Consider the following 288,358-nt stretch of genomic DNA (forward strand, 5'->3'; position numbering starts at 1 on the left):
CTGGAACAATGAATGAATGAATGGGGAAAGCGGCTGTTAAAGGGGAATTGACTTGATCCACCATCGCGACCTGCCTCGTGCGTTTACAGGACCATGGGAAATATGACTCGTTGGACGAAGAGGTTAGAAATTAGCATCTTTTCACGAATGGACTAATTTTACGGACAGTATACGGCTCTGTGGTTTCGCGAGCTGGTGTGTAAAATATTCGAGAGTGGAACGAGGCAGTTGAAATGGCGGTGCTACAACGTTCGAAAGAGAACTGTACGAGAGACGTCACTTCGCACCATAGCCTGTCATGGTACAGCTCGAAGAGCGAGCCTAACATCGTACCTTTTTACAACAATGGCAGACCAAGCCACCTCTTCTTCCAGCCCGGACCGGCATTCTTCAAACCGCGAGTCGCCTTACGGACATCTTCAGTGAGGAGCCAGCTTGTCCAGTATGCGGCTAGTCCATGGAAGAGGTTTTTCACTTGATCATGGACTGTCACCGGTTTGCTGACTATCTTGTTTCGGTTTTGAAGAGGAGTCAGACCTGAACTGGGGTAAAATCACCGCGACGAAAACGTTAATTACGGAGTGGGCACGGCATCGTGTGAAAAAACCCATGAAGAACTAATATTGGATGCCTCCTAAAATTGTAAATTTGTAAATATTTGAAGTTGCTCTTATCAGTTATATTTTCATTATATTTACATGGTATATATTCATTATTTAACTTTAACTATTTTACTAGTATTCGTATATTTCATTGTATCGGCGGGCTACGCTCCTCCCTGTTACAAAAAGGACCAAAGTATTTAGCGATAATAAATAAATCATTCATTTATGCCACTCGAACACTTCTACAGGCTCACGTAGCCCAAATATAGGCTTTGAATTCTCATTGATCTAATTCGTTGTTACTTTTGGATGGCGCAATTTAGCAAATTACGTTTAGTAAGGAACGTAATTATGAAAGTTTGGGACATATCTGTTAAACCTTGTCAAGTATCGTGTAATAACGATAAATTTCGGACATCCCTTTGATACCGCGAGAAAAGAAATCATCCCCGTATTGGCGAATCGATTCCCTTTTCTGATCGGTAGTTAGCCCGCTCTTCGGTCTCGTCGTTTGTTAACAATGGGCCATCGGAACCCCCATCACTAACGCTAGCCGATCTTGGCAACTCTCTAACGTACCCTTTTCACTCTCTACGCTACGTGGAAGCCGTACGGAAGAAGACAAAATTGGTCGCGTTACGAAATTGTTGAAGGGTCCAGTTTACGAGGCATCAGTCCTGGTCCGGCCCGTATAGTCCATTGATTCTTTTTGAGGGGGACGCAATCTCGAGGTATTATGACACGGCGCGGAAAATCCCGACGTGACCCCCCCCCCCCCTTTCCTAGCTATCTCTAAAGACGAGGCGGAAACATAATTTGTCTATACACGCCGCATCGACTCTTTAAGGGTCATCTCCATCCTCAACTGGCCTCCTTTTCTACGCGAATCCTTTTAAAAAATTGACTCATCCTTCCTCGCTCGCTTTTTAACGACGGGACAAAATTTGCTTATTCGGTCCTCGATGAAAGAGAATATGTTCAAACTTCGTTACGGAGTTGACGCGCGTGCCATTAATTAGGTCTTCGGCAGTCGAAGCTGTACGAGAGGACAGAGAACGCGTTCCTTTTTCTTTTGCCACTTTCGATGGAGGATGGAAAAGATTTGATTGGTCATTATGTTGAAAATGCAACCGGCGTATTCACCTATTGAAAGAATTTGTATTCCTGGTACGGCACGTGCATTAGATATGGGACTTTAATTGGGGTGGTGAAGTGGTTAGCACTCCCGCCTCGCAGCAAGAGGATCCGGGTTCAACTCCAGCTTGCGGCACTGGGTGAAAACTCGGAACCACTCCTTCCGCGTTGAGTTTGTAAGTTATCTCCCCTCTGGTTAAAGTGATCTTCAGTTTCCCCTTTCCATTGAAACTTGCGGAGGTTAGTGGTAATGGTACGTGTAGGGAGCTGTTGGTTCGCGTGGCAATTTAACCGGCCACCGGTAATTTTCTTCACAAGTCACTAGTTGACTTAGGCCTGTGTGACTCCTTGGGTTATTAGCTTGGCTATTTTTGGTTATCTTGAATTAGGTCATATTTCAGATTGACCAAAATGAGACCTTAGACCGTTGTGTAATCCGAACTCTTCCATCTGGGTGAAAGGCAACAAGCTTAGGCAAATATCGCGACCGGATTTCCTTATTAGTCCGACGCTCCAATAGCTCTTTGGTACCTTTATGTTACAGTTTAATCAACCTTATATATTAAAGAAGGCAAACTGTACCCTTTGCCCCGCGTTTATTAAAAGCGTCCTGTAAGAATTGATTCGACTCAGTGGACGAGATCCCTCATTAGTTAAATCCAGCGACCCACTAAATTTCTAATCGGGCTTCCTGCCGCTAATTGCTATTTTGGTGACCCTTATTAACGAGTTCTTCCTATTACTTAAAATTAACGGGCCTTCTTTAAAAAGAAAGAGTTAAAACTCCCGCTTTGATTTAAACTTGACCCTGCTTGTATTCAAAATCTGCACGCTTTATTCCTAAAGGGCTTGAAGGGTTTGTATTTCTTATACCAAGAATCTTTTTCAATTTTTCCCTCGGGTCCTTTGCCCGGAAATAATCGACCCAGGAGTAGTCGACGCAATTTTTAAACAAACTATTTCTTCCATAAAAAGGGAGGGCCGTCGGCCCCCCCAGCCGCGGGGCTCGCGCTTTTGTTTCGTTTGAAAGAGTTTTCGTGTTAAAGCTATAGCGAAGGAAACTGCGTTAGAAACGACGACGGTCCAACTCTGAAAACGGGGTATCGCTCTGGCTGAGAAAATTTATTTTCTGCTTATTATACTCCTTCTCGCTCCTTCTCGCTATAAAGAGTAGCTTTCTTTGGCTCCTTCGTTCTATTACGGCGACTTTTTTATTCTAATAACAACAAAAGGTCTTTTATATGGCGTGTTTGCTCCTTTGACTTTCTTAATATATGTAGATTTTCAGGCTGACGGTTTTCCCTTTTCCATTTTGCGGAATAAATAGCGGTTTCGTTTCGTAATATAATTATTCTAGTTTTATTAAATTTTTCCATTTTTCTTTGCCCTATTATAATAATTAGGGACTGGAAAATTTTGTACATTCATAAAAGAGAGCATCCAAGTGTAGCGTACATTGAATTGGGAATAGTACCGCTAGAATGGCATAGACGCGTTCGGGGGTCGTGGTCAAATTTAAAAAATTATTAAGCAAAACATTTTTAAAAATGAGATCTAATTTCACTATGGTTGTCAATCCTAGCTCTATTTTGAGTGTATTATCTCTCTTTCTTTTTTTGTCTGTTTTGTAAATATATATTATCTATAATTTTATTTTATTTCATTTACCAACGCAAAAAATGTTTGTTCAGACTTGTTTTCTTACTTTTTTTTCTCTTTTTAAATTTTTATAGTTTGCATTGTTTGCTAACTGACTTTATAATAATTGTACACAATGTATATAAATATATTTATATATTATAATACATAATGAGGGCTTACAAGTCGCCAGCTGACTTAGCCCTCTAACCTCCCTACTTACTAAATAAATAAATAATTGAATTGAATTGAAAACAAATTCTGAAATTTCGAGTCGGTGCCCTCAGCCGTCAACTCTATAATTATACGGGTGGCGCCATCTATCATTTTCAAAGTACATTAGTACTATTAATTCGATTGTATAGTATATAGTAACCACCGCTAACAGAAGATGGCGCCGCCGACAAATAATAGAGTTGTCAATTTTGAAAAATTTGTTTCGCGGAAGGAAGATTGAAATTGCCATTCTAGCGGTACTATTCCCAATTCAATGGTAGCGTATTATTGGGAGCTGACGGGAACCCCTGCCCTAAACAGAGGCTAGCGACATCTGTATGACGTGGAGGCAACCACAGCTCCATCCACATATAAAAAAACATTTCGTCGTCATCGTTCATCGTTCTCCCAATTCTGAAGCGTCGAACGGGTGCCGACTGCTGGCGTCTAACCCAAACGAGGAGAGATGGGTGAAACGAGTTTTTAAATATTAAGATATTTATCAATTAAATTTTTAAACAAACCATTGTATACAATGAAATAACGCAAAATTTAACCATTTATCTTGTGATTTATTAAATACCTTATTAATGAATAAAATGGTATTATACAAAAACCAGTTCTGCGAGCTGAAAAAATTGTGTTTATTCTTGTTAATGTTACGGCTAAGAAGGGTCAGATATAAAAATAGACTTAGAATTCGTGTCTTTACGAAACACCATGAAACATACTCGTTGGCAAAATACACCAAGAAAAAGCTCTAAGCGTGAAGCGATTGTGTGAATACTGAAAAGGGAATTGTGATTTTCGACCCGGGAACTCATCTTGTCTACCCACGTCACTCTCAGCCGAAGTCGGTCAAAAAGAAAGGGCTAAAATCGAAATAATTTTTTTTTAGTTATTTCGTGTGAAAAATAAAATTATTTCAGTCCATTCAGTTTACTTTAATATTTATATACTGTTAACTAACAAACAAACGGGGAAAAATGTTGCCAGTTACATGTTTCATCAAAATTTCGGCGACCACTATTTGGCGTGAAACAAAGTCCATAATCACTTTTCGGGATAAAGTTTCATATTAATGGTTGATTAATGAATTAACGAATTTTGTGAATAACTAAAACAACACCACGTTCATTTTTGCGCCCCCTGTAGACAAAATATATAAAACTAGAATAAGCCAAGTTTATTAAAGTTAGTTTTTAAGGCTGAGTTTGTAACTGCAATCGTATAATTTCTGGGCTTACAATAAACCGAAATCGGACACTTTTATGGTCGATAAAATACGCGACAATGTAGATTAGTCCATAATTCAAAGGGGATAATATAGCTAAACCCTAAACAAATTTGAAGAAATTAAAACACTTACTAATAACTCGTAAAAATAGGTCTTCGAGCAAACAAAAAGACGCGAATCTCGAATCAAATAGATCTTCGAGTAATAAACTACATAAAAACTAAATAAAATAGCCAGAAATTCCAACGGTAGACCGGTTTCGTTCTATTGGGAACTCATCAGTACCGTGCGGGAAATCTGGCGACTGTTATATCTAAAAGAGAAACTAAGCCTAAACATTTAAATTTTCAAAACGCGTTGCATAGCAACGGAAAGCCGAAAAGGGGGGAGTGTGGTGGAGAATAGTATATACGATAAGTTAAGTTAGAAAAAACCACCTATGGACTGTGCGAAGGATGATAAAATACGCGAAAAAGTAGATTAGTAGATGGTCGTCTGAAGGGAGTATTAATAACGTTTTCTGTTCGGCGTTGCTTATCACGATTACTTGTTTAGTTTCGCCAAATTGATCACCAATTTCCGCTAGAAAAGAGTCAATAAATGGACTGAGTAGTACGAGGTTCGACTATATCTTCGCGAGTTCTTTGTCCTAGTTTAGGAATTACAACGTCTTTACATCGGAGCTGCTCTTACAATTGTTAGACTCTTGATGGTTAAAAGAAAATCTTGCAGTGGACATTCGCAATCTGTCACACGGTTCAGGTTCCATTTTTTACCCCTCTTAAAACTTTCTTCTCCTCGAAAGAGTAACTGAAACAAGCCAACTTTCTTTATTTCCCAATCTTCTTCTTCTTTTTCTTCTTGGCGGATTTTTTCTCTAGCCTGATGCTCCTTTTTCTCGTTTCCTTCTTTTACAAGTTCGCGTTGCCAAAGGATTTTTCGGAAAGCTTAAAAGAATTTAACAATAGAAACTGTGAAAAATTCCCCGCCGTAAATTTAGACCTATTTATTTACTCCCTAATGCTCTCTCGAAAAACAAAATCATGATTTGAGTTTTACGAGTTTTGCTAGATTTAGTAAAAAGCGTTTTCGTTTTGGAGTTTCCAAACTCTCGGAAAGTTGGGAAATATCGTAGCTAGCTGTATTCTTACCCTCGCCACGTTGGAAATTCAAGCTTTTTGTTGATGTAAAAATTGCCGAGAATATTTCTGGGAGCGTGGAAAAATTCAAATGACCCGCAGTTTTGTATTTTGTTGGAATATAGACGTTTCTTACGTTGGGGAGTTCCTCGGGCTCTCGATGGAATTGGCAGACGTAAGTAGCTCTTCTAGTAGGGCAGTCATAAGGAAGAGTCGCGGTATAGTGTATTTTCACCCAAAAGACTTACAGATGTGACTCGAAAGTCAAACACGTTTGGCTCCAACTTATTTTTTTCGCTGTTTAACTTCCTGGTGAAAAAAAACGCTCCGAAAAGAAGACCCGTTACGGAAAAGAATAGTTTTCTATACGGCTATAGTTGGGAACGAGCATCGCTCGACGGAAGACTGAAAGGTGGGATGGGACGGAGCAGGCTGTCCAGTAATCCTTGGATCCGTTGTACCATAAGTGTATAATATTATTTCATAAGTGTGACACTTCCTTTTTCTTCACATGAAAATATTTTACTGAAAGCTCTTCGCAAAACAAACTGCATTAAGGGTAGTGTTGTAAGTCGGAAAATTTTCCGGAAAATGACCGAGGCCTTTTTTCCGGAACATTTTCCGTATTTTTCCGAAAAAAATAAAAAAAAGTTTTCATTCCATGATTAGTCTAATATATTATTTGCAAATTGAAATAAAGCGGCATTTTCACCTAATTTTTTCGAATATAAAAGTAAAACTAAACCGCTAGACTAGTTTAAACTGATTAACAATGTAACACTATTAATGTGTTTTAGTATTTTTAATGATATTAGACATTTTATATCGATAAAAAAATGAAAACATTAAAAACCCTTAAAAAGTAATTTATGTTTAAATTTTTAATTTTTCCGCAATTCGGAAAATTTTCCGCATTTTATTTTTCCGGAAAATTAACAACACTAATACAGGGCTTCGTCGCAGTTTTGCGTCCGCTTGCTCCCACGTCACACGTAGCCCTTGACAGCGCCTCGCTAGGGGGATATTTTCTTCTTGTGATGACGTCACTTCGTTACTATAGCTCTCACAAGGAGAGTACCCGAGGTGTTTATTGCCAATTTTGTTCAAAGTCGGGCGTTATGTAGACGTATATGAGATATGAAATTTCCCAAAAGGAGACGTTGCACTACCCATTCGATTTGCCATGGCAACCGAAAATTTTTTTACCACTTAAAACAAAAATAAACTTTTTTACTTATTTTACCCAAAATGGTTTAATTTTTACCCCAAAATGTTCCAATTTACCCAAACTTGATGAAATTTACCTAAATGTGGTTCAAATTACACATTTCGTGATTTTAAAATTTAAAAAAAAATTCGTAACCGAGAAATCATGCTTTTTTAAATGGAGATTTTTTGTTTTAACTGATTAAAAAAAGTTTCGGTTGCCATGGAAAATTGAATGGGTAGTGCAACGTGTCCTTTTGGGAAATTGCATATCTCATATAGGTTTACATTAAGCCCAACTTTGAACAAAATCGGAAATAAACGTATCGGGTACTCTCCTTGTCACTCAAATATTCCCAAAGTGACAAACTTATGGAATATTATTATAGGCTTATGGTTGTAGTCTTATTTCTTCGACTGGCGGAAAACGATTTCTTTTCGCGTTCGCCGGTAGAGAGGGCTTTTGTCCTTCGCTCGGATGCTTAAAAACAAATAGGAGTCCTCCGCGATACTCTTAAGTCCCTAATATAGAAGGATTGGCGAACTCGGGTTGACCTCGTCTCGGGGCTAAATCTAGGCAAGTACAAAGCGCGAATCAGAAGGAAGGAAGTCTAAAGGCAGGCTTATAACGGCCGTACGAAAAAAACACGGATAAACGAGAGCCTCTTCGCAATTTTCTATGGTCCAATCTTGTCTATACTATACGCGGGAAATATATATACGAGTATGAATCGGATTGTTAATATTACGGGGGCTTATTATATACAGGGTGTTTCAAAAGGTTATGCAAAAATTTGAAGGAGTTGTAGGGGGTGAGTTGAGAATTATGCCTGTTTTTTTCCCATTTTCCTACGACGAGTTAAAAGAGCGCCAGAGAGCTTCAAAGTGTGGCCTACTAACCCAATCAAGGCTTAAAATATACCGCGTCTACTATAATTATAACATGTAAAAATTATACTGTTTCTTATTTATGAATAATATTTTCCCAAAGTAAAGGTGCTTTCAAACCGTTTCAAACTATACAACTTTTAAAGGCTAACGACTTGCAGCTGGGCTCCTAAATAAGCACTCATCGCTCGGTAACGGGCCAATGTAAACCCACAGAATTGTTAGGGACGATTTTATGACATAAAAGGGTGAGGAAGTAATTTTTCTTCTTCGTTTGAAAAAACAGAAACCATTAAATAGGAAAAAGAAACTATTGCGCTGGTTCCACTAACGAGGAGACTACCCGAGGTGATAATCACCGATTTGGTTGAAACTAGGTGGGTATGTAGCTTATGGTAACATGAAATTTCACCAAGGGAAAAGTAGCAAAATGGGCATTAGTTTTGCCATGGCAACCGAAAATGTTTTTGACAACACAGTCTGTATATTGTCCCATTGAAAATAACAATTGATCAATTTTTACATATGTTGATCAAATTGACCAAAATTCATCAAAATATCATAAAATTCATTTCATTTGTCAATTTTGATCTATTTTTTTTTGGTTTTGAAATTTTAAATTTTTTTGAAATTTTTCACAGGGGGAAGTGCTCAGATTCCCATGTTATTTTCAATGAGAAAATATACATACTGTGTTGTCAAAAACATTGCCATGGCAAAACTAATGCCCATTGCAATTTTTCCCTTGGTGAAATTTCTTGTTACCATAAGGTCTACGTACCCACCTAGTTTCAACAAAATCGGTGATTATCACCTCGGGTAGTCTCCTCGTAAGAACACAATTCGAAATAAAACCAAATATAAGACCGAAATTGGCAGTATTGATTTCTTAGTAATAGCGTAGTTAATAGTTCTCCAATCAATAGAATAGTAGAGAGTCTTAAGGTATCAATAAAAATTGATACTATTTTTCAGTCGACCGTAAAAGCTCTCACAAATAATTTAATATTAATATTAGCATAAGTAACATAATAACAATAAGTATGACACTTCTTACTATTTTAACGCTAATTTCCTGACCAAACCTTTTTTCGACACTGACATTCTCACCAAACTCCAACTTGGGAATTGCACTCGAACTGAGGAGCGTGTTATCGTGCTTGGTAGTAGTATATTTCGCCTTAGTTATATTTAGACACTAGGGGGCTGAGAACTAAACCTAGATTGCGAAAATCAGTTCTTTGATAATTTTTCTTAATTGGCCTACTCATAGTTATTATGTTACTTATGATATTAGTAATAGCCAAGGCACCACCTTAGGCCAGCTAGTGACTTTTATTGCGCTAATTCTAAATCCATTGTTTCTCAAGATAAACTTTGAATGACCTTGAACCATGAGTTAAAGGTCTACCGAGTTTGCAAATTCTAAAGACGCCCTACCAGATGAGTCAGTCTATTAAATTTTGCTACTCTGGCATGAGTATTTTTCGAGTGATTAGCCCTTCAACCTGGTCTCTGGCACAATATTTTCCTCACGACCTTCATGTTTTTGTCTAAATTCTTTCTATTTGTTATTGGTCAAATAAGGAAGGATCCAAGTTATTTACACCTAAAATGTGAAGGGGAACACTTTTCTAATTGAAACCAACTTTTTTATCTCTAATGGTTCTCGAGGCGTTGAAGACACGGTTCAAGGTCATGGAAATTTCCATTGTCCAGTGACCGCCTGCACGTTCTATGTATCCTGACAGTTTCAAATTCCTAACTAAAATGCATTTTGAGTTATTGGACTTGTATCGTTTTTAGTTAACACCCTGTATAAATTAAAGTTAACTTAGTATAGTTTAGTCTATTCAATAGCTATATTCTACCAAGGTTTTTTAGTACACATTGCCGCCAATAGATGGCTTTAAATGTACCCCTTCCAAAGCCAGTTTTGTATATCGATCTTTCCTAGAAATCAATACGAGTACGACTCGTACCCCACCTAACGCCATACTTTGTAAACCAATGTATTATCGATCCGCAATGAAAACTTAAGTTTCTGTTTCTGACAGATATATTTCGTACTGGCTAAGGAGTATTTAATTATTAATCGGGTGTAAATGACGACCAAATTAAGCTCGATAATTGGCAAAAGTTTCATGAGAAATAATATTAGCACGAGCGCCTGATCTAAAATCCCATTAACGATTGTGGTTGGAAAAAATGTCGCCTACTAAATTTGTTCCAAACCGACCGCTATAAATACAAAACCATATCAAGCACATCTAGCGCACGTATTTCGCAACGCATTTAATTAGGAACGATACGCAATTATAGCTTATTTCTCGTTGGCACCGCGCAACGTCGGATAGACCGTGACTAAAATCATCGCAACAATTTGAAAGGTTTGTCGACACACGTATGCGGTATAGGTGCTAGAGTCAATCAATACTTAGTTTGATGTCTACGCGCTCGCTTTCATATCAAGAGCGTTTCTCCCTTACAATAATGACGTTTCTAATGTTCTTATTACTATTAGAGATATATTTCAACGGTCAATGTCGTTACTCGTCCATTACACATTAACCTTCACTCTCTTTTATGTTTGATCATTACGCGAAATATTTAGTTTTCAGACACTCTTCAAGATCTTTATTTTTAAAAGGGCGCCGTTTATAATTATTGAGAATAGTTTTGATTGGTCAAAGAATAATTTAACCGTAGTCATTTACCACGATTTGAAGGTGACTATACAGCAAGGTCAAATTTACGGGCGACATTCGTAACAAAACGGAAAAGAAAGGTACACGCCCGTTTCCTCAAACTGGAGAAAACGGAAGTAGAATAAGAATAAAGATTGGGTTTCTACCGGAGTTGGGAAAAGTTCACGATTATCGGGGTACTTTTAAGGAAGTGTTAATTCAATACTCTCTACATACTAAGTATATATTTAATTAGGTCTATGGGTCGCGAGTTTTCTAAGCCCCACGCCCAAACCTTGACCTTTTCCATCGAGCTTTGAACTCTGTCCTTTTCGGAAGGTGAAAAAGCGCTTTTAAAAATAAGCGTTACTTTTTTTTAGTTATATATAGACCAAATGGTTTATTTCTATGGCTCATTTTTATAGTTCAAATATAGAAGTTTCGACTAACGGACCCCTTTCGTGTTTTAGCGTGATATCCGAATGTGTCTGTCCAGACTGTCCATGCCCAAATCACTTATCTCAAAACCATCTTCTGATATTTCCAATGATTCTATTGGCGACCGAAACGAGTCTAGATGGCGTAGCGACGCTAGCTTCTCTGAGGTTGCGCCTATGATTGATCTAGCGTCTGCTACAAGCAAATTAAAAAATCATAAGAACCTTTTTTATTAAATAGTCTTATCAATATATAAGCAAACGATACAAAAAATATATTAAAATGCAAGTATCATTATTTAAAGGAGATCTGTCACCACCCTAAAATTGGTTAAAAACCATTTAAATGGATAGAGGACGTCCAAAAATGGTTATACAAAAAATTTCATGTTAATATTTCCAGTATTTGATTTATTATAAGCAACCAAATTTTGTGTTTTATCCCCCCGACTCGAGAATCTCATAACCGCTTGGTTGAACCTACCTGTAGCGCCATCTCGTGAACGAAATATTTTTTCCCCTGTTTTATCGTTTTTCGGTCGGAACTGTCGTCTGCTACGACATTCTCCTTGGCTTTTTAACCTAGTTATATTGGTAGATTGTAGTTAATCGTGTTTTTAATATGCCTTACACGCCGTTTGATGTAGGTTGCGGAAAAAGTAGCGTAACTTTTTAAATACTTTTCCAATAACTATAAAATTTCAGGGACATAATTATTAATATATTTCTATCTTTCTCTAAAAAAACCTCGTAAATTTAGGTTTTGGTGACAGTTCTCCTTTAAGAAGTCAAATTTATGAATAACCACGAGGAAAAACTAATAGCGTCTGCTTTCAATGGCGAACCAAAGGGGGTGTAGCGATAGTTTTAGGTCGCGAATATGAAATCCTAATCGTTAATTTCAACCTGTAGGGGTTCGAGTTGGATTATTGCGAGATAGCAATTTCGGGTCCATTAGGGCGAGAACACCTTTCAGACCACAACATTAAGGGCGCGCTGGGACCGGGCGGTACATGTACTCTCTTAATAGGTTTCCGACTAAATTCACCGTTGTTGCGAGATAATAATAAAAGAGAACGATTGGATTTGGTTAAAAAATCCATCTGGACTCTTGTTTGACCTTGGATTTGGGGGATTAGTTCAAGTAGATAACGTGGACTACGCCGTATCGAATATTCGGTAAACTCAATTCTCAGAATCCCTTTAGCGTATACTGGACGCTTGATTGATACGCTTGCTTAGAGTAAAGTCTGCGCTTTCCTATCCTCGAAAATTGAAATAGGAGTTGAAGGTCGATTTATCGTATATTATGCAAAACATTTTGGCTGAATCGATTTTGTATGCCTCGCGTTATGAGTCTAAAATCTGAATAATATCGTTTGAACCCTCTATCTTATTGAGATTTTTGTAAGGGCATTACGACGTTAAGACGTTCTAGCTATTGTATCACAAAATATAATTGAAAATAGGGCTATTTGCCTTTCGTAAAAGTCAACAACAAGCGACATTCCATTTTCGCGTTTTTTTTTTATTTATTATAATCAGCTAGGCCTAAGTCCTCTAGCGACTTTTAAAGCCATTAATTCAGGTGGCCGGGTTACAATGCGTAGGAGGGTGGTGGCAGGCCCCTCACGCCACGCGAACCAACACCTCCCTACACTAACTATTACCGTTAACCTCGACAAGTTTTTATGGAAGGGGAAACCGAAGAGCTCGGGGGAAACCACTTAAAGGGGAAAAGGAGGCTGTCTTATTTTTGCGTCCTCGCTGCAGCGTTAATCGCGTCGAAAAACGTAATTTTTAAGAACCAATGAGATTGCAGTATTATTTGATTTTATTAAAGCGGAGGAGCATACCGGTGGGCCCAACGGGTGGAATTGGAGAAACGCTAAAAATAATCTCGACATATTCATTCTCCCTGAGTATAAATAAATACATTCTTGGTATTATCTAATATATAAAAATTAGTGTTTGTATATATGTTTGTCCGCTATAGGAATCTACAGTTTTCAACTTAGGTTTACCACATTTGGTATACTATCTCATGGTACCCTGACTGTGGCAAAACAACTTTAATTAATTGAATTAATTTAATAATTAGGTTATACGAATTGGAATATTTCCCCGGGAAATACCGGGTACCCCAGCTAGATACTACACTTTGACCTTAGCCCAAACTCTGAGCTTCTTAGTTCTTTCGGCATACACACGAAAAAAGCCTTCTTCTATAGATACTAGACGGTATAATAAAAGGCAAATTATTATGTAGTCAACGAAAAATTGGTTAATATTGTCAATAAACAGTTGGTTATATTGGGTACGGTGCCATGAGTGGAGACATTTTTGCAGCGTTCTATTTTTGTGTTGAATGTGTCGTCATTGACGTTTTTCCCTTGTTCATATAAACAGCTTGTAATTTCATAATAATTAAAATAGCCGAGAGGTTGGTGAACTTCTGTAATCCTACGCGTCTGGGAGGCCAAGAATGATGTGGATCGTGGGATCACACTTCCGCCACGGTTGTCCTGTCCTGTCCCTTTGTATCCCCCCACTTACGATAGTGATTATCTCGTTAACTAAGATGTCACATTCGAAAGTAAAGGTGTCTGATAACGTCGCGTTAATAGTTGAAAGTTTTATTTATTCCAGCTTAACCCGGCCACCGGTAAATAAGGCATTAAAAGTCGCAAGCTGAATTGGGCCTGTGGTGGTGCCTACGGTATTAGCCTAGCTAATTATTATTTATTATTTATTTATAGTTATGTCGCAACTCATTTTCTTGGTTTCGTACATTGTCGCATTGAGGTCGCATTCGATCGCAAATTAAATATTTTAAATTTATAGAGAGGGAAGCTACTTAATTAATGGACCCTTGTCCTACCCGCTCTGTATGGATGTGTGTGTGAATGCGCTGAGATGTAAGAATGAATGGTATGTGAATGTGACTTCATAAATAACATGATAACAAAATTATTACGTTTTAAAATACTTATTTTAAACATTACAGTTTCATTATTTATTGTCAATAAAATACGGATTGGTAGGTCACGTAGCAGGCTTAGGCTTCATTAAAGGGGAACGGTCAAGCTTTAACCAGTTAGATAGCCCTATAGCCCATTAAAAACTAAAATTTATGGCGAAAACCGCGTCAAAAAATTTTGAGTGGTTAATTTTTAATAAAATAAAGAAATTTCGGGACATCGAAAAGCGCGCGTCCGCCGCGACACCTGGTGAGAAGTCGGTGAAACAGAAAAACAACTTAAAAGCGCGCGCTGCTGAAGACGCAAAAAATTTGTTTTGCACGCGCGGCGCGTTCCAGTTATAAGAGACCTAAGCCTAAATTGCGCGATTTTAAAAGTTAGGATAGTTCGCAAATCGCTCATACGGGGTTAGGGGCGCTGGCGGCAGCCCCTAAGATGGCGGCGAAAATTCAAACCCAAACACCTGGCGTTATTTTTCGTTTCAACTTTTTGGGCCAAAAGCTATTTTTTCAAGACAAAAAAAAGTACGTGTTAGTATATTGAACGTCTTGTTAATCTTTTGATACGGAAATAAGGCCATATTTGGAAAAACTTGGCCGTTCCCCTTTAAAAGATATAAAATCAAACAAACCTAAGCCATCTGACTAGGTCACAAGGATGTGTGTGTGTGTTTTTTTTTAGTCGAGTGTGACGTGTGGGACAACTCAGTCCTCTCGTCCATTTGATTAATCAGGGCGAGATATGTGTAACGGCCCCGCCAACGGGGGGATACGTGGGGACAGGGGTGGGGACACCCGTGGCGGAAGTATTCCGACCACCCGTTGGGGGATTGGTGGTCTTCCTCAAACGGACATCCTCAAACGGCCATCCACAAACTCTGCCTCCCAGACGCTTGGGATTACAGGAGTACGCCACTACTCCCGGCTGTCACAAGGATGTTAAATACCAAACAAAGTTTATAAAAATCATTTAAAAAACAATTCATTATTTAATGGTAGATGGCACCCCGAACTCTGTTATATTTGCAAGACAGGTAGTCGTAGCACGTAGGCCTGAGTAATTCCACCTGTGTAGAAAAGTCGTGGTTGACCAAAAGCGTCGACTATTCCCTCCATTAAACAACACGCGAATCGCCAATAACAGCTCCGGATATTAATTATTCTCCGTAACTCGTAACTTGGAAGACAAAAACACGTAACTCACCGTGTAAATGGAATGATCTCGCGCTCGCTGATAATATCGTATAGTATTTAACACGATTCAATCGCTACGTTCGTAAACCACACTCCTTTTCAAACATAACGTGCCGAGCTGAATAATTTATCTCGAGTTACGTCGTATCGACCTTTGTACTCGAAGTGGAATCTCTTCGTTGGCCTTGCTGGAGAGATCTATTAGTGACGCGTGTACGGTCTCATTGATATTCATGGTTTATTTATTCTTCTACGACTGGAAGTTTTGTATTCGTGACCTTCAATATAATAAAACGATGGTCGAAAAGCGTCATACACTTGACCTTGTCTCGTCTTATTTTTATTGTACCGCAGTAACGTTAAATCAAGAATATATATTTATTTATAATTAACTGGGTTGATTTGACTTTTGAGGGGGAAGGAGTTTAATAATAATCAACTAGGCACCACCTTAGGCCTGAAGAAATTAATTCGGGTAACTGGGTTACAATCCGTAGGATGGTGGTGCAAAGCCCTTCATGGCACGCTAGCCAACAACCTCCCGTCACTAATTTTTACCGTTAGCCTCGAAAAGTTTTTATGGAAAAGAGAAACCAAAGGTGGGAGAACTTGCAACCCAGTGCCACAAGTTGAGATCGAACCCGCTTCCTCTTGCTGCGAGGCGAAAGTGCCAACCTTTCCGTCACCCCATTGAGCTTATTTAAGTTACCCTTCTCAACGTAGTATAACTAAATAAATTATAAATAACTAAGTAAAGAAAACAACGTTTTTTCGTACACTATATAGTGTACCACAATACGTTGTTTTCTTTACTTAGTTATTAATGACTTATACACTAGTTTTGTGAGTGCAAGAACATTAAATAAATTGTTGGTTAAACCTAAGTAGATTAATCTAAATTAGTATTAGGTTTTAAAAGTAATTGGCGTCGGTTTTTTTTATGTTACGACAGTTAATCACAAAATAATGATATATTAATTAAACGCTTTCTTGTTTTAAATAGCAAGTTGATAATAGAACTCCAGTAAGATACGGTTCTCCAATAGCCATATTCCCATATTCGTGCTCCCGGGCCATAAAAGAAACTGAAATGTAACGTGTATTTTCTAAGCATACAGTAATCTACAACACGGCGTAATTCCTTTTCCTGATTAGTTTACTATACAGGGTGTTTCAAAAGGTTATGCAAATATTTTAAGGAGTTGTAGGGGTGAGTTGAGAAGTATGCCAGTTTTTCCCCATTTTCCTACGATGAGTTAAAAGAGCGCCAGAGGGCCTCAAAGTTTGGCCTACTAGCCCCTGGAAGTAGGCTGCAACAAATGCAAAACCAAGCAGCAGGGACTTTAAATACCGTTTAAGTTTACTTTTTTACGCTGGTTACCTCGATTTGTTTACAAAGTCCTTTTTTACCCATCACACGAACCCAAACCCTCATGTTCGCATTTCCCTGCTACTTGGTTTTGCGCTTGTAGCAGCCTACTTCCAGGGGCTAGTAGGCCACATTTTGAAGCTCTTTGGCGCTCTTTTCACTCATCGTAGGAAAATGGGAAAAGAACAGGCATACTTCTCAACTCACCCCTACAACTCCTTAAAGTTTTTGCATAACCTTTTGAAACACCCTGTATAATACCCGGGTTGTCGCTTAGCGTACGTTTCATACCCTTAATCGTGTCGCCCATCCTACTTTAAATTGGATATAAAAGCAAAGATTGGCTTAGCGGGATATACGCCTTTAATTGACTCCTTTCGGAACTTAGACTGACGTCATCAACATTGACCCTCGCTTAATATTCAAGAGTGGGAGGGAGTGAATTGGCGTAACTTCTGTCCGAAACAAAACACGAAATCCGAATTGTAGTCAGATTTAAAAAGCGTTATGCGGGATAATTAAAGTTTTCCTGTTGCTGGGAGCCTCGGACCTCGAGTCCGGTGGCTGTTAGATGGCCGGAGGGGGGGGGGGGACACCGGTAGAGGAAAAGGAGGGGCGGGGCTTAAAATCGATGGTCATTCCGCACAAACGTTCCCAGCCCCAGGGACTTCTAACGAGAAAAAAATACACCAGAATCTTATTAAACTACAATGACGGCGACATAATCAATATTTTTGCAGAGGGAAGAGTGTTTGAAGCAATATCTAAAATTGAACCAAGGCTTAGGGCAGTTTAAAGATAATCCATAAGCCCATACATAAACCAAAAGTAACTCGTATTTTCTACAGCCTATTCTATAATAGGCGGTAATATAATGTACAAAAATTGACGTTCACGGGATAAATTCTACACTTTGCAACCGTAGTACGAAAAGCAAATCTCCGCGTATTGATATTTCAAAGTTATAAACGCGATATATTTTGACCAAGGTTCGTGTTGTTTTAGCCCAAACCGCTGGGTTGAATGCTGTGTATTTGACCCGGTGGCAAACAAAGAACCCTTTACGCTAAATTTATACGCGTACGTTTAGTATTATCAGAAGTATATAATACTGAAGAAGTATCCATTTGCGTAAGTGTGCGCACCGGATAGACTATGGACCGATCTGAAATTCACCTGAGGGGGCTCCAAATTCGATTAAATTAGGAAAAAATAAAATGGCGCTAATAATTGCTCAATAAGAATATAGAGGGTTGCCCGACCTGACTTAAGAGTCTGCATACGTCTATAACAATTTATGATTTAAAAATGAAAAGTGTATATCTTCGCCGGCTCGAGGCAGTTTTCAATAGGAACTATTCTTCCTGCCAAATCGTCGAAGCATACACCGCATTACGTCCGAAAATATAGTGCTTGTATTACTTCGCCTAACGATGTAAAACGTAATATTTACGTAAATATATTTATACCTTATTTTTCTGATGAAATAATTTTAGAAAATCATTTACTTACAGGTAAACCATATTTTCAAAGTGAAACAATTCTTTATAATGTTTATATAATATTATTTCGCTAACAGCATAAGTAACATAATATCTAAAAGTATGACACTTTTGCTATTGTATTAATGCTAATTTCCTGACCGAACCTTTTTTCGACACCGACATTCTCGCCAAGCTCCGATTTGGACTGGCAACTGAGTAGCTTGTTCGCCTTAGGCATATTTAGACACTAGGGGGCTCTGTGTTGAGAACTAAACCTAGATTGCGCATTAGGTTCAAAATCAGTTCGGTGATAATTTTTCCTTAATGATATACTTATTGTTTATTATGTTACTTATGCGAACAGTAATTTGAAAAATCAGCTTGATCCTGCGAAGTAACATTTTTCAACCAAATATCATTAGGAGTATAAAGATATGGATACTTATATCCAAGGCAGATATTATGTACTACTGATATTATTGTGCTTTTAACGTGATTGCGCAACCTCAAACGGCATGATAATATTCAGCGTGGAAATGTGATAAATGAAAGGAGTCTCTTTTAATCAATAGCACTTATATATTTATTTCTTTCTTTGACCGCGTTTTGAACGTGCGAACTATTTTTGTTTATCGTATCTTGGGACACAAATGTAATGTAATGACTGAAGTTACCGGTTTGGTATCCGAGGGAAAAACTCTGTTTACCAGAACTTTCGTCAGATGCGCATACCGGTATTCCTGGATTTTCGTAAAACAATTTATATTTAGAACATACACGATGTTATTATCGCGTAAATATTGACTGTTATAGCGGAGGGCTATGATATTAATAATAATAATGATAATAAAATGAAATTAGATCTATATCGATTTGGCTTTTAAAAAATATGCTGACGGATATTCGGTATTTTTTTGTATACATAGACACGTTAAAATATATTTATCGTGGCAAGATTGAATATATTTCATATTGATTAAATAAATTCAGACTTGCTTTATTTATGGTAGACTATTTTTGTACGCATTGTCAAGCACAACATCGAACATAAAGAATTTTCTTCACAATTATCGCGCTCGCCTCAAATATTGAAAAGTACGCGATTAAAACTAACGAAATAGTGAGGATACTGGATATCAGGAAGGTTCCGATTCCGAATCGTGTCCTTGGTTGAAAGACGTCCTTTTATTTTCCTCACCCGAAAACAACGGCTTCAATTTTCTCGGAACCGAGTTGACGTTCAGTTGAGGACGCGAACTGCTTCGTCCGTCACGCCCGTGAAAGTTCAATTGTTCTTGAGATAAAATTAGCTGGCGCGATTTTAGTTTGATTAATACTTTCTCGGCACTCGTTTGAAGAAGGTTGTGGTAAGGGTCGTCCTTTAGAGTTACGCTGGGGGAACGCTGCAATAAAATATTAAATTATTCACATTTTGTTCTCTTAAAAACTGTTTTTGTTAGATAGGGCGCTCCACTCTTCAAAGAGCTCTTGTAGTATTGGCTTACAAATGAGAGGAGCGCGACCTAAAAAATATGCTTTTTGCCCGTCTCTGGAGTGAGACATAGAGTACCTCGTAGTACGATGGTAGGGTACTCCGCAATCTAGTATTTCTTCCTTCCCTGAGAGCTTTGAGTGACGGGGTAGAGCCGGATAAGATGACGCCCTGGGAATCTTGCTCCGGGTTACTCTGAACTCGCTCCAGTTCACTCTCGACCACCATGACGCTAGCTTCGTCCAGTCCATTGTTGACGGGATCTTCCTCCAAATCACACACGAACAAGTCACTCGTCGATCGAGATCTAACAAATAAAAATTATCATCATCATTTAAGTTTTAAAATAATTTACAGATCGTGCGAGATCGTTAAAGGGCCCAACCGGCGTTTGAAAAATTTAGGTGAAACTCCGGTAGCTCCGCCTCTTTTGTACCACGTGATAGCAGGACCGGCTAATCATATTCTAGTATTTTCCCGGAGCTCACCCAGAAAACCAGTAAAATTCAAACGCCGGTGGTGCCCGTTAAGTGGCGTGGACAAGGGGGGATTTCATTGTTACGCCTCTCTTATACCCGAATCTTTTAAAATTGAATGTACTAAATTTCCACATACTTTTCTCGACCACTTCCGTATAGTTCTGATTCCCACTTTATGAATTACTCGCTACGACACTGAATATGTTTCCGTTATATGGTTATTTTATCTTCTTAAGGATATTATTGCTCTTTCTAATTTATAGTATCTCTAAATTACGGATTATGTCGAGTTAGGGCAAAGAATAATAATTAAAATTTACTAGGCATAGATACTTCGCCTGTTGTTGCGTTTCTCCTTAAACTCATAGTTTCAAGGACCCGAAAACTCGGAAACTAGAGCAAATACAACATGTGGTCGGAAAAGTGGTTGTTGGGGGGAAATTTTAACGTAAAAAGCTGCCATTAAAAGTGAACTCATTTGGTCTTCCTTCCTAAAGCAAACGAAACTTGCTGCGAAGGTTGATATACATGGATCCCAACCGAATACCTAAGCGAGTATTCGATTACGTCCTCATGACGCTGTTAAGTTCCCATTGGTACAAGCTCACCCGTAGGTCGTTTGTAAAGTTGAAGTTTGAACTACGCCTCCTTAGCCTCCTTCGTTAAGAAGAGGTTTTTGGAGGTGGCTCAAAAGAAATGGGAAGACGAAGCTGCGAGGTAACCGAGATTGAAGCTTTACGGTTTTATCGTCAAATGGTCTCGGTTGCCAACTTATGTTTCTGGCAAAGGTTGTGCTCGTGAAGAATCCCACTTTCCCAGCTTGCAAAGGTGAGGACCATACATTCTGATGGTGTGTTCGCGATTTAAACTATACACAATGAAATATCTACATGTTGTTTCTCCCTACCCGGTAAGCTACGGACAACACCCAAATCACACTCTACCTTAACAGCTCAAAATCCATTCTTAAGGCATGGTGGATAGACCAACGTAGGGCTAAAAAATGTTCCAACCTCTATCTGGGTTTTTGAATTATATTTGACTATTTTTAGTATCTTTTTATTTTTCTTTAATTTTAATACTTAGGTTAACTAGCCGCCTCGGCGGATTGGGTAGCCAGCTGTGCGGCGGCGGGCGTCCGTATGAGGGCACGGCGCGGCGGTCCTGTTTCCCGGTCTTTTGGAGTCACACCGGGATCTCCGGTGCCAGCTGTGCCCGGGTTACTTGAACTGCTGTGTGCTCGTCGTTTCCCTTTAGGAGCTCTCTCCAAAGGGTTTGACTCTTTACCTCCGTAGGTAGGGTGTTGGCTGGAGTTGCTACAGCATCCACTCTTAATCCCACTGCTGTGTGGGAAATGGTCCACCCATTGCTGCACCTTCTGCTGGGTTGAGTGGCTCGCGTCAAAAGTGCGACCATCAGTAGTAGGGTACTACCAAGGTTAGTAAATTTTAGGCTATAAAAGGTTGCCTCGATACGCTGTGGTTGCGGAGGGCTCAGGTTGATAACTTCGTTGCTAACGAACATCGTGACGTCACTGAGATGAGATCCTATTGAAAATCAATGGGATCTCATCTGGGTGACGTCAGCAACAGACGAATTTTGGAGACAATCCAAAAATTCTTTCAAACCGTTTCTCGATCGAGACCCCGTTGGGGTACTACTACCCATGCTGGATTTGTCACCTGTCCGGGCTAGGTGGACGCTGGCGTAGGGCACTATGATGATAGACCTCCGGTGGTATGGTCTCTGTTACTAGGTACACCGGGCTATAAATTCTGACACACTTAGGTTAACTAATGCAAAATTTAAATATCCCTGTGAGCTTTCCTAATGTAAATGAATATTTTGGGTGGAAAAATAACGATTAATTCATTCATTCAAAACGGTACGAACACTTATCCAAGCGTATAGCTATCATCCTAAAAGTCACTAAATTCATATTTAAATTAAAATGTAATTCACTTAGAAGTGGATAAATACTAATCAACTAGCTAATACCCAAGGCATCAACCTCAGGCCTAAGCCAGCAAACCCCATTTTTAATACTTTTATACCAGGTGGTAGGGTTACATTGATCATCATATAGTGCTTCTGTCCTCTATATGTAATTAACAGTTATGGATACAGTTGCCTACCTGGTGATAACGTGGGTCCTGGCTCTGGTGCTACTCTTTTCGCTGTTCTGGTTGTTCTGTTCAGCAACCAGTTCCAACTCCATGTCAGAGTCATCCTTTTCGCCCTCACCTTGGCCCTCCTCACCTTCACCTTCTTCGTCTTCATCCTCTTCTTCCAAGAGGAGGACATTGTCATTGATTTCGCTGATGTCTGGGGTCCGCGACTCGGGTAATGTCACTACCATCGCCCCGTCGCACCATCCTCGTCGAGGAACACCATTCGAATGAATCACTCGTTCCCCGCTGCTCTGTTTTTCGGGAAGGGTCCGTCTTTTCTTCTTTAGCACCGGCGTTATTAACTTCCGGAATTTTGAAAGCCGTAATGACCGTAATTGTAAATGAAGGCTGGAACGCGTCGAAAGCGGAGATCGTTAAACTCACTGTTCCCCGGTGAAAGCGCGATTAAACGTTATGGCGAGAGCGGAATTTGTAAGCCGCTACCGAACGTCATACGCTTTTCAGCCAGTGGGTCGGCAGTCGCGGGCAGCCAGACTTGCCCTGAAGCTCATTTTCAGGAATTAGACGCGCTACCGTTTCGAGAGGACCTAAAAAGTGCCGATCGAATCTAGAGACGCGTTCTCTATTTTCAAGGCTAAAATGCTCTCTCTATTTGTCTTTAGGGATTTTAATTTCGATCTGTCCAAGAGTAAGAGTTTTACGAACTCCGTGTTTGAAGCATTCAGCCAGATCCTCCGCCCTATCTCCATCCCCCTCTCCGTTCTACAAAACTAATAACACCTGTCAGAGCAGTATAGTATAAATCCAGTAGTTTTTATCGATTAATTTAATCATAGCTAAGAAATAATCGCCATCTTCAGCGTAATAATTTTTAAACCCTACTTTATAGATTTCCGCTTTATTTTAATAGTTAATTTCAGTTCATGTTAAATTTTTTAAAGATTTTAAATAACGTGATCTGTTTTAGATTTTTAAATAATTGTAGATGGCGCCACAGTATCTACGGTATCATAATTTTGTATATGCTCATAGCTAGAAAAACGTTTGTATCACTCTAAAACCGAGCTGTAGTTTAATTAGTTGGTGTAAGTTTTATTGTACTATTATTTGGGAACTATATTGGTGTCTAAGGTCTTTGGCCGACACCATATGTATGCTCTCGAAAAAATAAAATTTGGGAACTATAATCAACACCTTACATTGACTGTTCAGAAACCATTGATCAAGCTAGAAAATGCAAATCATTTCCCACCTTATAATTAAGTAATTAAGATTAAAACATCGCCAGATAAAAGATGAAATCTTTTATTGGCCTATGGTTTAAATAAGGTGGATATCATACTAATGAGGTGGCTCATAATCCCAGGCATATTTTCTGACAAAAGCGATAGATATAATCATTTTGAATTTTATTCTCATGTTATTATTATACCCACAATATATAAAACCAAAGTTTCACGTTCAAGGGAATTTTATTTTACAGAAAAATCTGCTGTGTACATCAAATAATTTGAAATGTTCAGGGTCTACTTCAGCTTCTTCTTGGGTCGGAGATTGTTCGAGTGACCACATTTGCGCTTACGGCAATTGGTTGCCTTCGGGTGTAGACGAGCGTAGCACCTATAAAAATTATTTATATTGAAATATTAAGAAAATAAACCAAAATTTGTTACGACTCGTACTTTCGGCAAATCATTTTGTCGCAATTGTATTTCTGCGCCAAGATCCTCAAGCTGGGTTCAATAACACCTCCCCTCAATCTCAATACCAAGTGAAGAGTTGATTCCTTTTGAATATTGTAGTCAGAAAGGGTACGGCCATCTTCCAATTGTTTGCCAGCAAAGATCAATCGCTGTTGATCAGGTGGAATACCTATGAAACAAAAATGTGTTGAAGTGGATATAGACTAAAGTAGCTACTTTAAGTAATGTACCTTCTTTATCTTGAATTTTGGCTTTTACATTTTCAATAGTATCAGAGGGTTCAACCTCTAATGTTATGGTTTTACCCGTTAGAGTTTTAACAAAGATCTGCATCTTGCCTGAAATGATACAAGGCTTAGAGTCGGGTTCTAATTGTTACCTCTTCAAAGATTTACAAGAATAGGGTAGAATATATTTTTTATTGCTAAGAAAAGCAATTTTATATTAAAATCTAAAAAAATTTGATTTTCCCAACAATAACACTAAATATCCCAACTTAAAAGATTAAAAATATAAATTTCAAAATCACCAACCTCTTTCAGCTAAGACACGAGGATAATGGAATAAGCGAAGCTACGGGGTTTTCTATCTGAAATCAAAGCGCGTACGAGTAAAGCGCCGCCTAGTGCCAAATATAGCTTTTAAACTGAATTTTCGCAATTTATTTAAAAATAACAATTTTAAATTTATCCTTTGTATACAGTTTTTAAATTTAATGTTTATACTAGCTCTCAAATAATTTATTTTTACAAAAAAATGTTTCATTTCAGCGTCTTACGATTGAACTTCGATGCGTTTCCTGTTTGTCGCTTCGTCGATTCGCCGCTAGAGGAAGATGGTGGTTACCGCCTTCTTTGGCGTTTCGCGACGCGTTTCATCTACCGGCTTGCGGGAGAGTCGTAAGAAATGTCGGAAAGTGAATGAATTTTTCTCATTACTGAATAGGAAAATGTTCGGAGTATAGTCTTCTCTGATCATCGATACATCCATTAGTGGTCTATTCGTGGTTTTCGGTTCTAAATGCGGTGGACAAAGTGTGAATTAGGGACTAAAGCGTATATTCTCCTTTGGTCGCTGAAGAATCGGTTCCAGTGAAGAGAGAGAGAGAGAGGTTTCTGGAGGGAGCCGAAAGCGCTTTTGCGTCCCGCGGACTGTGCGCCTCCTGAAAGTCCGGCAAATGTGTACGGACATCGGCGGCTTCGTCGGTCGTTCGCTGGCGGATAACGATATTCTTTCCCGGTTTATCCCATCGAGAATAATATTTGTTTATCACCATCCGATTCTCCGACACGCTGGATTTTGACACTGGAGAAGGAGCGGCGAACGTTTCGATTTCAGAACTCTAGATGAGATGATTTTGAAGAAATCATGCCAGCTGCTGGCGTTATTCTTATGTTTGTGGGCCTTCAATACAGGTATGCTTTTTTCAAATTTACATTTTTGCTCCTAGAGTGTTACACAGATTCCCTTCCTAATTTTAGAGTTAGTTTTTTAATTAATAGTTAAATCTGAAATCGATTAATTCGTCCCAAAATGAAGGAAACTCAAACCCGGGTAGGTTCTTCAAAACGTCGCTTTTTATCATGGTCACTTTCAATAAGAGGAGGACGCCGGTCAAAACAACGTTTTTGGAATATTACAAACACCTTTTAACGTAAAATTATTAGAATAGATTAAGATTAAAATGAGGTTCTCTTAAAAATAGGTCAGTGTTTGCGAGCGTATTATCGAATGGATAGCCTAAACTCGGAGCATTCGAGCGTATAATCGCGATTAAAAATAAGTGAGAAATGCGTTTCTATTAGCGAATCGGATCGTGTTCTTTAAGTAAAGCTAGCTGTCGTGGTAAACGTGCCGTGTGCTGTCAAAAATTAGGCCTAGCTGCGGAACAACTCTGCAGCAGCGGCTCTGGAGTTGGCCCCCCTCTTCTCCTACACTTTGCTGCCTCCTCTGCTTTCCAGACGATTCGCCTAAAAATCGATAGGTGCCTTGCTCCGCGAACATCGAAATGCCGCAGAAAGTGAGAGAGCTCGCCGCTTCCGAATAGGCCTAGCTCGTACCCCTAATAAGGCCTTATTAAAAAAAAATTGCAAAGTTTTTACGCGTCTGCCGAAATTCCATAACGTTCTGGACTTGTCATTGTCGTCGTTAACTTAAAAATTGTCGTAAATCCGCCGCGCTAGCTGAAAATATATAAACTCCTCCGTAATAAAATACCCGAAACTAAAAATAACTTGAAATAATCTGGCTTATATTTCTTAAATTTGTTTTTACAACTACACCCGAAATTAAAATTCCGCGTGTTCGTAACGTTTTTATCGTCGTAATACGATCCGAATTTTTTCGCGAGAATCCACGCGCGTCAAGCGCATTTTTCCCCTTCAAATTTTTATGTCAGTAGCGTCATTCTCTATAGTTTATTTTACTCTCCCGTATATTTTTTTGGGCTGGGCAAATTTCCCTCAGTTTGGCCTCCACTGACCCGACGCTCGAAACATTCTCAAGGTCTGTTTAGTTACCTTTTGATATGTGCCGGAGAAAGTTGGAGAAGATTTTTTTTTAACCATCGTGGCGGGGTGGCGGGGGGAGGTAAATACTTATAAGATTCGGTATAGAGGGCGGGTAAGTTGCCCGTGGCATTATTTCAAGGGGGGGGACACTCAGGATGCGTTTTTAAATGAAGAAGGTCCACATGATGGTAGCTGGGGGGGGGGGGGCGTTGATTCCAAAACTGGTCCACGTTATGTGTTGGTAACGAAGACGAAAAAAGAAAATTTAAGTTTGATGGGGGTCTATATCCTGACTTATTACGGCCGGATTAAATATATTACACTCGTAATATACAGTGTTATTATCCTGTTTTTTTCGGAGAAGGGGCTTTTACCTATATTTGGTATTCACGTAAAATTTATACAAGATGGCGGCCATGGTTCTAAGATAGGGCGTAATGGGGGGAAAGGGGGATGAAACTAGCCTTTCACAATAACTATGATGACGTCACGAGAATATTCCCTATATATTTTTTTCCGTGAGATGTATCGAGTTTTGTAAATGTAGTCACGGTCGGTTAAATAAATAAATTATGCATTTTAAAAAAAATATTAACCGGACGTGAATAAAATTAATGGGCCTACAGGCACTAGAACAAGGGTTTTCTGAGCGTACATTAGATTAGATAGATATTTATTTACTCTTGAAATATCAATCCCTTTTGAACCAGGGAGGAATTCACATTAAATTAACTCGCGAGATTGAAGTAATCGAAGGGGCAGGATAAGTATGGTATTTTTCAAACCTTATTTGTTTAAGGCTTAGCGTTTCACGTCATAATTACCAATTGGCGTATGCATTTAACCCTATCTCTTTTCCTTGAAAAAAATTTCATAGTAAAATCCTAAAATTCCGTGTATCAAGGGTGTCCAAGTTTATAATTTTATCAACTGGGATTTTCAGTATGTCTACGGGAGAGAAAAATTCGAGGGGATGGTCACTCGTAAATATTTTGTACACCTGATTACTGATTTTTCCTCTCGGAAAATTTAGATTTATATAAGAATTTGGTCAAGAATTTTAAGTATACTTTGCAATTAACTACTTTTTTGGTGTTATTTACCCTTTAGTCCCAATCCCAATAACGTTCTACTTCAGATACAATTTTGGGGGGTAAATTTTATGCGTAAGAAAATTAACTATTGACGTCTTGTCAGGTGATACCAGGACCCCCCCGAGGTTCTATAATTCCTATAAAATCCTATATTTCAAATATTTACTATAACATTCTATATCTTAAGCAAAATCCCAAAAAGTCCTATAAAATTCTATAATTTAGTTATTTTGCCCATTTCAAATCCCGTCACTCACAAGGAGACATTCCGAAGTGGAAGAGACCGATTTTGTTCAAACTCGGGGGATTGGTAGACCTTCATGTATCATGAAAAATCCAAAAGGGAATTTATTCAATGGGCAACCGTTTTGCCATGGCAATTAAAAATGTTTTTGACAACAAAAAATGGAAATTTTCCCATTGAAAATAACATGGGATTCTGACCGATTCCTTGTGAAAAATTTGAACAAATTTCAAATTTTCGAAAATTCCAAAAATAGAAAAACATATAAAAATTGACAAAAAAAAACATCAAAACTGATCAATTTGAGGTCAAAAGCCCATGTTATTTTCAAAGGGAAAATTTAATATTTTGTGTTGTCAAAAACATTTTTCGTTGCCATGGCAAAACGGTTGCCCATTGAATAAATTCCCTTTAGGATTTTTCATGATACATGAAGGTTTACCAATCCCCCGCGTTTGAACCAAATCGGTGGGTTACACTTCAGGATGTCTCCCTGTCATTCTTGTTTATACCTTTGTGATTGTTAGCATATTTTTGTGATAAAATGGTTACTTTCTATTTTTTAAGTGAAGATCAAAGATTTGTTTTGTTTTTAAATGCATGTAAAGTTAGTAAATGAAAGAGCATATATAGTCCTATAAATCGGATAATTTTGATAAAATAGTCCTATAAATCCTATAATTTTGAAAAAAAAGTCCTATTAATCCTATAATTTTGATAAAATAGTCCTATTAATCCTATAATTTTGATAAAATAGTCCTATTAATCCTATAATTTTGATAAAATAGTCCTATAAATCCTATAAGTTTTGAAAAATAGTCATAAATTCTATAATTTTGGAAAAATGTCCTATAAATTCTATAATTTTGAAAAAGTACTATAAAACCTATAATTTTGAAAAATTGTCATATAAATTCTATAATTTTGAAAAAACTGTCCTATCGATCCTATAATGTTGAAAAAAGTCCTATCAATCCTATAATTTTGAAAAATAGTCCTCTCAATCCTATAATTTAAAAAATAGTCCTATCAATCCTATTATTTGGAAAAAATAGTCCTATCAATCCTATTATTTGGAAAAATAGTCCTATCAATCATATAATTTTGAAAAAACAGTGCTATAAATCCTATAATTTCGAAAAAATAATCATCTAAATCCTATAATTAAAAAAATATATATAAATCCTATAATTTTGAAAAAAATAGTCCCATAAGTCCTATATTTTTGGAAATATAATCCTATTTTTCCTATTAAAAATGTAAGATTTGAATGGGGCCCCTGTGATACTGCTACTACTCTAAGTACAAATATTATGTTTTAAAATTAAATATTTCTCATGAAATGCTATTTTTAATATTGTTTTGCATTAATTTTATAATTGAAATTGATATTTTTCGTGAATAGGTTTTTGGTAGTCACTATTCGAAGACATTTTGTAAATGAAAGGAATAGTGATTACACGTGTTTTTGCGATTGTAAGGACATCATTTAAAATCACATACCCTTTTTGACCCTATTTTAAATTCTAGAATGAAAACGTACTTATTTGCATGTCGACCTTATATCTGCGTAGGCAGACTTTGAGAGAAACGAGAGCGTCGAACTTTGTAACGCTAGCCCATAAAAATGGCCTCGCAACATTTTGTAGCGTGCCATTGTCGTTTATTTACAATCGAAAGCGAGAGCGATGGGAAACAGAATGAATTTTAAATACCGTAAAGCCGGCTCTAGGCTTGTTGTTGTTGTACTAGTATGCTATAGCATTTTGTGGGTCTCTAGAGAATGCGGGGGTTTTTTTTTTCGATGTATGAAAAAACTTCTCGTCACAGTCTGCTTGGCCCTTTAATTTTGGACCGCTTTCTCACGCGAGTACTTTTGAAAATGAAAAAAAAAGGGAAACCTGTTTGTATTTTTGTAGCGGCCCAGTGAAGCCATATTACAAGCTTTCTCATCACCGTTGGGTTTTTCGAAATCGTTAATTTAGTACGCTGTATTAAGAATTTATTCATACTTAGGGAGAAAGACTAGGTTGAGATAATTTTTAACGTTTCTTATTCCTCCTTAAAAATCATATATAGTCATTCTCTCTTAAGAATAAATATTGCACGTATACACGGTGTCTATAAGTGCCAAGCTTGAAGTTTAAGCAATAATTCATAATTGACCTTTTACTTTTTACTATGAAAGTCGTGCTTGTCCATTAGCACGGGCTGGATTCGGGAATTTTTAGTTTAACAACAAAATGCGGAAATATTCGAATATTTTTTACGATTTTCGTGATGTTTTTTATATGGGATAATTTACGGGAATATCGCAAACGGCGAGCACGCTTTTTCTAAATTATCGAGAAAGATCTGTTACGTACAGTGTTTACTTGATATAACTGGGAAAGCTAGGTGATAGGTTAAATATACGCGTATTAATTTCCCCTACCCACGCCTTCGCTAGTAATACCAGCTGGAGTTTGACTCGAAGGTAATCGGATGAAGTTGATTTAGTACTTTTGTGTGCCTACTCGAAAAACTATCCTTGGGGTCGAGAATTTGATCAACGTGGGGAGGGGATGGTAGTCGAGAGTGCTTGTAGATAACTTTTAAATGTTATTTATTTAACAATCAACTTTTGGACAGCTGTTTTTGTTTGTGACAAGGCGTATTATTACTTTCTAAAACACCAGACGAGGAAATTGATATAAGCACTTGAAATTTACATTCCTTTTAGTTTAGAATTTTAAATTTTTTTAATATACATTTTAGCCCTTGTTTCACTGGAAATTTCTACATTGGAACTGCTGTTTTTTCCATTTATGGGTGGGTGGTTTTAGGTTTTTGAAAACCGTGGGTTGTAAAAATTTGTCTGTCAACTCCCAAAGTTTTTTTTAAATCTATTATCCTGATTTATTTCCCGATTATTTGCATATAGACATAGATATATTTCAACAATGGTTATCTCCCTTTTAATTTGGTATAACATGAAGTAATAAGAAAGCGCTCTTGAAACGTTTCGAAGTGCGGCAAAGTTGTAACGGGGATTACGGAAAAGTGAAGATCGTCCCACGCTAACCGAAGTGGGGCTATAGCGTTCGAAACCTTGTCCTTAACTATACATTCGCGTAGGTGTATGTTTTATACCAATCTGGAATTGAAGTATATTTTATCTTTTAAAAGCTTTGAACTCGACGTTCAGGAAATGTTAAAATCCTCGAATCCCATTCTGCCGATGGTTTTAACTATAAGCTCCTATGAATGTAGTGGGCGAAGCTAATCACGCTTTTATCCTGGCTAAGTACTCTCCGTTGGTACGCTTTCGTGGGGACTTCAAACGTTAAATTTTAAAAATTGTTTCGATAACCTTTCAAAGATAATTCCCCGTGTTTTATAAAAACTAGATTAAGATTATATTTTTTTCAGAATTACCCCGCAATATATATATATTTTTTAAATCCAACGATTCCCATTTCGTACTTTTTCCTTGAGCATAATGACCATGTTAAGATATACAGGGCTTTTTAATTTGATATGGAAAGGTCACGAAAAAAAATCCACCATTTGATACTGAGAGGGTACTAGTTTTTAGAGCCTTGTAAACCAAATTTATCGAAATTATTTCACAACGAAGAACTTTTTGGTGAAAGGTTCATTTGAACGGTTTTCTTACGATTTGCATGTGAAATAATTTATTTGAAATCGTGAAAATATATTTTATGCTTTTGAATTTAACAGATTAAATCCCCATTGTGAATACATATATTCTGATTTATTTTAAATGTATTAAACAAGTATTAATTAACAAATTTTAGTCACGAAGTATCGTGTCTCTTTTTATAGGGTTATAAGTCGATAATCGACTTGGCCCTTAACACTAAAAAATGTAACATCATATTAATAAATAAATTTGAAATTTGAATTTGAAAGTATGGTTTCTGAAAATTTTGTTATTCTAAGTTTTTTAAGTTTTCATAAAAATGTATCAAAACGAACAAATTTCAAACGCATTGTATAATTGATAATATTGCGCTTCATTTAACTTCAACACATTTGAAAGTTTTTAATATTTATTAGCTCTTCTTATTCGTCTCGTGTTTAAACGCTTTAACACGATAGCGTGAGCTTTTTTCCAATTGTAATTGCTGTACGGGTAGGCGATGTATTGGCGGAGATTTTGTAAGTAGACGCCCTCGACCCATTCATTTTGAATTTAGATTATTACACCATAGTTCGCGCTTTCAATTCGTTCTCACGGAGTAGCGTGATGAATTTAACAAGAAATCCTAATTGAACTGTAGTTCAACGAGATTAATGTGTCGTGCCATTGGTGAATACGAAATCCGCACCTCGTGTGATAAATCTTTTCAGTTGAACAATTTAAATATTCCCTCCTCCTTCCCCCACTTAAATTGTCTCCTCGCTTTGTCCTTGGCGATGCTTTAATTCAATTGTCATCGGCATTGTTCAGAGCCCGAGTTCCTGATATAGTTAGCGCGGATTTACAAATCTTTTCGTTATGGAGATTATCTGAAATTAGAGATATTAAGCCAGTTAAAGGCCTAAGTTTTTTTCTGCCTGTACCCCTTTAAATTAACTTAGTGGAGCACAAATACCCTGGTGGTAGGCCAACCGCTGAACATGTTGGCCTAATTTAAAGGGGGACAGGTGGAAGAAAACCTAGGCCTTTAAACGTAGTCGGGGAAAGTGTAGAAGTATAGACGTATACCTTTGTGCGTACAGCCTGCGTCTCCTACAAGTTTTTCACGCACGTTTTCTGGTGCTGACTTCACCGGTCTAATAGGGTATACTGAAGGATATTTTCGCCGGGGTTGGCACTATTTTACCAGGAAAAAAACTTATTTCCATGGTTTTTTCCACATCTAGTGGTAAAATTCAATAAAAAATAAATAATAAAAGCAGTGATATTCTTTTATTCTCTCTTCTTCTGGCTTTTCTTCATATCTCCTATTTGCAATGACCAAATTAGTCACTTAATAGATATATCAATGATTAATTTAGCCTGAAAAGGGTTTTTTTTCCTGTTTTTAACAGTTTTCCCCAGGAAGTCCTGACCTAATTCAATAATTCGTGCCACTATCGGGTGCTAAGACATCACCCACGCATAATTTTGTTTTACGGAACCCTTCTATTTTAAATGGAATTGTTTATCTTGACCGCTGCGTAGTACTAACCGTTATGGAACATATGTTTTGGATTGACCGGAATGCGGTCCGATAATGAATTGAATTGTCGATTGCGAAAAACCAGACTCGAGTGTCAATGGAGATGCTGGGAATAATGAAGACGAGCGAGCGTGGAAAGGCCGGTTCCGTTTGCGCGCCGGTGCGCCTAGATCGGGGTGCCGCTGGAGGATCTTGTCAAAGAAGTAAAGGACCATTATGTGGCAGCGAGCGGCGTCTTCGTCCACCCAGAAGGAATCTTCTTGTCTACACGGGTCCTACCAGAAAAGAGAGGTCTTTTCTCTTCAAAGATTGCCCCATGAAATATTCATACCTTTCCAGTCCGCCATTTTCTCTCGGAGTCCGGGCCGACCAACGGGGAAATCCCTCCTCTCCGCCAACCATCCTTCTCTCTATTATACCGCCAAAGTGGAAGGTTAGCCGACATACCCGTTTACCGTCGACTAGACCCCCGCGACCGCCTTTGTCGCCACTGCCAGATCATCATTTGGCTAACCTCCCCTTCGTTACTTTATGGGCTTTTCTCCGTGGTTTTGGCCACATGCCTCCGTTTTTATCCCCATCTTCTCCTCTTCCTCCTCTTCATCCTCCTTTCGTGGCCTCTCTCTCATTTTTTGTCCGATCTATTATCCTTCGGCCGCAGTCCAGCGCCCGTTCCTCAAAATGACCTCTAACCGGACAGCGGAGGCGAAGGAAGGAACGGGGGTACAGTCGGCGTCAGTCAGAAACGAATGACGTTTCTCCATCGTCGCCTCGACCGCCTTCGATCACGCGTTTCTCGCTAGATCAACGCCAGTTTGCATTGTTATCGGAAAAGAAGTTTTTTTCTCCTTTTTTTCACTATATTCTTTTCCTTCGGGGCGCATTCTCTTTTGGGCCGCCTGGATATACAGTCTCTATCGCTGGAATTCTTTGTTGACTTTTAGTGGCGCCTGAAACAAAAATTAGCTCAGTTTCCATATCTTTTGAATAGGCGTGATGCGCCGGGAAAGACGCTTTTACGGCGATTAGTTTTATCGCTACCCTATAAACAAACTGGTCAATTTTGCCGCCTACCAACACACACGCTCCCTCTCTAGCTCCTTTCATCTCTTTTCAATTTTGTTTGCCTGCTAATATTTTCCGAGGTTAAGGGTAAATGTAATTTGGTTACGGGGGGGGGGGGATGGCTGCCACTGTATTACGCCCATCCCTTTACCTAGTTTTGTCTACCCCCGGACTGGGCCTAATCAGGTTTACCTTTACTAATAATCTTCTATAGTGCACTCGCGTATAGACTATATTTTGGTAATATTTTCAACGCCAACGTATTTTGATTTTTTTTTTTTCAGGGTTGAAAGCTTTTTTCCATAAAAAGGAAATCGATCAATATTTTTTTAAATAGGATAGTTTTAATTTTATTGAATTTATTGATTTTTAAACAATAGCTATAATTGAATTCAGGGTTCGTACACAGCCTGGAAAAGTCCGGGAATTTGAAAATGTTTCCAAAAGGTCAGGGAAAAGTCTTGGAATTTGAAAATGTTTCCAAAAGGTCAGGGAAAAGTCTTGGAATTTGAAAATGTTTCCAAAGGTCAGGGAAAAGTCAGGGAATTTGAAAATGTTTCCAAAAGGTCAGGGAAAAGTCTTGGAATTTGAAAATGTTTCCAAAAGGTCAGGGAAAAGTCTTGGAATTTGAAAATGTTTCCAAAAGGTCAGGGAAAAGTCTTGGAATTTGAAAATGTTTCCAAAAGGTCAGGGAAAAGTCAGGGAATTTGAAAATGTTTCCAAAAGGTCAGGGAAAAGTCAGGGAATTTGAAAATGTTTCCAAAAGGTCAGGGAAAATTCAGGGAATTTGAAAATGTTTCCAAAAGGTCAGGGAAAATTCAGGGAATTTATTTTCGGAAATTTTGTACGTACCCTGTTGATACTCTGTTTCTATCGATTATATAACGTAAAATTAATTTTTTATTAAATTAGATTAGATTAGAACCTTTAATCTATTTTATCATTTTTATTCCACCATTGAAATACATTATGATTTAAATCAATGATTTTCTTTAAATCACTTGGAAGTTTAATGATTTTCTGTAAAAAATAACTTTAGGTGATTTTTAAAGAAAAACATGAAAATAATGATTTTATTAAAAAAATCGGTTGATTTAAACTATAGATTTAAATATTGATTTAAGCCAATCCAGATTGTTTCGCATTTCAGTGTCATTTCGATCAAAATTATCTCAGCCAAAGCAGTAGCGAAAACGTGACCAGGTAATGTTGTATATGGTCTTTCGACTACTTACCACTGGGCTCGATATTAAACAACATAATTTAAAAACGGGTGGGGGCTGCAAAATTTAGGGGGAGGAAAAAGGAGTTCGGAGCGACTTTTCCTGGGAAAGTGGAGAGGATATCAGGCGTGCCTTAATGATATTCCCGTTCATGCGTGTAAAGATATTTTTTCTTGTTCCCGGGTGGAGCGATATGCCTCCGTCGCCCAAATTAAACTACGGGGGTTGTTTAAACAAAACTTACCAAACCTGGGCTGGACGGGAGGAGCTGGCTCCGAGAAATAAAAAACTCAGCTTCTACATTTTTGGGAGGGCGCAAAGGTGAATCCATAAAACCGCGAAGCCTTGATTCCCGTCGAATTAAACCTTCAGACCAGTTATAGTCGAAAGACGAAATATTTTCGGAACTCTTTGAATATATGCTATTTTATAATTTAATTTCTTGAAATGTCCTATAACGTAACATACGTTTGAGTTTCTGAAATACTTCTTTAGCGCCATATTTCTCATGATTAAATTTTAATTTATATTTTTTTTAAAAGCATTATTTATTTTAACCTAAAATTGGCCCTATACTATACTAATATTTTAAAATTTTGTCTATAGCTTATCTATTTTATATTTGAAAATTTTATTTCTATATTTATCCTATATTTGAAAATTTTATTTCTATATTTATCCTATATTTGAAAATTTTATTTCTATATTTATCCTATATTTGAAAATTTTATTTCTATATTTATCCTATATTTGAAAATTTTATTTCTATATTTATCCTATATTTGAAAATTTTATTTCTATATTTATCCTATATTTGAAAATTTTATTTCTATATTTATCCTATATTTTAAAATTTTATTTCTATATTTATCCTATATTTTAAAATTTTATTTCTATATTTATCCTATATTTTAAAATTTTATTTCTATATTTATCCTATATTTTAAAATTTTATTTCTATATTTATCTTATATTTAAAAATTTTATTTCTATATTTATCCTATATTTTAAAATTTTATTTCTATATTTATCCTATATTTTAAAATTTTATTTCTATATTTATCCTATATTTTAAAATTGTATTTCTATATTTATCCTATATTTTAAAATTTTATTTCTATATTTATCCTATATTTTAAAATTTTATTTATATATTTATCCTATATTTTAAAATTTTATTTCTATATTTATCCTATATTTTAAAATTTTATTTCTATATTTATCCTATATTTTAAAATTGTATTTCTATATTTATCCTATATTTTAAAATTTTATTTCTATATTTATCCTATATTTTAAAATTTTATTTCTATATTTATCCTATATTTTAAAATTTTATTTCTATATTTATCCTATATTTTAAAATTTTATTTCTGTATTATCTAATCGATATTTTAAAATTTGATCTCTACATATATCTATACTATATTTTAAAATTTGATCTTTACATATATCTATACTATATTTTAAAATTTTATTTATATATTATCTTATATAATAACATTTTGAGTTCTGCATAGTCCTATAAATTCAAAAAATAAACCGATTTTTTCCTATAAGAGATTTAAAATTTTTGCTTGGCTATCAGATTTTGTATCGAGGCTGACGGCGTTGTGTTTCGAAGTTCTCTGTTGCCTTTGAAATAAGATTTGTCATTGAAAGTTGCAAAAAACTAAAATTCCCTACCGCCTAAGGTTTAACCTTAGGCGGTTAAACTTTTACGTAAATGTTTGAATATGTAATTTACGTTTAGTTTCTATTCTATGGGTGAAATAAACTTACGTTCGTTATTTTATAGTCAAAACTATTAATCTGTTATTGAGAAATTTTCGATAGTAAATGAATGATAAATTGATAATTGATTTTTAGGCTTGGCACCTGTGAGGAATAGGTCAGCCAATTTTTAATAAAAAGCGAGGGTATTTAAATTTATCTTGATAATTTTACTATAGTTCTGTGATTATTTAGTTCAACATTTTTAAACCTTGTAGTTTCATCGTTGCAATAAAATGTTTTTTTTTTTAATTACAACATAACCTGAAATGACATAACAATGACACCTTTATACTGAAATAGAAGTTGAAGTAAATTGTAAAATTTAGTCAGGGTTGCCTGATTTAAATCGAATTTTTTTTAATATGTATTTATGAAAATGTCTAATAGCAATTAGAAATTTCAATTGAGGTAAAATTCAATTAAATTTTATTAATAAATAATAATTCAATTTAATAAAGATAAATTTAAACTATAGTGTACGTTATCGCTGCCCTCAAATTATTTATCAATCAACCTTAAAAATCAATTCATAATCAGATTTAAATTTAGTCACATATATACTATTAAATTAAATTATTAAAAATGGTTTTAAAAAATATCAGAGAAAAGGCAGCAAATTTGAACCTAAAAATATCGCGACAATTTAGTTGTAAATATTTAAACGTATATTTTAATACGGAGGCATTTTTTCTTCGTGTAGTTTATCCGATATACGGAGTGTATATTTGCGCGGGCAAAAAGGAGAGTCAATTTTAAGTGAAGTGACCTTTTTGGCCCCATCTTTTTATTCCGCGCTTTTCATCGGCAGCATCCGCCGGTCTCTTATTTCTTTCTCTTCAAATGCCATTTCCCGCTGTTATTCGCCGCTCTCCTCCCTTTCTAGCCCGCTTTTTTTGGCGCCACGCGGTACCTTTTCTCGGGCCGAAATCATTCTGGGCGCGGAACGGTCGAAAATGAACCCCCCTCAGTCATCACACCTTAAACCCCCGAACCCCCAGCTCCGACCTCTTTTTTCGGAACCATATTACACCCCTATCCTACCACCGCGACTATCATTTTGGCGATCCTTAGCTGACGTCGAGGCTCGAATTGGACTCTTATTCCGCGCGTCGTTGCCTTCGTTACCAGCTAAGGTTTAGACTCTCTTAAACTGGCTAGTATTTTTTTTTTAAAAGCGACCGCCTTCGGAAAATTCCTTTCAACAATGTTCAAGTGTTTAGGGATTGCGAAAAAAAAGGAGCGATAGAGAGTATGTGTGTGTACGAAGAGAAGAAAAAGTGGCAGGTAGTTCCTTTCATCTTCGGTAGATGACGCCCGTGTAAGCTCGGCTGTGTTTGCTGACCATTAAAAAATTCCCACCGCGAAAGATAGAGGCAGAGAAAAGTCGCTATCTCGACTTTGCAGAAAGTGGCTCCCCCCCCCCCCCCCGGTTCTCCGTGTTTTTTTGACCCTCCCTCTCCGGAACATCATCATCCTTACCTCTCCTCCTCATCATCCCGCAGTCATCCACCTCGGCTTTCTTAAGAGAAGAGGGAAAAAATGGAGGGGGTAGAGCAAAACAGCCTTTATTATAACTGCTCGCGATTTCTATCATTACGTTTTTGCTCTGCTCCGCTCAATTTCGGTTCATTTTGGTTGTAAGGCTGGAAAGAGAAGCGACCCTGGGAATTTAATCTCTCCTTTCCCTTCTAGATTTTTCCCCTTTTTTATTCGCGTGCGTGTGTGTTGTATTATATACAGACCCTATTATATATATAGATATATATAGAGGAAGAGAGTTGGAAAGTGGAGTTGCTCTCGATTTGCCTCTAATGTGCTCGAATGAAGCGCGCTTTCTGACTTACCAAATGGGAAAGCAAATTACGCCTCTCTTCTTTCAATGTGCCTTCATTTTCATGTATTATCTCTCCCTGTGACTCTTCGATTCGACCACCAAATCGTGGTCCACCTAAAAGTTGACGATACATTTTTGTATTATCAATCTTGTTGTAATGTATTTTTTTTTTGTTAAATTAAGGCGTTGTGCGAGAAATTGGCTTTTGTCGAATCACAGACAACAGAAGGACTCGCATCAACCTCGAAAAAAGTTATACTGTTTTTTACTGCAAACAGAAAATAGCGCGTGAAAATCCTTTATTTTACGAAATAAAAAAGTCGAGCCAGCTTCTATTGACGCACGTGCTCGTCTTTGTAGTTTTAAAACTTCCTCTATTTGCCGTTAGATGGCATGCTCATAAAATAGCCGCACGACGTTCGAGACATCAAAATTTTTAAATTATATACTACCCTCTTGTGGTAGGTGGTCTGTAGCCGAATATTGGAAATTACCTTAAAATAGGCGCTTCAATAAAAGCCGCTCTTTTTATCTTACCTCTAGGGCCGGGCGAGTAGTGGTTTTAGGCAATCGAGTCGGTTATCGAGTATCGAATTTGTTTTCATCGAGTATTCGAGTCGAGTAATATTGAAGTCGAGTCGAATAATCGAGTATTTGATTATAGGGGAAATTTTCTCTTATTCGAGTCAAGTAATATTAACAAAACCTCGAGTAAGGTTTTTAACGAGTCGGGTTATCGAGTATACTTGATTAGAAGCTGGTTTTATACGAGTAATTAGGAAATTAAATTTAAAATGGGCATAAACTAACTTTCAATGCTGAAAAATATTCCTTTTATTTTATATGAACCACAGTTTCCATAACTTTGGTAACATTATAGTGACTAGTGGGATATAAAAAACGAGTTTACTAGGCTACTAGCCTAATTATAGTAATTAATAGTAAAATAACAATACAATATAAAAATTTTAAAATTATTAATGTACCGTTTGTCCGTATATTGTTTAGGAAGTTAAGACTACAAACCAAAACTTAATCATATTGTTTGAAAAAACACCGCGCACGCGACCTACGTATTAAAAACCGTGATTCATCCCCAAGGTCATTCGAAGCATTTGTTGTTTGTATGTAACAAAAAGTTGCAAAAAACCCTCTTGGTTTTTGAACTTAGAGCAGCTTATTCGAGTAATCTGGTACTCGACTATGCAATTTTTTTGGTACTCGATAATCGACGACTATTTTCCAATTAGTTATTCATTATTTATTCGAAGTCGAGTTCGAGTACTCGATTTCACAAAATGCCGAGTAATCGATGATGTTCGAGTACTCGATTTCACAAAATGCCGAGTAATCGATGATGTTCGAGTACTCGATTTCACAAAATGCCGAGTAATCGATGATGTTCGAGTACTCGATTTCACAAAATGCCGAGTAATCGATGATGTTCGAGTACTCGATTTCACAAAATGCCGAGTAATCGATGATGTTCGAGTACTCGATTTCACAAAATGCCGAGTAATCGATGATGTTCGAGTACTCGATTTCACAAAATGCCGAGTAATCGATGATGTTCGAGTACTCGATTTCACAAAATGCCGAGTAATCGATGATGTTCGAGTACTCGATTTCACAAAATGCCGAGTAATCGATGATGTTCGAGTACTCGACTTCACAAAATGCCGAGTAATCGATGATGTTCGAGTACTCGACTTCACAAAATGCCGAGTAATCGATGATGTTCGAGTACTCGACTTCACAAAATGCCGAGTAATCGATGATGTTCGAGTACTCGACTTCACAAAATGCCGAGTAATCGATGATGTTCGAGTACTCGACTTCACAAAATGCCGAGTAATCGATGATGTTCGAGTACTCGATTTCACAAAATGCCGAGTAATCGATGATGTTCGAGTACTCGATTTCACAAAATGCCGAGTAATCGATGATGTTCGAGTACTCGATTTCACAAAATGCCGAGTAATCGATGATGTTCGAGTACTCGACTTCACAAAATGCCGAGTAATCGATGATGTTCGAGTACTCGACTTCACAAAATGCCGAGTAATCGATGATGTTCGAGTACTCGACTTCACAAAATGCCGAGTAATCGATGATGTTCGAGTACTCGACTTCACAAAATGCCGAGTAATCGATGATGTTCGAGTACTCGACTTCACAAAATGCCGAGTAATCGATGATGTTCGAGTACTCGACTTCACAAAATGCCGAGTAATCGATGATGTTCGAGTACTCGACTTCACAAAATGCCGAGTAATCGATGATGTTCGAGTACTCGACTTCACAAAATGCCGAGTAATCGATGATGTTCGAGTACTCGACTTCACAAAATGCCGAGTAATCGATGATGTTCGAGTACTCGACTTCACAAAATGCCGAGTAATCGATGATGTTCGAGTACTCGACTTCACAAAATGCCGAGTAATCGATGATGTTCGAGTACTCGACTTCACAAAATGCCGAGTAATCGATGATGTTCGAGTACTCGACTTCACAAAATGCCGAGTAATCGATGATGTTCGAGTACTCGACTTCACAAAATGCCGAGTAATCGATGATGTTCGAGTACTCGACTTCACAAAATGCCGAGTAATCGATGATGTTCGAGTACTCGACTTCACAAAATGCCGAGTAATCGATGATGTTCGAGTACTCGATTTCACAAAATGCCGAGTAATCGATGATGTTCGAGTACTCGATTTCACAAAATGCCGAGTAATCGATGATGTTCGAGTACTCGATTTCACAAAATGCCGAGTAATCGATGATGTTCGAGTACTCGACTTCACAAAATGCCGAGTAATCGATGATGTTCGAGTACTCGACTTCACAAAATGCCGAGTAATCGATGATGTTCGAGTACTCGACTTCACAAAATGCCGAGTAATCGATGATGTTCGAGTACTCGACTTCACAAAATGCCGAGTAATCGATGATGTTCGAGTACTCGACTTCACAAAATGCCGAGTAATCGATGATGTTCGAGTACTCGACTTCACAAAATGCCGAGTAATCGATGATGTTCGAGTACTCGACTTCACAAAATGCCGAGTAATCGATGATGTTCGAGTACTCGACTTCACAAAATGCCGAGTAATCGATGATGTTCGAGTACTCGACTTCACAAAATGCCGAGTAATCGATGATGTTCGAGTACTCGACTTCACAAAATGCCGAGTAATCGATGATGTTCGAGTACTCGACTTCACAAAATGCCGAGTAATCGATGATGTTCGAGTACTCGCACAGTCCTACTTACCTCCCCTACGCGTGCGAGGGGTAAGAAACTGCGAACTCGGTATACACTGCCGTACCTTTGACAGTGCTAAATGAAACTCGCGAACTCTTGAAAATATGTACCTTTAACAGTGCTAAATGCACGAACTCTGTGTACAGATTATCTGAGACTGTCTTACCCCTCGTATGCGTGTTTATAATAGTTTTTTTGTAAGGCTTAAATTGATAGCGCGCGTAATTTTCCTTCCAGGAGGCGCGTGCGAAATTGAACGAGCCCTTCAATACGGAAATATGAAGCCTTGCGCTTTAAAATATAACAAGTAAATCCTGGCTATCTGTATTACTACTTCTAGGCAAATTGCTGAACAGGTTTTATTTAAGCGTCTACTGCCGTTATATCTTTACATTTTACCTTGGATGCTGTTAGGAAAGCTTTTACATCTTGGAAATGTGATTTATAAATAAGTACGCATATAGTACTTGTTGTGACGAGTACTATATACTAATAGCACAAGTAACATAACAACAAGAAGTATTACACTTCCTATTGCTTTAATGCTAGTTTTCTAACCGAACCTTTTTTCGGCACTGATACTCTCTTTAAGCTGTGACTTGGACTCGCGACTTACCGTTTTGGATGACTACTTTTTGATAAAAATTTAAGCCTAATATCGGAGAGCACGTTCTGGAGTCGCGAGGGGCTTGGGCTTTGTTTAGAAGCCCGCGTGCGAATCACGCGTAACAAAAAAACATGAGTTCGTGGCGCCGAGAAAAAGTTTTTAATTTTTATCATTTTAGCCTAATATTCCGCCTATCTATCGGAAACCAGATATTTCGGCTTAGCGGAAGCGAGGGGCCGGACATTTGGCCAAATCCCGTACAAAATTTGGAAAAAAATCCACCTGGATTTTTAAAAAATCCAAAATCCCGTACACAAAACAGGAAAATGTCCGACCCCTCGAGCGGAAGTCTCACGTATTTTAGACACTAGAGGGCTCTGGGCTGAGAAAACATCTTTATTACGCAATAACTATGAAAATCAGTTTTGTTGTAAATCTAGTTAATTGTCATTCTTATTGTTATTATGTTACTTATGCTAATAGTTATGTTTAAAGCCGATAGATGGCGGTGTTGGTATAGAAACCATCATATTGAAATCGCGTAATTTTTCCTGTTATTTTAATCTGCATGGTGGTATATTTTTATAAGTTCAAGTAAATTAATTGTCTTTCGTAAAAAAGAAACAAAGTTAAGAATTTTAAAATATTGGTTAGGAAAAAGGGGGGGGGGGGGGATTTCCATCTGAAAATATTGCGATAAATGAAATCAAATCACTTTTCCCGTGATTTTTAATCTTCATGGTGGTATTATTAATTTATTTATTGATGCTCTATGTTAATACAAAAATAACTATTTGCAAAATACATTAAACCAACGGCCACATAAGTAAGATCTGCTTTTGCGTGGCTGGGTTTTTGGTTAATCAATACTTATATAAAATCATTTTAATAACAAGGATTAAAATTTCACTTTGAACCGAGATGACGCCATACGTTTTTTTAGTTTAGGTCTAATTTTTTATACAGTTCGTGAATGTTTGTTTCGATAAGCCCTTTTAACGAATTCGACTACTTTTTCATAGCATTTCACGCGATATCAGGGCGAGGAATTTGTCAATTATTTTAAGAATCTTCCGTTTGAGAAATGAAGCGGTTGCGCAGCGAGGAATTTGCAGGCGAGGAGGAGGCAGCGAAACTCGCAGTTTCGCACCCCAAGGTCCCATTCGGAAATGAGATCGCGCTTGCCTGGCGTATTCGGCGTGTAGAGCACTTCCACGGTTAGTAACCCGACAACGTCGCGCGCTGGAAGGCGGGGGGAGGGAATTGACGCGCGAGTCCCCCGCGAGTGGCCGAGAGTTCAAACTAGGCGTCAAAGGGAACTGTCCATCGAGAGCCCGCGGGGGGTATTATCACGGAGTGTATAACTGGACACTGGCCCGTAGGTATTCGGCTCGAAGGAGCTCGGTAAACAGCGGAGCGTGTTAAAGGTAATCGGTTCGCCTTCAAATCTCCCCCGCGCGCCCTCCTCCCTTCCCTCCCTCTCTCGGAATGGCCGAACGTTAATCGTTTCATCCGGCCGACGATTTCCAGTTGTTTTCACAGCAGATTATCGCGATAAGCATTGCGAATAATAAGTTGGCCCGCGTCTGTCGTCCCGGCAGTCCACTCCGCGGATCCGGCTGACTCTCTTAACGGACACCGGAGAGAGAGATAGATATATACACCTCCCTAATATCGGAAAGGGTGGGGGGAAGTTTCCTTACCTCGGCCCCGACCGAGTCGATTTTCCGTCGTTGGAATTATATTGATACGTTGGAAAACGATTCTAGCGAAAAATAGCCCATTTCCCGCCCAATCTTTTAAAACTCGCCATTTGAATCTTTAATTTCGAATCGTCATTTACCAAAAATCGTTTTCGTTTTAACGGCGAAATATAAAGGTAATTCCCCAGTTTTCATTTAACGGATAGATAAGTTTAATTTTCGGCACGTTCGTCAGCGGAGAAGCGTGAAAAGCCGCCAAATTGGCTGGAAAATGCGACGTCCGGCATCCATTTCGGGGCGCGCGTAAGAGAGTCTCGGGATTTTAATCCTCTAATCTGGCGATAGAAATACATCCGCAGGATGTTTGCGTGCTCTGAAAGCTCGCGTGCCGTTGACGAGTTATCGGAGCATGAGGTTGCCGAGCTCTCGCTAATCTAGATTCTCTCCCCCCCCCCTCACCCACCCGCTCCTTGTACTCCCCTCGCCGCTATAAATGGCCCCTGAAAGGACTCTCTGCCCCTTTGTAAAACTAGCTAGCGCGCATTCCCAGAGGCTAATAATACACTTTAGCTACGGTCTGTGCAAAAGAAAGTTTGTAATTCATATTGTCCGAGTACGAAACACTGATTTTTATCCTCCCCCGTCGAACACACTGCCTTTCTTTATCACCTCAGGGTTGTAATTATTATTTCTATATTTAGTTGAACTCGTGTTTACCATCTGTTTTTTTTTTTTACCGGATATGTTTGTTCCGTAACGAACAATTAATTGTTCCCCACTATAAGATTGGTATGCCTTCGCGACATTATCGGATATGAATTTTAATCCAGCTTTTATTTTATGGTGTTGCTCGCTTCTTATACACGCTCGAAATTTTAATGTTATTCTAGCTATATTTTTTTCCTTGTTATTTTGTTATCGAAATCCCGTAGAAGCCTTTATCGCTAAATATTGCTTAAGTTGCCGCAGTACCTGGAGGACCTAAAAAGGTCAGGGGATTTGAAAATGGATCTAAAATTTAGGGGAAAGTAGGAAAATCTTAAAAATTAGTGGATAAGTCGGGCGATTTGAAAATTGATCTAAAATTTAGGGAAAAGTCATGGGATATTAAGAATTAGTGGATAAGTCGGGAGTTTTTGAAAATGGATAAAAGAATTAGGGAAAAGTCAGGGAATCTTAAGAATTAGTGGAAAAGTTCGGGTATTTGAAAATTGATAAAAAATTTAGGGAAAAGTCAGGGAATCTTAAGAATTAGTGGAAAAGTTCGGTTATTTGAAAGTGTATCTAAAATTTAGGGAAAAGTCAGGGAATTTTAAGAACTAGTAAAAACGTCAGGGAAAAGTTGGGAATTTCATTTTGGTTGAAAATGGAAAACGGTTTCTAAAATTATAGGTTAAAAATTACAATTTTCCAAATAAGTCGAGGAAAATTTCTGTAAATGTAAGATTAAGGTAATTTGAAAATAGATCTAAAATTTTGGAAAAAGTCGGGGAATTTTTGGGTTTAGTTGCAAATGGAAAACGGTTAATAAATTTTGGCTTAAAATTAATCACGAAACATCTGTGGAAATGATCAGGGAAAACCTAGGATAAATTAAGGGAATTTAAATCTAAAAAATTTGTGGAAACCCTGTGTGGTTTTTTTTACGTCACCCCGTGACATTCTGTTAAAAAAATACTAGGACGTAATTGAATCTCGCCAGCAAGATCTGGCGGAGGCATTTAGATAAAAACTACGGCATTTACACCAAAATTTCATTGGAAATGCACCGATTAAAGCCTAGTTCCGACTTAGCGAAAAAAACAATTTTTGCGCTGAAAATTGACGCTCGCGAAACAAATTTGCGAATTTTTTCAAATTCGCCGCTAAAGTCGCGTCTCCGCGGTATCTAGCGAATGTTCTATTTTTTGACGTCCACACCTTGGCGATAAAAAGCTTCAGCCAATCACAAAACGCGTTCCCTCGATCTATTCCGCTCCCGTCGGTCACTTATTAAGCCTAGGTCTTTAGAAAAGCGGCTCATCCAACTTGACCAAGATACTGAAGTAAAGGTAATTATCTCACGAATAGAATCGTTTATTTATTGAAATTATCAACAGGAACATCCATTTGGTTCAGTTTGAACTGATGTTTTATGTTAGGCCTAAAACATTACTAAAAACCCGCACGAGTTGTTTTCAGCGTTTTTAAATTTTCGCGCTAAAGTGAGAACAGCTTCCCCAGCGACCGAAAAAACGCGTCTTTTTTCGTTGCGCGTAAATTTTATTCGTCTCGAAAATTCGCCAAGTGGGAACTAGCCTTAAGACCAAATTTAAAGTGTTTCGTCTACGTCTTGTTCAGAAACTATTGAAAATATCAAAACCAATGACGATTTGTTTTCTTTGCAATAGTTCTTTTTCTAAATTCGCCTACTCTTACGTCACGATGTCATAGCCTTATTAGAATAGTTTTGACAACGGCGGTTTGCACGCGCACGTGAAAATTCGAGTTTTCTCGCGCCCTAAGCGCGCGCTCGTAATATTACCAAAGTTAAAGCTGTGACGTAGTAGCTACATTCAAACAAGAAGGCCATGATAATTTATAAAACACCAATTAAAGGGGAACGGCCAAGCTTTTCCAAATATGGCCTTATTTCGGTATCAAAAGATTAACAAGACGTTCAATATACTAACACGTACCTTTTTTTGTCTTGAAAAAATAGCTTTTGGCCCAAAAAGTTGAAACGAAAAATAACGCCGGGTGTTTGGGTTTGAATTTTCGCCGCCATCTTAGGGGCTGCCGCCAGCGCCCCTAACCCCGTATGAGCGATTTGCGAACTATCCTAACTTTTAAAATCGCGCAATTTAGGCTTAGGTCTCTTATAACTGGAACGCGCCGCGCGTGCGAAACAAATTTTTTGCGTCTTCAGCAGCACGCGCTTTTACGTTGTTTTTCTGTCTCACCGACTTCTCACCAGGTGTCGCGGCGGATGCCCGCTTTTCGATTTCCCGAAATTTCTTTATTTTATTAAAAATTAACCACTCAATATTTTTGGATGCGGTTTTCGCCATAAATTTTAGTTTTTAATGGGCTATAGGGCTATCTAACTGGTTAAAGCTTGACCGTTCCCCTTTAATATTCCGTACAAGTAAATAGAACCAAATTTCTTCCTCTACCTGAAATATAATAGAGTAGTCCAAAAATTCTGTTCTTTCTTCTATATGGCGTCGGCGTCAAACAAATAAGATGGGCATAATAAAATCCCCAATCAAGATACCATTCTTATACGCAATTCTCTAAACCGTTTTCTCCGTGTGAGGTATGGGTGGTCGTTATTTCTGTGTCATTCGGTTCAGTAGCGGCTCGCCCCCCCCCCCTTATTTTTACTCCAGATGGGATCCTATTAAGGGGGCATCCGGATTTTGGGAACCCCGCTAGACGGCGCGTAAGGATCGATCGCCTCGACCCCGCTTCGCGCACGTACGCTGTTCCAGGAAATGTATATTCGATGGAAATATTCCAGACTATATTAGTACGTATATATATTGCCCTGGAAAAATTGGCTCTCTGATGCGTGGGCGTGTATTTTTTGTGATATATTTGGTCGGGTCGTCGGGACGGGAGAAACAATGGGGCAGAGTGGGCGCTCGCCCCTCTCTTCCTTTCACCTTAAATGATACCTTCCTGTCTCCCGGCAACCGTCGTTGCCAGCCAAACAATAAACCATTATGAGCGGGAATTAATGGAGAACGACGCTGGCTGGCTGCCCGCCTCGTATCTAATCTAATAAAAGGATGCTGATTTTTAAATGACCTTCCCTGGAAGTCGCCGACGCTTCTTTTCTTCGCGTTATACGTCCTATATAGAGCCTTTTATTTTTCGCCTGCAGTCTGTGGACTACAGCTATAATGTTGGTTTAACTGATTTATTTTTTTATTTTTCTGTCATTACCTTGGTTTTGGAATGTCATAGATTCAAAAACGTCATTTATATCAGTTTCAAGGCAAAGTTGCCACAGGGCAGGGAAAGTCGGTGAATTTCAAAATAGGCGTAATGAGTCTGGGAATTCGTAATAAGTATGAGATTTTCAAAATAGGCGTAATGAGTCTGGGAATTCGTAAAAAGTATGAGATTTTCAAAATAGGCGTAATGAGTCTCGGAACTTCAAAATGGGCTCCAAAAGTCTGGGTGGTTTGCCAAATGGGCTCAAAAAGTCTGGGTGGTTTGCCAAATGGGCTCAAAAAGTCTGGGTGGTTTGCCAAATGGGCTCAAAAAGTCTGGGTGGTTTGCCAAATGGGCTCAAAAAGTCTGGGTGGTTTGCCAAATGGGCTCAAAAAGTCTGGGTGGTTTGAAAAATGGGCTCAAAAAGTCTGGGTGGTTTGAAAAATGGGCTCAAAAAGTCTGGTGAATTTGCTAAATGGGCTCAAAAAGTCTGGTGAATTTGCTAAATGGGCTCAAAAAGTCTGGGTGGTTTGCAAAATGGGCTCAAAATCTGGGTGGTTTGCAAAATGGGCTCAAAAAGTCGGGGTGGTTTGCAAAATGGGCTCAAAAAGTCGGGGTACTTTTCAAAATGGGCTCAAAAAGTCAGGGAATTTTAACTTTTTCAAGCAAAATTCTAAAAAATTGTGGGAATTTTTAGAATTTTGCTTGAAAAAGTTAACGGTCCAATTAATTTTCATTAAAATATAAGCTGAAGTAAATTCATTAACTTTGATAGAAATAAAATATAATAATGGTCAAGGAAAACGGGAACAAGTAGAGAAATTTCAATCTGATAGTATTGTAGCAACCCTGCAAGGCTTATTTGAGATATAAATATTAAAGTACCGTTAACCATTATAACTAACGTGGATATAGTCTGTAACATTATTGAGATATATTTTAATTTTGGTAAAAATGAGCGGTGTTATTTTAAGCAACGAGATTGAATCGTGTGAAGGGCCGTTGCCCAGAGCCGCGCTACATTCGCGTTGACCTTTGAAGTACCGATGTTTTAATCCGCATAACGGTATTACGATTCGTAAACGGGCTTGTTTACGTTAATTAGTATTTAAAAGGTTTCTAGCTCTTTTGTTATTTTTGGGCGTGAACGGCGCTTGCGAAAATAGTCTCGTTCAATCCGTCTTCGTGGCGCACGGGCTGCTTAAAACGTGGCGCGGCGAAACCTTCCAATTCGCTAATTTGTACAAATATAAACCGCTATTCAAATTTAAAGCAAACACTTCGCTAATTACTCCCGCTTGAGTCGCCGTTGTTTTATTACGCGCTGGCTTCTCCGGATTTGGTCGTCAATCGCGATTTCTTGTTAATTAGGAGTTTGGAAGGAGGGGAGGGGGGGGAAAGAGGGTTCAAAGGGGTCAAAGGGGTCGAACGCGTTTCTTTAATTCCTCTTGTTTCGAAGAAAAGCCTCCCATTTTTTCCCGTACCTCGTGATATCTCTCGAAAAGGAAGTGAAAACGTTTCAGCCATTTCTCTCTCTCTCTCTCTCCCTCTCCCTGGTTTGATCTCCTCCTCTTTGCTTTGAGGAGTTGAGCGCAAACTGTTTGATGACGTTGCTATAGTTGACTCGAGCCTTAGTTGACATTGTACTCGAAGGCGGGTACCGAATCGAGTATATACGATAACGCTCTCGTCCATTGCCCGCTCTTGCCGGCGCGGTATAGTCGGGGACGTAGCCCCGCGGTCAGTCGCTGATTTTGTTGACTGAGCCAATTGAGGATGGTCCTTCTGGATCTGTATGCCGCTTCTGTCTTTCTGGTTTTAAGGAGAGGACGTCAAAAATCCTCCCGGAAATATATCTTGGCTCTTGGCTCAAGGAGAATATCGGGGCGATTCGTATCGGAGCGGAGGGAACTCTTGGAGCCACGGGATCTGGCGGAGTGGGCCATTCGTATCCGCTGCCTATGCATAAGGGTATCAATTCTCTCCGCATTTACTTATCTCGCGCTTTAGCCCGTATCATCTTTGGCTTAGCGATAGGAACGCCACTTCATTCACACCCTTAGAGACGCGGACCCTTCTCTCCCGTCCCTGGATGCCACGCGCCGCCTTTTTACACCCAGAAATTCCTAATAATAAATTATGATATAGCAGTTCGAACTCTTAACAAACTTTTAATTTCCATTTTTCCATTTTCGTTCCTAAACAACGGATAAAAGATATATTTACGAACGAAATTATGGAAACACTTTGCGAAATTGAATCGAATTCGAAATATTATCGTCTCGCGTAGGAGAGAGAGGTGAATATGTATACGTTCGATGCTCGACGATTTATAGGAGTTAAATCAATTTTGAGGCCGCAAACCGTAGTTGAAATTAGCCTTCGCTTCTCGTCGATAAAATGAATAATTCATACGAAGTGCTTTAGACGGGACCCTCTTACCACCATCACTCTTCGAAGCTGACATTTCGAAACGAGGCTGAATTTAAGTCGAGTTACCTTCGAAGGAAACGTCCGCTTACATTTCCGTAGATCGGCATGCCCCGTGTCGCCACAAACATCAGTTCTCGAAATACCCCTTTTTTTAACATAGCGAGAAGGCCAATTTTCGTAGGATATTTTGGTAAAATCTTAATAGGTTCGTCGCTCCGTGAGCGGGCTATTTGACTCTGGCGCTTAAAAAGGCGGGAATTGGCGCTTTAAGGTCGCTTCCGAAGCGAGAGTGACGCGTGACATCATCATTAAACCTCCCGCCGCCGCTATACGGAGACACCCTGCCTGCAAACGCGGGTGTTCGATCCGCGCCATGGCCAGCTTTATACGCCAATGACCAAGCCACCTCTCTCTCTCTCTCTTCGGCTTTTCACTTAAAGCCGGTTCTCTCGCGGGGGTTAGCTCATTGGAAAAAGTCGGTAATGATAAAGAGCTCGCCAATGATGGACCACAAAATATCTGGCCAGCCAAGGAAATGAGGGACCTTTAATTCTTCTTCCCTCCTATAATAGGATAGCTGGCCGAGTGTGAGAGAGCCGATCTCGGCCAGAACGCTTTTATTATCTCGCTCGTCCCCGAGACCATCCCGCTTTTCCGCCGCCAATTTCATCCGTCCACCCCTTCAGCCGCCTATTATTCTTCGGCTCTCTCGTGGCCGAGGCTTATCGTCAGACACTTCGCGCCCGATTTTTGCCCGAACTTAATGCTTTTCCCTACGCGACTCGAAACGAAACGTTTATTCGTTTTTTACTTTATTGACACCGAGGGTGTCCTTATCCTCGTACGTGCTTGTTAATCTTAGGTTCATAGAACTCGCGAAATTAACGCTCAATTTCTTAAACCTTCCGAAAGAGAAACGTTTGATAAATTTGTAGCAAAAAACTAAATTTGGGGGGCAAAAACCTTTTTATTTGAAGTCTCGAATACAGGGTTCATACGAACATGGAAATCAGTGAAAACCTGGAAATATCTGTGAAATTTATTTAAAGCAAAAAAGTCAGGGAAATATCAGGGAAAATGAAAATTTTCCTGAAAAATCCGAGAAATCAGGGAAAATAATTATGAGAACTCCAAATTATGTGCAATTTGTTTTAGTATTATTGAAATTATTAGTTAGTATTGAATTCATACGTTCAATCTTGACTATACTATATTATATCAGAAAGTGTAACAGTAATGCTTTTAACATTTTAGAGACCCCTATTGTTTTAAAAAGTACACCTGGAAAATATTCAAAACTACTCTGGAAAACCGGGAAATATCAGGGAAAATGGTTTTTGAAATATTGTATGAACCCTGGAATAGTTCTTTCTATAAAATCGGGGGGGGGGGGGGGCAAGAAAATCTGGTGAGCGAAAGCATGTACCCGCCGCGTCACGAACGACGTCATTGGGGCATTTACTACAAAATTTAGAAAGCGCCGTGAATTTTGACGAAATTCTTAAGAATTTTCTAAGTGGGTTAGCGGGGTATTTTATTTTTATTTCGCTGTAGACGTTCTCTGTATGGTGTATGATATTTTTTTGTAAATAATCAAGTTAAATCTTTAAGATTAAAGCTCATTTCAAACTATACAATTAATTGGGCCACTTAATTGTATCCAATTAATTGTAAGCAAGAAAATTGTATAGTGTGAACAGAAATATTGTAACAATGGTTCCAACTATTTCTGTTCACACTATGCAATTTTCTTGATTACTATTAGTTGGATACATTTAAGTGGCCCAATTAATTGTATAGTGTGAAATGGGCTTAACACATTATTTTAAGTGGTAAAATTCTAATTAAATAACTGACTGACTTATTTTTAATTAATATTATGGTAATCAGATTATTTTACTCGAGCCACTAGAGGCTGCTAACACGTGTTTCCCTAGGCCAAAAAAATCTCCCCCCCTCCCCTCCCCTCCCCTCCCCTAGAAAATGACGTAGCGTGAACCATCTCAAACAAATTGGGCAAGCGTAAATATTTTATAGAAAGAACTATTAGATATTTAGTAAAAATTTATCTGGTTATAATTTTAACGATGTTTATAGAATCTTCTCGGCATTGAACGTATAGTGGGAGTCGACTGGGAAGTTGGGGGAAACGGTAGTTAGTGGATCCATTTTGCGGTTAGGCCGCGCGATAAAAGATGAGTTGGGTCAAGAATCAATTGCGCTACAAAATATATCTTGATGACCCAGAATCTCCCCGCTCTTTAAAAAGGAAAAAAAAGTTGTATTTTTTTTGAACGGCAGCTATTTGGCGCGATGGTCGGTCGCCGAGGTTGTATTAAGGTTCGAACGAAACTAGCTCCCCGATCTCTCGTTCATCCCTTTTGTGCGAGGATGAGAACGACGTTGGATGGACATAAAGCTGAGTATGCTAAACGCCGGTAAAAGCTCAAGTTAATGGCCCGTATACCCCTTTCACGTAATAATATAAGAAGTTTGGATGTAAAGTCTTTCTGTTGTATATAAGCACGCGCTCGAGGCTTAACGAAGTGTACGGGTACAGTCTGTTCGCTGTTGGCGTGGTCGTTGACTCTGAGTAACGTGTATAGGGTGTGTATAAATATCAGCGGCATTGGGGCTTGAAGAAGAGCATTTTGCTTTTAAGCCCCAAATAGCGCGAGTATGGCGTCTGCTTGCTCTCTCTCACTCTCGATCCAGCTATGTTTCCGTTCAGTGGCTCCTCCTAGTGACGAGAGCCGCAGATAAGCGGGGCATTGATTTCGGAGGCTAGTCATCCCCCCCCCCCTTCCTATTATTTGGCCGCGCGTCTCGGCATCATTTTCGTCCTGCACGTACCAGTCAGACTACCTCGCCTCTTTTTCCCTTTGACACTATAAAGGGCCGATCGAGTGTTTGCCGCTGGCTGGGGCGGAAGAATGGGGAGGTGGGCTAGTGTTTGGTGATCCTCCCAGCTCATCAGTAGCGGCCAGCGAGTCTTTGATATTCCCGGGGCTTTGTTATCTTCGCCAATTATCACATCTTTTCATCTAAAAATATTTCGCATTCCGCGCTCTCGCTTCTCTCTCTTGCCCTCTTTTTTTTGCTTGGTTTGCTCTCCGCATCCCGGCGTTCTATTCCAGCTTGATCCCCGCGTTGTATTTTTGGGATGGCGTGGCAGTCCGTGTACTAGAACGACCTCGCTGCGCTCCCACCCCCCGTAATACCCGCTGCTGTATTGTTTTGACACGATTGTTCCAGTTTGCCCCAACCTTATACCAGCAAATAATGAGACTCATTTAAGATAAAGTATCTTTACAACCCACGAATGAATATTATTTCTGGTAATTCCCGTCCCTATAATTCTACTGTATGTGAAATAGATCTTAAAATAAATTGATTTGAAAAACTTCAATGGTTACATTGTAGAGGTTAACGGTATTAGTAAGTGTAGGGAGCTGTTGGCTCGCGTGGCATGAAGGGCTTTCCACAACCGTCCTACACTCTTAAAACAAAAGGTGTATTTTCTTGTCCCATATTTAACACCTTAACAGGTTTATAAAGGATGTTATTCTACACATTAAAAAGCAGTTTTCCTGCTAGGGTGTTTATTTACACTGTTTGGGATGCTTAGGTCCTCCGTTTTGGTTACTTTTTTATACAGTTTGTGGTATAAACCTAGTCCCTTCAGGGTACAAGACTACTCCTTTTAGGGTACCAAACGACTCCCTTCAGGGTGCTACAATACTCCCTTTAAAGTGTTAAAATACTCCTTTTAGGGTACTAAACTACTGCCTTAAGGGTGCTACACCCTTACGAGGTGTTAAATCACTCAATTTACGGGGTAATATAACACCCTTTATACACCTTTTCAAGTTTTTAATTTGGGACAATAAAAATCCCTTTAGATCGTTTAAATTAACATTAAAGAGTTTTTTACAGATATTACACCCTTAATATACCATTAAAACACCCTTTGTTTTAAGAGTGTACCCATTGTAACCAGGCCACCTGAATTATTGGCTTTAAAAGTCGCTTGATGACTTAGGCCTAAGGTGGTGTCTTGGGTGTTTTTAACAACAAGAAAATCAAATAATAGGAAGAGATAATCCTATTGGCGAAGAGAAATGCAGATGAATGTTTCTAAGCCAGCGTGATTCGATTTGACCGTTGCTAGCGTGAATGCTTTTTACGCTTGTTGTAATTTTTTTAAAACATCGTCTGTCGCGGCGTCTGCAGCTAGCCTTACTCCGCGCTGCGACGTCACGTGACCGTTAAGTAACGGAAAAACCTGCTAAAAAACGATAACTTCGTTGCTCAACGGACGGGTCACGTGACGTCGAAAAACCGTTCAGTAAAAAACCGCCGACTGTTGAGCTCAGCGCTGAGTTTTAGAGTTACTGATCGCAGCCTTTATTATCAGAATGAATACTTACACGCGCGACGAATACGCGATATTATCGAGATTCACGCGTTTTGAATTTTAATTTTAAATTTAATTTCACGCGAATAATTTCTTTTAGCGTCTATAGCGTTCTTCTCAAAATATAATTTTAATAACGCGGTACTTTTTAGTATTCTAGTAAACCTATTTTTATCCTTTGGTCACTTGGCTTTCTAATTGATTGCCATTTTAACAGCTAGCCCGAAATTGGAGTTTCGCGTTTATCGAATGAGAAGGCTCGCGAGCTGGCGGAGGGGAGCGAGAGCGTCGACGGGAGGAGACGGAGCTTCGCGGAGAATCGGGCGCGACTGCGGCGAATGACCCAGAATATGTTTCGTCAAAATCGAGAGAGAGAAGAGAATTCGATGCTGGCTCCCTCGCTTATTTCCCAACCAAAAAATGAGCGGATAGCGTGACTAGAAATTTTTCTACGGATTTCTTGCCCCTCTTTTCACCAAAACGAGGATTTTTTTTCCTCTGGGGTCTATTCTCTCCCTGTTCCCGGATTCTGGCTTTGATTTGTTATACAGGCTCTTTCGTGTCTAGCGTCCTATTTCGATCGACCTTTAATTAGAGATATACGTGTATGCTATACTTTACGCGGTCGGGTTTGTCGAAGCACAGACCACCTACCTCAAGAAGGACTCGCAAAATTTAATGCGGCTTTTTTTACAGCAAAAAGAAAATAGTGCGTGAAAATTTTTTATTTACGAAATAAAAATTTAAGTCCGCTTCTACAATACATTTTTTTCATGGTCGCGCGTGCTCGTCTTTGTACCCTTAAAACTGCCTCTACTTGCCGTTCATAAAAATACGCATCAGATTCGAAACATAAAAAAATTTAAATTACTACCGTCTTGGAGTAGGTTGTCTGTGGTCGAATCTATAGGGTTGATGGTAAACTCTACTACGTGAATTGATGTAACTGACTAATATTATAATATATTTTATCGTCATTATTATACGTGGATTAACCGTATGTAACTTGAAGGTTTTGCTGCGTAGCCCCTACGAAACTGACCCGCAATACATCACAGTACTGTCAGTAGAACACTTCTACAGGCGTTTGTAGGTAAAACATAGACCAAGGTATTTATTAGGTGTTTTTATTGGCTCCGTTAACTTGGCCCGAAAAATAGACCAAGTTGTTTATTTTAATTGGGGGGGGGGCAGGTCTACATTTATCCCCCCCCCCACTTATGATAAAACTCCCTTTAAGTAGACATTTGAATTTTCATTGTTTTGCTCCGTTATGCTAAAACGAGAACAACCGTTGGTCTAAAGGTAACAATGAACGCGGTTGAAGAGGTGGAAAAGACCAACAACGTTTGGGGAAACTATAATATATTTATTTATGAAATTAAACCGATACGCGGTACTTCGGCCGATAGGCCTTCGAGGCGAAGGTGCAAGTTAAAATAATATAACAATTTTGGATGAAAATCGGAAAAACATTTTTGTATACTAAAATACTTTCCACGGTAAATATTTTGAAAGTATAATTGGATGCGGTTGATAAATACATACGCAATCGTATGTTATATTTTACAGAATCTTCAAATTAGATTTTATACAAATATTTGCCTGAAGATAGAAAGAAGGCTTGTTGAAAATGACGTCTCATAAAATATATCAGCTGTAACTCTATTCCGTTCATGTTTTCCTCCGCTCGCCTTCTGGCGAGTTTTTCATAGCTGGAAAAGGCGAATCGACGCGGATGGAGACCGCTAGAAAGAGAGAGAGAGAGGGCCGTAGGTCATAGATGATAGGGACCGTAATTTTTCAATGACTGTGCACTACAGTGAAATGCGCTGATAAGAAGTTAAAAGAGGAAGTAATATCCCCCCCCCCCCCCTGTACCTCCCTTGGAAATGAATTATTATCGAGGCGGCTTCATTGTTTACGTGTTGCCTAGCTGAACCGCTAGGTGACGCCGTATTGAACTTTAAGGGGTGGGGGGGGGGGGGGGTAGCGCGAGTGAGGCCGACCTTTTTTTTATTGATCGGCCCATTAAACAAGCAAACTCGGTGGTGGCGCTGCCGTCGCCTAGATATATATATATATATATATATATATATATATATACATACTTGGGCTGACGGGGGAGCGAAGAGAAGGGGTTGGGAAGTTATCGATTGCGAGATGAAGCGTCGACGTCTTATACGGGACGGCCCGACTTCTAGAAAGAAAAGGTGCTGGTGGGGTTTTTAGTGAGCGTATTTTCTTTTAAATATCCCCCCCCCCCGCCGTGACAAAAAGCGCGAGGATGTGGGTAAAATCAATCGAATCATATTCGGGGATTTCGTTTCGCCGGAATAGCTCGAAATCCCGTTAGATGACGATTTTTTTCACACCTTTTCATCAACATTTTCCGCGAACTAACGGAAAATTCAATCACAGGCGCTCCGGAGAGTGAAGTTTCCGTAATAACGAATTACCTCCATCGCGAGTTTAGTTTGCACTAGCGTGTTGTTTTTACGCGCGTAAAACATTTGTACGTGCCAATGTTAAGAAAGGCTCCGTTCGGGGCTCGTACACGACCTGGAATACCTGGAAAACCTGGAAAAGTCGGGGAATTTGAAAATGTTTCCAAAGGGTCAGGGAAAAGTCAGGGAATTTGAAAATGATTCCCAATGGGTCAGGGAAAAGTCATGGAATTTGAAAATGATTCCCAATGGTCAGGGAATAGTCAGGGAATTTTAAAATTGTCCAAAAAAAATCCGGCAAATAAATTTTTGAAAAATGTATTAAAAATACATAATTAACATTTTTCAAGATTTTCCCTCAAAACATAAATTTAATCTACAAAAATGGACAGGGAAATTGGGCAATTTAGTCATGGAAAACCTAGAAATTTTGTACGAACCCTGCCGTTACTCTCTCTAGTATAAATACGCGAGCTTTATACGGTTGCGTATTTGGTGGTTTATATTATCTAATTTTATCTCATCCTTCTTAACTTTTATGGGAATTTCATATTTTTTTCCGGTTGGACCTATTTATTAGATGGAAGTACACCGTTGTCGAATAATACGCTTCGCTATGTAACGTTTAATTTCTTTTTGATGGCTTTAAATATACGAGAGTTGGTTAAAAAAATGTTTTATATTATCTCTCCTAAGTTGATTATCATTTGGCCATTCTTTTCGCTGGAAAGGTTTTTTTCCCGTATAAAACCAGTAGCTTAAACCGGACGAGAAGGCGTGTCACCGCGTTGGTAGCTTCGCGCTATACATCACATTCACGCATGCTTGGCTATATTAGGCCTTTATTTTGACCCAGCCCAAGAAGCCATTGGCACGCGTCTTTTCCAGAGACGAACGACTATAGCCCAACACGCGCCACCCGATAGCGGCGCTCGAAAGCCCGCGTTGAGTAAAGTTTGCGAATTCCAAATGTAACTTTTCCTACCTCGCGCGATTTCCGTGGCAGGTACGATCCTCTCTGGAGCTCTTTTTGGGTGTGTTGTCCGGCTACTGGGCGTGAAGGGACACCCGAAACTATTAAGGGTTTTAGAGAAAGGACGAGAGGGAGCTGTATATATCAAAAGGGCGCCGTCGAAACCCTTCTTTATATTCCTCCCGCTAAATTGAATGCGCGCTTATTCCGACCTTAAGTGATTTATACATATTCCTTATTATATTCCTAGTGTCTCTTTTGTTTTAGTTTTCGCCCTTTTTTCGGAATTACTCTTCCTAAAACATACGCGTAATTGCGTTTCGATATTTCTAATATCGTGGAATGTCCCTTCCCTTAACGAGTTCGTCGCGTGAATATTTAATAACGCGCCGTATTCCACCACGTAGTTCTATTATAACCCACACCCGTAATTAACGAAATATCATTTATCCACCTTCATTCGACTTTGGAAATGGAAGTAAATCTATACACTCTTTTATATCCTTATTTGTGAGATCTGCCATTTTATTACAGGGGGCCTATTCTGTAAACATTCGAAATCCAATTTTCGATCGAAAACTAGATTTCGAACTTCGAGATCTCGACGAATGGTATTCGGTAAAGATTTCGAATAAGCATAAATCAATGCAAATTATCGAAGTCGATTTCGACATGGTATAGGGTCTCGAGATCGAATTCCCAATCGATTTTTTACAGAATCACGCCCCAGGTCTGATTTCAAATAGCGCGTGCAAGGCCGCTTCACGCGGTCAAGTGCACGCGACGTCTAGAGCTGATGAGCACGTGCAGGCGCCCTTGCCTGTACTATTTTAAATTAGGCCTGTAATGAAATGGCCGACTTCGTAAAAGTGTGTAGATATCCCGCGAAGAAGGTTGGCTTCGAGCGTATTGGATATCGCCATCAAAGCGTCGGGAAACCTTCATTTCCAGGCAATCTCTTTCTCGTATCTTCTCCTTTTCAAGTTTTCTCCAGTTCCACTCGCTAAGAGAGAGAGAGACGTGTGGGGAAGGAGGTAGTCTTTCCGCGAGACGCCCGAGAGGAGGCTGCGAGGAAAGAGAGATCTGGAACCGGGTGACGTCGAACGAAGGAACAACAGTCATGCGCTCGGAAAGCGAGGTCATTCACTCTCCCGGGATGCGGACCTAGTTTCGCTGGCCGGAGCGCCCTTCCCCGCTCAATATCTGGCGCATCTCCCTCTCGTCCGACCCGATGCCCCGCGAACGAGTAGGTGTTGCGCCGCTTTTATTAATAATTCATATAAATCTACTACCTCTCTCCCTCTTTCGAATGACAATTTTGCCATAATGATAGCTCTCTCGGAGCTCCGCTTTTTTATTATCCGCGCGCTTCTTTTATTATTTATCGCCGTTACATTCACCTTTCGTCGGCAGATATAATGTTTTAATGGGCTTTTGGTAATGAAAAACGGGGCCCGACGCTTGACCACATTCGGGCCGAAATTTACGAGCCCGAAGTATTATGGACCGTGAGAGGCCGGTTGGCCCTATCTTTACGGCGGATTGTGTTTTTATCAAAATCGCCCTAGCTGACTGCCGCTATTAGTCTCTCTGTCTCTCTCATCATCCTTTGCTAGCTCCTTTCATTTATTTCCCTAAAACCTGGAACGACGCGTACTCGTTCCGCGACGCCGACTGTACCCTTTCGGCCCGTTTCGTTGGCGTTATCAAGTGATCCCCTTAATCTCTAGCATCCTCTCGACCCTCCGTATCCCGGAAGGCCGTATTTTTTACCGCTTTCCGCGCGGCTCTATATATCTCTCTGTACACGCGTGGCGATGCTGGTACAGTTTCTTTGCTCGGATGGAGACTTCATCCGAGCAGGAATGCGCCGACACGCGTTTTTACGAGGGATTTAGGAAGAGACAGATAATATTTTCAACGCCCCCCCCCCCTCTCGACCACCCTTTCATCCTTTAATATAAGTTCTTACTTTTTTTGACTTTTGCTAACTCTCCTCCGCAGTGAGTTCTTATATAGAACCTTTTGAATTAATCTTGACTTCGGTTTTCATTACTTCAAAGTACGTCGCCTTTTATTGGCTTTGCAATGTGACCTTTAGAACTTTCTCTGCGTATAAAGATTGTAATAACGTACAGAAATGACGAGTAATATTTCCTATAAATGGACGCGGAACACGGTAACGAAATCAGGGCATTAAAACATTCGAGTCTGATTATTTTTTTTGCAAAACATTCGAGTCTGATTATTTTTTTCGCAAAACATTCGAGTCTGATTATTTTTTTCGCAAAACATTCGAGTCTGATTATTTTTTTCGCAAAACATTCGAGTCTGATTATTTTTTTCGCAAAACATTCGAGTCTGATTATTTTTTTCGCAAAACATTCGAGTCTGATTATTTTTTTCCTAAAACATTCGAGTCTGATTATTTTTTTCGCAAAACATTCGAGTCTGATTTTTTTTTTCGCAAAACATTCGAGTCTGATTATTTTTTTTCGCAAAACATTCGAGTCTGATTATTTTTTTTTCGCAAAACATTCAAGTCTGATTATTTTTTTCGCAAAACATTCAAGTCTGATTATTTTTTTTCGCAAAACATTCGAGTCTGATTATTTTTTTCGCAAAACATTCGAGTCTGATTATTTTTTTCGCAAAACATTCGAGTCTGATTATTTTTTTCGCAAAACATTCGAGTCTGATTATTTTTTTTCGCAAAACATTCGAGTCTGATTATTTTTTTTTCGCAAAACATTCGAGTCTGATTTTTTTTTCGCAAAACATTCTAGTCTGATTATTTTTTTTCGCAAAACATTCGAGTCTGATTATTTTTTTTCGCAAAACATTCGAGTCTGATTATTTTTTTTCGCAAAACATTCGAGTCTGATTATTTTTTTTCGCAAAACATTCGAGTCTGATTATTTTTTTTCGCAAAACATTCGAGTCTGATTATTTTTTTTTCAAAACATTCGAGTCTGATTATTTTTTTCGCAAAACATTCGAGTCTGATTATTTTTTTCGCAAAACATTCGAGTCTGATTATTTTTTTCGCAAAACATTCGAGTCTGATTATTTTTTTCGCAAAACATTCGAGTCTGATTATTTTTTTCGCAAAACATTCGAGTCTGATTATTTTTTTCGCAAAACATTCGAGTCTGATTATTTTTTTTTTCAAAACATTCGAGTCTGATTATTTTTTTTCAAAACATTCGAGTCTGATTATTTTTTTTCAAAACATTCGAGTCTGATTATTTTTTTCGCAAAACATTCGAGTCTGATGTTTTTTGCCTACTTTCGAGTCGGATGTTTTTTTTGCCTACTTTCGAGTCTGATGTTTTTTTGCCTACTTTCGAGTCTGATGTTTTTTTGCCTACTTTCGAGTCTGATTATTTTTTTCGCAAAACATTCGAGTCTGATTATTTTTTTCGCAAAACATTCGAGTCTGATTATTTTTTTCGCAAAACATTCGAGTCTGATTATTTTTTTCGCAAAACATTCGAGTCTGATTATTTTTTTCGCAAAACATTCGAGTCTGATTATTTTTTTTCGCAAAACATTCGAGTCTGATTATTTTTTTCGCAAAACATTCGAGTCTGATTATTTTTTTCGCAAAACATTCGAGTCTGATTATTTTTTTCGCAAAACATTCGAGTCTGATTATTTTTTTTTTCAAAACATTCGAGTCTGATTATTTTTTTTCAAAACATTCGAGTCTGATTATTTTTTTCGCAAAACATTCGAGTCTGATTATTTTTTTCGCAAAACATTCGAGTCTGATGTTTTTTGCCTACTTTCGAGTCGGATGTTTTTTTTGCCTACTTTCGAGTCTGATGTTTTTTTGCCTACTTTCGAGTCTGATGTTTTTTTGCCTACTTTCGAGTCTGATGTTTTTTGCCTACTTTCGAGTCTGATGTTTTTTTGCCTACTTTCGAGTCTGATGTTTTTATGCCTACTTTCGAGTCTGATGTTTTTATGCCTACTTTCGAGTCTGATGTTTTTTTGCCTACTTTCGAGTCTGATGTTTTTTTGCCTACTTTCGAGTCTGATGTTTTTTGCCTACTTTCGAGTCGGATTTTTTTTGCCTACTTTCGAGTCTGATGTTTTTTGCCTACTTTCGAGTCTGAATTTTTTTGCCTACTTTCGAGTCGGATTTTTTTTTGCCTACTTTCGAGTCTTATGTTTTTTTGCCTACTTTCCAGTCTGTGTTTTTTTGCCTACTTTCCAGTCTGTGTTTTTTTGCCTACTTCCCAGTCTGATGTGTTTTAAGCCTACTTTCGAGTCTGATGTGTTTTAAGCCTACTTTCGAGTCTGATGTGTTTTAAGCCTACTTTCGAGTCTGATGTGTTTTTTTGCCTACTTCCCAGTCTGATGTGTTTTAAGCCTACTTTCGAGTCTGATGTGTTTTTGCCTACTTTAGAGTCTGCTAATTTGGTACAAATTTTTCCTAATTTCATTGTTTTTTATAAGCTCAACCTAATTTCAGCATTATATACCCCTTAAGATAAAAGAATGGGGATATTAAATTTGTATATCCATTGAAAAATAATATTGCTTAAATGGGATGATCGTCATCGCCTCATCGTATTCCCATTACGTACACAATGAGAATCTTGCCAAATAATCTGAACTGTGAACTGAATAGAATTTTTTTCGTATCTTTACGTCTTAAAGTAAACCGTATAAGATTTGCAAATTATATTTTGCGAAGGAATAATGTTATCGCGGCCCCGAAATCTCTTCCGACCCCCCCCCCCCCCTTCTCGTCTTCGCTATCCCATCCGACGATGGAAATTTGTTTTAGAAAAGAATTTTTCAACCCCACTCCTATATATCTCCCTGTTTGGTTCATAATGGACTGAGGAACTCAGTCTGCTGTTTCCGTACTAGCGTCGTATTATGCCTAAAGATTTTCAATGAAGAGCTTGGACGCCTCAAATTGATCGATCAATCCATCCTCCTCTCTTCCTCCGTCATCCCTCCCATCGATTCTTCCTCTCCGGCTTCCTCCGCGCCGCATTCGCCGTCTTCATCGATTTGCCTAATATTCCCAGACGTTAGCGTGTTTTCCAGCCAGCTTAGATAGCTTAGTCTCTGCCTTTTTGTCTCGAATGAAATGGCCGTTCGCTTAACATTGAGCTTCTAATAAGTTTCTCAAAGCTTACGGGTTTGTTTAGGAACGATAGAATATTTGATGGTGTTCGCCTTGTTACGCCAATATTATCGTGTCATTCTCTCGGTTATTTATAGGCAAGGCTTGGATATTTATGTCAGAATTCCACTATTCCTTCTCTTTGATTACAAATCTATATTCGAAAAATTATCCAGAAAAAGCTACACAAATATGTATAGTAATTCGTGGAATACGAACCTTTTCTTTTAGCCGTGGCTGCAACGAGAAATAAAAAGATATTCGTTGTATAAATGGCTTCTTTGGCCTTGAGCAAAATCGCGCGAATCTAATTCCGGACTCTAGTCCGCGTGTTAAGACGAAAAGGCAGTCGCAGCTGCCCGAGCATCCTCGAGTTCAGCCACCCAAGACTTCTTAACCGTTATTATATTTGCCGAAAGAAGGCGGGGAGTCCTTGAGGTCTCGGTCGGTCACCTTTTCCGCCTTTTTAATCCCGCCAAATCCCCTCGGTTTATCGCCCAAGGTCTCCCTTCGCTTCTTCTTCTCAATCGCGCCGTAAGAAAGGCGACTTTCGCGCGTAATCCTCGGATATACTCCTTAATATCCACGACCCAGCCTTTCGCGCCGTCAGCGTCGAGCCTAGCTCGCGGTTTCCAAATTAGTCGCGTTCGAATTTTCGTAAAAGCAGGGCTCCCAGAGTTCCTATAATTCCTATAAATTCCTATAATTTCAATATGCTCCTATAATTTCCTATTTTCTCAAAATTGTTCCTATAAATTCCTATTTTTTCGAAATTTTCTAGTTTTTCTATAGCTATATCCAGAAATTCCTATAATTTTAAAAAATAATGTATTAGAAAACAGCCTTAACGTTTGGGGAAAATTTGCCTTCTAAATAGAGCTTAGCTCTGGCTTAGATCCGGTGTTCCCGAAAACATCAACGGTTGGGCTTTCCTATAAATTCCTATAATTTCAATATACTCCTATAATTTCCTATTTTTTCAAAATTGTTCGTATAAATTCTTATTTTTAGCAAAAATGTTTCTATAAATTCATATTTTTTGGCTAAAAATGTTTCTATAAATTCATATTTTTTGGCTAAAAATGTTTCTATAAATTCATATTTTTTGGCTAAAAATCTTTCTATAAATTCCTATATTTTCTATGAAATTTCCTATAATTCCTATAATATTTAAAAAAAATCGCTGGGAGCCCTGTAAAAGGCCGAATTCTTTTTGAATGTTACGCGACTTCCATTTGCGTATTTCGCCTCTCTACGGTTGTATAGAAGGTGGTTTTGAAAGGGGGGGATGGTGCGGTGGTATATACATTCACGGTGACTCAGCCGGTGAGTGACATCGGTTACCCGACTATACGATCGATATTTTGAGAGTCGGGGAATCTGGGGGGATGTTGGGATAAAAAAAAACCTTATATAAAAGCGCTTACCTTATTTTCATCTCGTAGGGATTGTTTTTGTATATTGGAAGAGGAAAATCCGGGGTATATGAGCTCGCGTAGGAAGTGGTTTTTCTCTTTCGGTCTCTCTTTGTACTAGATTCCTCGTCGGAGTTGGATCGAGTGAATGGTGGAGTGTATATAGCGGTGTACTCTACGCGGAGGGGGAACGAGTGACGGAGATTTGTCATTGTCTGGAGGTATCGCTATTCGCATTTCTCCTGGGGTTTTTTATACGCGCCACCTCCTCGCCCTCCCTCTCCTTATTTCTGTTTCGACGCGTCTCCTTATTTCGAACAGATCTGACTTTTTCCCTTTTTCGTTGCTATAGTTGTTAGTTTTTCTAGTTGCCGGGGCTTGATTTGTTTCTCGATCGTGGCTGCTCTCTGATCCAGTGGTCCACGTTAACGACTGAGTTATGACTTTAAGGAGCTTATATACATTTAAAAGGCTTTCGTACCTAAATTATGTCGAACCAATAAAATAGTATATCGAACTTCGACCATTGCGTAGAAGTGACTATTTTCATACTGTTCATTTGATTTGGGTACATTTGTTCGAACGGTGGTACAAATGTCCGAATGCCGGAAAACAGGATCGTATGTCCGAAAACGTATTTCATTTGCCCGAAAAATTTATCACAACTTTTGTTGGTGATTTAGTCGTTCAATTTATGTTAACTTTACTGGCGAATTTCATTTGTTCGAATAATCGTTTGTCCGTTTTTTCGAACATTAGGAATTGGTTAGTTTTTTTTAAAAATATTGTTAATATAAGAAAATAGTAACATTAACGTGAACCTAACCTAACCTAAAATATCCACAACCTTCAACGCAATTCCCACTTACTAACAAACAACGATATTTACAATGTAGTTTTTTATTTTTAATTCTTGCACTAAAAAAATCCGGACAAAAAAAACAGCAATAAGAAATACTAATTTAGCGACAGAATTCGGACAATTGATGCTACCGATTCGGACGAATGAAACAAACAAGTTGTCCAATTCGAACAATTGAAACATTTGTTATTTCGGCGGTTCGGACGATTGAAATTCGAACAAATGTACCTACCCCGTTCATTTATAGGCATAAATTATATTGATCAGGGTTGCCACCTTATTTTCAGATTCAAATTCCTTGATTTTAGGATTAAAATTATATAATTTTTCAGTTTATATTTTTAAGTGAATTAATTTCGGATAATCTTTTACTATAAAGGTGACTCTTCGTGTTATGTTTTAGCTGAAATGAAATTACAAATCTTATTTTTTATATAACTTTTTACTAATTTTTATAATTTTTAGAAACCTTGGTTTTCCCTGAATTTATGAAATCCATAACTTTTGCTCGCCCTTTCACTAATTTTTAAAATCCATATCTTTAGCCCTCCTTTTTACTAATTTCTAAAATCTTTACCTTTAGCCCGCCCTTTTTACTAATTTTTTAAATCCATAACTTTTACCCGCATTTTTACTAATTCCTCAAATCCATAACTTTTGCCCGCCCTTCTTACTAATTTTTAAAATCCATAACTTTTTCCGTTCTTTTTACTAATTTTTAAAATCCGTAACTTTTGCCCGAGTTTTTACTAATTTTTAGAATCCGTAACTTTTGCCCGAGTTTTTACCCATTTTTTTAAAAAATCCCTGACCTCCGTGACGTTTTTTGTAATTTTCAAAAATCCCTGACCTCCCCCAAGGGGGTCTCTCGATCGATGTTTGAAAAAATTTCTGTACAGTTAAAATTGATGACGTCACCCAGATGAGCCTCCGTTGATTTTCAATACGATCTCCTCTGCGTGACGTCATGATTTTACCTAGCAACGCGAAAGCCGTAATATTTTGATAAAAAAAACCACGCGATCGAGACAACCTTTACGAACCTTGGAACCCTCCGACGTTTTTATAATTTTCAAAAATCCCTGACCTTTCCACGGTTTTGTACAAATTTTAAAAATCTCTGACCTTTCCCCGATTTTTTACTTATTTTCCAAAATCTCTTACTTTTCCACGACTTTTTACTAATTTTTCAATATTGCCCGACTTTTCCCCGACGTTTTATCTATTTTTTAAAATTTCCTGACTTGTCCTTAAAGTCTTTCCTGACCCGCGGCAATCCGGTTTGAGATTAATTTATCGGCGTGCTCCTTGAAATATCTTAATTTTCCTTGTCAATTCGGAACTAATAGACGCGCAGTATTTATATACGTTTTTTCGAGAATGGAGTTAGTGGGAAAGCAGTTAGGTTGGCATCGTTGGCGCGAGTAGAGAACGGCTGAGCTCCCCTTCGAAATCGTGTTCGCGGCGCGGAATGAAGCGATTCATCTTTTGGATGCGCTGGCGAGCAGACTTCGTTGGCACTCCCATCAAATCCAGCTGGATTAAGCTAACCTTCCCAAACGATGTTTCCTGGCCAATTTTAATCCCTTCCGAAAAAACGCTCCGTCTCTTTGATAGCGAGGCGCGCAATCGAGCACGCCTGTCCCTTATAATTCTCAGACGAACTCCGAATTAACCAAATGGCACGGATAACCTATATAACTTTCAAACTATTTGTCAAAATCGCGAAAACGCATTTGCTAAATGAATCGACTCCCTGTTCATATATTTTCAGCATTAAGTATATCCAGCTATCTCGTCGCCGAGCGCGTCCATGTTTAAATAATAGAAAAAGCGCGGAAGATTTACGTGGCTTTGCGAGGGCAGATTTGTCGGCGTGTCTAATAGGCTAGCTTCCCGAATATATATTATTATTACTATCCGTCGTCGTTTTCCAGTCGCCGGAAAACCGAGAAATGGTGTCAACGGCGACCGACTGACTGGCCACTTCCTTCCGAGGCCGCGGATCGGGGTAAAGTTTGCGGAGCGAGGAACCGTCAGTCTAACGCGGAATGGGAGGCGGAATCGGCCCGGTAAAGGAAGGGGGAGGGGGCAGTTGCCGAATAATAATGGAGGCTCTCGCGCTTGTCCGAAACTGTTTTAATTAGCGGTCTGCGGTCATTTATTAGCCGGCCATTATAATCGTTCAAGACGGAATTAGAAACCCCTTTCGCTACCGGAGGGCCTAGTTACGACACCAACGTTTTTTCACCCATTATTTGCTCCCGTGTTATTTATGTGGTTTTCCGGTACCAACCCGCATTGAGAGTGAAGTACTATATTGATTCCATGATTCCAATATATAAATAAGCCTTCGTATATTATCTCCTCGCTCGTCACAGGCATACGTCGTAGCTAAGCTCCGCCTTAAAACGGCCGCCATGACATTTTCAGGGACCCCAGAGGTCCTATAATTCCTATACAATCCTATATTTTCAAAAATGTCCTATAACATCCTATATTTTAGCAAAATCCCTAAAAAGTCCTATAAAATCCTATAATTTTGATATTTTGCCCATTTCAAATCCCGCCACTCACGTCGTCAGTTAAATTGCTAGATTAAGCTATTCCTATACCAAGTCATTCTAGTCTATACTTTTGTTATTGTTGACATGGTTAGCTACTAATATATTTTGGTGATAATATGGCGAGGGGCGGATCACTTTGTTACAGGGTGTCCTAATAATCATGATTAAATTTTTAATTATGATTTAATCATTTTTATTCTTTGAACAGCCTCAGCTACAGATTTAATTTTAGTCTAATCATGATTTAATCATACGAGGGTGTCCTAATAATCATTGGAGTGAGCTGCCCCTAGATTTGGTTTTTAAATGCATAAAGTTAGTAAATGAAATAGCATCTGTAGTCCTATAAAATCCTATAATTTTGTAAAAATAGTCCTATAAAGTCCTTTATTTTTAGAAATATAATCCCATTTTTCCTATAAAAATATTGAAAATTTGAGTGGGGGCCCTGCATTTTACTACGCCACAAATCACGAAGCAAGCGCCACGTGACCATATTAGCCGCGTTCACACCTACCCTCTGAAACGATGCGAGCGCTCCCGCAACGTTAGGATGGCGTCGTGAGAACAGTGACCGTTGCTCGTCCCAGCGTTGCAGATCGCTTCGGCTGAACCGCTTCGTCGACCAGTTTGGCAGCGATTCGTGACGTCATCCAGTCGGTGTTTGTAAACCATGAGTTTTTTTTAAAGAAAATCGACAACCGTGGGTTTTTTTTGTGTCAGAAGAAATTTTTATGAATTTTTTTGAAGCGATAGTCTTTCAACTTTTGGTCTATTTGTTTAAAAAAATACAAATTTCATCTGTGTACGTGTATTTTTAAATTTTTTAGCAGACTAACTTCTAAATATATTTCTATACTACTCATGCCCAATTTTCTTCAAAACTCACTGGGAATCGAACGTGTGAACCAACAGTTTTCCAAACGCTAAGAACCGCAGCGACATCGAAACGAGGCAAAACGTTTCCAAGGGTACGTGTGAACGTGGCTATTACTGCGAGAAAATAATAACGTGACCACAATAGGCGTTCTAATATCATGGTCGACCAAAACTCGTTACCACGGAAACGAAAATAGACCACACCCACGTGCAAGCAAGGTTGCCACAAGTCAGGGAAATCAGGGAAAAGTCAGGAATTTAAAAATGGGCCTGAAATGTCAGGAAAATGTCAAGGAATTTTAAGAATTTGTAAAAATTAAGGGAAAAGTCAAGGAATTCAATTTTATCTTGGCACTTTTTGAAGGTAATTTTACTCTAGATCCATGGCAAATTCTATGATTATCATTTATTTCCTTGAAATTAGTAAAATAAAAAATAAAAATTTGGCCTTAAAAAGTCAGGAAAAATCTCTTAAAATAGTCAGGGAAAACAGGGAATAGTCAGGGAATTTGAATCTCAAACTTTTGTGGCAACCCTGGCAAGCTTTTGTGGTTGGGGTAGCTAATTATACACCCAATTCCTAAACAATTTGTGTGTATTAATTGCGCCCACGTGCAGTTTTGCCGATGCCCGCTGTATTCCAAATAACTCTACAAGAATTAAGTTTTGAAGGGCCTGGGATATTTTAATCGAAAGGAAATGTCTTGCCCTCGGTAGCCCGCTGTGAAATTTGGAGATCGGAGGTCCACAAGTTGCTCGATCGAGTGCCCACAAGTTGGTAATTTTCAATTTTAGTGCTTTTTGGCGATATCCGACTTCAAATCTACATACATTTTTCAAATTAAGACCAACTTGGTTGAAAATTATATTTTTAGTTAGTACCAAGAATGTATGTATTTATACTCAGGGAGAATGAATATGTCGAGATTATTTTTAGCGTTTCTCCAATTCCACCCGTTGGGGCCCCCGGTATGCTTCTCCGCTAAAATAAAATCAAATAATACTGCAATCTCATTGTTTCTTAAAAATTACGTTTTTCGACGTGATTAACGCTGCTGCGAGGACGCAAAAAAAAAGACTCCCCCTCCTCCTCCCCCCCCCTTAGCGTGACGGGGTTAGGGCCTCAACGTGTCCGTCGATAGTCTCGACATATTCATTCTCCCTGAGTATAAATAAATACATTCTTGTTAATACTGATCATTTCTGAACTATATTTGCGGTCGCATTAAGAAATTATATTTTTAAGTGAGATTTCTGGCCAATTCGCGGGGCCCCACATTCCGCGTACGCACTATTGTCATATACCAATTTATACAGTTCACGTTTTTCTACCTTATTTCCAAAACCAGGTAACTCGAAAAATTCATTTTCGATAAAATTCCTCTTGGGTTTATTAAGTTAATATACAGGATGATAGAAAATTGGTTCAAATTTAAATTTAATATTTAAAACATAGTTAATACATCGGGGCAATTGTGTGTACTTAAACGTCCGTGACATCTTGTTCTTCCGCGTGATGACCAAGTATCATCTCTCTAAGTATAAATACATCAGGGTTGCCACAGTACCTGGAAAACCTGTAATTCCTGTCCAGGTATATAAATCAAGGAAAAGTCAGGGAATTTAATTTCCATTACAAATAATAAACTTTTACTAATGTATAGGTTAAAAAATACAAAATATTGACACAAAATAAGTGAGGAAAATCTCCGGAGATAGTCAGGGAAAACCTGGAAAATTCAGGGAATTTGATTGTGAAAAAACTGTGCAACCCTGTATATACATTTTTGGTGAACCTTACAATAAAAGTTACAGGCTGTTTGTTCAATTAGATAGAGAATTGTAACATGGAATTCTGGATGTATTCAAAAGTTATTTATCATCATGAATTTTAATTTCATTTAAAATTTCATAATTTCAAAGAATCCCGCTAAATATTCTTAAAATTGTGCGGAACGTTTGTAAATATGTTCCGACACCCCTGTCGATTTCCCGTGTACTTTCCAGTGTAAAACATTTTTAAAAATAGCGATACATTTATTCCGATTTTAAGGCGAAATCGATATGCAATAAAGTTATTTAATCCTTCGAAATTTTAACCCACCTCCGTACTCTAGCTAGACGGCATTATTTTGTCAGCTTTTCCATTTATTTATCACCCTTTCCGTTGTATTTAATGGCGGCTATTACAATTTGATGTCCTCGTAAAGTTATTTCTAGACAAAAGGGAGTTTTTAATCTCCCGAAACCCGCGAGGTTCTATACGAGAACGCGGCGGCATTACCGATAAACATGTTCCTGCCGATACGGATAGTTTAACAAAAATAACTCGGCTTGATTTTAGGTAATAAATGGCGAAACCGACATTTTAGCGAGTGGGGTTGCAATAAGGCGGCTAATTATAATCGCTTCTCGGAACGGGATCTCCGAATCATATTCTCCGTCCCCGCTGAGCGCCGCGACTTTTCTTACTTTCGTCCTCTTCTCGTTCTTTTGTTGTTGATTTCTTCGTAATTTTTGTCGCCGCTCAATTAAGCCGCTTAAGGTGTATCTTCGAGAAGGAGGTGGGGTTCCCGACTCCTTCATTAGCTAATGTCTACTCTTTAGTAGTTGTTGCGAAGTTCGCCGCCGACCCCAGTTGACTGTTCTCCGCGAAGCCGCCGAAAGGGTTCAGTCTGGATGGCGCGGACCTCGTCTTCGTACGTCGCTCGGCCGTAATAAGAGTTCGATACTAAAGCGGGAGGACTAAAGGAGGTCGCTCGAGTTAGGGTCCCGTTCGAAGGTTGTAATTAGCACCTTTAATGTCCCTTGTCGTCTTAAAACCAGTCTAAGGAATGCTTTACGACGTTATAAAACGAACTATGGCCGAGTGTAGTCGTATAATCGGCTTACGCGCCGAGAGAGAGCGCGCGGCCCTACTTTAATGTTCAACCGAAAGCGGTCATTTGAAACGCGCTCCGTAGATTTTACCCTTTCGCCGGCGTTCGACGATACCGTAAACTGACCGACCGTCTCTCTACCGTAAATGGCGTCCTCTTTCGGCGCTATTCTCGTTAATTTCCCGGGTTTTGAATCGGAGCGGAAGTTTTCCAAAACGTTCTGGTTACGTTGGATCTCTCCGTTGGCGTGTTTCGCTCAAAAAGAAGCTCGCCCGAAAGAAGAGGATTAAAAATAAAAAGGATAGTCCAGAAAATAGCCACGTCACGCGCCGGACATTCCAAAAATGGCCGAACGAACCCCGGACGGAATATAGGCAAAAGCGCCTGTTCTAGACAGTTAGAACGAGTGAAGGATGGCCCGCTTCCGAGTTCGGGTCACTGCCGCCTTCACTCCTCTCTCTCTCTCCGGATCCTGGCACTGAGCCAAGAAGGCCATCCTCCTATATATTCAACTCCCGGGCTTCTTCCAGAAACGTCCAATCTCGCTGTCCCCCTTTCGCGGGTATAATAGGGAAAACATGCACCGGAGAAAATTTACACACCACCCTCTCTTTACCTTCTTGTATACCTAGGTAGTTGGTATTTACCAAACAGGAAGCGAATTTTAAAGCCCCGCGAACTCTGGAGCTCGCGCGATAAGGCGGATTATAGCTTTCTTCTTCCGTGCCTCCGAAGTGAGGTACCGAGCCTTTTATTGCTCGTCTCGTATTTATACTGGCTCAGCGTGATGATGATGTTAAGTAGTTTTTAAAAGTTCCAAGATTGTGATATTCGGAAAGACACGCGCCCGCTCTTTGCGACTTATTTGAATGTTTATCTTTCGAGCGAGATGCTATCGTCACGCGAAAAGACGCGGAACTTCTAATTTACGCTTTAGTTTCGGCCTCATCAATATTTTAAAAAATGGAGGATTTTCCCACGTATTATTAATATTCGAAATTTGAGGCCATAAATATTAAAATTCGATTGGCCCTGCCTCCTATCGGGCGCGCCCGCCAAAAATCGAAATTTCATTATGGTTTCTGTATCTCGCCAACGTAGTCAATTGACCCACTTAATTCGTATTGCAATTCCAAGGCTCCCAGAGTACCTATAATTCATATATTTTCAAATTGTTCCTACTTTTTTCCTATTTTTCTAAAGTTTTACCTACAAATCCCTATAATTTAAAAATTGCCATTAGATAGCTGCTGAAACGCTTAGGGGAAATGTACAAAACACTAACTTATAAGAAATCTTTAAAAATTCACTTAGCTGGGCTCTTACTTGATAATAATAATAGGATTGGGGAAGATATTCCTATATAATCCTTTTTTTTTCAAGAGATTTTTACCTATAAATTCCTATCTTAATAATAATAATAATAATAATAATAATAATCAGCTAGACTAATACCCAAGGCACCACCCTAGGCCTAAGTCATCGAGCGACGTCTAAAGCCTTTCTTTTCCGTGTTAAGTTCCTATAATTAAAAAAACAATCGCCGGGAGCCCTGCTATTCGGTTAAATATTATTTGGATTTGCTCGCAATCATATTAGGATTATATAAATGCATATTTTTGTTGATGACGATATCGGCCTATTTTTCTAATATCGGTATCGGGCAATATTGGCTTAAACGAAGCTGATATGGGCCGATACCGGTATAAGAAAAATATTTTCAGGAAAAACCCAAAAAAAGAAAATTATCGATTATCTAACTATTCGATTTGTGATAGAAACGTATTAGTTTAATGAAAAATTAGAATAAAATGAAATGACAGTGCATTGAACCGTCTTTTATAATTATTTTATCATAATACACTACTGTTATGATAGATAACTTTATTAATATCGGTCGATCTTGCTGCTCATAGTGCATCCCTAAGTACTCTTAATCCACCTCACGGGCTGCGTTCAATAACCTTCTGATTAACTCCCGATAATGTATCAGAAAAACCGTAACAGTTGTTGAACGATTTTTGCTTCTTCCGGTTGTGACGTCACGATAGGTATCGGAAAGGTATCAAATTAACCTGTCTCCGAGCAGGTTTTTCTGATACGTTTGATAAACTTATGGTAGAAAATGCACTCCGAACTTTATCGTTGAAATTCGAAAGACCTACGTTTATACTCACAAGTCAGTTGCAAGTTAATAAAGACCAACAATCTAGTACCTTTGGCGGAAAGATTCTAGTACGAATTTCCGGTAAATCGGCGAGGGGAATTTCAAATTTCGCCTATTTTCTGTCGAGTTCTTAAAGGTCCCTACGCGTGTTATATTAATCCAGCTTAGAAAAGTCTATTGCGTAAATTTGAAAGTGATGTAGATTTTCTTAAGCTTTATTATAGCTGATTTTGCTCCTAAACAATCATCAAATGTAAATAAAGGTGGTAATCTCGGCATTACCCGTTCCATACTTACCTTGAACTCGCCAAATGGATTTCTTTAGGTATGCCTCACTTGTAGTACTAAAATTAAATTATTACAGCTGTTTTTAAATCTCATGGTAATTATCACTTTGAAATATAACGCGCGCCGGCATACTTAGAAATTCAACCGTAAACAGGCCAAATTCGAAACTACCGCCGCCGGTTTACCGGAAATTCGCACTAGTATCGTTCCGCCAAATGTACTAGATATTTGGCCTTTCTTAAACTGCAATTGAGTATAGTTTCGGTTCTTTGCCACAGCGACATCTTAAGGGAAATTCCGTCCCTATCTTTTCGTTTTGTCGTTTGCTAGGAAAGGAGGGGGTGGTAGAGAATCTTATTAAGTTATTAGGTTTTGTGTAGGTAACTCGCGAATTTCACTAGATTACGGGCCTCTTCGACTTTTCCGAGGATACCTCCTCCTCTCATCTATTCCGTTTCCGGCGAGCGAAGGAGGCTCCAAATTTAATTACCAAGCTGCTTGGATAGATATATGGCAGTCTCTTTCGGAAGCAACGGTCAACCCCCTCTCCCGCCCAACTACGAACGAGGGTGGCAAGAAAGAGGAAGAGATAGGGGCTCTAATTTTTGAAAGTGGCAAGAAAATTTAATACTCCAGCGTGTGCGCTCGCTATTCAGTTTTCATTCAGCCAAACTGCTACCCGTTTCAAATTGATTTTTAATTCAGGAACTCGGCGTATTTTGTCGGACAAATTTCATTCATTTTACAATTTTATTCCGTTATAAAACTATAGTAGATGAAAATGTCCACAAACGCCTGTAGAAGTGTTCCAACCGCCACGCACCGGTGTTGGCGGTGAAGTCCACCACCAGTAGTTACCAATTTATCCCTCAATCAAAACGAAAGCTATCGGTAGCGGTTATGGCGGTCGTATAATGTTAATAGGCTCCTTTTCAATATTTCCGCGAGTGTTATCTCCGTCTTTATTTCCCGCGGAATCCGCCGCACCTGTAGCGACGAGTTCGGCGCGGTAACATCCCGACAGGGGTTCTCGCTTATACTTCTGTTTTGCATTTCATGGCGAGCGGCTTTGTATAGCGAAGACAGTACCGCTCGACAATATCGGCCTTCTTATTCGCGTATAGTGGAACAATTTCCCTTTTGTTATCGAATATTATTTTCTCCTTTTCTATTCCTTTTGTTCCCGATTTCCCTTCTCGCCCTCCATATCTATCTATACAGGGTGTTTCAAAAGGTTTATGCAAAAATTTGAAGGAGTTGTAGGGGGTGAGTTGAGAAGTATGCCTGTTTTTTCCCATTTTCCTACGATGAGATAAAAGAGCGCCAGAGAGCTTCAAAGTGTGGCCTACTAGCCCCCGGAAGTAGGCTGCAACAAGCGCCAAATCAAGCAGCAGGGAAATGCGGACATTAAGGTTTGGGTTCGTGGGATAGGTAAAAAAGGACTTGGTAAACAAATCGAGGTAACCAGCGTAAAAAAGTAAACTTAAACGGTATTTAAAGTCCCTGCTGCTTGGTTTTGCGCCTACTTCCAGAGGCTAGTAGGCCACACGTTGAAGCTCTCTGGTGCTCTTTTAACTCATCGTAGGAAAATGGGAAAAAACAGGCATACTTCTCAACTCACCCCCTACAACTCCTTCAAATTTTTGCATAACCTTTTGAAACACCTTGTATATATATATATATATATATATATCCCTTTTTTTATGCCAGTGTCTTTTCTACGCTACCTAGTTATATAGTGGATTCCGCAATCCCCGTATTGCTTTGTTAGATAGGACCGAGTCTTTACCGTTCCTGATCGCGCCTTTGACCGAGCTATCGACTAAAGCCCGCCGGGCTCCGTTCTGCATGTTCTAGAAAAGAGTTGCCATTTTGGCGCGTGCGCCTCGGGCATCTGCCCCTCGCCTCTCTTCTTCTCTCTCAGCCTCTGTCGATCCGCCGGAGAAGAGGAAAGAGTCGGATAATATTTTGACCCCGTTGTAAAAATATAGCTGGGAGAAATTGGCCCTTTTCGTTTATTCGGAAAGCGGCTTCTGGAGTCGACAAAATCGCATTTGTCATCCGAAGCAATGGGCTCCAGGTGCGGCCTTACCCCCCCCCCTCCCATTTTCTTCCGCCTTCACCCCTTTTCTCTTTATTTTTTTTTCACTTTCCTCGCGAGAACGATTTGGGAGGGGCGTCTTATCGAATCGACGTCCTTGTCCGTCCACATTTAGGAATGATTCCAAAACAATACGTTTAATCGAGGTTAATAATTTTGATATATTTATTACTTAACTAACTTTATTAAATTTGGGAATTAAGCGGCGTATATTTTCGGTGTTGGGAAGTTGGATGGGGATCAATAGGGCGAGCGTGGATGAAGATGAGGATGAGAGGACGCCGGCCGGGATACGCTGCGAAGAGAGAGAGAGAGATGGAGGGATGATGTTTGCTCAACAGCCCTTTCGCGCAGGTCTGTCGTCTTAGTCCGCTGCTCGGTCCGGCTGCAATGCAGTTGTCAAATGAACACCCCGCGCCGATCTCTCGCTTGGGTTGGATCCCCTTTCGCTTTTGCTCCTCGCATCGAGCGCGTGGTTACGAGATTTTTTCACCCATCGAGACGAGATAATCAGCGGACAGTTTTCGCGATAGGAAGACTTTACTGGCCGCCCACTTTTAACTACGCTGTCGACTAAGCCTCGGACGGGCGAGCTGGAAGTAGTCGAGCTTTGTTGGTTCTCTTTTACTAATAGATTAAGGAGGGAGCCTCGGTTTGCGCGTCGCCTTCTCGCGCCGTTTTCCTTAATTTATTCTCGTCTGCCGCTTTATAAGACCTATAAATTATCGATGAGTCATTGCTCAAAAGCAAATATGGATGTGAACGAGAATAATGGCAGATCGTCTCCTCCCGGCTCTCTTTCGGTTTATAATTCTAGGGCGGGCGGCGGCTGTATCTTCATATTGTGGTCTGGGCAGACGTCATTTATCTCGTTTAATTGATGGCCCCTATAACCGTGTACGTGTAGGGTGCGTCCCTTTTAGACTACTTCGAATCGTCCACCGCTAGTTTTAACTTCCCTAATTAAGGCCACCTCCCTAGTCGATTCCTTTTTACGAAATTACCTTTAATATCCTTTTCTTTATTCTATGAATAATTGTTTCGGAAGATACGGTACCTATACCTTAGTCTTTACATTGGTTGATAATTGGCCAGAGCTCTATTGGTCCTACTTGAGCAAATCTCCGTCAAGACCACTTGTATTATGGCGACTTGAGAGATACGAAAGTATAGCGCGTATATCGAGCGGGGCGTGCCGTTAATTTCGATGATAGAGAACTCCTTAACTAGCCGATATGTCGCGGAAATTGAGGAATCGATTGTGGAATCGCGTGTTGGCCCATCGAAATGTCTCACAAAGCGCGTTGATGAAAACGTTTTCTCCGACTGAAAACCGTGTTCTGATCTATAATTTAGTCCTCATTCGTTTTTCGTTTTACACGGCTACGCTATTGATAAATTCTTAACCTTCCGTGAGTAGTTAGTTGACGAAGGCTCTTCCGTCATCGATCCGAAGGGACCCCTCCGAATGGAAAAAATATCCGAAAGGTGTTGTTGGACGGGCGTATCTTTGAAGCGCCTATAGCCTTAAAATGAATGAAGCGAATGAACAAAGCTTTCTAGTTTCTTCACGTTATGTCAGGTGTTTTCTCTTTCGTCCCGTTCCCACCACCACCACCTCCACTTTCAAAGCGACCAACTGAGGGGAGAGAAGAGAGAGTGAAGTTCGGGCTCCGTTTACCGAACTGTCAACTAATCGTCGTTGTCGTGTATATATCTGGGAAAGCGTCTTTAATAGGCTTTTGTTTGGCTCTTCCCTTTTTCGGCGAGAGGTGGCCCGGGCCAGACTGCGATGGGAAGGGTGACGCGCCTCTTGTCACCGTCGGGGACTCCGATGAGGGACATTAGGCCCCGTCTTTTCCTTCGCCGTAATGCGATCCTATTATAGCTATAAGAGACGAATTTCGACATCTGGAGACGCGGCGGTTTTTTTCCACAAATTTCGACCCCGTCACTTATTTTGGCGGCACGGCCAGATTGGCAGGATGCCTCGCCAGGAGCCCGGGTTGCGTCGTTTTCGCTCCATTGGTTCGCGATCTCTTCCACGAGTTTTTAAAAAGATTAAAGGGTTTATAAGTCCTTTTATTTCTACCCTATATCCTATCGCTCCTTTTCTTATCTTTATTCTATTCGGGATTTCTCAATTTCTCGCGAGGTTTTTGGGATTTATCGTCGTATTTCGGGATTTCTCAATTTCTCGCTGGATTTCGGGATTTCTCAATTTCTCGCGAGGTTTTTGGGATTTATCGTCGTATTTCGGGATTTCTCAATTTCTCGCGGGGTTTTTGTTATTTATCGTCGTATTTCGGGATTTCTCAATTTCTCGCTGGATTTCGGGATTTCTCAATTTCTCGCTGGATTTCGGGATTTCTCAATTTCTCGCGAGGTTTTTTGGGATTTATCGTCGTATTTCGGGATTTCTCAAATTCTCGCGAGGTTTTTTGGGATTTATCGTCGTATTTCGGGATTTCTCAATTTCTCGCGAGGTTTTTTGGGATTTATCGTCGTATTTCGGGATTTCTCAATTTCTCGCTGGATTTCGGGATTTCTCAATTTCTCGCGAGGTTTTTTGGGATTTATCGTCGTATTTCGGGATTTCTCAAATTCTCGCGAGGTTTTTTGGGATTTATCGTCGTATTTCGGGATTTCTCAATTTCTCGCGAGGTTTTTTGGGATTTATCGTCGTATTTCGGGATTTCTCAAATTCTCGCGAGGTTTTTTGGGATTTATCGTCGTATTTCGGGATTTCTCAATTTCTCGCTGGATTTCGGGATTTCTCAATTTCTCGCGGGGTTTTTGTTATTTATCGTCGTATTTCGGGATTTCTCAATTTCTCGCTGGATTTCGGGATTTCTCAATTTCTCGCTGGATTTCGGGATTTCTCAATTTCTCGCGAGGTTTTTGGGATTTATCGTCGTATTTCGGGATTTCTCAATTTCTCGCGGGGTTTTTGTTATTTATCGTCGTATTTCGGGATTTCTCAATTTCTCGCTGGATTTCGGGATTTCCCGTCGGATTTCTGGATTTTTCGCCGAATTTCGAGATTTTGAAGAATTCCAGGCTGGATTTCGGATTTCTTATGGGATTTCTTGGCAAGTGTACGGGATTTCTTTGAATGTCCGACCCCTCGAGCTATATCGAGTTATTCGTAGCGATACAACCATTTAAAAAGATTAAAATTAAAAGTTACGAAAAATTAATCATCGCATCCGATCATCATCCGAGTGAGATGAAATGTCACGCCTAGAATGGCCTCTTTCATTCCTGGCGAAGAAGCGAGCCCCTTTCCATCTCTCTTTTAGGGAGTAATTGATGTTCCACACTCTCGTCTCTGACGGGGGATTTTTTTTAGGTTGCTGGTGGCGGTGGTGGTGGTGGTGGTGGTGCAAAGCCGGGCCACCCGAAACGTAATCACGCTGATTTAACAGAGGAGAACAAATTGCTTATTTCGAAAATTAATCTCTGATAAGTTTCTCTCTCTCTCTCTCTCTCTCTCTCTCTCTCTCTCTCTCTAGTCGACGATGGTGATGGTGATGGTGTTAGCGTTGCTTTTAAACTCGCGGCTGATTGGCTCCGAGAGGCCCCTCTCGCGCTTCCGTGTCCCTTTTCACTCCCTCGCTTATTTCTTAAAATAGTCGCTGCTTTGTATACCTAGCAAACGAACTTCGCCATCTGTCTCCCTCCAGCTGAACTTCTCGCGAAGTGTAACTGTAGGATTGGTTTTGAACCGGCGCGGTTCGGAAGTCGTGACTCAGAAACGTGGAATCGGAAAAGGCTAATTTCGATTTTGGAGGAGCGGCGACATCTAGTGTCTGGTACGGCGTAGTCGATGATGGGCGTCTGAATTTGGGAAGCCATTTCTCGAGCTAGGAATAGGAAGGTGATTTGGCGGCGGGAGATGACCTTTTCCGTCTCTGTTTTTGAAGCGATTCGCATTAAGAATTTCTATCTTTTATTCACGCCGCAGCCCGAGAGGAAAGGCATCGATTGAGGGATCATTTCGAGAGGAAATCTCCCAAAAATAGAGGGAGAAAGAGATGGAGTGCAGTTCTCCTTTTCTTTGAATCATCGGGCAGAAATGTCTGGAAAAGATGGCCGTCCCACGCCCGATTTCGTGATTCATGATATCCCCCCTCCTCCCCGACAAGGACTCCTCGAAAATGCGCCGAAACAATACGTACAAATATCCATAATCGCGTTTAACGAGGAATGGCTTAAACCCTTAATTGCCTACAACCAGAAATGTAGACCCGCTTAAGTACACCAGGGCTCGTACACGACCTGGAAAACCTGGAAAAGTCGGGGAATTTGAAAATGATTTCCAATGGTCAGGGAAAAGTCGGGGAATTTGAAAATGATTCCCAATAGTCAGGGAATAGTCAGGGAATTTGAAAATGATTCCCAATAGTCAGGAATTTAATTCCGGAAATTTTGTACGAACCCTGTACACAAACTCGTATTTATTCAAGGGCCGTCAAACTGGCGATATTTAACTTCCTTAAGCCCGAAAATTAGAAAAAAAAACCTTCCTTCGCGTAGCAGCTAGCCAGTGGGTTCTGTCGCTACGACACGAGAGACCAGGGTGCGGCGCTGACGTCGGAATATGATGGCTTGTCTTCGTTATTGATGAGGCCGCTAATGATCGTAGACCTTGACTAATGGCTGCTTATCTCCTTCGCTCTTCTTGCCTCGCAGTTTCTGTAGACGAGGCGCGCGACACCTGTTGTTCCGAGGACGTACGACCGGCGGACAATCGCGGACCTCCCCTTTTAAAAGCCATTCTCGCTGTCCTCGTTTCTCCTTTTCAACGCGGGGAAAAACTCCTCATTTCCATATAGTAGATGAAGAATAATATCCGCCGTCGCTTCTACTTTGGCCAAAGCGAGCGCCGTTCCGTCACGTACCGTTATCCGTCACTTCGATCTTTGGTTTGGTTAAGGGTAATGTCCTCGCTGGTATCGACTCTCTCGATAGAATCATTCGCGAAGAAGCCGTACGTTCCGGAGGCTCGTCGTTCGGCAATCCTTTACTGTCGTTTTCCGTATTCTTTGATACTGACACTGTACCCGAAAATATCGGAATCCATCGGTCGCCTTTTTATCCATCGGGAATTTAAGATTTGGTCAAAAATCTTTAAAAGCATTTTCAAATATTATAGAATTTAAGGTACGCCTTTAGTAAGGTAGCTAAATAATCGAATCCAAAGAAAGCCCATTTCTATCTCCGCGGCTCTTCTCCTTCGATATGGATCCTCCTTTTTTTTTGTTATTTTTCATTTTCATAGGCCCCTTTTTATCCGGCGTAAAAACTCTCGGGGAAACTCGGGTTCGAAACCAATTTCCGTTTTTGAAGTTTCCTCTTTGGAAAAATCCCGATGATTCGTTTCATTTCGAGGAGAGCGACTCGCGGTGAAAAAGTTGAGAAAGTCGCGACTATAGGCGAATACGTGTTTGTTTACCATATATGAAGATTGATACGTCTCGGTCTTTATTAAGTTACGCCGAAAAAATGACGTTAGAGATCTTATACCTATATGGTAAATCGGGGAATACCGTCTCGGGCGAATTGAACAAAGGCAAACCGCCATTAGCGGGATGGCGCTTGTTTCGCGGCGGTCGGGAATCCTTTGGAATCTGGACGAAAATTGCGTCCTCCGCGGTGAAGAAAAGATTTATTAGCCTCGTATCAACTGAACTGGGTTAAAGGCCAAAGAAAAAATCCCTCTTTTTCTTCCCTTATTCTCCCAGCCTATAGAAAATGGAGGTTGTTTCCACGGCAACCGCGTTCTCTTCTCTTTCTCTTCTGGCGCGTATTGTACGCCAGCCAAAATGCAAACTGATTTCCCGTCTACTACTTTCGCGTTGACTGTCTGTCTAGCGAGGATAGTCGATGACTATACCGCTATCACCGGTTTTTCCGATGTCGTTTTCTCTTCCAAATGACTTTCTAATTCATTTTCGATTCCGATTACCTCCAGATTACCTCCAGATTACCTTTGCCTTTCCCCAATAACGCGGTGTTGATGTCGTTAAATTTATTACAGTCACGCGTTCCCGAATTCGACGAAAAGCGAAATTTTACCAATTTTCTAACGCGAAATTGTATCCGTAAAAGTAAACAGCGAATGGATTCGTTGTTCATATTTTTCAACCGGCGAAAACCCTCCGCGTAAAGCTCGCGAAATGGTTTGCTAACAGATACGAGAGAAACTTTACCTTTCGCTCCGCCTTCGACTTAACGATCTACCGCCCATTACTTCGACTATAGTTTGGCTTTGGGTGGGGAAGATCTATTCTTTTACTGTACGAACGCGTGACCTAGTAATGATCCTTATAGACCCTTTTCAAGCGGCCATTTATAAATGCTTACGAAATGTACCGTCGATACGGAGGATGAGCCAATATGGCGGCGTCCGTTTTCCAACTTGGAAGAAAAGCATCTACGGTAGCTTATGGATATTTAATGGCATCTCCAATAATTTGGCCTAAAAATCGGGAAACAAAATAAACGGGAAGAAGAAAACCCGGTTTTCATTATAAATCTATCGAATCACGTCACTTTTTTCCCATTAAACATTTATACGCCCCCCCCCTTACCTTCTCTGGGTGTTGGGGGGCTTCACCTTTTTCCAATCTCTGCGAGGAATATTTGAACTCTCCGCTACTTCGTGCCACGCTCATAATACTATTAGTGGGAACTAAAATATCGATATAGGAATTTACTGCCTGGTAATCGTATACATATGTACCGGATTAATTAACTTTCTCCGTTCACGGGATTTTACTCGCGGTGTTTATACGGATACTTTTTCACCCGCTTTTACCGCAAAAATGCTTTGCGTGACGCTTCGTATTTGCCATAGAGCGGTATTAAAATCACGGTTTTGTATGTGCGCTGTTTCAAACATGGTAGTTTTTGTAATTAATTACGATAGTTTATGGGTCTACCAAATTTTAAGGGTTTTGAATTTTTATTTTTTTATTAGACGTCAAATTAATATTTTTTTATTTTAATTGGTTTTTATTTATTTTATGAATTTTGAATAATTAAAGGTTCTTTTACAAGTCTAATTGATGGATTCTATCTGTTTTAATTACATTTAATTACTATTTCATATTTTAATTTTCCAATATTTAATTAATTGGAACCTATTTTTTGCTATTTCTGATTTTTCTATTTAAATACACTAAATTATTTAAATAAATGATTTAAAAATCGCTTGATTTAAATAAGTGATTTGAAAATCGCTTGATTTAAATAAGTGATTTGAAAATCGTTTGATTTAAATCGATGATTTTCAAAACTGGCTTGAATTTAAATCGATGATTTTCAAAACTGGCTTGAATTTAAATCAATGATTTTCAAAACTGGCTTGAATTTAAATCAATGATTTTAAAAACTGGCTTGAATTTAAATCGATGATTTTAAAAACTCGCTTGAATTTAAATCGGTGATTTAGAAAAACTCGCTTGAATTTAAATCGGTGATTTAGAAAAACTCGCTTGAATTTAAATCGATGATTTTAAAAACTCGCTTGAATTTTAATCGGTGATTAAGAAAAACTCTCTTGCTTGAAATCGATATTAAAAAAAACTCGCTGGATTGAAATCGATGATTAAGAAAAAAATCGCTGGATTGAAATCGATGATTAAGAAAAAAATCGCTGGATTGAAATCGATGATTAAGAAAAAACTCGCTTGATTGAAATCGATGATTAAGAAAAAAATCGCTGGATTGAAATCGATGATTAAGAAAAAACTCGCTTGATTGAAATCGATGATTAAGAAAAAAATCGCTGGATTGAAATCGATGATTAAGAAAAAACTCGCTTGATTGAAATCGATGATTAAGAAAAAAATCGCTGGATTGAAATCGATGATTAAGAAAAAACTCGCTTGATTGAAATCGATGATTAAGAAAAAAATCGCTGGATTGAAATCGATGATTAAGAAAAAACTCGCTGGATTGAAATCGATGATTAAGAAAAAAATCGCTGGATTGAAATCGATGATTAAGAAAAAACTCGCTTGATTGAAATCGATGATTAAGAAAAAAATCGCTGGATTGAAATCGATGATTAAGAAAAAACTCGCTGGATTGAAATCGATGATTAAGAAAAAAATCGCTGGATTGAAATCGATGATTAAGAAAAAACTCGCTTGATTGAAATCGATGATTAAGAAAAAAATCGCTGGATTGAAATCGATGATTAAGAAAAAAATCGCTGGATTGAAATCGATGATTAAGAAAAAACTCGCTTGATTGAAATCGATGATTAAGAAAAAACTCGCTTGATTGAAATCGATGATTAAGAAAAAAATCGCTGGATTGAAATCGATGATTAAGAAAAAACTCGCTTGATTGAAATCGATGATTAAGAAAAAACTCGCTTGATTGAAATAAAATAAATAAAAAAAAGCATTATTTATTAAAGGGCAACGCAAGTGACCATGCAGGGGGGGGGGTAAATTATCTTATAGATAAAAAGAACGACTGCGCATGCGCTATCTGCCATAGCCTTTCCCTCTGTAAAAAAAGCAGAACCATATTTGCCGAATTTATTTTGTATAAATGCGCCTCTCGCGGTTTTTACGCAAAATCCATGCATTCTTTAATCGCGAAAATGACTGAGGAAAGTGAAGTCTCCGTGCTTACCGACAAATCGGATCCTAAACTTCTACAAAATAAATGTAATAAAAAAAGATAAATATTCTGTCGGGGTATAATGATAGGGAAATTGTTAAGGGAGACGGGATATAGGAGTGTGTGTGGTGTTGAATTTTCTTAATCCAATGTGAGGCTAGCGGCAGAGATTTACCGCGTCCAAGGCCTAATGTTTCAACTTCCATTATTAAAAATATTCAATTCACAAATAATTTTTTTCCAAAACATTGTTAAATCGAAAATATCAAAGTCCAACTCTCGGAAACTAACCCAGTTCTTTTCTCCATAATAAATAAATTAAGCTAGGCCTAAATTCCTGGGTTCGTTGATTGAGAGCTAACTCAGCGAAGAAAATCGAAAAATTCGCGAATGAGAGCAAAATTGCGCCACGTGGCTACACCAAGGAGAATAAGGCTTTCGCGCTGTATAAAATCATCCTTGTAAAACCTACTTACGGCTTATTGAAGAAAACATAGTTCCCCCCTGCATGACCACTTGCGTTGCCCTTTAAGTGGATACCACCGTAAAACGTATACCCTTATAAAATGAACCGCTGACCTTTTGATTTTGGATACCTTTCTGCGTGGGTCATGCCCAACTTGCCGAAGAATATTTTTTTATCCACGAAGGCGGTCGTTCTTCGCTTCTGATACAAGTAAATTTACTTAAAGCGATAAAAATGGCTCAAATGTGAGGCAGGGTCTTTTTCTCATTACACGCGGCGGTCCTCCTCCCTCCTCCATTGTGCACGCGCGATAAAAGGCCATCACGGAGTCACTACTTTATTATTTCGGGAACAAGCGTATAACGCCGCTCCTCTCTCCGCACCGTACGGAAAGCTTTTATTTTCGCCTAACAATCGTAAAAGAGCGAAGAATCATATTTTTTACTCCCTTTTTCCGCGAGCTCCACTCTTTGCCAATAAAATTTCTCTCATTCCGTGTCAAAGGCGCGTTTGTTTCACCGATTGTATATTTTTCTTCCTCTTAATGCGATATTCCCTCCCCCCCCCCTTTGCTTTTCCTGGCCACTTTCGGCGTGTTTTATATAAATGTCTCCGTACAAAAAATTACCTTATTGGGCACCGTGTATTTCTATAGGAGTTTTATCGGCCCAAGGTGTATTTTATGTACCGTGTGGTTGTAATATAGCTCTTGAGCCTGTCAGTTCTATACTATGTATAGAGGCCGCCCTCTGGTAATAAACAATTACTATTATGTTTCACAATACTCCTAAAACTAGTGTATATTATATTGAAATACAGTAAAAAATTACGTTTTCCGTACACTATGAAAAACCATTTTATCAAGTCAAGTTCAAGTTTCAAGTTTTTATTGGTATTTTATGGTAAATTTACAATATTAGTGAGAGCGAATGTTTAAAAAATATACCCGAATTGTTCGAAATTGGTATACAGCTCTGAAAATTGATATACACGTGCCTTGAACTATCCTCTCGACTATCTAAATTTTATTTTTCAAAAACACCGACTGGAAAAACTTTTATAAGCAAAAACGCCCTTGTTGCCGAGGACGCGCGCATCTTGGTTTAACTGTGTTTTTAAAATATATTGTTCTACGTTACACCGCATCTCCGCAACTTTAGGAATAGAAAATGGTAAATCGCGTGGTAAAGGTGGTAAAGTTTTGAATTTTTTTTATGGTAATACGTGTCACAGTGCTTCTTAAAACCTGATATGGAACCACATCAAGATATATTTTTACTTGAAGTTTTTAACGATTTTTCGTTTTTCTCCATAGGGAAAAATGGCATATAAGGTTTTAAGTAGTACTATGACACGTGTCACCATAAACAAATTCATAACTTTTCCACCTTTACCACCCGAGATACACGCGATTTACCATTTTTCCCTATGGAGAAAAATGAAAAATGGAAAAAAACGTCAAGTAAAAAAAATACCTCGATGTGGTTCCATATCAGGTTTCAAGTAGCACTGTGACACGTATTTCCATAAATAAATTCATAACTTTACCACCTTTACCACGCGAGTTACACACGATTTACCATTTTTTTATTCCTAAAGTTGCGGAGATGCGGTGTAACTTAGAACATTTTATTTTAGAAACACAATAGTTGATTTTATAAAATAAAAAGTGGTCTTGCCCAACTTGTTAAAATGTTGCTCTTACGTCACAGGACCCAGCTTTATTTTTTATATATTCTTCGCACGAGCTATTTGCACGCGCGCTAGAAAAAGCTAATTTATCGCGACTGTAGCGCGCGCTCGTATACTTGTCAAAGCAAGAGACTGTGACGTAAGAGCAACATTTAAACAAGAAGGCCACGTTACTTTATAAAAAGAACTATTAAACTAAGATGCGCGCGTCCTCGGCAACAAGGCCGTTTTATGTTTATAAAAGTTTTTCAAGTCGGTTTTTTTGAAAAATAAAATTTAGGTAGTCGAGAGTATAGTTAAAGGCACGTGTATATTAATTTTCAGAGCTGTATACCAATTTCGAACAATTTATCACCATGCGCTCTCACTTATCAAAGTTGATTTTATAAAGTAAAAAGTTGTCTTGCCCAACTTTTTAAAATGTTTCTCTTACGTCACAACACACAGCTTTATTAGTATATACTTCGCACGAGCGATTTGCACGTGCGCTAGGATAACCTGCATTTCTCGTGACTGCGCGCTCGTACACTTGTAATAGTAAGAGCCACATTAAAACAAGGCCACGTTACTTCCAGCTAGGAGCAACAAACACAGCACCCCACACAAGGAGAACGCAACCCGTCAAAAGTCGTGCATTTTCTTGCGTACAGTTTTTATTGGTTAGACGCTGTAGGGCCTGCTGCCGTCGGAAGGGGAAAATTCGGAAATTATCTTCCCCTCCTTTCCGTAAAACGTTCAGCTTAAAGGTTCGTCCAATGAAATTTGTACACAACACTGCGTTAGCGTGTTTAAAGGCTAGCTGCGTTCTCCTATAATTCATAAAAAAATTCTTTATTTTCAAAAATGTCCTATAACATCCTCAGGGTCCGTTCGGAACATGGATATCCTAGATAACCTGGATAAGTTAGGGATTTCCAATTTGTTGAAACTAGTCAGGGATAAGTCAGGGATTTAAATAATATCGTAAAAATTCAGGGATAAGCCAGGGATTTCAATAAACTTTGCATCGCTGAGAAAATGAAGTTTCTTCTCTTGAGCGCTCATGTCTGGAACCTGAGTATGCTCTTATATAATTCAGTTTGTGATATTTAAAAAATATTGTTTCACTTTGTATACTTTTTCTTACATGTATGAAAACAGGAAATGATTAAAATTAGCAGAAATATTACCAAACGGTCAGGGAGATTGCCAAAACTTAATCAGCCTGTATAAGTCAGAGATTTGAAACCCGAAAGTTTTGTACGAACCCTGATCCTATATTTTTAGCAAAATCCCCAAAAGTCCTATAAAAACCTATATTTTCAAAAATGTCCTATAACATCCTATATTTTTAGCAAAATCTCCAAAGGTCCTATTAAATCCTAAATTGCAAGATATGATAAATTCTAGTATATTTTTGTGATAAAATGGTTAAATAGTTTATATTTTTTAAATCAATAAAAAATAGTACTATAAAGTCCTATATTTTTAGAAATATAATCCAATTTTTCCTATTAAAAAATTAAAAGATTTGAGATGGGACCCTGCACTTAATAAAAAGAACTATTAAAGTTGAGTTTTCATAGTGTACGAAAAAAAGGTTTTTACTTCAATTAAGCATTACTAGTATGCGGTATCGTAGCCAGAATTTAGTTTAAACTGTAACCTGGAGAAGAGTCAGCTACGCTAAAATAAAAGCTGAAATAAAAATATTAAAATATAATAAAAATAAAAAAGTTCAAAAATTACAACTTTTTGGCCTTAAAAAAAGTCAGGCAAAATAATAAATTTTCACTCAATTTGAATATTTAGGAATCTAATTACACTCAAATAGGTCAAATGATTATTAATAAACCTTAATTATTATCACGAAACATTTTCGAATTTTGTCGACCTTCCTAAAACAATGATTATTGTTCACTCATTTTAAATATTTTGGAATCGAATTACACTCAAATAGGTCAAATGATTAGTAACAAACTTCAACGATTAGCCGCAAACATTTTCGAGTTTTGTTCACACTCAAAAACAATGATTATTCCTATTGCCTCTATTTATTTTCAGAAACCTTCATATTTTTCTGGTTTTTTTCCCCAATCGATTATATTTTGTAAAATCGTCAATTAATTTAATTCGTTAATTTGAGTTTTGATGGGGCTCGGAATATGCGCTAGCATAAATTATTCTTGTCTTGTTCAACTTGTTAAAATGTTCCACGCGCTCTTTATAATTTTAGCGTAAAAGGCTCGGGCGTTTTTTTATATTTCGGGGAGCACGCGCGAAATCGCTCGAGCCCGTTTACGCTAAAATATCCAGACGCGCGTGGAACTTTTTAACAAGTTGAATAAGACATAAATAGAATTTGTGCTAGCGTCTATTGAAAAATTGAAAATCACGAGTCGAAATTTGAGAAAATCTTTATAACATCATCCAGGTGTTTTAGTTTTGAGCCGTTCCTTTTAAGCAGCGTCAGTCTCCGAACTATAGGTGCCTAATGAATATTAATCGGGCTCCAACCCGCTGCCACGCGCGTGTTATAACTCTCCTAGAAAAGCCTCTCTTCTAAAACTAGTCGTGATTCCTCTTTCAGTTTTGTTATAAAAAAGTAAAAAATGGCTAAAGCAGGTGTTCTCTTCCGTCGCTATCGTAAGAATTACTCTTATCGGAAAAGAGCCAGGCCTAAGGAAGACCCAATCCCGCCGCTGTTTTAATCACTCATCCGCCGAAAAACCTACCATTATATTTATTTCCCCTTCCTGGCGTATATTAGAGAACCCTATCTTTGAAATATATTAATTAATAACTTTCGAAAATTTTCCAAAGAATTGAAACACGCACGAAATGCATTCCTCGGATTTATGTTGAGTTTGGTCTTTCTAACATTGCTAAATATATTTTATTCACCGGACCACGGTTCGTACACGACCTGGAATACCTGGAAACCATGGAAAAGTCAGGGAATTTGAAAATGTTTACAAAAGGTCAGGGAAAAGTCAGGGAATTTGAAAATGTTTACAAAAGGTCAGGGAAAAGTCAGGGAATTTGAAAATGATTCCCAATGGTCAGGGAAATTTAAAATGGTCCAAAATAGTAAGGGAATTTTAAAATTGTCCAAAAAAAATCCGGCAAATAAATTTTTGAAAAATGTATTAAAAATACATAATTAACATTTTTCAAGATTTTACATCAAAACATAAATTTAATCTACAAAAATGGACATGGAAATTTGGCAATTTAGTCAGGGAAAACCTGGAAATGTCTGGGAATTTAATTCCGGAAATTTTGTACGAACCCTGCGGACCTTCGGTAGGACTAAAATGAGATATCTTTCTGATAAACTTTATAAGTCTTACCATGTAAAATTAAAACGCCGTATCCGATAAATTGTGACCGCTCGCTGCACGCGCCGATATTTTGCGCGCAAGCCGCGACAATTTATTTGATAGTTTCTTTAAATTCCCCGTGCCGCCTTGAAAGATGTACTCCAAAGTGGCACTCGGTGGACGAGACCGCGATAAAAGTAAAAAGCTCATCGTAGAGATAGACCGAGGGCCATAAAGTAGAAATGCTTAATTCCCGTGCACTATAAAACGTCTTAAATTCCGACTTATTTTGGTTGGAATAGCCCCTAACGACGACCCTTGATGGCGCTACTGTCGCCAAAAATAAAGGCAAGAGAAAAGGCGGACGGCCGGGATTAGGTATATATATATATATATCTATATATCGGGATAGTGCTGCCCCTCATTTCTAGGTTCTTATGTCTTGGGAGAGCGCTACTCATTAGTGGGAGCCGGCGCGTGAAAAAAAAGAGCGGGCGAAGAGCGAGAGCGAGTCAAAACGGCAAACTCGTTAGTTTTTTGGTTGGGAGAGAGAATGCCGCAGCCATTATCGGACAATAAAGATGGGGACGCGCTCCTTTCCGCCTCTCGCTCTTCTTCTCGTCGCGTCCTTTCTTTGACTCCCCGCCGACTATCGCGACTTTGTGGCGTATCCGTCCATTCGGGGCTGCGAATAGGCCATCGACGCGTTGTTCGGTAGGGACTAACTCGAGGGATGCTGGCTTCCTCTCTTTTCGCCGATTTTTACGACCTTTTATAAAATGAATTGGCCCCAATTGCGCCGTTTTTTTAGGCGTTTTGCCCTCGTTTTATAATATCGTTCTTTTATTTTCCTCCATGGGCCCTCGCTTTTTTATAGCAATTGTTTATGGAATTGTTCCTTATAGTTGGAATGCTTTTTTTATTTTTTTTGTTACTGGCTCTCTACAATGAAGTACTTTAAAATTAGTGTTTCAATATCTTGCAAGAATTTCTATCTAGTTACGTCTCTATATCACCGGTGTCGAACTTCGACTTGGTTGCGATATTTGGTATTCGGTTCGCGCTCTTAATACTGAGAATAGGGATCGGAAACCCAAAACTAGACCCAGAAAAGTCGCTGATCCCCGGGTAGTGTTCGTACGGGGACCCCGACCCCGAAAGTCGGGGATCCCCGACTTTTGTCCCCGTCCCCGTCCCCGACCCCGACCCCGACCCCGACTATCGCAAACTAAGTCGGGGTTTTCCATTTTTCGGGGTTATGTTTTTGTAGTGTTATTTTAAATTTTCGCGCCAACGCACCCCGCTAAAATCCTAAAAATATATAAAATATATAGGTTCCTTCTCTCCCTTTTTTCGTGGGCGACAATAGAATGATCCGAATGACCTTCGGCTGATGCCGCTGAAGTAGTTCTCGCTCGACGCTTAACTCCGACTTGAGTAGCTTTTTTAAATTTTAGTTTCACTTTCATAATTGCCGTTGTTTCGGGCTCTCTTAGTCTCAGCTAAGGAGTTACAACGTTTGTAAATAACTTGTGAATTTATGAAACAACTTACTTTAACAATTGCCTAAGCTATAGACCTCTAGGCTCAGTAAAATTGGGTTATTTTTATAATTTTTCTATTCATAATAAACTCAAAGAATTTTCCATCCCCGACCCCGACCCCGACTTGTTTTTCGCGGGGTTAGACCCACCCCGACCCCGACCCCGACTTTATTTTGTCCCCGTACGAACACTATCCCCGGGTTCTCATCCCAGGGCGCGGTCAGGTTTCCGAAAAGAAAAATTTCCCATAAGTTAATTAACATTTGGTTTTTCCCTTGCAAATTTAACCGTAATTAATTGGTTAAAAACGCATTAGGAAATTTGAAAAATCTCAAGCATTTAAATTGGTTAGCAACAAAACATAGATTAGTTATTGCCAGGGTTGGCTGATTTAAATTATAAAATTTGTATTTCAATGGAGGAATAAAAATTGGGAAAAATAAATTCTTAAAAAATTAAAATACGTAGAAAATTTGAGTAAACTAAAATATTAAATAGTTAAATTTAATTAAGATTTCAATTAAATTAAAGATTAGCTAACTGATAAAAGTAAAATAACCGTTAATTATACAGGAAAAGAGCCATTAATAGTAAAAAAAATCAATAAATTCAATAAAATAAAAAAATAGATGGATTTGATTTTTATTAAAAAAATCAAAGTTCCAACCCAGATTTTTCCGCTTTTAAGTATAATTTTTCAATAGAAAACATCCAATCTGCTATTTTCTATTATTTTAGATACGCGTTTAATAAACCTCATATCAGGGTTTTATCTCCTCTCCTCATCTCCGACTCCGACTAAAATCTCAGCCCGAACGACCCCTAACCGAAAACCTATGAAAGACGTTTCTAGTCGTCGGCTGACCATCCCAAGATCCCGTGGCTTTAAATTGACCGCAACCGCGCTCTCGAGGTTAGATGTATCAAAGAGTATAGAATCTCACTTTTAATATGTATAATAACAACTTATCGATCTAGCCAGTAGCCATATCAATCTATACGGGGATACGGAACGATAGCGCGTTTAATATTTAAATTTGGTCGTATATTTTGCGAAGGAGAAAGAGTGTAATCTCTAATAGTGGCGCGGGAAGCGACTGAATAGACGAACAACGGGGCGCGAGGTCGGGGGACGCGCTTTTCTGCCTAAAATCCTAATGGCTTTAACAGTATAATTACCCTTCCCCGCTAAATTAATAGCGATTTTGAAAAGGCGAAATCCGGAGATCGTTGGGTGATAGCGCCTGGCGTATATCCGTGTGTATGTCTGTATGTATGTGTGGCCGTAATTAAATTTTCTAATCCTTAAACTCGATTCCCTTAAGACTCGGTTTTCCGCGTAGGACTTTTCTCTCTTTGCGGCCGCTCCGATCTCTTCCCCGCCCTTTTCTCGGCGTCATTTTACTGTTTTCTCGTATTTTAGGGTCGCCCCCCCCCCTTCTAGTAATTAGTCGGGCTCTCGTTGGCCTCCTTTTACGATCATACCACGCGAGGATGGACCCGGCTGGGGGGGGGGGGGGTACGGGCGTTCGACTATATTTTAAGCACGTTTTACTTCGGTTTCCCGCCATTTGGTTTAAGTAGCTTTTGCCAATTATCTATCAAAGTGACCTTTAAGTTGAAGCGTCGGCCACCCCGCTCTCCTTCTGATCGGAGTTGACCAGACTAGCGTCACCGGAGGAAGGGTTCCGAGACGGCAGTTCGCTCTTTACGCTAAGGCTTCTTTCGATCCCAACTTATCTTCGTAGATGGAGACCCCTCGACTGTATATACTTTAATCGGGAACTTTTGGGCCGTGAATGAGTCTCGCTGAAGAGATTTGGCGTCCAGCCTCCGTTTTCTAAGGGCTCGCCCGCCCTGATTTCGCCTCCCCTTCGCCCTCTCAAATCCGATTGTATTCGTTCGAATGAAGGCCGCGCTCTTGTTTCGTCTCTTTCTAAACGATGTCGGGATGCGTCCCTGGCCTCGCCGCCCTCTCGAAAATCTATTCAGAGGACATGTCGAGTTCGGGGCCCCCAAAACGCCCATCTATCGAAAATTACATCTTTCTCCTCCGAAAATTTTACCCACCGAATTATTAATTGCCTTTAATTGAGCGAAATGTTCCGTCGGTTTTAAGACTTTCCCACCCCCTCCTGATTGAATGAATACACCGCGCTTTTACATTATATTCGCTCAACAACGCTAATTCCTATATAATTTGTTTATGCCCGTGTGTCATTTTAATCGGCTTTTATTTGTAGATTATACTTGGGTTTTTGTATTATCTCATTGTTATAAAGTGACCTTATTGTTTGAACAATTTTAACTCGTTTACGTTAAACCTTTCATTTCTCGAGCTACGTCAGTGTGATTTAGCTAAATATAACGATCCCTTACCTGTTTCATGAAAATAGTTCATAAGGTCTATTGCGCCTGTAGAAGTGTTCTACCCGCCGACTTTAGGTGCCCAGGGTGAAGTCACCCACCAGTGTTATCAAGTAATTTGAAAAATACCCCGAAATTGCGGAAAATAATTTTTTTAAGGATCTATTAAAAATACATATTAAATATTTTGCGAGATTTTACATCAACTATGTATTCTACAAAAAATAGTCAGGGAAAATTTGGTAAATTGGTAAGGAAAAGTCAGGGAAATTCATTCCGTCATTTTTGATTTGTTTATTCTACAAAAAAATAGTCAGGGAAAATTTGGTAAATTGGTAAGGAAAAGTCAGGGAAATGCATTCCGTCATTTTGGATTTATTTATTCTACAAAAAAATAGTCATGGAAAATTTGGTAAATTGGTATGGAAAAATCAGGGAAATTCATTGGGGCATTTTGGATTTATTTATTCTACAAAAAAATAGTCATGGAAAATTTGGTAAATTGGTATGAAAAAGTCAGAGAAATTACTTCCGGCATTTTGGATTTATTTATTCTACAAAATGGTCATGGAAAATTTGGCCAATTGGTCAGGGAAGGTGGGGTGGCGGAGTGGTTAGCACTTTCGCCTCGCAGCAAGAGGAGCCGGGTTCGATCCCAGCTTGTGACACTGGGTGAAAACTCGGAACAACTCCTTCCGCGTTGAGTTTGCAAGTTCGCTCCCCACTGGTTTAAGGGGTTTTCCCCCGAGATCTTCGGTTTCCCCTTCCATAAAAACTTGTTGAGGTTAACGGTAATAGTTAGTGTAGGGAGCTGTTGGCTCGCGTGGCTTGCAGGGCTTGCCACCACCCTCCTACGCATTGTAACCCGGCCACCTGAATTAAAAAGGCTTTAAAAGTCACTCGATGACTTAGGCCTAGGGTGGTGCCTTGGGTATTAGCCTAGCTGATTATTATTATTATTAAAAAAAAAGAAAGAAAAAGAAAAAGAAAACTTGGAAAAGTCAGGGAAATTCATTCCGGCAATTTTGTACGAACCCTGTTATAGGTTTCGACTCTTTTGAGAGCGAAATATAGCCTTTTGTAATCGTTACTTGTGAATTAATTTAGGCGAACTTGGCGAGTACGCGTGATAAGGTGAAAGAAACGAACGTCGGAATGAACGAAAATGAACAAGAAAATTATCTTTTTTTTTTAAGCGAGCCATTTCCTTTTCGACATAAAAGTGTTATTTTGTCATGGAGAATGGAGTCGAGTGAAGAGAGAGATTTTGAGTGGGGAAAAGAAAGACTGAAGAAAGAGGCCACATACATAAAACGATGGATTTATCCCAGTTTCCCGGCGATAGTACCATCAACGAAGCTCGATAGAATGAGAATGGTGCGCGCATATACGGGCGCCTATAGCTGCTGGGGACGCAAGAGTTTCCGACAAAATTTCCGGAGACGAAGCGAGCCATAAAATCGGGTTGCGTCGCTTCACGAAGAATGAGAAAGGGAAATCTCGTATATAGATATAGATGAACGTCTCGCTCCGTGCTCCGCTCAACATTAACTCTGTCTCGCTAAGAGAATGAATTTACATCATTCATTCCATCAGAATAAGCAATTTAGCCAAAGTTAACCGTAACTGGGAGTTCTCTCGTTTTTTGTCCCCTTTTTCTCCAGCGCGCTTAATCCCCGTCTTCTGATCCAGTAATGGCGCTTAAGATCTGGGAAGGCATCGATTTGAATTTGCCTTCTTCTAGTTCGCCGAATATTATAATAAAGTATAATATAATAATGTACTCACAAGGAGACGACCCGAGGTGATAATCACCGATTTTGTTCAAATTCGGGTATAGTGTACACCTCCATGTACTTTCAAAAACCTGCGAGGGAAAATTTGCGACGGCCTTTCGTTTTGCCATGGCAACCGAAAACGTTTTTGACAACATGATTTGGAATTATTTCCATTGAAAATAACATGGGAATCTGAAGGATTTTAAGGGTCCCTATCCCCCCTGTGAAACCTTTAAAGAAATGAAAAAAATTGAAAATTTCAAAAACGTTAAAAATACATTTAAATTGAATTTAAAAATTAAATTTAATCAAGTTTAAATGCAGTTTGGTCAATTGGGGGATCCTTAAAATCCTTGAGATTCCCATGTTATTTTCAATGGGAAAAATCCCAAATCATTTTGTCAAAAACGTTTTCGGTTGCCATGGCAAAACGAAAGCCCGTCGCAACTTTTCCCTCGCAGGTTTTTTAAGGTACACGGAGGTGTACACTATACCAGAGTTTGAACAAAATCGGTGATTATCACCTCGGGTACTCTCCTTGTCAGTTAATTAAGATTATGAAAAATTAGCAATAACTTTGGGAACCAACTTCTCCTACAGAAAGTTCGTCCCGACGATAAGTTTAAAATGTCAGCCTTCTCATATTTTTAGAAACCTGCATGAGTATAGTCTTGAATTTGTTTTATATTAATTCTTAACGGGTGTTTATTACGCACTGAAACCTGTTTTCAACGTAACAATAGCAAATTATCCTACGCTTCTGTTAAACCTGGTGACAGAGATGTGGAGAAACTTTAAACTCCCTTTAAGAAACGATATATGTTAACCATTTTAATATATATATATATGTTAACCATTTTAATATATAAATATATATATGTTAACCATTTTAATATATATATATGTTAACCATTTTAATATATATATATATATATATATGTTAACCATTTTAATATATATATATATGTTAACCATTTTAATATATATATATATATATGTTAACCATTTTAATATATATATATATATATATGTTAACCATTTTAATATATATGTTAACCATTTTAATATATATGTTAACCATTTTAATATATATATATATATATATATATATATATATATATATATATATATATATATATGTTAACCATTTTAATATATGTGTTAACCATTTTAATATATATATGTGTTAACCATTTTAATATATATATGTGTTAACCATTTTAATATATATATATATATATGTGTTAACCATTTTAATATATATATATATGTTAACCATTTTAATATATATATATATGTGTTAACCATTTTAATATATATATATGTGTTAACCATTTTAATATATATATATATGTTAACCATTTTAATATATATATATATGTTAACCATTTTAATATATATATGTTAACCATTTTAATATATATATGTTAACTATTTTAATATATATGTTAACTATTTTAATATATATGTTATGTTTGTGATGCAAATATTATTATTGCTCTCTCTATTCTATAAGATATAAGTAAATAATTTGAGTTGCCATTAAACGTCACCAAAGGCTTAGTGTAAGTTTAATTTGGTTTTTGGTACAAAGGGCTAATCCCTCTCCCAATAGTCCCTTAATCCCCGTAGCGGAATTATTTGAGCCTTTAATACTGTTTTTTGAACGATGTGTTTTTTTCTTTCGCAGGTAAGTCGAGTTCACGAAGCTTTGGCCATTTTTTTCCATTCATTTTCAAGTACTTTGAAACTCTTGGTTGGGTAAAGTGTTCGTTTTTTTTTCGCTTCTTTTTCATTTTATATTTTAGAAACCTATATCCCGGTATCAAGAACTTTATTTTAAGCCCGTAAGACTCTTCTCGACTCGAGTTAGTCACACGCGTTTGGCGGTCTCGCCGTTAGAGGCCGCTCTTTGTTTTAAAATCGTTACGAGGCTCGACGCGTCGTCTGCTAGGTTTAGTACGACCGAGGCTTACCGGGTTGGTTTTTCTCGAAAAAAGCCCGTAATGTTTGGTCTAAATATAAAATATTTTTGACGCCGCGAAGAAAGTGAAGGATGAAAATCATTCTTTTAGTTTAGAGAGAGAAAAAGCGTGGTATACGCGCGAAGGAAACTTTTAGCCACTTGGTTAGATACGTGGTGTTTGAGGAAGGCCTAGACTTATCGTACGAGTGAAGGCGGTAGATAGGGTGCGAGCTGTTTGGCGAATGCGGACTCGGTTATAGAGAAATGCTGTCGGTATTTTCTTCAAAGACGCGACGGACTGCGCGTGGAAAGAGGAGAGTTTGACTGGTGGCTTCGCTCGTGAGAGGCTGGCTGGCTGAAAGAAAAGTGTCTGCAGAAACGGATGCGGGTTTTGCTAGTGTCACCAGCGGCGCTATTAATCATTGGCCGTGGCGAGATGGCCGACAGTTTCGCCTCCACTTTGATATTCTTCGCGCTTACTCTCCATTATGCCTCTTAAGCGTATACACTTTTTCGCTGTCATTACCTGCCCCTGCTTTTTGAAAGATCCGCCACGCGCCCTTAACCGCGTAATATCTTCGTATTTTATCTAATATTAAAAGGACTAGGTCTACGAAATTAATTTAATCTCTATTTGGTTGCCGGGTTCGTACGGAAAACGATCATGGGCGCGTCTAGGGTTGTCATACTGTGTTCTGACCAGGATTGGAAAAAAGCGGTGGTCACTGGATAAAAGAGCAGTTTATTAATTATTCGGACCAGTTTTTTATGCACTGGTCCAGTGTCCAGTTTATTAATTCAAAATTATCTACCGTATTATTAACTAACTGGTCTACGTGACCACTTAAATAATTCAAGAGTTGGGAGTCACTGGCCCAATAGACCAGTTTAGAAATAAACCTTATTTCCAAGCCTGGTTCTGACCAAAATATTCATTCTGAGTAAGAAAAATTCTTAGCTTCAGATTTATTTTACTCAGAATTCTTGGCCGTATAAAAATCATCTAAAAAGTCAAAACCGAAACGCACGTATTTCTGTTAGGTCTTGTCTCTAGAAGACAATTTTAAATGAGTAGGTACTAAAATAAATGTAAGACATTAAAAATCATGACCAATAATAACGACATTTTACTTACCATTCACCATTCTTTGGTATTCCCACTGTTTTACACTTTAAATATAATTTATCTGTTTCGGGATCATATAGGGTCACATCAAGATCAGTAGCACATACACCCCGCCATTTTGATTTCTGTTGGCAAGGTACCTCGAAACTATTCTGACTCTTTGGCTAAGAATGATCAAGAACCTATTCTATTTCCAGTCAGAAGTGTCTAGTTTCTCAGAATGAAAAATTTATCAGTTAGAATTCTGAAAAACTAGAGCATCCCTGGGGAATTAATAATTCCCTACAACACTAGGAATTTTATTTAGTCAACTAAATATTTTTATATGTTATTTTAAAAAGTCAATTTAACAGTGTTCTCTAATGATCTTAGGATAATATCTGTGATATTTTGTTTTAGTAATAAGTTGGATTTTCACTTAATAAAAAGCCAAAAATGGCAGGGAATATTACCGCGAAAGGTCAGGAATAACCTAGAGAAGTCGGTGATTTTAGATCGGAGCGGAATAATGTATCTATCGCGTTATGGATAGTTGTTGATCGGGTAATTTTGGTCATTATATTTTTATAGCCTTTAGTCGCGCGTGCAATTACGTTATTTTTACGGGGTTTTTTAGGAGGGAATCTGACGAGAACACCTTGTATAATCATAGGTTTTTCTGGGGAGGGTCTTGAGAACGGGGTTTTTCCAGGGTGTGTTTCGCGGTGGTAGAGCGGGGCATGGTCAGGGTGAGGTCATCACTCCGTACTCCTAGAGGAAATGGGCGGGTCGAGGGCCACCCTCCGTAGCTCATTGCGAGCCATTTTCATTTTCGTGGCTCGCCGAATTGAACCCCCGCGCGAGTGAAAGGCGGGGAGCTCGAAATTAATAATCCAGATTCGACCACTTTCTTTTTCATTTTCTCTTTGGCGGCTCTCCAATCGAAAGAAATATAATCACGCTTTGCGGAAGAAAAAAAAATCTCACGAACGTATGAGACGCCAATGGAAAGAGGGCTACTTGAAAATATATTATGTCTTTTTTTTCTTCTTCCGATTACACGCATCAACTAGGGATCAAGGGAAAGTGATGAATCGATAGTGGGAATGGTAATATTGGGGAAAGTATCGCTTATTCTTGGTTGTTCCGTTTTCTTAAGAAATAGTTTTTACCTAATTTAGTCTCTTCGAGGCTCATCCGACATTATTTTTGGATGTGGAAGAATAAATCTTGCACTGTACGGTGACTACGTCTACAAGTGACCCGTACGGTGACTGTACGGTGATGAAGAATAAATCTTGCACTGTACGAAGAATAAATCTTGCACTGTACGAAGAATAAATCTTGCACTGTACGAAGAATAAATCTTGCACTGTACGAAGAATAAATCTTGCACTGTACGAAGAATAAATCTTGCACTGTACGAAGAATAAATCTTGCACTGTACGAAGAATAAATCTTGCACTGTACGAAGAATAAATCTTGCACTGTACGGTGACTACGTCTACAAGTGACCCGTTTGGTAATCCCGGAAGTCTACTTTTAGCTAAAATCTATAAAGTTGGCGTGAAATGAGATATCTCCTTTATTAATGGCTAGGCTCGGGTAATGGGATTTTCCCCTGAATTCGGTCATTACTTCTCCATTTGGTTTACTTTCTGTTGACTGTATTTTATGGTTTTGTTCACCTTTGAACCTTCACTTATTACCGAAATTTTCCAATATATATATATATATTAGGGTGTTTCAAAAAAAATGCAAATATCGAAATGTTTTGGTGCACATTGATTTTCTTGTTCATTTTGGTCGGAAAATGACCCAGGAAAAATTTTACGTAAATTAATTAATATTTAGGACTGCCTCAACGAGCTAAAGTTTTACCATTATAAACAAACCCATTTATAAGCAAAAAATAATTATGTCACTCAAATACTTTAACTGAACGAAATATTTAATATTTATTACTTACTTAAGTTTACACAGGGTTTATTATAGTAATAAGTACCGGTACACAATAAATCCCCACAAAACCAGGTCCTAACTTGTGATTTTCAGCAGTTATGACCTGGTTTAGTGGGGCTTTCTGCCAAATATTTTATGGTGTACCGGTACTTATTTCTATAATAAACCTTGCAAAAACTTAAATAAGTAATAAATATTAATCACCCTAATATATATTGTAACGTTTTCACGCGTATAATGGCAGGTTTAGACCTAAAAGCTGGTTCCCTTACGCAAGTACAAATTGTAAAGCCCGCATTTGCATTCGAAAATGTTGAGTGGAATTTTAGTGTATTAATATGTTTTATTATTAGCAGAAGTAAAAGAACCGAAGTTATCAGACTGCTATACTCCCCACGTTAGAGGCGTTTTCCTTACGAAGTTACATTTTGACCTCGAGTTTGAAATTTTGCGCGCTCCTAGGCCGAAATTTTTTTTTGTTTTTATGAAACCATTTTTGATACATATAAATAGCTATACCAACAATTCACAAGTGAAATTTATCACGTCAAAAGACGGAGATGGAAATTAGCTTTTATTTGATTTTCTCATCATTTTCATAAGGAAAACGCCCTCCGATTCTGAACGCTATTTCGATAACTTCGGTTCATTTACTTCTGTTATTAGTGTTGTAAATAAACCTTTAACATTTCTCAATGTTCACACTTTCTTAACCTAAGTTTTAATACCTGATTAAATTCCCTAGACAACGAATTAACGGAAAGTGTCTCCATATAAAATTTAAAATAACTCCATCGTTTGACGAGGTTGTCCTATATTAAGATACAAAATTGCCTTGTTCAAATTAGTCGAAAGGTGTTGGTGGTTGATCGGGTGGCGGAGTTATTAGCAGCAAGGGGGTGAAAACTCGGAACTCCTTCCGCGTTGAGTTTGTATGATCTCTCTCTACTGGTTAGAGGGTTTTCCCCCGAGCTCTTCGGTTTCCCAATACCATAAAAACTTACTGAGGCTAACGGTAATAGTACAGGGTTGCCACGGTACCTGGAAAACCTGGAATTCCTGGAAAAGTCGGGGAATTTGAATATGGGTATAAAAATCAGGGAAAAGTCAGGGAATTTAATAAATAGGACACTTTTTCTAAAATATAGGTTAAATATAAAATCTTGGCACAAAATAAGTCAGGGAAAACCTCCGGAGATGGTCAGGGAAAATCTGGAAAAGTCAGGGAATTTGATTGTGAAAAAACTGTGGCAACTCTGTAGTAAGTGTAGGGAGCTGTTGGCTCGCGCGTGGCATGAAGGGCTTGCTACCACCCTCTCAAGAAATTTAACCCGGCCACCTTTCTTAAAGGCAATGAAAGTCGCTAGATGACTTAGTCTTGTGTGGTTCCTTAAGTATTAGCTTAGCTGATTATTTGATAACCGTTGAAATATTTGAAGCAAAATACCAAAGTTGATGGAAATTTTTCGAATTCCGTTAAAATATTTGCTGACATATTTCAACCTGAATATTTTTTGACCGTACGAAAGGGTTTTGTAGACGACGTCCATTCATTGAATAATTGTATTTGGAAATAAATACTACGAAAGTAACATTTCCAATGAATGTTCGGTCGAGTGATATGAAAAAGGCTGGCGCGTATTTGGCGATGTACGGAATTCCAAGTTTAATTGCTCGAATTCCTGGATGGTGTAAAAATTCGCGAACTTTTCCTTTTATATCTCTCCTTTGAAGAAGGACTCTTCCTCCATCCTGACGTTTGAAAGAATAACCCTTTGGCTCCCTCGAGGATAAACCCGCGTGACTTGGCATCGCCTACGAAGCGGCCATATATAGTGTTTTCTCTTGGCAATACCCAAAGCGCTACGAATAAGGTCGCTGCAAAGACAGTCCGTCAGTAATTGGGGAAAGTCCTTCGATAAAAAGAACTGAGGAGAATTAGTCCGCTGTCTTTTCCTTTGAAAACAGCCTCGTTAAGTCTCATTAAAGATTTTTTCAACGGTGGGACGAGATCGAAGCTATAGCCGAGAGTATCGTCCAAAATGCTTAGAAGGTTTTTGCGGAGACTTCACCACGTTTTCCACTGTTGACTCAACTGGCAGTTAAAACGAGATTCGCCTTAAAACGCTGCACGCTCGGTTCCGGAGAATTGAAATCGTTAATTGAATTCTCTAAATATATATATATATATTTATCCCGGAATATTTCGGTCTGTTTTTCTTCAACCTCATCCCTTCCCATCTCGCTCCCCGTTCGCGATTTAAGGCGCGCTCATTAGCGCAAGGTGTCTCCTTTCGGAAAACCACGAGCTAGGGAAACCCTCCGTTATACGCTTCCAATTATTATAATTTCATTAAACTCCGGTCTGCCGTTGGTCAGCGCGCTGTCTCTCTTTGGGCATTCCTTAAGTTTCACGTTCTCTTCCTCCCGCCGCGCCGCCCTCCTCTCTATCCGGGCGGCTTGTAACCCGAGTTTCTCATCGCAAATTCTCGGAAACGGATGGCATTATTATTCCAGAGCGAGTGCAACGCTAAGGCTCTCGAATCGAAATAGAGGCTGAGGAGGGAAGATGTTTGAATTTTCTTGGAATTTTCGCTTTCTAGAATCGGCGAAATGTTGTATCTTTGTATCCCATCCGTTCTTGTATTCGGGTATTAGGCCGAACTCCGCTTTCGCCTTTTCATCCGGCGTGCGTGAGCTGCCCAATTGAATAATGGCGCTGCTATAAGCGGATAAATTATGAAAAATGTCCTGGTGGAAAAGTGAAAGTAGAATGGGAGGCTCGCGTTACGGATCGAAGCGCATTTTGAGAAAATGTTTATTCGCGACCGAAACGAGTCTAGGTGGCGTAACGGCGCTAGCTTCTCCGAGGTAGCTCCTGAGATCTAGCGTCTGCTACAGACAAATTAAATAGTCGTAAGAACGTTTTTTCTTAAATTAACTTATAAAATTATATTAAAACGCAATTATCATTTTGTATAAAGTCAAATTTACGAATAACGATGAGGAAAAACTAATAGCGTCTGCTTTAGCCGCTACCAATCTAGGTTTCAATGGCGAACCAAAGGGGGTGTAGCTATAGTTTTCGGTCGCGAATTGTTATCAACGTCGTTAAACAATTATTTTGAAGCAATACCGTACCTGAATGATGTTGTTACCGGGAAAAATCTCGAAAATTGATTAACGGTAATAGCGAGTGTAGGGAACTGTAGACTCGCGTGGCATAAAGGGCTGGCCATCACCCCAGGGGCGTAGGAACCAGGGGGGGGGGGCAACGCAGGCAATGCCCCTCCCTAGAATTTTACTGGGAGGGGCAACTAATGTTATTGCCCCCTCCAACGTTTTGGTGAGTTGAAATCTACGCAAGGCTCAAATTATATTTTAAAAGCATATAAAGCTTAAAGAACCTCAACTGTGTTTAAATTTCAGTCTTTTCCCGCCAATGTATATAGTAGAAAATGTACAAATGCATTCGGAGAAGCTACACTCCATTAAAAATTTAAAACCATTCTCCAGACCCCTTTTGGTTTCACTTTGCCCCCTCCAACTTCTAGAACGTTCCTATACGCCCCTGCATCACCCTCATACGCATTGTAACCGCCCACCTGATTTAAAGGCGTTAAAAGTCGCTAGCTGAATTAAGTCTAAGGTGTAGACATTAGTGTAAAAGTCAAGGAAATGTCAGGCTACTTTAAGAGCTAGTAAAACGTTAGTAAATAAAATCTTTTTTTTTAATAAATTTTCTATTTATATTTGTTTTGGTATTTTATCAGTGCTTACAATAGTTATGCAAATTGGTCAGGAAAAACCCGGAGAAGTAGGATAATTTGAAGATGGAAAATCTGCATCAACCCTAGCTGTTACAGGAACCAATTAACTAATAAAAAATGATTTAAAATATTTTGTCGTGGTACCCCAAATTCTCGCCTCAGGGCTTTCTGAAATTATTATCGCTGTTGTCTGTCGGCTTGTCACGTTTCTTTAACTTCGAGACGAAATAGCAACGTATCCTCGTTCTTACGTATATATTGCATCGATGAAGAATAGACCAACATCTATGAAAAAGGAGATGCATTTTAAGGCTGTATTGTATTCGATAAAGAGTACGTCAGGGGGTGGGGAGGGTACGCAACAAGCGCCACCATTTCGTGGCATCACATTTTTTTCAGTTTCCTGGAAAATCCGTTTCTGGGAACGTTATTCATGCAAGAACGTTTTCGGTTAGTGTTTGGAAGCGCTTGTTTTTTCCCCCTATTTATTCTAGAGATTGACCAGGAAGTTTATCTCACTCTCTCAATCCCGCGGCTATGGCACTCTCTTTTCTTCTCTCTGTTCCTCGAACGGAATCGGTGAACCGAAACAGCGCCTCCTTTGGGACGCTTTCTTTATTTCGTGCATTAGCTTTTCCATTTTTATCCCTCCGTGGCGCCGTTCACGCTATCAAAGCATCTCGCAGCTTCTTCCCGACGCTGACAGTCGCCAATTTGCCCCGTCTTCGCCGTATAATCTTGAAAACCCCGGACAGAATATATTTTTTGCTAGCACCGAATTTTTTACGGATTTCGTGAAATTGAATTGCGGAGAAGTGCCACCAATTTTATAATAACCGTGATAGTTGTCATAAGGCCAGGGATTGGCATTTTTTGGGGGTTTTTTTTTTTATAAAAATCAAATCAATCGATTTTTTAAATTTAAATCTGACTTTTTTTATTGAATTTAATTATTTTTATACAATTAATGGCCCTTTTCCTGTATAATTAACGGATATTTTACTTTAATGAGTTAGCTAATCTGGAATTAAATGAAATCTTAATTGAATTTAATTACTATTTAATATTTTAAACGCATATCTAAATTAATATGAAATAGCAGACTAGATGTTTACTATTGAAAAATTATACTCAAAAGCGAAATAATTAGCCTCATCGTTGCACGGGCAATAATCAAGGTTGGCACTTTTTTATTTTTTTTTATAAAAATCAAATCAATCGATTTTTTTTATTGAATTTACTGACTTTTATACAATTAATGTCCCTTTTTCTGTATAATTAACGGTTATTTTACTTTTATCAGTTAGCTAATCTTGAATTAAATGAAATATTAATTAAATTTATTTAATATTTTAATTTGCTCAGATTTTCTATTCATATAAATTGTATTTCGACGTTCAAGTGTAAATCTTTAGAAATTTGTAAGATTAATTTTAGCAGTGTTTATAAAACCACGCAATTATTTCCCCGCCATGTTTTGAAAGACATTTTGACGTGTTTGTATTCCTCGTCATTTAAGTAGAACTCTTAAAGTAATTTATTTATTTTATTTAAAACTTAATTAATGGTTTACAAGCATTAATTTGATAAGAACACATAACAAAAAAGTTCCGCGGAATGATGTATTAAGAAAAAACCGAAGTAAAATACTTCCCTCAAAGGGTTTTATTATCTACTTCTGGTATTATAATTACTATATAATTTTTTTATCGAACCTTTTATTAATAGCGCTTTATATAAAATACGAGAGGTCACGTGATTAGATTCATCGTGCAGTTAAAGTTAGAGAGCGCGCGTATATTTTTGTTTTAGTTGAGCTCGCGCGAAAACGCACGAAACCCTCTGCACGGAAATATTAGGAAGCGCGCGCTCCAAAAAAAAAAACTTTTTATACATGTATGCGTACATATTATTTTATAGAAAGGGCTATTCTCGCTCAGCTCCGACTTAGGCTAGGCGCCCACTGGCTCTCCGTTTCGTATCCGTCCTGCCTTCCACAAGGCTTGTCTCCGTTACGAAGCAAAGGCTTGTGGAAGGTAGTACGTAGACGTTACGAAGAGCAGTGAGTGCTTGGTCTAAGACTCACAACCGAACTGACAAGGAGACGACCCGAAGTGTAACGCACCGATTTTGTTGAAACTTGGGGGTTTGATAGCCCTTCATGTTACTTGAAAAACCCTAAAAGGAAATGTCTCCATAGGCAACCGTTTGCCATGGCAACCCTAAATGGGTTATGTGCAATAGACGCCAAAAGAAATTATTCACTCCAAAATAAAAACCGTCAAAAGGAAGGGTTTTTAAATTAAAAACGCGTGAATCTCGATGATATCGCCCATTTTTCGTCGCACGTGTAATTATTTATTCTGATAATAAAATAGAATCACGTGGGCTTAGCAATATTTATCCGCATTTGTCTTAGCCAATAAGATTATCCCTTCCGAGCAAGCACGCGATAATTTATACAATATAACCGTTGAATTTTTTCAAATCAATTTCTTTTAAGATCTATAACTGGTGGCTTTACCGGGGGTCGGGGTCCGGCTCTTGTAACCTATAAGGGCGGTGGCGCACTGGGAGATGTTAGCTCTGATAAAATGGTCCTATCTTCACCTCCGACTTCGGTCAGGTTTGGGCTGGATACTGAGCTTCGGCTCAGGCTAACGGAGAGGGTCCGTGCAAACTGACCGCCTCGGCGGATTGGGTAGCCTGCTGTGGGGCGGCGGGCCTCCGTATGAGGGCATGACGGTCCTGTTTCCCGGCCTTCTGGAGTCACAGCGGGATCTCCGGTGCCGGGTTACTTGGACTGCTTTGTGCTCGTCGTTTCCCTTTAGGAGCTCTCTCCAAAAGGTTTGGCTCTTTACCTACGTAGGTAGGGTGTCGGCTGGAGTTTCTACAGCATCCATTCTTAATCCCACTGCTGTGTTCGAAGTGGGGATTGGTCCACCCATTGCTGCACCTTCTGCTGGGTTGAGTGGCTTGCGTCAAAGGTGCGACCATCAGTAGTAGGGTACTGCTACCCATGCTGGATTTGTCACCTGTCCGGGCTAGGTTAACGCTGGCGTAGGGCACTATGATGATAGGCCTCCGGTGGTATGGTTTATGTTACTAGGTACACCGGGCTATAAATTCTGACACACTGCCATGGCAACCAAAAATGTTGTTGTAAAAAATTTTAATTTTTGAAAATGCTAAAATAGAAAATATAAATAAAAAAATAATGAAAAAATTAGAAATTGATTAAAATTTTTACAGGTACCCTTAAAACTGGTCAGATTCCCATGTTATATTCAATGGGAAAATTTCCATTTTGTGTGTCAAAAACATTTATGGTTGCCATGGCAAAACGGTTGCCTATGGAGACATTTCCCTTTAGGGTTTTACAGGTAACATGAAGGGCTACCAAACCCCCAAGTTTCAACAATTCGGTTGTGAGTCTAAGTCGAAGCTGAGCGAGAATAGTATAATAGTATAAGAGTATAAGATACGCGCATGTTTAGATACTATGGGACTCTGCGCTGAGAACTAAACCTTGATGACAATCGGTGCTAATTGAGATAACAGTTATGTTACTTCTTGTATCCGTAATTAAAATTTGTATCTTCAGTGAAAAAACTCCTCGTCAGAGGTGGCCATGTATTTTCGTCGCCACGATTTGACAATATACGGATCACGTTAGACCCGTAGTGTCTTTTTGATAAATTCTTCCTTCGCAGATATGATATAGGAATGGGGGCGTAGTGGGGGGGTCACGTACGTGGGGTGGGGCGCGCGGTGCGTCTGAGTGACAGCGCACGTGATTGTCTTCCCCGAGTGCATTGAAATTTACTAAACCTCTTTTATTCCGCCGAAAAAACGGGCCTCGGAAAAGACGCGTTCTGCATAACGAAAAACTCTCTCAATCATATTTCTTCTCTATGTACGATGAGGCTCTTCTCTGTGTATTCCGCGTTTGCATTTTCTCTTCCCCAACAGCCCCGATGTAAATGCCCCCAAAGTGCTTTATTTCGCGTTCTTTCTAGGAATATTTAAATTTTTTGTACCCCCTTAAAAATTATTATTATTGTTACGTAAACCGATAGCGAGCTTAACCCTGGTAGGTGACTTCTCCCTGGACCACATTGCGAAGACGGAGCGGCAAAGATGTCGAACCTGTACCGCTGTTCTGCCTAGCTCCAAATAATTTTGGTCAGTTGGCATAATAGGTGATTCTGAAATATAATATCGGCAAATATATGTACGAAAGAGTTAATTTTTGGGCGCGCGCTCGTTATATATTAGCATAAGCCTATCATAAGGTCCCCATAAGCAAAGGTTTAGTCAAAAAAGTTTACGATCACATACCCGTTATTAAGATGTAGGTATTCAAAATCTGCACCTCCTAGTGGCTACGTCCTCAACTATGCATTTCTGAAATAACTTTCGCGAAATGCATTATGAATGCGCGCAAGCCGTGCGCGAACGTTATTAATTAACGCGGGAGAAATCTGCGCCGCGATCCCTTAGCACCGTAGCCAAGGCTTATTCAAAATTTTATAACTTTCAAACTTAAAATTAACACTTATCGTTGCCAAATGATTCATCAGAACCTAAAACTGCCTTTTAGAAATAAGAGAACTTGTGCCTGAAGGTATTTATTTTTGAAATTTGAGATTTATACGCGTTTTGTGTGGTATTTATTAACCCGAGTGTGGCTGCTCTACCAAGTAAGAGAATATTTTAGATTTAAATTTATTATCCCTATATTTTTGTACATATGTACAAAACTATAGATAAAATAAATTTAAAATATGTACAAAAATATAGATAAAATATGTACAAAAATATAGATAAAATATGTACAAAAATATAGATAAAATATGTACAAAAATATAGATAAAATATGTACAAAATATAGATAAAATATGTTCAAAAATATAGTTTTATTTTAAATTTATTCTATATTTTTGTAAATAATTTAAATTTATTCTATATTTTTGTTAATATTTTAAATTTATTCTATATTTTTGTAAATATTTTAAATTTATTCTATATTTTTGTAAATATTTTAAATTTATTCTATATTTTTGTAATTATTTTAAATTTATTCTATATTTTTGTAATTATTTTAAATTTATTCTATCATTTACCCTGTTATACAAAAGGACCATGTAAGTTGGGTGATAACAAAATTAATCCATTCATTCATTCGTGATTCATTCAGGGTTTTCGTCTATTTTGACCTATTTTCAAAATATGCGTTCTTTGGAGAGTGCAAAAAAATTATCGCATCACGGATGGTCCGCGAACCCGGTCTTGAAGAGACTCCTTTTTGTCGATAAGGTGTCGCCAAGTAGCGACGTCTTAGCCGGGCTACGACTTTGGTAAGCCGTTGACTTTTTTTCGCTAAAGCTATATAGAGACACGAATATAGAAGCTCTGGGGCGATCTGGCCTACGTCACCGAGATCCGCGTCGAAGCTGCGGGGGTAATATCACCCCCGCCCTTCGCGCGCGCAGTCTGGAAAGGTAGGAGGCGCGGGAGTATGAAAGGAGGAGAGGGGGAGGCTTTGAGGTGCATCTCGTAATGTCTTCGGCGCGTCCCCGCTGGATAAGGCAGAGCCGCGACACGCAAGCTGTCACGGATGGCCCCTAGTCAATACATTTTTTAACTTTCGCTGGCTGCAACGATGCCGAGCCAAAGACGATGACTATAGGGGATGTGGATTGAGACGAAACGGGGGGTGGGCATCCGCGCGAGAAAGAGAGAGAAATAGGAGAGAAGTGTAGGAAAAAGATTTTTCTCGTTGCTTTTTCCTATAACGGGCCCGAGAAACTAGAAAACTGCATTTGGGTCGGCCCTGTTTCCTCCACTCCCCCCCCCCTCGCGCCTACGTAGTCCGACTAAAGACTGCTTGTCTGTAAAGTTAAAGGTTGAACCGCGCAACTTTTACTCTACTCGAAGCCTTTCGGTAAACTATCACCCGAGTCCGAGTTTCTCCTACTATACTCTATACTATATTTCTTGGCTAGAAAAGTTGGCTTTCTTTTCGGATATTAGACTTCGAAAGGCGGCTGTTCCGCCAATGGCTAATACGGCGTATGAATTATATTCTTTTCCTCCGCCCTCTCCGACTACTTTTTAGTTTTCTCTCGAAACAAAATGCTATCCGTACGCACACTTGTAGAAGCGAGCGAAAAATATTATCGATAATAATTTTCGACTCATTTTTTAGTTTTGGGGCGTAATTTCCAACCCTTGTTAGGGTGTAGTGTTGTAAGTCGGAAAATTTTCCGGAAAATCGAGGCCTTTTTCGGGATAATGTTCCGTATTTTTCCGAGAAAAATAAAAGTTTTCATTCCATGATTAGTCTAATATATTGTTTTCAAATTTAAATAAAGCGGAATTTTCGCCTATTTTTTTCGAATCTAAAAGTAAACCTAAACCTTTAGACTAGTTTAAACTGATTAACAATGTAACACTATTAATATTTTGTAGTATGATTACTGTTATTAGACATTTCATATCGATAAAATGTTAACTTACTTTTAAAGGGTTACATTAAAAACCCTTTAAAAATTAAATTGTTTAATTTTTTTATTTTTCCGATTTGCAGAAAATTTTCTGGAAATGTTTCCTCATTTTATTTTTCCGGAAAATTAACAACACTATTAGGGTGTAAAATTGTTATTTAAAAAAAAATAATTTTCGATTAAATTAGATTGAAATGCAAATTTTTGGTTACTATTATCGAAACCTTCTCCGTTTAAGAATGAGCTATCTTCAACCTACTTGGAGTATATAGCAATCACCGCATTTCAACGTCCTTACAACGAATATAAAGACGTCGCTCCCACGCGTTATTGCCGCAAATCCGATCAATTTCATCGACCATTCGTTTTATTTATTAATAGTTAATAGATTTATCGACAGGAAGAGCCAGAAATGTAGAAAACTATTAGTTTCTTTACACATTATATGTCGGATATGGCTTTACTCAACGGAAATATACATGTAGTAAACGATTTTGCTGCAAAGTTTTGTAGATTTAGTTCAATTTTGTTTGACATGCACTTAGCCTTCCCTTAAAAAGGGCCATTTCAGGGGGGCGTTTTTTTACTAAACGACGTAGTGTGTGGGTGGGGGGGGATTGGTTTTTATTATTATGATGTCCCGGTAGTTAGCGTGTGCCATTTATCGACTTTAATTCCGTCATCGCTTTTTAATCGAAACTCTAATTAAGCGCAGTTAAAAAAAACGTTTACTTCAGACACGAAGGCTTATTCCGGCGGTCGTTTTTCCCTTCTACTCGCACAAAGGAGAGTGTTCGTACCTGCCACTCACTTCTTTGCCCACCCGCCCCCAACGCTGCCTTCCCCCTTCCTGTATTTTAATGACGTTGATTCGTTAACCCCTCGTTCTATCGATATTTTGCTGTAAATTGACGCCCATGTATTGCCAAGAATTTCAATATGGAAATTGTCAATGCCTTTTCACTTTTTGTTTGACTAGAAAATTGAATTTTTTACGAAAATAATATACTTTGTTGCCGTGTATTAAAATTAATTGGCATCAATTTTCTATTTATTCTTACGAGGAGACTACCCGAGGTGATAATCACCGATTTTGTTGAAACTAGGTGGGAACGTAGACCTTATGGTAACAAGAAATTTCACCAAGGGAAAAGTAGCAATGGGCATTAGTTTTGCCATGGCAACCGATAATGTTTTTGACAACACAGTATGTATATTTTCCCATTGAAAATAACATGGGAATCTGAGAAATTCTAAAAAATAATAATAATTCTAATTAAAATTATTAATTTTGATCAAATTTAAACAACTAAATTATATTTTATTAATTTTGAAAAAATTCATTTATTACCGTCGATTTGGCGATTGGTTGGTAAATACAACTTTTTATTTTTATATTTCGCTTTTCTCCTTTTTTACCGATTCTGATCAGTTTTTACATATTTTAATCAAATTGACCAAAATTCATCAAAATATCATAAAATTAATTTCATTTGTCAATTTTGATCTATTTTTTGGTTTTAAAAATTATCACAGAGGGGGCCCTTAGAAGCGCTCAGATTCCCATGTTATTTTCAATGGGAAAATATACATAGTGTGTTGTCAAAAACATTTTCTGTTGCCATGGCAAAACCAAAGCGCCTATTGCAACTTTTCCCTTGGTGAAATATCATGTTACCATAAGGTCTACGTACCCACCTAGTTTCAACAAAATCGGTGATTATCACCTCGGGTAGTCTCCTCGTTAGTTTATTCATTGTTTGAAAACTATTTAATTTTATATTCAAGTTTTATTTGTATTGGTGTAATGGCTCAACTGGTCATCTCGTGTTTTACGGAAGAAAAACTACGCCACTAGGTTTTCCCTAGTGTAATTTTTCCCCTTTCTGGCGGTACGATTGTGGGGAATATCTTCCAGATATCACGAAAACTGAGACAGGGTTGCCACACGTCAGGGAAAGGTCAGGGAATTTTAAGAATTTGTAAAAAGTCAGGGAATTCAGTTTAATCTTGACACTTTTGAAAGTAATTTTACTCTAGATATATGGGAAATTTACCTAAATGTCACTTTTATAGAATAAAGTCCATGTCAGTGGCAAAATGTGGCAAATATGGCCAAAAGTGACAAATAGTGACTAATAATCAGTAAATGCATTTAAATTATGTAAATAATATCTTTCATATATGTAACATCACTTACATGTGAGATAATGTTTCAGTTTTTCACCAAAGAACCATTAAAAACACCTTAAAGATATATAGCAGACGAATTCAAACTCAGGAAAAATCGTTGAAAAATAGCCAAAAGAAATAACTAGATTGGGCTATAATTGAGTTTCTAGCCCAAAACCTGGCAACTAATCCAGTATATTTGACTAAAATAGCGCAAATATATTTTTTCTTTAGTATTTTTATTAAAATTTATTATTTACCACTATTTAGCATATTAGCCAGTACAAAGAATATATATGTATATTCTTTGGCCAGTAAAAGTATTATTCGCCATGTCGGTATTTACCACTTTTTGCCACATTATTTGACACCTGACATTTACCATTTCGGAACACTCCAAATTCTCTTATTATTATTTAGATCTTTGAAAGGTTTTTTAACGTTAAAAATAAATTTTGTAATATAAGTTAAATGTACATTTAATCAACTTCTGATTAATGTAAAAGTTAAAAACCGTGTAATTTTGGGGGGAAAAATAGTCAGGGAATTTGAATCTGAGAATATTGTGGCAACCCCGTGAGAGTATAGTGGCGGCAACCATGGACAGTAAATTAAGAGGACAGGTTTTCGATACCCTTCCACAGTGCATTTTTTTTTCTTCCCGCGTATCATTCAGCTCGAGAGACTCCGAGGGAGTCTTGCAAGGTCGTTTGTACCACGTGATCTTAAAATTTCAAAATGGAAATCTAATGCGGTTGATATTGTTACGTAATTTTTTACGCTTTATATTTTAGTCATTTTTAATTTTGGTTTTTTAATTCAATAAAAACTATCAACTGATATTTAGTATATCATATTTAAACTATAAAAACGTGAAAAAATACCTTTTGGCGTAAAAATGTACCTCATGTTTATTTTTTTTCCGAACAGTATCGTCCACTCTTAGCGATACTTGTTTTTTTTTCAAATAACCTTGGACGACTCCCTTAGTGTGATTGGTTTACGGGGGCTAAACACCAGGCTTTTTACCGATCCTCTAAAATCTACTATCCACGCGGCAACCCAAATACATTATCCGCTTTGACTAATATATTGTTAAACCAACAATCGAGTTATCTCAATTTGCGTGATATTTGCTCCGAAACTGTAAAGTCCTTATACAAATATGGGTTTAAAAAAAAGTCGAGTAAAAGTGGACTATCAGCCATCGTCGCGGCCTATAGCGAATCGGTTAGTTGATCCGAGAGTCCACTATAAAGTTAATCAAGCGTTTCGACCACCAGCAGCCGAGTGTATCGATCTGATTTCTAATAAAACCGGTTAACTTAACGGTCCTTCTCTCAGCGAAGCTTTCGCGCTTCTTTTAAAAGAAAAAAGGGTTCTTTAATATATACGACCTTCTTTTCCTTTGGCGATGTTTTTCTTTTGGGGATCCAGCGCGGCACCCTGTTCCGGAATCTTGGCCCCTAGAAGGAAAAAGAAGCTCGAGAGATAGAAAAGATCTGGGTCCGCGCTCCGTTTCGCAATAAGCGAATTCCGCCGGAAAAAGAGATTTCCTTCGTTCCTGGCGACTCTCCTTCAAAAAGTCCAATAGCGAAAGCCCCTTTTTCTCTCATCGTTCGCTGTTCGCCAATCTACGAATTCCTCAACTACTAAACGCGGGAATCCTTTGGATTTTTTAATCCTTTATATATCTTTCTTCTTTACTTCATAACTTTTCCTAATCTTTAACTTTTTTTTCCACGGCGGATCGAAACGAACCACCTCCCCTTTATTTTTGTTTCACTCCAATGTTATTCCAACTTCTTCCCGTCGAATCACTCCAAACTATTAAACTCTTATTTTTTTTACGTATCTCCTTAGCTACTTCCCCTTCATAAAAAAAAACCGATTAAATTTCTGCATTTCGAAAAGCGGGTTTGTATTCGGCTCCTCTCCATTTTTCCATTTTATCCGCGCGCGGACATTGTTAATATTAATGATTTCCCAACCAAAATATCGCCGTATACTATTTCTCGAAATAAATAGGGACTTGGTTAAAATTTCCTCCGTTTGAAAATGAAGTACGCGGCGTTTCTTTTGAACTTTATAACTAGAAGCGTTCGTTAGGATTCGTTTGAATATTGAATAGGCCTGTTATCGGACGGGAGGTTTCTCGGGAGAATGAGATCCTCGCTTCGGGTCATCTACGTATTAAAGAGCCGTCGGAGGGGGCAGGGAGCTTACCCTTACGAAGCGCAGCCCGAACCCCTGGTCCCGCCTTTAACCGTGTATGGCGGAACTCTCTCCGGGTGGATCGATAGTCTTTAAAGGGCGTATGAGGCCGGTAAGCTAGCCGCCTTGTCTCATCTCGCTTTCTCAATCTTCCATTAGGTTTTCCTCGTATTCCCGGATTTTCTTCGCTCGCGGGCTAGCTGGCTATTGGTAATTTAATGTTGGGGGTACGCGTGGACCGGAAATTGGACGAATCGCGCCCGAGCCTCTCTCTTTTTTCGCCTTCTGAAAATAGCCACCATTATATCGAATTCATTTTTATCGCCCCTTACCGCTCCCCGTCTCCCCTAGCGATTCGCCTTCGCCCGTGAACATTGCGGGACTCTGTTCGCATCAATTTAGATTTTTTCCTTCAAATATTCCCCTTTATGCTAGAATAATGGGTATTTCTTGGAAACTATGATGTAGTCGAGCGTCGTGTGACAGCTATAGATTAAGGGTCGTTGTTCTTTTTTTCCGCGGAACTGCAGCCACATTTTGTCTATTTTTTTTTTCAAGAAAAGGATGTATTTTCATCCATAATTTATCGTGATAATTATCCTTCTTTTCATTTGGAACGTTTTTACTACTGTAATTGTAAATTTTAACTTCCATGTAGGTCAGTCAAAATTTGTTACAAATTTACCCTAAAAATGTTTCAATTTACCCAAACTTGATGAATTTTACCTAAATGCGGTCCAAATTACACATTTCGTGATTTTCAAAATTTTTAAATATTTTCGTAGCTGTGAAACCGAGAAAATCCCATGCTTTTTTAAATGGAGATTTTATTGTTTTAAGTGATCAAAAACATTTTCGGTTGCCATAGCAAATCGAATGGGTAGTGCAACGTCTCCTTTTGGGAAATTTCATATTTCATATAGGTTTACATTACGCCCGACTTTGAACAAAATCGGCAATAAACACCTCGGGTACTCTCCTTGTCAGTGCGAACAAGCCATTTAATTTGATTGGAGTCGTTGCTATTTTTTCTTTCCATCTCCTTCCGCCCCCCTCTCTTCTTTCGGCTTCGTTAGAGCTTCGACTTTTACCCTTTTTGAAAATTGGGGCTGAGAAGAACGGCGCAGGAGCTTCGTTAGCTGGAAAACAACAATGTTTGCCTGGTCGCTCTTGTCGAAATGTTTTTCTATTCCCTTGCCTTCTCCTCCGACAAAAAATGGGCGAAAAAATTTAAAAGCTTTCCTTTCATTCCCTTCATTTTAAATATATATACAGGGTGTTTCAAAAGGTTATGCACAAATTTGAAGGAGTTGTAGGGGGTGAGTTGAGAAGTATGCCTGTTTTCCCCCCTTTTCCGACGATGAGTTAAAAGAGCGCCAGAGAGCTTCAAAATGTGCCCTACTAGCCCCTGGAAGTAGGCTGCTACAAGCGCAAAACTAAGTGCAGGGAATCGCGAACATTAAGGTTTGGGTTTGTGTGATAGGAAAAAAGGACTTTGTTAACAAATCGAGCAAAACTTAAACAGTATTTAAAGTCGTGATGGACCGCAATTTCTCATCACTTTCAAACTGCAACAATGGAGTTCACTTCTTAAGAACTGGCGGATATTCATTTCGTGTATGGAGTAGCGGATGGCAATGCTTTGGCATTCGCAAATTCATCGTACTCCTTAAATACTATTTAAGTTACCTTTTTACGCTGATTACCTCGATTTGTTTACAATTTCCTTTTTTAACTATCACACGAACCCAAACCTTAATGTTAGCATTTCCCTGCTGCTTGGTTTGGCGCTTTTAGCAGCCTACTTCCAGGGGCTAGTAGGCCACACTTTGAAGCTCTCTTGCGCTATTTTAACTCATCGTAGAAAAAATGGGGTAAAAAACCGGCATACTTTTCAAATCATCCCCTACCACCCCTTCAAATTTTTGCATAACCTTTTGAAACACCCTGTATATATAATTTTATACTGGCGTATCTCGTTTTATAGACGCTTTTTTGTTTAGAATTTTCAAATTAAAAATATTTACTTCGGTTCGATGATTCCTGGCGTTCCTGGTGTCTTTGTTTTTGAACTTCGTAAATCTTGAAGGGGAGTCGTTTTTCTTGGCCGGGCCTGTAAGTATCGTCGGATATATGTAACCCAATTTTAATGTAAAGCCACCTAAGCCTGGAAGGTAATCTGTATTTTGCCTCTCCTTCCATTCTCTTCTGACTCGAAAGATTTACGGAGCCATATCTCACGGAAGAAAAATAAGCCACGCCAAAAAATTCAAATTCCATAAGAAAATCTTCGGCGTATTTTAATAGGGAAAAAGCGTAGGAGACAGAGACTCCCCCCCCCCCCCTCCGGGTTAGGGGAGCCCAGCCAAGCTAGGACCTCAATTACTTTGGCACCCTTTTTTTTACCTCAACCATATATTTTTCTCGCTCTAGTTGAACTTTTAGATGTAGCTGTCCTTGTAGGCGGTGCGTTACTACAGCTCTTGCAGAATCGAGATGCGCGTTGTGATGTATGTTCGTACCAACCTTGTTTATCGGTGTCTTACTTCTATATCTCTGTTTAGGCGTTTGACAATTTAAGCATGATCCATCTGAACGTGAACGCGAAACAAAGTCTCGGTACATGTCCACGTTCAAACGCGAGGTGCCTAAGCTTCTGTTTAAACTTTTGGGATTCGTTTTTCGTTTTTTTTTCTATGATCCTTCTGACTTTATATCCTTTTATTTTCTGGCGTGTTTTGCTGTTTTTTTAAATTGGAGGTTGTATTCGCATTGTTCCATATTTTACTTTAAGTTACACGTTAGCGATTTCGTTTCTGTTCCGTTGTCGGAGTTACTCCGCGCCCAATATCAACTTAAAATATATATTTTGTAGGATGACCAGACTTCCTATATTTTCCTATATTTTTAATGCTTTAATATAAATTCCTTTATTTTCACCTATTTTCCTATAAATTAATGCTCTTTTTAAAATGAAAGAACTTTTTTTGTACGTGTCATAGAACATCTAGTTCTAACACTGCCACTATCGAACAAAATCGTGAAATGTGCGGGCTTTGTAAATCCGCTAAGTGATCCAATAATGCAAAAAGCAGTGTACCAAAAATTATCAATATTCTAGTCAAAGTATACAGATATGCAATAACTACCTTATCTTTTCCCCTAGATTTTCCTATTTAGTGTCCTATATTTTCGTATAATTCGCTGGTTCAGTTTCCTATATTTTCCTATAATTCGCCTCTAAAATTCCTATTTTTCCTATAAAACTTCCAAAGCCTTTCCCTGGTCACCTTGATTTTGAGGAGAATTCGTTGGTATGAAATATCGTGCTAAATACAATATAAAATTAAATTTTTTAATCAATTTTAAACTAAATTTCGTAAATATTAAATATTTAGATACTCGGGTTTTGAAGTAAAGCAGCTGATATGAATTATATATGCTAAAATAATCCAGAACTATCGGAACAAATCCAAATATTTAAATTGAAAATTCAAAATAAAGAGTAAAATTTTTTAATTAAAACTATTGTACATAAAATATTGAACAAAAGCATTAAAACTGTATATCTTTTTTACTTATTATAAAAAATTAATTAAGCGAGCCGCATCCGCAAATTTTCAATATGACAACGAAGAAATTGCTGGTTACCAGGATCCATTTCCGATTCTTCATTTACAATTGCCTCGCTCAATTGTCTCAATTGATTTCCATCACCGTTGAACAATCTTAGGAGAACTTGACCAAAATTAGGGCTTCTAACGCTGATCTGGTGTCTGATGCTTTCACAGATGAACTGGATTATTTTTAATCCGATACCTTTAGCGGATAACAGATTTTTTACTCTAACGGCAGTACGCGGATACGCTTTTGCGCTTGTCTGACAAGCCTATGTGACTTTCACAGGTTGATCTGTTTTTTAAATTGTATCTTTAACCCGCGATAACGGCGGATATACATTTTTAGTATATCTTTATATTGACTTCTTGGAACTAAGCCATTTTTTTTTGTTGCTATACCAAAATTTAAAAGAATAAAAAACATTCAACTAGATGTCGGAAAGTAGACATCATATAGACAGATATCTACGCGCATATCAGATAAAATAACTGCTTTATATATCTGTGGCCTCGTCGGTTACCGAAACGAGATAACAAAACTAGATTGCCGCAGGTCAGATAAAAAAAGGAACAGGTAGCCAGTGAATTCAGGTTTTTTATCGGCGATATATCTTATATGATAAATAGTAATCAGATTGCCTTATTCAGGTCATCGTTAGAAGCCCTAGTCAAAATCATCAACGATGATGAGAGCCGGTTCAGCCAGACTGGAGACCGTTGCTGGTACTAAATTAATATCCTCGTACGCCACTCTTACCATATTTGCCGCTCGCCGCCATTTGCGAAGTAAAACTTGTACAATCATGGTGATCGATATGCTCTCGTCATTTAGAGCTTCGTCTTTTAAACTTTGAATGAACAGTTCTTCCGTATCCACGTTGAGGTCTTTGACGCTGGTAACGTTCCATAAGAAATTAGCCACTTCTTCAAGCCACTCACATCGGTTGGTATTGTCAAGCATTCAGCTCGTTGTAAATCTCGCGCTTTGAAAAATATGTTGGAATTCATGTTCGTGTTAATGAAATTCCACATATTGCAGGCTTCTTTAAATTGGATTACTCTTTCGTCTAGAGTGAGCGACTTCCAGAAAAACTGGAACGCTTGCGGGGGACCGTGCACTGCGGCTTCGATACAGGCCAACTGGTTGAAGGACTCTTTCGGATCGTGTTCGTCCAAGTACTTGGTCCAAACCCAGTCTTTGGATTTAACGTAGGACGTCCAAATGTTTCCTAAATTTCCGCGTAATCCCTTTGACCAGAACGAGTGCGGAAAGCGGTGATTGTTAGCTGCAAAATCCAAGTGTGCCCTGGCGTTCTTCGGCGAGTATAATTGGTATATTTCTTCTTCCATGCAATATTGAACAGCCAATTCGTACCTGACGTTGGCGCCCACTCTCTCGTTCGAAACAACTGCAGCTTGACCGTTTCCAGTTCATCAATGTGTCCGTAAGCGTTCAATTTGATAAAAGTACACAGAATTGGCTGGGGGATGTCTTCTAAACATTCGTGCTTTGCAAACCACTTTTCAAAGTTCTTCCCGACGACTCTAACGTCGTTTCCCCGCCCTAGTCGGTTAGCTAGAGCGTTTGGTAGTCCAAGGTGAAAGAGCATTTTTGGCTACTTGGACGTCAGAGCGTTGCATACAGTGTTCCACGTTCATTTCGTTCCATCGCAGTTGATGGATAATTCGAAGTTTCGCTAATATTTCCAGTTTTTGTGGGTCATTTCTGAAAGCCACGACTGTTATAATATTAAGACTTAAAAACCGTTTTAATTTTTAAAACCGCGATTTTCATCTACTTTTAACATCGCGATGTGCGGCACGAAAGTAACTTCAAATGCGCGTAATTCGTGGCGTTACATGGTTGGCAAAAAACTTGCTTTTTTAAAAATTTAAAAATTCAGTATGGTTAAATCCGGCTGTAACCGGTGGTTTAAACCGGTTAAAACTATTAATAAAAAATGATCAAATTGCTTATATTAAGCCCTCATTGCTCAAATGACAGTACCTTTACATTGTGAGGTATAGCAGACTTATTTACCCGCTTTTATACCCTAACATGGCAGCGCATTTTCACGGGCAAAATTAATTTTAAGATCCCCCAATTGCTTATATGTTAGTTCTCATTACTTGCTACAAAAAGTGAAGGTTAAGTTTTGTCAATGTTTCTAATTAATTTCTCAATTTTTTTTATAAAAAAAAAGTGGTTTTAACCATGGATTTTATTTGGTGGTAAATCCGGCTTAAACCAGGGTGGTTTAATCCAGTCTGGCTGGCTCTTGCCAACCCTGTGGCGTTATTTAAAAATATTCGAAACTATAAAGTCGATGGGGATAGAAAAAATAGGACTCGCGTGATTAATTGACGTCATTAACTCGTGAATATGTATTTTTAAAAACATATTAGTTTCATCACGTTCACATTTTTACTTTCAGAGAGCTAGTGCGAAAATGCATTAGCTTCTTCATGAAGTAGAGTTATAGCTATCTCAGCAAAATAACTTTATAGTTTAGCCTATTAGGCCTATGTAGACATAATGGTTAGTAATGATTAAAACGTCACGTGCGACTAAAAGTAGTGCTCGGATTTCGATTAATTTTTATCCATGAATAAAATAAGCTCGGTGATATTTAAATAATATTTATTTAAATAACCAATAGTTGAATAAAAATTGTAAAATGTTTACATAATCGAAAGTTAATAAGCCTATTATTTAAATAAAACAAACAAGTATTTAAATAAATGCCACTTTTATTCAAATAAATGCTTGGTTGCGTAAAAATCATAATTAAATAAGATAAAATGATATTCTTTTTACCAACGTTTTTTAAATTAATCGGAAAATTTGTGGATAATGAATAAACAATTCCGAGCACTAACTAAAAGTAGCGGCGATAGATTTTTAACATAATGCTGTTGCGTCACAAGACATCTTTATTAGTAGAGCCCTATTCCCCCTCCCCCCACAATAGGTGTTTCTATAAAATACGGGAGGTCTCGTGTAAAAGTTTTTTCTACGTCACTAGCCATAGTTATTTTATCGCTTTAAAATTTAAAATTAACACTTATCTTTGCAAAATGATTCATCAGAACCTAAAACTGGCCCAAGTCACCTAGCGACTTATAATGCCTTATGTATAACTTGGCAGTTGGAGTAATCCATCGTAGCCAATTTTTAAATCAAAATATCTAATTTTCGTTGTCGTTCAATAAACATCCGCTTTAAATGTTTTAAAGTCAAATAAATAATATATAAAAACGTGGCAAATTAAAAAATTACCATCTTTTTTTTAATAAATGTGGTTTGGCTGATAGCTCTTCAAGGCATAAAGCCAACTCAATAAACAATGTTTGTTTCCGATTACTATTCAAATCTTTTACTATAAACAATATCTCTTGGATAATAGATTGAACTTTGATAGGTTTTAATCAGGATTGTGGGTGTTGGATTTTTTTAATTTCTAATTTTATCGTGACCATATCAATGTTTGTTAAATAAATTTTTAGAACTAGGATTTAGTAGAAAAATATATTTTCTAGAATGACATAATTATTATTATTATTATTATTATTATTATTATTATTATTATTCAATTTTCATTATTATTATTATTATTATTATTATTATTATTATTATTATTCAATTTTCATTATTATTTTCTTTTGAATAGAGTTATTAACAATTACGATAATAAAGTTATGGGTGAAACTACCTGATATCAAAAGTTTATAATATTACTCTTACGAGAGGTAGTATCCATCTAGGCCCTTAAAATGAAACAAGTACTTTTGAAGGCTTGACGCGGATTCTGTTGGGCGTATTACTTCGCCGAAAGATATAAAATGTAAAACTGACGCTGCGCAAGGATATTTACATATTGATAAAACATATTTTCCCGTTGAAATTGTATTAGAAAATTAGAGTTGTTAATTTTCCGGAAAAATTAAATGCGGAACAATTTTCGGAAATTTATCCGCAAATCAGAAAAATAAAAACGCAGGGCCCCCAGAGGTCCTATAATTCCTATAAAATCCTATATTTTCAAAAATGTCCTATAAACATCCTACATTTTTAGCAAAATCCCCCAAACGTCCTATAAAAACCCTATAATTTTCATATTTTGCCCATTTAAAATCCAACCACTCAGTAGTTAAATTGCTATTTTAGCTATAGGATAAATTCCTATACCAAGTCATTCTAGTCTATACTTTTGTTATTGTTAACATTGTTAGCTACTAGTTTATTTTGTGATAAAATGCCATGGTTAAATAGTTTCTATTTTTTTAGTGAAAATCAAAGATTTATTTCTCTAAATATAGATTTTGTTTTTAAATGCACGAAGTTAGTAAATTAAACAGCATACATAGTCCTATAAAATCCTATAATTTTGTAAAAATAGTCCTATAAAGTCCTATATTTTTAGAAATATAATCCTATTTTTCCTATAAAAAATTGAAGATTTGAGTGAGGGCCCTGAAAACGTATATTACTTTCTATAGTTTTTTATTCTAGAGGTTTAGTTTTACTTTTGGATTCGACATAATGAGGCGAAAATTCCTCGAAATTTAAATTTGAGAACCGCATTATTTTTTTATCGCCAAACATTTTTTTTAAATCCACGGGAACCTATGTAGCTACATGTTTCAAGTAGAGATAGGCGTTTGAATAAGAAATTATCCAATTATTTATTTTTATTCATAACCGCAAATTATCCGAAAAATATACGAAAAAACCGAATATTTTTGCATGTTAAATCGTTGTTTATTCGTATAAAATGTTCATAAAACACAGTTAACCAAACTTTTTATTGTTAATCGAAATTTTGCCGGTTAATTTATTCGTTCCGCCGACCTCTAGTTTCAAGCGAATAACAACAGCAGTATTGGGAGTCGTACGATTTATTTAGTCCGTAAAAATATCCAGCCAATAATCTGGAGAGATGCCTTTCGTCTGTGTCTCCTATTTAAAAGCAACGCCCCCCCCCCCTTCTTACCTTCACCCCCCCCTCTTCCCCCTCCCTCTCAAAGAAACAAAGAGGACGTTGAAAACGAAGGCAGAATTTTGTTCAGCGTTTTTCAATTTTCCTTTGAAGGGATTTTGAAACCTTCCACCCCGGCCTTGTCCCATTTTCCCTCGTTCATCCCTCGAATAAAGTCGGCTTTTCTTCGCAACTCCGAAACGTAATACGTCCGGCCCACGACAAATCGAAGTATTGACCAAGCTTGTTTTGTAGAAATGGCGTATAGGTTTTGGAATTTCTCCGGTCGCCTACTGACTCCTCGCTTCTTTCGACCTTTCATTTCAATTCACTCGACGCCGCCACCGCGTTTTTATTTGACGTTCATTTTGTTTCCCGAACGACAATTGGAAATAAAGAATTTATTCATCCAGGTCTCTGTTTTTATTTGTTATACGCTGGGGCTCCGCATTTCCCATAATTCTATACGGATTACATTCCAACTTTGTAAAGTCCGAGCGAAAACTCCCGTATATATTCGCGATATGTACCATCTAGGTACCATCAGGGATTTAAGTTTCGCGATTTATAAATTTCGTACTTGTTTTGACAAGCTTATAAAAGTTTCATTCGCTTAAAACTAAGACGACTAAAGCATGAAAAAGAGCTTTTTTCGAAAAGTGCTCAATAATAAATTTAACTAGTTCCAATTTTCTTTTATCTTTAGCGATACTGCCAGATTCCAGGAAATTACTTCAGGTTTAAGGATTGGAAATAAGTTAAATCAGGCTGCGAGATCTGGACCAATTAGTCGATTGATTTCTTCGTTCCGTTTATTTAATTAGTTATATTACACTACAACATATAATTGAATAAATTGGTTAATATGATAAGTAGACTTCCTCAGATTTTATAAAAATAACAAGGGTTGCCACAGGTCAGGGAAATGAGATAAAGTTAGGGGATTTAAAAATTGCCCTAAAAGGTCAGATGAAGGTCAGAGAATTTGAAAGTAGCCTTATAGTTTTAGGGAAAGGTCAGGGAATTTAAAAATAGCTTTATAATTTAAGGAAAGGTCGGGGAATTTAAAAATAGCTTTATAATTTAAGGGAAAGGTCAGGGAATTTAAAAATAGCTTTATAATTTAAGGGAAAGGTCAGGGAATTTAAAAATAGCTTTATAATTTAAGGGAAAGGTCAAGGAATTTAAAAATAGCTTTATAATTTAAGGAAAGGTCAGGGAATTTAAAAATAGCTTTATAATTTAAGGGAAAGGTCAGGGAATTTAAAAATAGCTTTATAATTTAAGGGAAAGGTCAGGGAATTTAAAAATAGCTTTATAATTTAAGGGAAAGGTCAGGGAATTTAAAAATAGCTTTATAATTTAAGGGAAAGGTCAGGGAATTTTAAAATAGCTTTATAATTTAAGGGAAAGGTCAGGGAATTTAAAAATAGCTTTATAATTTAAGGGAAAGGTCAAGGAATTTAAAAATAGCTTTATAATTTAAGGAAAGGTCAGGGAATTTAAAAATAGCTTTATAATTTAAGGGAAAGGTCAGGGAATTTAAAAATAGCTTTATAATTTAAGGGAAAGGTCAGGGAATTTAAAAATAGCTTTATAATTTTAGGGAAAGGTCAGGGAATTAAAAAATAGCCTTATAATTTTATGGAAAGGTCAGGGAATTTAAAAATAGATTTATTAATTTAGGGAAAGGTCAGGGAATTTACAAATAGCCTTATAGTTTTAGGGAAAAGTCAGGGAATTTAAAAATAGCTTTATAATTTTAGGGAAAGGTTAAGGAATTTAAAAATAGCCTTATGATTTTAGGGAAAGGTCAAGGAATTCAAAAATAGCCCTAAATGGTCACGGAATTTCAGTTAATCTGGAAAACTTTACTTAGCTAAGGTTTGTAAATGTTACCATAAAAATTTTAGTTAAAACGGCCTTTATACTAAAATATAAGTAAAGTAAGGGAAAATTCTGTAAAAAATGATCAGGTAAAATCCGGGAAATTTGAATTTGAAAATATTGTGGCAACCATGCTAACAGGTCGCGGCCCCGAAATAAATTAGATTTTAACTGGCGCCGGGTAATTTCGATAAAAGTAACGATACACCAAGCGCGTATTGGCGGTTAGTGTAGTGATAGTGGCGCTTTGACTGTAATTGTAATCGCGGGTGAAATCTCAGTCCGTAGAGCTATAGTCCTGTCGACGAAGGCTCATCGATAAAGAAGGCCAATTAGAGGGAAATATGTCGAAGCTATTATAACGATCACTCTAGAGCCTTCGAAATTTGCGTGGGCGAACAGGTGGGGCCGAGTTCTCGTTAAACGATAATGAATTTTAAACTGGGCGATAATCTACGGGGTCCTCCCCTACCTACCTTTCCCTCGGCGTAGTCGGGGCGGCTCTCCGGGACGAGGGTGGTTTTCTATTTTAAAGCGCGCGCCGAAGAAGAAATTGAAAGATTTTATAGGCGACCGTGGCTCGGAAATTGCTCGGTAAACGACTCGGGTTATTTCGGTGGCCGACGTACCTTTAATTTATGATTAATGAATTCGGGGCTGTCCCCTCGCCTTTAATGGCGGATATAACTCGGCTGGCTCTCCGTGTCGCGGCCGCTCATTCCGAAGACCGCAAAAAGATGCCGTTCATTAATGAGCCATTACGGCGATTAAGGGACAATTACGATTAAAGCTTCGAACTGGGTGTGGCGCGCTGTTTATTCAGCGGGTGGCTGCGGCCATGACACGACGTAAGAGAGGATGGGGCCCCTTTTAAACGAAGACACGTGCCGGGTGGGCCCCCGCCGACGAATGACGAGTTAGACGCGCCCGCCACTATCTCTACTTTCATACGGAACGCTTTGTTCCTAGTCGACCAAAAGCGAAGTTAAAGTCTATAATACCGGGGTAAAACGTCGCTTTGGTAGTTGTCGGACGCGCAAACCGAACCCGTTCGCTATACTCCGGAGCGCGCTTTCGATTTCGTTCGTCGGCGACTATAGTCCCTCATCATTGGCCGAACCAATTTTCTCCGTCGGCTACGGTGGAAGTTTTCTGATGGTTGCTTTTAATTGGACAGGTCCAGCCCTCTAACCCCCTTTTTCGGTCTCTTCCGTCTGCGCTCGCTGCGAAAGATAATTGCGCTTTCTTTTTCTTGTTAAGGTCGTAATTAGCCGTATAAGCTAATATATTCACAGTTTCTGTCCTTTTCTTTCTCCATCGCTCGTTTCCCTCATTGCCCGCTACTTTATGCGCTCTCAAAATTAGCCTCAGCCCTTAAATATGCCGCGGCTTTGCCGGCCCCCTATTACGCCTCGAACGCTGGCAAAAATTATACGTCCTAGGTATGCATTAATAGGTTTTGGGTTCAGCTGACGCGGATGCTTTCCCCCCCAGTTTATTTCTTTGAATATACGTACGAGTATATCCGTGTTACGCTAATTCCGCGGTGACTCGTAATTACATTTTACAATTTGGCTTCTCCCGAAGAATTATTGTACCGAGAAATTCCGAACGTTATATACAGCTATATATTAAGCGCCTTATAAATACTGGCCGATTGTAATAAATATACTAATATAGTTAAAATGTTAAGAATAAAATTATTAAATAATTATTAATTAAAATTATATTAAATTAAATTAAAAAGGCAAGCTTAAGTTCCCATTTTTTTAGCTTTTTTAACGTCTTTACAAAACTAATAGAGAGGTTAAGGGGGAAGACTATAGTAAAAACCTCTTTTTCGTTCAAGCTGAACGTTTTAGTTTTAACAGTTACACAATCGAATTATATTTTTATTAATAGGCTGAACCTTCCTCTAGTGCTTAAAATAGTTTTGATAATTCTAATATTAATAGTTAACGAGATATAAGGCTATAACTAAAGGGTAGTTTGGGCGCTTGCCCAACTTGTTTAGCTCCGGGGGTCTGAATTAAAACGTAATAATTAAATTACGTTTAAATTTAAAATTGTCAAATTTATTTTAAGCGCTAAACAAGAGGCTGTTCTACACATAAATATTAATTTTATAAGTTAAAACACAAAAATAAAACAGTTCAGCTTGAAATAGCGCGAAACTAGACAATGGCCACTGTAGTCTTCCCCCTTAAGCAGGATGCTCTATAAGTTTAAACGATAACGTTGGGAGTATTTAGACGTTCGTTAAATTACATTATTTAAAATCGGTTAAGCGCGCTAAAGAAAACATTTACAGTTACAACAGAATTTTAACACCTTTTAGAAATATTTGCTAAGCCCGGGTACATGAAGAAAATAAAACCGTGTTTAACCAATACTCAAAAGCGCTGTGAGCATTGTCTAAAGACACACATTTGCTTTCGTGTACCCTGCTTACTAGCAGGGAAATTGTAATAGTTTGTATTTTTATTTAAAGGCTATAGATATTATACTACGTTTCACATTAGCTCGACAGAAATATGGTGTCTACGTCAACTTATAAAAGGTTCCAACTCCGAATTATAAACGCCAAAACAAAACCTGCTTAACCTCTCTATTAATGTTACACTCCACGTACAGGGAAGATTGTCGTATTCTAGACTTTCTACTATAATAAATGGGTTACGTCACAATATACAAGGTCATTTTATCTCGTATTTGGTTGTGTAATTGACTATATATTCAGATAGGGCGCTGGCACGTGTACGTAACTCTCGAGTGCGCGATGTTCTACAAACAACATTAAAAAAAAACCAGGACTAATCGTAAAAAGAGCTCTATTTAATATTATCGCGAAACTCCGCATAAATGTTTTTCTAATATAATGCATTCATGGCTTTTGTAAACTTTTTTACGACGGTGACCTTAAAGCTAGTCGTCGACGTCCGCAACTTCGGGGGAAACCCTAGAGTCTCCTACGAAACGCGTCTGGGAGTTGCGGCGTTCCATTATTTAGTCGAGAGAGAAAAAAATGAATTGATGGCGGCATATTTGAATTGAAATAGCTTCGCGGCCATAAAGGTTCCCACCTCTTCCGGGCGGCTTCGGAGGACCACCCTAGATTTTTATGAAAGGTAAAGAAATACGGCCGATTGGATGGAGAACGAGGTGCGGGGCTTCAGTCAAAGTAGGCAGGCCGCAGTCGAGAGGAGCTTGTAGGAAAAGAGAGAGCGGCGAGTCCATTAAGCGAGCTGTTCAACAATCGGAATACCAAGCACGCTTAATCAAGTTTCCGGTGGCAGCGATTTGTTTTATAGAAGCAGCTGTTATCATCAAAGGCAAATTTTACCCGCTTTATTGGTTTCGACCCCCACGCACCCCCCCCCCTCTTACTCAGCAGAGGGGGCGGCGATTCTAGGGATGAGATGATGAGCCCAGACCGAGCGAGGACGAATCGAAACCGAAAGAAAGAAATGGAGCGAGAGGATAAGCCCCGTCGAATCGAGCGATTCCCGGCTCTTATTACCGCAAAAGTATATAGGCGCCACGCAAACTTCACCATCTCTTCTCCTTCGACCGACACCCTCGTTTAAGCCTTAGTTCGATTATAAACGTTGCCCGGATAATAAAAAAAAATCGGCGTGTCGAATGGACAAAATTCTTTGATAGATGGCTGCGCTCGTCTGCATCTACAGACGGTCGCGTGAATACGAAGCCAATTCTACGACTAAATTACTATAGAGAGAGAGTGGCGCGGGGGACGTATATAATCCTATCGATCTCCATTAAGAGCATCTCTCGGTCCAAATTGAGGACAACGCCTCCTCCTCCTCCTCCTCTCTCGGCCGCGCTCGCGAATCTGCGCCGAATTCCAAATTCCAGAGAAGGGTGGAGGACTGCGACCAGAATAAAGGAGAGAGAGAGGGAGACGGGGAGACTCGCCGCCGTTTCGCTGAATTATAGGGCCGTTTCAAAACGGGGGGAAGCAGTGGGGATCGATTCTATAATATCTCTCTAGCCGTTAACGGCAGCAGCGACTCTGAACCGAACTATATATCTATATACAGGCTTGGGGAACGAATTTCCGTATAGCATCTTCGTTCCGAATACCGAATTCGTCCGAGATGTCCGATAGTCTATAACGGCGGCTCTTCCCATTCCTTTATACACTCTGCAGGAACGACGGAACGCGTTTTCCAATAATAAGGCCGATGTGTCCCGTTCTTCTCAAAACCGGTGACGACGCCGCCGTATCAATTACACCCTCCGAGTTCGTCTCTTCGCCGCCTGCGCGCCCAAACTCGCTCTCTCTCTCTCGTCCCCCCCTCCGCAATATATCCTATTTATTCCGCTATGCGAAGGCCAAGAGTCACGCCGAGAGGGGGGTATTAAAGGTCGGCGGGTGCTATCGAATTTGTATATCTGTTTTGAAATAATTAATCGTCACCAAGATTCGCTCGCAGACACGTCGGTAATCAGTTTTGTGTTATAGGCCTTCTCTCTCCCCCTTCCTCCGTTGAATGCTCCTCTATACACCGCTACAGGGATGGTCCAAGCAGCCCGTCGCGACTTCTCAACGCGTCCTTTCGCGGAGTTGCTCCTTGTACGGCTGGAGTGGTTCGTGCTATGCTGGAAGATCTCCCCGCGAAGTCGCGCATTCGCTTTGGCCGATTATACGCGTTAACGCGGCCCTCTCGGGTTGGTTTACAAGGCGACGTATACACGTAGCCTCTGACAAATTGGGGTGCCCTTTTGTTTGTTTCTGAGAATTTTATGGTCTTCATTTGTTAGTGGAAAATATTCCTCGCGGGATTAATGTAAATGTCGAACCCCGGTTCGCGCTTGTTGATTCTACAATTTATACCGCGATGGTTTCTTCCGGCTAAATTAAATTACCCGAGTCAAAGTTTTTGAAGTAATTGAGAATTAATTTAAAAACTAACTTCCGAAAATTCGAAATTACACTTTCCCCCCTTTTCGAAGTTCGTGGAAACTTATAGGTCTATTTTCTACAACATAGGCCAAAACGCCTGTAGAAGTATTCCACACGCGCGACTTGGATGCTCTGGGAGAGGCCTACTACCAGGGTTAATCTTTTCAAACGTGATAGAGCGGTAGAATAGCCGTAGTCAAATATGTTTACTTTCTGTAAAAACAAATTTACAATTTCTGTTTAAATTGTTAAAGGTATTAAGTAATAACATTGACATTTATGGCGAATTTACCGCGCACCCGATACAAACATAAAGAAGTATTATTTTTGCTGTCGCTTTCGACATTTTTATTTTTTTATTTTTACGTGCTCTGAACGGAGGTTAAACTTCATTTTCTGTCACTTCTACTCCTAATCAAAGGTTTGGGGATTTCGTGCGGTTTCCGAGTTAAAGAGCCTGCTGTTTCCCCCGTAAAAAATCGAGGTGTGAAAAACGACAAAAATCTTCTCTTTTTTAGTAAAACGTGGTAAACGTGTCTCCCTCTTGCACTCATTTTTTTTAGTCAGCGACCACAGTCCGTGAAATTAAAGTGGCTTGCCTCCTAAATGCTTAGATGGGCTTTTTTCCTTAACGAAATCCTTTTTTTTTTCGGGGTATGATTTTTATGGTGTAGATGTTTCTGCTCTCGTAGTTTATAGTGAGAAACTTTTGGGCGAAAAAAAAACCACGTAAATTCCAACTTTCCTCGGATATTTTAGCCGATTTGTATTTTTTTTTGAAAGTTATCTTTGGCTTTGGTCGGCCGCCACCGTTTCGCCATTTAAATATGGATCTCGATCCTTTTTTTTTTAATTTTTTTCCTCCGGCAGACGAAACTTTCCGGATATACATTTAAAAGTTATAAATATCCCCCTTCCATACCCCCAAACTTAATTTCGAAACTCTCGTCTGTTTTGAATTGCTTTCCGATATGGTTATATACCGCGTATACGAGATCGTCATCTGGTATTTCCCTTTGGTCCATCTTTAATTCAGTTGGGTTTGTGGTTCCACGCGATTTGTTTATCGAAATTTCAATCATTGACAACAGTTAATAAATTATACAAAAAGCGGTTCTTTGAACTGAAAGAATTGTGTTCATTCTTTTAAATAGTACTGCTATCAGGGACAGATATTAAAATTATTACGCGAGACTTACTTTACAAAGCAACAATCTTAAATAATAAGATTTTTTTATTATTTCTCTGAGTATTTCTGTGGAATTTTGATTTATTAGCCCAGATAAATAATCAAAAAATCTTATTATGTAATTGAGATTGTTGCTTTGTAATGTAAGTCTCGCGTAATAATTTTTAATATCTGTCCTATTTACACTATTTTTTTCAGTTCGCAGAACTGCTTTTGGTATAATATTTGCCCCTTTGTAAAATTGGGGCTGCGATACGTTTACGTGTCATTCAAGCGGCTTGGCCCGTAACGACCTCTGTCCTCCTCGACGCTCTCAGTCTCTCTCCTGTAATTCCCTCAAGCGTCCTTCCCCCACCGCTTCCTTCCCCCATAGCCGGCCTTCCCGGGTCTGGTAACTCTCCGGGCGTTAGTTTTCAGAGCCGAAAAATTATTAACTTAATGATTTACTAATTAAAACTAACTTTAATTGACTTGAAATATATAAGGCGGAGTATTGAAGTGTCAGGAATGCGATGGTGGTTTCAGAATTTGTCTCCTATGAATAGTTATTTATCTAGATACGCGGGATTAAATGAGTGTAAAAATGTTCACCCCTGCCAAAACATTTGTACTAAGGATCCTGCAAAGATTAAAGCAACGCAGGAAGGTAAAAGCTGCAAGATCTAAAGGGGAGGCTTGGGGAAGGCAGGAATTGAGTCTAAGAATAAACAGTTACTTGAATAAAATATCGGAAAGTAAAATATACGTTAAGTACTACTTCAGATCTTAATAAATTAAATACTATCAGTCAATCTGCATCCGATTGACAAATCACTAGTATTGATTATTCGAAAAGACAACTTCAAAATATTGAAAACATTTCAACCGTTATTTAAAGATAAAATCATGGCTGAAAGAAATAAAATAAATTAAATAACAATTGAAATAACGAAATTGTCCCCACGGAAACGACGAAATTGTCCCCACGGAAACGACGAAATTGTCCCGACGGAAACGACGAAATTGTCAGGATGGAAATAACGAAATTCAAAAATTAATAAGTAATTAATATTATCAATGAAGTAACAGTTTCTTATATTTAAAATCTTATCAATTTTAATTTATCATTTAAAGGAAATTTAATAGAGTTGTAAGTTGGAAAATTACCGAAGCCTTTTTTTCGGAAATGTTCCGTATTTCTTCGAAAAAGAAAAAAAATATTTTCATTCCATAGAGCTCTGCGTAACAGATAAATTAACTGACAAAATTTCGATTAATCGTAAATATTTTGGTTAACTGTTTATTTATGGATATTAACGATTTAACATGCAAAAAATTATTAGTATTTTCGGATAATTGTAGGTTATGGATAAAAATAAAATTTTAATTTTTATCCAAACGCCGAGCTCTAGTTCTCCAATTTAAATTTAGTGGCATTTTCGCCTCATTTTTTCGAATCCAAAAGTAAAGTCTAAACATGTAGAATAGCCTTAAAAAGTAATATATGTTTCAATTTTTTATTTTTACGATTTCTGGAAACTTTTCCGCAATTTGGAAATTTTCCGGAATATTAACAACACTAAAATTTAATATTTATAAGTAAAAGAGTAATTTAATTAATATGTCGAAGAAGAAATAAAAAAAAGTCCAACGTTTTTGTTACTATTTTCTAAGTGGTTAGTTACTATTTTCACACACATTTCGGCCTACTTTGAGTATCAGCTCTGTAATTATGAGCAATGCAACAGCTAGCAGCTCGCGAGTACCTTTATATAAATGACACCCGAAAACGGGAGAGCAGATTCGGCTCGGCATTTTGTAATTTCAATGTACCATGGAAGAAGAAGCAGCTTCTTCTAATCTTCTTCCGCGAATGTACCGATATAGGTTTTTGGTTCGAATGGAGTAGTTTTCGTAGATTTGGGACAACTAAATAATTCGGGAGAGGGGATTTCGCTTTTTCTCGCGGTTGGCCGGCGATGGCCAAGGAGAGAGAGAGAGAGAGTATCGAGAGAAGGGAAAATATTGAAGGCCGTTCCGCTGAAAAGGGGCCGTCAGTTAGGCCGATCTCTTTCTCCCCAAAAAGAAGAGTTAAGCAATCGAACTCTTCAATCGGTGGAAGTGGGAGAATGGTTCCCCTCGCTCGTTTCTCTTCCTTTTGCTTACTGTTATATAGTCGGCCGGCGGCCCCTGTATATTCTCTTCTCCGTAAGTTTGCGCCGTACATTGCGCCGGAGATTCCCATCGCCGCGAGAGACTGCGTGCAGCTGTGCCACTTAATCCCTCTTCCTTCGAATAAACTACAAAAAGAAAAATTGAGTTTGTTTCCTTCCTCTCTCTTTCTTTTGCCAGCGGCGCTTTTTCCTCTAAGACCCCATTCGTCTCCTTTTAAGTAAAGGATAAAATATTTTCCCCAAATTCCCGACGATTAAGCTTTAAAATTTTCTTCTCCCACCCTCTTTTGTGTCTTTTCGCTACATTTTTCTGGTCTATTAGATCATTTAGCGGGGGCTAATGTATGGCATCCCACGTAATTATATCTTCAATTGCAATTTTTTATATTATAAGGTGGTTCTTCGATTCGTCATGTATATTAGATTTTAAATAACGTTTATCGTGTTAATTCTTAACAATAATCTGGTTATATCTGGTCCCAGCTGCGTAGCAACCAGGGGGACAAGGGGACAATGTCCCCTACTAAATTTTCTACTAGGGGACAACACCGGTGTTTGTCCCCCCCTGAAATATTGTGAATTTGTTTTTACAACCATTATGAAAATGATAAATTTGTCGTTTAAAACTTTTAACAACAAAGTAAGAGCAAATTCAAATTCAACTTTCGATTTGTCCACCTTTACTATATCATATATTGCTTCGCTCGCAATGTTACCCCCCAAACTCAAAAACTTTCCTACGGCCATGCCTGGTCCAAGTTTCATTAAAATGTAATAACTGTTAGTAGGTAGATTTTGGGTGCTCCCTGGTTTTATTTATGTAAAGCTAAAGGTTTTCTTAATCACGGAAAATGTATACCCATTTCTGTGGCGAGTTAGTAGAGTTAGGTATGTAACGTAATGAATGAGAGTGTCGTTTTCTCGTCATCTCGGTTCATTTCCGAAAGCAGTGCCTCTCAATATCCATCCTGTCCAAAGCTGTTCGTCTAACTCTGTTGGCGACGTTTGCCTAATTAAAATTCTACGGAGATCGAGAGACGGGGCTTCAAAGTGGATGAAGGCTGTTGGCCGCGTACGGGATAATTCGTTAAATCTCTCTCAGCGACAGGCGCGCCCTCCACCGCCGTCATCGTTCGGGAGCTTCTTAATTATTTCATCCCCCGAGATGTTTTGAGTGTCCGATGCTGGAGAGATTGACGTCGTGATGAAGGCTGAACGAGGAAAATCACCAGTTCTTTTTTTTAGAAAAAAAACCTCGTAACTATGGCTCTTATCTGGCAAAGGACGCTTTCGTCTAATCAGTTTGCAGCGGGGTTTAAGGAGGAATTGGGGTAAAGTTTGTTTCTCAAATGTTACGGTTATTTGCTTAACTATATACGTTAGGAGCGAGGACGAATCAGAATTTTAATATCGCCAGGCTGTCATTTTCGATTGCAATATTTTGAGCCGACCGAGAGATGTTTTCATAAAGGAGGTGGCATGGCGAGGTGCGTGCGCTGCGGTTTCGACGGAGCGGTCTGTTTTTGGGAGTTTTACTAGTTTAAAAATGGCTGTTTATTAAAGATAACACTCGATTCGAGTGACTCGATTGAAAGACTTAAAATGTTTTCGGGGAAATTGGCTTTTAATTTCGAGTCGCCGGGGGTCCGCGGAATTGACAGGAAAGGAAGGTCGGCGAAAAAGCTTAGGATCGAGGGCCCGCGTCTCTCTACTCTCAGCACCCCTAATAGTCCGTCGATTCTCGGGGATGAAGAAGACCCCGCCCTCCGCCCTCCGAATTTACTCGATCAATGTCAATCTGTAATTGGGAAGAAATTGTTCTCCGATTAACTTTGTTATAGACCACCAGGCGGTGCTTCGGTCGGAAGACGTCATCCCTCCCCTAGCCCACTCTTAGTATCGCGGTGGTGAAGCTAAATAATGGGCGCGCGTGTTGTTGCCTTTTAGTCGTTCCTCCGAATTGTCTGTTTTGATGGCTGACGGCCGCTCGGAGGTGTAGCCCGCGAGATCCCACTTAATATATATTGTCTTCGGTTGATGCCATTAGGGTGGCTCTACGGACAACGAGTAATTAACGGGAACGCGATCGCCGGAAACCCACCATCAACGACACGCGCGGAGCTCTAGTGTTGCCAATGTTCGAAAATCGAAATTCCCATTGCTGTATAGTAAATTTCCCACGAATTACCACACCCCTATTTCGAAAAAAATTCAAAATTTTGGGAAATGAACTTTTCAAAAATAAATTTTACTGAAATTACAATTTTAATACGTTTTGGTTGTTAGTCCTATACATTGTTTGATTGAAGTATTAGCAGTCGCCTCCTTTATACTATTTCTAAAATCCCAAGATACACGAAAATACACGGCTCTAGGTAATTTTGAGCTTTCTATTGATAGTCAAAAACCGAGGATAAATACCCGCAGACATGAAAATTCCCACAAAATCTACTTTTTTGAAAAAAAATTATTTTTTCCCCACAGAGCCAAAATGGACCACAAAAATTCCCGCAATATGGGAAATTTCCCACAATCTGGCAACACTGCGGCGGAGCTGCCAAATGGCGACTTTGCCGAGTCATTTTTCAGACGAAACCCGCGAAGCTATAGGCGCTCCCCACCCCCCCTCAACAAAAACTTTCCAATCCAAATACACGGCTGATAGTTTTGTTCGTCGTTTGTTGTACGTTCCGGCCGCTTTATTCCGCGAGCCTATTTCCCTTTTATTCGATACCGGCCGTATACGTTTTCGTATTGATGAAAGTTCTCTCTCTTTCTCGTACGTCGCGTCTACTAAACTATACGGAGTGTATAAGAAAAGAAACTAAGAAAGTATATTTTCCATTAAAAACGGGAATGGAGAAGAAATATAAAAGGGGGGTAGGGCAAAGAGGGGTTTGCCAGTCAAAGGCGATAAGAAACATTCGATTGGGTGCGCGGGGGCGCGCCAAAAATAAGAAGGCGGAGGGCGGAAAAAAATTCAAAATCTTTATAAATCTCTCCATTTTCGCGAAAAGCAATACTTCAAAAAAGACGTCTATTAGATGGCTAGAAGCCGATAAGATGGCTGCAAATAGCGGAGCCACCAGCAACCCGGGGGGGGGGGGGGGTCCAGCCGTTCATTCGCAATTCCATACCGCCAGTCCGGCGTCTGTTATATCGAAAGGCGAACGATACGGAATTGCGAATAACGACTGAACTCCGAACAGAGAGAAAGAGCCGCGAATACAATGCTGTAACCTTCTCCCCATTCATACCCTAATATCGACCCCCCCTGTTTCTCTGGCGTATAGCGTGCTTTCGTGAACCTTATATTTGCCATAAAAAGAATAGGGTGCTCTGGAATAAAACGAATCCAGCCAGCGAAAAGCAGATAGGGTTCGGCGGGAAAGAGCGCGAGGGGCCGAAACAACGTATGGTTTTCGAGATAGGCGAAGGGGTTACGAACGCGAAGTGGTGTAGAGATGCTATTTTATTATATTAATAATAATCTTATTACGCGGCGGATCCCCACTTTCTCTCGGCCGGCATTCTTTTATCAATTTTCGGGGCCGCAGTTCCGAAATTCGAAGGCGCGCGATAAAAGTTGGTATTCAAGGCGACTGTCCCTTAATTTATTTTTATCACTTTCTCTCTCTTCTCTCCGACTCTTTTATTTTTCGAGGTTCCTTCACGAAGTTTTCCACCCCCTCGTACTCCTCCTCAACCGTCCGCCCGTCTTTTTTTTATCGCCATCGTGTTATCTTCAATTCGAGTCACGTTACCCGTCTTAAGACCGAGATGAAGTTGATCGGCTCCTATGGCTCTTTCAATAAATATACTGACTTCTTATACATATATCTTCCCGTCTTTGCGTGGGAGGATGGAGTCCCCTCGCGCGTTTGATAGTCGGTGCTTTGGCCTACCTGATTCCGAGATCCGAAGGGGGGTGGACCGGCTGTTGGTCCCTCCGCCTTTGCCTAGGCAAATAGGCGAGTAGCGGCGCGACTATATCCGTGGCGCGGGCGAACGTGTGGGTGATCCTTCTCGAGGGTCCCCTTCTTTTTCTCTCTCTCTCTCTCTCGCTTCCTCTTTATGTCCTCTATTTTACCGGCGAATTCGTTTCCTGCACCCTAAACGAGTAGCCATTAAAGAAGCCTTGTACTTCTTCGCCTAATACTCTCGTGATCCTTAATACGCCTTCGATTCCGATCGGGTCCCGTTATCGCGCCAAATCGCCTGCAGCGAATGACCACTCTCTTAGTTCGCTCCTCTCCCAGGACCCAGCGCCGCGCACTTCCCACCCGCGCGGAAACCTTTTTCCCTAAAGTCGGATACGGACGCGCCTCGCAGCGCGCCACTACCGTTCCCAACCCGCGCTTTATCGCGGCTCCTAGTGTCCGCCTATAGTTGTCGACTCTTTTTTAGGGCCCTTTCAGCCGCCCACGGGTCGTTTTTGTCGGACACGAGGCAGCGTTACTTTTTTTACGCCGGGACTGACCAGCCTTCCCGGCCGTTGGTGCGACGTAACTCTTAGTACTCTTTTTAGCCTTTTATTTTTGCGCGAACTGGTGGATTGCCATTAATCTAAGGGGGAGAAATGCAATCTACCACCTCTCTCTCTCTCTCGCTGAATTCTAATACATTTTACCTTTTTACATTTTAACTCTATCCTGTCTATAAATTCGCCGCCGTTAAAACAAAACCACGTAACTTGAGATACTTGGTTTGGTAAAAATTGACATATTTTGATTCTACACCACAATTTACTTACGTAACATTAAAAACATTAATATGTTGCAATTGAATTTCTTTTTTTTAAATCAAGAAAACATGGGATATTCACAACACATTTCGCGCAAAAGCACGTATCTCGCTTATTTTCAGCTCCTATCTCGCTTCATGCCGTGAAACCACGTATCTCTAAAAATTACTCTTTAGCAAAATATTTTTAAATTAAAATCCTCATAAATTCAATATTGAAACGAAATTATTTAACTATAAAATTAACTCGCGTGTAAAAACCTAACACGCAATTTCACAATTCCCGGAAAAATTAAAAATCCATTTTTCTCAAAAAGGCCACCGAAAAGATATGTGGTTTTGTTTTAACGGCGACGAATTACTCGTTGAAGTTATATTACAACGAGGGAAGCTATTCCGGAATACTGTCGCGTTTTCTACAGAAGATTTTGAATGGTCTCGTGTGGATGCTGCGGATGAAGTTACGTTTTCCAGAGTTGATTCTCTCTTTTTTTTTAAGATTCGGCTCGCATATTTTACGATCGTCTTCTAGGCTGTCACGGACGTAAAGGTTTTCGGGCAAGGAAAGAAATATAATGGAGAACACTCCATTCCCATCTGGCTAACGTATCTGGGGGTGGGGACGCGCCGGGGTCAGAGGCGGTTTCCGATACAAACTCTCCGTAGTGGGGACTCAAAAATGTCTCTTTTCGGGGTGTCCCTGTTCACCTCGGACGAGCGCGAGCGACATCGGGTCGTTAAATAGATTATGCTCGGAATTTCGGATGCAGGCTGCTGTTACGGACACATTTCGGTTATCGCGAATCGATGCGCGCTGTCTGCAGTTTGCCTGATATCCGGCGATTCCGTCGGGATGCGCTGGATGCCAGATAAGAATCTCTTCTCCGATCTAGAGGCGTATTAGGTGAATAAGGCCTATACTCTTTTTTTAGGTCTATTTTTTTCTTTAAACCTCGGACTGAGTATAGATTTTGACGGATTATAACTCTAGCGTACAAATATGATTTATTTGATCTTCGTGGGTTTCGATCTACGCGTTATTGTCTATGGGGGAGGGGGGAGCTAGGGTAGATCGGTCGCACTTATTTCGGGTGGTTCTGTATAGGTGGCCGCCGCGTTCGTATCTATCAAAGGGCTTTTCTTTGGTAGAGATGAATCGAGTATTTGCAGGTACGCTGAGTCCATAAAAGACGGATTTTTTTATCTTTTCCCGCGATGGTAAAGGTTGGGGGTTCTGATTGATAATGGAGGGAGGAGAAAGCAATGTCCTGGCCGAGCGTTTTAGAATGGTCATTAAACATTCTTTGAAGGTTGCGCCCCGAATTATCAGAGACACAATCTTTTACCCGTTTCTCCTTATTCGACTCTTTCTTTGGCGGCTCCCCCGACCACTCTACCGCAATTTTTTATCCTTTTTTCCTTTGATACTACCAATCAATTTCCAAGAATCGGTTCGCCTCGATTTCGAGATTTTCCTTTAATTAGAAGTTGGATACTGTGTTTCCCTTCATTTCGACCATAGACCTAAGACCTAAGAAGTTTCATCGATTGAAAGTTGTAGATTCCTTATAGATCCTTTATAAATCCTTTCTATATAAATACTGATTAACGCCGAACCAAAAATATCCTTATAAAAATCAAGTTAACGTAACGTAATTGAGGCTGGCCCACTTTTTACATTTACAAAGAATGATATAAATTTGCATTTCGGCCAAAAACGTGTACTAGCTGTGGATTTCCAATAGTGTTGTTAATTTTCCGGAAATTTTTCCGCAAATCTGAAAAATAAAAAATTGAAACATAAATTATTTTTTAAGGGTTTTTAAGGTTTTTAACTTTTTATCGATATAAAATGTCTAATAACAGTAAACATACTACAAAACATTTATATTTTGTTAATCAGTTTAAAGCTAGTTTAGAGGTTTAGTTTTACTTTTAGATTCGAAAAAATGAGGCGAAAATCCCGCTTTATTTAAATTTCCAAACAATATTAAACTAATCATGGAATAAAAACTTTTTTTTAGTTTTTTCGGAAAAATACGGAAAAATTTCCGACTTACAACACTAATTTCCAACTATGGAATACTGATTTTTGACCATCGTACCGTTAAAATGGAAAAAATTAGTCTTAATGCTAGTCTTATACCTGCAATCAATGGCTACCAGGTTCGTTTTGAATAAATTCTAGGTTAAGAAGAAAAACGTATTGTCGAAGAAAAAAATAGAACAGTAGTGTGGAGAGGGGGGAAATAGAAAATGCTATTGGAAATAATGGTAATTTATAATCTTTCTTCGCCTTCTGCAACCCAGCCGTAAAATATAGTTTAGCCAGGGACATTATATTTTTGCAACGATTTGTGACCTCTTTTCTTTCTGGCAGGATAAAACAATAAATCTTTTAGCGTTCCTTTAACCCGCCGCCGCCGCCATACATAGAAGAGAACGCGCTTTTATACTCTTTTTTTAAGAGCATCTTTTTTTATCCCTACGACGCGGGATCTGAGAGGGAGAGAGGGATTGAGCCGAGGAGGAGAGGGATGCTGGAAAGACGCGCGGATGATCAATATATGGTCTTCGTAAATGAGATTTATCTTATATCCATCTATTTTTAAGAAAAAAATCGAGTTTTGTTCCCCTCTCCGTACACGTAAGCGAACTATATGGGCCGACCCACCCGCGACTAAATATTAAAGTTCAAATAAAGAGTTACATTTCTGACCTTTACTTAAATACGCCGTATATTATAGAGAGGGACTCGTTTAATTTTTAATTTCAATTATCCGCAACGGATGCGGTATAAAAGTCGCGTGCTTTATAAGGGAAATCTGTCCCTCCGCCCATTAGATTATTATTTTTTAAAGGAAGATGCCAGGGCAACTCCAGAGAGAGAGAGGAAACGGGTCGATAGCGACCTTTTCTTTGCTCCCGTATAAACGTCACTCTTTGACGTCACTGGTCGAGGCGATGACGTCAAGACCACTGCGGGGAAGCTCATCTCCGGGCGCTCCGAGAGGAATAGAGTCTACATCTGCGGGGTTGAAATGAGGGGGAAACGCGCGCCGGAACTCAGAGGAGAGAGAGATGGGGAAGAGGGAGAGGAAGAGGCAGAGTTTATAGGCCGGAGAGAGATAGGTGCGGGGGAGGGACGCTCGGAGAAATGAGATCCCTGTGAATCAACTTCTCGTTAATGGTTCTTTTCTTTGATATAAACCCTACAACAGCCCGGAGACCGTTTTTGCGTCTTTTTCTCTATTTCCTTTCTGCTCTTTAGCTATTATTTTTAAAACATATCTGTTGCGACGACGGAAGGAGAGGGGGGGCGTGCAAATCTATAGAGAATCACGCCCCCCCCCCCGCGACCTACCCCTTATCATCGTAACAAAGTCGTTACCCCTCCCCCCGCGCGCAACCTTTCGCGGAATAAAGTCCGCTTTAATTTGAGAGCCTCCCTTCGCTTTTATTATTTCAAAAGCGATTCGTTTTAATCGATTTAAAATTTTAGCTTGGCTTCGTCCTTTATTGTTACGTCAAGGCGAAAAGTTGGGAGAGTTTATCGAAGGAAAACTGTCGGCCAGCGGATCGGAATCAATATCGCGTAATGATTTCGGGCTCTCCTAATCCAATAAGAATATCCGCGTATCCGTTGGTTCTGCCCGCTAACAAACAAAACGATCTAATTAGATTGCTTGACTGGTATAATTTGATTTGAAGATTTTCATAAAATTTCGCTCATCTATGGGGGATTTAGTTCCGCGTATATCCGTAGAGGTCGCTAATAAATGAGATAGATATGCCGCTTTTAATTTCTTCGCGAACAAACATAAGCGAGTGTGTCGCCTCCTGGGAGCCAAAGAGAGAGACGGAGCCTTATTGGTAAAGCGTTCGTTTTAAAGGCTTAACCCGAGGCTTAGCCGCCAGTTCTAACAACGGCTAGGAGGGGGGTAACGTACGTATGTTCGGACGATATTTTCGATCCTGGGTAGTTGTGTCAGCTGAGCCTTGACCTCAGCCATAGATTGAATCGAAAGATAAGGGGATTCATCCATTTCTCCCCTCTCCTCTTTCCTCGTGGCTCTCTCTCGTCAGTCAGTCATTCAAAATTTCGACGTTTTAAAATTCTATCGCGAAATCCATTCTAAAATAGCCCTAATAATTTTAAAACTCTTCCCAGCGTCCACCCACCTTGTTTGTAATTTCGCCATACACGAGCGAAGAGCCCTTTATTTACCGCCCTCCCCCTTCTTTCCCCCGGCGAAATACCCGGGGCTCTCTTTCCAGCCTCTTCTGGTAGGTGGCGCTGTCAGGCTCGCCTTCTTTTAATAGGCGTGACAAGCTGCTGTCAAATATTTTGGGGAAATGCTTCGTTCTCCGCAGTCGAGCCGATTTTCTATTTCTGTCCCAGGGCTACGATGTTTTGGCGAGTTCTTCAACCTCCTCTTTCCGCCTGCTGGAACTGACAGGACCGAGTGTCTCTCGGTTCTTCCATATTTAGCCGCGTATTGGCGCCTCGATAACCAAATATCGCCCCGAGAACCGAGTCCTCCCCCGGACGACCCGAGTACCGTTCCAGCCAGCCTCTTTTTCTCCGGCGCTCTTGTTAGAGGACTTATTTCGGCTGCCATTCTATGGCGCTCTTCTCTCCGCCATGTTCGTGTCATCGGTTCTTTCTATTTTATTTGATCATCCGATTTATATTGGCTCTGAAGAGCGAATTTCAATAGCGCCAAATGCTTTAAGCCATAATTATCTTAAACCATAAACCATTTCATTTAATGTTTTTATTTCTTATTCCTAAATAGATTTTACATCCGGGAATATATGTATAATAAATAATAGTAATAATAATAATCATAATAAAATAATCATAACAAAATAATCATAACAAAATAGTAATAATAAAAATAAAATAATAATAAAAAATAATAATAATACAATAAAAAAATAAAAAAATAATAATAATAAAATAAAAAATAATAATAATAAAATAAAAAATATTAAAATAAAAAATATTAAAATAAAAAATATTAAAATAAAAAATAATAATAAAATAAAAAATAATTTATGTAATTACAGTAATATAGATAGTTTAATAGACAATTAAATTTCATTAAAACTTAGTATGATTTATACAAATATATTATAAAACAAGAATCAGGAATAAATACCTCTACTTGGAATGCTTATCCTGCCGTATCGCGTATGGTAAGATAACTCTGACGGCTTTGGCTACGCCTACGAGAGAAAAAAATCCCCTTTGCGCGCGCTCCCCTCTCACGTTGTTGTTTGTTAAGTTAACATAGTGACGTCAAAAAACCGTCCGACACATCGAGACGAAAATCTGCCGCGATAACCATTCCAAGTTACATGGTTTCCTGCTATAATATAAAACTTGAAAAATAATAATTTGAATCATGCACTTATTCGTAACGATGCACTTGGACTAAGCCAGTGATTTTCGAATGGGGCTCCCCGAGATTTTGAGCTGTGCTATGATAGGATTAGTTTCGACTGAAAAAATTTAAATACCGAACTTTTTCTACGATAAATTTAAAACTGAAATGGGGTTCCACTAGGTGACGCGTTTTGGTTATATTTTATGGGGCCACACTAATTATTTTTGTCTAATAACTTTAAACGTTGTATCGCGTTTATTTCGCCTACGTTATAATACCACCCATCTAACCTGATACTACGGGTTACGTTCAAGACCACCCTCTTGCTTCTACGTTTTAAATATCGGGTAACGTTTTATTTCGAATATGGTTTGTATTCCGCGTATAGCTGGAGATGATTTGAAGAATTTCTTATTTGCAGGCTGATATACGATTAGGTCTATGTAATTATTTAAAATATGTAAAAATTTATACGTATAGAGTTTTAAACCCTCTGGCACGTAACGTATTATATCTCTATATAAGCGTGACCTAGTTCTTCATACGGGTAGAAGCGAGCTTCTTTGTCAATGTGGCATTTCTATAAAGAAACGTATACACATTTGTCTTTTACGTATCGCGATATATTTTATATCCCATTAAGGGGAGGGTGAAACTAACCTCGTGGTGATGGCCGAAAATACGAAGCCTATAGCGTTCGCAGTCTTTACCCTTCCCCCCCGCCTCGACCAACGTCGTTAACTAACGGTAGTTTGAACCGTAACGGATCGTATAGCAACCGCGTAATAATTGGATTGGTGTGGGCGTCTACTAAAAGTTTTCAATGTTCGGAATACTTGATAATGTCGGGGTCACTTGGCTTCCGCGCTGGCTGGTGCCACCGACGCCCACCCCCTCTATTGATCGACACGGGCGAAACTTTTCCTACATTAGCGGCGAAAAAAAGTTACCTTTTCACCGAAGACTTTGCTTTGACACTAGACCCTTAAGCTAGGCTGAAAGTCGCTTATATTGAATGGAATATTTTAATAGTCTAATAATAGGTGTTTTCCTATAGTCGAAAATTTCGCGTCGCTTTATCGTTCCCGGCAAAAACGAAAGGGGGCGCTTTACGCGATGGGATGAAAATTTAATTACACTCTTTTACCTCCATAGGTGACGTTTTATTTATAGACTTTCTAAAGGTAATTAATTATCGTTGGGCCACACTTCCGTCTAATACTGCGGGCTGTATGGAACGCCGGGCCGAGTCTCCCTCTTTTAGAAGCGTAAAGTTTATTTTCCTAGCGCACGCGATGTTCGATTAGATGACTCGCTTCTAAGGTGGTGCTTGGGTATTAGCCTAGCTGATTATTATTATTGTTTACAATCTCCTTTTAAGTACTCGAAACTGGCCACTAATCCGAGATCGAACGCCGTTCTGTTTTCGTATAATCGCTATATTAATACATTCGGAATAAAATGAAATCCAACCTTATAAACGAATTTTGGCCGAAGAGAAAGGGCTCTTTTTAGGTTGGGCTTCGCCTCCACGCTTCGGTTATCTCGGAGTAGGGTCGTCGTACGGGGGGGCTTTCCATCGTCGCCAACCTCAATTGGACATAATGACGTCGGGCACGGCCTGTTCCACTCGCCTCCAGCGTCAACTGTCAACCCGAAGTAGAAATTTTGTTCGAGAATTAGTAAATTCAGCGCGGGTAACCGTTGGAAAGACGTTTTTGGAACAAAGTTGGTGGTTCGCCAATCATGCCGTCGCGATGTCGAATCTTAACGATATCGCGTAATTAATTAAATCGCGCTTCGCTTTCCCTCCACTAATTCCTAATTAATTTCGTTTCTCGCCCCTTCCTAATCTCTGGCGAGGTTCGTTTATGGGCGCGAGCCGCGGCAGGGGTTACTACCCCCCCCCCTCCAAGATGGACGTGCAACGCGTTTTCCGCCGTCGGGGTACGTACGTACGGTCATTTTTAGTCCAAACGTAACTCGACGGTCACCGTATAATTCCCTCAAACGCTCATTTTGCGTGGAACTGGCTTTAACGCGCTACCCGGTGACTACGGGGTCTTTTTGGAAATGACGATTTGGAAACTGCTTCTTCCCCTTTTCCGAATTTTCTCCGGTAGCATTTTTCCCTTTCTCAATTTCTCCGTCGCTGGCGATGTTATTTCGCTGGTCACGTATGGGTAATTTTGACACTATAGAGCTCTTCTAAAGTTATATTTCATTGGCTAGTAGCGACCACGTGACTATAAAGCGCCGCTTGAGAGAGTCGTCGGGGAGTATATGCCAGAGAGAGAGAGGGGGGACGGGCGCAAAACGAACATTCTATCTCAAAAACCCATTTAGTAGATTAAATTGAAGTGGTTTCGTTCGGTTACACCTTTTCATCGGGTCGAATTTTTCCCTCTACAGCCTACAGCGCGCCACGCGGGCTAGATACCCAGAGTCCTCTTCTCCTCCCTCGAGAGGGAGCCACTAATCCCAGGGCTCTCCATTATTCGGTAGCGGATCTTTCTCCGCGAGGCTGATATACCGTTACAATAGCAGCGCCTGCCAGCCGTTTCTCCCACCTTTTAAGGGTCTCGGCCGAGGGGAAAACTATTCTGAATACACCCTTATCCGTACGCGATATAAAGGAAACCAGAGTTGTATCGTCAAAAGTATACAAATAAGAACGTGATCTTTTTAGACGAGCTGGCGCTCTATTCTTTTCTCCCCGCGTTCGGACACGGTAAACTCCGGGCCTTCGCGGTGCGTTTTGGCCCCTGCGAGGCGGCTTTTGCGCGGGCCATAATGAAAGAGCAACGTTGCGGGTCTCTCCCCACCTACAGTAGAAGGAAAGTGAGGATGTGGCATCGATCCCGGGTTCGGGTTTGGGTTCGGGATCGAAATCCGGGATTTAAGGGATGAAATGGGGGTAAAATCATCGAAAAGTCAATGTATTTAGGGTATTTCTCGCGACGATTTGTTTTCCCGTATATCAACATATTGTGTCCAGGCCAACTTGTTCATTTATCTACGCTTATCTCGAAAGATACTTGAACGTATATCTTATCAAGTTTTATCGTACGGAATAAGTTGAAATGATGTAAAAATTGATAACCTAGGCGCAGATTACCCCGGGGGACGCGGTTAATTTGAATTGAAGTGTTTTGACGTCATGGAATATTCGTTGTTAAAGTAGAATGGAAATATTTTTAAACTTCATTTTAATATCATTGTAGTATGCTTGACACTTGAACCAATCTCACGAGTATTTCTTAAAACGAATATCTCGATCGCGTTTTATCGTACGAAATAAGTAGAAATTATGTAAGTTGTATGATACTTGATAACCTAGGCAGGAAGATAGCGCGCGCGTGCGTGGATTACCTGGGAGGCGTGGATTACCTGGGAGGCGCGGATTGCCCGGGCGCGCGGTTAATTTGAATTTAAAACATGGATTCCCTCTCCGAAATAATTCATGTACCCAAAATTGGACCGCAAGTTTTTTTCTTTTAGGGGAATCTCTATGGGAGTTTAACATTACAATAAAGCTAATAGGTCCAGTTTGGGGTACTTTTGGTCCGAAATGGGATACATAGGGCCGAAAATGGTGACTTTGGTCGTTTTAAGGGTACTTTTTTTCTATTTTGGTCCATTTTTGGGTACATCAGAAAAGCAGTTGGAAAAACGAAGAGCCTTATTTTTTTTTTTCCCACCCATCTCCAAACTCCAAAAATTTATTGCTTTAATTTATTTATCGCTTCCGTAGGTATAAAATAAGATAAAAACCACTTACCTATATTTTAATTACGGTAAATTAAAAATACTTAATTAGTGTACTAAGTTACGTTTAAAAGAACCTTTTGTAACAATTCCAATATGTAAATATAGGTATAAGGATTGAAAAAATACTTAAAGTGGTTTTACTGATAAACTCTAAAGGAATTTAACTTTAAAGGGTATCTTAGATTATTGTTTTTAATTTTATTCAAGTTGAAAACGTATTAAGAGTCCTTCAAAGTACTATAAAAGGATTTTATTTACGAACTTAATTCATATTTTCTTCAAACTTTCAATTCGCTTTTATTACTATTTAAATACGGTAAAATATAATTCTTATACACAAATATAGTCAGAAAGATACTATAAAACACTAAAATTAAAATTAAATTAAATTTGTGTGGATAAGATTTGTAAATATCATTTTGAAACTAATAACTTTCACGCTTTATTTAAGTCAAGCCAATAAAAACAATTACCTATATTTTAAATACGGTAAAATATAAATACATTTCCGATATGTAAATAGGTAGAATAACACTATGAAAAGTTCCTTTTTCTTCTTTTAATACGACAACACACAACTCTGATACGCAAATATATAAAGAAAATATAAAAAAAAATTTACTCTACGTTCGATACGTTAAAATACATTTCCGATACACAAATATAGATAAAGAAATACTATAAAATGTAAAAAGGAAGAAAAATACTACACATTAACCATTATGAATTTAAGCTTACAACATCCTTCACGTATAGAGCATAACATATATGTTCAGAGTTAACTTGTTTCCTCGTTATCTTTATCGCATGTGTTTTAAATAGCGTATGGAATAAGTTAAGAATGTACTGAAATGGTGTATGTTTAAACCTCGTAGAATAAAGAGTAAAACATATGTTCAGAGTCGGCTTGATTACTAAAGCGAATAACACAGAGACGTTTCCGGTGTAGTCACGTAGGAAGAAAAATACTACAACACTATATACTCTACATTCAACACGTTAAAATATACTTCCGAAATGCCAATATAGGTAGTAAAATACTACAAAATCTCTATACTTTACCTTCAATACGTTAAATTACATTCCAATATGTAAATATAGGAGGAAAATACTACAAAAGCCTCTTTTCTTGGCGTTCAATATGTTAAAATAGATTTCTGAAATGCAAATGTAGGTAGTAAATACTGCAAAATCTCTATACTCTACCTTCAATACGTTAAATTACATTCCAATATGTAAATATAGGTAGTAAATACTACAAAAGCCTCTTTTCTTGGCGTTCAATATGTTAAAATAGATTTCTGAAATGCAAATATAGGTAGTAAATACTACAAAAGCCTCTTTTCTTGGCGTTCAATATGTTAAAATAGATTTCTGAAATGCAAATATAGGTAGTAATTACTACAATTTAAAAAACGTTGGTAAAAGAATATCATTTTAACTTATTTAATTGTGTTTTTTACCCAACCAAGCATTTATTTGAATAAAAGTGGTATTTATTTAAATAACCAATAGTTAAATAAAAATTGTTAAATGTTTAAATAATCGAAAGTGAACAAGCCTATTTTTTAAATAAAACAAACAGACTTTAGAGTTGATAAGATTTGTAAATATCATTTGAAACTAATAATTTTCACGCTTTATTTAAGTCAAGCAATTACATTTTTAAAAATGAAAGAAGTTAAACAATATAAAAATTTGTAAATATTGTAAATATTTTTAGGTAATAAAGAAATTAAGAAATGTTTTAATTAAAATATCTTTCATTTTCTACTACATTTTTAAAAATGAAAGAAGTTTAACAATATAATTATTCTAATATAATTTCAAAATCAGGTATTATTTAAAGTACAAATGCATAATTTAGTGAAGCAATTCTTATTTAAATACTTTTATTTAATTAATTTGTGTATCTGAAATGTATTTATTGAAAAATAAGTGGGTTTTACTATTTATCACGGTTTTTTATATATATATATATATATTGGAATTGTTACAAAAGGTTCTTTTAAACGTAACTTAGTACATTAATTTATTTTGGAAGTTCAAAACGTATTAAGAGCCCTTCAGAGTACTATAAAAGGATTTCATTTACAAACTAAATTAATATTTTCTTCAAACTTTCAATTCGTTATAATTCGAATTTAAATGAAAACATCATGGATTATAGGTGCGTAATCTACTATTAGACCGAACGGATTAAAAAATACTTAAAGTAAGTGGTTTTACTGATAAACTAAAGGAATTTAACTTTAAAGGGTATCTTAGATTATTGTTTTTAATATTATTCAAATTCAAAACGTATAAAGAGTCCTTCAAAGTAATTTAAAAGAATTTTATTTACGAACTAAATCCATATTTTAGAAGTTAGTTTGTATGAAATACTTACTAATACCTGAAAAATGGACTTTAGAGTTGATAAGATTTGTAAATATCATTTGAAACTAATAATTTTCACGCTTTATTTAAGTCAAGCAATTACATTTTTAAAAATGAAAGAAGTTAAACAATATAAAAATTTGTAAATATTGTAAATATTTTTAGGTAATAAAGAAATTAAGAAATGTTTTAATTAAAATATCTTTCATTTTCTACTACATTTTTAAAAATGAAAGAAGTTTAACAATATAATTATTCTAATATAATTTCAAAATCAGGTATTATTTAAAGTACAAATGCATAATTTAGTGAAGCAATTCTTATTTAAATACTTTTATTTAATTAATTTGTGTATCTGAAATGTATTAATTGAAAAATAAGTGGGTTTTACTATTTATCACGGTTTTTTATATATATACATATATATTGGAATTGTTACAAAAGGTTCGTTTAAACGTAACTTAGTACATTAATTTATTTTGGAAGTTCAAAACGTATTAAGAGCCCTTCAGAGTACTATAAAAGGATTTCATTTACAAACTAAATTAATATTTTCTTCAAACTTTCAATTCGTTATAATTTGAATTTAAATGAAAACATCATGGATTATAGGTGCGTAATCTACTATTAGACCGAACTAATTAAAAAAATACTTAAAGTAAGTGGTTTTACTGATAAACTCTAAAGGAATTTTGGAATTTTCTAGAATAGCAAAGTAAAACTAAAACGTAAACCAAGTTTAAAACGAAACTAATAACTGGGAGAAAGGTTGAAGTAAGTAATTTTTTTGATTTTTCGTTTTTTAATTTTTGAGTTCCCTATATTATTATAAACTAAATTAAATATAATTTATGAAAATTTGTGATAAAAGATCTGCTCCTTCGTGTTTTACATATATTTAAAAACTCGAGATTTTAATGAATTGTTTTCAAAGCATGAAAAATATAGCAGATCCTTTGATTTTAATTGTAGTTAGTAGTTACTTAAAAAAAAAGTCGCTAGCTGACTTGGAGCTGGTGTAGTTAAATTTTAAAAATGTGTATTTTAAATTTTGTTTGTAAAAGTTTTTTTTGAAAAAGTTTAGTATTATAGTTTAAATTTATTAAATAAAATAAAATATAAATTATACATTTGGTTTAGTATTTTACTATTGCAAGTAAAATTAATAGTAATTTCAATTACTTTTTTAGTTTTTTTTTGACAAATATGCAAACTATTTAGTTATTTCAAAAACAAATACGTCGAATTATTTGGTATTCGAAATACTATTGGTTAGTTTTTATATCTTTAATTTTATTTTTCAGAACAATTTCTCTTTGTCTAGCTTCTTCTAACTTTAATTTAGATGGCCTTAAAGCCAAGTATTTAACAAATTTTGTAACCAAGTAGATGGAGCTTTAAACAATTTTTCTGTCATGTAGTCAAGGAAATGTTCAAATATACGTGTATTTGGTCATTTTGATGGTCAAATAGCCCAGTATGGAACTGCGAGATGATAGTCAGACATTGAGACGCAGGTGGCGCCCGTGCCCCAGCGTCCGCGCCAGCCCCGTCGGTGCCCCATTTCACATTTCAGACGTCGACGGAGGCTCGGGGCACCATCAGGGCGAGGGCGCGGACGCTGGGGCACGGGCGCCACCCGCGTCTCAATGTCTGACTATCATCTCGCAGTTCCATACTGGGCTATTTGACCATCAAAATGACCAAATACACGTATATTTGAACATTTCCTTGACTACATGACAGAAAAATTGTTTAAAGCTCCATCTACTTGGTTACAAAATTTGTTAAATACTTGGCTTTAAGGCCATCTAAATTAAAGTTAGAAGAAGCTAGACAAAGAGAAATTGTTCTGAAAAATAAAATTAAAGATATAAAAACTAACCAATAGTATTTCGAATACCAAATAATTCGACGTATTTGTTTTTGAAATAACTAAATAGTTTGCATATTTGTCAAAAAAAAAAAACTAAAAAAGTAATTGAAATTACTATTAATTTTACTTGCAATAGTAAAATACTAAACCAAATGTATAATTTATATTTTATTTTATTTAATAAATTTAAACTATAATACTAAACTTTTTCAAAAAAACTTTTACAAACAAAATTTAAAATACACATTTTTAAAATTTAACTACACCAGCTCCAAGTCAGCTAGCGACTTTTTTTTAAGTAACTACTAACTACAATTAAAATCAAAGGATCTGCTATATTTTTCATGCTTTGAAAACAATTCATTAAAATCTCGAGTTTTTAAATATATGTAAAACACGAAGGAGCAGATCTTTTATCACAAATTTTCATAAATTATATTTAATTTAGTTTATAATAATATAGGGAACTCAAAAATTAAAAAACGAAAAATCAAAAAAATTACTTACTTCAACCTTTCTCCCAGTTATTAGTTTCGTTTTAAACTTGGTTTACGTTTTAGTTTTACTTTGCTATTCTAGAAAATTCCAAAATTCCTTTAGAGTTTATCAGTAAAACCACTTACTTTAAGTATTTTTTTTAATTAGTTCGGTCTAATAGTAGATTACGCACCTATAATCCATGATGTTTTCATTTAAATTCAAATTATAACGAATTGAAAGTTTGAAGAAAATATTAATTTAGTTTGTAAATGAAATCCTTTTATAGTACTCTGAAGGGCTCTTAATACGTTTTGAACTTCCAAAATAAATTAATGTACTAAGTTACGTTTAAAAGAACCTTTTGTAACAATTCCAATATATATGTATATATATAAAAAACCGTGATAAATAGTAAAACCCACTTATTTTTCAATTAATACATTTCAGATACACAAATTAATTAAATAAAAGTATTTAAATAAGAATTGCTTCACTAAATTATGCATTTGTACTTTAAATAATACCTGATTTTGAAATTATATTAGAATAATTATATTGTTAAACTTCTTTCATTTTTAAAAATGTAGTAGAAAATGAAAGATATTTTAATTAAAACATTTCTTAATTTCTTTATTACCTAAAAATATTTACAATATTTACAAATTTTTATATTGTTTAACTTCTTTCATTTTTAAAAATGTAATTGCTTGACTTAAATAAAGCGTGAAAATTATTAGTTTCAAATGATATTTACAAATCTTATCAACTCTAAAGTCCATTTTTCAGGTATTAGTAAGTATTTCATACAAACTAACTTCTAAAATATGGATTTAGTTCGTAAATAAAATTCTTTTAAATTACTTTGAAGGACTCTTTATACGTTTTGAATTTGAATAATATTAAAAACAATAATCTAAGATACCCTTTAAAGTTAAATTCCTTTAGTTTATCAGTAAAACCACTTACTTTAAGTATTTTTTAATCCGTTCGGTCTAATAGTAGATTACGCACCTATAATCCATGATGTTTTCATTTAAATTCGAATTATAACGAATTGAAAGTTTGAAGAAAATATTAATTTAGTTTGTAAATGAAATCCTTTTATAGTACTCTGAAGGGCTCTTAATACGTTTTGAACTTCCAAAATAAATTAATGTACTAAGTTACGTTTAAACGAACCTTTTGTAACAATTCCAATATATATGTATATATATAAAAAACCGTGATAAATAGTAAAACCCACTTATTTTTCAATTAATACATTTCAGATACACAAATTAATTAAATAAAAGTATTTAAATAAGAATTGCTTCACTAAATTATGCATTTGTACTTTAAATAATACCTGATTTTGAAATTATATTAGAATAATTATATTGTTAAACTTCTTTCATTTTTAAAAATGTAGTAGAAAATGAAAGATATTTTAATTAAAACATTTCTTAATTTCTTTATTACCTAAAAATATTTACAATATTTACAAATTTTTATATTGTTTAACTTCTTTCATTTTTAAAAATGTAATTGCTTGACTTAAATAAAGCGTGAAAATTATTAGTTTCAAATGATATTTACAAATCTTATCAACTCTAAAGTCCATTTTTCAGGTATTAGTAAGTATTTCATACAAACTAACTTCTAAAATATGGATTTAGTTCGTAAATAAAATTCTTTTAAATTACTTTGAAGGACTCTTTATACGTTTTGAATTTGAATAATATTAAAAACAATAATCTAAGATACCCTTTAAAGTTAAATTCCTTTAGTTTATCAGTAAAACCACTTACTTTAAGTATTTTTTAATCCGTTCGGTCTAATAGTAGATTACGCACCTATAATCCATGATGTTTTCATTTAAATTCGAATTATAACGAATTGAAAGTTTGAAGAAAATATTAATTTAGTTTGTAAATGAAATCCTTTTATAGTACTCTGAAGGGCTCTTAATACGTTTTGAACTTCCAAAATAAATTAATGTACTAAGTTACGTTTAAAAGAACCTTTTGTAACAATTCCAATATATATGTATATATATAAAAAACCGTGATAAATAGTAAAACCCACTTATTTTTCAATTAATACATTTCAGATACACAAATTAATTAAATAAAAGTATTTAAATAAGAATTGCTTCACTAAATTATGCATTTGTACTTTAAATAATACCTGATTTTGAAATTATATTAGAATAATTATATTGTTAAACTTCTTTCATTTTTAAAAATGTAGTAGAAAATGAAAGATATTTTAATTAAAACATTTCTTAATTTCTTTATTACCTAAAAATATTTACAATATTTACAAATTTTTATATTGTTTAACTTCTTTCATTTTTAAAAATGTAATTGCTTGACTTAAATGAAGCGTGAAAATTATTAGTTTCAAATGATATTTACAAATCTTATCAACTCTAAAGTCTGTTTGTTTTATTTAAAAAATAGGCTTGTTCACTTTCGATTATTTAAACATTTAACAATTTTTATTTAACTATTGGTTATTTAAATAAATACCACTTTTATTCAAATAAATGCTTGGTTGGGTAAAAAACACAATTAAATAAGTTAAAATGATATTCTTTTACCAACGTTTTTTAAATTGTAGTAATTACTACCTATATTTGCATTTCAGAAATCTATTTTAACATATTGAACGCCAAGAAAAGAGGCTTTTGTAGTATTTACTACCTATATTTACATATTGGAATGTAATTTAACGTATTGAAGGTAGAGTATAGAGATTTTGCAGTATTTACTACCTACATTTGCATTTCAGAAATCTATTTTAACATATTGAACGCCAAGAAAAGAGGCTTTTGTAGTATTTTCCTCCTATATTTACATATTGGAATGTAATTTAACGTATTGAAGGTAAAGTATAGAGATTTTGTAGTATTTTACTACCTATATTGGCATTTCGGAAGTATATTTTAACGTGTTGAATGTAGAGTATATAGTGTTGTAGTATTTTTCTTCCTACGTGACTACACCGGAAACGTCTCTGTGTTATTCGCTTTAGTAATCAAGCCGACTCTGAACATATGTTTTACTCTTTATTCTACGAGGTTTAAACATACACCATTTCAGTACATTCTTAACTTATTCCATACGCTATTTAAAACACATGCGATAAAGATAACGAGGAAACAAGTTAACTCTGAACATATATGTTATGCTCTATACGTGAAGGATGTTGTAAGCTTAAATTCATAATGGTTAATGTGTAGTATTTTTCTTCCTTTTTACATTTTATAGTATTTCTTTATCTATATTTGTGTATCGGAAATGTATTTTAACGTATCGAACGTAGAGTAAATTTTTTTTTATATTTTCTTTATATATTTGCGTATCAGAGTTGTGTGTTGTCGTATTAAAAGAAGAAAAAGGAACTTTTCATAGTGTTATTCTACCTATTTACATATCGGAAATGTATTTATATTTTACCGTATTTAAAATATAGGTAATTGTTTTTATTGGCTTGACTTAAATAAAGCGTGAAAGTTATTAGTTTCAAAATGATATTTACAAATCTTATCCACACAAATTTAATTTAATTTTAATTTTAGTGTTTTATAGTATCTTTCTGACTATATTTGTGTATAAGAATTATATTTTACCGTATTTAAATAGTAATAAAAGCGAATTGAAAGTTTGAAGAAAATATGAATTAAGTTCGTAAATAAAATCCTTTTATAGTACTTTGAAGGACTCTTAATACGTTTTCAACTTGAATAAAATTAAAAACAATAATCTAAGATACCCTTTAAAGTTAAATTCCTTTAGAGTTTATCAGTAAAACCACTTTAAGTATTTTTTCAATCCTTATACCTATATTTACATATTGGAATTGTTACAAAAGGTTCTTTTAAACGTAACTTAGTACACTAATTAAGTATTTTTAATTTACCGTAATTAAAATATAGGTAAGTGGTTTTTATCTTATTTTATACCTACGGAAGCGATAAATAAATTAAAGCAATAAATTTTTGGAGTTTGGAGATGGGTGGGAAAAAAAAAATAAGGCTCTTCGTTTTTCCAACTGCTTTTCTGATGTACCCAAAAATGGACCAAAATAGAAAAAAAGTACCCTTAAAACGACCAAAGTCACCATTTTCGGCTCTATGTATCCCATTTCGGACCAAAAGTACCCCAAACTGGACCTATTAGCTTTATTGTAATGTTAAACTCCCATAGAGATTCCCCTAAAAGAAAAAAACTTGCGGTCCAATTTTGGGTACATGAATTATTTCGGAGAGGGAATCCATGTTTTAAATTCAAATTAACCGCGCGCCCGGGCAATCCGCGCCTCCCAGGTAATCCACGCCTCCCAGGTAATCCACGCACGCGCGCGCTATCTTCCTGCCTAGGTTATCAAGTATCATACAACTTACATAATTTCTACTTATTTCGTACGATAAAACGCGATCGAGATATTCGTTTTAAGAAATACTCGTGAGATTGGTTCAAGTGTCAAGCATACTACAATGATATTAAAATGAAGTTTAAAAATATTTCCATTCTACTTTAACAACGAATATTCCATGACGTCAAAACACTTCAATTCAAATTAACCGCGTCCCCCGGGGTAATCTGCGCCTAGGTTATCAATTTTTACATCATTTCAACTTATTCCGTACGATAAAACTTGATAAGATATACGTTCAAGTATCTTTCGAGATAAGCGTAGATAAATGAACAAGTTGGCCTGGACACAATATGTTGATATACGGGAAAACAAATCGTCGCGAGAAATACCCTAAATACATTGACTTTTCGATGATTTTACCCCCATTTCATCCCTTAAATCCCGGATTTCGATCCCGAACCCAAACCCGAACCCGGGATCGATGCCACACCCTCACTTTCCTTCTACTACCTACACTTTTTTACCCCCTCCCCTTAAGCCTTTGCCACGTATCGTTTCGCTTTTAAGTTTTAAAAGCAACGTGGGTAGGCGTTTTTTATCCATCCTTCGAAATTTGTGGAAATTCGTGAAAACGCGAGTAATAGTTTGACCTTCTAGTTTTGTAAAGAGCGATATTAAGGAAAACAGGCAATGAAATAGCGGCGTCTATTTATTGTGGAACTATTCAAAGCGATTTCCGCACTCAATGCATCGCGGTGGTATTGGGAGATCGTTCTAGCAGACTATATAGGCACGCTCGAACACGGATGACTATAACGGGGCTGGCGTATAGCGCGGTTTCCCGTTGATATATTATCCCGGGATAGAAGATCGAAACCCGCTCCTGGCTATTATAGAAAACGTATACCGGAATAAAGCGAGGCTAGTCGGCCGGCGCCACTCCGTAACCCGTTCGTTTTCGCCTTCCAACGAGGTTCGCTAGCGTCACGGTGTCGACGCGAAGCCTAAGACGGGGACGGTACGCGTTCCGGAAGCGCGCCCCGAGACGAGACTGGCTTAAAGCGAAGACGCCGAAATCAATGGAAACGCAATTAGTAGATGGTGCGGCTGGAGCAAAGGCCCGGGCTTTATATATGGCGAACACACAGCGTACACACTTTGCTTTCATATTTTATGGAGGAATAAAGCCCTTTTCTCCCTCGTTATTTCTAGATTAATAGCGACGGCGCGGGAATATACGTACGTCATTATCACCACCCCCGCCTCCCTCCTCTCGTGGCGTGTCCCTTTGATATACTTGCCGAGTAAAACCTTTGTATATTTTACGCTTTGGCCTCTTATTAGAAGATATTATTAATCGTTTTATAACGTCGTCGAAATTTTAATTCGGACGATACAAGACGCGATGAAAGGGAAAACGAGACTGGCTATTTCAGTCGAAATGTCTCCTACGCTCGACGGGAGCGCGTATAAATATACACCGGGCCATTTCTCTTTCCGTGAATAATGGTTAAGAATACGCGAATTTTACATTAATTTTGTTTCCTTTCACAAATGCCTCTATATAATAAGCTAGGTTTAATCATTTGAATTTATTATACAAACTATTTCCATACGTCAATCGATGAATAATAATAAAAATATGTACTTTATCAAAAGCGGTATAGTTTATCTTTTTGGGTTGAGCTTTCGGTTGAGCCGTTGGACGCGGGAATGCTCGGGAAGAGATACGAAAAGTTTCATTAAAAAATCAATTTCTTTTTGATGGTCCCATTATCGCTTTAGGTATAAAAAGAGTGGAAGATAAAGACGGTACGTGGCTGGGCTGAGGAAGAGGCGCTGGGGTCAGCTGGCAACTGTGGCGATTTCGAGAGACGCGCCAAAGATGGAAGAGATATTTTCCCAACTCTATTTTTGGTTTCCGAGTGGGATTTACGACGAGAGCCGCCACTGACGGCAGCTCGAGCAGCGCGACATTCGGGGCGGCCTTGTACAGGCGCGTTTCGCGGCATCTCCCCCTCTCGCGCCGCCTTGGACCTCTCCGCCGCATCCTCTCCGGAAGATGCCGTTCTCTCGATCCGCGCCACGTCTCTTCGTCGTGGGGGGAGACGGGATGCTGGCGGGGATTGTTTGGAAGCGCGGTAGGAGGAGGATGCCCGGGTGTCGGTGTTTCGGGACGGGAGGGGTTGAAGGGCCCTGTCCAATTACTCTGGCCAGTGACAGGCATCAGCCAATTTTCGCGGAATTAGCTCTCGTTCTCGATAGTCCGGGTGCGGATTTGATGTGTCTGCGGAAGCGAATTTAAAGATAGCCAATTATTTTCGGAGCCCTTTTTTACCCGCCGCGACACTCTTTTGTCTATTATTCCTTTGTTTTTCCTCCCTTCTTTTGTACCGTTTCCGGTGATAGCCGCCTAAACCGCTAAGCTAGTCGAAACAAAGGCTTTTTCCTCTATTTTTAGCCTTTTAGACCTTCGTTTTCTTTTTACCGTTTCCCGTCTCTTTCCGTTCATTTGTCGTCATTAAACGTATTAGTAATAACCACTTATCTAGAACTTGGTAACGTTGATGTAGTTATTATCTTCAATTTAAAGAACAAAGAGGGTCGAGATCATCCGTGCAAAATATCGGCGGTAGAAATTTCTGACATACTTTCTCACATTTCAGTTTAAATAGTGTCTTTGTCTTCGAAAGCGCTGGGGACGGGTCGGTTAAAGTTGACCTAACGCCATTTTCAAAAATTAACTGGTTGATTAAAATGCACCAATTATGCACCATTCGGTTCGGAAGGAAATGACGATTTTAAAGTGAAGATTTGTAAAAGAGAGGCGGGGCGTTAATCTGGCCCCTCGGTATTAATTCAAAAAATTTAAAAGTAAAAAATTTAATAATAAAATATTTCCCTTAACTAGTATGGTACCTAATATATCAAATGTGGTGCATAATGGTTCGCAATCGGTGCGTTTGAATGGCACCATTTTCGGTGCGAATGACTGGGGTTAATCTGCCCCCATTTAGTATTTAAGTTAATTCTTTAAAGATAATGGTGCGCAATTAATCGACTCTGGTGCATAATGGTACGGAATGGGTGCGTTTGTTTGGTTAACAAGGTCTTATGAAAAGTGGAAGTGGGGGGGGGGCACGGATAAACCTGGCCCCCACTTTAAAATCATTTCCTTCCGAACCGAATGGGTGCGTAACGGGGTATGGATGGTGCATAATGGGTGCATTTTAATCAACTAGTTACTTTTTGTAAATGGCGTTAGTAGGGGGCCAACTTAACCGACCCGCTGGGAACTCCGAATACAATGCTAGCGCGAATCCCGCTGTTCAAATGGATAAGCCGGGATATGAACTCGTAAAGGAATGAAGGTAGCGTCCCCAATCTATTAGATTAAGCCGGGAGCCGGCGGCGGTTCAAGGTCTTTTTGGCTCGACCGGATATAGTTGGGGAGCGGGGAGAAGTCAACTTTTCTCCTCTCGTATTTGGCGCGGCTATATCCTCCGGCTTGATGTAGGATATTCTTATAGGGCGATATGTTGACCCGAGGAGTAGCCTCTATCTCTTGGACAGCGCGGCTGGCTGGATCGGCGCGGGCCGGTCTGGCTTTTTCCGAGTCATTGGATCTTCGCGGCCCCTTCACTCGCGCCTCTCTTTCGGGCTTCTGCTCGTAGACGGCTTATTGAAGCGTTCCTCGGCCCAGAAATCTTTGTAGGTCACTATTTTCCGAAACCTTTCAATGAACCCGCGCGCTTACCCATCCTATACTATACATAATACCTTTGACTTCGCCGTCAGCTGAGTCGGACACGCCCTTTGTCATTTACAACCTAGTCCTTCCTCGCTAGTATCGAAATTAGCTACTATTTTTTGACCAAGGGGGGAGACTAGAGAGAATTGGCCCGACCCGACCCCATTAAAAAATACCAAATTGAAACCCGACCCGGCACGCCAAAATTATTTATTTCGAAAACGCGACCCGACCCGACCCGCCAAAATTATTCATTTCAAAATCCGGTCCGGCCCGAGAAAATTTTTAAATATTAAACCCGAATTACCCGACCGATCCACCCGGCCCGCCTTAATTATTCATTTCAGAACCCGACGCGACGCGACCCGACGCGACGCGACCCGGCCCGGCCCGAGAAAATTTTTAAAATTTTAAACCCAACCCGAACAGGCCCGATAAAATTGAAACTGAATGCTAGAATGGCCTCCCAGATTCTAATTTTGTCAGTAGATGGCGCTTGGAGCTCTTAGATAAACTGTTAAAATTAGTGAACGTGCTAAGAGTATGATTAACACGTGATAATGATTCGCTGTCTATATGTAGACATTTGCTATAGAATAAAATACAGTAAAATAGAAACTTGAAGGCCCGATCACTAATCTATAAAAATCCCGACCCGACCAGGTTAGTTTTATGTAAAAAGCCCGACCCATTTAAAGAAAAAGCCCAACCCGACCCATTTAAAAAAAAAGCCCAACCCAACCCGACCCGCTTAAAATAGCAAGCCCGGCACGAAAAAAAATTATGAAATTAAACTCGACCCAACACGCCAAAAACTTTGATATCGAAAACCCGACCCACCTCGAGGTGATATTGGGTCGGGTCGGGTCGGGTAACCCCTCCTTTAGCGGACCCAAGACTCATCCCTAGGGGTGACTTATATTTTTAACGCAAACTTGTCGGGAAATTTTGACGATGCATACCAAAAAAAACCTGGCGATTAATTGAACATCAAAAGTTCGGCAAAGCGATTTCAAAATTCATATTTGAGAGGAGGAACTACGTAAATAACGTAGACCCTTTTTTTTTTGGTGAAGGACAAATCTATGAAACGGGTGAAAAGAAGTGACACCCCGCGTCCTTGCGCTACAAGAAGAGACAAACGGGGTGGATGGGTTTGTGTCGGAGTCAGTCAGCGGAGCAGTTCTCTCTCTAGCAACCGTAATCCTTTCTCGGGCGCTTTTTCCCCATTGATTTTTCTATTGGAATGGGGAATGCGGATGCCGGCTAAGAAGAAGGGGGGGGTGCCAGAAGTTTATAGGCAAGGCTTGACTGCGGTTGCTTCAACTTTTGCCCCGTTATCGCTCCTCGCGTTAAGCGGAGCGTGCTTCGGAATTAATGTCGCGAAGCCAAAACAGCCCGGAGGGGTATTTAGAGAGAAGCGCGCGGGACGCCATGCCCCCTCCCCCCCCCCCCCGCACTCTCTCCTTACCCCTAGTCTTCGTCTTCTCCCGAAAAACTCTGTCCCTCGGTTTTTCCCGGGGCCCAAAATCCGCAGCGCCCGATTCACACTATATCATTCCGTTGAGAGAACGAGAAAAAATGCGGCACTGGCGCAATCGGGACTCCCGGCACCTACCTTACCCGACACTACTCTCTAACGGTAATAATGGGGTATAGTCCTCTCCATTCCGCAATTTAGCCAACTTTAAAGTTAAGTCCACGGTGTACAAAAAAAATCCGTCGCTCGTCCCTCGCGAGAAAGAATATTCCGCAATCTCGATTCGCTCTAAATAACATATTTTACATTCCGGGAATTTACATCTTATACAAAGGAGAAAGAGAGAACCGTTTCTTGGCGGGCCGGAAGAAAAAAAGAATGTCCGGTATCTAAATGGATATTTTTTGCTTGTACATTACGATGGGCTTTGTACCCGCGGGTACCCTTACTTTGTCCGGTTTGAAATTGGAATCCCCTTTTCGAAATTTCCAACTTTTTAGCGATGCGCTAGTTCGGCTAGTCGAGCGTCATTTTGTTAGTTAATCTTAAATCACGCTCTCTTTCCGAAGGATTTCTTATTTTAGGTACGCTGCTAGAAAACTCTCGTATCTCGATAGGATCCCTCTCAAATTTGCATAATGGTATTCTTGTTGAGTATTAACTAAAGACAAAGCGCTCCGGCTTTATATATTTAGGAAGGAAGTTCCGGCGGGAGGGGGGGAGCGGAGGATCTACCCCGGATAAGTCTCCCATACCACCCCCCCCCCCCCCGGCACTATATGGTCTAACTCCTTAACTCTTTCGTTGCTATCTATCTTAGTATCGGATCTAGTCAACCCTCGCAAACTGTACTTCTCCAGCTAGATTATTCGAAACTCTCGTTATATCCCGCGCTTATATTCGGGTAATTATCCGGGCCTGTTTCTATAAGAAGCAACCAACCAACGTACGCCTTAGCCGAGGCTTAAAAAACGAGTCTTTTCTATAGGGGATTGAAGGCTTTTAAGCCAGCTTCTAATACGATATAAACCCGGCTTAGACCGAGCTCGGGTAACCGAAAACTCCTCGACTGTATATTGGCCTATGGATCAGTATTCTCTTTGTTCGCGCGGCATTTTTTTAAATGGCCTCCTCTTGGATAATAATGCTCCGGGAAATTTAAGCGTATTTTTTTTTTTACGAAAATGTTTCGAACGCGTCTTCTAGAGCGAGGGAAAAAATGAACGTGGGTTATTTTAGCGAGGTGAAGAAGAAAAACGAAAAGATGAGGGCATAGTCGCTTTGCCTGGATGCTTCGGGAGATATTAAGTTCCCAAATATAGCGGCTTTTCTCTTTGATAGTGGCGGGCGCGCTAAAGCGCTCGAGGGGTTTCGGATGACCGATCTTTTTTAACCCGACGAAATCTGCTACCGAAAAGCCAGAGCGCGTGCTTCACAAAAAGCTCGCTTTAATGCCCGCCTAATCACGAATTACTTCCTTTTATTTTTTATCTAAAATGACTCAAAAATGGGCCTACTAGATTATCGACTTGATCTTCGTCTTCTTTTTATTATAAAATACGCTTCCTAAAACCTCGTTGTACGAGACGTGAAAATCCACTTTTCAAATAAACGAATGATTCTGTCAGAGTGGATATTATACGTGCGTAGAGTCGGAAGTAATGTAATAGATATAAGTGGACCACAACCCAAATTTTTAATGATAGTCTGTTTCGCCCATGACGTCATAAATCGTATGGTGACTAAGGACTCTACGCTAGTTTTTAGTCTTTGGTCCTTGGAAGTGCTAGAAATATCTCCAAGGTCAGTCTTTTCTTTCGGAGCAACAAAGGCCTGTAGAAAATTGAAACACTTACAATAATTAAAAATAACGGTAACGTTTATGATATCAAATATTGAATAGGAAGGAAATATTTTCTTCTGTTCCTTAACTTCCGATTATTCGATATATCTGCAACAGAATATCATTATCCTTCAGTGTCTTACGTTACTTATAATAGTATGTACCGTATCGGCGGTTATATTTTTAATTTGGTTATTTGCGTATCCCAGTGTATCGTGTTAATAAAATGACGGGCGAAACTCTGGTAGTCGGCTTCTCCCTGAACTCGGACGAAACGAATTCTGGGGCGTTGGGGACAACTAAGAATTAAAACTTTTTCTAGCTAGTGCCAAATTTAATTTATTCGCTCTTGCAAATGCATTCATATATGAGCTGTACATATTGTAAATAACTTTATTATTAGTCATATCCATCCTTTTGTTTTATTTTTTCTAAATTCTAAAGTTTTTGCCAAATTAATTCTATTGAAATTATTGTATATAATTTAATGTTTTTGACGATGGCAAATGTATTTTAAAGCATGTAACTCGTGAATCCATCTTTATGGTTTTAATCCCTGTTATAAATGGGATTTGTTCTCTAACAAAGAGTTAAATCATTTGTTCCAAAGCGAATATTGGCTCGTTGGTGAAATTTGAGAATTAAGAAATTTGAAACGTAGTAGCCATCATGCGATTGTCTTTCTAAATTTCCTAAAGTTGATTTTATGCATTATATGTATATATTGTAAAAAGCCAATTCTTTTAATTTAAATATTGGGTTTTGGTTCTAAAATTGGCCAAACATAGTGTCCTTTAAAATAGTTGGGAAATATGTTTCCGTAAATGACAATTAATAATAAATGTTATATAGAGTACTCGTGGTCCGTCGTGAAACCAATTAATGTTTTCCTACGAGTCCCTGATGTAAAAAGGATTTGTAAATTTACAAAGAGCGAATAAATAAATATTTATTCATTCGTTCCCAATGCCTTTTTGGCCTATTTTATCGGGAATTTTTTCCCTCTGGATGGAAAAGACCAAAAGGGGTCAATCGGAATGAGATCCAATATCGTCCGCGTGTTCGGCAGTCGTAATGTGTTTGACCATCTGACTGTCAAATAACGCGGTAAAGGAGTTGGCGACGAGAATGATGTAAATATTTGGCCCCGGGCGAAGCATCCTTCAGCTTCGTATATCCAGGTCCTCGGCAGTCTCTCGGTACTCGCGGAAAATCGAATGTCAGTGGCGTGGAGGGAAGAGAGAGTGAAGTAACGCGGTGCTACTGTTTTAACGCGTGTACCTCGACATCGTGTCCCTCATAATAATGTGTGCTTTGACGGAGCATTACCTTTTTCTCCAATTCTTCCTTGGCTTCCCGGCTCTCCTTATTCGGGGTTTTTTCCGCGGCCTTTTTTGGTGTTTGGTTACTAAGTGCCTTGGGAAATGTCCCTCTTTTTTTACGCGGAGTTCTACAGCCTAACGATGTCTCTCTCTATACGTCTATCCGTTACTAGCTAACACTAAGGCTAACGTTTTAAGACCCAGACTCGTAGCTTAGGCGGAGCTGTCAGGTATAACTTGAATTTTTAGTCCGGGACGGTGGGGGGGGGGGGCGCTCTCTCTCTCTTCGGCCCCTTATTGCGTTGCGGCTTTTAAGAACTGCCTTTTTATGGTTGTTGAGCGTCAGCGTTTTTGGCAGTCGATCGATGGAATGGCTAGGAACCCGGGATGAGAACTCCAAGGGGGCCAACCGAGGGGGCGGCACTTCATTTAAAACCATCAACCTGCGCGAGGTGTAAAATTTTTGAATATGTAATGAGTTTATCGATTGTACTTTTATTCGATTTTACTTTTTAAATTTTTCGATTGAAAAGTGGTGTGGAACCGTTGCCTAAATTCAGCTCCACGTAAATTATTTAATTATATCGATGGCTCTATTTTTATGAATTTAGTTTTGTGGTTGTCGAATTGACATTAGAGAGTTTAAGCAGGATGCTCTAACAGTTAAATTAAAATTAAATAAATTGGAAAGGCCAGCTTAAGTTCCCTTTTTGTTTGCTTTTTTAACGTCTTTACAAAATTAATAGAGAGGTTAAGCCTGACGCTCTAGAAGCTTGAACGACAACTTCGGGAGTATCTATAGACGTTCGTGAAATTATATTATTTCAAATCAGTTAAGCGCCCTTTCAATAGTTCTTTCTATAAAATCGGGGGGCAAGAAAATGGGGTGAGCGAAAGCTTGTACCCACCGCGTCACGAACGACATCATTGGGGCATTTACTACAAAATTTAGAATAGCGCCGTGAATTTTGACGAAATTCTTAAGAATTTTTTAAGTGGGTTAGCGGGGTATTTTATTTTTATTTCGCTGTAGACGTTCTCTGTATGGTGTATGATATATTTTTTTTGTAACTAATCAAGTTAAATCTTTAAGATTAAAGCTCATTTCAAACTATACAATTATTTGGGCCACTTAATTGTATCCAATTAATTGTAAGCAAGAAAATTGTATAGTGCGAACAGAAATATTGTAACAATGGTTCCAACTATTTCTGTTCACACTATGCAATTTTCTTGATTACAATTAGTTGGATACATTTAAGTGGCCCAATTAATTGTATAGTGTGAACTGGGCTTAACACATTATTTTAAGTGGTAAAATTATAATTAAATAACTGACGGACTTATTTTTAATTAATATTTTGGTAATCAGATACTCGAGCCACTAGAGGCTGCTAACACGTGTTTCCCTAGGCCAAAAAAATATCCCCTCCCCTCCCCTAGAAAATGACGTAGCGGGACCCATCTCAAACAAGTTGGGCAAGCGTAAATATTTTATAGAAAGAACTATTTGACTGCTAAAGAAAACATTTACAGTTACAATAAAATTCTAACCCATTTTAGAAATATTTGCTAAACCTGGGTACATGACGAAATTAAAAACTTGTTTAAGCAATACTAAAATGCGCCTTTTGTATGGCTGTGAGCATTCGCATTCATTCGTGTACGAGGCTTGGGAATATTTAAATTAAAACCAGAATTTACGATTTTTGCTAGAAAAGGGAACAACCTGGCATAATTATCTCTCGATTTGTTGAGCAGTAAAGAGGTCATATTCATTATTTTGATTTAAACGTGAAAATAATACCGTGGAGAATGATCACGTGACTCTAGGTATATTTTGATCGAAGTAAAGCGATTTTTCGCCAATAAAGTTTAGTTTTCTCCCCTGAAATTCAATTTACGTTTGTTTTATGTCTTAGACCGGCCCTGAACAATTTTTTTTAATAACAAGGCCCGGACTAGTTTTTTTTTATATAACGGGGCCCGGACTAGTTTGTTTTATAACGGGGCATGGACTATTTTTTTTATATAACTGGGCCCGGACTAGTTTTTTTTTTATATAACGGGGCCCGGACTAGTTTGTTTTATAACGGGGCCCGGACTAGTTTGTTTTATAACGGGGCCTGGACTAGTTTGTTTTATAACGGGGCATGGACTATTTTTTTTATATAACTGGGCCCGGACTAGTTTTTTTTATATAACGGGGCCCGGCCTAGTTTTTTTTATATAACGGGGCCCGGACTAGTTTTTTTTTTAATATAACGGGGCCCGGACTAGTTTTTTTTTAATATAACGGGGCCCGGACCAGTTTTTTTTATATAACGGGGCCCGGACTAGTTTTTTTTTATATAACGGGGCCCGGACTAGTTTTTTTTATAAAGACTAGTTTTTAAAAAAAACCTAGTCCAAGGCTCCTTTATAAAAAGGGCCATGGACTAGTTTTTTATAAAGGGGCCCTGGACTGTTCTTAGATTGAATAGATTCAACGGAAAGGTTCTGTTGAATATATAGCTAACGCGATTTTAGGTTGATTTTCGAATCGTTAGAACTCGAACACGGAAAAAATATTTGAAGTGAAATATATATCTTCCTTTCTCGCGATACTTGTCACGGGTATCATCATGTAGCGATGTACACAGTCAACTCGGTTTCTTCTCTTTTTTGGTTGGGAGGGGGAAGGGGGTATAGAGGTCGGTCACTAAAACCCAAATAATCATACTTAGGCTCACTCTCTGCTCGGTGACAATCTAGGCTCGGCCCCGATGCCGATATTGCTTTGGCCCTTCCCTCTACTCGTGATTGATGAGTCAACTCTGCCACCCCAACCCCTCTGCCCCACATCCCCGACGTCCAAACTCTATATATGACTTTGTTGGTCGTTTCTTTAGCCGTGCCGTTATTCCGCGTCATATTTATATAGGAGTTATCCCTCTCTCTCTCAGCCCTCCAAATCATTTCTGCTCTTTTTTGTCCTACATCTCTTCCACGGATTTTTCCTCTTCCTTCTCTCTCTCTCTTTTATATCGTCTATAGTCCGTTTCCGGATCACCCAAGATCGCCTTTATACGGGCGTGGAAAGGGGTACAGTTTAAGCCTTCCTCGGTCTGTAGCTTCGTATTCGCGCTGGTATAACTCTTAAACCCTGGCCGGAGCTGATCGATTTTGGGGCTCGTACGCGTTCCACGGCGTGCCTCCAGATACAATGTCCATATGGCCTCCCTCCCTTCCATTTCGTTTTGTTTGATATTTATTCCCCTTTTGATCGCGTTAGAGTTGAAAGGAACGTGGCGGCTTATTGGCTCGTTTGTACCACGTGACGTGGCTCCGGGGGGGAGGGTCCCCGGGCCCGGGATGATTTGAAATGGAGAAAGAGGAGGTCGGCGCCTGGAATATAATGGAAGGAGAAAGGGCGAAATGGAATTCTTTCGGCAGCACGTCTCTTCGTCGGACGCCGAGACGTGCTCCCTTCTCATTGTTCGCTAATCAATTTGCGATTGTTTGGCCAAACCGGTGACTGAAAAAATGTATTCGGAGAAAGGCCCTTATATCGTATATAGATCGAAGCGCGGAGAGAGAAAGAAATGAGGGACAGCTCTCGATCGAAGGCGCCGCTATTGCCGACTAAAAGATAGCTTCATTTACAGACGGATACGCATCTTCCCCTCGCGCTAAAGCAAAGCGCCTCTATACAAAGGCAAAACGAACCGTTGCTCATTTTGCCAGAGCCGCGTTTGACCCGCAAACTTTACCGTTCCCGCCCATTCCCGTTCTAATTATTTCAGGGTTTCCACGGTACTTGGAAAACCAGGAATATGGGTATAAAAATCGGGGAAAAGTCAGGGAATTTGAATATGGGTATAAAAATCGGGGAAAAGTCAGGAAATTTGAATATGGGTATAAAAATCGGGGAAAAGTCAGGGAATTTGAATATGGGTATAAAAATCGGGGAAAAGTCAGGGAATTTGAATATTGATATAAACATCGAGGAAAAGTCAAAGAATTTGAATATTGATATAAACATCGAGGAAAAGTCAGGATTTTTAATATTGATATAAACATCGGGGAAAAGTCAGGGAATTTGAAAATTTAATCTAAAAATCAGGGATATGTCAAGGAATTTAATTTCGGTTGCAAATAGGAAAGTGTCTCTAAAATATAGGTTAAAAAATACAAAATGTTGGCACAAAATAAGTCAGGGAAAATCTTCGGAGATGGTCAGGGAAAACCTGGAAAAGTCTGGGAATTTGATGGTGAAAAAACTGTGGCAACCCTGTATTTGTTTTGCACCCACTCCCATTCCATTTGACATAATTTAATTTTACCCATCCATTCCCGTTGAAACTATTCCCATTTGGATCTCATTACCGTTCTATTTATTTGTCTTCGAACCACTCCCGAAATTCCTAATCCCTATTCAAATTATGTAACCCGGCCACCTGAATTAAAGGCTTTAAAAGTCGCTAGATGACTTAGGCCTAAGGTGGTGTCTTGGGTATTAGCCTAGCTGATTATTTATTCCCACCCATTCCCGCGGTATTTTCACAGTTACCGTATTAAATAATTAAAAAATAACTTTTACACGCAGTTCTCTACTCTTTAACTTTGTACAGCCGGAATGCAATTCCCATTAACCAGTAAAAGTGTGAACGTAGAATGTATTTTTTTATGAATTTAATATAGTATAATTGTATTTATTTCATTTAGCAATTTATTAGTAGGATCATCCTAATTGTTCGGCTTGAAAAAACTCTCTTTCGCGTTTTCTAATTCGGACGACTAAGCGAAAAACGTCTTAATTACTAATTGTTCTTGTACGGTCTCTGGTACCCTCGAGGTATCTCGTATGTAGCCTGGAGTTGTAGGTCAAATTCGTTAGTCAGTGGTCGACTGCGCGCCTGTGTAGGTTGTTGACCTTAATTGCCGGGGAGTCGCTTTTTTACAGAGGCTGTTTAATTAAAGGGGTTTATTTTTACTATCGCCAATTTCAGTTACAGGTTGACGCGGTTGGCCAGTTTGTTTCGAAAGTGGCCTCTGTTGGGAGCGTCTGTCCTCCGTGTTCAACGACCAACGGTCAAGAAGCATTAAGTTATATGGCGTGTAAGGCGATCGGGAATTTATAGTTGAAAGGAGGGGGTGGGGCTATGATGCTGCTTAAAGAACGAAGCTTAGAAGAAAGTGAAAGATGCCTGTTTCGGATAATTTCGTTTGAGATCTTTCCGCGCTTTCTTTGCTTTTCCAAGGCAGCGACTTTTATAAGGGACTCTAGGTTCCTGGAACTGTTCGTCGCTAGTTGAATTTTTCACTCTGATCTTTGCTTTTTTGCCGAGAAACTAATAGATTTCACATTTCTGTGATTGTATTAATAACGTGGATTTTCTATTACGAATTTCCTATAATACAAGTCGCTGCTTTATGCCCCGTAGACCGTACCACTTGTAACAATTTCTGGTCAATTCTATACACTCTTTTATATCCTTATTTGTGAGAGCTGCCATTTTATTACAAGTCGGATTTCAAATAGCGCATGCAAGGCCGCTTCACGCGGTCAAGTGCACGCGACGTCTCGAGCTGATGAGCACGTGCAGGCGCCCTTGCCTGTACTATTTTATATTAGGCCTGTAATGAAATGGTCGACTTGGTTAAAGAGTGTATACTTTATCAGGTACGAACGTCCCCTATGGGAAAATATTCCTTTGGCCATGCTCTGGTATTGTCCAAACGTCGCCAATCGTTCGGCTATGTAGTTAGTGCTCTAGTCTGATAATTTAGGAATTTCATAATTTGGGAAAAAATTCGGAATTACATAATTTGGGAAAAAATTTGGAATTACATAATTTGGGAAAAAATTTGGAATTACATAATTTGGGAAAAAATTTGGAATTACATAATTTGGGAAAAAATTTGGAATTACATAATTTGGGAAAAAATTCGGAATTTTATAATTTGGGAAAAAATTCGGAAATTTATAATTTGGGGAAAATTTAGAATTTTATAGCCTAATTTGCGAAAAAAATTGGAATTTTATAATTTGGGGAAAATTTAGAATTTTATAATTTGGAAAAAATTCTGAATTTTATAATTTGGGAAAAAATTCAGAATTTTATAATTTGGGAAAAAATTCAGAATTTCATAATTTGGGAAAAAAATTCGGAATTACATAATTTGGGAAAAAATTCAGAATTACATAATTTGGGAAAAAATTCGGAATTTTATAATTTGGGGAAAAATTTCAAGATAAGCACATTACGCAAGCACGCTACGATGCCGTACGATTGATTAAAAGGCCAAGTACCTTAAGTAAACCGATATGTTATTCCATGGGTGGTCAAACTGCGACCGATTATGTTCTTGGCGAACTTGTTTAAATTGCCCCAGCAAACCCAGCTGCAATTCTTAAGATTTTTTTTTGTCGGTCCGTAATTTCTCGGAGCAGCAACTCTCTATTTCGCAGTAAAACCTTTCATTTCTTTTTATTTTATTTTGGCGGTGGTGGATTAAGAAAAGTTATAAAAAGTGAAGCCCCGCAGTTCCAACGTTTACCCCGATTCGCGCGCGCTCCAAACAGACCTAGGCGTTTTATTTCCTATACTCGAAAGCGACGTTAACTTAAACCGAGCTCTTAGACATACGAAGGTGCGCTTAGTCTTTGAGGGCGCTGTCAATTGAGGTGAAATTCTGGATGGTAACTCGCGCGGGGTCCTTCTCTCGGCGGCTTACGAGGGTCTCTTAGCGCGGCTCGGAAAAGTTCTTTGAGGGGAAAGGATGGCGAGTGCCAGAGTAGGACGTCGAGCAACAGCTCTCACCAAATCGTCCGTGAGAAATGAAAATTAATCTCCAAGGCGTGCGCCTGAAACATACGCGGCTGCCTCCCTTTCCTATCATTCCTCCGGCGCGTCACTTTCTCTCCATCTTCCCGGCCCTCTCCTCCTCAGCCTCCGAGAGTCCGCTCCCGATGTTCTTTTTTCCCCTTTCGAGGGGGCCATTCGGAAGAGGGGGAGTAGTCGTTTTGAAGGGAAAATGAATGGCAATTCTAGATTTTTGAGGCTTCTGACGTTTAAGGCGAAGGCAGGCCGCAACCAAAAAGTGTTTAGTCTTTTTTTATTCTGACAATTTTTTCCATCTTTTTTCTGACTTCGGCGGTGGTCGTGAGGCGGGGGTGCCTCTCTTCGTGGAGCGTTGAGTCGCGCGTCTAAAATGGGGTCACGTTTTAGTATAAATGATTTCTCGAGTAGCGAGAAGAGACAAATAACGCGGTTTCCTTCAGCATCTCTCGCCTTACTTTAGTAACTTCTCGTTTGACCGCCTCTCGCGTTTCTGTTTTTAATGGCTCTTAGTTTTAGATACTTTTTACCGCGTTGAATTATTTCGTACGATATATACTTTGTACGCTGTTGTTTTGGTTTTTGTCAATTCTAAAGGACGAGATATTTAAACAACGTTTATTGTTATTATATTTAACGTCACTTTAATCGGTGCCAATTTACTATCAATTTAGACGAACGGGTGTTGATTGTTCGGACTCGTTTTGCTTTTCAAAATATAAATTGATTGTGATTTAGTCGGGAATTTGATGGTAGTTTAGTCGGGAATTTGATGGTGGCTTAGTCGGGAATTTGATGGTGGCTTAGTCGGGAATTTGTTGGTGGCTTAGTCGGGAATTTGTTGGTGGCTTAGTCGGGAATTTGTTGGTGGATTAGTCGGGAATTTGTTGGTGGCTTTGTCGGGAATTTGTTGGTGGCTTTGTCGGGAATTTGTTGGTGGCTTAGTCGGGAATTTGATGGTGGCTTAGTCGGGAATTTGATGGTGGGCTTAATCGGGAATTTGATGGCGATTTAGTCGGGAATTTGATGGTGATTTAGTCGGGAATTTGATGGTGATTTAGTCGGGAATTTGATGGTGATTTAGTCGGGAATTTGATGGTGATTTAGTCGGGAATTTGATGGTGATTTAGTCGGGAATTTGATGGTGATTTAGTCGGGAATTTGATGGTGATTTAGTCGGGAATTTGATAGTGGTTTAGTCGGGAATTTGATGGTGGGCTTAGTCGGGAATTTGAAGGTGGCTTAGTCGGGAATTTGAAGGTGGCTTAGTCGGGAATTTGTTTGGTGGCTTAGTCGGGAATTTGTTGGTGGCTTAGTCGGGAATTTTATGGTGGGCTTAATCGGGAATTTGATGGTGGCTTAGTCGGGAATTTGATGGTGGCTTAGTCGGGAATTTGAAGGGGGCTTAGTCGGGAATTTGAAGGTGGTTTAGTCGGGAATCGAAGGTGGTTTAGTCGGGAATTGAAGGTGGTTTAGTCGGGAATTGAAGGTGGCTTAGTCGGGAATTGAAGGTGGTTTAGTCGGGAATTGAAGGTGGTTTAGTCGTGAATTGATGTGGAAATGCAATTAATGCATTTAACGAACTTTACTCAATTTAAGAGACAAATATGATTTAAATTTTTCTGATGAAATATTTTGGTGTATTAACGTTTGTTTTTGTTTCGTCGTGGTAGGCTACGTTCAGCAGGACCCGGAGCACGTGACTGCCATACTGGGAGAAGACGTCATCTTGCAATGTGCCTTCGACTTCCCGGAAGGAATTCCGGTTCCTTACGTCATTCAATGGCAGAAGGTGGGCATCAAGATTCCGATCTACATCTGGTACGACGGTTACCCACCCCACGCGGGAGAGGGCTTCGAAGGGCGCGTCTCCCTGGCCGACCAGGCCTCCCTCAATCTCACCGACTCCAGAGAGTCCGACCAGGGCTGGTACGAGTGCAAAATCTACTTTCTAAATCGACCCGTCGTCCCGGTCAAAAACGGAACTTGGGTGCATTTAGACGTACACGGTAAGTCCATCTTCGCAACTACCAGTAATCATATAATTCTGAAATGGTCCTATAAAATCCTATAATAATTTTTTTTACCTTATAATTCCCATATTTTTTAGCATAATAAAAATAAAACTCACATAATTTTAAAAGATTTTTCACACTAGCAACAGGGTTGCCACGGTACCTGGAATTCCTGGAAAAGTCGGGGAATTTGAATGTGGGTATAAAAATCAAGGAAAAGTCAGGGAATTTTAAAAAAATAGTCTAAAAATCTAAATGTCAGGTAATTTAATTTTGGTTGCAAATAGGAAACTTTTTCTAAAATAGAGCTAAAAATATACAAAATCTTGCACACAATAATTCAGGGAAAATTGCTGGAGATGGTCAGGGAAAAACTGGAAAAGTCAAGGAATTTGATTGTGAAAAAACTGTGGCAACCCTGAACAATAAATAAATTTAATTTATCATTTTTTTCATAAAGCAATGACCCTCGCTAAAATTGTAAAGGAGCGAATTCGAAATGATTATCAATTTTCTTTTCTGATTTAGTCTTACATTTTTATGAATTTTTTTAAATACACGCTACAAAACTTGCGTATTTCTATATTTTAACTATAGATATAAAATTTCTTTAAATTGGTAATTTAGTCCTATAATTATCCTATAATTTGGAATCCTATAATTATCCTATAATTTGGAATCCTATAATTATCCTATAATTTTCCTCCTTTAATTCCTTTATAAATTTTGGGCACTATTGCCTATAGCAGCCCTGCTCCTATACTAACCCCTCTTACGCCCTATATTTCCTGTTCGGTCTTCCGCGGCGTTTATTTACCAAACAAGAGCGTAGAGCCGGTCGTTATAGGTCCTATACGTATCTCTTTACGAGAATGGAAAGGCCCTTTTAAACAATTTTCGAATATAAATATTTTAGTTGAAATATCCGCGGGGCTCGCGCTCTATACGAAATGGCCGAGTTCGGGATCATACGTAATGCGAAATGTGCCTAAAAGGGTCCCCTTTAGTTTTCTGTACTCTCAAATTTTTATGACTACGCCGTATAATGCGCTTTATTTTTCACCGTAAAATGTCTCGAGAGCTCCAAGAAATGGTCATGGTCTGTCCTTTCGGAGGTGCTGAGCGGGGAGATCCGCGGAGTGGCGGTCACGGCTGCCCTTCCGAAGAATCGTCGATGGTCTGTTTATGGATCAAACAAAAAGGGGAGACTGAGAAAATCGAACGGTTCATCCAGGAACCATTTCCTCCGCCTATTTCCCCCTCGAGGCTGTGTTTACGCGTCTGAAAAAGGATGATAAAATCGCCATTTTCCGATAGCCCACCTCAACAAGATTCTCTCTTCATTTTTTTACCGCGTTTTTCGTCCATGTTTTCTCGAGAGAAACGGAAAATTGATAACGGAAAACAAAACATTGGCTCTCGTAATCTTTAAAATTCCATCAGATTCATATTTCCTATTCCGTTCTTTATCAGTTTTCGCTCGTCGTCTTTTGGGGGTCCGTCCACTCGATATGCCGTCTTTCGGAAGTTCACGACAAACTTTTGTTTTCGCCGCACTCTAGATTTTTATAGTAATAGTTCGCGAGGCGAAGTTAGTTCCCTAACTCGCGTCTCGGAGTTCCACGAAATACCTTACGTCCTAAGGCCTTCGAATCCGTCCTTATTCGAACTAAACAAGAACTATTTGTCGCCTAATCGTCATTTGTCGAACAACAGCTCGAGACTTTCGACTTCGGTGGTGGCGCTTTTCATTTTGCCAAAGTTTGAAGTCGTTAGAAATATACCCTCGTATATATTTTTGTCCTTCGGGGATTGTTACGCGAAGAAGTCATTCGAAAGTATGACAGTGAAATGTGAGTTACGGCGGAACGGCTCCGTCCTTTCAACGGTAGTTAAACAAAGATATAAGTCATCCGATTCGGGAAGAGAAGGAGATTTAGAATTTTCATAGTCGCCTCATAAATTAATAAAATACGCCGAGTTTTAAGGGTTCGCCGTAATGCGTTTCGAAGAATAGCCGTAAAAGGCGCTGGTGACTCTTCCGCTCGAGTTAGTGTCGCTCTTACGTCGCGAAGCCCGGGGAGAGGGTGAAAACTGCGGGACGATTACATTCGGTCGCGGTTCCCGTCTCGAGTCCCCCCGAAGGGTTGTAGAAATTCTGGCCCGAGAAGTAAAGGAATCGGAGACGCGGGGAAGGCGGCGGTACGGGGGTGGGGCGGCGGCCGTCGTTTTGCTAACTAATGGCCCTACCTACTCTAACAAGCTACCTCTTCGATACTAATGGATACGGATTGTTGGCCAGCTCCGATGGACCCTTTAATATATAACGTACCTTTTTCCTCTATTTTATATATATTTATATATATATATCCATCCCTTTCTGAGAGGCGGAGGACGAGGAGGTGGCTTCTAGGAAAAATAAGGTAGTTCGGAATTTGTCGGCAAAGAGAGTCGGTAGAATATTTCCCTTCAGTTGTGCCTTACAAGGGGGAGGGAGGAACCGGTCTCTGACTCTTCGTCGCGAACCATAAATTAAGCTACACTCGACGGATCTCCGTGTGTCTCTGAATTTTGGATGAGATTTTTGTACCAAGAAGTGGACACACCGTGTTCGCCGCGCCTCCGAAAGATTACCCGTGTCGTTCGCCGGATGAAAGTTTTAACTCTTCGAGACTTCCCCCCCCCTCCCCCCCCCCTATATATCCGTTTCTCTCAGTTTGCGAGAGGAAAGGAGTTTGGTACAAGTATAACTGAAGGGGGATTCACTTTACTTAACTTCCGCTTATCGGGCAGTGTTAATGGTGGCGTATACAAATCAAAATTTAGCGTCTCTTTCGGTTAATTTGATACGTGAGGTTTTAAGCCTCCCTCCCTGCACGATTATAGCGTGGATTCTCTTACAACCTGTTTTACAGGTGTTCTAACTTAATTACATTATTTTGGTGGCTCACTTACTAATCAATATTTTGTACTATATACGGATAGTATTGAAAATATTCATTAGTTCTCTTTTCGAATGTTGTGTAAATTTCGATGCCAAAACCGTTTTCAATATGGTTTCTTAACTGACTATATTTTAATAAGTTCATTCCATTGAAAAAAAAAGTGGCTAATTAACTAAAACAAGTAAATAACGTGAAATTTATTTTAAAATAGTGAAAAGTATATGCCCATAATTAGACAATGTTTTTGTAGTAAAATAAGCCTAAAATTAACATTAATTTATAACTTTTTGACATTTAGTAAAGAAAACATTAATTTTTTGGTCATATTGGCCAGTAAATTGATTTAAAGCTCACACTAAGGCAGTCTTTAACTCCTTTAAAAAAACTTTTATTTTTATATTTTAAAATTATTTTACTGTAAATTCTTTAAATGGTCTATAAAGTCTTATATATTTTAGTTAGTATATGATTCTTAATCACTTATTTATTTAGTGACATAATTCGTGACCGAAAACTGTTGCTTAATCCTTTTTTGACGGTTGGTGTATCAGCTTCTCTTATGCCCGTTTCGCTCTTTAATACTTATCGCATGCGAATTTTAAAAAACCTTTTTGGAATTATTGGGTTTTTAAGCTGAAATTATCTTTATGTTATCCTGTATTTTAGAAATTATTATCCTTTATTATCCTATATAATATTTCCTGTATAAATAAATTTAAAATTTTGTGAGGCACCCCTGCTCACTATTTCCCACCTGTTATTGACCTTTTTACACTAAAGTATTTGTGTGTACTGGGCCCACGTACAGTGTAGCCCATAGATAAAATAAATATAGATAGGAAACTTCAATAGGGAAAACTGACTCTCACGAGATTGCCCTGACATCTAGTGACTGCGAAAGTTGGCTGTGTTCTCAAGAGCGTAAAACGTATTGAGGAATTTGAGGTCGGAGTTTTGGGAATAAACGTATTTTGCAAGGTCAAATATACCAGAAAAACAAGTTGGTCATTTTCCCATTTTAGTTCTTTTCTGGCGATATTTGACTTAAATCTACATACTTTTTTAAATTAAGACCGACTTGGTTGACGCCGACATGTTCCAAATAACTCTCCAAGAATTAGGTTTCGAAGGGCCTGGGATATTTTAATCGAAAGTAAATATAATGCCCTCGGTAGCCCGCTATGAATTTGGAGATCGGATGCCCACAATTTGGTAATTTTCAATTTTAGTGCTTTTTGGCGATATCCGACTTCAAATCTACATACGTTTTTTCAAATTAAGAGCAACTTGGTTGAAAATTATATTTTTAGTTAGTACTGAGTATTTCTGAACTACGTTTTCAATTGCATTAATAAATTTTAATTTTAAGTGAGATTTCTGGACATTTCGCGGGACCCCACAACTCGCTTTCGTAACAAATGATACAGGCGTCATCTAACTCGTTCGCGTTTCGCTACCTTATTTCAAAAACCAGGTAACTTAAAAAAATTGGTTTGTCTAAAAATTAATTTAAATTAACATGTTCTTGTTCCGCTACCTGATTTCAAAAACCAGGTAACTTGAATATTCATATCGATAAAATTCCTCTTGGGTTTATTAAGTTAATGTACAAGATGATTGTAAATTTGTTCAAATTTAATATTTAAAATATATTTAATACATCGGGGGGATTGTGTGTACTTAAATGTCCGTGACATCTTTTTTTTAACAATACCATTAAAGTTCCTGTAGATGAAAAATAGGTCAAAACGCCTGTAGAAGTGTTCCAACCTCAACACTTCGAAGCACTACCGAATAAGCCGACATTTAGGGACATATTTCCGAACACGCAAACTTCACTCTCTCCTCTTAACGTTTTTGACAAATGTCTGCCACGATGATAAATCAAACCCTTTTGAACAGGTGTAATTGAGTTAAAGCATTTATATGAAGTGAGCGTTAATAATAGTAATAATGTGTACTATAAAGCGCGGCGGGAGGGTGGGTTGGCTGGCTGGCTGGCTGGCTGGATTCCATATTTGGCTCCTCGTATCTATAATTCGAAGGGCGCTCTTCCATCCGCGATATCTCCAGCCCATCTTTTTAAAACCCCATTTATTTTAATTTTTAAATTAATCGGGGCCGGGTTTTAATAAGGATTCTTTTTCCCCTCTTTCTTCGTGTAACCCCCCCCCCCCCTTCGCGTACTCAACTAACCTAATTAGGCACGTTTCGCGCTCAAAGAGAATGAGAGAGGGGAGGGAGGGAGGGTCGTAAACGGCGGATGAGAAGTGGGAGCCCAAAATGGAAGGAACTCTAATTCTGGGGCCGCGATAAGAGAAACGATACTTCTTTCTCCGGTACTCGTTGGAAAAAGGAACGCGAGGGGGGGTCGCGGTAACAGGCGGGGAAGAGCGCGCCCAGGGGCTGAAGAAGCGGAAAAGGGAATGAAAATGGAGTGGGAGCGACTATTTATTTTAATAAAAATATTTGGCAAATCTCCAGATTAATTGGCCCGACGTGCCCCCCTTCCCTCCCTAATTTCTGCCACTCCCTCGAGAATATCCCCTGATGGTGGAAGCTCTCGGCACACCAAAAACGCCCAGTTAAAGGTCAAGTGTCAGTTACGGATGAATATAGTTGAATTTAGCCCCTTATGGTGACTAACTTGAGATTCCGTTACGTATCTGATCTGATCTTTTACAGTTTAACCTTCCTCGCTTGAACGAACCGGGTAGGGATTTAATTAGAAAATGACTTGGTACAATGTCCAAATTTCGATCTGACACATCCAGTTTGAATCCAATTCCGATTGGATCTAATAATTTTGATCAAATCGGAATAAATTTGAATTTCGTACATTGTAATTGGCAGCGTTGTTCAAAATGCTTTTTGGGTTAGAAAAAGTATTTTGCATTTTACATTTTGCATTTTGAGTTTTTAGGAAACTATTTTACATTTTGCATTTTGAGTTTTTAGGAAACTATTTTACATTTTGCATTTTGAGTTTTTAGGAAACTATTTTACATTTTGCATTTTGAGTTTTTAGGAAACTATTTTACATTTTGCATTTTGAGTTTTTAGGAAACTATTTTACATTTTGCATTTTGAGTTTTTAGGAAACTATTTTACATTTTGCATTTTGAGTTTTTAGGAAACTATTTTACATTTTGCATTTTGAGTTTTTAGGAAACTATTTTACATTTTGCATTTTGAGTTTTTAGGAAACTATTTTGCATTTTACATTTTGCATTTTTAGTTTTTAGGAAACTATTTTACATTTTGCATTTTGAGTTTTTAGGAAACTATTTTACATTTTGCATTTTGAGTTTTTAGGAAACTATTTTACATTTTGCATTTTGAGTTTTTAGGAAACTATTTTACATTTTGCATTTTGAGTTTTTAGGAAACTATTTTACATTTTGCATTTTGAGTTTTTAGGAAACTATTTTGCATTTTACATTTTGCATTTTTAGTTTTTAGGAAACTATTTTACATTTTGCATTTTGAGTTTTTAGGAAACTATTTTACATTTTGCATTTTGAGTTTTTAGGAAACTATTTTACATTTTGCATTTTGAGTTTTTAGGAAACTATTTTACATTTTGCATTTTGAGTTTTTAGGAAACTATTTTACATTTTGCATTTTGAGTTTTTAGGAAACTATTTTACATTTTGCATTTTGAGTTTTTAGGAAACTATTTTACATTTTGCATTTTGAGTTTTTAGGAAACTATTTTACATTTTGCATTTTGAGTTTTTAGGAAACTATTTTACATTTTGCATTTTGAGTTTTTAGGAAACTATTTTACATTTTGCATTTTGAGTTTTTAGGAAACTATTTTACATTTTGCATTTTGAGTTTTTAGGAAACTATTTTACATTTTGCATTTTGAGTTTTTAGGAAACTATTTTGCATTTTACATTTTGCATTTTTAGTTTTTAGGAAACTATTTTACATTTTGCATTTTGAGTTTTTAGGAAACTATTTTGCATTTTACATTTTGCATTTTGAGTTTTTAGGAAACTATTTTACATTTTGCATTTTGAGTTTTTAGGAAACTATTTTACATTTTGCATTTTGAGTTTTTAGGAAACTATTTTGCATTTTACATTTTGAATTTTAAGGTTTTAGGAAACTATTTTGCATTTTGAGTTTTCAAGAAACTATTTTGCATTTTACATTTTGCATTATGAGTTTCTAGGAAACTATTTTGCATTTTACATTTTGCATTTTGAGTTTTTAGGAAACTATTTTGCATTTTACATTTTGCATTTTGAGTTTTTAGGAAACTATTTTGCATTTTACATTTTGAATTTTAAGTTTTTAGGAAACTATTTTGCCATTTACATTTTACATTTTGTGGGTTTGATATGTGGAAAAACATTTTCAAAATGCTTTTCCAAAATGTTGTTACTATCATCGCAGCTCTTGTAGAGAAAGTTCGTCTGCTATTTACTCCCAAGTAATCATAGATGGCGATACTCAGTTACTCACTTACTCAGACGCAGACGAACATTCGTACTGTGCAACCGCTTTATTTCCCACGCTGGCTGTGAGGATGGTTTTGAAATCTCTACGTAATTTTTATTAATTACTAATTTATAATAATAATTAATTAGCAATTAATCAATGTGTACAATAAATTCATTGTGAATGTATGCGACTAATAAAAAGTAAACAGTGCATTTGTAAAAACATTTGGCATTTAGAAAAACCAATTTTCGAAATGCATTTTCTATTTTGCATTTTCAGTTATGGAGAAAGTATTTTACATTTTGAAACAACCCTGGTAATTGGATCAAATATACCACATTTTGGATAGTAATTTGGAACAAAGTCGAATTTGGAATCTGACCAATTTAATCCACCATTTTCGTAAGCGATAAAACGTTAAACTGATTTTATTTACAATACACTGCTCATATGGGAGAGACTACAAAAAGTTATCAATTTGGGCTTGGTACTAAATTTGGACTGCCTGTAAGATAACGTGTTTGCACACTTTTTACAATTTTACAGGAACGAAAGAACAATATAAAACTTCTACGTCAAAAACCAAAATACGTTATACAACAACATAGTCAGCAAAAGTAAACTAAATTCTAAAAAGTATCAGTTAATTGACATTGCCGGATAAAATAGATGTAATAAATTTGTTTGTCTAATTCTACAACTACTATAACTACTCTAAGATTTAACAAGATTTGACCTCGGGATTAATTTTCTGACCTAAAAATTAGTTATATTAGAGTGGTATTATATTAAGATTATTTATATTTACAGTTATCGAATCAATAAATTAATAATCATGATAATAAATGCTAATACGTTACTTTCTTACACAATTTACAACTTTTTACAACATAAAATAAGAAATACTTGAAAAATTCCCATAAATTTCTAAAGAAAATTAGATAAATTTCAGTCACTTTAGGCACCTATTCTTAAATTTAAGTAGAACCAAAAATAAAATAGTTTTACACGGAACAATGAACAAATACTATCGAAATTTGATCGTTTCTAAAAGGGATTTAGGTATATGTCCAATCAATCTAAGAATGAGCGTGCCTGGATTGTCATAGTGCGGTTTTTGCTCGAGCAATTCGGGTTTTTCCTGGTCCCAAGGTACACGCGTACGCCAGCCTCCGACTGACGGATACCGTGCTCTATATAATTAAACCGAGCCCCTTGTGTGGCCAGATAAGCGACCGTCTCCTTAATTACCCTTTTGCTATTTTTTTAATCGTAACAAAAAGATCGAAATTTCTGCCCCCCCCCCTCTCCCCTTCCTCTTTTAGCGTTTTTTATGGTCGCTGTTCTCGGTATAAAACCATTCTCTCTCTTTCATCCTCGTTCCACTAATTTTTCGTTTCCTTTTCCGGGTTTCCTTTGTTTCTATTCTGTTATTCGAGCAAAATATCCAGCCAGCCCCCCTCCAAACCCAACCCTTCGTCTTTTTGGGGAGGAATCCGACCGAGGAAGAGTGCGTGGCCCCAAAAAAAGGCAATCCGCGGGCGGCCGATCTCTTTGTTTTTTGGGGAGTGGACGAGGAATCTTTTCTTCCCCACTTTTTACCATTATTCTTTCTTAATAAAAGCGGCGCTTCTCTGATCCCAAAGTCATTCTTCTCTCTCATCGGCGCGTCTCCCCCCTCCGCCTGATCTTCATCCTCCTCATCTTCATCCTCATCCTTCGCCAATACTAATTAAACAGGGCTCGGATGTATGTCTACACCCATTTCTTCGCTCTCGGTGTTTTTATTTTCTTTCCCCCCTCCCTCGAGACAATATACGCGGGCCACTCTTAGAAAAACGAAGATTGCTTCGAATACGGGTGTCGCCGCCTTGACATTACGCTCTAAGACGGGGATGAGGAGACGGGACCTTATCCGACGCCTTTCGCTCCAACGTGCGCTAAGGGTAGACGGTGTATTAGCGGCGGCGATAGATCGATGCTTGAACGGATAAACACAATTTCTGGGGCCATCCTTAACTACGAGGCCGTTTATGGGCGCGAGGGTGCCGGGATTCAATGAGTTTGTTTTTTAGCGACGATCAGGGCCCGCCTTTTGATACAAATTGACGCGAAAGAGGCGGACGAAACTATACGCTCAGCGAGGGGTTCGAATAACAGCGGGCTTAAGCGCTTTTCGAAACGCGATCGAAAGATGCCTCTTCATTTGTTTATCACGCGCGCGTGCTTGTTGTATACGACGAAGCGGGTTTCGTGACGAGAGTACATCATCCATTCGGTCGTAATAATTCAATTTAGGAATTGAGTAATAGAGTCAACCAATAATCCGACCCCAATCTCATCCGGGCAATCAATCACGACGGGGTTTCCGATGCCCGCGCTTTACCACGTTCTATATATCTCTCTCTCTCTCTAAACCCCCATCGCGCTCTTCCGTATCGTTAAGGTTATTAAACTCAAATATGTAAATAGAGGTGCGTCAGTGTGTACAGGGGGTTTCAAAAGGTTATGCAAAAATTTTAAGGAGTTGTAGGGGTTGAGTTGAGAAATATGCCTGTTTTTTCCCCATTTTCCTACGATGAGTTAAAAGAGCGCCAGAGAACTTCCAAGTGTGGCCTAGTAGCCCCTGGAAGTAGGCTGCAACGAGCCCAAAACCAAGTAGCAGGGAAACGCGAACATTAAGGTTTGGGTTCGTGGGATAGGTAAAAAAGGACTTGGTAAACAAATCGAGGTAAAAAGTAATATTAAACAGTATTTCAAGTCGTGATGGACCGCGATTTATCATCACTTTCAAACTGCAACAATGGAGTTCACTTCGGAAGAACTGGCGGATTTGTTTTTTGTTATTTATCTCAATTCCCACACATTCACAAATTCATCATACCCCTGAAATCAATTTCCCTGCTGCTAGGTTTTGCGCTTGTTGCAGCCTACTTCCAGAGGTTAGTAGACCACACTCTGAAGCTCTCTGGCGCTCTTTGAAGGGCTCGTTCAATTTCGCACGCGCGCCCCTGAAAGCAAAAAATGCGCGTGCAACCAACTTTAGCCTAAATAAAAATAACCACAACACGTGACTATTTTATTCAGTGAGTCGTGCGCATTCGCGTTACAGAGGAAAGAAAAATAGAGCGGCGTTTATTGAATTTGCCTATTCACCCCCTACAACTCCTTAAAATGTTGGTGTAACCTTTTGAAACACCCTGTACATGACGAACTGACGATTTCGCAACGAGCCAGCGCGGAATTATTCCGGAAGAAGAAGGACGATCAGGCCACGAAGCGAAATGAAGGGCGCGTCCCTTTTACGCCGCGGCCACGTCTACGCGTGTCCGAAAACGTGGTCCAATATATTCGCTTTCGGAGCTTGTCTCGGGGATAAAGCGTGACGGCCCTCGGCTTCAAAAGCCATCCTTCTCGTATACGGCTCGAAAAAGGTAGACGCTCCCTATTTCGTAGGAAGAATGTTTTCCGAATTGCATTGGTCGCCCGCTATTCTTATCCGCGTTCGTGTTCGCGCATTTTTATCGAGCAAAAAAAGAGAACGTTATCCATACACGGCGCGTAGAATTTGGAAGCGAGTCTTAGCGCGACTTCGGAATGTATTCGTAACGACGATATTTATGAAAAATCCATTTCCTAACCATCCGGGCCGCTTATTTCGTTCGGTAGGGGTTTTTCTCAAACGTCTAAAGCCTATTTCCTAAGAGGGCAAAACCGGGTGACGTAAGAAAACGATACGTTGATGATAGCGGCGGCTTAGGTTATAGGAAGGCGGTGGTTGGCGACTTCCTTCTCGCGGAGGGATCAAAAGTACGACGATCGGGTAAAAGGATTTGGAAACGGCCGCCTGTATCTCTTTAGCCTGGACCGTTTATCATTTCTACGCTTCCTCCTATTCGTGTACCGTTGTAAATCCGTCCCGATTGGCCGTAGAGTCGCGAATCGCGCTAACCCGTACGTCAGCAAACTTCACTTACAATTCGCTTTGCTCTCGACTATCGACTGACGCTGCTTTTCACTATACTTCGGATCCGTTAGCTTCCCCGTCTTCTATAGTAGGGTATACGGCTCTCTTTTTCATCTTCAACATTTTATCGCATTGTTTTTTTTGGGACGGAACCATCGCGTCTCATCATACAGTCTCTCTTTCCGGGTTTGGTGGTTCCTACGTTCCTATATCTTTGACCAAAGTTTTTCGATATTCGGAACGGAATGGTTTCCACCGAGTACAGTTTGAGCTTGGTTTGTCTTTACCCGATAATTCGTTTAACGGCGCTCTCCTTATCCTAGTTCTAAGGCGGTAGCTTCCAGGTGAGCCCCGGACGAGACTACCTCTACCGTCGGCGGCGCTCTTTCCCTTCGGATTGAGAGAAAACTGAAGCGGCGCCCGGTTCGGATTTATAGACTCTACAGTGGCTGTCTCTCGAACGTGCGCGAGCTCTGGAATCTATCGGCCCTAGCCTTCTTTTTGGCCTCAGCCTTCTTTTTGGCCTCGGGAAAAATCTTCCCCCGAAACTCTTTCGCCTGAGAGGATGCTCATTTAAATTTCATCAGGCCAAGATGAAAAGCTCGGAATCGTATCAAGATCCCGACCGCGCTACCCGCCTTCGACTCAACCGACTGATAAGACTAGGCTCAATTGTGGATTCCTCGAGGGCGATTCGTGTCGGTTTATCCGGACGAACGGTAAAGCTCACCAATACATCCAACCAAAGTTACGCTTCGAAACTTCGTTTCCTTCCAACGTCGCTGTTTATTACAAATTTTTTTACGAATATTTTTCTAGCGTACATTTCTATATAGTTGTCCGCCGCTTTTGACCGCTAGCAAAGATAATATTGAACTCCGTACCCTATAGATTTGAATTCTGAGAGCTTTCTGATTGACAGTTTTGTAACGAAGCGTTTACCCACTGCCGGCACGTGACGGCGCTTCGAATGTCGCAGTGTGCAATAACTGGTGGCTTTACCGGGGGTCGGGGTCCGGCTCTTGTAACCCATAAGGGCGGTGGCGCACTGGGAGATGTTAGCTATGATCAAATGGTCCTATCTCCACCTCCGACTTCGGTCAGATATGGGCTGGACACTGGGTTTCGGCTCAGGCTAACGGAGAGGGTCCGTGCAAACTGGTTGCCTTGGAGGATTGGGCGGGTCTCCGTATGAGGCGCTGTGGCCCTGTTTCCCGGCCTTGTGGGGCCCACCTGTGCCGGGTTACGCTGGGCCGAAGTGTACCCGTCGTTCCCCTTTTGGCGCCATTTCTAACGGGCTTTGGCTCCTTACTTACGTAGGTAAAGTGCAGGCTTGCGATGCTTGTGGACGCTGGCGTAGGTTCTTATGATGAGTACCTCCGGTGGTGTGCACTCGCAAGTCAGTTTTCGGTACACCGGGCTACAAATCTGATACATATGCCGGCACGTGACCTCCGTCGGTCACTGTATTGTCCTATCACCGCCAACGTTGATGACGCTCTGTTGCGCTTGTTACCATGGTAATTATGGAGCTAATGTTTTCGGAGTTCCGGCATGAAGTGGGTAAACGCTACTGACTACACGCGAGGCAGTTATTTCGAACCTACGGTACGAGGTTTACATTATCTTTTCCGCTAGTAAAGATGACGACGGTTTTTACTGAATAGTTTCTATCGGTTCAATCTGAATTTAAATTTGTACCCGTAGCCTCCCGCTTTTGTTCCGTTATTTTTATCCATATTTGTTTCTATGGCCTTTTTGAGTTTATAAACTTTTAAAAATCTTCTTCGAACTTTGTCCATTGGAGTCCGCTGTTGTAGTTTTCGGCGTCCTTTTCTCGGAAAATAAGATTGCATTATAGACTTCCTATACTTCAATTCGCTTTGTTTTGGTCGTTTCTTTTTGGCGCAACACCCTTTTCTTCCGTCCAGCTCTTCCGTATCCTTCGACCAATTGCCTCTTTTTCTCAGAAATTGCCAAAATAGGACGAGAGAGAGAAAACAGTCAAAATGGCTTTTAGCAGCGACCCGACGTAGGCGCTCCCCAGTATCGATATATTTTGAAAGTTTTCCCGAAAAGCTCAATCTCATCAATCGATTTCGCGAGTGTCTCGGCAGTGTTAGGACGGTGTTGGTGCCCGGTGAAATCCGCGTTACTAGCGAGGTCACTCCGGCTGTCGGATCACCTCAAAGTCGATCGGCGGGGATTGTCAAAGTGAGAATGACCGGACGGTAATAGGCTATCTTTTCTCAATTGGCCGCCAAAACGTTCGACGAGAGTTGCCGAACGAGCCGAGGTTATAAAACGTTAAGAGAGAGATGGCGCGTGGGGCCCAGAGCGTATCGCCGTGAACGTCAAAGATATTTCGGTGTCGTTTTCAAAGTCGCTTTAGAGCGGTTTCCCGTTGATCTAACACGTCGAAGGAAACGAAAACGGACGGATGTTGACAAAGAGATCCACGGCTCCGAAGAAAAAGAACCAACCTTTTTTCTTCTCTTCTACTGACTCGATTTGCCTTTTAACTTTTTCCCTCTCTCTCTCACTCCTTATTTCTCGCTCTTAAGGATTCCACTCCCTCCCCGAAAGTTTGGCCTTCTCTTTTATCGAATGGAAGAATTTGCAAAACGAGGGGCGTAGGGGGGAAATCCAGAAGAAACACTTTTTTCGGTATTGGGCGAAAACGGTTTTCTCGATGTTCTCCGCTTAAAGACGATGAATTTTCTATCGAATTTCCTTTTTTTTTCTTTTGCTTCTTATCCCTCTCCGCTCGCTATCAAAGAAAATGTTTAAATGGAAACTCCTTCGCAACGGTCACGTCCGAATGGCGCTGCTGAAAGGGAACACCCCTTTCGCTCTTCTACGGGTTTTCGATTTCATCGCGAAACGATCACGCGTTCGCGGCTTTTCCACTTTCGCTCCAAGGCGTCTTTTCAAATTCATTATTCTTTTATTAACGAGACGAAACTCTTCTTTGCTTTCTACTTTCACTATCAAGGTTTTTACGAAATTCGTCACAGACAATTTTAAAAGTACACCTTCGATTAACAACATTTAAGAAACCGTATAAAGCTGGCGTCCCGTTAGTCAAAATTGAATGGTTTCAAAATTTACGTCCAGTTACGCGAAAGTGACTGGTTTCAAAATTAACCTTCCGTTACGCGAAAGTGGTTGGTTTTAAAATTAACGTTCAGTTACGCGAAAGTGACTGGTTTCAAAATTAACGTTCAGTAACGCGAAAGTGGTTGGTTTTAAAATTAACGTTCAGTTACGCGAAATTGACTGGATTCAAAATTAACGTTCAGTTACGCGTAAATTGACTAGTTTCGAAATTTACGTCCAGTTACGCGAAATTGACTGGTTTCAAAATTAACGTTCAGTAACGCGAAAGTGACTGGTTTCAAAATTAACGTTCAGTTACGCGAAATTGACTGGATTCAAAATTAACGTTCAGTTACGCGTAAATTGACTAGTTTCGAAATTTACGTCCAGTTACGCGAAATTGACTGGTTTCAAAATTAACGTTCAGTAACGCGAAAGTGACTGGTTTCAAAATTAACGTTCAGTTACGCGAAATTGACTGGATTCAAAATTAACGTTCAGTTACGCGTAAATTGACTAGTTTCGAAATTTACATCCAGTTACGCGAAATTGACTGGTTTCAAAATTAACGTTCAGTTACGCGAAAGTGACTGGTTTCAAAATTAACGTTCAGTTACGCGAAAGCGACTGGTTTCAAAATTAACGTTCCGTTACGCGAAAGTGACTGGTTTCAAAATTAACGTTCAGTAACGCGAAATTGACTAGTTTCAAAATTAACGTTCAGTAACGCGAAAGTGACTGGTTTCAAAATTAACGTTCAGTTACGCGAAATTGACTGGATTCAAAATTAACGTTCAGTTACGCGTAAATTGACTAGTTTCGAAATTTACGTCCAGTACGCGAAATTGACTGGTTTCAAAATTAACGTTCAGTAACGCGAAAGTGACTGGTTTCAAAATTAACGTTCAGTTACGCGAAATTGACTGGATTCGAAATTTACGTCCAGTTTTAAAGTTAAAAATACCACTACATACGTCCATGTAGTACCGACGCTTAAACGTTAATTATTTAAAAACATACCCCTTTAAAAATTGGTTATTTAAAATTTTAATTTCCTATACTGTATCTCATTTTTGCAAATTGGGAAAACCACTGTACTCGCTCGGGTTTGGGCGATTTATTGACACGAGCGTTCGGTAGTGTATATTGGCCTCGTACTAAGTCGTATTTACCATATTTGCTAAGGAACGGTTCGCTACTATATTTGTAGTTGATAGGACGGGGGAATTGGGCCCCGACTATAAGGCGCGGGTCCCTCCGTATTTGCTCTTCCAACTCAATACGATGTTAACGCTCCAGTAGTCAAGAAGATGGCGACCGGCAGAGTATATGTTTTCCTTGCTGGAGCCGCTTTTTTATTACTTTCCATCGGTCGGTTTCTCGCCCCCCCCCCCCCCTGGAAAATGGCATCCCCGCCTGTCACTGGGAACTTCTCCTTCCAGCGCCTGCCTTCAACCGATCTTTCTATCGCTTAGAAAATATATTGGGAATCGGGGACATGGCGTTAACTCGTCTCGTACTATTGTTGGTGGCCGCGATTACCTTCAACTCGACCGGAGAAGACGTTTCAAGCAGACCATACCCGCTTTCTCTTTTCCACCTAACTGTCCGTTGATGTTCGACTGCAACGTATTCGCTTAGGGCGCTCTTTCTCGCTCGCGCATACCGTTAGATCCTTTAACTCCCCGTCTCTTCTTTTTTCCGTTGCTTATATACGTCCCAAGGTGAATCCGCGGCTCAACGCGAGGTTAAGAGTTAGTTGTCGGTGGCGTCCGCCGTTGCTGAGACTATGACTTGACAGGAGCCATTTAATTCAATTTTGGGTAACGCGAACCTCGTGTTCCAGCGAGAAAAGAGGATCTTAGCTTCGTGACAGATTTCGCCTCTTTCACCGACACTTTTTTTTAAAGGTTATTTTCTCCCGAAATGTCCTCTCTTTTACGACGAAGAACGTCGTTAATGAACGGCTATAATTCTAAATCCAATCGCGACTTTATCAATTTTTACTAAAATCTAATATTGATTTATTCCATTTTCTCGTTTACCGCAATATGACCTCCTTTGACCTTATTCGGAACACGAAACTGCCGCGAAAAAGATCCGGTGGAGGTGGGTGGGAGACTTTGTTTTAATTAACAACTGAGAAAAATCGTTGTCGTATCCGTCGATTTAGGAATATTTTCCATCCGTTTGCTCCCCTATTTGGCCGCTAACTAAGCTAGTAACTTGGGCTCCACCCCTCCCACGCGCCCTTTCCTTTTGGGAACTGATGTAAAAATCCCTTCGGGATCGAGAGTAGAATGGTCAATAACTCCTTCCGCGACAACCTAGAGTTGACTGCGAATAACATTTACCTAAGTTTCGATCTCCAGAACGCCGAAAATCAAGCTCAACGCTTTTATCGAATGGTGAGGGAGGGAGGGAAACGACACGTACCCCTGTCGTTTTTCCCGCTTAGGAGAGAGCTCGGATTTATCATCCGAGAGTCCTGGCCAGTCGTCTTCGAAAGGGTGGGAAGGGAAGAGGCGCCTTTGGCGGAACTCCGAAATTATCTCAGTCGCCGTTGTCCCCGAACACGCCGACGCTTTTCTCTAAAACAGCGATTCGAAAGCTCCCATCCTATTTGAAATGGAAAATATTCCCGACCTGGCCGCCAGGCGTCTCTCTTAATATATCTTTTACCGTAGCGTAATTTTCCTCGCCTAACCGAATTTTCTTTTCCTAGCCAGGGGTTTATCCGAATTTATTTAAAACTCCTCCTTTATCCGCGGTGGTTCGTCTACTTCTTTCCCGCCCTCCGGCTTCCATCTACGTATATACTCTGGGCGGAGAGCGCTCCGTATTATTACGGGCTCTCTCCGTCTCTCCCCCGGAAGATGGCAGCGCCGAGTATACTTAGCAACGAAATTCTTTTCGCAACTCCCACGTGGATATTTTGGTTTCCTTGGCTACCGCATCCGGGAGACCCCCGGACGATTCCGAGCCCAAAATTTAGTCAGTCCAATAAAAGAGGGGAGGGTGAGTTAGGTCTGAGAAACTGTTGGCTTTCTGGTAAAGGTCAGCGCGTCCCTTCCGCTCTCGTACGGAGAGAGCGCTCCAGACGGATATAGGCATTTTCAATTTAATAAAAACCTACTCTCTATCCTATATAGATCGAGGCTTAGTTCTTATGGAAGTTAGAAAATGGTACAACGGCTCGAAACGTCTGGGGATGACCTGGGAGGGGCAGCGTATCGGAAAAGGGAGGAACGAGAGTAATTTCGATGTCGGCTCTCTTAAATTTCCGCGACGCTTTGAACCGAGTACATCCCCCCGGGGTATAACTTCCCTGTTTAACGTGTACTTAGCGACCGTCTCGTGCTCGGGCGTAACTTTAACCGATCACGAATTGCGGAGTGTGTTTTCAAAATTTGTTACCGTTAACTTGATCCTTTTGGCATTGGGAGGGAGGAGAGGGGATTCCCTTCTTTAAATACCTCGAAATTGTTTCGCTGATTTCCGAGAACGCTTTCGGCGCCCTTAGATAAACAGTGCCGTTTTTGAGCCCCTATTCATTTTATTAATTCCATTTATCTGCCGAAATTAGCGTACGGTTTCGAGCCGGATTAAAAGAAGATGGGGAGGAAAACCCCCGAGAAGAGTCCCCCTTTTTCGAGGTTGCTAATACGGTCAATGATTCGGCATGGGCTGCCGCTGATGCACTCTCTTCTCTCCGCCGTCTTTTTTTTTTGAAATTTTATTCGCCGAGTCTAATCTTTTTCATCTTCCCCGAATTATTCTCCCGAATTTTTTGAGGTGGACTAATGAATCGCCGCCGTACTTATCTTCCCTCCCTCTCTCTCCGCGTCTCTGGCTGGCTGCCTCTTGCCCTCGTCGTAATCCTCCTCTTTAATGCTAGTCGATAAGAAATTAGACCGATAGCTCCGTTTAGGGCCATCTTTCATCCCTATGATTTTTTTTATCGCGTTCGTTCTCTGACTATATACAGTCCGAACCCACGCCTTTCCGCGCGTTGCTTTAGCGGGGATGGTGTCGCGCAGGCGGTACCAGATTCCCTCCTTTAGCCGCGCTTTTTTTTTCAATTGATCGGGGGGCCTCCTTATAGGTCTCCCGGCGGCGGGTACCACTCGCGGTTTTCTTACTAATACGACGAGACTGGTTAAGTGAATACGGCTTTTTATCTTTTCCACAGCGCCTCCGCATTTTAAGACGAAGCCTCCCGAGGTGGTGTACGTGAAAGTAGGGGAATCGGTATCTCTTCCCTGCGAAGCCGACGGTACGCCAACGCCAGCTATCATCTGGTACAAGGTGAGTTTCGAAATTTGCTCTATTTTTGAACTACTAGCGCCTGTAGAAGTGTTCCAACCGTTTCGCGCCGATGTAAGGCTCGTCAGCCGAACCCGTCCCTTCGACGCTCAGTTTATTCGCTCGGAAAATTCGCTGGTTTAATCCGGCGGAGAAACGTCGTGTTTACGTTAAATAACAATTTGTTTCCAGCGGCTGCGAAGCCTTTTTCGTATTTGCTTTTCCGCGTTTCGAGTTAGGCTTTTAATAGTCCGAAGAATACTACGACTGTAGCGTAAATGCGAAATATAAATTTGGATTTTAATCATTTTGTTTTCAGCGAGACGAGGTACGCGTATATTTGAAATGTGTCTTGTCGTTTGTGGCGTATTCCACGGAAATAGATGTGGATAATTAAATTAAAGTGTGGGAGGGGGGGGTAAATGCTAGCCACAGTAATGTTAGACGCGGCGTGGGTGACTATATACGTTTGGGTACGGCGTTAAGCGTGTTAAATGTAGGGAACGTCCACGCTCGCGGCAGAAGAGACGCGTCCCAGTGAATAATTTTAAAGGCCGCCGAATCGGGAATAATTTCGCGCTCGATCGAGTAAATTTGGCTGAAAGGGGCTAATTGCGTTTAGCTATATCCGCGAGAGGCTAATTTATTCTTTGTCCCGAAATGGATGGCGCCACTTCCGGCTGTATTCGGCTCCTCCGGTTGCTGTTGTCGAAACACACGCACGGAGACTCTGCGACGATAATTATTAAGAGCAGTCTTTCTCTCTTTGCCAGGATAACATGCCCTTAGAAGAAGGTGCGAACCTTCATATCCTGCCGACGGAGTTACTGATGGCTAAAATCCAGACCACGGATATAGGCGATTACCTCTGTATGGCGAGAAATCGTGAAGGAAGTGTCACTGCCGTCTCCAAAGTGATAGTGGCAGGTACGCCCAGTCCCCTCTCCCCATCCTTGACCCCGACGTCGTCCCGGCCTCTCTTCTCGTACTCGCCGCTCTGCGACTGACTTATTAGCCCGACTCAATTTCGCCCCGCAATCACTGCCGTATCAATCCATCGGGTTATTGCGCGGACGGAACCCCTCTCCTAAGCGTTCAAGTTTGGTTTCCACTAGCGCCCGTAATCGTGTATTTTTTGAAGCGCGTCGAAACTTTGTACGTGCTTATGTTGAGAAACACTCAGTTACGCGCGCCAGTGAGAACTAAGCTTAACCCTTTTTCCGTCATATGATTCCTTTCTGATATTATTTTGACGTATCGTTTGCGGATTATGACGAGACTATCGTGGATTAGGACGTACTGGGTTGCCACAGATCAGAAATAGGAAAATCAGGATCAAGTCGTAAAATTTAAAATAGCCCTAAAAGTCAGGGAAATAAGTCGGGGAATTTTAAGAATTTGTGAAAGGTCAGGGAATTTATGTAATTTGTGAAAGGTTAGTGAAAGGTCGGGAAATTATATAATTTGTAAAAAGTCGGGGAAAGGTCGGGAAATTATATAATTTGTATAAAATCAGGGAAAGGTTGGGAAATAATATAATTTGTAAAAAGTTAGGGAAAGGCCGGGGAATTTATATAATTTGTAAAAAGTCGGGGAAAGGTCGGGAAATTTATATAATTTGTAAAACGTTGGGGAAAGGTCGGGAAATTATATAATTTGTAAAAAGTTAGGGATATGTCGGGGAATTTATATAATTTGTAAAAAGTCGGGGAAAGGTCGGGAAATTTATATTATTTGTAAAAAGTTGGGGAAAGGTCGGGAAATTTATAGAATTTGTAAAAAGTTAGGGAAAGGTCGGGAAATTATATAATTTGTAAAAAGTTAGGGAAAGGCCGGGGAATTTATATAATTTGTAAAAAGTCGGGGAAAGGTCGGGAAATTTATAGAATTTGTAAAAAGTTAGGGAAAGGTCGGGAAATTATATAATTTGTAAAAAGTTAGGGATAGGTCGGGGAATTTATATAATTTGTAAAAAGTCGGGGAAAGGTCGGGAAATTTATATTTGTAAAAAGTTGGGGAAAGGTCGGGAAATTTATAGAATTTGTAAAAAGTTAGGGAAAGGTCGGGAAATTATATAATTTGTAAAAAGTTAGTGAAAGGCCGGGGAATTTTATAATTTGTAAAAAGTCAGGGAAAGGTCGGGGAATTTATATAATTTGTAAAAAGTCAGGGAAAGGCCGGGGAATTTATATAATTTGTATGAAATCAGGGAAAGGTCGGGAAATTATATAATTTGTAAAAAGTTGGGGAGAGGTCAGGGAATTTATAGAATTTCAAAAACGTCAGGAAAGGTCGGGGAACTTTCAGAATTTCTAAAAACCTCATTGAAAGGTCGTTTAGTTTAATTATCTTGAAACATTTTGGAAGGCAAATCCTTTTATTATTATTTAGATTCCTGAAGGTTCTGGTAATTTTCAATGTTGCATTAATTAATTTTTTGTTAAATTATTTAACGTTTAAAATATAATTTGAATTTAATTAATTAACTTCTGATAAACGTAAATTAGAAAATTGCCATTTTGGCCTACGCATTGTAACCCGGACACCTGAGTTTAGGGCTTTAAAAGTCGCTGGATGCCTTGGATATTAAAATAGCTAAAATATCTTAAAATGGTGAGGGAATTTGAATCTGAAAATATTGTGGCAACGCTGAAGTACATCGAAGGATATAAAGACAATCTTACTTCTTAGAGTATACACTTTTTCGGCTATAAAATTTTAATCTAGTCTAATTATAAAAGTGATCGAGCAAATCTTTGTCAGTGGTAAAAGAAACCCCTTTTCAATATTCAGTAACAGGAATCCATATCTCTACTTGGAATGCTTATCGCGGCAGATTTTCGTCTCGATGGGTCTGACGGTTTTTTTGACGTCACTAAACCGCGTTCACACTAGACACTTTAGAACCGTTTTAATACGGTTTCGAAATATCAAATTGTAACATTTTGATGTCGAATGTATTTATCGTATGACTATTAATACAGTTGACACCGTAAATGTTAAATTTTACCTTTCGAAACCATTTATAAACGGTTCCAAAGTGTCTAGTGTAAACGCGGCTTATGTTAACTTAACAAACAACAACGTGAGAGGGGAGCGCTCAAATGGGATTTTTTCACTCGTAGGCGGGGCCAAAGCCGTCAGAGTGGTCTTACCATACGCGATACGCCAGAATAAGCATTCCAAGTAGAGGTACGGATTCCTGTCAATAAATATTTCAACCAGCAAATTCTTAAAAAGTACCGTAATTTGTTTAAAAATTGTTGCCAATCTTTTAGTCAATTCGCCAAACGGTAGAGAACGAATTGAAACGTTCGCGAACGAGGGGAAAAATGGCAAATATTTCCACTTTTCCCTTTTTTAATTTAAATAATTATGTAAACTTAATTTCAGTCATTTTTGCCTTTCAACCTTTTCCTTCCGAGTGGATTTAAACTGGGTTCTCGCTCCTGTTTAAACTGGGTTTTCTCTCCTGTTTGCCGGGGGTTTTTTTTATTGCTTTTGACGAAGAACGACGTAATATATATTTGCTTTCCCTTTTTCTCGTCGCGCGCTCTCGAGTCGGTCTTTTCGCCCCTAAGGATTAAACTGTCGCGCTCTTAATCGATGATTTACTTAAGTTTACGCGCTAGTTTTCCGGCTGGTGGAGAGGGAGCCGGATTTAATCTCGGGAAAAGGTCAAAGCGACGTAATTTTATGCTAATACCCACTCGCCAAACTTTTGGGCGATGGTCCGACGTCGATCTACGCCTATTAAAATATTCGGCCAGCGAGCCATTATTTTAGGGCGTCGAGCGACGGGGCGCCGATAGAACCCCTTCTACGAACCCTCTAATCATCGCGGAAGCTTTCATTTATACTCGCTATGGACAAACGTGATCATAGGCGACGGTTCCCTTCGACGAAAGGCCCTCGCGGGGCCCGAATGGGTTTTGACAATATTGCCCGCGATGAAGAAGCGAACTGGGGTTCCGAGTAATCCTCGCCCGTAGTATTGGCGAGAGCTTATTTCGTAAAACGCTCGTAAATTTCCCTTCGCAAACCTCCGTAATTTAAGACGCGACTCTTCCCTATAGATGGCGCTGTCGTATCCTTTTCCCCGGTGCCTTTTCCATAAGTCCCGCGGTGCCTTATCCCTCCTCGCCCATCATCGCCTTTCATTTTTAAAAACGTCCATTCTGTACTCCCCGCTCGTATTTGTTACTTTCGACGCTTAAGCGCGTCTCTCTAAACAAAGTCATTTTATCGTTCCCTCGAAAATTCTTCCTCTTTCTCCGTCACGCGTTTTTGATATATTTCGCTTCCCTCCCTCTAAATTTTCTAATGACCACGATTATGTTATATATACCCATTTTCCTTCCGAATCCTTTATTTTCTTGGGCGACTTAAATATTAAGGGAGATATTTACTAATGACCACGATTTGTCCAAGCTCTATATCAAAATATAGAAATATTTTTACAAGCCGCGATCATTTTTCAAATTCTAAGCCCCAACTGTCGCTATAGATAGTTTGATTTTAGTCGAGGCTTGGACGAATAAACGGCCGCCAACGTACCAACTTCGATAATCTCTTCCACAAAGCATCCACGTAATAACGTTAGATGTCCAGCTAAATATATTAGGCTTATTTAGCGGGCTTGTTTAATATTTGCGCTTGCCTACGATCGGCGTCTCCCCTAAAGAACCATGAAGTTGATCTAGATTCGGGTGAGGTAGTTGATTTGTCCAAAGTCGATAATATAAGTTAGTCGGGGACGCGAGTGTGCTCTTCAAGCGAATATAATTGAACTTTGTTCGCGGTGACGTGACTTAGGACCAGCTGTGATTACCGTGCCTCCTCGAAACATCACGAAACTGGAAGGGGACAAAGCCGAGTTTATCTGCGAGGCGAAGGCGCTCCCTTCGAACGTCTCGCATCGGTGGTTCCACAACGGAGTGGAGATTTCTCAGTTGTCCTGGCTGGAGACCAGGACGTTGGTGCGACGGGACGGGACGCTCTTTATCAATCCGACATCCTCCGAAGATTCTGGCCGATATACTTGCGAGGTTACCAACGGAATTGGCAACCCCGAAAGCGCGTCCGCCTATCTGAGTGTCGAATGTACGTCTTCCGTATTTTCCTTATAGCAGTCATCGTGGAACTCGTTGTTCTCGTTGTCCTTAGATCCCGCTCGAGTGACGTACTCGCCGACGATCCAGTATCTTCCTCTGGGGCTGTCGGGAGTGGTGCGGTGCTACGTTCAGGCCAATCCTCCTTTTCAGTTCATTACGTGGACCAAAGACAGACGGCCTTTCGACCCTAATTCCACGCCCGGTGTGGTCACGCTCAATAACGGCTCTTTGCTCTTCCAAAGGGTCAGTCAAGAACACCAGGGCATGTACAGGTGCACCCCTTACAATATCCACGGAACCGCTGGTACTTCCAGCGTCATGGAAGTTCTCGTTAGAGGTACTCTCTTACTTCTTATTTTTCACGACGCTACTGAATAACCGATATTTCGTCCATCGCCCCCAGAACCCCCGATGTTCACGGTGAAACCGAAAGATACCTACCAAGGAGCCATTAATAGCGAAGTGAAGATGCCGTGCGATGGAGTAGGACAACCGAAGCCAACTATCACGTGGAGACGAGTACGGCCGATACCGCCGCCATCTTCGACTATTTCCGTTTTCAACAAACCGTTTCGTTTCAGGCCGATTTGGAGAAACTGCCTAAAGATCGAAGCGTGTTGAGGGGAGGGAACCTGACGATAAAAGGGTTAAAAAAAGAAGACCATGGCATTTACGAATGCGTTCTCGAAAACGAAATCGCGACGCTGGTCACTAGCACCTTGCTCCTAGTCGAGGGTAAGCTCGCCGTGTTGACGAAAAGTGCCCCTCGTAACTAACTAGAGATTTTTTCGTAGGTACGACGCCTCACGCACCTACGAATGTATCTGTCAACACCAGTGCCTTTGCCGCCACTGTGACCTGGCTTCCGGCCTACGACGGAGGCTACGAACAAAGCTACGTGGTTTGGTAAGTCTTCCTTTCTCTTCTCCGCTACGCTCGAGCACGCCGTTGCACGAAGATCTCCAAGTTACAGGTACCGCTTAGCAGACCAGGGAGACAGTGAGTGGCGAACGATAAAGGTGATTCCGGACGCCGCCACGACTATCACTTTGTACAATCTTCAACCGGATAGCCTGTACGACTTTCAAGTGCTCTCCAAGAACGTCCTGGGCGACGGAAGGTTCAGCGAAATCGTGCAAGCCAGAACTAAAAGTAACTCGTTTATTTCTACCGTAGCCGAAAAAGGAGCGAACTTTTAATTTTTCCATCGTTCCGCAGCGTGGAACTTTAGTACCGACCAGCCGTTCCCGACGTACAGCGACGGATCGACGTACATTCCGACAGTACAGAAACCATCGGGTAATTATCATTTCGATACTCCTCGTCTTCGTACGCCTCCCTTTAAGCCGATTATTTTGAATATGATCAAAAGTTGATACGTTATTGAAAATATTCCTTCGCCTTATTGAAGCATGTTCGTACGAATCCCCTTTCGGTGACAAAAAACCCGAATGAAATCACGCTACCACGACCCGTTCCAACACCAACACCACCAAATGTTCTCGTGAGTGTGAGTGTGTGCTTGCGCCGTAAATAAGAGTCAACCCGTGTCATGCCACCCGTAATCACTGATATAAAGGGGACCGTGTATGTTTGAAGCTATAACGCCACTCAATCTATCCAGAAATATTTTTTTTAACCTAAATATTCCCTCGACACTTTGAAGATAAATCAAATTTCGAACGTGTCATGCCAGGATAATTCTTTTTTTGCCTGCTAACGAAAATAACCCGAATCTCGAAAGAAAAGCTTCCGTTATTAATATTTATTTTCGTTCGTTTTCATTGCCGCTTTTTCTTTAGAGTTTCTCTATAGAAAAGTCGTAAAAAATAACCATTCTCATTTCTCATTCGTAACGCGAAGAGATCCAACGATAAAATATTCCCGAGAAAATAAATGATAAATTATATTCTTTTCCTTTAGATGTAAATTTTTAGTTCTAAGCGGAAGTCGAAATATAATTATTATACGATTGGCGTGGCTTAAAAAATTATTCGTTTTTCACGGTTAGTATTTTTTGAATCGGGAGGTTTCCGTTGTATGAGAAATGAGTAGCGAGTTAGAATACTTAAGCGGATAAAACGAAAACTCGGGGAAGACGCGGTGTCGTTGTCGTGTCGGCGACATCATGTCAGCCCGACGCATTCCCCTTGTGTACCATGTAAACCGCAGGTACCACTGAGCCATCTCCTACCGTCGTAGGACCGAAGCCGTGGCCCCCTCGCAACGTCACGGTGGTCAAAACCAAAGAAGGGGTCAAGATAACTTGGGCGCCGCCCTTGAACCTGACGATACCCGTCGCCTTTTACTTCGTGGAATGGCGTACCACCGAAAAATCCTGGCAGCGCATTGGACCCATCGGCGAGGGGATCAGCGAAGCCACGAGTAAATATACGCCTTCCTTCTCCTACAGCCTGTATTTTCCAAATGTCTCCGGACACCGAAATGTTTTCGCGTCACAATTAATTGTTCCGTCTCCATTTTAGTCAAAAAGCTGTCGGGAGGCAAGTACCAGTTCCGCGTGTTTTCCTACTCCATCATGTCGGTTGGCGAGGCGTCGCCGGATGTTCTCTTCGAAATCCCGGGTAAGCTTTCAAATGGACTCCTTTTAAAGGGGAACGGCCAAGCTTTAACCAGTTAGATAGCCCTATAGCCCTATAGCCCATTGAAAACAACAATTTATGGCGAAAACCGCGTCAAAAAATATTGAGTGGTTAATTTTTAATAAAATAAAGAAATTTCGGGAAATCGAAAAGCGCGCGTCCGCCGCGACACCTGGTGAGAAGTCGCTGAGACAGAAAAACAACGTAAAAGCGCGCGCTGCTGAAGACGCAAAAAAAATTGTTTTGCACGCGCGGCGCGTTCCAGTTATGAGAGACTTAAGCCTAAATTGCGCGATTTTAAAAGTTAGGATAGTTCGCAAATCGCTCATACGGGGTTAGGGGCGCTGGCGGCAGCCCCTAAGATGGCGGCAGCCCCTGAGATGGCGGCGAAAATTCAAACCCAAACACCTGGCGTTATTTTTCGTTACAACTTTTTGGGCCAAAAGCTATTTTTTCAAGACAAAAAAAGGTACGTGTTAGTATATTGAACGTCTTGTTAATCTTTTGATACGGAAATAAGGCCATATTTGGAAAAGCTTGGCCGTTCCCCTTTAAGGCCTATTCGCGCGAGCCAACAATTTTGCCCAACTTTGTTGATGAGCGTAGTTTTTGACCAGACTTCCTATATTTTCAATGCCGTCCTATAAATTCCTTTATTATCACCTATTTTCCTATGTTTCTTAAATTTTACGGTCTTTTGGAAATTAAAGAATTTTATATGTACGTGCAGTGCCACATTCACTGAAGGTGGGGCCCTATGCACTAAGTTGATGGGGGCCCTATGCACTAAGTTGATGGGGGCCCATTTAAGGAAAGCGTAAAAACGCAAAACTCGTGTGTCCCGATGCTGAGCTTATGTCACAATAATAATGATCTTTCAAATAATAAAGCAACAAGCCTGATATGTTTTTCTCTGAAATCGAATCAATGAAAGTCCACTGATTTTTCAGTGCGCAATTTTTTTCCGTTGGTTGGGGCCCATAGGGTTGTGCCTAGTAGGTCTAGTCCTTATTTCGGCAATGTGACCGTGTCAGAGAACATCTATTGAAAACTATCGAACAAAATCTGGAAATGTACTAAGTGATCCAATAATATAAGTAGTCAGTGTACAAAAAATTATCAATATTTCAACTGGTACCGATGTGCAATAGTTACATTATTATTTTTCCTATATTTTCCTATTTAGTGTCCTATATTTTCCTATAATTCGCTTATTAATTTCCTATAATTATCCCCAAAAGTTTCAATTTTTCCTATAAAATTTTCAAAGCCTTTCCCTGGTCACCCTATTCACACCATGTGCCAAATAATAATAAATTATCAATATTTTGCCCATGCTCACATGCTCCACGAGAAAAATATTTATTCTACTCTAAAATTCAATAAATGTACATTAATTATGGTATTTAACAATAATATTGTAATTTAGTTTATCGTAATGAAAAGTATGTGTACGAAAATTATGAAATTTAAAATATTTAGAGCTAAACGTCGAAATGAAAAATCGACTGTTCTTCAAATTGTAGCCGACGAAAGCGGTTGCGTGGACCATTCAGAGAGGATGTCAAGGAGGGGTGGGGGCCAAATTCTCAGCCCCCCCCACCCTGGAAAAGGGCCCACGAGCGTGCTTTTTTTGGGGCCGGGTTCAATAGGAGCCCATCGTCTCTTCACCAGCACTCCCCCCTTTGAAAATTTCGGTAGACAAGGGGGTATCCTTTGACTGTACTAAATTTCGACCCCCTTCTCGAACCCCTCTTAAAATTCACATACTTCGACCCTCCCCCTTGACGAATTTCTGGCTACGCCACTGGCCATGCACGTGTTGGTCAACAGTGTTTTGCAAAAATGTCAGATCTCGTGAATAGGCCTTAAACGGGAACGGCCTAGCTTTTCTAAATATGGCCTTATTTCCGTATCAAAAGATTAACAAGACGTTCAATATACTAACACGTCCCTTTTTTTGTCTTGAAAAAATAGCTTTTGGCCCAAAAAGCTGAAACGAAAAATAACGCCAAGTGTTTGGGTTTGAATTTTCGCCGCCATCTTAGGGGCTACCGCCAGCGCCCCTAACCCCGTATGAGCGATTTGCGAACTATCGTAACTTTTAAAATCGCGCAATTTAGGCTAAGGTCTCTTATAATTGAAACGCGCCGCGCGTGCAAAACAAATTTTTCGCGCCTTCAGCAGCGCGCGCTTTTACGTTGTTTCTTTGTCTCACCGACTTCTCACCAGGTGTCGCGGCGGACGCGCGCTTTTCGATTTCCCGAAATTTCTTTACTTTGTTAAAAATTAACCACTCAATATTTTTTTATGCGGTTTTCGCCATAAATTTATTTTTTAATGGGCTATAGGGCTATCTAACTGGTTAAAGCTTGACCGTTCCCCTTTAAATCCGTCGTATATAACCGGACACTCTTTTCGCGCGTTCAGTGGTCAATCACGAACAAAACAAGAGCAAAGCGATTACGGCCGGCGTCGTTGGCGGCATTCTGTTTTTCATCGCCGCCATCGTACTGTCAGTGTGCGCCGTCAAAATTTGCAATAAACGAAAGAGAAGAAAAGCTGAAAAAGGTACGGACAAATCAGTCGTCTTTTATTAGTTCCGAAACGATGTATCGCGATTCAAATAAACCCATTTCGTATAGCTTACATGATGGTGACGTGCCCTGTTCCTGATACTCGCAACGGAGGACATTCCCACGGTGGAAGCCCCGTGCCTCTTAAAAAGTAAGACACACTTATAAGCTTGCCATTCGATAATACTGAACCGAGGCCTACAATGAGAGAACGCCCACCGTCTTATTAATGACGACACCAAAATTACAAATTATAATAAAGTTGGTTCAAAGCCGTGTCTTCCATGATTAGGTTGAGTGTGGGGGATCCCGCGTGGATTATTCAGATGGAAGTGGGCCTCTGTCATACAAGGGGAATTTTCGTTCTTAAACTAATTAGCGCCAAGATGGTGGATTTGTAATTATTTGTGTCGCCGCCCTTAAAATGCGGCGCAATTTGCTCATTAAGGGAGAAGTTTGGGGAATGTAATTGGTCTTTGACGAGCACCTGGCACGAAATTTGCCTTTTGGAATCCCCTACGTTCGGCGACTCTGAACCGACAATGGCGACCTTCGTAATGACCTTCACGTTAAAGATCTTCGGGTGTTTTACTGTTTCTTTCGGTGATGGAGCTTGGTCACATTATTACAATGTCTGTAAAAAGGAAACTGTTCAACCCGTACCGTAACGCGATCATTACTAAGAATCCGTTAACGTACACAATAGCTTATCACGAGAACATTTTTGCCAACAACGAAATCTACAAACGCTCTGTACCATCACATTTCAAGTTCCTGTTTCAGCCATTACTTGTTGATTTCGTAGGCTATCGTATCTTTAAACGGGCTCTCGTTAAATTGCGTTTCGAAACGGTGTTACGGTTTCCTTAAACCAAGGATCCTATGTGTTAGAAGGATAGGTAGCCCTCCGGCCAGCCCGTGTTTTCAAAACGCCGGTAACGCCGTCGATATTAAGAGAGCCTCTAAATGTGGGACGTCTTGTTTCTATTCCCTCAAGGACAAATTTTGGCGGTAATAAAATGTCGCTCTTGTCCTTGACGGAATCTAAAGACGGATTATCTATCGCGCATGACCCACCGACGGCGCTGCCATTTTCGTCCCTCGCCTCATATCCTTCTAACATATAGGATCCTTGCTTAAACCATCTTCTTGTTAAATTTTATTATCTTTTGACTGGTGTTAAAAATGTGTAATTTTTCCGTTTTCACTAACCGTGTATTTTTCTGTTTTTCTCTCTCTCTTTCTCGTATTTGCCCCTGACCTTTTGACACTCCCACCCACCACCTCAATCTCTACTTCTTCTTTACCTTTGCTGTACCCTCCGAACCCCTCATGCGACGTCACTGCCGCCCTCTACTGTCATATAGGAGGAAAAAAGGTGATTTGCTCTTAATTTCTGCCAAGTAGAGACAAAAGAATTCAGCTTGTTTTTTTTCTATCATAATCTTCTCATATTTTTGTATTTCGTTTCGAGGTAGTCATTATTTTTTTAACTGGCCGTCGTTTTGTTATTTTATTACAAATCTTTTGTTTCTGTTTCATAGTTTATTAACTTATAGTATAATTTTGATATATTTCCTAGTTATTAGTCATTTATTCCCGGATTTTTCGTAAATCCGGTACTTAGCTTTAGGTGCAATATTGTGTATTTTAACTGCAATATTTTTGTTAATTTCGTAATCGTTACTTTTATAGATCCGAACGGAATAAATTTATTTTCGTATTTTGTCGAGGAAGAGTTTTATTTGTTTTTAAAGGCTTTGTTTTATTTTCGCGAGATGAGGATGAGGATGATGGGAGGTGGGAGGGCGGGTAGCGTGGAAGGGGAGCTGAAGAGTGTGATTGTTAGAGAATGTAACCTTCTTTTGCTTAACATTTTTCGCATCGCAGCTCACGAGGAAAGTTGCGCAATAGGTAAGAGACCCTTTCTTTGCATTCACAATCCGTCAGGAATTTTTTGATTTTTTCTTTAAATCGTTTTTTTTTGAAAAACTTGTTGTTTCCTTGCCTACCCAGAAGCCAATCCGTATTTGTCAAAAGTTCGACATACGAATTTTACAATAAAAAATGAAGTTTAAGACATTTCTTCCTTCGTGTTTTGAATATGTTAAAAAAAAACTCCCCAAAGGGAATCCTCTCCGAGTTATACACGTATATTGTAGAAAGAACATTCTCTCACATTCACTCTCGAATTTCGTATAAAAAGCAAAAAAAAGTATATCCAAAATTTCTCTTAAAAATGGCGTGGCAAGTGAACGCGGCGTAAAAACGGCCTATATATACTCTCATTGATAAGGCAGAATCCGATAAAATATCCTACTCTCAGCGGTTCAGTAGTGATCTCGCTCATAGCGAATCAAAGCAAAAATAAAAAGATTCTCTATCATTCTCTAAGTGGTGTGGATGGTAGCGCTGACATCCTGTTCGCTCGTTTGCCTAGATTCCCGGAAGGCGGAATACCAGGTATAGTTATCCCGAGACAAGTTCAACGAGTGGTTCGTCGCGTGGTTCGACTACTCCAGCGTTCTTCTTCCTCTTCGTCGCCATCTTTGTCGGCCGCCGCGCGAACGACCGCCGCCACCGTTGGCCAAGTGGCTCCTCCCCAGTCGAGCCGCTTCCGGAGCGCGGACGGCTCGTCTTCGAGCGAATGGCCGACGCGCTCTTCGGCTTCCGCCCTCGCCCTCGTCGGCTGCCCCGGGCCCTCGCCGCCCCGGAACCGTCGCTTCCCGAAGGCCGTTCGCTACAGCGTGGAAATGGAGTACTCTCGACCTCTGGGCTGGATCAGTCGGGCTCCGGACGGCAAGTTCGTCGTGCGTGGCAGCGGCGCCGGCGGGGGGCCCGCCAGAGGGCCCGCTAGAGAAAGCGCGCCGGGGTTTTCGGCCGAGCAGCGGCGAAGGCTGGCTACGGCCGAGTTTCCCAGAGATGCTCATCACCTCATTCCGTCCAGTCAGGCTTCCGCGGCAGGCGTCCGAAGCAGTCTTCGCAGCGAGGGCAGCGGTCAGAGCGCTCGTCAAATCTTCTACGCCCACCCGCTCACTTTGGCTCGAATCTTTCCGCCGGGTCGTTCCGCTCGTTGGGGAAGTCCCGCTCATCAAGTTTCCTTTAGCCCAGCGGCGATTCCAAGCGTCTACTCTCCTAGAGACCCCAGAATTAGAACGAGTAGCCCGGGCCTCTCGTCGCCCGTCAGCCCGTTCGTCGTCGAGGACCTCAGCTCCGTCAACCCGCCTTCGTCGGTGGAAAGGTCCTTCCCGAGCACCGTCTCCAGCCCCTTCGTGTCCCGACTGACGCCGTCGTCTAGAGAGCTCTCTTCCGCGAGAGGCTTCCAGGATCCCAGGTTCAGGCACCAGTTCCGCCCCATCCAACGGATCAACGCCGACGCGTTCTCGAAAAGAGGCGGAGTGGCGGGCGGTTCGGTCGTCGCCAGTCCTCCTCCCGTCGCTGGCCCTCAGACGCCCAGGAGACCGGCTGCCGGAATCGCGCGCGACGCGGAACCGTCTTCGTCGTCCTCCCAAGTATTCCTGCATCGTCCTCAGTTGCGGATCGGGGGAACGGGGAAGGGAGACGCGCGTGTTTGGCGTGATGGCCGCCACATTCATTTGCCCGGCCACGTGCCCCTTCCGCCGAATTACGGGCCTCCTCCCGTCCGCCTTTCCCCCGACCCGCGAATCGCCGACGAAAGCGGCGACGACTCCCTCCGAACGTTGGAAGTTCCGCGCGTTTCGGCCATACAGAAGGCCGTGATGACGCCTCGTCAACAGGCCGTGTACCAAAGACTGCAAAGACAAGAGCCGTCACTCTCCGGGTGGTACGAGAGACCGTTAGCCACCAGTAGCCCACCGAGAACGGACCGACGGGTAGCTCGCGTGCCACCTTCCCCGGTTAAACGCGCGGCGAGTCGAACCTCGGCTGACGCGAAACCTAATCGTACAAGTGCCATAGACTCATCCACCCGACCCAAAACGGTGCGGGAAGACGGCGCTGGTAGCGAATCCAGCGGAAGCGACCACAGACCGATCACTTACACTCGAGATCGTTTGATAGGCGTCGTAGAAAGAGTGCGCAGTAGCGGGCTACATCATCAAGGTCGAAACGGCCAGCCCTTTCGGAACAGCGCTCCCGAACTGGCGACGGCAGCTCGGGAGCCGACCCAGTGTTCGCCGTCCCCAGTCACCCCATCACCTCGCGGTGCCGGCTCCCCGTTCCAACCCGCAACGGACGGAGACCCGCCTCACTCATCGGGTTCTAGTCCATCGCGACGCCACGGAACAGTCTTCTCCCCATCGAGGTCGCCTCGCGGAACGCGACCGCGGGCCCCACCGGGACAACTGACGGAACGGGACTTCACCTACGTCAGCGACGATGCGCTTCGCGGCCTCGACCATCATCACCCCGTGGTTCCTTACTCAGGGTCGCGCAGTCGGGCCAGCGTCACTAGCGCCAGTTCCGGAAGAGGTAGCAGCGGTCAAGCCAGTAAGCTCTCCCATTCCAGAGGAGACAGTCTCCAAGGAGAGCTGGAGTTCACTAACCGGAGTAGCAGCAGCAGCGGCTTCGCCAGTCGAACTACGGCTCCCGGGGGAAATACCTCTGACCCTCAGTCACCTAGGCTGCTCGACGTCCGCGTCGGGGATGAGTACCCTTTTGACGCGAAAAATTCCGCCTTAATCGGCGGACGTTCCGCCTCGAAAACTTTACCGTTTCGAGCCCTGTCCGCCACCGCCGCCGCCTGCGTGGCCTCGCGTCTTCGTTCGCCGCTCGATTTGTCCGTCGACGAAAATTACGAATTCGACTCGGCTAGTCCTCATCTCGAGTCGCAGCTTCTCGACAAGTACGAACCGACAATATTGAGCCGCGATGTTCGCCTTCCTCCTTCGACCGCTAGCCCGGCCCGATCGAGTGGCGAGCGGGGCCTGAGTGATAGCGAATTGTACACCGCCGGAGGAGCTTCTTCGTACCCGAGACCCAAGAGACCGAGCAAGTACGTCAACACGGAAGCGCGTTGCGCCGCTCTCAAAGAAGAATTCTCGCGATACCGTCGACGGCAACTCGATCTCGAGGACGCTAGCGACGAATTGGAAAGCGCTTGCTAAATTCCAGTAAACAACAGTCGCTAATGGGCGAACTTCTTCGCGTTCTTCCGGTAACGCGCTTTTTTCGTCTGCGCGCGTCAAGAATTTTTATCCCCGCGATCAGTTTCGATTCTCCGAGCGCTCTCTATTAGCGTACGCGTTGACTGACTGCTCCTCTTGTTTTTCGGCGCGTTATCTGGTTCAGCCTCTTCCCGTCGGAGAGAAAGAGACGGTGCGGCGCGTCTTGGAAGCCCCTGGAACTTTTCTTTACCTCAATGGCGGGCGGCGTTTTTCTACGCGCGGATCGCGCGCGCTTATTCTACGCGGGGAGAAGAATAGGTTTTGACAAAATCGTTTTATTCGCTCTCCCATCTTTTCTTCTCACACGCAACACGCAAAAAAATGAAATAACAACTACGATGACGCCATATTTTATCGATTATGTGGTTATAATTTGTATCCCCTCGAAAAATTTCCGTCATTTTTTTCGAAAGATCCGCTACCCTTTCGCGGGTAACAAATAGATTTAATAAAAAAGATACAAAAATTATATAACCAAAACTAAATCGATCTGATAAAAAAATCCCTTAAACAACGTCTACACTAACCCTCCTCCGTAACAGGCTGGCTCTCTCCTCCTCAATAATAAATATTTCACGCGCAACACAAAACACACGTTCATATCAGTCTCAAGCTAATAAAATAAAGCTCAATTCATTTTCTATCTAATGATATAAAAAAAAAAACGTTTTTGACTCTTTAAAGAAAAAAAAATAGAAAATTTCAATCGAATGGCGACACTGGGACGCAATATATGTTCACCGAAGCAAGTACAACCCGTTTTCTTATAGAAATGTCAAATTTTTAGATGTATTAAAACAAAACAAGAAATATGCTGTTCTTTTTTCTTTTTCTATGAAGAAATATATATATAAATATATATATATTATATCCGTAGATATGTATAGATCCTAAAACAAATACTCGAAATTCGACGAAAACAATTTGTGGTCACTTGCGTATTTCAATTTTTCGACATTTTTTCAGTATCGGGAAACAAACGTTAACCGCGACGACTGATGATACATCGCGTATCGCTCTCTGTTTTAGTTCATTTATTTAAGAAGAAAAAAAGTGTGTCTTTGTAATTTTGTTCTTCTCGGAAATCAAGTTGACCTACACGAAACGAAAAAAAAATACAACAGTTCTTTTAAAATCTGTTTTCTTCTACTTTGTGAGAAAAAAAATACGTAGCATGTGACTTCTTCAAAACTGGTCACTGCTTTCCAGTGCCAAAAAAAAATGGAAAAAATTGAGATATTTCGGAATACCTTTTTGGGTCACATCGTTAAAGCATTTTTATGGGACCTTTGGTAACCGAATATGAACGCGACCCGTCAGGAAATTATATAATTTTTTTCTCTGAGTGCTTCTTGGACAACAAATAAAAAAAAACCATCAACATAAACAGCAAACTCCCTGGTTTTCCTCCGTAATATTAGTGAAGGGAGAGTTAGTTAAATTATATATAAATACATGTTCCAACGGTTTATATAAAAAAAATTTAAGAAATTTAGGTGAAATACGTGAAAACAATTATGGCGAACAGTAATGCGGAGCAATAACTAAGCGTTGCTCAACCCTCTAATGGAAATATATATATATAAAATTGAAGAAAAAAAAACTAAATTAAAAATTGTTTTTCCTTCGAAGGTCGCGTTCGGATTTGCAAAATGAAACTGATGATAGTAATGAAATAAACAAAAAATGATTACGAGAATTAAAAATAAAAAAAATCGGGTTGATCGACTCCATGCTCATGTTATTCATCTGATAGGTTTATTTTGCGAGTAGTGGTAAAATGGTATATAAAATTAAAAAAAAAAATATGCATTCCTCCAAGAAATTATTAAGCAAAAACAATGAATAAATTTGAAATTAAGATCTTCTCCCCGCCAAATTATATATACCTCGTTTTTAATTAACTAATTTTCGTCGTTTTTTAATGAGATAATTTATAGATCTTTTGCGTTTTATCAGAATTGTCTAAGAAATTAAAATTTTACGAGTGAATTTTTAAATGTTGCAAGATGGGTGCCAGTCTGGTGTTTCCACAAAAGCTAACGTACCGGTATTATACATTCCATTTTAAATACTAAATTATTTCGATATTTTCTTCCGTATTTTTGTATAAAGAATGCGAGTTTTATGTTTGTAATTACGTAAAGATATGTCTGTACTTATTGTTTTCCGACTGATATGATAAATTGAAGGGGACGCGAACCTCTGAACAGGGCTCCGGATACATCAGAAAGACCGGAAGGGCTTACGTCCCCGTTCAAATTTATTCGTCCTCAACTCAATTTTCTTTCGTTCGTGTAGATTATATAGTATATTTTACTAATTTTTACAAAATAATTTTTAATTTTAGTACAAATTTTCATCGGTAACGAAGTTTTATTTAATTGTTTATGAAATTATGCAATTTTATAATATTTATTTAACGGGTTTTTCGTTTTTAATATTTTCGTATTCAATCGTTTTATTTTAAAATAATTTAAAACTTTCTTTTATTTTTGGAACTTTAAAATGGCGGAGAAGGCGTTTTAGCGAAGTTCATTTTCGCCAATCGTTTCGGCTGTTCCAGTTTTTTAAATTCCCCTTCCCTCCCTTTCGAGAAATCGCTAAACTAAAATGTTGGAAAAGCTACATCGCCTGGTTGGTATAAAATATATATAATTGAAAGTTTAAACTAAAAAAAAAACACAATTGAGAGAGTTTTTCAAATTTATGGTTGGCAAGTTGGAAATTTTTTTATTAGTGCCAGGACACGAACCGAAACCAATGAGTTTTCAAATATAGCGGAGTGTCGAATATGAGGAGGTATAACTCTTCGCCAATTTTATCGTCAAAGAACAATCAAAGTTACGTGCATAAATATATAAAGAGTTGTTTCTTTGTTTTTCATTTCGGATTTAAGGTTTACGAAGATAAAAAAAACTCTAATCTCTAGGTTGTTTTAACGAGTCTGGCAGTTGTTCATTTAAAAAAAAAAGTCATTTTGAGTCCTTAAAAAATCTTGTACAGAAACTACTATTGTTATATTGGCAAACGAATGCAAATAAAAAACCTGATCACTTTGACTAATTTTATTTTAGTGCGTTTTCGAGGATGGTCATTTTTGACGAACTTTGTTAAAGGTCCATGAAAATTGTGAAACACACCCCTTGAAAAGTTAACAAGCGAAATGTATTACTCGTAATTCTTACACAAACATCTCTGCAGTGGCGTAGCTGATGGTCCGCAGGGCCCGCGGCATTGGGGGGCCCCCGCTAACCATAAAAAAAAATTAAAAAAGGGGGGCCCCATAGAGATTTTTGCGCGGGGGCCTCTGAGTTCTCAGCTACGCCACTGCATCTCCGCTTGACGATTGACATTAAGGTCAACGGAATCGTTTGGAGAATTCGGGCTGAATTTGACGGTACTCGGGCATACCTTCAAAACACGTAATTACTAAGCTCCATCTATTACTCTTTAAAGGGTTACACTTGCGTTTGAAAAATCTAGAAGCTCCTCCTTTTCTGTAACTCTTGATAGTAGATTCGGCCAATAACATTCTTAAGTTTTACAAACCCTATTTCAAGAGTTCGCGCAAGAATTCAAACGCTGGTGTGGCTTTTCAATAAAGGTGTATATTATAAATATTTTCTATTAGTTTTATTCAATTATTTATTGACGTAATTTCTTCAGTCCGTTTAACAAGTTAGGAAATTGTAATATCGGATAACTTTATGAAGCATCTCTGACTGCATGCGTCCATCACTCTCGCGATATCTCTACGTTCTCGTGGCTGTCCGAGAATCTTTCCGAGTCAGCCATTTTGGCAAACGGGAGGGTTGATTACAGGATCTACAGAGAGGGGGCTCCGGATCAAAATTGAAATTAATTCATCCAGTTTATATTGTAATTTCTATTAATTAGGTGAGTGGATTTTTACTTGTTATTCAGTTATCTTAGCGAATTTCTAAACCACGATCCCCACAAATTCTCCGACCTAATCTAGCCCTTAAACCTTTCTCTTCTACCTCAAACTCCCTTTGTCCTTCGCTTGGTTGGAATTGGAACCGTCCAGCGAATCTAGCTTTACTCCAGCCATCTTCTTGATCTCACTCTCTGAGTTCATTTTTTAAATCATGGGGAGGATGGGTCATTTCATTGTATTTGAAAGGGTGTTCTAGGTATTTTTCTCAGGTGTTTTTACAAACGTCAAATTCACTTTAGGATCGTGAGCTTTTCCCTTTAAATTTTAAATGGAAGTCGATCATAGACCCGATAAAAGGGCAAATATTTCTTACACGACTTAACATTTAGGCTGAAGTAATTGTTTTGTTCGACCGAATTTTGTTTAAACATAGATGAAATAAATCAAATGTCAATTGAAAGATTACTACTATACATTTAACCATGATTTAGAACTTGCGCAATTGTTTTGTCTTAGCCTTGCTATCCAACATATGATTTCACTCAGTAAATCAAGAATTATAATTGTGGTTTTTGACCTTGTTTTTTAAGGTTATGGTTCTAGATCTGTTATCAAATTAGGCTTAAGGGGAATATGCTTTGTGCTTTACATAAGATTTATGTACATAGCTTGTTTAAATGAAAGAAGTTATTTGAATTATAAAACTGAAAGTATTTTCATAGGAAATTACACCCAGACTATGGAATCAGCAAAGTAGTTTAAATTAGGTCAGGAAATGTCAAATTTACCTGAGCCTTCCAGCCCTCAATCACCATCTCACAGTAGATGGTCCAACCAAAATGTGGTATATCACCATGTAAGTCTCTCAAATCATAACAAATTTTATTAATTTAAACTATTAATTACTAATTAGTAACTGGTCTTATTTTTCTTTAGGTGGAGTTTGTCAGTGACAGTTCTGGTAGGCCACATTCGGGTTATAGCCCATCACAAGAAGATGCTGATCCACAAGATTCCCAGAGAGTTGATTCACATGAAACTAAATACGTCATTAGCCAACATCCATCGGAGCAACACGCTTCGATGGCTTATCACCAAAACTCCCCTCCGGATTACGTAATGGCAGAATCCAGCAGTGCCCCTGAAAACTACAGACAACTGGCAATACATTCCTATAATGCCGTAAACAGTGAAGCTGTCGCTAGTGGCTATTGCCAGTCCCCTGATAATAGCAATTCTATACGACATTACTCATTAAGACAAGACAGCCACACAGGCAGCGACTCTCCAGTTGCTCTAATAACACAGGTCTGAGTTAAAGTTTTATCATTACATTTCATTGTCAGGGACTGATGAATTTTGCATATTTCAGGGAACAGTATCTCGCACGCATTCACCAGCATCATCTTCCCCACCTGATTCTGTCACTCCTCATTCGTCAGTTTTAATTTCATCTCTTCAAAATGATGTCATGGATTCGCAAGATATGGAGGGTGTTGTAATGGGCCCTTCTTCTTCATTGGATACTCACTTGATCCTGCACCCATCCACTTCACATCCTGGTTTGAGTGGGTTAGGAGGAATACCCATTGTCTTAGCCAATTACATTGCATCCGTTTCTCGCACTGACCCTTCTCTAGCTGGGCTAGACTCAACTCTCCTCCATAGTCATAGACAATCGGCTCCCGTAATAATCATTTACCATTTTTGTTTTTTCTGATTATGCATTAGTTGGTTAATTTTTTTTCTTATTATAGTTGCCTAGTCACCTTTCTCAGAGGAACAGTAACCTTCTTGGCAATGACCAGTCCCAGTTTATAAATAATGATACCAAAGTGGCCCTGAACCTAGCTCAAAACCTTTTCAACCCTATGCTATCGCAAAGGGATTTACTGTCACCCCTGGTGAGCTCGGCTCCCAGTACTTCAGTTTCATCAAACAATATTCACAGCCAACAACAACAGCAAACGCATCACCATCACCACCATCATCATCAGCAATCCAGTTTAATGTCATCTTTTCCCATTCATCACAAACACATGTTAGCTCAAAAATATGCTGCTGAACTCGAAGAGGGGCCCTCTCCTGGAACTTCATCTGATAATCAACAATCATTGAGGGATTCTCTTAGAAACGTTCACAGGCAGAGCCTTAGGGATCCTATTCTGCAAGTTGTTGAAACGGGAAATGGAGAAATCCAGTCGCAACACGAAGTGGATTTAGAATCTCACAGAACAACACCATTTTCAGTTGCTTCATCATCAAATAATTTAATGGGAGCAGTTTCTATGTATATGGATCATCATTCTCAAAACGATCACCACGAAATGATCGTCTCTTCTGGTATCCCAACTAGTTGCACCCAAACTTTGCCCATTGATGTATATGGCTTAGAAAGAGAGGTGGCTTGTGTCAGCAGCACGAGAGACGGACCCGAAGATCTTATGGATCCATGTTTTTCTCAGCAGGATGTTCAACGTTATGACTCACCAATTCATCATTCGCATCATCACCATACGGATTCCGGAACCCCCGTTCACAGCTACGTTACATCAACCGAAGACCTGCTACCTCAGTCTCACATTGCGAGGAATAGAATGAGAATGGAAACCAAATTGCACAGTCAAGATGAAGGAGTGGATAGTTCGGATAATTATCGTCACCATGTTGATGACTCTGAAGAACTACTTCATTCCACAACCCAAGGATTTATAAATAGTATTGAAGATTTAGGATCTCCCGAAGATGGTGCGAGTAGCACAGTTTTAACGAGCCAGGCGCAACAAATGGACTCGAGCCACGGAATTTCTGGAAGTAACTCTCACATGATGGGAGATGCTCAATGTAAATTAATCACTTTTTGTTTCTAATCATGTTAGTGGTGCTAACTTTTTTTCTATATAGTAGTGGATCATTCCGAACCTCTAGATGACCTTCAGTGCTGCGGTGTTGTCAGTAGCGCATCTCATCCAGATTCGGATCAAAATTCTAATGAAATGGAAATCCCTGTATCTGAAGATATGAGAATAGAATTGGTGGCCATGCCTGGTTCTTCTCAACAGGAAGAAAATATGAGGCCAAGAAGAGATTTGAGAGCGGGAAAGACATGTAATTATTTTAAAATTCCTTTTTTGTCTATGATTTGCGAAAGGAGTATGTAAATGTTCCTCGAATCACATAAGGGTGTGAAGATTGTGACCAGTTTTACGAAAAAGAATGTCCTAGACACCGTATTCAATTAATATTTGACAAACCAGTACTCAGTAGAGCTTGGGCCAGTCTTCCAGCTACGTATCTCTACGTGAATAAAATTGCCGTTCGAGAGGAGGATGAAGAACCAAGTCAGTATTTCAATATAGTCATGGTGCCGCACCTCTGGTCACAAACTAAAACCCTTTTTTTTTTCAGTTTATGGAGTTTTTGCCAAGAAAACAATTCCGAAAAGGACACAGTTTGGACCAATTGAGGGTGCATTTGTTAGGAGGGTGGAAAGAGCTAAAGACGAATTTTTCCTTGTGGTATTGTATTTTGTAATTCTTATTACATTGTCACAGTTGAGGATTAAATTTTTTTTTGTTATGTCGTTAAGATTGATCAGGATGGTGAATCTTTTGTATGCTTGGATACATCGGATGAAAGTACCAGTAATTGGATGAGATTTGTGAGGCCAGCCGAAACGTTTAAGGAGCAAAATTTGATATTGGTTCAACAGGGGCAACAACTGTTCTTTAATACCACCAAACCCATCAATCCCAAAACAGAACTAAGAGTGTGGTACTCTCAAGCTTATTCCGAAAAGTGGAATTTGACCATTTTGGAACCAGATGAAGAGGAAAGAAAAGGTATTTCACACGAGTGCTTTAATCACTGGGTCTGTTTAAACTTAATTTGATATTAATACATTGTTTGCCATCAGCTTTGGAAGAAAGGGAAAATACGTGGCCGTGTTTTGAGTGTAACAAGCGTTTCTCCAATTCTGACGAGCTTCAAAAACATTTAAACCAGCATGATGATGAAGATGATACTGCCAATGAAGAAGGAAAAGCTAAACTTAAGAAAGCCAAAATTCTTCGTCCTGCGAAGGACTCAAAGGTCAAACCATCCCAAAGAAAAGTAATTTGTTTTTTCATAAAGTTATATATTTGATATTTATTATGGTTTTTTTTCAAAGACTGCAATTGAAGTTTTAAATGACGCAACTCAAGCGGCTTTAGCTCGCAAGTCCAAACCAAAAATCTTGGATACTGACGAAGTAATTATTAACTATAAACAATTTTAAGTGTTTACTTTCTTGTCTTTTGGTATACTGTGGTTTTTCTCCTTTCTGGGCTATATTCTATCTATTTTCTCAAGAATGGTCAAGATTCTTCGATGGATGTAGGAGACAATACTGAAAACTCTTACATTTCTAACTCTAAACTTACTAAAAACAGAATAGCTAAAACTAATAAGGTATCTTGGCTCGTTCCGTTTTCTTACCTCATGAAGTTCTTATAGAACTTAAGTGCTCAACAATTTATTTTTTATTAGAGCTCCAATGCTTACCCCAAAGAAACCTTCGCTTGTTCAATATGCAACAAAGTTTTTCCAAGGAATTACAGTCTACAGAGGCATTTAATTTTGCATTCTGGGGAGAAGAAATACAAATGTCCGATTTGTAACGTAGAATTTAGCCATGTCTATAACAGGAACAGGTATTTGAATGTAAAAATTACTATATTCTCATAACGGAACTTCTAAAATGTATAATTTCTCTCTTAACAGGCATGTGAGACGTCATCGTCAAAGGGGTGAAAATGAAGCTGTACAAAAGCAAAGTAAACTGAAAAAGAAAAAAGTGCCAGTATCGTGGCTCTGCATACATTGCAAGCTTAAATTTAATGGACCCGTCGTTCTCAACCTCCACATGCTTTCTCACAAAGTGGAAGATATTGGTGGCCTTCTAGGGTCTGTAGAAGAGCAATTAGTGAAAGATTCAAATCCACCAGAAGTAGAAGGGCTGTTGGGAAACGTACAAAATGAAGCTTTCAAGTGTCCCGAATGTTTAGAAGTCTGTTTTATTTTTTAAATCTTTTAAATTAGAAAGTATTTGCGGAGTTTAATTTAATATCTTAATACCCAGGAATTTACTAAAAAGCTTGAACTGATAGATCATGCTGGAACCCATGGGGCTAAAACTTCTAAAACTGGAAAGGTGGTTCACATTCGGACATCTTTAATGAACCCTGCCAAACCCTATAAATGCAATCTTTGCTATAAATCTTTCGCCACTGACGAGAGATTAATTAGGCATTACATGGTTCATGGAAGTGAAGAAACCAAACCCCTTCAATGCAAAATTTGTGGGAAAAGATTCCTAAATAATTCCGCTTTAGCTTGTCATATTAAAGTTCATAGGTATGTTACCATATTCAAAATTCTTAATTTAAAAAACTTAATTTAACCCGCATCTCTATAGTGATGAAAAGAGGTATTACGAATGCCCCATATGCAAATCTGATTTTGACCAGATAGTAACTCTTAAGGATCACGTGCACACGCATTGCATAAATGGCATTTACTCTTGCCCGCAATGTAATAAAGTAAGGAAAAATTGAATTATGCTCTCGTACTGCATTTATGGAATATTTTGTACATTTTTTTAACGCAGACTTTCGATGAATACAATCAAATTCGAAAGCACATTCGGGCATTCCATTCTGATCGTAGATACCCTTGCAAGTTGTGTGAAAAGGAATTTCCGCGACCGGATAAACTGAAGTTGCATATGCTTAGGCACTCTGACCACCGGGAGTTTCTTTGCGCTAATTGTGGTAAACAGTTCAAAAGAAAAGATAAATTAAAGGAGCATACAAAACGAATGGTTTGATATTAAAATTACCATAAAATATGTAAAGTAAAGTGTATTTGGTTTACATTGGTTTTCTTTTTTTAGCATGGTCCAGAAAGGGAAGTTAAAGTGGTCCCCAAACCCCACAAACATATTTCTTCGAGAAAGTTTATTCCAAAAGTGAGTCTATTCTACATATACTATCTAAAGCATACTTTCATTAATATTTTTTAACAACAAATAGGTTTCTCCGACGGACTATCACCGTTTTATTTACAAATGCCATTCTTGCTTGCTGGGATTTAAAAGAAGGGGCATGCTAGTTAATCACTTGGCCAAAAGACACCCTGACATTAGACCTGACTCAGTTCCAGAGTTGAATTTGCCCATCTTAAAGACCACTCGCGATTATTATTGTCAGTATTGTGAAAAGATCTATAAATCTAGCTCCAAACGAAAGTCTCATATTCTCAGGAATCACCCAGGAGCGGAGTTGCCCATGAGCAATAGAAGAAAGGTGTGAAAAATGTCACAGCAGTATTTGTACCTTTTATTCTATTTCGGAAAAAATTTAACATTGTTACGTTTTTTTGTAGGGAGGGATTCCTGAAATGCCTGGCATTCCCAATCCAACGTTCTCTCAGACTGTCGGAAGTGTTACGACGCACCCTCACCATTGCACTTGGTGTCACAAGCAATACGCAAGTAAAGCCAAACTGTTGCAACATCAGAGAAAGAAGCACATGGATATGTTGATGCAAAATAAGCATTTTGTTAAGAATGAGGCTGAAGCGCAGAAAAAAGTTAGTTTAATAATCCTAATCGTTTAATCCGGTTTTCCAATAAAATTTTATAATTTGAAATTTTTGCCATATTAGAACCAAAATCAACAAGTTGATGATGATTGCGATGAATTAGACTTAACTCCTCAAGACTCAGTTCCTCAAAGTTTACCCCCTGTTCCTCCTCCACCCACAGTTGCCCCTACTATGCATCCCATTTTATCAGAGATTCCAGTACAAAACCGTATCTCCGGCCCATTCTTGATAACTCAAGCATTGCCTGGTGGAAATATCTCCACTGAAGGAACTGTTATTATTAATGGAATGAAGAGAAAAATACATTTCATAGAGAGGGATTCTCTTAACTCGGCCATGGTATGGAATTTTTCTTCCTAAATTCCTTCCTTTTTTTCAACGTGACTCACTAACTTTGGCTCTATTTTAGGGGGCCAATTCTGCGGATAACCTTCCATCCGCTGACCTTCTGACCCAAGCCATGTCAGAACTAACACATTCTGTCACGGAATTTCATAATGGGGAGATTGTCACAAGAATTAGTACTCAATCAGAGGCAGTTGTGGGTTTAATAAGAGCTTCGTCCATTCCATTGAGTTCCCTGGGAGCCCACCAAGAAACAAATATTCCACCGTCAACAAGCAATAGTTCTACAGTCTCGCATCACGTAATGCAACCAATGAGTACAGCGACTGTCAGACCCCAGCAACAAGTTATAGCTCTTCAAGCTGTCATTGACCATTCTGATCCCGAATCAACCACCTTGGATCCGCATCAGTTGAATCAATTATTGGCTCATTACCAGCAACAGCCGCTTAGGTATGTTTACGAATGGGGAAACTTAATTGATCCATGAAATCAAAAAATAATTATTTTCAGCCCACAATCCATGGCTGCTTCTGTTACTACCACGACGGTCCCTAGCAAAAGTTTTCCAATGAATATGAGCAACGCAACTTCATCGAGTTATCCAGCTCGTTGAAAGTATTTAGTTGAGAATAATTTTTCTATGCCAAAATGCGACTTAAGTGATAGGAGGCTTACGTATTGAGTGGTTGCTTCTAAAAATTATGGCTGAAATTTAACGTAAGAGTTAAGTCAGAGCCGAGTGTACGAAGGGAAATTAGTACAATATGGCCCACCGTTAGAAATAGAATACTTCTGTGATATATTTTGTATTTGGAAATAAGTGTTATTAGTGTCGTTTGTTTTTATCATTATCTTTATTGTGATTGTATATTTTATAAATGGAGCTCTACATTTAAAAGATAGTAGCGCTGACAAATAGGGAAAAAATAGATGAAAGGAGTATTTTCTACCAAAGATACATTTTATCTTTAGGAATTATTTTAGCACCTCCCCTTTTTACTTTATCATCCTTAAGAAATTGTGTATGGATAAAAAAGTCCAACGAATAGTTGTAAATTGGTACAGGGTACTTAATCATTTCATTCAATCTGATAATGGTGCGGTTTTTAATAAGAGAATGTATGTCTCAGGTTTTAGTTTAATTTAATTATGGGTGGTACAGATTAAGGGTAGCGTTACCCTTTGCAACAAATGAAATTTGAAAGCACAAAAACCCTTATCACAATCATTTGATTTGAAAATAAAACAAGGTTACTTTTATAACCTTATTTTTATATTGTGCTAAGATAATGGGAAGGTAATATTAGAAGAAATTATGCCAAACAGTTTTGTTTATTGCGTCCGTGTCATCATGGAGTTTGAAAGAATTGTGTATTTTCTACCATCAAATGTTTTAATATAACCCACTATGCATTGAAATTTGAAAAAGAAAATGCGCAATTTTTGAGAAATAAGCTTGGGATAAAAAAAGTTTTACCCTTGACAGTTTTAATACAGGTTTATCAGATAACGCATTCTGGTGACCTTCTCAAAAACTAATCGGAAAGCCAAGTTAACAATTAAGTATTTTTAATTAAAGCGGAGAAGCTGTTATCGAAAAACTTTTAGACAATGGCCTTTACCTATTCAAAATGCCCAAATGAATAAATTTTGAAGTGAAAACAGTGAATTTTGGCATATATATATATATATACGTGTATATAACAACCTTAATTTATAAAGTGCATTTCTCTCGGAGAAAAATTACTGGTAGATTTAGTCTCAATGAGTAATTGTTATTTTAGCAACACTTCTTTTAGTGTGGTATCCCGGTTTTTGACAAAAAAACATATCACAAATTGTAGGCTCTTTTGAGTAATGGGATTTGTTTTTATTTGTATAAATTAAAATATTACACCTTTTTGCAAAATATTTAGAAATATGAAAACTGGGACCAAATTTTTTTTCCATTGCTAACTTTATGCTTTTTTGACTTTTTAAAAAAATAAAAATTGGTATAGATTTGGGATGAAAAAGAAATTACAATTTTGGCACTGATATATTTGATATTTTTAAATTTCAGTAATTTTTTTAATTAAAAGGTGATGATAATAGAAAAAAGTAATAATTATCTATGTGTTTATGTAATTAAACAGTTGTTTGTTTGGGTAATAATGAAACTACTTTATATAAATCATCTCTACGTTGCTTCTTAATTGGTATTTGTTCTCGAATTAAGTTAGACTCTTCCAGATCTTTGAAAAGAGAAATAGATCGTAATATAATTAAGGCTTAAATATAATAATCATATAGTTTACTTAGATCAATTATGATTGAATTTTCCATTTCCTCCAACTTTCCTAGAATTTTTCCCCAAGGATCGACAACCATAGTGTGACCGTAAGCTACGTACGATGCAGTTTCATCTCGAGCTGGTGAGACTGAGGCTACAAATACTTGATTGTCAAGTGCGCGTGCTCTAGTCAATAGCTCCCAGTGTAAGGGGCCAGTCGTCAGGTTGAAGGCACCCGGGTAGATCAGAAAATCACAGTTTTCTAGATAATTAAAACTGTATAATGAGTTCTATTCTTTCAAGCCTCCTTCTACTTACCTTGATGCGCATAAACATGAGCGAGAATAGGAAACCTTAAGTCGTAACATATTCCGACACCGACCTTTCCATAAGCTGTTTAAAGAGTAATTTTATTAGCATTAAATGAATTTGAAACAATTATTGATATATTTACGTGTAACGAATGATCCTAGTCTATTCCCCGCTGTCAAAGTTTCAGATTCTTTGAACTGAATTTTATCCGGAATGTCTATATCAAAGAGATGATTCTATGGACAAAAAATCCCACATTAATTTTCTATGATTTAATAATGACCCTTTATTTTCTCACTTTGCGGTATTTCATTAGCATATTGCCATTAGGGTCATAAGCCGTTGCAGTGTTATAAAGTTTTCCATTGTCCGATTCAGGTATTGTTCCTCCTAAAAGATAGATTTTGTTGGTTTTTGCTACTTCAGAAAGAGCTTTGGTTGTCTCTCCAGGGATAGGTTCAGCGTAATCGGAAAAATACTGAGTTCCATAGGGACTATTGAAACATTCCTATTGAAAGTACCAAAAATGAATTAAAAAATAATTAACATTTGTGTAGTTCAGAAAGTTAAATCATTTAACTGGTAAGCATATAAGCTCTGCCCCATCTTGAGCAGCTTTAGTTATCATTTGACACGCCTGAAATTAAAAGAATGAAATCTGTTGAAATAATAACTACTTTCACTTTGTATACAAAAATACTTGTTAACCTTTTCAATATTAGCTTTTTTATCTTTTGATACAGCCAGTTGCAAAAGAGCCAGACGAAGTTCTGAAATTTAACTATTTAGATATATCTTTTAATTATTAAATACCTTAAAACTCACTGGTAATTTTTGACATATTTCAAAGAATGAAGTTATTATTCTTATATTCGTTAATGGTTAATTGTAGTTAAATGTTTTCATTTCTTTTCAGTGACTAACAAAATGATGTTCAACGAGATGATAAGTCGAACTATCGCTTTATCGAAAGATAATCTTATCCGACACGACTTTCATCTTGGGCTTCCTTTTCCTGTACACATCACAACTAGATGGCGGCCGTGTTTTTAATCAATTAATTTGTGATTATTTTTTTAAAATCTCTTTACGTTTACTACAACTGGAATCAGTCGCGCACTCAGAAATTAATTAAAGGGGGAGGAGATATATTGTGGAACAAGTGATAAGTAAAAAAAATATTTGTACATCGATATGTTCTGGAAGTGCCCCCCACCTGAGTGCGCCACTGACTGAAATTTATTTATTTGAATTAAATGCTATTAAATTAAATATACTTTAAGATATTCACTTTAACTCTCTTAAGATAAATAAACTATTTGAACTATTCGCGACCGAAAACTATCGCAACGCCCCCTTTGGTTCGCCATTGAAACCTAGAAAGGTAGCGGCAAAAGCAAACGCTTTTAGGTTTTCCTCGTATTTATTCGTAAATTTTACTTTAAGTGAACATGGAGCATATGTAACATAATTATGTTACATATGCATATAGAAGCGTCATGTATGCATGGAGGAATAGTAGACCTCTTCGCCAGTTCTGAACCGCTTGAACTGTCCTTGCGCAGTCTATTCGCCAGGAACAGTATTCTTGAACTGTTCGGGTGCGGACTATTGCCTACCGAGAACCGTTTCTCGGATCGTTCGGGACTGTCCGACTCTAGAGCAGTACTCACTCAAAAGCAGGTACCATCAAGAACCCAAGGCTGAGCTCTCTTAAATTCGTCTGCAGTTTTTAGTTCCACATCGATATATATATACTAGCAAAAATATATATAAAAACCATAAAGTGGACCTCTACGGCCCTTCGCTACCTTCCCCTACAATAGCCTTGTAAAATGAGAAACGACTGGGGGTGTCATTCTCCCTCTTTATTCCAAAACCAATCGCCTTAGAGCTACATACGTCATCGTTCTACGTCACTGCGATGTCGGAAAATAGTTTCACGAGAATCGCGATACTAGCAGCTCTGCTGGGAACAAATATAAAAAATCGTCTGCACCGTCTGCTTTGGAAATACCACGGTTTCTAGATTTACGGATTATGGGATCCCGTGGAAAACTGGAAATACTTTATTTTTCTTTGATGCAAAGGCCCGATAAGCTACATCGTTTTCTAGGTTTGTTTTGAATTTTATTTATTTAATTTTCAATTAGGTTATAAAATCAAATTTCATCAATGTAATCATCTACTTCATTTCAATTTAGGGATATTTTTCTTTTGCATTTGAAATGCCACGGAAAAGAACAGAAGAGCAGTTGCCTTTTAAAACATTCCAGAGTCTTTTTAAGGTTTCCGGATTTATCAATGATAAAAAAGTCTTCATCTTCCTAATTTTCTATTAACGCCACTAAATCTAATGGTTTTCCGTTAATATTTTCACTCATGTTTAAAAATCAATTTGAATCTATCACTTTGGAAATTTCACAACGAAAACGTTTGAGATTTTTTGGAACTATTTAAATTTTGCCAACTAACGCATGTACCTTGTGTAAAATGCGCGAATTTAACCCTCCGCGGCGGCGAACTAACATCCCCTCCTCTTCTCCCCGAATGGGGGACGCAGCTCTGGGGTGATTGAGGGGGTTTCTCATTTTTCATGTTGTCGGTAAGGGCCTTAGAGGTCCACTTTATGGTTTTTATATATATTTTTGATACTAGCCTACTATTATATAATTATTTACATCCCCTTTTTTCTCATGTTATAATTACCGTGGTACCCACCTCCCCCCTTTTCCCGTGCAGGGCCGTGCTTAGGGGGTGGCGAGCCGGGCGGTCGCCCAGGGCCGCTAAAATTTTCCCATGGGGATCTATATACCGGAGGGCCGCTACACTCACTTTCGCCCATGCATTTCGCCCAGGGCCGCGAGACCTCTAAGCACGGCCCTGTTCCCATGTGCTAATTACCGTGGTACCATTTTCCCCATAGTAGAACCACCCCAGTAAGGCCCTTCCTTCCCCTTTTTCCCCATGTGATAATTATCGTGGTACCCTTTTCCCCGCAAAAATAACTCAAACTCGCAGTCGTACCAAACCCCCCTGTACCCCTTTAAGTCCCCTGTATCCAATGGTTAATGCATAAAGGCCACGGGACTAACGTACGCCGAGAGCGCCATGGGACTTTTAAATCGGAACGACCCTGAAACCCCCCGCCCCTCCCCTCACAGGCTTTCTGGTTCTGATGGTATTTACGCAGAAAGTCTCAAATCTTTGGGCCCATTGGTTAGGCGGTGTTTGCTACGCTTATGTAATGAGTGCAGAGAAAATAAGACTATTCCGAAGGATTGGACTGAAGCTCGAGTGACTCTTATTCATAAGGGCAAAGATAAACCGGAAGATTAACTAAACTCTTACAGACCTATAGCAGTTACATCTGTGCTGTACAAGGTTTACGCTATGTTGGTGCGAGAGCGTCTGAGTACCGAACTCGAAGCGGCTAACTCTTTGGATGAGGCGCAAGGTGGCTTTCGAAAAGACCGTAGGATAGCTGATAACATATTTGTCTTGACTCATCTAATAGAAATCTCACGACATCGAAATCTTGACGTTTTTCTGGCTTTCCTTGATATCACTAAGGCGTACGATAGCGTGGATAGAGGTCGATTATGGACTAGTCTTGAAGCGAAGGGAGTCACTATGGGAAGCATCGAACTCGTTAAAAGCCTCTATAGCAGTTGTATCTACACGTATACTCTTAACGATGTGACGACCACACCCGTCGAAAGCAGAATTGGACTACGTCAGGGCTGTCCCCTGTCCCCTTTGTTGTTTATCGCTTTTCTGGATGAACTTGCGTTTCGGCTGTCTTCCCTCGGGATGGGAGCTTGTGTTCCTAAGTACAATGACATGGAAGAGCAGGTAAAAGGGAAGTTTACCATCATTCCCTGTTTGATGTACGCTGACGATATCGTTTTGATGGCAAATAACGCTGGCGATTTGCAGCTACTTTTGAACGAATGTACGAATTTCGCTGAACAGAAAGGGCTGTCCTTCAGCGCCGAAAAATCTAATGTCTTGCCCATTCTGTCGTCGACTCTGAAGTGTAAACGCGATTTCGTCCTTCAACATAGTACGATTAAAATTGTCGAGTCGTACAAGTACTTAGGAGTGGAGTTCTCCTCAGGGAGGAATTATCTTGAACAATGGGAAAAGTCCTTAGTGCCTAAAGGAAATAAATTTCGGTGGTTGGTCCGTAACCTCGCGGAGAAATCCTATAATTCGTACTCCGTTGCCAGAACTTTGTGGAAGACAGTAGCTGTACCGGCGTTAACGTACGCAAATGAAGTTCTCGACGTCTCTAAACCTATTTTGGAATCTCTCGAATATGTCCAACGTGAAGTCGGCCGATACGCCTTGTGTGCTGGTCCGATGGCGGCGCATATAGCCATTAAGGGAGAAATGGGCTGGAGCTTGATGGTCGAGCGAGAAGCACGCAGTAAACTTAAGTACCTCGGACGCTTGAAGTTCATGGCTCCCCACAGGCTGGCGAAGAAAGTTTATGTAGTCGCCCGCAATTTGAGTCACTTCAGCTCTCGCTTCACGAGACGCGCGGCTATTCTCGATCGCACATATGGCGTTGGAACTCAACGATCTGAGGCACGATCAGAAGTGCAGTGGAACCGTTACGTCGACCAAGATGTTAACCGGCACGCGGAGATAAATTGGCTGAAAAAAGTGGGGAGTCACCGCTCACTTCAAGTGTACAAAACTAAAGCAAGACCGAGTGCTGAAGACTGTTACGATGGTAGCTTTCCCAGTGGCCTTCTTTTTCAAGCTCGGACAGGCGCTTTATTAACCGGTGAACGTTGTGGCCAGCTATTCGGATCTTCGACAAGATGCGTACAATGCGGTGAAGATGTTGAAACTTTAGAACATGTTTTATTGGCTTTCTCCAAGATTGGAGAGAGGAGACTTTTTATTTACCCGTTGAAGACCTTCTCGGACTATCAGGAAAGGAATGGAACCCCGCTCTAATCAAACACCTTTTAACAAAATGGCATTGGCAAAAAACTCGTGTATTACAACAGAAGAGAAGTTCCGCGACTCAATAATTTTTTTTTGCTCGTGTGTTTTTATATATATATATATATATATATATAATTCAATGTAATTGTTTTAATTCTATGTTGTTGTGCTCCCCTAAGCGGAGCCGCCCTGATATAAAAGGGCGCGTATTGTACGCAAACAAATAAACCATTCATTCATTCAAACTACCCCATACGACCCCCCCCCCCCCCCCCCCCGAGAAAATTTCGGGTGTATTGCGTGTTGGGACAAACACGGCCCAACTCTCAGGGGCGACAGGTTTTGAGAAAATAGATAGTCGAACCACCTCAGTAACGAAGCCAAAGGCAGTCTCGGTTTCCCTCTGTTCCGCGGGTCACTTTTTCCTCGCCCGCCCGCCTTCGCCTTCCATACTGACTAACCAAAAGCTCAAAATAGATAGTCGAACCACCTCAGTAACGAAGTGAAAGGCAGTCTCGGTTTCCCTCTGTTCCACGGGTCGCTTTTTCCTCGCCGGCCCGCGTTCGCCTTCCTTACTGACTAACCAAAAGCTCGAACGACGACGACGACGACGACGACGAAGTGGTTTTTAGTTCCACACAGGAGCGGATCCAGGCCATCAAATAAGGAGGGGCGATCATGGGCATTCAAAAGTCGTCTGCTATTTATTCACAAATTTAGTTGGCAGGTATTAAAGTAGATGGCGCTATCGTTTCTAAGCTCGAAGCCTATATGGAGCGTGAAAATGTAACGTGGAGCTCTCATTTTCGTTTGCTTAAACGAAGTACTTTCTACAACTAGAAAGTCTAGTATACTCTAGTCTCTATAAATATATTTCAATAACTTCAAAAATTGTTATATTTTTCAAGTATTCTAAGGGGGGGGGGGGGGCGGAACCACTCTACGGCCTCTCATTGGCTGAAGGTTCAAGGCGAACTGGCGTCAAGCTCGGCCGTAGGCGGCAGCATTCTAGTTACCTATGAGATTTCTATGCAAAAAACTACCCCAAAAACCGGACACGGCCTTAAATCTGGCAAACAATATTCTTCCTTGAACCAAATTGTTCTTTCTATAATTTTTTTATGCTTATCCAACTTGTTAAAAGTAGAAGTATAACATGTTGCTCTTACGTCACAAGACTTGGCTTTGGTAGAATTATTTTAGCACGCGCGATTTGCACGAGCGTTAGAAAATAGGAAGCTCCTCGTGATTTAGAGCGCGCGCTCCTAGTGTTGGAGAAGGTAAATACAGTGACGTAAGAGCTACATTAAAACAAGAAGGCCATGTTACTTTATAGAAAGAACTATTGTTTTCATAAAACTATAAATTTTTTTTTATCCGTGAGGCGAGTAACTTTAATAACAAGTGACAAAAGTTCATTAATGTCCTTTTAGAAGTAAAATGAGTTTGAAGGCAAAGCCATTTTAATTTTATTGACATCGTTCCAAATAAAATAAAAACATTTTGTCGTTACGAAAGATTTTAATTATCAAAATTAAAGATACAAATGTCATAAGATTTCTAAAAGAATGCTTTTAAGTTTGTCTGATTCGTTCTGTGGTTAATATGGCACGTCCAAGAACGATGATTGGGTTAGAAGTTCAAAGATTCAATCGTGCGTCTATTTGGTAAAACTGAGGTAAAACCAGTCGAAATATTATTTGTATCTCTCTTCAGGTTACATGCCAATCACAAAAAAAAACAATGTTTAAACTTTGTGTCGATCTGACACCAGTTTTTTTAGGAATCTACCGCTGGTTAAATTTTTGAGCTTCAAAACCATTTTTCTTGAGCCCGTCCGTGCAATAAGCAATGTACCATATTAGCTACAAAACAAATTAGACAATTTTAAAACCATTCCATTAGAATTTTTATGACATTTGCACCTTTAAATTTAATAATCTAACTTCTAAACATGTAGTATAGGTTTTTTTAGGCTTATAAATGACATTAGAACATTTTATATAAGACCAGTTTAATAATTCATAAGCTAGGGGGTCACTGGTCATAAGGACCAGTTTAATAATTCATATGCTAAGGGGTCACTGGTCATAAGGACCAGTTTAATAATTCATATGCTAAGGGGTCACTGGTCATAAGGACCAGTAAAAAAAAACCTTATTTCCAAGGCTGATCAGGAGTGGATCCACTCCTGACAATATAATATCTACTGTTCGGAATTGGAAAATTCTTTAAATAAATCTGTCGAACAAAAACCGTGATTTATCAAGCATCTTTGAAAATTTTAATAAAAAATAATACTCATTTTTTTCAAGTGTGACACCTTATTTGTGGACTCTAGCAACGGTTTTATCAAAATAAATCAAATTCATTTTGGAGAGCGAAGCCGTTCATTACATATAATTCGTTAAAAACGGGATTTTTTAAAGGTTTGAAATTTCGACGGCGTGGTCCAGTTTTTTTTTTGAAACACACAAATCGGTGTCGACCCAAGGCCTTAGACACCAGCACACAATAACTGATTAATTAGGGCGAGATATGTGTAACGGGCATGCCAACGGGGGATACGTGGGGACAGGGGTGAGACACCCGTGGCGGAAGTATTCCGACCACCCGTTGGGGAATTGGTGGTCTTCCTCACACGGCCATCCACAAACTCTGCCTCCCAGACGCCCAGGATTACAGGAGTACGCCACTACTAACGGCCGACCGCGTCCAGTGGTAAATTTCAAAACCAGTATCTCTAGAGCTATATTGAATACAGAGCTGAAATTTTGGATTTCTTACTAAACAGGCGGGAATTAATTTTGGTGAGAGTTTAACTAAAATCGAAGGGGGTGGTGTGGGGACCTTGGGTGATTTGACATGGATTGACCCTTTACGCATTTTCATGATTACTTTCAGAGGGTTCAGCCATCTTAGCTTCCCCTCTATTAGCCATATTCACTTACTCTATTTCGTCGGGTCGTCTTCCCCTTTTATGGAAGTGGGCTAATGTTACCACTATAAAAAAAATTCCTAACTCCACCGCGGTTGACACTTTTAGTGAGAGACCAACATGGATTTCTTTTAAGACGTTCGTGTTTTACGAACCTCCTCTCAACCCTTGAGGAAGTCACTACGTGCCTAGATTTAAGGCATTCCGTTGACCTGGTCTATCTGGACCTACGCGAGGCTTCGATACGGTCCCGCATTCGCTGCTTATTCGGAAACTTGAGTACTTAGAGGTTCACCCTTTAATTGTCAATTTAATCGCTGATTTTTTGAGTGGTAGAACGCAAAGTGTGGTCCCGCGTGGTGTCTGTTCGGAATGGTGCCTCAGGGATCTGTGTTAGGCCCAACTCTTTTGTTATTTTTATTAAAGGGCAACGCAAGTGACCATGCAGGGGGGTAAATTATCTTATAGATAAAAAGAACGACTGCGCATGCGCTATCTGCCATAGCCTTTCCCTCTGTAAAAAAGCAGAAACATATTTGCCGAATTTATTTTGTATAAATGCGCCTCTCGCGGTTTTTATGCAAAATCCATGCATTCTTTAGTCGCGAAAATGGCCGAGGAAAGTGAAGTCTCCGTGCTTACCGACAAATCGGATCCTAAACTTCTACAAAATAAATGTTATAGAGTGTTGTCGTCTGGTACGATTTTAAAAACTTGTAACGTCACAGCTGTAGCGTTAATAGTGGCCGCCATGACAGTTACCGTTTTTATCAATAGGCAAATTACAATGGTGACGTCGCAGGGTTTCAGACGACAACACTCTATAAAAAAAGATAAATATTCTGTCGGGGTATAATGATAGGGAAATTGTTAAGGGAGACGGGATATAGGAGCGTGTGTGGTGTAGAATTTTCTTAATCCGCGTCCAAGGCCTAATGTTTCAACTTCCATTATTAAAAATATTCAATTCACAAATAATTTTATTCCAAAACATTGTTAAATCGAAAATATCAAAGTCCAACTCTCGGAAACTAACCCAGTTCTTTTCTCCTTAATAAATAAATTAAGCTAGGCCTAAATTCCTGGGTTCGTTGATTGCGAGCTAACTCAGCGAAGAAAATCGAAAAATTCGCGAATGAGACAGAGGTGGGCAAAAATAGTGAGCACTCGTTTTTGAAAATCCTGCAGTAATGAGCGAGCGCTTCAAATTCGAATTCCAGCTGCTCTTGTTCAGCGAGAGGGCTAAATTGAGCAGCCTCTGGGCGAGCGCCGAATAGTTCGCTCCGGCGTTGATGGCTGACGGCGCGCTGAGGGAGATTCCCCCATCGACTAGTTAGCCCCCTCACTTTTAAGCGACGCGTTAGTACCCTCAGTAGAAAGCGCTGACGCAGCGTTGAGGGAAAATTACCGAGAGAAGGAATAGTTCGCTCAGATTTGAGCGCTAGCTACGCGCGGATTTTGATCACGGTGAGCGACGGTAAAGTTCGTTTACGCAAATCGCTCACAGCGCGGCGAGCAAAAATTTCAAAAATCAAACATTAAACTATTACTCGGCTATGGGTTTATTATTTACTTTTTTTAATAATAAAATGAAGGGTACTCTAAACGTCGGGTGTTAATGATATCTCCGATTGAATAAAATTCAAAGGTTCTTCCGAATTTATCCAACGATAAACTAGACTGCAAATATTCCGTTTAGTGTTAAAAGAGCTTTATTAAATATTAAAAGCCACAAATTATAACAATAGGCGCTAGTATACATTCTTTTGGTCTTGACAAACTTGGCAGGTGAAATGGGCTACGCGGTACGCGTTTCTTCATTTTTAGGGGATTGTGGCTCGCGCTACTTTAAAGGAAAATATTAGCGCGCTCTCAACTTAAATTAATGATCGGTACCATAAAAACAAGTGGACATTTACTAACCCCTAATCCAACTCATTTGTAAATCTCCAGAATTTAATAGACAGTTTTAGCAACTACCTACAGGGGCGGTGCCAGAAGATTCTTAGGTGTAGGCTAATAATGTTTATCATTTGTGGGCCCCCTGTTCCTCAATATTGGACTTAAAATTCAATTTTGCAAATTCAGGTAATTTATTTATTATTTGATATTAGTGCGGTTTTTAAAATTTTACAGTATTAACTATCATCACATATTTTATTTGAATTTAAAAATCGACTTGATGTGGCCCCGTCAGATCGATTTGTGGGCCCCTATTTGAACACAAAAGTAGGCTATAGCTCGTGTTGCCTACCCCTAACGCCGCTCCTGACTACCTACACCGGGATTTTAATCACAGTGAACGACGACAGAGTTCGTTTACGGTAAATCGCGAAGAGCAAACATTTCAAAAATTAAACTTCACATTTGACGGTATGAACAAGTTAATAATAAGATTATTTTTAATGTATATGTAAAATATAATACAATATCTTTGCATATAACCATCTTCGATTTTGTCCATTGTTTATGACATCGACAAAAATAACCATATCATCAAATGATCAAGCTAATTGCGAAGATTCACGGTTTTTAAATAATAATTTTTTTCAGAAAAAAAGGGAGGGGTTGGAATTAATATAATGGCCAGCCTGTGCCAATATTAAAACTGTTTTAGTTCCAAATTGAGGTAACTCGATTTACGCGAATTTTCTTTTTTGCCGTTTTTCAAACTTCCTTTACACTAAAAATATAAATATTACAAATAGCGGCCAATGTATAGTTACAAAGTTATCGATTATTTTCCATTTTTTTTCCAATTTAAATAATATTTTTTAGATACCTGGTTTTGAAACTAATAGCGTTCTTTTCGTTTTTATTTCACACCGAATTTTAGTAATAATAAAAATGTTTGAATAATTCTAATGTCTAGTTTGTGCGGGTAACAAAAATCAACAGTGAAGAAGCTGTCAACGATCACCGTCAAGCTCAGCATGTGGGGAGTGGGGACCCGCTGGCTGCCGGGGAGTATGAACAAGGAGGGAGGGGGTGGAATTACCAAGGTAACCTATTTAAAGTTACTATAGACAGTAGGCTATAATCACTATGCTGTAAACATCTGTGTCGCGCGAAAGCGATCCAAATGTAACGACTGAGGATTACGATAAAAATGACATCATTCTTCCGAACTTCAAAAGGGCGTTATTTTATTTCTGGGGGGGGGGGGGGGATTTCTATTTGAACTTGTAATAACTTACACACAAATATTTTCTTTACATTTTTCTGTTTTTATTGCTTACGATGTTGCACTTTATATACAATATTGGAAGTATTTCAATAATTATTTAAATCTTCGCTCTTGCTTGATACCTACAAAGATTCTCAAAAAAAATTGTGTGGATCGTGTCATTTTCGCCTAATTTGGTTTGCACATGTTTCTTAACAATGAAACGAAACCAAAATTAGTTACAGACATACGCCAAACGAGGAGGCAATGAACACCGCTGTGCTCTGGCCCATTGGGTCTCCTCGAACGGTATGAGCTTCAATACTACTAAATCGATCGTTCTCCATTGCGGGGCTAATAACCCTCGCTATAAGTACAGTTTAGAGAGTAAAGTGATAGAGGGGCATGCTGTGGTTCGGGACCTTTCCGCTACCTTCCAGACGGATTGTCTGGCGTTCAGTTCTTTTCTTTACGTACAATGGAATTTAAAACTAGCTCGACCCAAGGTATTAGAGATGCGCCCCCGTTGAGCTCGACCAACCTTTACAGCCGTCTTCTCACCGGGACTTCTCGTATTGTAGACGAGAACGATGGTCAAATTTTGGAGAGGGGCTAATGTAGCCACGTGCTTTCGTCATGTCACTTTAGTAGAAATTTATTTCGCATACTTGTTCATTAAGGCTTTTTACCCTGTTTTATCACGGCCACTTTCTCACTCTTAATGACAGTGGCGTAGCTAGGGGGGGGGGACACGCCCTGTTTGGTCGTGATTTGGGGGTGACACCGGACCGTGAAAAAAATAAAAACTTACTAATCTTTAGTTTGTGTAAGTAGCACACCATGATATCCGCCTCGGGTGTCACCCATGCTAGCTACGCCACTGCTTAATGACATTCGGCTTGCGTAAGTTTTTTTCCAGGGACGTCATTTCAGGATTTTTCAGGGGGGGGGGGGGGGCAGAACTTGACCTCCGGAAAACTGTTTTTTAAAAGCAAAAACGCGTCAAATTTAATATTTTTTTTATTTTTAATCGAAATAGTTATGGAATCATTGCTAGTGGTTTTCAAGATAATATACAGAACAGAACATTTCCCCAAGATATTCCTTGTACCATAAGTAACATACTAATAATTAGTATATGACAATTACCGAGATTTACAACCCAACTGATAATAATCAGCTTAGCTAGGCTAATACCCAAGGCCTAAGTCATCAAGCGACCTTTGAAGCCTTTAACTCAGGTGGCCGGGTTACACTGATTTTCATAGTTATTTCGTAATCAAGATGTTTTCTCAGCACAGAGCCCTCTAGTGTCTAAGATACGCGAGACTTCCGCTAAGCCGAAATATCTGGTTTCCGATAGATAGGCGAAATATTAGGCTAAAATGATAAAAATTAAAATAGTTTTTCTCGGCGCCACGAGCTCATGTTTTTTTGATCACGAATGATTCGCACGCGGGCTTCTAAGCTTCTAAACAAAGCCCAAGCCCCTCGCGACTCCAGAACGTGCTCTCCGATATTAGGCTTCAATTTTTATCAAAAAGTAGTCATCTAAAACGGTAAGTCGCCAGTCCAAGTCGCAGCTTGAAGAGAGTATCAGTGCCGAAAAAAGGTTCGGTTAGAAAATTAGCATTAAAGCAATAGGAAGTGTCATACTTATTGTTATTATGTTACTTATGCTTGTACTTCATCCGATTCTGAGTTGGTATAAGAATAATTCGTGAACTTTTTTAGCTCATAAAAATTCGGGTTGGGCGCAATGTCCCCCTAATTCCCCATCCAAATGACATCCCAGATTTAAGACACGAAAGATATGTAGTTGAGCGCTTTAAATTCAAACTAAACCGTGTTTTACAGGTTTTGTTTCACAGGCACAGCATGTATGCTATGCTATCCGATTTTTATTAAAAATTGTTCATCAGCTTAAATAAGGATACTATAAAAAGAGCTTTTCTAGTTCTAATAAGCCCCTAAATACTTATTTTCCTATTTATTAAAATAACTTTGGTGATTTTTATTTAATAGCGTGTCACTGCTTGGTGCAAATCCAGCTTTTTTAGATTTAATACGATATAAATGATTAAAGGGGAACGGTCAGGCTTTAACCAGTTAGATAGCCCTATAGCCCATTAAAAACTAAAATTTATGGTGAAAACCGCATCAAAAATATTGAGTGGTTAACAGGGCCGCGCTTAGAGGTCTCGCGGCCCCGGGCGAAATGCATGGGCGAAACTGAGTGTAGCGGCCCTCCAGTATACATGTATACATCCCTATGGTAAAATTTCAGCGGCCCTGGGCGACCGCCCTGCTCGCCCCCCCCCCCCTAAACACGGCCCTGGTGGTTAATTTTTAATAAAATAAAGAAATTTCGGGAAATCGAAAAGCGCGCGTCCGCCGCGACACCTGGTGAGACGTCGGTGAGACAGAAAAACAACGTAAAAGCGCGCGCTGCTGAAGACGCAAAAAATTTGTTTTGCACGCGCGGCGCGTTCCAGTTATAAGAGACTTAAGCCTATATTGCGCGATTTTAAAAGTTTGGATAGTTCGCAAATCGCTCATACGGGGTTAGGGGCGCTGGCAGCAGCCCCTAATATGGCGGCGAAAATTCAAACCCAAACACCTGGCGTTATTTTTCGTTTCAACCTTTTGGGCCAAAAGCTATTTTTTCAAGACAAAAAATGGTACGTGTTAATATATTGAACGTCTTGTCAAAGATAATTTAAACTCGTACCCTAGATTCGAATACTGAGAGCTTTCCCATTGACGGTTTTGTTACGAAGCGTTTACACTTTTCCGGCACGTGACCTCAGAAAAATCGGGCTCCATCGGTTGCGGTAAGGCGCAGACCATGGAGCGAATTTTTTCTGAGTTCCAGCGGGAAGTGGGTAAACGCTATCGGCAACGCGCGAGAGAGTGATTTCGAATCTAGGGTACGAGTTTAAATTATCTTTGGTCTTGTTAATCTTTTGATACGGAAATAAGGCCATATTTGGAAAAGCTTGGCCGTTCCCCTTTAACTATTCAAATTAAAATTTCAAAGTCAAATTTAAGCAATAGAGGAGTGTACGCTGAACATTAAAATTAATTTTCCAAGTGCAAATTGAGGAACTAAAACCTAAGGAAGGAATGATCGAAGTATCCTTCCTCTTTAAAGTACAATTTTCAATAAGAAATTCGAATTTCCCGCCTTTGAATTCAAATTTCACGCTTTTAAAAGAGTGAAAGCCGCGACCTTGAAGAAATTCAATCGCTCCGAGATTGTCGAAAAAGTTAAAAGAAGAGCGGAGCGTTCTTTCAAAGTGTAAAGTGAAAAGAGTGACGGGCAAGTTCACTCTTGACATCTCACTATGAGTTTAGCCATAAGCCTATCATAAGGTCCCCATAAGTAAAGGTCTAGCATAGAGCCCCATGTTTACGGCATTTTCCATGCGAGAAGAAAATTAATGTACGACGATAGGACAGTAGCCAAGGTTCGTAGAGAAAAATACACCATTAGCGACATCTTTTTCAAAATTTCTACATCTAATATATTATCTTACTTGGTAGAGCAGCCACGCTCGGGTTGATAAATGCCACACAAAACGCTTCTAAATCTCAAATTTGAAAAATAAATACCTTCAGAAACGCAACTCTTATTTCTAATACTCAGTTTAAGCTAGGAGCAACAAACACAAGGAGAACGTAGCTAGCCTTTAAACACGCTAACGAAGGGTTGCGTACGAATTTCATTGGACGAGCGTCACGAGCCTTTACGTTGAACGTTTTACGGGCGGGGGAGAAGACAATTTCCGAATTTTCCCCTTCCGACGGCAGCAGGCGCTAAAGCGTCTAGCCAATGAAAAACGTACACAAGAAAATCCACGACTTTTGACGGGTTGCGTTCTCCTTGTGTGGGGTGTTGTGTTTGTTGCTCCTAGGTTTAAGGTTCTGATGAATCATTTGGCAAAGATTATGATAAGTGTTAATTTTAGGTTTTAAAGTGATAAAATTATGTATAAGCCTTGACTACGGTGTTAAGAGCTCGCGGCGGAGATTTCTCCCCCGTGGTTCTAAGTTTAAAAACGTTCGAGCACGGCTTGCGCGCATTCATAATGCATTTCGCGAAATTTATTTCAGAAATGCATAGTTGAGGACGTAGCCACTAGGAGGTGCAGATTTTGAATATCCAGCGTCTGCTACAGACAAATTAAAAAATCGTAAAAATGTTTTTTTCTTAAATAAACGTATCAAAATACAAGCAAACGATGCAAAAATTAAATTAAAATGTAAGCATCATTATTTTTAGAGTTGAATTGACCGATAACGATGAGGAAAAACTAATAGCATCTGCTTTAGCCGCTACCTATCTAATATAGTTTCAATGGCGAACCAAAGGGGGCGTAGTTCTTTTACTGTGCATTGATTACCTGTACATATCTTGGTACCTACACTTAAAGGGGAAAGACCAAGCTTTTAAAAATATGGCCTTATTTCCGTATCAAAAGATTAACAAGACGTTCAATATACTAACACGTACCTTTTTTTGTCTTGAAAAAAAAAGCTTTTGGCCCAAAAAGTTGAAACGAAAAATAACGCCAGGTGTTTGGGTTTGAATTTTCGCCGCCATCTTAGGGGTTGCCGCCAACGCCCCTAACCCCGTATGAGCGATTTGCGAACTATCCTAACTTTTAAAATCGCGCAATTTAGGCGTATGTCTCTTATATCTGGAACGCGCGGCGCGTGCGAAACAATTTTTTTGCGCCTTCAGCAGCGCACGCTTTTACGTTGTTTTTCTGTCTCACCGACTTCTCACCAGGTGTCGCGGCGGACGCGCGCTTTTCGATTTCCCGAAATTTCTTTATTTTATTAAAAATTAACCACTCAATATTTTTTTATGCGGTTTTCGCCACAAATTTTAGTTTTAAATGGGCTATACAGCTTTCTAACTGGTTAAAGCTTGACCATTCTCCTTTAAGTCATTCGCGGCTTGGAAGGCGATGTAGTGACAATAAATAAATAAATAGGCATTTAAGCAGAACGTCCATGCTCAAAATCACGAAGTGCCTACTTGAAAATTCCTGGCGGCGCTACTGGTCATGTGCAAAATTTTTACGAGCTTAAAAAATTCACGGATTTTTCTAATACCAACTCAGAATCGGATTAAGTACAAGGAATGTGTTGGTAAAATGCTTTGTTCTGTCTATTATCTTGAAAATCACTAGCAATTATGCAATAAATATTTCGATTAAAAATCAAAAAAATATTCATTTTGCCCGCGTTTTTACCTTTAAAAAAACTGTTTTCTGGCCCCACCCTCAAAATTCAAACGGTTTTTCGGCTATTTAAGTTCAGATACAGTTCTTTGAAGCTAATATAAAACAATAGTTTAAGTTTAAGAGAAATACACTATAGTATAAACAGTTTTCTCTTAAACGGATTAGAAACTAAATCGAAAAATCGTTCACACCTTAAGTATTCAACTTCATACTTCCTTTAAGGCTATAGTTTATTTCAAGTTCCCCCCTCCCCTTGGTAGTGGCCGTCAGTTTTCCGCCAAAACAGTCAAGTTGACGGCAGAGATGGGGAAAACCGTGATCCCTCTCTACTCTTCAACTCTCCCTCAAGAGGGAAATTGGTAGCCAAAAGAATTGCGTTTTTCGCTCCCTCTCCCTCTTTCTATTGAGGGACTGAACCAGAGAGGGGATTTTCCCCTCTTTCTATTGAGGGCCGTTTCCAGAGAGTGAATTTTCCCCTCTTTCGACGCTCTTCGCCATCTCCCTCTTTCTAAAGAGGGACCCTCTGGAAACTCTAGGCATTCCCCTCCTATTGTTATTCCAGCGCGCTTAAAAAGGCGGGAAATTCGAATTTCAATGGAATTTTCTCACTTTAATGGGCGGGAAATTCGAATTTTTATTTATTTTCTGTCTTTTAGAATGACGGAAGTCACTGTGGTGGATTCTCAAATGAAAATTAATTACTATCGAATTGCTTTAGGAGAACTAGTTTCAAACGAATGGTTATTATAATGAGATAGTAATTAAATAATTGGTCGTTGTTACCAAATTCGGCTGAAAGCAAAGGCTACGTAACGTTTTGCGTGTATTGAAAAAAATATTGATTTAAAAAATTTTAAGAGTAAGGAATATATATATATATATATATATATATATATATATAGGTGATAATTAACGATAACAGACTGTTGAAGTGGGGATTTCATTAAAGCTCGGGGAAACGGATCAATTAACCGCCAAAATTTCAATTAATCATAAACATTTCGATGAACTGTTTATTTATGTTTATTATTCGCGACCATTTGTGACTTTATATTTAACAAATAAGTTTTTATTCGGATAATATTCGGATATGGATATAAAAGAAATGAACGGAAAATTACTTATCCGAACGCTGAGCCCTAGATTTCGTTATAGGTATCAGAATTTATAGTAGAATTTAAATAACTCTTTGAAGCAAAAAGCGAGAAAAATTAGTTAGCCAACGCAATATTTCTTTGGTTTGATAAACCCGAGGAAAATTTGATATTACTGTGATATTTTGAAAACACGTGAGTACCGAGAACAGAGCGAATTTCCACTCCTCTTATCCTGTACTTAATTTTTGGACGAGTGACAACTGATTGACATATCTGACAACTTGATTGTCAGCTCTGACAGCTTGAGTAACCACCGGGACAATTCTATGTATTGTAGCTTACCTCTTTTTTAAAGCTCATTATATATATTCTATTCAAAAACAGTCAAAGCCGTCGGTCAAGCTGTCGCTCAGTTTTTCGGGGGCCAAAAAGAAGCACCCTCCCCTCTCGTCTACAATGAAAGGGGTACGTTACTTAAATGTTAGTAGGCGCCAAGAGCCCAAGTTGGTCCGAACAATTATTTCAACAGTTTTTATAGAATTTTAGTTTTTACTTTATAGGATGATTTAACTAGGCTAACATTTCATTTAACGTATGTTTAATTCATTTGACGTAACCTTGTTCAAATTTAATATGATTTCTAACGTTTCACCGTGATAAAGGTTGGTATTTTTTTACGTTACGAGGGCGAGAGAATATCGGAAAATAAACTTTTTTGCGTTACCATAAGTAGCTTAATAGAACTAATTATGACACTTCCTATTCATTGAATGATATTTTTTATTGAATCAATTTCGCCAATGGCTAAATAAATCATTGTGTGGCTAATGCTAGACACATCTGCTCCACGATTTGTTCCTAGTACTTGGAACTCTCAGTGGACGATGCCTGGGCCTATTGAAAATTGAAACGCTTTCAAATGTGTAAATAACCCTTTTTTGGGGAAAATCACGAATAATTATTTAATTGCGAGCTAAAATCACAATTATAAACACTCGCTTATTTTCAGTAGGAAAAATAGTTTTATCGCAAGTTAGGGACAAGTATTTTATTTTATTGGGCCTTCTAGTCATTTTTGTTGATATGATATAATATGCGTATTACTAAAAAAAATAGGCGACATTCATTGAAAATAATTTTTATTGGTTCTTAACTAATTTGTACTTAGTACATTGAAGTTTTCAATGACTTACCTTTGCCGTTGTCAAGTTACTCGCAACTGAAAGTTTAAGTTATTAAAGGGGGAAGATTATATGGCGTGTGCCTTCTTTAGTTCTAGTCAATTTATTACTTGTTTTAACTCGTGAGAAAATAAGTACTAAATTGCGACCGTACCTTAAAATAATTGACAACTTAGGTTGCGGTATAAAATCACGCAACGCAACGTAACATTTTTAGCTACCCTTCACACCCCCTGTCACATTTATTTACGTAATTTGTGAACGGGCCCAAACAGGGGCGGGTTAACATTTTGACGCACCTTGGGCTTAACCTAACAAGGCTTGACAGACCGGTCAAGCGGGTATTAATACTATGTTCCCTATAGAGTTTAGGCTTGCATAAAAATTCTTGGTGCCACTATGATGCTACTAATTCCGTGGACGAAAACAAAAAAAAACCCCTATTGAACCATGGGATTCTACTAACGGAATTTTTTTATACGGACGGTACGCCATAGAATTGAACAATTTGATTCATCGTGCAGTTAAAGTTAGAGAGCACGCGCGAAAACGCACGAGACCCTGTACACGGAAATATTAGGAAGCGCGCGCTCCGGCAAATAACACTTTTTATACCGAAGCGCGCGCTCCGGCAAATAACACTTTTTATACATGTATGCGTATATTTTATTTTATAGAAAGAGCTAAATAATAAAATCGCTACCTGAGAGCAAAAGTCAAGTAAGTCGAGATACGTGACTATTGAAAGAAATTCAAAATAAGAATCCTCGAGTGATTTCAAATTAAGGTGACTCAGTACAAAATTTTAAATATATATTTTCACTCGATTTTGATCAATTTTCATTATTAGATTATCATTGTTATTATGCTAGATTTCGAACTTAAAACCGGTTTTTCTCAAATAGGGGTTTTCAGTCCTACGGTAGGCGTGTTTCTCTATTTTGTCATTTTAGCTTGACCAAACACACGGTGGAAGGCGCGCGGAGGTAAAATTTTGGGACCTGGCGACTGAGTGGCGACAATCTGATGCCGAGTTTTGAATGCAAAAATTAACGCGTCCAAAGTTACGGAGGGAGGAAGTGGGTTGCGCTAGTCTCTTACATTCCGCAAATATCGAGATACTAACAATAATAGAAAAACCCATCTCGATACCGAGTTGCCCCTTTCTTAGTGATAATGCGCTTGGAGACGCAAAGTCTGGCTGTCACCTGTGGCCGAAACTTTCACTTTTCTTAAGCCACTTCTTATCCCGTTCTCAACCCGGCCAAATTGTGGGGGGGGGGGGGGATAATCAACGGAACCCCATAGCAAAGACTATATATACGCTTCGCTTACTAGACAGGCGTGTTCTATGGCTCAACTTGCATACCGATTGTGGCTCCATCTCGACGCTGGTCAAAATTTCCCCTAGCTTGAGCTGTGTTACTAGTGGCGCCTCTAGCCGCGGGTCCAGATATAACCCAGCTTTTACAGTGCTACAGAGGTGTTAATAGGTTTTTCCTAGGTACACGCCTGTCTAGTAAGCGAAGCGTATATATAGTCTTTGCCCCATAGTATCCCGCTCTTAAAACCCCACCGGTCTCGACTTGGTAGTCCGGAGAAGTCTTCTTTTCATTTTGACTGCTAAAGAAAGCATTTACAGTTACGACATAATTTTTACACGTTTGAGAATTAATTGCTAAACGGGGTACATGACGAATATAAAGAAGTGTCTAACAAATACTAAATCGCGCCTTTTGTATTTCTGCGAACATGTTTTTTGTGTACCATACTTTACTTTAACCGCGTATTCGTAGTCCAATTTCGCCGATAATATACGAGACTTAGGAACATTTCAATTACGATTGCTAAAACGCTGGTTGCTAGAAATGGAACAACGTGCCATAATTATCTCTAGATTTGATGAGCGGAAAAATTTAAATCTCCAGTACTTTTATTTAAACTCAAATATTATACACATTAGCTCGATAGAAATATCGTGTCGTCTTCAAGTTGTAAAAGGTTCCGACTCCGAAGTTTAATCGCGAGAAAAAAACCGTGGAGAATGAATACGTGACTCTCGACGTTGTCGTTCAAACTTCGAGAGTGCCGCTCTGCTTAGCCTCTCTATTAGTTAAACGTGTACTTTGATTATATGTCATGAGGGTATTAATACATAACTCTATAGTTCAATTATCAAAGATATAATTTTTAATTAAATAATAAATATTAAAATCTTAAAGTTTAAGGTTCACGGTCTTAAATTAAAACGAAGATTTGAAATTTAAGAAAATGAAGAAAATTGAACTTTTTATATTTATTTAGTGTATATGAAACTTTAAACATTTTTGATATTCACGTTAAGATATAAAATCCACCACAGTGATTTCCGTCATTCTTAAAAAATTCGAATTTCCCGCCCATTAAAGAGAGAAAATACCTTTTTAAGCGCGCTGGAATAACAATAGGAGGGGAATGCCTAGAGTTTCCAGAGGGTCCCTCTTTAGAAAGAGGGAGATTGCGAAGAGCGTCGAAAGAGGGGAAAATTCACTCTCCCGAGTGAGCGTTAAAAACGAGGGAGAGAGGGAAAGAGGGACGCTCCATTCCCTCTTCCAGAGGGTCCCTCTTTTCAAAGAGGGAGATCGCGAAGAGCGTCGAAAGAGGGGAAAATTCTCTCTCTGGTAAAGGCCCTCAATAGAGAGAGGAGAGGGAAAGAGGGACTCTTCATTCCCTCTCCCGTGATTCCCTCAGAGTTTCGCCCATCTCTGGTTGACGGCTTTGTCAGCTGTGTGAGAGCTAACTAGTCTTTTTAGATACACTTTTGGTTCATTGTTTTGGTTGTAATTAACCTAATTTAAATTTCGATATGAATTCCTTGGAAAAAACTTCGACTAAACCCGTTCCGAAAGAAGATATATATGGTGATGACAGGTGGATGTCCATGGTACGACAAGGCTTAGTGGCCATATTACTTAACTTATTTAACTGTTGTATTGTACATTGTACAATTCGGCGAATCCTAACTGTCGTCTGTCCTCCCCAACCCTTTTGTATCTTATATGTCGAAATTTAATAATCTACTATTAATTTAATCCCATACCTGTGTAATTAATTTTAATGTAACATTTTAACATTTTCTTACTTTTAACAAACCGTAATTTTTACACTAGAGCCAATAATCAAATACCCTTAGATTGACTCGCAAAGAGATAGTTTGTCTAATAATAACTAATTCTTTCAGCACAAGAGATTTCTAGTAGAGGGAAAAGTTAAGGAACCGGATGTCATTTTCATTGGGGATTCCGTAGTGGCATTAGCTGCCCACTCTGATGTAATTAATTCCCATAATATGTTGTTGATAGAAAAACTCACCGATTGGTTTCTTTTCTTTGTCCTTAGATTTGGGAAAAATATTTCATTTCAATGCATTGTTTGAATTTTGGAATAAGTGATGACAAAACTCAAAATGTTCTATGGAGGCTTGAAAATGGAGAGTTAGATAACTGTTGTCCTAAGGTATTTTTTATTATTTTACATTTTTTTATCTATTTTTAATATGACTAACATTTTGTTTTAATTTCAGGTTGTAGTATTATCAGTTGGTAGCAATAATTTTGAGGATACTGTAGATGATATTCTAAATGGAGTTGTTGAATGTGCAAAAGCTATCGCATCCCATCAACCTTCAGCTACTATAGTAGTTTTGGTAAGGAAATTAGGAATTCAATCTCCTTATCTTAAGTGAATAACGCAATTTTAACTAATATTTGTAATTTTTTTTCACAGAAATTACTACCGTGTGGTATAAATCCAAATCCTCTTCGCGCAAAATTTTTAGAAGTTAATGATAGATTAGATTTAGCTTTAAGTGACACTCCTTTAGTTCAAATTTTGAATGTAGATCCGGGCTTTGTCAATCACGACCAAACAATTAGTCACCATGACCTTTATGATTACGCTCATTTAACTCGCAACGCGTATTTGAGAGCCTTTGAGCCTTTGGCTGATTTACTACAAGAGCTTTTAGGGGGAGACCATTCGGAATCTGCCATTGCAAGGGCTTTGGACTAAATAAAGGGTAACGGCTATCACTAATCAAACAATTTCTTTTTGAAAAACTTGTACATAATATTTGTAAATAGATCTTATTGAAAACCCACTAGTTAATATTCATTTTAAAAGCTTAAAATCAAGAGCTTTTATTTGTTGGTATGGGAAAATCCCTTTTAAAATAACTTCTCACTCAAAATATGTATATAACAATCAAGGTCTGGTTATTCGTACCATTTCAGTCGTCCAAAAGATATATACATATACCAATATATGACAAAGGCTATGTAATTTTATACTGTTAAAAAAAAATAAGCTGTTGTATCAACGGTTCTTAAATCTTAATATTCATTTTTAATTTTTTATTTAAATATTCTCAACTAATATTGTTCAATCTCTATTCCATTTCCTTGTTTATTTACTACGTCAACAACTTAAGTACAAAATCACGTTAATTACTTTCAAATTATTGGCTTCGATATTATTATTCACTATTCTAAAACTAAAATATATTAATTTATTAAAATGTAACTCTGTCGGCAGCCAAAGACTTTGGATTAAACATTTAAAATAAATTATTGATTATTTTCCTATACACTCAACATTACACCCAATTTTTATTTCATGAATTTTTTCAACAAAATACACATTCGGTTTGGGAGTCAGGGCTACAGTTTTATGATTTCCACCAGAATCTTTTTTTTTTTTCATTTTCCAAGGATGATCAATTAAAAGAATAGGGTGGGATGTAGGGAGGGGTATTGCCAGTTCCTAACCAGTCGATTCAACGCGTTTTATGTCAAAATTTCGGGAGTTTGCAGAGCGAAGCCCGCCGGGGATGGCGGAAATCGAAATATTGTAAATGTCATTTTTAGCTTCACGTTTATTGCAATATTTCCCTTTTATTATTTCAGACATGTTTTAAAACTAATTTTGAGCTATTTCTGCTTTATAAAGGTTCACTTTTCTTCAATTTGAAGATATTTAGTAGTTTTCTCAAATATCCCAAACGGTTCTCTTTATGACGTAAAAATGACGTGACTCTGGGGAGGACCGAAATACGCCATTTTCTCTTTGCTTTGAGGAAGATTGACGCTTTGACAGGGTAGGTTAACACCTTCGTTCGGAATTTTCGTGCCTTCTTTTGAATAATAATAATTTCAAGTACTTTAAAGTATTTATTTAAAGATTATTTTAATTGTAATTAAACTAATCAAGTTACAGCTATGGAGATGTGTTTGGTAGGCCTATTCCCAGAAAAATATCGTGTTTCATTGTGTTTTCTCCCTTTCTCCTTTCGTCCCTTTGCCAATTGCCAGCTGCGGGGTATTCGTCTGCTAACTGCTTAGCACTTCCCGCGGAATCAACCTAGGCCTAAATGTATTTAGAATCTATCGATATCTAAAGAAGCCGTTTTTTCTAGCACGCAAGAATGCTATACTTTTTGTAGACATTCAATTCTATTTTCCCTTAAATTTTTTAAACGTTTGGGCTGTTTTTCTTACGCTTATTTTTGCGTCAATTAGTATGGCCTTGCTGTTAATGAAATCAATTATTAATGTTAATTAAAAATAATGAACATTTGGAACCAAACCCCTAATGAATTAAACAATATAAGCCTTTCATCTAAAAATAGGTACTACAAATGATTTTATTCATTTGTATAATTGACTTCCTTTTTACGGTTGTACATTGCCAGGCTGAGATTGGCTCATCATACTAATTAGATCAGTTTGTGTACAAACCATTTGAAAACCACACCCATCTATGTCTGGTATGATTGGCATTACTCGGTTACACCTATAAGAGACATTTAAAAGCCTCTTCGCCAGCAAAGCGAATCAGTGCCCCCCCCCCCCCCCTTTAGCTCAATTTAAATGTAGATGGTTTGGCTTCCCCATTAGGCTATAACGATACTTATAGGTTGAGTGTTTCAATAGGTTGCAGTCCTTCGAACATGCAAGAGCCTTCTCCGGGAAGTCCAAATACTGAATCAGTATTTTCAAAATCGCCTTCGGATGAGGTGATGACGCAGAAAGAAGACTGTCAAGATGAATCGGATGTTGTCATGATTCCAACTGAACTTAGTCCTGGCGATGAGCCGCTAGATCCACAAAGTCAAGCCAGATTTGAATCAGAAAAAAGAGCGGTGTACAAGTAAGATATATAGTCTAATTTCAGTTTTATTCAAGTGTTTCAATATTTTGTAAATTCCTCTAGACACCCACTATTTCCTTTATTGGCTCTTCTGTTTGAAAAATGCGAAATTGCAACGCAGTGTGCTGAAATTTCATCGTCAGAGAGCTTCAACCAAGACATTCAGGCTTTTGTTCAGCATCAAGAAAGAGATGGCAAACCTATTTTTAGTGAGGATCCAGATGTGGATGGATTGGTAATATATAGTTTTGACATTTTATCTGGGATTTTAAATATGGAAATGATTTAGATAAGTTTATTATTCAGATGGTGAAAGCTATTCAAGTATTAAGAATTCATCTCTTGGAGTTAGAAAAAGTTCAAGAGCTGTGTAAAGACTTCTGCAACCGTTACATAACATGCCTCAAAAATAAAATGCAAAGTGAAAATTTACTAAGAACGGAATATCCCGGAATTCCATCAAATGGAGATCCGTGTTCTTCTCCATCATCTAATAGCTCAAGTCCTCATTCGTTTTCCGGAATTGGAAGCAATAGTAATGGAAGTAATTCGCAGGTAAACAGAATTCTTGGTTTCAAAATAAAAATTAACTTTCATAAAATTGTAAATTTGTTTCTGAATTTGAAGGGAGGTGATAGCAGCAATGCAAACAGTTTTGTTAGAATCCAACCCAGGTTAACTCAAAGCCCTGTGAATTCTGTTTCCATGACCACAGTCGGGCCAAATCAAATTGTCTCTGGTTGTAAAGTGTATCAGATGGTTCAAACGCCCCAAGGAATTGTGGCTCAACCAATTCAGGTTTTATGATGTTTCTCTTTTTGTATTATTCCTTCAAGAATTTTTGAAATGGCTCCATCCCAGCCCGGCTAAAATAAGGATTTTTTAAAACTGCCCAAAAAAACAAAATGCGAGCTAAACTAAACCCCTCAAAACATAATTTCAATGAGCTATAAAAGCAGTTGGAATTCAGAATTTGTAGCAGACGAACATTTTAACTAGTGATTGTAGGGGGGGGGGGGGGTATTTGAGTCAGGGAGAGAAAAACCCCGAAAAACCGGGTCGGGGTTTTTTGGAATTTTTATATTTAAGCGTTTTCTAACTACAAAAGTGACAAAACTAATTCAAAAGTGGCACCTGTATTTAAAAGTAAAACCAAAACAACGGCGAACGAGAGGCGAGTGTGTGTGGCTGGCTCCTTCCCTGTATAAAACCCAACCAAAAAATTTAACAATGGGACCCAAGTCAGGTGGGGGTTGAAAACCCCGGGGATCCCCGACTTACGGGGTCGTGGTGGGGGTCCCCATATGATCACTAGGCCTAATTTTAACAAATTTATTAGAGAAAAAAGGGCTGTAAATAAGTAACTTAGTTCAGTAAAATCGGCTGAGTTTGTCGAGATGTACAGGAAAGACCCATCGACCGCGACATCTCCGATCAGGTAATCAGGTATTTTAAATTTTTCATTATGATTTGTGATAAATCCACGATAAATAGCACTGCCCAATTCTGATTTTAGAACTGCAAATCCGAGTCTTAGAACTGTCCACTATTATAGGCCCAGCTCAATACTCTTCCAAAATTGTAATCTAAACGCCTGGTATCATCATACGTCTATAATAAAGCTCCCTCCAAGTTAGATTTCACCATAGAAGCAAGGATAAAAAAAAAGTCATTGGCGTTTTTTTTTTGAGAGAAAACTTATGGTATAAGCCTTAGACACCAAGGAAAACATAAAAACAAAATAAGAGTTAAAAGTTAACGGGTAAATATGTAGCAAAGAACAAAATATACGTTAAAAGATAACGAAAAAATATTCAAACCGGGAAAGAGCCCCTAGGAAGACCTTTAAAAAACGCACATATGCGACAAATAGACAGGCAGCAGGGAAAGAAGTAAACCAAAATCCAGAAGCAGGCCAAGGACGCGAAGTGCACGACGCCTTGGAAAATAAATTCCTGTTTTAATCGCGCTGATTTTTCTATTTTATTCGCGTCCGAAAACTATTCTTACGCCCTCTTTTGGCTGACGTCGAAAACTAGATAAGTGGCGTTTGGCAGCCAAATGACTATAAGTACTTTTTATGGTACACAATCACGCGTATTAGAGGTTGAAATAGAAGCTATTAAAGCTTTACATTTGCATTTAAATATAGTTACTTAGTTTTGTTTCACCCATGGTAACAAAGAGCAATTACCACCGTACCACGCCTAAATTTTGTCACTTCTCTAATTTGACAAAAGCAGATGCTAGATCATAGACGTTCTCTCGTCGTAGCGCCGCAGCGCCACCTAGACTCGTTTTGATCCCGAATAGCTACTAGTGCGCATAGTTGAACGGTCTCGTCTCACACAAGAGTTCGAGCTCGATTTTAGTCTGAGCCCAGGCTTTCAAAAAATACGTACTTTTTGAAGGACTTGTTAACCCTTGTTAGTGAGTGAAATAAGAAATTTACAAATTTAATATGAGAATGATACGAGCCCAAGAAGAGTCCAAAACGTTGTGGTCATTTAATTTGAGCCCGAGATGAGACCATTAAAAAATAGCGTATTTCGCCCGGTGCCACGAGACCTCTAAGCACGGCCCAGTTTGTAGAGGCGAATATTATGCAGCCCAAAGGTTCGAGAATCTTGGTATGCATCAGTTAAACATGTCGGCCAAGCGGATTCTCCGTTTTGTGTCGGATATTGGAATTTTTGAGTCTTAAGGTCTGGGGTTGCACAATGGACCTCTGCTCGAAGTGCATGAATGGGCACATCTCTTGCCCTTCTCCCCACTCGTTAATAATAATAGTAATATAGTGTATTACTACGAGACGAGTCAGAGCTGAGACCATATTTTTTTCAGCAGCCTGATATGAGACCATATTATTGTCACGGGCCCGATTTGAGACCTTTTAATTTTTGAGAGTACGTTTTTGCGCGATTGTTTCCCTTGACCATTCTGGGCGCGGCGGCGCAGCGCAAACCGTGCCGTAATGGTTTCCTTTTCGCCCTTACAACCAACTTGGATCACGCGTTATAGCCATAGCACGAACAGCGCGTGATCACAGACTCCCAGTTGGCTGTGTCGCCCACCGAGAAAACGGTATACGGAATTAACGTAATTGGGGTTTGGTGAGACTAGAGTCCGAGATCAAGTCTTGATGTGCAGATATGTTAGTGCGTGGAAGTTTTGGCTGACACCATAAGCGCATTTTTGAACGGCGATATTTTCCGCTGTTTTGAGCGTGTAAATTGGCGCTATTTTTTGAGCAACGAAATCTTCGCACTTTTTGGAGCGGATAAATTTTTGTTATCATTTACGATTTGCGTTATTTTAAAAGTATATTTTACTGCCCAATTTCAGTGAAAATGATAAACCGCTTAAAATGATAAAAGCCCTGACCTCTAAACCCCGATAAAGTTTATTTTTAATAGCTCCTCCATCCAAGTCTCTCTTTTAAAACTGAAAAAAAAAGGTATAGATCATTACTACAATAATACTAGAGGTAATATTCCGTTTAAGAGCTATTGTCTTCGGATATGTCAATGCCGCTATGTTGATTTTCGAAAGGTACTGCTTTCAATTTTTTTTTAAAGTTCTTTTATAACTTTTTTCTTATTCATATTTTGGTCTATCGGAACTTTTTGATATTATAATCAACTCCACCAAAGACCCTAATTAGCAAACAGAAGACAGCAAACGACACATTAGTCACGTGGTTTTATGAGAGGAGGAGGTTATAACATAGAAATCTCATAGGTAACTAGAATTCTGCCGTGTAACTGGCAAATGGGCCAAACGCCGTGGCAGACGATAGCCAGATCTCAGCCAATCAGAGCTCAAAGAGTGGTTCTGCCAAGAATTTAATGTCACCAGAGAGAATGACGTCACCTATCTCCCGCTATAGTAGCGGATCCAAGGGGGATTATTATCCTCCTTGGTGGAACCACTCTACGGCCTCTCATTGGCTGAAGGTTCAAGGCGAACTGGCGTCAAGCTCGGCCGTAGACGGCAGCATTCTAGTTACCTATGAGATTTCTATGGGTTATAATATCCGTCTTCTATGTTCCGCCAAAAAAGCGGGGAATTAAAGCCGTTATGGATTCCTGCAGAAGTTTTTTTATGTTTCGACAAGCGTCGCGTCAAATATTACTTTATAATTTAACAGAATTGTTCTTTAAAAAAAATTCCAATAAATTGGTAATACACTTTAGTAATAATACTTAAAACAAACGACCGACACGGGTTCAACAACCTTCTGATTAATTCCCGATTATGTATCAGAAAAACAATAACAGTTGTTGAACGATTTTGGCTTCGTCTGGTTGTGACGTCACGATAGGAATCGGAAAGGTATCAAATTAACCTGTCTCCGACCAGGTTTTTCTGATACGTTTAATAAACGTATGGTTGTTGAACGCGCGCATATTATATTTCTGCTTGTCGCCATTTTGATTGATTCGTCCATTTTAAACGGGTTTTGGCGTTCAACAACCATTTACGTCACTATAAGCTATCGTACCGAACGGTAACGCGATCAGAAGTATCCGATTATTTTAAGATTTTAGTTGTTGAACGCAGCCAATGTGGCACGGCGTCGCCACGCTCTTCCCAGATCGTTAAAGGGTTCCATCAACCTCGTAAGGGGATGACTGTGGAGGGAGGAAAAAGCATTATTTTTTAAAGCGGAAAGAGACAAATTTTTGGTAACACGAAACTTTGCAAAACACGTGGTAATTTCGCTGAAATTCGGATTTCGATATCGGTCGCAACGGACGGAGTTTTTGTAACCTGGTCTAGTTTGCTTTTATTGGAATTTAATTAGAATTAATATGGAAATTTGTTCTTGATCAAAAAATTGTCTTAGTGATTTTCTTATCGTTTATCATGTATTTTATTATTACCATTAATTTCATTCCTCGACATAGTGTAGCGCGGGTGTCGAATGTTGGAGATCTCAACCTAGGGACAATCGACTTAAGCGAACCCCTATGGTACCCGTCTACAACTAATAAAAAAAAAGAACCAAAGGAGATAATAATGAATGAATACGCCCGGGACTACTCGCGTAACGTTATATGGTGGGGTTAGCGAGGGTCCTCAGTATTAAATTGGTGTCTAGGAGAAATTTGTTATTAAACGTATCAAGCCAGTTGTTAGATTGCCAAACACTAAATGATTTAATTTAAACTCAATATCCTAACCAAACATTTAAGCTAACTTAAAACTACCTAAACACTAATTAAACTAAATGAAATATTATCAAACTAAGCAACTGGCCAGTGCTCGCGGCATTAACGAAATGTAAAATCTAGGTTGCAACCATTACTTAACAAAGTTCATCCCGAAATGTTTAGTTGAGCTGCGGAAACTTTATCGAAGTGGCAGAGTCCGGTTGGAGCCGTGGAAGAATCTGAGCTACGTTGTTGACGTTTCGGAACAGCGGAACACAGAATTTATGTTGGTGGCGATGGTATCTCGTACAATATGTTGAATGTAGCCGCTGGATGGTTGGGCATAACGAATTGGCCAATATAGATTGTTCCTGTCCTTATCTTCAAGTCAACACGTTTACAGCTCGAAGGTTAAACAAAACACGACTTTAACGTCCAAAATTAGTTGAAATATCAATTATTTTTCTCCGATCATAAAATGGAGTCCTTTTCAAATCAAAATCCGAACCGTTACTATATCTTTTTTTTTAGCTCGCGTCCGAGCGCGCGTTATTAAAAAAAACTCGCGTTATTTATCTCGCGTATTATTTTCCAACTCTTCAATTTTGAGAATAAATATAAACGTAAAAATATGTATAATACATGTAAGCATATTTTAACACAATAAATAATTTATAATATATATAATGTATAAGAAATATAAATGACTATCAAACAACTGGTCTTAGACACGTCGGCATATCAATAAGGGGTCAAAGGGGCGCTGTGATCTCCTCGCTATCCCACAAAAACAAAGATCTCCCGGTAAAAGGAGGGGCCCTTCCCTTACCTGGGGTAAAACACAAACAACCGAATCACCCAATCACCAAAATATTCGACCAGCAATTATTTTGGGGGAAAGGGGATGGTATATTTCTTATTAGTTTGACATTTCGCATTACAATTGTTAAAACCGAAAATTTTAAAACAGACTAACTAACTCGCGGAGGAATACTACGCGGTCATCGTACATTCGTTTAGCGCGACGTGCGCCCTCTAGTGGCGGTAATCGAAAACAAAATCCGTGTAAGTTTCTCCCCTTACGAGGCTGATGGAACCCTTCAATGATCTAGCGTCTGCTATTGTTAGATTAGCTTAAAAAGCTTAAATTATAATAAAATGGAAATGTTAAAGTTTTAAGTTTCTATTTCATCACAACCCTCTAATACCCTCTTTGCCCCAAGATATCATTTATTGTAAGTTTCGAATTTTTTTATTAGAACATTTCAATAAGCAAAAGATTATCTCATACATGTTTGTATTTATCACTTGACCCTTGATTTATTTCCCACTAAAACTTTTCGGAGCTCTTCATACTATCACAGGGCTGCCACACGTTAGGGAATTTAACAAGTTGGCAAGCCAAAATATACCTCTCCTCGGAAGAATGGTCCCTAGTGGTATTAATTTCTCGACACGACCCCCAAAGATATCTCCGCAATTCAGAGTTATTTACGAAAAACGTATTCTCGGTTCAAACCCTTCCCGGTATAAAATTTTAATTTTAATTTAAATAATTGAGACGAAACAATCGAGTTTAATTTATTCAGAATATTATAAATTAAGTAGTTACAACAGCGAGTTAGACTTACTAAAACAATGCACAATTGAATTTAACCCTTTTTACAGTACATGTTTATCAGTTGAATATAATACTAAGCAAATTTTAATGAAAGAAATATCTACAGATGGTATTTGTATTTTTCTCGCTTACGAAATACTTGCCGCATCTTTAACGCTCATTTTATTTCAACGCTCGTAGACTTCCAGTTGACGTTGTGACACATACCGCATGAAAAAGACCAATGCCGTCCAATTTCCAATATCATATAATGACTCGCACACCCAGGAAATCATTGACTGCGTTTGAAATCGTAGATATCCAAATATCCACACCAAATATATTTACAAGAAGCAAAAACCTTACCATCAACAAAGCACAGAGAGCCACTTGACTAACCGCCAGCTCTTAAAGCAATTAACGTTAAATTATCTCCTTTGAATTAACACAACTATATATAGGTCGTTAAGAATACCCGTAAATAAATAACAAAAAAACTAACAAAGTGGACCACCCACATGGTCTACCCTTTAACCCTCTAATCTCGGCTGACTGCGCTAAAACAAGATTTAACCTTTAAAATTTCATTCGTAAAAAAACCAGATTAGGCCTTCATAAATTATTAATAAAAAAAGACTTTATTACCTATTATGCTTACGATGCGTGTCTTAATTTCAGTGAACCTAAGCAGCTATCGGTGGTTCTGTGGTAGAGCGCTCGACTGCCAAGCCGAATGGCCTGGGTTCGAAACCTGGGTGGCGCATTTGTTTTTAATCAATAGAGAAACGCTAAATTATAATTTCTTCGATGCAATAATTTCAATTTCAATTCTATTTCAATTAAACCAAAATTTCGTACTCTATTAAATACGCTTCCGATAAAGCTGAAGGTCTAATTTTCAATGAAGCGTAACAAGTGTCGGTGGTTCTGTGGTAGAACGTCCGCCTGTCAAGCAGGAGGTCTCGGGTTCAAATCCCGCCCGATGCGATCGCAAATTGATACTAAGACGAATACCGTGTACAACTGGTGGAAACCCTGCCATTGGACGTTGAGAGGTAGCATTACACTCAGCACTCGGTCCGTCCCGAAGTCATTAAGAAGAAGTTGGAGAGAAAACGCCCATATAAACACAACAGACTCAACATGCACAACCATCAGAACACAAACACAACAATTTCAACGCATAAACATTACAAAAACGTAATACACCAAACCGTCACGACGGTGAGCGGAAAAACACCATCCAAACCAAACCGCAAATGCATCCGTTAACGCTCACCGTCACACGGTGGTTTTGCCAACCCTTCGAGAAACTGCGTACGCAGTGATTACACTTTGCACCGAAAATGCGAACGCGTTCGCAGGCCTGACAGACCCACAGACAGACACGGTGGTTGTATAACCCCTCCTAGTGGACTTTGTCCCCTCGGAGAGGTAATAACCCCTCCTAGGGGACTTTGTCCCCTCGGAGAGGTAAAAATGGGCCTAGAACGTCAGGGAATAGGCCTTTCTATAAAGTAACATTGGCCTTCTTGTTAAGATGTATCGAGTGCGTCACTCGTGACGTAGAAGTGACGTTTCACTATGATAGCCAATTAAAATTCGACGAGATCTAACCTTAAAAACTGAACTGAACTCCTACGTATCTCATGACGAAAGCGATACATTAGAACAAGTTCGGCAAGCGTAATGACTTTATAGAAAGGCTTATTTTATGATTTTGAAAAAGTAAGGGAATTAAATTTTTTCTTGACACTTTTTGAAGGTGATTTTACTCTAGATCTATGACAAATTCTATGATTATCATTTATTTCCTTGAAAGTGTGGATAATCAACATGGCAATAACCTTTTTACTGAAATTTAAGTCCATTTAAATTTATTAACTTCTGATAAAAGTAAAGTATAATATACAAATTTTGGCCTTGGAAAGTCCGGTAATAGTCAGGGAATTTGAATCTGCACATTTTGTAGCAACCCTGTATCACTTTTGTATATTGCATTACTAGTCACTGCCTACTACTCTTCACCTATGTTTGACCACTGTACATATCACGATACCTGCAAATAAGTCGTTGCTATAAATTCCGTGCATAGACACGAGGATGACGCTAACTATTCTCCCAACGCATTTTTTTATTGATAGTGTGGTTCGCCAATAAGGTGGCTAACGGCTGGAAACTTCCAGCTAGTCGTTATCAGACATGGGCAAAATCGCTAGTGATTTTTAGAACTAAATAAAAATCATCACTCTTTCCCATTCTCGCTTTTCGTCACTCACCGAGTACACTCTTCCACAAAGAGTGAGATTAGTCAAGGTCACTAATTTCACTCTTATTTTTGGCGGGAAACTTTAAACTTAAGGCGAGAAATTTTAATTCGTTCTAAAAAGTATATAGCCTTTTTGTCGTTAATAGATGGCACCACGTTCTTCAGTAAAGTCATTAAATTAAATTGAAATTCAAATTTCCCGCCTTCTTTTAATAGCCTTGAAAATTGATAAGAGGGAAAGAGCTGACCATGACCACCTTAACTCTTTACCCGCAAGCTCACTCTGCGAGTGACCGGAAAAGTGAAAACTCCACTCTCACGAGTGGAGTTTTTTTATTTGGGAGTGGAGTGAGAAAAGTGTGGGGGGAAAATCACTCGTAAAAATTCACTCATTTGCCCAACTCTGATCGTTATTTGTTTTTAGAATTTTCAGCCGTCTAAACGGATTAAAACAATTATTGAATGTATGGTAATTTTCTGTGTAGTATTAATTTGTGCTGACACGTATATACTTGGATAAACGAGTGCGTTTTTGGTATAACAGGGCTCCCAGAGTTCCTATAATTCCTATAAATTCCTATAATTTCAATATGCTCCTATAATTTCCTATTTTCTCAAAATTGTTCCTATAAATTCCTATTTTTTCGAAATTTTCTAGTTTTTCTATAGCTATATCCAGAAATTCCTATAATTTTAAAAGTAATGTATAAGAAAACAGCCTTAACGTTTGGGAAAAATTTGCTTTCTAAATAGAGCTTAGCTCTGGCTTAGGTCCGTTGTTCCCGAAAACATCAAAGGTTGGGCTCCCAGAGTTCCTATAATTTCCTATTTTTCAATATTGTTCGTATAAATTCCAATTTTTTGGCTACAAATGTTCCTATAAATTCCTATATTTTCTATGAAATTTCCTATAATTCCTATAATATTTTTTAAAAAATCGCTGGGAGCCCTGGTATAACACACAAACTGAGGCTGTACTCCGTTACCATTTACTAGTAATGGAAATATGGAATTGAATATCAAATATTTGGACGTATTTGGTTTTAGTTTTAGTTTTACTGTGTTCTTTAAAAAAAATCCAAAACACACCAAGGTTCAACAGGTGTTTAAATAAAACATCTTCAAAGAAATCGCCAAGAAATTACCGAGAGCCCGGCCCGGCAAGTTATTGTTTTTATAGTGCTTGTTGAAAGAATGTAAACTTTTCACCTGTATGGTATGCGACAAGTGTTTCCTTTCAACCAGGTAGCTTTTTTTGACATGTTAACACGACGTTATGTTTACAGGTGAAAAGTTTCCATTATTTCAACCAGCACTATATAAACAGTACTTGCAGGTCCTGGCTTTCGTAAATATTACTTCTTGGCGTTTTCCTTGAAGATTATTTATTTAAGCGCCTCTAATCTACTGAAAAGTGATTAACAAATGACTCGAATATAATGGGGCTTCACAGTTACGTCTCCGGCTCAAATAAAGGGAAACGTGAAACAGGACCCCTATCTTGGCGATTGCAGCGCCACACTATACTTCGTTATTCGCGACCGAGTCTAGGTGGCGTAACGGCGCTCAGTCTTGTAAATAGCACATGATCAGGGTTGCCACACGTCAGGGAAATCAGGGAAAAGTCAGGGAATTTAAAAATGGGCCTAAAAAGTCAGGGAATTTTAAGAATTGGTAAAAATCAAGGGAAAAGTCAGGGAATTTAATTTTATCTGGGCACTTTTTGAAGGTAATTTAACTCTAGATGTATGACAAATTCCACGATTATCATTTATTTCCTTGAAAGTTTGGCTAATTTTATCAACATTGCAATAACCTTTTTACTGAAATATAATTCAATCTAAATTTATTAACTTCTGATAAAAGTAAAATATAAAAGAAAAATTTTGGCCTTAATAAGTCAGGGAAAATCTCTTAAAATGGTCAGGGAATAGTCAAGGAATTTGAATCTGAAAATTTTGTGGCAACCCTGATGATGGTCTGCAGGACAAAATTCTGTTTATTAATTGTTCGGACCAGTTGATTAATTGAAAAACTAGGGGTTACAAGTCCTTGGGAGTTGTTAATTAATTGTGAAATTTCCTGAAAATTAAGGAGATGTTCTGTTTAATATTTAAGAGATTCAAACAATTTTTTTTGGGATGTGGCAGCCCTTAGCTCCAGCGACTGATTCAGTGAGCAAAGACTACATAACAGTACACTACGCTAATCCATAGAATATAGACTATAGTTGGTTACTTTTCGCTTGTTCCAGGCATTGAGGATAAAGGAGTCGTAATTAACGCGCTAAATGTGTCCAAGCAGGAGAACCGAGACTCCAGGGGGCTGACAACGGTGGTAAAATCAAGGAGGACCAGGGTGAGAAATAAGGATTTTATTTAAACTGGACCTGTGGCCAGTAGAGCCTAGGTAGTTTAATTAAAAAACTGGCCACCATTTTTAACCTTCAAAATCAGGCTTTCATAATTTATGGTCAAATTATCTATTCTTGGCAATATGTGCTATAGACCCGACCCTAACAAGCCTACTGAGAGAGAGACTGTTTATATTTCTTTATGGTAACTGGTAAATTCGCTTCTTCTATACTGTGTGTAGAGTGTAGAGTAGACAAACTCACGACACCCAGCCACCCACCCATACACACAATTGACACAACTTAGGCCAAGCACACAGCATAGAAGCAAAGACCAAACAATTTTAGGGATTAATATATAATTTTTTTAATGAACTAAAATTATGAAGGGAGTAAACTTATATTTAATTAAGTGGTCACCAGGGCCACTAAAACCCCAAGCATTTAATTTTTAAACTGGCCCAGATAAGTTTTAAACTGGCGATTGGCCTGTGATAGTGCCTTATTTCTCACACTGAGGAGGACCCAATACGGAACAAGTACGATTTTAGCGCCATCTACACAAATAAAGATTTGAAATGGCTGAATTCAGAGAGTAGGCTGAGGGCGCTTAAATCGTACTTGTTCCGTATTGGGTCCTCCTTGATTTTACCCCCATTGTCAGCCCCCTGGAGTCTTGGTTCCCATGCTTGGACATATTGAGCGCGTAATTTACGACTCCCTTATCCTCCCTGTTCCGGGATTTCGGAGTAAGGCTATGACATCATTTTACTCTGATTCTGTGGTGGCGAATAGTTCACAAATAGTAAAAACGTTTTTTCAAAATGGCTGCCTGTGGCCTTTTTAGCAGATAAATTCCGGCTAGCAGACGGCCAAATCCGATTTACTCCTTTACACCCGAGGGGCTAACCACTCTTAGAAAGTCTGTACACCGGATTACACTTAGATTAGCACTGCCAAAGGCAGGGACTTCAAAGATTACGCGTAGTCCCATTAGTACAGTCAAAGGTACGGCTCTGTATACCGATTACGCGTAGTGATCAGCCCCTCGTTTACACCTCCTTTTCAGAAGGAGTAAATATTAATATGAAAGTATCGTTATTTATAAAGCCACTACCTTTAAACAGGGGTTTGGGTTACAATGCGTAGGAGGGTGGTGGAAAGCCCTTCATGCCACGCGAGCCAACAGCTCCCTACACTTACTGTTACCATATGTAACATAAGTATGCCACTAGCTCTATTTCTTCACTAACGGTTTGTTTCACAGATATTGCGTCATCTTTACCCTACGTAATATTTGATGTCATCGAATCTCAAATGCCGATAATGCCGTCGCCCAATTAGCTCTACATCTGATAAACCGACGGCCATTATTTTAGTAAACAAACCGGTTTGAACAACCAAGGCTTAGTGTCAAGTTCTGAAATGTAATTAATTTGCAAATTAATGAAGTTCTCGGAGACTCACGTTCTAAAATAAATTTACATTGTCAAATAAAAGAAGCAGGTTTATTGGAAATTCAGGTTTAGCTTTTCTGGCGCATCTACAAGGTTGGAGTCTTTGCAGATTCTTTTGAGCCTAGGCCTAACTCTTCTAGGCTTGATATGGGTTTTAATAACGCTGGTGGAATATTCCACTTCGACGAATTTTTCCATTTTCGGAAAGCGATCACTTATTGATCATTTTCCCCAACCTTTTATTTTTCTAAATTACTCATAATTTAACTTCATCCGCACAAATCGAGCGAGTTTATAAATTTCAATAAAGCTACATTGGGCTGACTAAAATTCCGACGCATAAAATTCCTTCTAAATTTAGAGGTTTTCCATTGGCTTAAATAAATATGTTACTAGTCAATAGAGCATAGCGCCGAACCAATTTTCAACGGCGGCGGCGTGGCGCGCCGATTTTCCGAAAATAATCGGCGGCGTTGAAAAAAATCGGCGGTGGCGGCGTCTAAGGGGAAAAACTGCCCCCCCCCTCAGAAATAGCGCCAGCTTTTAATAGACCGCTAGAACTTAAATTGTTAAACACATTTAAAAAATACATGTTTAATATAATGTATTTTATTAAAATAGGAACCACTTGTTTCCAAAACAAAGAAAAAGTAACTTTGGTTACATACTATCAGATGTAACTTATTTAATCATAAGTGTGCCTGAAAGAATTTTTTCATAATGATACCTTGTTGCAAGGATATGACGTTATTGACGTCACTTCCCAGTCGATGACGGTTTTATCGTCATCAAAACTAGTTCTCGCGTAGGGGGGAAGGAAGTTAAAACCAGTTTTACGCGACGTTAGTGCTGTATTTTCTTTGGTGGCTGTCAAAGACTATATAAAGTTAGGCGTAGCTTTATATAGTCTTTGGTGGCTGAGTCATTCCACGACAAATCGACCAAATTTTTTGAAATTTTCCACTCTACCTTCTTAGATTTGGATAACAATTTGCCTTAAGGGTTATTCTGGTCGAGAAATCCGATTTTCAAATTTTTTTTAATGTGCGATAAGCGGTTTTTGAGATATTCGCTATAGAACTTTACCAAAAAGGGCCAAAAAGGCCTGGACACCGAAAACTTGGAAATTGATATCTCCGTCAATAAAAGTCCGATTGTAATGGGATAAAGCTTATTGTAAAGCATTTTTCTTATACAAACCAGCATAAAATTTTAAAAATTCTATATTGAATTTCTCAGTCTCAAAAAACAGTTTAAATTGTATGACCTTTGACCTTTACCTGTGTCCCCAATTTTAGTGAAATAGAAATATTGTTTTTCGAATTCCCCGTTTATGATTTAGTCGAAAAGATCAAAATCCCAAAGTAGTATTTTTAGTTCTTTAGAAATAAATTATTTTGTACAACCCCTCGTGCAGTTTTAGAGATATGGAACTTGGTATACATATCTTGTTAGTCCAGTCGATTTAAATTAAAAAAGGGGTGTAACTAAAAAAAATTTCAAAAGAATTTTTCTCTTTTGCAATGTGTTCCTAAAATCGGTCTGAACAGCCCCTGAAAAATTTTCATGAATCCCACCTTGGGAAAGTGGTCAAAAGTGGTCACAGGTGGTCAAGGTAGATTTTATTTGGAAAATACGGTCGGGGAAAATTAAAAAAGTTATCCTGACTTCATGCTTTGAGATAAAAGGCTGAAATTTGGTGAATATACTTCACAGCTATAGGGGATAATTTTTTAAATAGTGTTTATTTTGACGGGAACGCTCCGAGAATGTAGTTTCCTATAGAATAAGCCAAAACTCGGCATAAATCGTCCAAGTAACAATTGTGATTCTCTCTCTTGTAGGTTGAAACGGCTGCCATATTGTATTTTGCGAATGGCGGGAAAATATTATTACCGCGCAAGCCCGTGATAAACCGGAAAAATAGATAATAGACAATATCAAGAGTATTTGCATACGTTATAAGGTTTTTTGATAAGATATTCCGAGATTTACACCGAACTTGCGTCCGCCATATTGAATCCAAGATGGCGGCGGTAAAAAGCTTTGACCTATAATTATCCCCTATAGCTGTGAAGTATATTCACCAAATTTCAGCCTTTTATCTCAAAGCATGAAGTCAGAATAACTTTTTTAAACTTTCCCCGACCGTATTTTCCAAATAAAATCTACCTTGACCACCTGTGACCACTTTTGACCACTTTCCCATGGTGGGATTCATGGAAATTTTTCAGGGGCTGTTCAGACCGATTTTTGGAACACATTGCAAAAGAGAAAAATTCTATTCAATTTTTTTTTAGTTACACCCCGTTTTTAATTTAAATCGACTGGACTAACAAGATATGTTTACCAAGTTCCATGTCTTTAAAACTGCACGATGGGTTGTACAAAATAATTTCATGTCTTTAAAACTGCACGAGGGGTTGTACAAAATAATTTATTTCTAAAGAACTAAAAATACTACTTTGGGATTTTGATCTTTCCGACTAAATCATAAACGGGGAATTCGAAAAAAAATATTTATATTTCACTAAAATTGGGGTAACAGGTAAAGGTCAAAGGTCATACAATTTAAACTGTTTTTTGAGACTGAGAAAATCAATATAGAATTTTTAAAATTTTATGCTGGTTTGTATAAGAAAAATGATTTACAATAAGCTTTATCCCATTAAAATCAGACTTTTATTGACGGAGATATCAATTTCCAAGTTTTCGGTGTTGAGGCCTTTTTGGCCTTTTTTGCTAAAGTTCTATAGCGAATATCTCAAAAACCGCTTATCGCACATTAAAAATAATTTGTAAATCGGCTTTTACGACCAAAATAACCCTTAAGGCAAATTTTTATCCAAATCTAAAAAGGTAGGGTGGATACCTTTGGACGATTTGTCATGGAATGACCCGGCTGTGAAACAAGGTCTCATTTAAATTTTTAATACAGATATGTTAAACAGAGGCACACTTATGAGTAACTATGTCACATATGATACTATTAAACTAAAACAATTACGCTAGTAATAACAATACTGTACTAATTTACTACCATTTCACTAGTATTCTTATCTATACACTCTTTTTAGAAACTTTTGCTGGGCGCCGCCATTATCGTACAGACAACCAACGAGCCAGCCCTCTACCGCAGAAATTTCATCCCCCCAAATCCGGTTTTATTTTAAGTCTATTATCACAAATTATTTTATCTTTGTATCAAAGGAATTTTTAAAATGTAATATAATAGTTGTTGCTGAATGCAGCCAATGCAGCTGATACGTTTCTGTACTTATTACAAAATACAATGCGAGGCAACTCCAAAGCCGTTTTCATTTCTCTCTCTCCTATCCCAGCTATCTGCTGCAGAAAATCTTGGTGTGCGCGGTGCAGTGGTGCCAGATCTTTTGGAAATTATTAATTATTTTTAATTTTATAACGCTAGTACGGTGCACCCAACAGCCTAGGAATCGTAGCACTACCAAAAGAAAAATCGATGTAGTTTAGATCTCAAAACGTAATTATTATACTTTAATAATGGAAATTAATTCGGCGGCGAAATGAAAATGTTTCGGCGGCGGCGTTTCGGCGTTATCTAAATAATCGGCGGCGGCGGCGTTTGATCGGCGGCGCTATCCTCTACTAGTCAATAGTGTGACTCCCAAAATTACTAGGAAGAATAAAAAGGTTAAAATCTAACGTAGAAATTGGTGGTCTCAAAATTCAACAATCAAGAAAAACAGCGTAGTTAATGGCGGTTATTCCCACAGCAAACTATTTAACAGATAGTTTCGACTATTTAATCAAAATAAACGAATAATCGCCAACCTTTTCGGCTATTTTTAACAATAGGTACTTTCTTTTTTTTTTGGGTTTTGTTTCTTTTTTTTGGTGTATTATTTGTCACGGATTACAATAATGCAAAAAGTTTTAACCGCAATTTATTATTTAGAAAGATATGATAAATTTAAAATTGTTACTTGCCAGCAATTTTTACCTCGGAAAATACGACATATTTCGAGATTTTGGTACGTGTTGGATATGGTAGGACTGATGACGAATTAGATTTAAGGACAAGATATTACTAAATTTTTAAAACGTGTGCAAACCGAAAATGTGTTTTCTACGGCGAATTCAATTCGCTAGATACTAGGTACGATTTCACTGGATAGGATGTCCGTAGGTGGGGTTAATATATGCATCCAGGAGGAGGGAAATCTCCTTCGTGTGGGATCGATTCATCTCTCAGTCGCTATCCCTTTAATTCACACCACAAAAGCCTATACTAGGTACTGTCCTCTACGTCGCGTTATAGATGGCACAGCTTGATTAGCAAGAATAGTGCTGGGGTGGCGCCGCGCGCCCACAGTGCTCGAGCGAAGCTAGTGCGCGGCGCCGTGAGGCGCCAATACTTCGTTTACGAGTCCGGTTTTACTTTTAGTTTGGAACTTGCTTATCGGTTGTAGTTTTGCTTTAACAGAGAAATTAGGTTTTACTTTTGCTTTCGGTTACTTTCAGGGTTGGCTGATTGAAATCAATTTTTATATAGTATTTTTGAAAAAGAAAACACCTCGACAATTGCTATAATTTAGGTTCAAATATAATCTTTCTTGTACTCCCCCTAATGTTGCATTGGATTCTACCTGTAGGTGGAGATTCCGCCGAATTTTATTTGTTAAGTACCAAAATATGTTTTAAAAAATAAAAACTTCTGTATGATTATTTATTAGCTTAAATTTAATAAATTCATTATATATATGTATATATATATATATATATATATATATATATATATATATATATATATATATATATATATATATATATATATATATTAAGTCTCTAAAAATTAATTGTTTTAGGTAAAATTATGATACTAAATTATATAAAACTTTGAAATTTTAATTAAAATCATATAAATCGATTTATTTGATTTTTTTTAAATCAAAAAATTGCTAACCCTGGTTACTTTACCTAGTCAAAATTTCACTGCGGTTGTGTTGTGCATTCTTCTGGTTCTAATCTACTACATTTTTTTTATATTAAATTTAGTAATATTGTGCCGTGAAAAATATTTCGTCATCAGTCCTACCTCATCCAACACGTACAAAGATCTCGGAATATGTCGTATTTTCCGTTGTAATAATAGTTCTTTTTATAAAATAACCTTGGCCATCTTGTTGAAATGTTGCCTCCCCGCTTCAGCTGTGGATCCGTTTTCTCTTCCACTAAAGAGCTTATGAACTCATTCTTAGGCATTGGCTGAACTATTCCAGGGCAACATTTCAACAAGTTGGGTAAGCGTAAAGACATTTTATAAAATCAACTATTGCTGGGCAAGTTACAATTTTACATTGATCATATCTTTCTAAATAAGAAATTGCGGTTAAAACTTTTTGCATTATTGTAATCCTTGAAAAATAATACACCAAAAAAAAACAAAAGTAACTATTGTTAAAAAATCCCACATTTGCAAGCTCTATTAAAGGGGTCCATCACACACAACAGGGGGGGGGGGGGGGCATAGGGGCATTGAGTTGGGAATCAAGTATTGTCAACCCGATATTAATCCAACTAACCTAATAATATAAATAACCTAACCTATTTTCCCAGCCTAAACCCCCAAAATGCGTTGAAATACGGCGAAAATAAAAAAAGTAAATTAGTAATGTTTTGCATTTCCACAATTTTCTTATACGTCATCAGCCCCACGATATCCAAAACGCATTAAAATCTAGGAATTTAAAGAATCGTCCAATAAGGAGACTTAATCAACTTTATCGTTCTACCGTGGCGGCATCTGTCTCTAGTGGTGGCAACTATATTGCAATTGAATTTTTTTCGCGAATCTGATGCGAAATTGAAATGTATGATTACTCGTAACAAACAAACCTTTGAAGTTGTTTAAAAATAATTTTATTCTGTCAACTCGATCCTTTTTAACTCAAGTTACGGTGAGTTAGCTAATAATTATTTATTTTTAGCCATATAACTTTACAAAATATAGATGGCGCTACCGCCTAATTATAAAGATGAATTTCGTAGTCTTATCAGAACAGGTCCCGCGTAACCATGTCAACCGAAATCGTAATTGTAATTCTAGCAGTATTATTCCCAATTCAATGCATAGGGGTAACATAAAATCCAGACTTGCAGTGTGCTTCAAAACCAGTTTTTTTGTGACCCCTATGCCTTCCCCTGTTGTAAGTGAGGGATCCCTTTAAATTCGGCGAATCGAATATTCGTTCTAATTATTTGGTGCAACCAAACAGTTTAAACGCCGTATTCTCTGTATAAATGCTCCCCCAACCTCCCCACATTTCGCACACAAGTTTAGCTCACTGAACTTTTTTACTCATTAAACTGCATACAAATATCATTGGTCAACCCACAGAGTAGGCTTATGGTTGTAGGTATACAGGACGCAGTTTGACTATTATCGGGATGGGCTCTTATTGAGTTGCTTGTGTTTGTGGCTTCTAGCTCTATCACAAAGGTTTTGAAGAAAGAACTGTCTACTTGATTACCATCTGCTTTTGCTTAAAGTTTAAATATTCCAAATTTGTTTGTGATTGTAGATACAAACTTCAGGAATTCAGCCTCAAATAAGTGCTCACGTTGTTCACGGCAGCACACCATTGTCTCAAATAGGGTCCACTGTGCCTCCATTAACTTCTAATGACCAAAGAATCCAGCCCATAGGTATAATTTACAACCGTTACTTTATTTTAAAATGTTTATTAATTTTATAACATTGGAACAGCTCCTAGACACTCATCATTGCTGGGCAGTGGTGACGATGATGATGATGACAATCTTAGTAAAAAGAAACAGAAACGAGGAGTCCTACCAAAACATGCCACGAGTATAATGAAATCATGGTTGTTCCAACATTTAGTGGTCCGTATACCATAAAAAGGTCTTCATTTAAGCGCGATAACTTGTACTCTGATTGTTTTTCGTTGTTAGCATCCATATCCCACTGAAGATGAAAAAAGGCAATTGGCTACTCAAACGAACCTTACTCTTTTACAAGTCAACAACTGGTTTATAAATGCCAGAAGGCGAATTCTTCAACCCATGTTGGATTCTAGTAGCAACGAATCCAGTCATAAAGCCAAAAAACCAAAATCACAGTCAAGCCGATGTGTCCAGAGGTTTTGGCCAGAGTCGATTGCCTCCATTCAACCTCAAGTCCCCTCCAGTACTTCAACCGCTTCTGTATCTTCCGCAGCTGGCAAAGCCATTTCTCCAAGTGAAAACAGTAATCAAGCCAATGAAAACATTGGTGAATCTAATTTCTTTTTATTTCCCACGTATCAATTACTTTGTTTACCAATGGTATAATAAAATTATTTGTTTTAGCCACAGATGAGCGATTTCTTGACCAATGTAGCTCGGATGGTGCCATACCATTGGATTCCAATGGTAGCCTTAGCGCTGGCAGCCTATCAGATGAGGGTAGCGATGAGTCATTGACTTTCAATGGTACCGAAAAGTAAAGCTCTCAATTCCAAATCTGAATTCTCTATGATGCATTTAGCCTCTTAATCTCTCTATCTCTTACTCTAGTTAAACTTTCTCTTTTTTTTAAACGTGTAAATAATTATGTACATGTATTATAAATGCATTCACATTTTTAGCTAATTTTTTTTAACTTTAAATTTTTTATATACGAAGTTTTAAAAATTCTCAACTCTACAACAATTAAATTAAAAAATAGCTTTGGGTTCATCAGGCCACTTTTTTACATTAGAAACTTTAAACATTTTTTAACACAATAAATTCTAATTGCCAAAGTGATACTGTTACGGTACAATATAGCAATAATTTTAAAATATTAATACACTCGGAATTGTACAGCAGCGAAACTTGAAACAAAAATTGAATTATTTAAAGCAATAATGTTTGTTGAGAAAGTTTCTCTATTATCAAATGTTTTTCACCAAAAAATGTCTTTCACTCATTGACTGATTTAGTCAATTTCATTGCATTTTAAAATCTTTTCATAAATTTTTTTCAATTGTGGCCTGAAAACCCGCAAAAAATAAGGGTCAAGTTATATTTCAAAGGAAAATGAACGGTTCGTTTTACCCTGCTGAGATTCAAAATATAGTGTATGTTTTTGATCAAATTCCAAAAACAGGAAACTTCCCCGAATCTGTGCAATACAGTGTACATTGTACAAATTATCATTAATAAAACATTTGTTGAGCCATTATTTATGGTGTTTCGGGGTAGTTGTCAAATATTTAATCGTCTGGATGGCATTCCAGTTTACTTCTTCGATCCACTCGAATGTTGACCAGGTTTGCCACACGTCAGATAAAAGTCAGGGAATTTTAAGAATATGTAAAAAATCAGGGAATTTTAACAATTTTTAAAAAGTCATTGAATTTCTAAATTCCGGGAATTCAATTTTATCTTGACACTTTTTGAAAATAATTTAACTCTAGATCTATGACAAGTTCTATGATAATCATTTATTTTCTTGAAAGTTTGGCTAATTTTTCAACATTGCAATAACCTTTATGCTGAAATATAAGTCCATTTAAAATTATTAACTTCTGATAAAAGTAAAATATATCATAAAAATTTTGGCCTTTAAAAGTAAGGGAAAAGTGGTTGGGGAATTTGAATCTGAAAATTTTGTGGCCACCATGTTGACAGTGTAAATGAATCTTTACCGTTTATCTACATTTTGAGGTGAGAATTCAATAATTTTTTAACCAGGAAACGCGCATAGCGCCCTTTGTACCACCACTGGACGGGCGAAAAAGAAGAAATCAGGCGATAGTATCGGCACCTGGTAGAGATAAATTGAAGCTTCTTCCTTCCCCCTTCCTCTCTCTACGCACCTCTCTCTTACCAAAGCAGCTGGCATCATGCATTGCGGGACGCGTTACGTTTCTCTTTTCCGCCCCCGGGTGGATTTAGCGCTGTACTTTCGCCAGTCGTTTGCTTGAACCAACACTGCCTTTCGATTCAAACTTAGGGTTGATAGGCTTATGACATAACAAATATGCCCCAAAATGACTAGGAGAGGATACTGGAACCCTGAAACCTATGGTAGCTTGCCATCCTTGGAAAGGCGTGTTGATAGTTAAATTTATTAATGCCGCTTTTGTTTTATGGGTCAGAGCAGTTTTAATTAGAAATGTAACACTAACTATAAATCAGTAGATGCGCACCTGTTTTTATCACCAATGGGTGCTTTCTTTTCACCTGTACTGGGATTTCGTTGTAGGGTCTTTTACTCTGATTCTGTTTTGGGGATTTACTCTGCCCCGTCAACTATTCGTTTCTTCCGGAGTATTAGGTACTTTAGTTGGTTTTTTTTGTTTTGTTTATTGTCTTTGGATTATTATTTGTCAAGGATTACAATAATGCAAAAAGTTTTAACCGCAATTTATTATTTAGAAAGATATGATAAATATAAAATAGACCCATAACAAAAGAGGGGCCGGAGACCTAGCAATTTTGGGTAAAGTGTAGAATAGCTGCCCCCCACCCGATTTTTTGTATATATATTTTTTTAATGTTAATTATTTTTGGCGGATATGCATATTTATAAAGATATTAATTTTTAAACATTGGCCTTTTGAAGTGAATTTTCTCTTGGACGATTCTTTAAATTCCTAGATTTTAATGCGTTTTGGATATCGTGGGGCTGATGACGTATAAGAAAATTGTGGAAATGCAAAACATTACTAATTTACTTTTTTTATTTTCGCCGTATTTCAACGCATTTTGGGGGTTTAGGCTGGGAAAATAGGTTAGGTTATTTATATTATTAGGTTAGTTGGATTAATATCGGGTTGACAATACTTGATGAGTCAGGCTTGGTGCTGTCCTCTAGGTTGCGTTATAGATGGCCCATAGCTTTTTTTAGTATGCGGTTGGGGAGGCGCCTCCAGCGCTCGAGCAAAGCGAGTGCGCGGCGCCGTCAGGCGCCAATACTTAGAATACATTCGACGTCAACATCACACAGAAGACATATAATATGACATAGTATGGTTAAACAAAGCCTAAAATGCGTTGAAATACGAGAAAAATTCCCAACCCTTTAAAGCTAGTACTGTTTTGCATTTCAGCCTTTTCCTTTTTCGTCATCAGTCCTACGTTATCCAAAAAGTATTAAAATCTAGGAATTTAAAGAATCGTCCTCGTCATCAGTCCTACCTCATCCAACACGTACACAAATCTCGAAATATGTCGTATTTTCTATTGTAAAAATTGCTGGCAAGTAACAATTTTACATTGATCAAATCTTTTTAAATAATAATTTGCGGTTAAAACTTTTTGCATTACTGTAATCCTTGACAAATAACCAACCAAAAAACACAAAAAAGTACCTATTGTTAAAAAATCCCGGGCTACGTTTCAGGTTTGCCAACCGACGTTTTGGAGATCAAACTACTTTTTCGCTACAAAGATTAAATATAGCGCCATCTTCACTAATTCATTACCTGATGCCGTTCACCTCTCTCGCGTATACTTGTTTGCTGATGACAGTAAAATGAGTAAGCCCATCCACCCCGTCACAACCAACTATGATAACTTAAAACCACAGCTCGATATTGATGCTGTTGCGCTGTCAGCTACGAATCGTGGCATGCAAATTAATGTTGGAACTAGCCATGTTAACCATCTGGGTCGCAACAATGCTTAATTCAAGTACAGATTATGTGACAATAGCCTTAGAGTCTGGATGGACCGCGCCCTCACGTTCGGCCCTCATACTTCCAAGATTGTAAAGCGAAAAAACTCTATAACAGGCTTAACTCGCCGATTATTCTTTTTCGGGTCTTCGAAATGAATTCGGACCTTGTACACGTCACTAGCTCTCCCATTGGTCAACCATGTTTTCGAGGTTTGGAGCCCTACGCTCCTTGGCGACCGAGACCATCTTGTTCACAAAATTTACGCCAGGTCTCGAAATATTACCCCCTGTGTTACAAGGACCAAAAACTTAACCTTGACTTGCCCGTCAACCCTCATACTTTATATTTGTAAATTTCATACTTTATAGTTGTAAATTTCATACTTTATAGTTGTAAATTTCATACTTTATAGTTGTAAATTTCATACTTTATAGTTGTAAATTTCATACTTTATAGTTGTAAATTTCATACTTTATAGTTGTAAATTTCATACTTTATAGTTGTAAATTTCATTCTATTCATAATCTATATATTTGTTTATATTCTATTTTATAAGTTCATAATCTTTATATTTGTGTATATTCTATTTTATAAGTTCATAATCTTTATATTTGTGTATATTTTATTTTATAAGTTCATAATATATATACAGGGTGTCCACTAAAAAACGATCCAGGGCGAATATCTCAGAAACCGTTTTCTCTAGGAATTAAATTTTTTATGTTAAGTAGCACGTGCAGGGGGCCAAAGAAGAATGGTATCCTCGATGACCTTGAACCATGTCTTCAAGGTCACCCAGAAACTATCTCGAGAACCGTAAGTGTTAGAAAGTTGGTTTCAATTAGAAAAGTGTTTCCCGTCACGTTTCATGCCTACATAGCGTGAACATGATCGGATTCGACCAATAGTAAGTCGAGAAAATTGGTACCAAAATCACAAAGGTCGTAAAAGGGAAAATTGCAAGACAGCGCTATCAAGGTCATACTAAAATTATCTCGAGAACCATTAGATTTAGAGCAAAAATTCCGAGGGGTTGGTCACTCCACGAACTGGTGTACACTGTCGTACCTCTGTCTTTGCTAATAAGAGTTCGTGAACTCTTTAAAATCCGTACCTTTAACAGTACTAAGTACGCGAACTCGGTGCGCAGGTCATCCGAGAGTGACTTACACCTCGAAAAATTCCAATTATAAAGTATAATTTAAAGTTATTAATACATAAAATGTGACGAAGAACAACTTTCTAATTGGAATTTTTGCTCTAAACGTAATGGTTCTCGAGATAATTTTAGTATGACCTTGAAGACAATGGTTCAAGGTCATTCAATTTTCAAAATATTAAAATCTCCTACCATGTTGCGATTGTCTAGCAAATTTCGATAATGTAGCACGACTTGTTTTGGAGTTATTAGCTCTATCTTGCAATTTTCCCTTTTACGACCTTTGTGATTTTGGTAAAATATTTCTCGACTTACTATTGGTCGAATCCGATCATGTTCACGCTATGTAGACATAAAACGTGACGGGGAACACTTTCCTAATTGAAACCAACTTTCTAACACTTACGGTTCTCGAGATAGTTTCTGGATGACCTTGAAGACATGGTTCAAGGTCATCGAGGATATCATTCTTCTTTGGCCCCCTGCACGTGCTACTTAACATAAAAAAAAATAATTCCTAGAGAAAACGGTTTCTGAGATATTCGCCCTGGATCGTTTTTAGTGGACACCCTGTATTTGTTTATATTCTATTTTATAAGTTCATGATCTATATATTTGTTTATATTTTATTTTATAAGTTCATAATATATATATTTGTTTATATTCTATTTTATAAGTTCATAATCTATATATTTGTTTATATTCTATTTTAAAACGTTATAATCTATTTGTTTATATTCTATTTTATAAGTTCATAATCTATATATTTGCTTATATCTATTTTAAAACGTAATAATCTATTTGTTTTCATATTCCTTTTTTTTTCGTTTTGGTGCCCCATATTGTCCCGTTTCTGTATTTCATACCCCCCCCCCCCCGCAATGTTCGTTTACTCTAGGAGTAACAGTGTGTGGTGCTGTGTTTGTTGCTCTCAGGTTTACTTTAGGATTAAATATGATCAAGAATCCATATCCCCATCAGACTTTTACTTTCATTGTATAACCTTTACCTCAATGAATAGCCGCATATAAGATAACTCTAGCTTAGTTGTTTGGTTCTTTTTTTTATCTTTAAATAAATATTTAAATTAGGTAGTTTCTATTTGCCCGTTATGGGAATTCCGAATAGGCGCTTCAATAAAACATCTGCAGAGAAACTGCCAAGAAGTAATATTTTAGAGAGCCAGGACTTTCAAGTCTCGGTTTATATTATTTATATAGTGCTTACCGTCACTGCTTGTTGAAATAATGGAAACTTTTCACCTTTAAAAAGAACGTTATGTTTTTCCTAAGCCTTAATAAGTTACAAAAAGGCTACCTGGTTGAGTTGAGAATAATATAGAGTCCCAGACCGGATTTTCTCCATAGGCTTTAAGCTTACCATTAGTGGCAACGGGACTGAAAATCAAGGAACTTTATCAAAGTACGCCTGGGGCACGTCAAAATTCTAAGAATTCTTCCTTGATAGTGAGAATTCAACTTTCTCAAAATTTTGACGGTCATTCTCACAGGAAGTGACGTAATATCTTGAGAAGAGTGAGAATGCCTCCGAGCATTCTCACTCGGTCAAATTACAAATAAAAATGGCAGCTAATATTCTAATAAGTTTGCTTGATGCTGAAGAAAATAAACATTATGATAATTTTGTGGACGATTATTAATTTCAGAGAATATAGAATGGTTAGTTAAATTTCCTATGAAACCTTTCCTTTTAAATTATAAATAAAATCTTTCCTTCCTTCATATATTGTCGTGAAATTCTGTAAAAATAATATTAATTGTCAAAGGCTTAGTTTATTACGTTCGTGGGATTATCGTAACTTTGTAAGCCGCCATCTTTAGAAGAATCATTTTACATTTGACGCATTTTAGCGAGTTCTCACGGTGAGAAAAATTCTCACGAAGAATTCTTCTCAAGAGAAGAATTCCTTCTCAGAATTTTGACGCGGCCCTGGCGCCTTCTGTTGACAATATTAAACAGCCTTTGACAGAGCATTAATGTCTCGTGTACTTGCATGCGTGTGCAGTCTGGCGCGAGACGAGCATGCACTGTAGAAAGTAAATGATAAAGTTCCTTGATTTTCAGTCCCGTTGCCACTAATGGTAAGCTTAAAGCCTATGGAGAAAATCCGGTCTGGGGTATAATATTATTCTCAACTCAATGGTTGCATACCGTACAAGTGAAAAGTTTCCATTATTTCAGTAAATACTACTTCTTGTACATTTTCTTAAATATGTTTTATTGAAGCGTTTATTGTTCGAGTCTAGGTAAGAACGTTTTCCAAAGATGGCTACTGTGGCCATTTAAGTGGATAAATTCTGGATAAGCAGACGATTTTATGACTTTACTCCCGCTTTTGAGGAGTAGAAAGAGTAGCCCTAATCGAGCGTTTAAAACGCGATACGCGGGCAAGGCTTACCGTTTTTCAAAGCGTATTGAAAAATTTATACGAGATATCGCCTTCAGAATCACTATTATTGTTCATTAGTAAGTATATTTATGATATCAAAAAATTGTTTAAATATTTATTACCTTTATAATGTAGAAATTATCAAGTTCAACAAGGCGAGTCTCCAAAATTTAAAATCACCAGCAAAATCCTATGGGAATTCTACGAGCTAAAATGTAAAGAATCGTCTGCATTTTTCTGCTCGCGTATGAATCGAGACTCGAGAGGCTATCCAATAGTTCTTTTTATAAAATAACCTTGGCCATCTTGTTGAAATGTTGCCTCCTCGCTTTAGCTGTAGATCCGTTTTCTCTCCCACTAAAGAGTTTATGAACTCATTCTTAGGCATTGGCTGCACTATTCCAGGGCAACATCTCAACAAGTTGGGCAAGCGTATAGACATTTTATAAAATCAACTATCGTTCCAATGTTAGAAATTTTGTACATCTGATTTCAGATTGAAAGTGATTTCAATATTTAATTAAAGCTACTAAATTTACGTGATTTCAAGTGATTTGACTGCTGATTTGTACACCTGAAGTCCCTCGGTATGAATATATCGAGAAGACTATATTTTCTGGCCACATATCGCCTTAATAAATCTGTAACCCTCCGAATACCTCTAGTTCGAAAACGAAAACGAAAACGAGACGTTTCACGATTTTGGGCGAGTTAAGCTTAGTTCACACTATACAATTAATTGGGCCACTTAATTGAAACCAACTAATTGTAAGCAAGAAAATTGTACAGTGTGAACAGAAAAAGTAGTAACAATGGTTACAATTTTTCTGTTCACACTATTCAATTTTATTGCTTACAATTAGTTGGTTTCAATTAAGTGGCCCAATTAATTGTAGAGTGTGAACTGGGCTTTAGAGGCTTCTCTTATTATAGGCTTCTGGTATTAATAATTTTTTTTTGATAGTCTGGACATGATATCTTCGACAATAAATAATAGTATTTTATCTATGGAGAGTTACCCAATGGAAGATTTTTGCATACTCGTACAATACGGGGTGGCGGAGTGGTTAGCACTTTCACCTCGCAGCTAGAGGAGCCGGGTTCGATCCCAACTTGTGGCACTGGGTGAAAACTCGGAACAATTCCTTCTGCGTTGAGTTTGCAAGTTCTCTCCCCACTGGTTTAAGGGGTTTTCCCCCGAGATCTTCGGTTCCCCCTTCCATAAGAACTTGTTGATGTTAACGGTAATAGTTAGTGTAGGGAGCTGTTGGCTCGCGTGGCTTGCAGGGCTTGCCACCACCCTCCTACGCATTGTAACCCGGCCACCTGAATTAAAAGGCTTTAAAAGTTGCTCGATGACTTAGGCCTAGGGTGGTGCCTTGGGTATTAGCCTAGCTGATTATTATTATGATAGATCAGTTGTTATTGGAAAGGGTAAAAAGATAAAGCCTGATACTGAGTCACTTTTCTCACTTAAAATCACTTTTTTTTAATCTGTCACTAAAAATCACTTTTCCCAAAATAAGTGACTATTTATCAGTTTTTCGAATTTCTAGATTTCCTTAGCATTGAACGTTAGAAAACTGTCTTACAACCCTTTTTTTACAAATAATAAAACATAATCAAACTCCGTTCGCTTTTAATTTTTATTTTTAATTAGCAAATAAGTGGTTGAAAAAAGCTCTTAGTGATAAAAACTTTGTAGAAGTGGAACTAGGTTATATAGTTACTATTGTGGTTGTGTAACTATTAAAAAAACGCAATAAAACAGCATTCTTTTTTACCACTTTTGGTAGATTTTCAGTCACTTTTCGGTCACTTTTTTAAAATCTTTAGTGACTAAACTCACTAAATTCTACTGTGTAAGTGAGTATCACGTTTATTCCCGTTCGACCGAAATCCCATTCGACCGAAAGAATTTTAAAATGTAGCCCAATTGGCGGGGTGATTTGGTATTTTATTTATAAGGTATGTACTATCGAAGATCCATGTTTAGGTTAGGTTAGGTTAGGTTAGGTTAGGTTAAGTTTACTATTTCAGTTTTGGTTCAGTTACTTTTCTTGACTAGGTGAAGATAAAAATCAACGACTTCAGTAACTAAATTGAAAACATAGCAAAAGCCAATTTATATAGCAGCGTTCGGTCGAATGGGACACATAAAAACCGCACGTTTCGGCGGAATTCGGTCGAATGGGACACCTCAACAACCGCCTTCGGTCGAATGGGATTTCGGTCGAATGGGACTAAAGCGAGTATCAGGCCTGCTATTGGGATTACTGGCGTTTCCCCTCGACTGAGAAATAGCGTGACAGGCACCCGCCGCAATCTCGTAAAGCGAACACGACTTTTCAACATTTCGTGACTGTTTCTTTTTGCCGGATAAATATGTTTTCTATGGCATATAATGGGTAGGAATTTCATTGTCGATTACCTAAAATGCGCAACACGGCGGCAGGCCGAGGGGGGCATTATCGTTCCGTTCCGTTTTTATTTCTCGAACGCCGTCGATTAATTATAGCTTCCTGGCCCGGCTAAGTGCCACGATGGAAGAGCGCACGCCATTTCTGAATCTCGGTAATAAGACGACGAAATAAGCAATAAGATCCAATGGAGCGGCTGCTTATTGACCACCCAAATAGAGTTTCTCCGATTTAATATCACTTTTCCACGCCTACTACCCCGATGAGAATCAACTAGACGTTTTCGGGAAGAAGGCCAAATGGGTTGTACCGCCTTCGACTTCGCTACCAGATAATCCAAAACCGCTAGATTGCCATTTTTTGTTTAATGCTATTTGGTTGTCTCGCCTTACGAGTACTAATACTCGATAGGCGCGTAACTACGGTAGCGGGCCTTAAACCCTTTTGGTAATCGTTACCCACTCGTTCCTCCCTACTCGCGTCCCGTAATGGAGAATTTTATTACCGACCTCTGTCGACCCCTTAATATTGTAATAAAATTTTGTCCCCGGAACAAGCCATGACGTCAGGGTCGATAAAAGCCCGCTTTAAGAAACCATTAAAAAAAGTCATATTTTTTTCCCGCTCTCCTTCGCGGCTGCATGGTATTGCCCCTTTCCCCCCCCCCTCTCTCTCTTATTTTAATTCCGCTCCTCTTTATGACTGGTTTTGCGTGTCTTCAGATGGTTCATACGTATTTCAAATTGACTTGGCAATTTTGGCCAGTAAGGGTTTAATCTCCGAATATTTAAGTTTTAAAGAACTGACTTTGGAAGTCAGACAAACTTTCGATTTTTATAAGTCAAGTTATATTCCAAGGTATGGCCTAAATTCTTGATATTTAAATCCTCTCTTAGAAACTGGTACATTCAGTATGTTATAAGCCGATTTTAGTTTTCGATTGTTTCCGTACTTTTCTCTCAGTTCGTTTCCGGGAACTCTTACGGCGCTAATACGATCCGCCAAAGGCTCGATCTCTTTTAGCAAACGTATTTATGTCCTGTGTTTTGTAAGAATTTTCGCGAAACACTTTCAATCGATTAGCCGTTGCGAAGATTAGCATCTCTATTTCGGGTCCCGGAACTTCCCTATTTCATAGTTGAGCATCTATCGGCCTCCGATCTCTTCGGGTTCGTTTGGCCCTGGAGCGTTTTATGAATAAAGTCGAAGTAAAGATATTATAGGAACCCTTATCTTCAATATCTTGACTATATCCTTCGGCTCTTTCTAATGTAGTTTATCTTTAAACCGAAATTGGTATACCTACGTTTACAATGTTTTTATCTATCCAATCGGGGGAATATTTGACATCCATAAAATTTACGTTTTAAATTTGACTCCCGTTATTCAAACTCCGCTAGTAACAAATTGGTTGGTGGGAATAGTTTTATTTTTAAATTACGCGGACGAAAAGATCGCTTCCTTGGTTATTAGGATACCGTCCAATGATTTAGTTTTATTAAAATCTGTAGTCGCGACTGTATGTGGACTGTGATTACATTTTTAAACGTGATTATCAGGCCACTCTGAAAATAAGTGACCTTTCCCTTGGATGTTAAGTCACGCGGATGAAAATGTCGAGTTTTGGGAGCGTTGACCTTTTCATTGGATCCCCCCGCCGAGATATTGGTCGGATCCCAATTACGAAGTGAACCATTTTCATATTTATTGGTTTCAATTAATTAAAATCGCGAGATCCAGGTATTAACCGAGCAGTTACTATAGGGCGCCGAATTATGTTTGATACTCTGGCGAGAGCGTGGCGGACTCTGGCGAGAAAGGGCTGACTCCCTTCTATCCAATCTTCGGTTGTAATTGAGGCGAGAACGACGCCAGTCTGACAGTCGGATTATCGCGCAAACTCTACCCTTGGCCTTATCTTTGATCTAATTGTTTATTGAGTCTCGAAGCGCAGTCCTCGGGCTGCGTTTGAGGTGACGCTTGATACCCGCGAGTGTTCAGAGAGCTAGTTAGTGACTGACTATCTATATACGCCAGCGATGCCTAATAATGGCCAGCCTCTATAATTTACGATGTTTGCAGTTAATGTTTCAAAACTAACCTCTCGGACACGATCGAAGGCGCGCTGCCAGAAACTATCTATGGCCGATATAACAGCGTTAACTATTCTTGTATGACTGCCAGTCTGTTAATTTAAATTAGAGCTTACCCCCTCCAGATATCCGTTTCGCGTAAGGGATTCCGTATAATCTACCGGAGCCTCGTTAATAGAATTAATACTCGCAGCGACACATCACTCTCCCTTAGGACCCCCTTTCCCCTCATTTTCTCGCTGGGGTCTAACCTTTCTCTCTATACTACCGATTTAGTTATACAATTTTCAAAATTTGCAAAAGCGCAATTTTTATCGTGAAATTGAGCGATCTGGTCCCCCTCGGTCGAGGTGGTCATTGGCCATGTGGGCTCGCTCCGAAAGGGCTCGCGATTCGGACGATGCTAAGTTTAGAAATTGCGCGACTATTAACCCTTTAAGGCGGTTTCCCCACTAATTCAAAAATACGACCAACTAAACTATCGCGATTATCGTTACAAATGGACGACATTTAAATATGCAAAGTTCGGGGAATGTTGCGCCTTTCCATTTATCACGTGGTCTTTTCTCCCTCTCTCTCTCTCTCGCGTGCGCGGGTTAAATTTTATAATTATTGGCTGGATGAATTCCAGAAAAGACACGGTTATATTCAATGACATCTTATTTGAGTTTGGGCGCGTTCCCTAGTAGTCTTGGAGGGAGATTTGGTAACTATCGATACTCGATTACGCATTATGGTAATAATAATAATAATAATCAGCTAGGCTAATACCCAAGGCACCACCTTAGGCCTAAGTCATCATGCGACTTTTGAAGCCCTTAATTCAGGTGCTCGATTTCTTAGTTTTCGGGGTACCGTTGCCTGAAAAGTCCATTTATTTCGAGCGTAAATTTTCCAGATTAGAATTCAGCCAGAAGCCCTCACTTTGGAATCGTCCGTTTAAGTAGATGTTCCGGTAAATTGAGCTATTCTCCTGGTCTTCGTTTCGGGCCAGTCTAAGTAACGCTCGTCCTTCTCTAGATGTTCCGGTAAATTGGGCTATTCTCCGGACCAGTCTCTATTTGGCCACCGGCTGCCTATAGAACCCCTCCCCAATAAACGACATTGGCATCATTATACTGAACGCGGTAAATTAGATTTACTTTTCGGAGATCAAACGCCGTTGCTTTATATACCGTGTCTCGATCAGGTCGATCCCTTTATCTACGCGTAGACCGCGTTAAAGGCCATTATCGCGGATCACTCTCTCTGGGCCCTTTGGCCCGGGCCGACTTTAACAGTTTAGTCAGATGTCCGCTTCCTTTATTACTTATTTAGACGTCATCTATTGAGTCCAAGCTATCCACCGTTACCCTCGGAGGAATATCTAAACATAGCGACGTAAGTATTTCGCCGAGTGACTCTCCGCTCGAATCTTTCGGGATTTCTCTTAGTGTACAATTTTATATATTACTCGGGTAGATTTTCGCTTTCTTAATTTTTCCACTCTTTCTGTTATTACCTTTTCCACCTTTTCCCTCAAATTTCGCCGTGAGCTTGTTTAGTTAGGTGGTATACGCGCGCTTCCATGACCAAATGTTTGTCGAATTTCGAGTGTGTTGTCTCTCGGTATCCCTCCGCGATGCTGCGTAAATAGAATAACGCAATTTTAAGCTCCCGCGCCTCGTTTACATCCTCACTCGTATGTAACTCTCTCAAAACGAGTGCTTTCGTGTATATTTTTCTAAGAGTTTGGATTATTTGTTTTACAAGTTTCAAACTCTATCGTAGGCTTTTAAACCAACCGCCTACTAAATTATTATTTGTACGTATTCGTACAAATCACTTTAAACCGTTAGTCATCAAATTGAGGTTGGGTTGTCGTCCGTAGTCCCATTGTTAAACGGGCGTCGATAATCGTATCACGAGTGCGCACCAAATCCTCACCAATCGTTCCAAATATAGATCGATTTACATTTATAACGGGCAAAGACGACTTTAAAGGGGTAAAATTCATCCGAGGTAACGTGGTGATGGCGTTATTTGTTAGTAGATGGCGCTCCGATAGCAACATGACGTCATAATTTTGATTATCAACGATTGGTTGAAAGTTTTCAGTTTTAGTGGAGAATGGTTTTGTCGAGATTTAAAATACAAAATTATCTTCCTTGATTGGATAGTTTAAAATCGTATTATAGTGTTAAAATTATTTGTTAATTTAAATTACAAAAATTATATATATAATAAAGTACTATAATTTAGTAATTAATTAATAACGTTTTAAAAAAGTTTATTTTTCATAAACTTTATAGTGTCGCCATCTACCTCAAACATTATTAAATAGGAAGGTACCTCGGGTGGATTTCGCCCCTTTTTAGTTGCACATCGATATATATATATATTGAAGTGGGACTATTGCTATGGATGGAATGTCGTTAAGTGTTGTAGTTTGTTTGGCGTGGAAAAGCGACGACACGGTAGATGGAGCTGCGAAAAATAATTTTTACAAAATATATTACTGACGACACCGGGATTTGAACTCAGACAGCTGCTGGCCGCGTAATCTCCAAAACCGACGTCTTTACCAAGCGAGCCACGGCATTCTCTTTAATCTGTCCTCGGAACTTCTAGTCGTTTTTAGCGACGCGGGGGGACTTGGCTAGTTAAGTTGTCGCAATTGCCGTTCCTTTTTCCGCGTTATTTTACGTATATTTACGGCGTTTAAGGTCAAGTGAACCTCAAACTTCGCCTCCCTCCCTCCCAACAAAGTGGATTGTCACGAAGGGTGACACGGGCGTGGCGGGAAGTTTGAATTACAGTGTGGGGCTACACAACTTTTACCGATGGCCAGTTTCAGGTCTGTCAGGTAAACAGAGGGCACAATTTCGACCTCCCCCTTATCGAAACCGTGTATGGTCAGAAGTAATAAATAAGTGTGGCACTTCCTTATCGAAACCGTGTATGGTCAGAAGTAATAAATAAGTGTGGCACTTTCTTATCGAAACAGTGTATGGTCAGAAGTTATAAATAAGTGTGGCACTTTCTTATCGAAACAGTGTATGGTCAGAAGTTATAAATAAGTGTGGCACTTCCTTATTGAAACCGTGTATGGTCAGAAGTAATAAATAAGTGTGGCACTTTCTTATCGAAACCGTGTATGGTCAGAAGTAATAAATAAGTGTGGCACTTTCTTATCGAAACAGTGTATGGTCAGAAGTTATAAATAAGTGTGGCACTTTCTTATTAAAGGGAGAGTGACCGAAAAAAAGATGGTCTCATTCGATAGAACTCTTTGACGCGCACGCAGTGCCGTTAATTTCCACCCCCTCCGACCAACCCCCTTAAAGGGAGAGTGACCGGGAAAAAAAGTTGGTCTCATTCAATAGAACAATTAAAAGTAAAAGTTTGGAATCGTCTACGCTCGCGTCTACGTGAAAGAGCGAGACCAAAAAATCCAAAGCAGTCAAACTTAGGACCTGTTGCAAAAGTCTGCTTTGCTAGAATCGCACATGTTAAATTCAATGGGCAGCACTTTGGCTAGGGCTTTTGCAACAGGCCCTTAAGCTGCAAAGTATGCGACCATGGGGACAGAATCTCCGTCTTGCTATATTCTTAGTACATAAATACATTCTTGCAATAATATGATTCATGCAGTTGTTAATAATCCATGTTAAATATCAGCTCTAAGAAAATACCAATTTAGTCACCGAGATACTATAAAATTCGAGAATGACATATTCTATTAATTTCTGTTCTGCAAAACTACATTCATGGGTATTTTTTTTATGCATTTACGAATTGACATGATTTTTGGTGCCTAAACTACCCAAATGTTTGATATAAATTTCCTAAAATAAACACATTTGAATCCCAGTTTAAGAATTTCTTTAAATCATATTTCCACTAATTTCAATAATTTAAAAGAATTATGTTTGTCGTGTTTTGCTTACCTATTTCACCTTTGATACTTTACACCTATCTAACGATAGGAAATCAAATGGCCTCAACAGCTTTTGTATTGGTTTTCCCACCCGGGTTCTCCTGAGGGTGGGCGGTGGCCACTCTTTAACATAGGATGGTAAATTGTATATCTAACTATACGAAATCACATGACCTCAACAGCCTTTGTATTGGTTTGCCCACCCGCGTATCCTGAGGGTGGGCGGTGACCACTCTTTAGCATAGGATGGTGGTGAATTATATATCAAACAATAGGAAATCACATGGCCTCAACAGCTTTTATATTGGTATGCCCACCCGCGTATCCTGAGGGTGGGAGGCATCCACTCTTTAACTTAGGATGGCAATTTTTATATCAAACGATTGGAAATCACATGGCCTCAGCAGCTTTTGTATTAGTTTGCCTACCTGTGTCTACGCCGATGTGGAACTAATATTTCGGCCTGGGCCAACTTGTTGAATATTTACCTGTAGGCAATATGTGAATGCGTCAATAGCGACAAAATTTTACTAGCTTTGATTTAGCTCTTGATGACTAATATTCTAAATTTGTAATATTAGAAGAGTTATCCGCGGGGAATATTAATTTATTCTTTCATTTTGAAATATACCTTACAATTTACCTGTTAAGGTATTAGGCGTTTCCAGAAATTTTAATTTAAAAATTTCCGCTCAGTGTCGTATTTATATTAGCTTCAGGGTTTCATTTTTTGCTTTCCTTTTTCAACTTGTTTGCTCTCATTTCGCATTTAATCCCTTTCCCTTCTGCACGCGCCAATCCCCCCCCCCCCCTAACCGATGGCTTACGGGAAAGTCGGATCCTCAGGGGAGAAGCCTCCGATTCCCAATGCGCTTTCTAATTTATGTACCCCGTCACTTCACTCTCCAAATACTCGGGTTTTTTCTTTCAATTTTCTAACAATTTTTCCTTTGTAGGAGAAATGTTTTTACGAAAAGTTCAAATTTAGTCTCTACTTACGTAGGCGTTCATAGAACTTTTACGAAATAAAAAAGAGATTCAAATGGCCGACATTGAAAGTGCCTTAATCACTAAAGCCTACTGGTTAATATTGATTATTTTCTTACCCTTGGTTGGATAGATGTTTACACTTTGTAGGCAAAAGATGGCCCTAAATGGGTTAGAGTGTGCAATAACTGGTGGCTTTACCGGGGAGTCGGGGTCCGGCTCTTGTAACCCATAAGGGCGGTGGCGCACTGGGATATGTTAGCTCTGATCAAATGGTCCTATCTCCACCTCCGAATTCGGTCAGGTTTGGGCTGGATACTGAACTTCGGTTCAGGCTAACGGAGAGGGTCCAGGCAAACTGGCCGCCTCGGCGGATTGGGTAGCCTGCTGTGGGGCGGCGAGCCTCCATATGCGGGCACGGCGGTCCTGTTTCCCGGCCTTTTGGGGCCCACCGGGATCTCCGGTGCCAGCTGTGCCGGGTTACTTGGGCTGCTGTGTGCTCGTCGTTCCCCTTTAGGAGCTCTTTCCAAAGGGTTTGGCTCCTTACCTTCATAGGTAGGGTGTCGGCTGGAGTTGCTATAGCATCCATTCTAAATCCCACTGCTGTGTGCGAAGTGGGGATTGGTCCACCCATTGCTGCACCTTCTGCTGGGTTGAGTGGCTTGCGTCAAAGGTGAGACCATCAGTAGTGGGGTTCTGCTACCCATGCTAGATTTATCACCTGTCCGGGCTTGGGGACGCTGGCGTAGGGCACTATGATGATAGGCCTCCGGTGGTATGGTCTTTGTTACTAGGTACACCGGGCTATAAATTCTGACACACTGTAGGCAAAAGATGTCGCACTATCGGATTTCAAACCTTCTATTTAATAAAGTAGTCTTGTAATCATACACTGTAAAAATAACGGTTTAAATTTAAACCATAAAGGGTTATTTCACTTTTGTCAGAAAATCGAACACTCAACGGTTTCAAATTACATTTAGAAATAAACCATATTATGCAATTGAATGGTATACTGTAATTAAATTTAGAAACAAAAGGGTATTTATAAAAACCAAATTTTAGTAAAATCAAAACCGTCAGTGGGTGAAAATTTCGTCCCCAAATGAAGTGAAACTCGCTTCCCCTCCGTCATAATGTCGTCGGATCCGTCGTCTACCCGTACGTCAAAACGTCGTCTGTTCCGTTACAACGTATGGGAAGATGGTGGAACAGACGACGCTATGACCAGGCTAGGAAATAAGCGGTGGTCAATGGGTCAAAGACCAGTTTATTAATTGCTCGGACCAGTTTTTTTATTCAAAAGCTAGGGGTTCACTGGTCCAGTGTCCAGTTTATTAATTCAAAATTATCTACCGTATTATTAACCAACTGGTCTACGTGACCACTTAAATAATTCAAGAGTTGGGAGTCACTGGCCAAATAGACCAGTTTAGAAATAAACCTTATTTCCAAGCCTGGCTATGACGTAGGGAAAGACAACCGAACAGACGACGCTAAGACGTAGGTGCGGACGATGGAACAGATGACGCTATGACGTAGGGAAAGACGACGTAACACACGACGTTATAACGGAACCGAAAGATTAAAACACCTTAGGTTCACTTTGAAAACCCTCTATAAATTAGATTTCTTAATTTTGCTATTAATCCAGGTCAATATGTCCTTAAATTAAACCTGAATTTTTAAATCTTAAATTTTATTTTATTTTGAAATTTTATTGTTTTTGCATTTTGTTTCCAAATTGGAAACAACTTACAGCAAATTAGGGGATTTAAGTACCACTAATCAAAGTTCTATAAATGACAAAGTTTTTTTAATGGTTCCTGTGTAAACAATATTAAAAATCCACAAACAAGAAAACATAATTTCAATTGTGAACTCCAAATTTTCTGCCACAGCCACTTTGTACCATCTAAATAAATCTCATAATCGTCTGGGGTCACCTCTGATGTAACTTCTACCTATTTCATTGAAGTTTGTACATATTACAATGAAATATCATAGTGTTTAAATGTTATACAAACACTTTCATTGTCGGTTTCACTTCTTTTTTGGTCTTTTCTCGGGCGAAGCCTCTGAACATGCCGAGCGTTTTCTCTACAACATAAATTATTCGATTTTGTGTCCTGTTACATTTTTGACAGCTTATACAATGTTTAAATTTTCTATGACAGAATCCTTCTCCAGATCCACTTCAGTTTTAAAGGTCTTGTCATAAATCTAAAATATGTATTAAAGTTTAATATTTATATGTAAAGATTTTCATTGCACTGTCTGATTAATCATGGGAGCTTGTCGCGAAGCAAAAAAGAGTGGGAGAGGGTGGTCAAAACAATCGAAATTGAAATTTGCGCTAAACCAGCGCCACCCATTGAGGGGTTTCGTAATGTATCTGTACAGGAGAGTAAATGAGGTCATAGATTTCATAAAATTTTAAAAGTTTGTTCCATGGTATTAATTGACAATAAAAATGTTTATAAAAGATTGCTATACTTCATGGAAAATTTTAAAAGTATTTATTTAAATAAAATATTTAAATTTAGTCTTGTAACATTTATCGTAACATTCTCTACGTAGAAAGACTTACGATGTATCTGATTACGCGCAAGGTTTCAGTGGAATGTCAGTAAACAACTGAATTTGGTCTCTCAAAGAACTTATCCAGGATTACAATAATCCTAAATAGTTCTTGGTAAAGAATATCTTCGTGTAGAAATGTAGAGTGCAAGTCTTTAGGTTTATGCTATTAAGTATAGATTCGGTGAATCCGAATTTATTCTAAAGTTTTGCATCTGAGTGGGTTGAATAATTTATATCTCGGAGATAAACAATGGAATTAGTAAAGTTTTTTTAAATAAATAATTGATGCTGGTATTGGGATGTTTGCTTTTTGAAGTTATTTGGAAAGAAGATACTAAAGCCAAAGCTTCTCAATTATAGGCCCAAAAAACGGACAAAAGTAATTCTTTATTTTATAAATTAGTGGGAAAATAGGCTTTTAAGCTAGTTGTGAACTTTGGATCGAAATTTCCGATTACTAAACAAAGATAATTTGTGAAAGAGAAAGTGGAATTAAAAGAAAATACGCTGCCGTATTATTTATAAAATAAATTTAATCCCGGCGAATCCTTCGACCGAATCGACCCACATAGCCGCTCGTAGTTTTTCGAACGGCGTCAAAGTGACTGCTTTTCCAGAAGTTAAAATTCAGGCAAATTCATTAGAATTTTATGGGCGGCGCTAAATTGGCGTAACTTTTTTGTTCGTCGTCGCTGCAGCTTGAATCGGAAATTAAAGAGGCGTGTTCTATTTCTGAAAATAGGGAAATTTTCTTTGGAAAGTCTCCGACGAACCTCCCTCTTATACTCTTATTTTCTTTTTAGAAGATTTAGATGGCTTTGTTTTCCCGGGACAGGAAATTCAGGCTTATACGTGTATAAAGGCAACTTTTTATTTAGTAGCGACACCTTGCGCAGTATAAATTTAACTTGGGTCGTGTTCGCACCGAGTTTTCTATATCGAGTAACGGGAGTTAGCTGGTGGGGTGGCGAAGTGTTTAACACTCTTGGATCGTTCCAAATAGGAGCTGGGTTCGTTCCCATCTTACGACGTCAGCGTCTAAACGGCCGTATTGGTTTGGAAATAAAACTTTTTTTAATTGTATACAATATTTTCAATTCCCTATTAATTCAGTATTAACAGAGGCATATAATAAGAGAAGCCTATGACTCGCCCAAAATCGGGGAACGTCTCGTTTTCGAACTAGAGGTATTCGGAGGGATACAGATTTGTTAAGGCGATATGTGGCCAGAAAATATAGTCCTCTCGATATAGTCATACGGAGTGACTTCAGGTGTACAAATCAGTGAAATCACGTAAATTTACTAACTTTAATCAATTAAATATTGAAAT

At 38.8% G+C, this 288,358-nt stretch overlaps 7 protein-coding genes across 11 annotated transcripts; 4 read left to right on the plus strand and 3 right to left on the minus strand.

Moving 5' to 3' along the window:
• Positions 1–19,224: 19,224 nt before the first annotated feature.
• Positions 19,225–23,044, minus strand: LOC149932803 (uncharacterized). The gene is made up of 3 exons (XM_090156432.1): positions 22,321–23,044; positions 19,785–20,013; positions 19,225–19,617 (listed from the first exon to the last, which is right to left on the minus strand). The coding sequence occupies exons 1-3, from the start codon at positions 22,542–22,544 to the stop codon at positions 19,351–19,353; spliced, it is 720 nt and encodes a 239-aa protein (XP_090012558.1). The 5' UTR covers positions 22,545–23,044; the 3' UTR covers positions 19,225–19,350.
• Positions 23,045–23,770: 726 nt separating this feature from the next.
• RpL40 (ribosomal protein L40) lies at positions 23,771–24,674 on the minus strand. Its single transcript, XM_090156972.1, has 4 exons — positions 24,554–24,674; positions 24,251–24,358; positions 24,000–24,189; positions 23,771–23,937 (listed from the first exon to the last, which is right to left on the minus strand). The coding sequence occupies exons 2-4, from the start codon at positions 24,351–24,353 to the stop codon at positions 23,844–23,846; spliced, it is 387 nt and encodes a 128-aa protein (XP_090013098.1). The 5' UTR covers positions 24,354–24,358; positions 24,554–24,674; the 3' UTR covers positions 23,771–23,843.
• Positions 24,675–24,856: 182 nt separating this feature from the next.
• Positions 24,857–210,503, plus strand: LOC149932805 (uncharacterized). 3 transcript variants are annotated; one of them, XM_090156968.1, is made up of 16 exons: positions 24,857–25,435; positions 175,153–175,488; positions 194,153–194,268; positions 195,039–195,192; positions 199,081–199,368; positions 199,432–199,716; positions 199,783–199,898; positions 199,961–200,114; positions 200,174–200,285; positions 200,347–200,531; positions 200,598–200,678; positions 201,552–201,764; positions 201,866–201,964; positions 204,413–204,553; positions 204,628–204,709; positions 206,999–210,503. In XM_090156968.1, the coding sequence occupies exons 1-16, from the start codon at positions 25,372–25,374 to the stop codon at positions 209,643–209,645; spliced, it is 5,073 nt and encodes a 1,690-aa protein (XP_090013094.1). In that variant the 5' UTR covers positions 24,857–25,371; the 3' UTR covers positions 209,646–210,503. The 3 variants fall into 3 exon arrangements, with proteins under 3 accessions (XP_090013094.1, XP_090013096.1, XP_090013095.1); XM_090156970.1 differs by having other exon boundaries at positions 201,582–201,764; XM_090156969.1 differs by having other exon boundaries at positions 200,353–200,531.
• An 83-nt stretch (positions 210,504–210,586) lies between these two features.
• Positions 210,587–221,870, plus strand: LOC149932806 (uncharacterized). Of its 3 annotated transcripts, none has more exons than XM_090156966.1 (23): positions 210,587–211,755; positions 214,329–214,462; positions 214,543–214,914; positions 214,979–215,293; positions 215,364–216,450; positions 216,511–216,714; positions 216,789–216,947; positions 217,015–217,124; positions 217,196–217,448; positions 217,523–217,719; positions 217,778–217,858; positions 217,960–218,058; positions 218,137–218,300; positions 218,371–218,656; positions 218,729–219,003; positions 219,065–219,188; positions 219,257–219,469; positions 219,542–219,616; positions 219,681–219,953; positions 220,033–220,239; positions 220,315–220,593; positions 220,664–221,052; positions 221,113–221,870. In XM_090156966.1, exons 2-23 carry the CDS (start codon positions 214,382–214,384, stop codon positions 221,213–221,215), a joined length of 5,346 nt encoding a protein of 1,781 aa, XP_090013092.1. In that variant the 5' UTR covers positions 210,587–211,755; positions 214,329–214,381; the 3' UTR covers positions 221,216–221,870. The 3 variants fall into 3 exon arrangements, with proteins under 3 accessions (XP_090013092.1, XP_090013091.1, XP_090013093.1); XM_090156965.1 differs by lacking the exon at positions 210,587–211,755 and adding an exon at positions 213,379–213,605; XM_090156967.1 differs by lacking the exon at positions 210,587–211,755 and adding an exon at positions 213,379–213,605 and having other exon boundaries at positions 216,798–216,947.
• A 610-nt stretch (positions 221,871–222,480) lies between these two features.
• LOC149932807 (omega-amidase NIT2) lies at positions 222,481–224,878 on the minus strand. Its single transcript, XM_090156971.1, has 9 exons — positions 224,860–224,878; positions 224,012–224,216; positions 223,895–223,956; positions 223,767–223,823; positions 223,485–223,694; positions 223,329–223,422; positions 223,193–223,267; positions 222,900–223,136; positions 222,481–222,836 (listed from the first exon to the last, which is right to left on the minus strand). The coding sequence occupies exons 2-9, from the start codon at positions 224,025–224,027 to the stop codon at positions 222,730–222,732; spliced, it is 858 nt and encodes a 285-aa protein (XP_090013097.1). The 5' UTR covers positions 224,028–224,216; positions 224,860–224,878; the 3' UTR covers positions 222,481–222,729.
• Positions 224,879–244,538: 19,660 nt separating this feature from the next.
• Positions 244,539–246,338, plus strand: Paf-AHalpha (Platelet-activating factor acetylhydrolase alpha). The gene is made up of 5 exons (XM_090155633.1): positions 244,539–244,708; positions 245,006–245,095; positions 245,164–245,280; positions 245,348–245,470; positions 245,551–246,338. Exons 1-5 carry the CDS (start codon positions 244,631–244,633, stop codon positions 245,833–245,835), a joined length of 693 nt encoding a protein of 230 aa, XP_090011759.1. The 5' UTR covers positions 244,539–244,630; the 3' UTR covers positions 245,836–246,338.
• Positions 246,339–247,034: 696 nt separating this feature from the next.
• On the plus strand, positions 247,035–269,004 carry LOC149932809 (homeobox protein PKNOX2-like). The gene is made up of 9 exons (XM_090155236.1): positions 247,035–247,055; positions 247,755–247,971; positions 248,035–248,206; positions 248,278–248,526; positions 248,599–248,769; positions 267,370–267,493; positions 267,555–267,691; positions 267,761–268,079; positions 268,157–269,004. The coding sequence occupies exons 2-9, from the start codon at positions 247,772–247,774 to the stop codon at positions 268,291–268,293; spliced, it is 1,509 nt and encodes a 502-aa protein (XP_090011362.1). The 5' UTR covers positions 247,035–247,055; positions 247,755–247,771; the 3' UTR covers positions 268,294–269,004.
• The last annotated feature ends 19,354 nt before the right edge of the window (positions 269,005–288,358 follow it).

Source organism: Leiobunum rupestre, chromosome 8 (genome assembly GCF_980474605.1).
Source record: "Leiobunum rupestre chromosome 8, qqLeiRupe1.1.hap1, whole genome shotgun sequence".
In the NCBI taxonomy this organism is placed as follows: Eukaryota; Metazoa; Arthropoda; class Arachnida; order Opiliones; family Sclerosomatidae; genus Leiobunum; species Leiobunum rupestre.

Excerpts from the sequence above, each read along its gene's own strand:
- LOC149932807 (XM_090156971.1), bottom strand. Across the intron at positions 223,824-223,894 it reads AAAAAGCTAATATTGAAAAG|GCGTGTCAAATGATAACTAA; the intron begins GTTAACAAGTAT and ends TTTTAATTTCAG. Across the intron at positions 223,695-223,766 it reads CAGAGCTTATATGCTTACCA|GAATGTTTCAATAGTCCCTA; the intron begins GTTAAATGATTT and ends TACTTTCAATAG.
- LOC149932809 (XM_090155236.1), top strand. The coding sequence starts at position 247,772 with ATGCAAGAGCCTTCTCCGGGAAGTCCAAATACTGAATCAGTATTTTCA. Across the intron at positions 248,527-248,598 it reads GTAATGGAAGTAATTCGCAG|GGAGGTGATAGCAGCAATGC; the intron begins GTAAACAGAATT and ends CTGAATTTGAAG. Across the intron at positions 267,494-267,554 it reads CCAAAGAATCCAGCCCATAG|CTCCTAGACACTCATCATTG; the intron begins GTATAATTTACA and ends ACATTGGAACAG.
- LOC149932803 (XM_090156432.1), bottom strand. The coding sequence starts at position 22,544 with ATGGTAGTGACATTACCCGAGTCGCGGACCCCAGACATCAGCGAAATC. Across the intron at positions 20,014-22,320 it reads AGGACCCACGTTATCACCAG|ATCTCGATCGACGAGTGACT; the intron begins GTAGGCAACTGT and ends TTTATTTGTTAG. Across the intron at positions 19,618-19,784 it reads CCCTACCATCGTACTACGAG|CGTTCCCCCAGCGTAACTCT; the intron begins GTACTCTATGTC and ends ATTTTATTGCAG.
- LOC149932805 (XM_090156968.1), top strand. The coding sequence starts at position 25,372 with ATGATTTTGAAGAAATCATGCCAGCTGCTGGCGTTATTCTTATGTTTG. Across the intron at positions 199,899-199,960 it reads CAACTATCACGTGGAGACGA|GCCGATTTGGAGAAACTGCC; the intron begins GTACGGCCGATA and ends GTTTCGTTTCAG. Across the intron at positions 200,286-200,346 it reads GAACAAAGCTACGTGGTTTG|TTACAGGTACCGCTTAGCAG; the intron begins GTAAGTCTTCCT and ends AAGATCTCCAAG.
- LOC149932806 (XM_090156966.1), top strand. The coding sequence starts at position 214,382 with ATGTCAAATTTACCTGAGCCTTCCAGCCCTCAATCACCATCTCACAGT. Across the intron at positions 216,715-216,788 it reads TTTGAGAGCGGGAAAGACAT|GGTGTGAAGATTGTGACCAG; the intron begins GTAATTATTTTA and ends GAATCACATAAG. Across the intron at positions 219,954-220,032 it reads CCATGAGCAATAGAAGAAAG|GGAGGGATTCCTGAAATGCC; the intron begins GTGTGAAAAATG and ends GTTTTTTTGTAG.
- RpL40 (XM_090156972.1), bottom strand. The coding sequence starts at position 24,353 with ATGCAGATCTTTGTTAAAACTCTAACGGGTAAAACCATAACATTAGAG. Across the intron at positions 24,190-24,250 it reads CAAAATTCAAGATAAAGAAG|GTATTCCACCTGATCAACAG; the intron begins GTACATTACTTA and ends TTTGTTTCATAG. Across the intron at positions 23,938-23,999 it reads GACAAAATGATTTGCCGAAA|GTGCTACGCTCGTCTACACC; the intron begins GTACGAGTCGTA and ends TAATTTTTATAG.
- Paf-AHalpha (XM_090155633.1), top strand. The coding sequence starts at position 244,631 with ATGAATTCCTTGGAAAAAACTTCGACTAAACCCGTTCCGAAAGAAGAT. Across the intron at positions 244,709-245,005 it reads ATGACAGGTGGATGTCCATG|CACAAGAGATTTCTAGTAGA; the intron begins GTACGACAAGGC and ends TAATTCTTTCAG. Across the intron at positions 245,096-245,163 it reads CATTAGCTGCCCACTCTGAT|ATTTGGGAAAAATATTTCAT; the intron begins GTAATTAATTCC and ends CTTTGTCCTTAG.